We start from the raw sequence: 288358 nt of genomic DNA on the forward strand, positions 1-288358 counted from the left end.
GTTATTTTTCCTTACTTTAAAGTCATTTTGATGCCAGTGTTTTTCAGCCTGTTGCAGGTGTTCTAACTGTCTATTCAAAGGATTTTCCATCAATTGACCGATGCAGCTTTGACTCCACAGTAATATCCAGCACAAACAGACAGAACATTGGCATGTGCTGTGAGTCCAAAGAAAAGGCTCTTTTTATTAATTTTGATCAACGGTGTTAATAAAATAACAGTTTGTAAACAGAAAATGTGAAATCTCTTCTGTGATTTAAACATTGAAGCTTATAATAAAGCGCATTACAAAATAGGATTGGACTAAAATAAAATACTTAAGTGTCTTTAAAAGCGGTGATAACAACCAAAATCACCTTTTACCACAGAACATTCTGATTTCAATTATTTTAATCTTACTTTTCCCACAATTTAGTGCTCCCCCCCCCCTAAACTTCAGTAACAGCTTCCTGTTGTTTCCCCTCGTGCTCTTCACACCTCTTCCACTTTTACACCGAACACAGAATAAAATTGTACAATTGCATCACATCTTCTCCAGAAAACTTACTTCCATAGTAAATGCTGATAATAACAATAATTTAATGCGATTTATATTTTCCTCTCTTATGCCTCCCAATTAGTTAATGAAGTTAATTTACTCTAGCTGTTTGACTAGTGGGTAAACTGGGTTAAGGCTGGGTCTACCCTCCACACCTCCCTTCAGCCCCCGCAGCCAGTGATCGCAGTTTAGACACCGGGGGTGCAAACCGTGCCCGGCTGTCCGGAGGGCCGGGCTCGGCCTGCGGGCCCCGCTCACTGACACCCTGACCTTGACAGCTTGCTGCGCTTTCGCCGGGTAACTCCAGAAATCCATATTCTGTTTTTAATTGTGTTCATTCCCACGGTACACTGAAGGCCATATGGACTCACAAAGTGTCGATTTAAGCGGACAGGGGCGAGGCGGAGAGGCGTAGTTAATTGCAATCAGCCATTGTCGTGTCTTTCAACCTGCTGGAGGCTGGAGACTAACAAGCCCGACGAGAAATCACCATAATATTCCTTTGATTCCCCTGCAGGGGCACACAGAGAGCCTCTGGTCCTCAACAGGACGTTTATAGTCACATATTGTGTTTTTTTTTTTTATCTCACGTGAATGCTCCACATAATAAAGGCTACAATACACCTTTATTATGGGCTGCAGTTCCCAACTTCTCCTTTTTTTAAAAGGGTTACAAATTCTTTCTCACAGGTGGCGACCGCTTGTCCGATTGGTGATTAATTTCCCAAATGAAACCCGCGAAAGCTGAAATCATTTTGTCTTCCTCACAGATCAATAACATTTTCACTTATTTCTAAGTGAGCGCGCGCGCGTGTGTGCGCATGTGTGTGTGTGTGTGTGTGTGTGTGTGTGTGTGTGTGAGTGTGGGTGGGTGGGTGGGTGGCTGCCGGGGTGGGTGAATGGTGAATGTGTGACATAATCTCCTTAACTCGTCCTAATCCTCGTCATTCACTGATAGCCTTTACACAAATATAACCAACATCATGGTTGCCGGGGTTGCCTTCTTTCACTTTTTTTGTATTAGTGACTCTCTTCTCCTCCAGCAGTCAATGAAACGACGCTGACAAAGGCGCCAGTGGATTGTGTATCTGTTTTTGTGGGAGCTCAGCATCAGTATGCCGATACTTGACATACTATGGGATCGACTTCAACAACGAGAAACGAGTGAGAGTCCGGCAGAAGTCAGCGCGGACACAATGCAGAGAGAGCATCAGTGTGCTCTGCATGCCCGGATCCCCTTTTGGGATCTTTTTTAACGAGAAAACTGTAAAAAAAAAAAAAAAAAAAAAAAAAGTCAGAGTCAGGTGTGTTTGGGTTTGTTGTCACACTCGGCTCACACACCTGTTGATTTTTTTCCAGCTCAGACTGACATTTTCATGATGTGAAGGTTAGAATAACAGCAGCACTCACCTAAAGCAATTTAAAGATGCTTAAAAACAACTGCTTTTGCGACTTGCAGTCCATTTCTGACGGTTATTCCTATAGACAGTCACCGACCGGAGGCCACAGTTAAGCCATCTTTTTACGCACTGCTATCACTGTGCAGGCCCCTAACCGACCAGGCGTGAACCGATTGGCTTTAGGGAGAAGTCACAAAGCTCCGGAGAGCAAATAATGAGGAGAATAAGAGCCTCGCAGCCGCGCATCCTCTCAAACTGACCGCGGATATCACAGTCGGTCATCCCCAGTCTTAATGGCGTCCTCTCAGCTGTGGTTTCATGGCAGACGCAGTCATTAAAATGCGAATTAATGTCGTTAAGTGTTTGTTTCAACCAAGCAAGAAAAAAAAAACAGCAGAAAGAAACATCTCCATCCTATTAATACATGATCAACTGAAATATGACTAAACTTTGAAAAATATGCAGCTGGATTTCAGCACCACGGACAGTTCTGCAACTGATGCAGGTTACCTGTCCGCGCGCTCAAACTCCAAATGTAAAGGGCTCAAAACCTTGTAGGTTTATGGGTAATCAAAGTTGATTAAGACTCAGTTCAAGTTCGATTATAAATCAGTGAGTGAAGATGTAATGTAAATGTTTTTCATAAACCCGTCTGTATTCTGCAGTCAGAATGAACTGTGTGTGATCTTGTCTGAGTCCCCTAATCCTGTAATTGCTCTGATCCTGACAGTTCAGCCAATCAGAAGCCAGCATTGTGACTGTTCTCCTATGAGGCCCACCAAGCATGTAACGTTATACAGACATATCAAACAGTCAAAGCTTTAAGATAAACAGGCGCCTTTCCTTCAGCGAGTGGGGCCTTCATTTAGGGCCTTTTATTTTGAAATCTTAATCATGTCAATGTAAGGACATAAACTTTTTTTTTATCTTTACACTCAGGCTTTAGTGAATGAAGTTGCTTTTTATTTCACCCAGCAAACCCATTTCAAGACAACCCAAGACAGACATACCTGATCAACAGTTGCAATCCTACACACTGCAGCTGTGTTCAGGTAGTTGTTCACTGTTCATAGGCAGCAGTCTGATCAGCTGGTAACAGACAGGAAGTGCTGTGCTTTACTCACCAACTGAACTTAAGTAATAATTTGAGGTACTTGTACTTGTGTATTTCCGCTTCATTCCACTTTCTGCTTCTACTCTTCTACATGTCGGAGGGAAATATTTCAGTTTTTACTCCACTCCAATTATTTGGCAACTTTAGTTACTTTTCAGATTAAGATTTTTGCATACAAACCATATGAAGCCCTCATAAAGCATGTTGTTTTGTAAACTGTTTTTTTCTTTTAATTATTTTAACAAATAATAATAATAATTCTAAATTTTGTACTCTTGATTGGACAAAAGAAAGCTCTGTGAAGGTGTCGCTTTGGGCTCTGGGTAATTGTGATGACATTTCTCAATAGTTTCTGAATTTTTACAAACCAAAAAATGATCAAAAAGATGATAAGCAGGTTGAAAATAATCATTACCTGCAGCTCCATACAAATAGTTAAGACTTAGCTCCACCTCAACCAACGACACAGGAGTAAAAGTCAGCTTTTCCATGAATACACAAGTAATAATAATAATCTAAAGCTATAATATATAATAGTCTAACAGACACAGGGGGCATTTTTCTCAGAATACCTTTACTTAAGTTTACATTTTGAATGCAGGACTTTGACTTGTAATTGAGTACAAGACATTTACAGCGAGATATTAGTACTTTTTCCTCAAGCAAAGGGCCTGAATATTTCCACCATCTCTGCTGGCGGCCCCGTTGGGTGTTGGATGTTTCTCTCTGGCAGCGTTGGTGTCTTACAGGAGTTTGTTCAACATGAAACACAAGAGTCAGAGTTTCCTGTCAGCAGCTACAGTGAACCCACAACACTTTCCTGAGGTAAGATCCCTCAGGACTGCACCACACCAGTGACCCCATACAGTCCCACCATCTCCTCCACCTCTGCCTGCACACATGCAAACTCAAGCACACTTTACACATTTACGCACAGGCAAGGCCTCACCATGGATGAGTCCCCCCCCCTAAAAAAAAAAAAAACCCCAGACCCAGAACCCAAACCCAGAAACCCACAAAGTCGGTGCGGTGCAGTTGGACGCTCTGACAAATCTATTTGGGGCAAATTGTCAGTGAGAAACTTCCGCTCGAACTGCCTTGGACAAAACTGGCTGTTGGGGAGAGCAAATCCCGCTGCATGAGGGTGGGGGACAATGGGGGGCGAATGTGTTGATGTGCGGCCGGTGGCTGGGGAGGGACAATGGACGGATTAGTCAGTCCTCTGGCTGACTGATTTGAGATGGCTCCTCTCAGCCTCTCACCGTGGGGAGTCCCATTGTCCCGCTTCTGATTCCCACTTCTCACAAACTCCAAACAAAAGTCAATCTCTTTCTCAAGGGAGGGGGGGAAATATCGACCCGTGTTTCAGCTGGGGAAAGTGACTCAAAAACTTATTTGCAAGAGATGGCTGACTCTCTAACTCCCCTTCCACTCTTTTTATGTCTTTTTTTCCCCTCCTCTTTGCCTTCATCCTCCTCATTTGCAGTCTTTATTGCCCAGTGGTGGTGGTGGTGGATAGTGGGATGTTGAATGATCCCGGTTTTTCAGACTCGAGTGGGGCTGGGGCACCTGTTGGAGGCTTAGAGGCGGCTTTGCGGCCGGGGTCATTAATATTAAAATATACAGAGATGCCATCACGGGCTGGTCTGAAATCGGTCTGATGTCGCCCCTGGGTTCCCTCTCTGGATGGACCTCTGCTTTCAGTCACTCGTGAAGAGCCTTCTTTTCTTTATTTCTGTCTTCTCTTTTTCTTTTTTCCCTCCCTGAAAAGACTCGTTAACAAATTATGACAGCTGAGTAGAGGGGCTTAGTCTGTTCACACTGCAAAGACAAACATGTGAGAGCCAAGGAGCCTGCAATGTGATCAATGTATCTACAGTTCATTTGATATTCAGCCTGCATGTGGTGTGTGTGTGTGTGTGTGTGTGTGTGTGTGTGTGTGTGTCTGTGTGTGTGTGTGTGTGAAAGTGGATGGTTTGTGTATGTTGACTCGATCTGTGGGTGAAATGTGTGCAAGGTCGTCCAAAGCTTTTATTTTATAACTTCCTGTCAAATCACTAAATATGATTCGCTTGCAGGTTATGGCTTAAGGTGACAGGTGATTAATGACATTTTCACTTGAGCCATTCATCTGGTTTTGTTGTATTCTGGTGTATTTCTGTTTTTAAGGCCATTGTTTAATGTCACGTTATATATTTTATGTTTTTTCCCGTCTTGGGATCACGTTGGAAAGAATTCTTCTCCCTTTAATCTCCTGTGTTTTTATACGTCGAATCAATTCTAAAAGAAAAACATGCAAAAAGCAGTTTCCACCTCTCCTCTCATCCACTCATTCACCCATAATGAAAACAATATTTCACAACATTCCTTGTTAGAACTTAAATAACATCATGTTATTCTACAGTGGATGGAGTCAACACACCCTTATTACACTCATTCATACACAGTTAAAGACAACTGCTTAAAAACACTAAAACATATTTAAACAGCTGTAGTTACATTTTACAGCTGTTATGTTCAAACCTTTTAATAATTTCTGTGTCTGTATGCATGTTGTGATACATGATTTATGATTCATACATGTGAGTAGAAGTGTGAGTGTAGAAGATTTAAACTCATTCATCTTAGTTCTTTTTAGAATAGCTGCAAAACTCTAATCTCAAACCTTTGGCACAGAGGCATCACATCTTGCAGAAACAGGCTACACTCATGTGTTCTGGGAGTTTTTAAGACCTGAATTACCTTAAATTCATTCAACTTTATCTATTTTTTAAGGATGCTGCACACAGTTTTAAGTTAATTTTAGGCCTTTCCACTTCTTTAACTTGATGAGGAATTATAGAGTATAAATTTCATTGTTTCTTATGTTTACATCTCACAATTTTTGGCTTGTTGCTGATTAATATGTCTGGTCTTGTAAATGATCAGACACACATGTTCATTCATGTGTCCATAATTTAAAGACACCCTTCAGACATGTTTTTACAACGCTTTGCTTTGAACAATATTTTGTTTCTGATGCTGTTTTTTCCACAAAAAAAAACTACTACTACTCCTCCCTCACGAAAGAATCCAGAAATCCAGCTTCTTAGATTGTGTCAGCAGTGGTCGCGGCCGTCACACAGATTAACCACAGAATGGCTGTCGTCAGCGGCGGCTCACCTGGAGTCGCTCTGACAGTCATTCTGCTGTTGATCCAGCTCTGTTCAGCAGTCAGTCTTGCTTCTCCTGATGTTATCCTGCTGGCTCTCACAGGTCAGGTTCAACGGTCATGGTCTCGGGGTCGCAGTTTCCACTCGTCGTTAACCCTCTGGGACCCTGCAGCACAGGAGCTGTCATCAGGAGCCTCACGCTCACCTCACAGGTCTTAATACCCACCCAAACACACAGGGGTGGGGGGTGGCGTTTCATTGATGGAATCAGGGCATGAGACCTTCCCTGTATTTAGGCTGGGGTGTACTGCGTGTGATGATGAGTAGATCTAGGCCAGCTTATGAGTGTGTGTCAGGTGACAGTGAGAACATTGATGAGCATGTGGCGTTTGTGGGTGATCCAATAAAATGTGTGTAGAGGCCTTATATAGAAGTGTAGGATATATGGTCTTTTTAGTTAAACATAAAGACAAAATTGCTGCAATTCTGCTACAAGATATTTTCAGTGTCATTTTTCATTATTCATGTCATAATAACATCATTATGTTATTATGGTTGACTGTGTATACATGCAAACAATGGAAGAAGCTCTACTATGATCCGATAGGCATGTGATTCTGATGTCTGCTAGCAAAAACTGGTGGAAGCAACCGGCCTTGTTAAAGGGCAAAATTTAAACTAAGTGTTGTCTAATGCACACGCTGACAACTGTGTCTTAAAATGAAATGGTGTCAGGGAAAAGCTAGATCCCTGCACACTGTCCGCCCTGAGTTTATTAGAGATGCCACATTTTGTTCAGATACAAAGGTTTGAAGGCCTGTATCTTCATGGGTGCATGGTGAAGACCAGTGCTTATTGACTGCCTCAGGGTCAAACAATCAGCCACACACACAGGTGAAAGAGTTCAAGCTTCATTCACACATGAGAGAATTTGTGATGCAACTTTTGGCTCCCTCATTACACCTGTAACCACTCCAGGAACCACTTTTTTGCCCCTGTTTCTTCATTTTTATTCAGTTTTAACCTTACCTTGCCTAATGCTTATTTGTCTTTAGGGACAATGTCACAGCATTTATTGCCTACACTACTATTACAGTGCTTAGACAGGTCTCTATACTAATACACAACTACATAACACACAGTATATATGCCGATGTCACTCTCATCTTTCATTGGATGCCTACATGAGTAATGAGTAAACTAGATGTTGCTGCAAAAACTCTTTCAAAAACTCTCATGTGTGCTTCAAGGTCACACTTATACAGCAGCATTCATTGGTGTCCTTCGAAAGTGGAGTTGTTATTAATCAATAGTGTGACGCATTGCTGCAAAATGTCCTCATGCCTTTAACACTGCCATTTAACATGCAGAGGAAAGCACTGACCACTTCATTTCACTGCTACCCTTCATGCACAAAAATAGTCACCATGACATCTCAAATATGCCCCTTTATTGTCAGCTGCAGAACAAACCAACCAGAGATTAAAAATAATGTCGGTGTTCATTGCTCTCTGGATAAATGTCTCTGCTGCACCAGAGAAAATATTAGGATTGTGCTTAAAGCTGCACTTATAAGCGACAAATAAAGCATTTAATTAATTTATGGTCTGCGTCCAGTTCGAAGTCGTGAAACAGACCTGGCAGTAACAGGCTTCACGTTCTGTGCAGGCCTTTCATACTTCATACTTTTATTTAACTTTGAAAGATGAAGATGAGGAGTGATGAAAGCAGCTGGGAGACATAGGGTCCTTTAGAAACGCCCAGACAATGACGAGGGCAAAGAGGCACTTGTTTTTTTTGTTTTTTTTGTTTTTTTCATATTCACCACATTTTCCCAATCATCCACCCCACCACCCAGCAGCTCACTGCTTTCCCATCCTCAAATTCCCTCAAAGTTTCTGATGCTCACAATTCCACAATGCCCAGATGCTGTCCTTTGGCCCTTTACCCCCCTCAACCCAGAGCTATCATTCATAACCTTTCTGTGGAGCTGGGAGTGAAAGAGGTGGGATAAGGGAGAAAGAGGGGGAGCGGAGAGCAACATGGCAGCTTATTTAGAAGACTTCCTTTATTGGAACATGTGCAAGCAGTTCACTCACAAAGGACTTAAATAGGATATTTTCTGTTCCCTATAGTTGCTTTCCCCTTTTAAGTGCCGAGGCAAAAAAAGTAAGTTTACAACTCCCTCCTCAATGGGGGCTCTTCACTCTCAGGTTGCGGGGACCTGAGTGACCTAGGAAAGTTAATTAGGAGGCGAACAAAGAGCGAGCTGGAGCAGAATGCCTAGCCTCTCCTCCAGCCAAAGATGTCATCCATTAATTAGGAAAATCTTTAAGGTGGCCTTATTGAATTTACAGAAAGCCCTGTGGTTGGCGGGCAACAGTTTTTTGATCAAGCCCTGACTCAAACAATGCCTTTCTGGGGGTTAAAAAAGAAGAAGAAGGGAGGAGATTGGTGGTAGAAGAAGAGAGGGAAAAGGGGGGGAGAAAGAGAAACGTATGGGTTTGCGGCGCAGTACAGTTTAATGGGGGGTGTGTGTGTGTGGGGGGGTGGCTGCCGATTGTGACAGCTCAGATTCACATGGGTATGGGGGGCATAGTTTGGGGATGATGTCATGCAAAGGCAACCTGGGGGCTTGGGAAGTAAGAAGGAGGGGGTACTGAGCTTGAGCCACAGGGGCCACTCAAAGTTAACATCGCTGCCTGCATCTGGGCCAAATCCTTTTCTTCTGGCCCAGGAGAGGCTTTCCTGAACGCCAAGCCCTCCACCACTCCTCCCACTCCTTCGTTCACAAATCAGGGCTTGCTTTAAAGCTAACCCCTTGCTAACTGACTAGCTAACTGCCTTTTCTTCCCAGTCTAACTGCCTATTCATGCCTGGCCCACTATGAATAATATAGGTGGATAGTCCAGCTCCTCTGCTTTTACAAATGTTGTCTAGTTAATCCGCTTTTACTTTGCATCAACAATAGTCTACATTTAAAACCTTACTAACGTGGCCTTATTTTTGAACAAACAACATGTTTTCCACATTAAATCACACGGCCTGGTTCAGTCTGTGCACTTCTGCTTCAGGATTTGTCTTCTTTCTAATTGCATTTCAGTTCATTTTAATGAGCAAAACATTTGTGCAACCTGTGCATTACTTTACTTCACTTTAAGAGGACTCATTTCAGCATGCATGACCACAGCATTTAACTGCTCCACTTTTGCATATAACAATTTTTGCGAGAAACTGTCATTAAAAGAAGGCACATTCACCTTTATTTTGAATGGGTTTGGCTTGTAGTCACTGTTAAAGGTACCCTGTGCAGGCTTTGTCCAGCAGTGGCGCTGCAGAGCAATGGTTTGTCATATTGTTTGTCTCGCATATAAGCTTTTTTACGCCAAGAGCACACAAGTGACGTGATGCACATTTCTAGTGACCACAGAGGGCAGTGATGCATTTCAACAGGTGGTTAAAATGCATTAAAAGCAGCAATGCACCCATTAAAGATGAGTTTCAAGCCATAAAATATAATTACGTGTTCTATGGGGTAAAAAAAAGTTTGTTAAAACACAAGTTTGTTGAGCAAATGCAAGTCAATTTAAATCCAATGGGTACATTAAAATTTAAACAAAAAAGAAAAGTAAATATTGCAGCCAAAAGCTAATGCTTTAAAGTAAAAATGTCCTCCTGGTGTCGTCCATGCTGTGTTGGTTGCGGAAAATGTCTCAGCAAGTCGTTTAGTCTCAAAATTACAGTTTTTATCGATTCATTTACTTTCAGAAAAAAGGGAGAATGTGTTGCTGATTCTACTTCCTTAACAGGAAGAGGTAAAAGCAGGTAAAACAAAACTTAATTCCAATCATTTGCACCACATATGTAACTGGTTTAAGGGAGCCATTTCAGGTGGAAAACATCAATCCACTTGGCTTTGTTTACAGCGGTTGTTGTTTCTTTGTCATTGGCATACTGTGGTAAATCACTGCAACCAGCACAGAGCAAAGAAATAACACCAGTAGGTCTGGACGAGCTGCTGACAGTCACGTGCACGTTCATGCTATATGCCGGCATGCTGTCCCGTCCGTGCGTCTCCTGGGACGTGAACCCCTCACCCCACCCCCTCCTGAGGGACTAATTTGAGGGGAGGGACGACGTGTTTTGTTGCCTGTCAGAAACAATCACTCCCGGCCCATTACATTTACAGCACGTCGTGCTCTCATTGCTGTAACACGCTGCTCTCTGAGAGGGGGAAGGTTTTCTCTGAGAAAAATCACAAATTTACTCATCAGGTCGACAAACATCTGCGAAAGGGGGGGGCAAAAACAGTCAAAATGCAAATGTTGCATGTTGCTCCTTTGGAACAAGACAAATCAGATTTCAACTAAAGTTGCTTAGGTGTGCCCCCCCGACGCAAAAGACTTACAATTAAAGTGAATAACAACTTTATTTAGAGTGCCCTGTGCCGCCCCCACCCCTCTCTTGTCCTCTGTCCCGGCCCACCCGTCCTCTCCCTGTTCTGTTTGGGCACTGGAGGTTGTCAGTCGGGGTTTATGTCCAGTTCACTGGAGCTGAAAGAAGTCAGTTTCATGTCTTGTTATGGAACAAGACGTCTCTGCCTCTCAGGAGTGATGAGAAGTGGTCTGGGTGAGCAGGGTGAGCAGGGAGCGGGACCATCCCCTGGAGGCGACCAGCAGTGAGGAAGTCAAAGCGGCTTTTGTGTCGCTGCTGTCGGCTGCGTGTTTGGTAATTATCCCCCCTCAATATGAGCACGGACCGGGCTTTCCAGGAGAGATCCCAACCCAACCGGCCCACGGAAGAGTGCACAACACACCGTCAACAAAGATTAACTTCTCACAGCGCCGCAGAGATGCCTGATTGGGGGAGACACAGCACATACATGAAACCCTCTTTTGTGCGACGTGCCTGTGATGAGCAGATCTGCACAGTCAGACTCTTTCCAACTGTTGGAGGGATTGGATAGTGACACCTGTGGATCTGATTTTTTACTCTTATCCAGTGGTGGAAGAAATATTACTGAAGTAATATATTAAAAATTTAAATAATTAAAAAAAAGTCTACAAGTATGATAAACTACATTAGTAGAAGTACTTATTCTGCACAACTGATCTTTGTGTAAGCAGCATTTTGTCGCTGGTGGAGGTGAAGCTCGTTTTCACAGCTTTATAAACTCTTAGTTTGGTGGTTAGTTTAGTCCAGTGGGTCCCAGAGGTCGGGCCCCCTCTAAAGGGACACAAGCTAAATCTGAGAGGTGTGAGGTGAAAAATGGGGTAGTTTTACAGCACAAACTTGTGCACATTATTTTTTAGATTTCTTTCTATCCTTTGCATTTATGTGAAATATTGGGTAATTCGACCTCTTTGAGGCTCGAACAGTTGTTGCACTCAAACCATCTGAGAAGTTCAGAGGCTTACTTGGTCTTTAGTGGAACTGCTAACAACTCATAGACATCTGAAACATGACGAGGGCCCCCTGCCAGACACTGGATGTATATGTTTGTGTAAGTGACCACGCTTCTGTATCATTTATATCTTTAACTGAAGAGTACTTGCGCCTGTCCAGTTAATGCAGTGGAGTGAAAAGTTCAATAGTTCCCTCTGAAATACAGTGGAATATAAGTATATGTTTACAAAAATCAGTAATCAGCTGCAGTGCTTGTTGTTACCCTCCAACACTGCTCTTATCTCCATCTATTCATGAGTCATACATACTTATCTAAATCCATATAAATACACTGCATTCACGATGTCCTGAAATCCTGTTGTCAGTTCCCAGCATGCCTTATATACAGTACATATATATGAAGATGTGCATATACTGTACACAACACATATTACATACTCATTTATCATCTTAATCATCATCATCATTATCTGCATTTTTGCCTTGTCCTTCAGTTTTTTTTTACCTTCCTCATTCTCATCATCAGCACCACCACTGCCATCACTATACATATTATTGTCATCATCATCTTCATCAGCATCTCTATACTTACCCTCATCCTTGTCATCGTCACCATCACTGTCATTCTAATCACAAAAGACAGATCATAGTCATCAACATAGCATCATTGTCCATTTATCACCCTTCACATCGCCATCAGCAGCAGCTTCATCAGATTGTCAAAGCTCACTCTAACCACCACCACCATCATCATCATCATCATCTTCATCACGCAGTCTGTAGGTCTGTGTCGCCTGCAGTGGTTTATATAAGACGGAAACAGCCAAGTCTTTCTTATGTTGCATTTTTTGTCAGCAAAGTCATCCCACAACAAAAACTCAAAGCTGCGAGGGAACCTCGTCGTCAATTTGTGGGAAGCAAAGCGAGGAGCATCCATTTCTTCCATTAAAACTCCCTCATTTTAACCCGACTCAGACCAGCTCCCTTTCAAAGGCGCAGAATGGGCCTGCCTTGATCTGCATCAATTGTCATCCCGGGGCTCAGGGGCACTTCGGCGGCCAGCATATAGCGGGCGAAGTCAGGGCTAATCCCTGGAAAAGGGGAGAATCACGGGAGAGGAGAAAAGCAACAATAACCAAGTCAAGCGTACAAAATGAAAGCGAAATCTCTATTATCACTCCGCGCAATTCCCAGCAAAGTGGTGAAAATCAGGGTTAGTTTGTGATTCGAGTCAGACGCGGAGGGAAGAATATGGGGGTCCCTGCGGGTTGGGAGACTCACACGACGAAAAGGGCAATATTCTGGAGAAAAGGGGGAGAAGAAAGCCCCTCTCCCATCCCGACATAACCATTAAATGCAGTCTGACTTTATGTTGTATAGAGAGGGGGGAACAAGAAAGGAGGCACAGTTCTCCGATGAAAGAATGAGGTTTTTGGCGGATTAGGGACGGCCCGAAGGATGAAGAATAACTTCTGCATAACTTTACAGCTATTTTCTCTCCCCACGCCAAGAGCCAAGTTTACTGAACCGGTTTGAGTTAACCCCTTTTGTGATTGTCCAGTTAGAGGCTTTCTCAAGGAGGGAGAGGACTCCTGTCACAGGCTCAGATCCCCAAACTGGACGAACGCGCAAATTATCTGTAGATGACACGACAAGTGCAGAGCAAGGAAAATCATGATTTACAGATTTGAAAATACTCTTTCATGTTCATGCAAAGACCCCGTAAGATAAATTAGGACATTTATTTAAGTGGTGTCCTTAAATTCAATTACCCCACTACATTTTACAGGGAAATATGATTTTTTTACTGCACTGCATTTATGTAAAATATACAATTAATAGTTGCTCCTCAGATTAAGATTTCCAATTAGAAAAACACATGCTCATAATATAAACTGGGGCCCCTTGTCATGTTTCAGATGCCTGAGTTGTTAGCCGCCAACAATTTGGCACCAAAAGAAAAGTATATTATTTCATAAATCCATTGAAATGAATGCAAATGTGTACAGCAGAATTTACACCACTGATCAATGCACAATCCCTCGGATTTATCCTGCTTCCCTTTGGAAGGGGTCCGACTCCTATGTTGGGAACCACTGGACTTAGCCTCCAGCAGCCACAACAGCCAGATTCTACGAAGATGCATCAGTATTATTAATCCAATAATGTCCGATATAATAATACTGTGTGTCAATCGCAGGGAGCAGTTTTCTTCAGAAGTAGCCTTTTTACTTTTTGCAGCACATGTGAGTTTATCATACTTCTGTACATTTAGTTAAAGAGAAATGTGAATGCAAGGCTTTTACTTGTATTTACTCTTTTTTTTTTCAAATTAACACTCAGGCAAAAGATTAGAGCACTTATTTTAAGGCTCTAAAAGGGTTGTTAATTTTTCGGCTTATAGGGGCCCCACAGCTTTGGTATGTGGTCTCTCTCTGTCCATATTACCAATAGGTCAAGACTAGGTAGACCTACACCTTCTTCTGACCAGTTTTCTTCATTACATGGTTATGCTCGTGCGCCAAATCAGGAGGAGCTTCTCGGACCGAGCCTTTCCATCGGACCCTGAAGGGCTCTCATCATCACCATCATCTAATTTATGGGCTTAATTAGTGATTTTTGTCCTCTTGGTTTCTCTATCTATCACATGCTAATGAAGGCATTTTCTGCCATCTGACAATAACGGTCATCTCAAATAGTAATGATATGCCGATTGTACATGGTGCTCTGCTGATTAGCGGATTAGAGGAAAGACATCCAAAACTTAGTGAATAATGTGATCAGTGCAGGCTGAGACTATATAAGCCTATGCGTTTTACTGATGCATTAGCGCCCAGTAATAATAACAATAATGGCAATAATAATATAGGAAGGACGTGGGCTTTTTTTGTCTTTATTTGTGAAACATTTTTTAAAAGTTAAGGTGTAACCTCGTGGACATTCTGCACAGAAACATAAATGGAGCAGGATCATAAAGGGTTTCGGTTGTAATCACGTCTTCTTTCTGAGAGCCACACTAGAGAATAATAAAGGAATGGGGAACATCTGAACAATTAGGTGAACTCTGGTCAGGAGAAGAAGAGTTAATGAGCTGCCGGTGCCATGTGCAGTGAGAGGAGCATTAGAGGCCAGAATCCATATTTACCGCCGGGGTTGTGCGTAGGCATCAGAATAGGCCGCTAATGCCGCGCGCGTTCTCTCCCCCCTTATTTTCATTAGGCTCTGATGACTGCGGAATTGATGCGGCCTGCAAGTTATCAAGAGCCACTAATTTCACATTAACGACCATTGACTGCGGTTGCTTGATTCGAGGGGGTTTTTGACAATTATCACAATCAGGATTGGAGCCCAGATCGTTTACCTTGACTCCGTAATTATTTGCTCTGAGCCGAGCGCACATTGCAAAATTGTATGGTGTCAAAAACCCGTAAATAACGAGGAGACCAGGAGGACCGGCTATCTCTTTCCAACACGCACGCACACGCACGCTCACACCTCCCCCGTTACACAAACTGGAGGTAGGTACCTACATGAATAGCATAAACCCTAGATAGATACATATATATTTCCTCTAATATCAATAATAACAGATCCAGATTTTTTTGGTAAAATCTGATAATTGTTGTTGTTGTTGTTGTTGTTGTTGTTATATACCAGTAGATGCACTATTGATGAGGGTGCATTTCCCCCCAGCAAAAGTTGCGAAAGTACTATAAATAGAAGGCTTTGTGAGGAAAAAGCTGTATCGGCACATCGGCCCACAGTGAAAGCATACAACAAGTCAAATGCGTGTAAAGAGTAAGATAACTCCTCTGCTACTATCTTTGGTGTACTAAAATAGACAATAAAAATAAACTTCAGAAACTTTACTTCAGTATACTAATAAAGTGTACAATAAGTACAAACTTCAAAATTTAGATTGTATAGTTTAAATATGACCCCCAAAGCTACTTTGTTGTTTGATATGTAATGTGCATGGAGCACGTATAATGAGAAGTTACAGTGGTACTGAGCTGATACTGGAGTCTCGCGAGATCACATGCTGTCACATGACCACGCTGGGAGAGAACCAGGAAACCATGAGTTGTTTAGAGTGAGGGAAGAGGAGTAGATGCATTAACCGACCATGTCTCTCTACAAAAATAGTTATTTTTTGGTTTCTTTAGTATTTCATATTTACGCCCCTGTGTCTGGCGACGGAGTAAACCTCACTGTTTCAGATTCAGCCGACAAACTGAAAGAAATCCGGTCTTTGAGCCCTGCTGCTGCTGCTGCTGCTGCGATTAGCTCGCCTGTGTTTAAACCTGCTGTGGATTCCATCTTCTCTCTTAATCTGCTGTCTTCATTCCCTGAAGACCTGGAGATCAGTGACTACTGCAGCGATCTGCTTCACATATTTGGACAGCGGTACGTCGCCTACGTGAACTGCCTGGTGCCCGCTGCCCGACCAGTCAAAGTCTGCCAGAACTGTTTCTCCAGGTATGGCAGTCTGAAGGAAACCTATCAGAACATCTCATCGGACCAGGTAAATGACAAACACCAGGTCATTTTGTGTGTTTCAGTTTGCAGTAAGTCTGCTTTCATGAAGGGGACGGGCCTCGTTTGATGCGCAGTTGTCTCATGATCACGAGTCTTGTGATGTGGCTGACTGCTGGGGACAGATTTGAGGAAACAGCGATTCATCTGCATGACTTGCTATCAATAGCAAGACGAGGAGCACCATTATTTTGTTTTAAATGCTGATCTGACCTGTGACGTCTGTAAAGACAGAGGGTACGGTGGCCTTGAGGGTCCAAACACAACAACATTTCAGAAAACACAACATATCACAAAACAAAAACAGAATAACAAGATATCTCAAAACCCATCTTTTCGTGAGTGTTTTCTGAATTGTTGTTTTTTAACCCTCAGGGCTACAGTAAGAATGTAACTGAGTGCATGATAAAGTGTGCCTGTGTGTCCTCAGATGGGTCCTGGTAATGTGAGCTGCAAGGACAGCCTTCTACGCAGTGATCGTCTGATGGTGGTTTATCTGCTGTACAGCAACCTGAAGGAGCTCTGGGGCAAATCAAACTGTGACAGTAAGTTCAAGGCCTGAAGGGTTCTCGTACAAGACATATCTCAATTATCGGGATTATTTCTGTGGGAAATTGCTATTGTTTGAGCTTCTGACTCACACACGCATTTGACACACAGAGGTCAGAGTGCAGCATTCATTAGAGTGGGCAGTGGACACACGTTTGACCTCAACAAACAAATAAACACTTTTGATTTAATTGGCTGGACTCTGCAGCCATCAGGATCCCCACTACGAATCATAGCAGCTTGTGATTTTTATCAGATTTGATCAATCCCCACACTGCTTCCTGCCAGTAGAAGATTGTGAGTATTTGGTTTCAGTGGGGCTGCGACTAATGATTATTTTCATTATTGGTGTATTGATTGTTAATTTAGTCTATAGGTTTTTAAAATCTCACGAAACAGTGAAAAATGGCTGCAAATATCCTAAAAACCCAAGGTAATGTCATCAAATAGCTTGCTTTAAGCTCCAAAATGCAAAGACATTCAGTTTACTATCACATTAAACAAAGAAATGCAACAAATCCTCACAATTGACAAAGTGGATTTATGGAATCTTTGGCATTTTTGCTGAAAAGTGCCTTAAACTAGTAATTTATTATCCAAAGAGTGCAGTTTAGTTTCCTCAGCGTCCACCTTTTTGCTGATGCTGCACCGTAATCCTGCATAAACGAGGGCAAATTGATTGACGTTACAAAGGTGAAAGCATCACAAAATGTTTTTTTTGGGGGGGGTCCGATTTAATCTGTGTACTTTCATTGAATAAACAGACCTAACTGACAGTTCTTTTTATTTCCTGCTGTGCAGACTGTATCACTGAGGACTTCCACAGTCTGACCAATGACACGCTGTACTTCATGGCCACCCTCAACCAAACGCTCACCTGCTTTGAGAAGTATCAGCAGGTACACCCTAAATTTGGTGATCATGTCTGTCTATCTGTTCGGAGTTCATGATGAGAAGACAATTACGATGCTTTTCTCCACCTTTCCTCACAGGGGAACCACACAGAGCTGTGCAAAAACTGCAAGAGCACATACCGAGACCTGAATCAGCTGTACGGCAGCATGGAGAAGAACCACACCATGTGTATCGACATAGAGGATGCGGTATGTGTGTCATGAGCAGAGATTTATACAACTCCTCTTATAAGGTGGGCAGAGAGACAGCTGCACCCCCCAGAGGAACCTGTAGCCATTTAGGGACAAATACAGGTGTCTCGACCCACTCTCAGCTGGCGATGTTTGTCACGCCCAAAAGTTGTACATTTATCATTAAGCTTGAAATGTCCCCCTTGACTTTGAAAACAAAAAATCCAGCTTAACTTGTTGTTTCAGAAGCTTCAACCACATCTTGTGGTCCACACATTCACTATTAACTGTTTGCTAATTAACATGTGTATTAGAAGCGTATTGGCCCTTTATTGGATGATATGAAGAACTTATTAATGCCTTATTCTGGGGTTTAGGGTTAGATTATTAAAATTGTTATTCATGTAACCGCTTTACTTACTATCAATAAGCAGTACTTTACTATAGGTTACTGAGGGAAAGTGAATGGCCTAGAGGTTGTAGAATAAAGCCATGCAGAATAAAGCATTCATAAGTGCTTTATAATGAGCTGCTAGTTTATGGTGAGGATGTGTGACTTAGAATAAAGTGTTTCCATTAATAGTATTATATATACAGTATATAGCATAATAATTTTTAGTGTAGTGTTACACTAAGCAGCTCCATCTGCTGAGGAAGACTGTAAGATGTGGTTGAAAGCTGTTGAAACAAACAGCAAGTAGGTTTGAACTTAGGTTCTTAACTTACAATAAAAGCAGAAGGGGGAAAAAAACAGATGAAAATGGAAATCTTGCAGCTCTTCTCAGTGGTTTGTGTAGAGACAGGAAGTGGGATTTTCTTCATACTCTTTTTTTTGCTGTCATAAATTGATATAGCCTTGATTGTCAAATTAGATGTTTTTTTTGACACAATTTAGTTTGGTCTGAGTGTTTTCTGGTTTCATATAAGAGGGCAGTGATACGTTAAACTGAATAACACATTAAAAATGAGTGAAAAATCCTCTTCTAGCTGTGTCAATAAGAACTGCAAGATGTACCAAATAGCCCTGAATACAGTTATTTAAGATCAGAAACCTAATAGGGTCGAACTAACAGTCACGCTGTCCTGTGATTGCGGTCAGCTGAAGTTTGTGTTGTGTTTGGCACTTTGGTTTCAGATGAATATGACCCGCAGGCTGTGGAGTAAGAATTTCAATTGTTCCTTCCCCCGTGAGGAGACGGTGCCTGTCATCGCTGTGTCCAGCTTCATGCTCTTTCTGCCCATCATCTTCTACTTGAGCAGCTTCCTTCACTCTGAACAAAAGAAACGCAAGCTCATACACCGTGAGTAACCAGCTTAATTCGCCCATTGTCGCACAGAGAGATTTTTTGACGGGGTTTTGGGTCTTTGTGGACAGGAGGGGGGCGGAAGAGGGGGCTGGACTGACTGTGATACTGGGGTTTGGCTGGGATGGAGGAAGGAGGGTGGTTGTTCTAAAGCCTAGTGGGGTTGCCTCATGCAAACCTCTGGATCATAGGCAAGCTTGGAGGATTGTGCCTCGCAGGACCTGCACAATTCCCAGGACTGAGGAGGATAGGAACTTTTTTTTTTTAGGTATCGTGTGGAGTCGGGGAGTAGCTCTTGAGCGTACAACAAATGGTCTGTGATGGTCAGGGACACACTGAGCCTCATACAAAAACCACTCGTACAAACTGATTTGTGCTCAAGCAGCAGTGATATTTCCAGGCTGTTCAGACCCGTCATTTGAGTTACCCACAGATAATCTGCCTTCCTCCACACTTATTTGACTTGGGAATTATATAACACCTAATCTGAATGACTTTGGAGGCTAAATTGTTACAGAAACAAGTGAAATAAAGATAAACAAGAATGAACGTAATACAAAATGAATATTATATTGATGGTATCATCATTGTTACGGTTCGCCAGTTCACTGAGTGTTTTTTCTAGACGTCTATCTGCAAACTCATAGTCAGACTTCAGTTATCTTGGCTGCCACAAATTCTGGGCATCACCTCGTTTATGCCACTCATCTTGATTGAATTTGAAACAACAGCAGAATGAATCCACTTGGTGTGAATTTCTCCTTTTTATTCTTTGGTAACATTTTCGAGGGAAGCTTGCCTACAAATGGAGCGTTTAGCTTTATATGGCAATTTGGGGGCATTGCTTATGAAAAAAGTCAAGACTCACTCATGCACCCCTCACACCATGAGCTGGTGGCGATCAAGTCAAAACGAGTGATTTACTACAAGCCTGTTCAGTTAAATCTGTTGAGTTGGACTTGAAACAGTCGTATGAGAGGATTCAAGGCAGAAGGAAACTGACATTAAAGATTATTAATGCTTAATGCTATGGTATACATACGTATATGTATGTAATGGTAGTAAGATTATAATATGAAATTCTGTGTCTTTACAGCCAAACGTGCGAGGTCATACGCCAGCCTGATGAACATCCAGGACAAGCTGAGCTGAAGAGGAGACAGGTGATGGCTAACATGGAGGACGGCGGTCTTTTATTCAGAGTTATAACCCGGGAGAAGGTTTGACTCCTCGCCACCTCCTCCCTTCTCTTGTGCCTGAGGTTTGACTGAACTCCATTAACGTAGAGGACTCAACAGCAACATTTCTTTTTTGTTTTTCCAGGAGGCTGTGACACAAATCAGTATTCAGAGGACTTCAAGGATCTAGATCAATTGAACTGAAAGTGAAATGGGCACATTTAACATTTGCTTTAATGTCCGTCTTCTCACAGTGTAGTGAATGGCATTGGAACACAAAACTAAAGGATGAACATTTCCACTGAAACAAACAATTAAGAAATACATAGAAATTGTACACAGGCTGAATCTTCCTGTCATAAGATTAGATTTATTCAGTGACTTCTATCAAACGGGACCTGTGCTGGAATCAGTCTGTACTTAAACTTTATGAACTACGAGTCAGATGCTTCTTCGTGTTGTTGCATGGTACGCTGGTAATCTTCAGACTGATCCTGGCCTCCCCTACTTTCCAACTCGTTAACGATCTTCAGGTCGTTGGCTGCCACTGGAAAGAGCGAGCGGCTTCAGTGCTGTGTGTGTGTGTGTGCGTGCGTGTGAAAGTGAGCCACTGTGTGTATGTGCTCTATTTATGGGTTGAGAAATGGGTTCTCTGTCTCTAATGTATGTCCCAAAAAGAGCTGCAAAAAGGAAGCACTTGATGTCCATTAGTGGTGACATGAATCTGCTGTAAGAAGAGGGGGTGCACATCAGCAGGGTGGGGGCGAGTAAATAAAGACATAACACACATAATGTAAGAGTACTCCAGAGCACCACGCTGTGCTGTTGCCTGTTTTCCAGTCAGTGTTTTTTGTGGTTGCATAAAGCTTTTAATGCACTTTGTTGTCGTTTTTCACTGATGTTTAACTTAATTTGTTAAGGGTTTGTGACTGCTCGAGACGGTGAGGTCTCCCTTATGAGTTGTTGAATTGATTAATTTGCCTATTAGCAATGCGATTGCTGTGAAGTAATGTAAACCTTAATCATGAGCCCAAATAAAAATATGGACGTCAGAAACAACCTCAGGATGCGAGTGCTGCAATTGATCATCAACCAGTGATCATTTACTTTAATCCTAGAGGATCGACCAGTGGTGGGATTGAACTTGACTGGAACGTTTCCATTTTATGTTACTGTGTACTTCTACTTTGCCAAAATTCATAGGAAATATTGTACTTTATGATATGATGCAATTTTAATAATTCAACTACCCAACAGTATGTGAACTAGTTAAAGTTGTCCCCTAATTGACCAGCTCCAACTTTAAAATGCTGCTTACATGCTCAGGTTCCTGCAATAATATTAACAATAATAATATCATAGTAATGAATATTCTATAATAATACAACACTGCAAGGGGGCAGTTGATACTTAAGTACATTTTGCTAATAATGCCTCTCTACTTTGAATGCATAACTTTTACTTGTATTGTATTGGTACTTAACAGTATTGGGGGAATGTAACTAAGTAAATATACGCAAGTAATGTATTTAAAAAGTACAAACTCAAGGCACTTGTGCTTTAATATTCCCATTTTCTGCAACTTTATACTTCTACACCACTACACCTCAGATGGAGATATTGTACTTTCTCCTCTGCTGCATTTGTCTGACAGCTTTAGTTACTCGTTAATTTACAGATTGCAATTTTTCATTCTCCTGATCCTTAGTGAAAACTGCTTATCTGCAGATTTGGTGATTTAGATTTTTTTTCCAGATAACCTGGAGGATTGCGTGTTTTTCTGAGCAGCTGTAGTTAAAATGAAAACATCTCCAGCAAACTGCAACATAGGCCTGCAGATTAATGCAGCAGTAAGAGCATCATTTATAATAGTAAAACACAGACAGGGAGCATTTTTCTGCAGAATGAGCACTTTTGCTATTTACATGCATTTAGCAGATAAAACTTTATTAAATAAGGTCTAAAATCACTAAAACACTGACTGCAGTCCCCTGAAGTCTAATGAGTCCGCGTTGTGTTTAAATCTGTTTCTGCACACAGGAATGGCTCCTTGTTCTCTCGGGTTACGTGGCCTTGAGTTTCTTGCAACGAGGCTTTTCCCTCCGTCATTAGCGGCTAATCTAAATGTGGGATAAAGATACTTGGCCGAATAATCGCAGCAACACATCCGTTAAACTCCTTTGGCTTTTTGGTCTTGTGGAGCGCAGCCACTGCTGGCCATCAGCAGGTCTAAGAGCATTACGGATATGCCGAGTCATATGATCCGGTTGCGGCCGGCAGAGTCGCTGAAAACACGGGCTTTTGCCATCGGCGCTGCCGCACGGTGAAGCGTGTCGAGCGGCTCGTGTGCGCCGCGGCCCGGAGCTCAAGAATGACAGCTTTGATTCCTGCTAAGCCTCCGTTGCTTTTCTTAGGCGCACCGGGTCTTTAAGCGGGCCTGAAAGTCACGACAAACCCCCGGCAAAATGGACCGGAGGCCGCCACGTGAACGAGGGAACCGGTGGAAAAGCTGCACTCCCCCGTGATTCAGTGGTGGCAGGAGTATTTACTTCAATAAAAGTAGTGATGCCGCAGTTTAGAAGTACTCTATTACAAGTAAAAGCACTCAGGAGTTGAGAATTGGCAGCAGAATATATTAAAGTAGTACTCGTTGTGCATTATTAATGTTATAATATCGGATTATTATTATGATTATAATAGAGGTGGAGGTCGTTTTGCATCCTTCTTCTCTTGGATGTTTGAGCTTCACTGTGCAGAATGATGTGTGTGCAGTTTGACACTAGAAGCCTGTTTTCACATCCAAGTGTTTTTTTTTTATGCTACTGCACTTACAACAGTGATGATGTGACGTTTTAACCGGTTTTGAAGCCAGTATGAAAAGCAGAGAAGAGGGATGTGGAAAGCTGGAATGAGACATCTTGTGCCCAGTGGGTAAACTTATGAAATGAACAATATGTTTGCATATTCAACAAGTGGTTTTGATGTCAATGAGATGGAGGAGATTTAATTTTAAGGATAATTAACTTGCTAGTTGAGTATGTTTTATTACATACAAATTATTACTGTTCAAAACAGTATTTTTATATGTATTAGAAAATGTCTGGAGTGCATCTTTAAGTACTTTATATACTTCTGGGCAGTGATGGAAGCACTGAAAATGTTACTTAAGTAAAAGTATTGGTAACAAAATCTACTCAAAGTATGAAAAGTAAAAGTACTCAATATGTAGAATGGTTCTTATCTGATTGAGGTGGAGCTAATTTTATCATGTAGTGAAATAGAAAGTAAGGTATTTCTCTGTTATATAAAGTGGAGTAGAAATATGAAGTAGCAGAAAATAAAGTCAGGTACAGCACAAGTAACCCAAAATTGTAATAAATTACAGTACTTGAGTAAATGTACTTAGTTAGATGTTAATCTGTAAAATCAATAGAAGTACAAAGTAGCACCATACACAGTTCAAGTACCTCCAAACTGTAGCCACATACAGTGCTGGAGTAAAAGTACTTAGTTACTTCTCATCACTGTTTGAAGTCAAACTCCATATCTTGACTCAACATCATGTTGTGCAACATAAGAACTTGACTTGCGGTCATTATATCACTTGAACAAAAGCTAGTAAACACATTTTTTTAAGGTCTGGGTCCCAGGAGCTCCAGTTGAGCAGTTTGTGGCTGTAAAGAACCAGGTGAGTAAGTTTTTTTGTTTGTTTGTTTTTTTGTTTTTTCACCAGATGTGGCCTCACATCTGGTAAAAACTGTTTCATATGGCCCAAGCTATGTATGTTTTTATGTGTTTATGATACCATGCAGCGATGGAGGCAGCTGATTTACCTTCTCATTGAGCTGACTGCAGCGGAACAAATACAATCCACAAGTAATCATGGCCTAATGCCATGCATAATTATTGTACACCTAATCCACTCACAAAGAGCTTTGATAAGAAAAAATGACTCTGAGAATAATTCTACTGTAAGTGTGACGGTTTATGTGGAAGAAACTAATATGATTTTGTAAACTGACTCATACGCTGAGCCCGGCTGCTTGCTGTAGCTCTCCGCTGGATTAACGTGGGGAAAATGTGCTGAAGTTTGTGTTAAACGTTCTGCAGAAAACTGCGAAATTCTCAGTTAATGCAAAATGACGTGACACCAAAGACAGAGTGAACAGTTTATACAGTTATTGCAGATTGTTTTATGTTCAAAATGCTCAGAAATGTCTTTAATTTAGAGCCGCAGTGCTTTGCATAGCTTTTTATGCGACGTTCCTTCAGTCCTTCAGTATATCAGCAGCGCTCAGGGACGCAACCAACCTATAATAATTGTAATCTTGTAGTAATTGCATGTTGAATTTTATCTAAAAGACACATGCTATAAAAAAAACTCATAGCTAGATTCCAACAGTGCTCATAACTAACTTTTAATTAATTCATTGCTAAAAGAAAAGAGTGAACAAGTTAGTTACCATCTAAAAGCCCCTTGAGACAGAGCAGCTGTTTGATGAGATCACTGTATGTATGGTCTTAAATAATCAGTTATGTGTGACATTTTTTACCAAGATGAAAAGACATCTCTGCACACTCATGGAGCGTTAACCTGTGCAGCCATTCATTCCTCCCTCTCTCCCCCTCTCTCTCTCTCAGCTTTTGTTATGTGTGAGCTGGTTAGTTGACTTCTTTAAAGCTGAGGAGCAGCGATGTTGGAGCGTGACGGCTGAAGTCGAACTGACGATCGCTGATGTTTGAGCGGCCAGATGATGACACAAACCTTTGCTCAGACCTCGTCTGATGGGAAATGAAGACAAGAGACTGGCAAGTGCACCTCCACTGCACAGACCTTGAGATCATTTTATGTTCCTCAACAATTATCCAGACAACATATGAATAGATTTTTACTTTTTTCCCCCTGTAGCAGCCTTTTTATCTCTCTGCATATCTGCATCTGTTTCTCGGTGCCCCCCACTCTCACTATTTAAAGGTTTTGAGGAAACAGGGTAATGTTGAGGGGGCCTGTGTGTCTGTTTGCAATATGCTCCAACAGATGGCAAAAACATACTTCACTTTGCACAAGTTACCTTGACACAAGGCCATTTCATATTTGATAGAAGAGTAGGGGATGCTCTTCATGTTGTTTCTGAATTTGGCCTTCAGTTGCCGTTTATTAAATACAATTTTTGTTAAATGACGGTTTTGTTCTTTGACAAGGTCACAGCCTCATGCCTTTGAATTTTCTGCTGTCCTCTACATTCATCCTCTGCTCTTCTGCCGTCTGTTCGGTACATCCCATGTTTCCAAGCAGCAAATTTCTCCTTCGTTATGGCAATATTAAGAAACTGTTAGTCAGGACTTAAGTTGTTATGCAACCCCCCACCACCACCACCAACACTCTAAGCTGTCAGTTAGTTAACTGACTGAAGGTCAGTCTTAGATTATGCACCTCTCAACCCCTGAGCAATGAATATGATGCTTTGTTGAACAAGGAGTAAACATATGCCCCTGGGGGCAGGAATTAGCAGACGCACACACATGCACCCTCTCTCTCAGTGCATATGCAGAGTGAATGAGGCTTATTATACACCTGTGAGTAGGGTCAAAGTCTGTCAATCCCTAGCTTATGGTATTATGATAGATTATAGAATCACTCTCTAATGGCAGTCATTCAGTTTGTAATCTCAGCAGCTTGATGCAAAAGCACTCAGCGTCCCGGCTAAGGGTCTGTTGAAAATAAGGCCTTCTCCTCATTCATCCCTTACTTCCCCCCCTTTCACAAAGGTCTTATGACAAGTCAGCTGTTGGTGACATCACAGATGCTGGATCATATGTCAGAAACCTTTGCTGGCTGACTTACATCCATTGTGGCTCAGCAGAAACTGAGGCCACTTGAGGCCAAAAGAGCGGCGAGGTGCCCCCGGGGGTGAGAGGGCGAGCTGCCAACAGGCAGAAAGCGTGTGTGTGCGTGGAGGGGGGGACCGCTCCTTAGGGCAGGAACATCCGACCCATGTGTGGGTTTGTTTGTGTGGACAACCGGAGAGTGCCCATCTTGCCATCAGCTTGAGAAGACGTTTATCATTTGTGTGGAGTGTGTGGGTGTGTGCGTGAATTAGAAAGTCTGGAGTTTGTGCATGTGAGTCACTGGAGTTTTGAAGAGAGAGAGAGAGAGAGAGCCCTTGTGGAAACGAGTAGGAGTTTTGATCACAAGACAGTAGCGCCACCTAAAGTCAGCTTCTGAACATAACATTAAAGGTATGTAATTACATTGTTTTGCCTGGAACATAGGAGTGACTGATTTTTTTAAAAAGTTAATATTAAAGTACTGTTTAATGTAAACCTTTCAATCAATATAGGGCCATTTTATTGCATTTCAAGTTAACACTGTTTATTAACAAATTAATTATGCACCTGTTTGGGCTTTTGATGCTGTTTCTGTTTATCTGTGTTTGTCTGTGTTTGGGATAAGTTATCATGATATTTGCAGGCAGTAAGTCCCCCTATAAAGTCACCCTATGTGTGTGTGTGTGTGTGTGTGTGTGTGTGTGTGTGTATATATATATATATATATATATATTTATGTCACACGGATTAAAAAACTCACATTTGGTGTTTAAAAGTCACCGGGCAGACCTCATTTGTAGTTGCCAGTTATAACCGGCATTCAACCTAATGTGAAACATTCCAGTAGCGTGCTTTTGTAATGGTGATAAAGTTACTTCAAGCCGTTTCCCATTTGATCTCAATTTTATCCAACCACCTGGCAAACTGTAAACACAGTTCAGGCTGTCTTTGGACATGTACCTCTCCTGTAAAAAGACTTCTGTTAATGTTTTTTTTTTTTCCTTAATGGCCATCATAGAGCCTTGCCAATAAAATAAGTATAATAATAGTGTCAAGTGTCAAGAATTGAATGCAGAGCTTCCCAGAAAATGAAATTTTTGATTAAAGAATATAATCTTGATGCTACCCAGACCAAAATTCATTTTGAAGGATGCACTTAAAATGACTGCTCAGAAGTTTGGAAACAGGATACTGCCACTAGATGGCAGCACCGAGCTATGCGTGTTATATCTATGACTGCAGACTACCACTGTTTTACTCTCTCTGCTTCTCCTGCACTGTCTGTCTCCTGCAACATTTTACTTGCTGTGCGATGAATGCGTTTTCGTGACAGCTCACGTATGAAAGGTTGAACCCGTGTCCATGTGATGCAGGTCCCTGTCTACTATCGGCATGTGCTGAGGCAAATATGTGTCGTGTAGATTTTCTTTTCTCCATTTAAACTCTTTATATCATTACCTTTGCATGTAAAATACAAAGCCAAAAAAAGTTGTCAGCGACTATTCGGTTTTGACAGTAGAACAGGTTTGTAGATATAAACTGCCTACACACTGTAACGTAACATAGAAAGAACACAACATCTAAATATATATTTGTCCTTATATGTTGGGCATTCTTTTCTTAGTTGAAGTCTCGATCTTACGAGGAGCACTTGAAAGCAGCACTTGTACTCCTATGTTTCCGTCGCCATAGCAACGTTTACCAAACGGAGCACCGACAGAGAGCTGCTGGTTTTTGCTATTTTCACTACTTCTGTTTTTTCATTTTCTGTCAGCAACTTTCAGACAGTATACTCTTGATATGGAAGAAGTTGATAAGGATCCACAAGAGGTGTCTGAACCGTCTGTGTTGCCCGAAAATCAGGAGGCTAAAAACGGGTAACTGGGCTAGCTAACGTTAGCTTCACGATACTGTCAGTTAGAATGGCTAACAGCTAACTAATACATATTTAACCTAATATAGTTTTCACCCTGAATGGACTGTGAGAGCTTTTTTAACAACAACAACAAGAACAACAACATGCTAATAAAAGTCATACACTGCCAAGTTATACCATGCTTAATTCAGTTGTCATTTGAATACAACTGCTGAACATGCTGTATATTACACCTTTAGGGTCTCCTTGCAGGATGCTGAGGAAGACCCCAGTGTGGAGGTCAATGAGGAGTTCAAGGAGAAGGAGAGCCAGCCTCAAGAAGAGAAGGAGGTGGAGGAAAGTGAAAAGGTTTGCTTAGTTTCTAAACTGCTGTGCCCATTTCCCGTTTTCAATCAATATATTAATCAAAAGTCACCATTTCAATTAGTACAGATTCCTAATGTTTCAGTAATTAATAATAACCTAATAACAGCAATTCATCTGAAATAATTCATCTCAAGGATTCATTTTAGTTCAGTTTATTTGACATAACAAAAAAAGATGATATCAAATCTGGGTAATGTTATACTGTTTTTATAGTTAACTACTATTTTACATGAGCACAATTTCCTGATCTGTATTCACACATAGATAAAATCTAATTTAATTAGCAATGCCATTACTTGAACAGAAAGTGTCTTCTTTTATGTTAGCTGATCCCTTCTCAGAGGATAATCAACCTGAAGAGAGATTTGCTGACATTGGTGACCAACGTCCAAACTGCAGCTGATGCCAAAGAGTCGATGCGAAGGACAGAGGTGGAGAAAGCTCGAAGCCTTCGGTAATTTTTTGCTGTTATCTCTTTCACCACGACCTTACCATTGTTCAACCCCTACCACATGCCTTACTTGCTTTTAAATAACCCTAGGGGACAATTTTACTTGCCACATCCTCCACACATCGTTAACCTTTTGTCCTTCAACCTTCCTGTTTGCCACCATGTTTGTCCGTCTTGGTCCAGATTGGAGAGGCTGGAGAATGATTTAAAATCCAGCCAGGAAAAATTTGAGGAGATCACCAGAGGGTGGTCGATAGCTAAGCAGAAAGTGATCCCTCAGGAGCTGCAGGAGGCCCTGAACCACCAGCAGCAGTTATGTGCAGCTCTAATAGGAGACAAGAAAAAACTCATAAATGACCTGCAACAGGTAAATCAATCCACTAGCTGATTGATCTATATTATATTTTAGATCAGGCATCTCAAACCGGTTCCATAAAGGGCTGCGTGGCTGCAAGTTTTCATTCCAACCAAGGAGGAGCACACCTGGCTGGAATCAATTAATCAGCTGATCTCAGTCTTCAGCTGATAACTAAGTGATCCCTTGATGTTGATTGGTTGGCCTGATGTGCTCCTCCTGGGTTGGAATGAAAACCTGCAGCCACGCGGCCCTTTATGGAACCGGTTTGAGATGCCTGTTTTAGATGATGTCACCAACTAAAGATAGATCTAAAAATATGTTGTTTGTCATTCTCCATTCATTTGATTGCTTCTTGTGTGTTGTCTAAACAGGAGTTAAAGGTTGGAGATGATCATTATGTTAAGGACTTGAGGAGGCAGGCAGAGGAGCTGGACCTGATGATGGAGAGGATGGAGGACCAGATCAAAACCCTGACAAAGGCCTACAGGGAGGAGCTGGCCCAGATGGAGGTACAGTACAACTTGTAGGACCAGATCTGGCTCAAGAAGCAGTTTATGTAATTTGTAGATTCCATCTGAATCTGCACAGGCAATTGGATGAATGGGGCTTATTGCATCATTGTCTTGATTGTCTTCACCCTCTAGCTAGCATGGTGGTCGATCAGTCCACTACTTTGTTCCAGACAGAAATAGCTCAACAACTATTGGATGGATTGCTGTAACAGACATTCATGTTTAATTGAGCAGGACATTGTTGATCTCCTTACCTTTACTCTAGCACCATCTTCAGGTCAAAATTGTAATTCTTAAACCACCTTCAGGTTCACATTTGTTGTTTTGGGTTAAATGTCTCAGCAACTGCTAAATGGATGGATGCGATATGGAAAAGAAAAACCTTTCTCATCTATGAAGAAAGTCTTATTTATGCCATTGTTGTCATTCTTACTCATGTTTGCGCTTGTGTTGTTGGTAGAGAGTTTATCACCAGGAAAATGAAGTCCTACTAAAAAGAGACATGGCTGAATGGGAGCAATGCATGAAGGAACTTTTGGACAAGGAGGTCAGGACACACACACACACACACACACACACACACACACAGACAGACACACACACTCAGCCACACATGCAGACTCTTATATCTTAAATATGTCAACTCTGCATCTAATGATACCTGATCTGTTTCCAGCTGGAGTGGCTGATGCAGAGGGAGAAGAAAGTGGAGGAGTACGAAGCCACGATTCACAATGCGACGTTGGAAACTATTGAAAAGTACAGCATCGTCCAGATGGAACAGAAAGAAAAGCTTCAGGTTCGCATGAATATCAAGATGCACCCTGGTAGCTTTTGTTCTGTGAGCGCCGTTGAATAAGACAACGCTCCTGATGAGCTCAGACTCTTCCTTTGGTGTTAATTACAATGGGAATGATAGAGAGTAGTCTCAGTAATACAGTACATAGCGGTAGTGATTGTGATTATTTTGGCAAGAATAAAACAAAAGTCTTGGCAATGAAAACAGTGCCCAGAGCTGAAAGACCTGAAGTCCCATTCTTGCCTCTGCAGGTTCAGGAGAGACAGACTCAACAGTTAAAAGGCACCTTGGTATTTGCAAAGCTAAAACTAATGAGGACGCTGGATGAGAAACAATTACACAGCTTCAACCTGGCCCAAATGAAGAGCAGGATCATCAGGTGGTACAGATTTTCTCTCTCTCTCTCTGAAACACACACACACACACACACACACACACACACACACACACACACACACAAAGTTATATCTAATCCACTCTCTGTTTCTCGGATGACTTTGTGTTTCAGTCTGCAGAAAGAGATGAAAAACCTGACGGCTAAGTGCGCCAGTCAGGAGAAAGAGTTTACAAAGAGGAGCCGGTATTTGTCCGAGTACTACAAACGCAACATCCAGCAATATGAACACATGCTGACGAAAATCAAGTGAGTCATAATGATCCTATGAGTTTAAAGCAACGCTGACATGCTGTACGATTGCTAGCTTCTTATACCCAAATCTTTCCTTATCCTCTGTTCTTTACACCTCCACCCCTCCTTCACTTCATGCAGACACTTTGCAGCCACTGACGTCAGAAAATTTGAGGACATGTGGCTCACGCTTGAAGCAGAGGTGAAGCAACTAGTGGAGAGGGCTCTGGTCAGTGACTTGCTGATCTGCAAGCAGCACCTTGGTTTAGCCTGGGATCGACCTCCTATGCCGTTCATGGAGCTCTCCGGTCCCATTCAGCCTAAGTCACAGGCCGTCTCCCAGTTGTTTCAGACCGGGCAGGCTGTACGGTGTAGTCCGAGGATGATGGATGCTTCAGTTGGGCCTAGGCTGGAGACTGACACTGAGAACATGGATGCAGAAATGTACAAGAAAGGGACAGCGGTGCAGAGCGAGAGTGGTGCAGAGGTGGAAGATGGGAAGTTGTCAACTGAGACGCTGAAGAAAGTGATGGAGCTGCTGTGCAATGAGGCGGTGAGCAACAAGTTCAAGATTCATGTTGATTACAGTAAGAGGACAAGAATGTATCACAATTTTTTGACAGTCAAAGACGTATAAATAGTAACTAAGATAGACAGGTAGGCAGTAAAAACATGAGGAAGTACGTGTCGATATGAATACATTATATTAAAGGAATAGTTTGACATTTTGGAAGATACGCTGGTTCACGATATTTCCTGTGAGTTAGATGAAAAGATCAATACCACTCTCATGTAAATGGTCTAAGGTCTCTGCTGGTCACAGTGATGACAAGACACCAGGAAGTGGCTGCTCCCAGCCAAGAAATAGTCTGGCACTAGCCCTCGTAACTCAGTGGATTTTGCCCCTCATCACTCATGAAGATATATTAACGGCCAGTATGAACAGGAGGAAAGATTACAACAAGCATAGACTGTTTCAATGAATGTGTGAGCACCTGACTGTTGTTTTAAGACAAAAATCATGAACTTCCCTTATACACCAAATTTGGTTGTTTCAGGGCTGTGTGTTAGCTGTTAGCTGGATTTTAATGTGCCCCAAACTGCTGCTGTGAAGCTTGCAGATGAGCTGTAGGTTAATTGAAAGACTCTCTCAGCAGGCTGGAGTTGTTTGTGTGTGTTTGTGAAAGCCTTACAGATGTGTGTGTGTGCAGAGTCAGTAAGGGCAAGTAAATGAGTTTAATCTGTGCAATGAAGCTTTCCTGAGTGAAAATTCTAATGTTACGGTATGAAGTTGTTGACTATTTGTCCCAAAAACACTACTATGAAATTATGCAACAAGCATCTTCCGTCTCCCGTCCTCCTATCTCAGGGCTTCCTGATGGGGGATAAGCTCCTGAACCTGCTGGCTCCCCTGGAGAAGGAGGACCAGACCGTTGTGAAGCTGGCCTCCCTCCTTTGTGTAAGTTCATGTAGTGTATTCCATCAGTGTATCTTTGGTCTGTGTGGAGCAAATCTCGAACAACCGACCATGTTTTTTTCTCTTCCAGTCTTTTGGCATTGAAGAGGAGGATCTGCCCAAGTTGGCTCATTTCTTATTAAAGTACAAACATCAGGAGACAGGGCAGACTGAGGTGAGGAGGGAAAGAGATGCAGTGGATGGATGGATGCCTCAACAGAGATGTTTCCATAAGGGCGCCAGCTTGTGCAAAATACAGCCTTGCATCTGTGTGTGTTACAGTGTTTTGTTTGCCTGCAGGATGTTTGCTTTGAGTCGGCTGAATCCGGAGATAAGGCAGAGGAAGTGGAGACCAACTCTGAACCTCCTCTGACGTCTGAAATGATTGATCCGAACCATGTTGTGCCTGCTCTAAAAAGTTTCCTCAAGCAGCTCACAAGGTCCAGGTAAGACCACATTTAATAAAATGCTCATTTGAACCAATTATTTATGAGCATTGCATTACTCTCCATTATGCACCAAGGCTGTCTGTGTGATTTGAACATGAAGTGATGAAATACAATAGGGAAGGTATCTTTTTTAATATGTGATGCTGCTGTGTTCCTGGTGCTTTCTAAGGGAGAGCTCAGCCCGTCGACGTCCCAGTCTCTGGCATGTAGCAGCCCGGGACTCTTCAGAGGATGAGGCCTACTGGGAGAGTATGGGCAACATAATCTCTGAGGACAAACTGGACCTCTGGGATGCAGCGGAGAACGCTCTGAAGCAGTACCAGTGAGTAACAACCACACACACACCAATCAAACATTCCTCTGTATTCAACTGAGTTTTTTCTTTTCTTTGTGTTTCCAGCGAGGTCCTGACAGAGATCTCTGAGCTCATCCCTGAGACTCAGAGTCTGGAGCAGCAGAACAGAGAGCTGCAGATGCTGCTGCAGCTGTTTCTCAACATAAGGGTATGTCTGTGGAGTTTTGTTGTATGTATGTTTTCCAGATATTCAGTGAGGGTGAGGAACTTTCCTGAGACTACTACAGAAAACAAGTACAAACAGTAAGATACTGTAATGTCCATAATTAAGTACTTTTTGATTTACAAATTATAACTATTTCAACAAACAAGTCTGATAATCGATTAATCGTTTAAACCATTTTTAAAGTACAAATGCTCTGAATTTCCTTAGTCCAGCTTCTTAAGGGTTCAGTATGTACTGTAGGATTCAGGCGGATCTACTGGCAGAAATAGAACATAACATTCATAAGTATGTTTCTACAGTAGCCAGTACAGACAAACTAAACACTGGCTCTAGAGAGCACCTGGCATGTTTTTAGCAGCCAAGTTAAACTGTTAAACATCATCCATATTATATATTTGTTTCTCTGATAGGTCAGCACAAACCTGGAGATACCCTAATAATCCATACTCAACTTGGAATCAGCAAAACTCGGACAGTGTGTGTATGTAGATTCAGTAGTATTTGTATTTCACTCATATTTTCACTGTAAAATAAAGCCTCTGTTAAATCAGCGTGGTTTGCAGGTTTTATTTGAACAGCCTCAGAAGAAACAAAATAGGCAGAACAATCAGCTACTACATCAGTAAGACATGCAGCAGTTCCTGTGGGATAAATGTGTATGCACAGTAGTACAGAGACATACAGTGGTTTCATCCAGCCATGTTGAAGAGCTTGTGGCTGAGCTCTGAGGGCAGAGAGAAGAAGAGCAGGGCCAGGAAGAGCAGACCCAGCACAGCAGCCAGCAGCACCACACAGTGCAGCTTGTAGTGCCTCCAGGCCAGAATGCACACCGTCCTCATCGGGCTCAGCAGCCACGACATGCTGCCACTGGGACGACTGCACACAGAGATTCAGACATAAAAGAACTGAAGCTGTAGTACTGAGAGCGAGCTGTAGTAACTTAAACCTGCAACACATTTTGTGGCCACTTGAGGGCAGCGGAAACAAGCTGTGAACACAACAAGACATATCACCTTGAAGTAAAGCAGCTGGAGCAACATGAGCTTTCATTGGGAGTCGTATTTGCCACCTGATGAATGGAAGTCCCATATTCACTTTCCATTTCCATCCCATGTGGCCTTTTGTGGGGGAAATCAACCATTACAACTGTATTTCTCACCAACTCACTAAAGGTCCAGTGTGTAGGATTCAGGGGATCTATTGGCAGAAATGGAATATAATAATTATGTTTTCATCAGTGGAGAATCATCTGAAAATAATTAATGTCTTTTCTTTGCCTTAGAATGAGCTCTTTATATCTTTAGAGGGAGTGGGTCCTCTTCCATGGAGTCTGCCATGTTTTTATTGTGGACTAGAACGGACCACTAAACACAGGCTCTAGAGAGCGCATGTCTAGCAGCCGGCATAGGTTCTCCGCCAGGTTTGGTAAAAGGAGGGTGATTGCGATCTATAACCTCACCACTAGATGCCACTAAATCCTACATGCTGGTCCTTAAAGTGGCTGTTGTTGGATCAGGCAGTCCCAAATGGAGCTGGCTGTTCAGCTGCTGAATGTTCTTCTGCGTCACACACAAGCTGCTAACGTTGTCTACCATTTGGTGCTGGGGAGGTAGCATACTGTGGGGTTTGTAGAGTTTGCAGTAATGCTGCGAAAACCCAAACAATGAGCTGAAAAATGTCACTGCAGAACTAAAGGGAGTTTTACCTTCAACTACGTGTAGTCACATGATCCATTCAAATCCATCCAAACTATTGATTATAGCTACTTTAACAATCTCAAACATGTTGTCCATGGAATTCAGTTTATTTCAAATTGCCAAAACCGACAGAAAATAAATATTGCACACATTTCAACAGATATATAAACACAAAATCATTGTAAAAACAGGCAGGTTTAGTGCAAACAATAACTGTAATCAGTGGAACACATAATCACAAACAAAGACTGCAACACAAATGAGTTCAAGCACAAGCAATCACAGGCAAATCTGAAATTTACCATGAGTTGTATTTTCACCGATTTATTTTGTTGACTTTGTGTATTTGTGTTTTCCATGGTGCAACCTCAGCATCATAGTAAATGACGGTTGCCTTCGATGATTTCTCTGAGAATCTAAATAAAGGTTGAATGAATGAAAGGGAGCAAAGACACAGCAAACAACTCCAACTGACACGGAGCTACGGCCAGAGTTTTGAGAACCAACCCAGACCCCTTTCACCACTCCACTCAAGTGCACTTTAATCATATTACCACATTAGCTGTAATGTTACAGATATCGGGGTTGGTGATTTGGTTTGTGTTGAGCTGCAAAGACAAGTCATGCCAACACACATGACCTCCGTGGTCAGTTATCACAATGACGCATGCATATTGACATATAAGTCTACATTTTGGGAGAAAACAGTAATACCCTTGAAGTGTTTTTGAGGACTTTTACATCAGTCTTAGTCAAATCATATTTGCAAATAGTTTTATTTTCCTATGAGGGTTTTATCAGTATAACAGTAAAGTGAATTTACACACTTGAACAAAAATATGGGAATATTGAAGCTTAGGGCATTCTGAGAGAATCGGCTGAGCTGTGCATGTCTGGGTCCACATATTAGTAATAAAAAAATGTGCTAAAACATTTTTTTTGTAAGGATTATTTGCAAGTACTATTTGACCAAAGTCTGTCTCGATTTAACATTTAGCATTGCAGTTGAAACTGAACCCTGTAGAGCGCTTGTTATTTAATTAATTTTGTAGTCACCTTGTTCTACGTCTCATTGAATTTCATTAGGAAAATAGACATCTTTATTTTTGTTTCTTCATTATTTTGAAGTGTGCAAAGGCAGCAAGAGCTATATTAGTTTAAAAAAAAAGGCAGCACTTTGCTTGAACCCCCTAGTCACATCTAAAAGGAGCTTATATACATTGAATTAATGATAAGGTAGTTATAAGCAGTATAAGTGTTCATTAATGTAACTGTTGACAACAATAACCCCTCTTGTGGACACTGGTTGGTGTGTAAACAGATAATGAATGACAATAGAGTAAAAGACAGATATAATAATATAAAATATGTCTTCACAGGAGACGTTATAATTGCTCACAAACACTGCACATTAATGACCACTCACAACTCTGCTTACAACTACATTACAGCGTGTCGTACAGTAAACAATGTTTATACAGGGGTTTAAGCAAAGTGATGCCAAAAACATAGTTCGTTTGTTCAATATTCCCCTAAATCAACGGCAGACTTTGTAGCAGTAATGGGAGATCTTATAGCATCACTTGAAATGAACGTCCATGCAATCGTCTGACCACTAACACAACACTCCGATTTAGCTTAATAAGCTGTAAAAACAGATAAAAGGAACATTCATTGTCATGGACGTCGTCTGAAAAGAAGGAGGAGAAGAAGAAGAGGGGGTTACTTTGTGGCAAATGATTGCTTTTAGTCAGTTCAAGGATGGAGTCCAGATGCTGAGTGTTAGATTTGTTAGGCTTGCTGCAGATTGGATAGAGGAGACAGCTAGCGGTGCCTTCCTTGCTGTGGGTGAGACTGAGGGAGAATGCTCGTGCTGTCTCCCCCATTCACCCATCCATCTCTCCGGCTGGCCACCCCCCTCCCTGCCCTCCCTGCAGCCTCTCAGGCCCCCAGCAGCTTCTTGACAAGGTAGCCCGGCATGCTGTAGAGGAAGAGGCCCAGCATGATGAGCAGCAGCAGGGCCAGCACGATCTTGATGATCAGCCACTTGTAGCGGTTGCACACCAGGTAGCGGATGGCTTTCAGCGGGCTCAGGAACCACAGGAAGGTGGTGTCCGGGCGACTAGAGGGAGGGATGGAGGTTTTAGAGGAGGAAGGCAAAGGATTTGGTGAAGAAGGCATGCAGGTGGATGAGTGATGAAGGGTGAGTGATGGTGGATGGAGAAAGGGGAGAGACATGAGATGAAACACGGGAGGAGTAAGAGAGAGACAGAAAGCTGACATTAGTGGTTAGCAGGTTGCATTTAAGAGATTTACTACAATTCACTACAGCATGCTCACAACCCACATTTCTATCAACAGAATGCTTCAGAGGAGCAACAGATCACATCACAGAGTGAAAGCTGAACAATAAAAAACACGATGAACATGTTGATAAAGATGGATGGATGGATGACGGACCAACAGCTGCAGACACTGATGTCCAGGGACGTTTGTTTCTCACTTAAACCAAACGTCCACTGGCAATAATTGAACTATATTCTAATTGAATTCAGCTTCTGGTTTGTGTCATGCTATCGTCAACACACAGTGTGCGCAATAACACCTTTACACGCACACTAGTGCTCTTTATCCTGGTTTTAATCATGAAACATGAGAAATCCAGTTATTCATATTCATTCATTTAGTGGGATAGCTTTGCATTTGTTAGAGTACAACTTGCCTCACATGATGTTTTGTACACTGTCCTGTAGTATTTTGTAAAATATCTGGATGAGGATCACTCTTCACACACTCTTCAACTTCAGCTTTAACGAAACATGATGTTTTAAACCAACCTCAGCAATGCCCATGTGTGTTTTCATTTTAATGTGACTTGCTTCGGCCTTTTTTGTTTGTTTGCTTTTTTCTTGTGGAAACAATAATGAACAATATGGCAACAAAACGTCACATAGACTGGGCATCTGAAATGAACTGCAAAAAAAACCTTTCCCAGGCGGTGCCTTGTGCTGTGTTCATGCCATATTGGAGTTACCGTAACTACAAGTTCCCAACTTGTAAATAGTGTTCGACATCCAAGTTGTAACTAAAACTGGGAAACTCTTTGGATTTGGCAGGTAATAATACAGAAGGGCCAGAAAATGATGCCTCTTCTCAGGTAAACTCAGTCGTTAATGAATGTTGTGTTATATTGTCACACAACCATCTCAAAGATGTGGACGCTTGTTGGTCGTAATCTGTCCCATCTCTGCCATCCATCCCATATGACATGAGCTCAACATTTTGCAGCCGCCTGACTCTCCTGCCTTCAAACGGCCCTGCGTGTTCCCATACTCAACAGCTGGTCGCTTAGAAGACGTGTGATGGCACTTGGTGGCAAAAGACACTGACACTAATCTATAGCTAAGGCGACAGAGGAGAGACAGAAGTGGAGGAATAGACAGAATTCAAAGAGTCTGGCTGGACAGGACAGGAGAATCCAGGAAGCAAAGGGGTTAAATAGAAAAGCAGAGACAGCGAGGAGGGGGCGGAGGCTACCAGCACGTCAGGCCCCCAGTATCTTCTTGACCAGGTAGCCAGGGATTGAGTAGAGGAAGAGGCCCAGCATGAGCAGCAGCAGTACCAGGCCCAGGACCTTGAGGATCAGCCAGCGGTAGTTGTGCCAGATGAAGTAACGAATGGACTTCAGGGGGCTCAGAAACCACATAAGACTGGTGTCCGGGCGACTTTTTGGAAGGAGGTAGAGAGGGAAGAGAGGAAGGAATGCAGATGGAGGCAAAAACAGGGAGAAAGGGTAAGGAGAAAGGGGGAGTCACACGCACAAAGGGGGGGAGGGACGAGGGGACGGGGGAGACAGAGGGAGACAGTTGAAGAGATGGTAGGAGGAGAAACGAGTGCGAAAGTGTAACAGTGGGCTTTTAACAGTGCATAAAGCAGAGGTGGGGTCAGATAAGCTCAAATCACATCTTTAATCAATGTTTTGATTGGTGCTGATTGATGATGCAACATTTGATCCACTGCTTTCTGCACTGAGAGAATGGTTTTCTGCATGAGGAAATTTAAGGAACAGTCACGTCTGCGCCTTTTATCTGCTCCACACAACCATCCTCAAATTTTATTTATGAAAGTGTGTGTGTGTGTGTGTGTGAGAGAGAGAGGGGGTTCGATTCTACATATATTGTGAATAAATACAGTTTCCTACTTTGGTTTCTCCAGTGGGTCGGGCTCATTCCGTCCAAGACCTACAGGACTTTTCTCCGCCTCCTCCGCTGTCACCAGATGAAGCTCAGCTTCTACTTTACCCTGTAAAAATATCAGAATTAAATTCATATACATCAATCAGATAGACACCCTGAGTCTGGGCATCTTTACTGTATACTCAGTACTTGCATATTTGGTATTGAGGTAATGCAAAAGTAAAGACAGTAATCAAGTTACTGACTCAGTTTTTAAGATAATTAGTACTAGTATTGGCATACATTTTTAAAGTAACCCTCCCATCACTGCTAATGATGCTAATACCTGACCTTTCTTCATAACATGGGGGCTACTAACATGATTCTGTCTAAATTAATGCTGCTGAGTTGAAGGCGGCTTTCTAACTGCTGTTTTGATTTCTAAAGTAATTTCAAGATGATGATTTCTCGTTTTCTCACGCTTAGTATTTGATGACTGACTTACCGTGAGCTCCATCTCATCGTTCTCGTCTCGGGCCACAAACGGCCACCAGCCCTTGACCCTCTTTTGTTTGAATATGGAAATGGTGGGCAGCTCCTGCTCATTCCGGATCATGTCAATGGAACACTGCTTGGCCGTCTTGGCGCCGCGAGGGAAGCGGTTCAGGTCCAACTCAATCGCACCTGAGAGCGGTGATAGTCAGGGCAGACAGACACTGAGGATGGTGATACTTCTTTTGTGGTAAATCAAATGGAAAATTCTGCTGAAAACAAGCAACAGAGGAGACAGTAGGTCCCAAATCATGTTTAAATTAAACCAGCAGCTGTTTCCATCAGCCCTGCTCACCCAGGAAGTCATCAGCAGAGAAGTGGTCGGCGTCCCAGACCTGCATCGTGAGGCGAGGAGGGATCTTATATTCGGTCTCATCCCAGGAGAACATCGACTCCTTCTTGGAGATGACGATCTTCTCCTCAGCCATGAGGTAATCAAAGGGGAAGACGAAGCGCCAGTTAAAGTTGCCCTCACCGGTCAGGGAGTGGTAGTGCACGTCTGTGTCCTGCTTGTCCTCCTGCTGCCCTTTCAGCCATCTGTAGGAAGGGTCATAGAGATCGGAGTTAGGTGGATCTGCAGGATCACGGTCCAGTGAGATGAGTTTGTTAGATTTTGTTATTTGATTCAGTCAGTCATGCACTTCTCAGATCTAACGAGGGAAAAAATGGGAATTCCCTGCCAGTTACTGGGTATTAATTTGGTTGCTTTAAACAAGAGCAAAGGTTATGTTATATGTTAACAAGAGAGATGATGCTAATAGGTCAAAATCAGGACACATAATGTGGCTCCCCAAAACCAAATCAGATTAATGTGTGTGTGTGTGTGTGTGTGTGAGATGATGTCGAAAATGTTGAACGATGCATCCAAATCTGATTTGATGTTGGAGCTTCACACTATTTTCATAAAGCCATGCATTCACAGAGCTCGCAATAATGTCATTCGTGACAATTATCTGAATTTTTCCTTAAAATAAACTTGAATCTTCAGGGCCTGGATGCGGATAGCACGGGATCAAAGCCTAGCACCTCTTTCACTAACAGTTGAGTGAGTCTGGCTTCATTAGTGAGGAGGAGCAGGAGGGAAGCTGCACTCTCAGTTGGCAACACTTTAATCACGAGACAGGAAGCTGACGACAAGGGACTGTCAGCCTGAAACATCTTAGTGAAAAATGTGAGGGAATGTGTTGTGATTTGCTAACTGAGATGCGCCTTCATAAGGCAGGCTGGGATTGAGGTGAGAAAGCATTTGGACAATGTCAATCATGTCTCATGTCACCAAACGACTGAATCCTAATGACTGTATCACGACACCGTTCGCTACAGTACAGTCCTGAGGTGACACATCTGCAGCTGACACCAAGTCAGCTGAGGGGCAAGTGAGTTTGGTTAAGAGATGCAGGAATGAGGAGGCTTCGCAAAACAGGAATAAAATAGCAAAATAATTATAGACCTTTTCATTGTAGGCATTTTACATGCAATAACCGGAAAAGCACAGTTGCAATGAAAGATATTAATAGTGGCCGCATTCCATTAAGGTGTCAGTTACAAGGAGCTGGTATTGTTGTGTATGCTTCATAGAAAGAGACATTATTAATGTTGTAGTTGCACCTGTGCTTTTTCTATTACAGGTATGGTCACATTGCACCTCCACCCTGTGACTGTTTGCTCTGACTTCCATTCACTTTGACTGAGTCCATAGGACAAATGAAATCAGGCATGCATTCCCTGTTTTGGTGCAACCTCCTGGCCAATATTACACTACCAGACTGCAAACAGCATCGCTCTCAAACACTGTTCACAGGTTGGCATCACATCTTCATTTATTATCCATATTGGAACTAGGTCGCACTGAGTGAGAGGCAATTTCATTCGATGGAAGGCAAATTTAATTGCACCTCACAACGTGTCAAAACGTCTGCCATGAAGAAGGTCCAGTACTGGGACCAGGCCGCCACATGACAATGTTATTAAAAACATTGGAGCTGTGTTGCACTGCCATGCATCTTCTTTGCTCATATACATGCAAGAGGCTCCAAACATCTTACTAATTTCCAGTAGAATTGGCAAAGCAGGACCAAACCACAAAGCTTAAGCAAAACATTAGGCAAAAAATCCCCTCTAGTTTAAACCAGATCTGCAATGGAAATGCATGTATCTGTAAGTTCGCTCTTGATATTGGAAATAATAGTTTGACAAATGAATTAAATTGAAAGAAAATGTTTAAATTAAATAAATAAAATACAATGTTGCTTTAAAAACACAGAAAAATGGTAGTTTCACACAAAAAAGTAGTAGTTTGACAAAGAAGTGAATGATAATTTATGTAAAAACAAACTACAAAACTGAGCAACACAATCTGCTGATTTGTGAATACTTTGAGATGAAAACAGCCAGTAAACTGACCTTTTCAGTTTAGTTCACGGGAAGGCAGAACACAAACATGAAACAAAGGAGGATGATAAAAATACTTCCTCATCAGATGGAGTTGCTCATTTTTGACGATAACGTAGCTGTGGGAAATATCCTGTCCCCTGAGTACTTGCAGGACTTGGTGTCCGCGCTCACTGAGAGGATTCTGGTCATGAACAAATGAATTTTAGCTGTGTGAATGGCAGCGGATTATTTTGCATATATATGATTAGAATAAGACAACAAGTTGTTTATGTGGTTTGATCCTGATTGAACTCATTTTTCATTTGGCGATAGTTTTCAGCGTGCTATTTGGAGAGTTAAAGACAAGCGAGGTTACGTGCTGGATGGAGAGTTGAGTCAGGGAGTGGGAGAGGGGAGCGAGAAGGGGCATGAGGTCTGCAGGAGGGGGGGAGGGGAGGTATAGTTGTACGAGCCATGCGATGGAATCGTGTGTTTACCCCCTGACATAGATGTCAGACATCTTCTCTCCTGTCATGAAAGCATCGTCCTCTAGAATTACGTCATCAGTGTTCCAAATAACAACACGAAGCTCAAAGCTAGACACCAGCAGAGCATTGACCGGAGGAGAGAGAGAGGACGACAGACAGACAGGAGACACGCCACGAACACAAAGACAGACACAAATACGCACACAGAAAAAAATGGAAACAAAACAAAACAAAAAATGGTTAACTGCCAAAAAAAAAAAAAAAATCCACACACAGCTCACACCCACGGGACGAGGCTCGGCCACTGCGTCCCTCTGTACCTACCCCCTGACAAATATGTCACTGGACTTTTCCCCAGTGAAGTAATCATCGTCCTCCAGTATTACTTCGTCTGTATTCCAAATAATCACCCTGAGCTCATATCTGGTAAGGGGAGGAGGAAGGAACACATACACACACAGTTGGACTTGTATTTGACAGTAATTAGAGCTAACTAGTTAAACACACTCACCATTATTTAACCCGGGGATAAAACTACATATTCTGTTGAAGAAATCTGGACACTTTGAATGAAATTAACAAATATCTTTCACAGTAAGTTTGCGTTGGACTTAATTTTTTTCTTAATTGCAAAACATCATATCCAAAGTCATATTTGCCTCATTTGCTCCAGCTCCTACCTCTTTGGTTTCCGTGGTGATATGTCAATCGCTGGTCCAGGAGCAGGCATGTCCATTGGGAACATGTCCACCCACATCTCAATACGGCCCTTTGGACACATGCAGTAAACATTTAATTTCAATCTGTCTGACGACTGCCGGGCTCACAAAGCGCGGCTCCTTCCTACCTGTTCGATGCCGGGTTTGTCGGGGTTCAGCAGGGGTCTGGTCTCCACGTGTTCAGGGACGAGCTTACAGCCCACCCTCGGGATCTCCTCCCAGTGGTTCAGCACCGTCAGAGCCAAATGCTCCTCAGTCTGCTTCTTCAGGCCTGAGGTATCAACACAGGAAGATAAAGAGGGGAAGAGAAAGGAACAAACCAATTTAAAGTCTTTATTAGACTTTTCTGGTCTAGTCCTTAACATAAACAATATACATCGTTTACAGGATCGCCATACAGCACCATACATCCTCGTTAGGAGACTTAATTGGCTCTTTGATTAAAGCATTGAGTTGGATCTCATGAAAAATGTGTTTGATCAGAGAAGAATTATGGGAGGAAGAAAATCAAAGAACAATCACTTCATAACAAAAAGCAACAAAAATTAAGGTACATGTACTCAAAACCTGGGCGAACACTCTCACTACTTTGAAATCAGATGCTGTTAATCACTTATAAGCTATAACCTTGGTGTTAGAATCAATTTAACAGTTAAATACTGATGTTTAATCCCGTTAAGGACTTTTATGTGACCTCAGCGCAGCCGTACCATTTTCATCCTCGATCTCTGTGGGTCCCATAAAGATTCGACTGGCCACCTTGACTTTGCCTCCCGGTCCATAATGAGGCCCATCGATCTTGCCTTCCTTGCAGAGCTTCCCCAGGATCTGACTGGGCTTCAAAGGGTCCCGCCAAATGTTGTATCCATGCCTGACATCAATAGATAACAAAGAGGTCATTGGATTTCTGAAGTCTTTGGATGTGTGAGCCATTCAGAAAGTTATAATTCAAACAGTAAATGCTGTAAAATTAAGGACAATCTTTGGGCTTCTGGCATCATTTAGAAAACCCGGCTTAAGACAGGTGTTGGGTTTTACATGGTGACACTAAATCAATCACCGCTACATGTAAAGGATAGAAACACACGGACGCTCACACAGAATAGTTGGATGAAATGCCGCAGGTGGCTCTGTATTTGCTGTAGAAACGGTTCTCCAAGTCGATCTTTGTCTCTCCAATCAGGTCGTCAGTGCCGACCAGGTCCCAGTCGTACACAGACACCGTTAGCATGGACTCCATGGGAAACGTGGCCTCGATGTCGAATGATCTGGGTGCAGGCAAGGTGAGAACGAGAATGAAGGGTTAAGAGCAAGGGTAAAAGATTCAACATTTTTAATGCCTTATGACAAGGAACTGGCTTTAAATGAGAGATAAAAGAGTAGCTGTCTCTCAACGTACTTGCCGAATACAGGATTGAGCTGTTTGGAGATGTAGTTCTCTTTGTCCCTGATCTCTGACTTGCCCAGCTTGATGACCGTGTATGGATCGGCCTTCCCATTGATATCAGCAGGATGAAGATCTGTAGCCTGAAGAAAACAGAACAGAGCAAAAAAAGAAAAATATAGAAGGTTTATTTGATGCAGATTTTTTTTTTTAACTGCAGTACAGATTTAAATGGCGACTCACTCTGACAACATAGACGCGGACGAGGACGTTGATTGGATCGTTGTGTGGAATGCTCTGGAACATGCCCATGTTCGGATCAAATCCTGCCTCTCTCGTGATCTCCTCAGACAGAGGTAGCTTGTACATACATAAGGATCCCTGGGTCACATAAAAAAAAAAAACAACATATACAAAAATAAATGTATATTTTCTCTATAACACTTTCTGTCAGCTAGCATAGATTCAGATGCACTTGATGTTACTCTGGGTTTTACCACCTTGAATCTGCCAACGATCCTGTCGTCGTCCAGAGCATGCTCGTCGTCATCCCCGGCCTTTCCTCTGTACAAGTTGAAAGTGTGGAGCCAGTCTTCAAAGTTGCCATACTCGCTCTCCAGCTCCTTGTTGTACACCTGCATATCAACACACACAGTATGTTTGTATCTGCATGTGCTTTGACTGCTGTCATTCACAATACAGTTGCACCGGCATTTTCCCAGGTCTTGAGGTTGTAAATTGGCCGTACAGATTTCCCAGAATATTGATCCCTGCTCCCATTCACACAGGACCCCATGCAGGAAACGCTCCTGGAGACCTTGGGGATAGACTGCATGTGTGAACGGGGTTTTACTCACCAACAACTCATCCACTTTTGTTTTAACCGGTCGTTTCTCAGAGCCCTCTCCAGCCTGACCCTTCTTCTTGTCCTTGGAGCTCTTCTTCTCTTTGCTCTTTTCCTTCGTCTTGGAGCCTTTCAGAAGAAGGTCATCGGGTTTGATATCTGATTGGAGGGGTGAGTGAAAGTGGATGTGGACAAAGTAGGGTTGGAGTCATGAGGAGGGGCGGCAGGGTTGCACATGGCACTACGGGCGTCATTCAAACATGAAAGCTGACAGGTCTGTTCTATCAGAGGAGTAAGTTTCTCTGAAATCTTGTTGCAAATGTGGTCAAAAAGAAAGGAGCAAAAACACCACAAAATGTTAACTTGACAACACCTGAAAATCTTGTTTCTGCTGACTTCTTGTGATTTAACTTCTCACCTTGCTGCAGTGATATACAGGTGTACTGACATCACTGTTGGGTGTGGTTACAGGTGCAAAAAAGTGCACCTGTGCTTTTCAGTCTGTTGTTTAGTTAAATTTTAAGGAGGAAAACAAGAAAAGAGATGTAATTATTTAAATGTTATTTTAAAGTGTTATGCACACTGGTGGAATGTAACTAAGTACATTTATTCAAGTACTGTACCTAATTAACAATTTTGATGTACTAGTATTTTAATTCACCACTGAATTTTGAAGGCAAATATATTTTTACTCCACTACATTTATTTGATAAGTTAAATTACTACTAGCTACTTTGCAGATTCAGACAATTCATATAAATAAAATTAAGATAAAATATAGATTTAGCTACCCAGCAATATATAAAGTAATTAAAATGACCTAAGCCTTAAGTCTAATAGTGAATAAATTGTATTTTTATTTATGTGATCATGTTAATGCAGATGTAGGTTGATTCAGTGAGTCTGTATTGCATCAGCCAACTTTCATGTGCACAGCAGAGCTGGGAGGTCATGCTGATGTAGGAAATGGTTATGAACGTGATAATGCCCGACTCATGCTCAAAGCATGGATGAAGGATGAATTCATGAGAGGAAGACGATGAAGATGCTTCGTTCTACAACTCACATCTCAGACAAAAGCTCAGAAAGTTACAGTCTGAAATCACTCCCTCATTCACTCTTTCACAACTACTCAGTATTTTACTCTACAGAGCGAAGTAAATTGAGATTTCAGACACTTCTGAATAATTTCTGTCATCACTGACAGCTGTTATTCTTGCACCTATAAAATGTAATGCAATGCATTGTGGGATTGTTGACAGAAAGTGTGCCATGCCCCAAAGCCATGTTACATACTGATTCTTACCGGGTGTTCTGTATTTTGTGTGTTTACACTAGAAAAGTATCAAAATATAGTTTACTCAAAGCAGACAGCATGCATACTAAATACATGTATGATTTCTGAGTGTGCCTTTGATGGACACTATTCTCCCACAATGCAATGCACAAATGAAAGGGAGTAAAATTACACAGCAAGGAAAAAATGAATTGTGGGTGATGGCGAAACAGCTCAAAAATGTTGTAAATGTATTAAGTTTAATAGGCAGTAGCTTCCCAAAGCTGACATCATACCTACTGTATCATTTCCTGTTCGTATGAAACGGTAAAGTATGCTGATATTTTTGTATTCTGTTTTCGTAGTACACACTATATAATTATATAATTATAGTATTAGTATTTAAGAGCTCGATATAGAGCGTAAATGCTACACTCAGGCACTCAAGTGGATACAGAGTACTATATAGTAATTGGGGAGTGATTTTGGACTCTCATTTAATTCCCACAGAGCAAATTCCTTTGACTGACATTAAGTAGGAGCTAATAATGTATTTCTCTCTGTCATCTCAGCCAGAGCAGCTGACATAACAGAACTGAGAATTATTCTTTAAACAATCCTACAGGAGTATGTCTACACTTGCAGAATCACAACTTTAAATGCAACACTGGTGACATATACTTAAGACATCAAAGCAGCAGACATTGGCAGGCAGCCCGGGCTGTTGGTGGAGTTCAATACCTGCTGCCTCTGCAGCTATCTCCAGGTCCTCTCTCTCCTCCGCCTCAGCCTGAGCCGCCTCCTGGGCTCGGAGGGTCTGAAAAACCAGGCAAGAAAGTGTTGTAAGTCTAATCGGACTTGAAGAGTGAGGGCAGTCCTGTGAGACCCACAAAAAAAGGCGCAGATGTAAATAGAACGGAACAGACAAACCTCTTTCAGTGTCTCTATTGAAGCAAAATATTTGGACCACCAGTCCAGCACTCTCTCGTCTGTCTCATCCTCTTCCTCCACTCCTCCCTTCTTTTTCTTCTTCTTCTTCTTTTTCTCTTTGTCACTCTCCTCCTCAGTCTGTTAAAAGACACTTCAGTGATTTTCAGTAGCTTGTTTTTATTTTAAATTCATAACGGGGCAACAGTTAGATTTAGCACATATTTTCATTGCCAAATGTCTACATGAATGATTACTTACCATGTCAACTTTTACAACAGCGTCAGACGTCTATGTTAGGGGGGCGTCACATGAAACAGCACAAGGATTAATACACACGATGGACGATGCAGGAAGGAGCGGCACATGTACAGAGGCAGGTAAAAAGGACTGGACATAAAGCAGTGCTACTATTCCAACCATATGCAAACACACACATTATACAATAGAAATCAGCTCTACAGTGCACAAAGTCAAAGAAAAGCTTACAGCGTCTAACTTGACCACTGTGTCCATCTTTCGGACCAAAGGCTCTGTGTCCATGTTGACGATGATGTCACCTGCGGGGCGAGAGAGGGTGCGGGGGGAAACGCTGGGTGAGGAGCGAGGCTGGGAGCCGCCATTGGCGAGGACCATGTAGCCATTCATTAGTTTAGCTGGAGTGAGGCCAAGGGGGCAAAGACGGCAGGCGGCAGGAGAGGACAAGACAGCCAAGGACATGCAAGAGAGGGAATAAGACAACAGATGGCGAGAGGACACAGGATAGGAGGTCAGGGCAGGAAGCAAGCAGAGAAATCAGCAGTTAATAAAGAATGAATATGCATTCTTTAGCCACCAGAGAGCTGGATCAGAAGCACTTAAAAAAGTTTGTTTTAACCGTCCTTGATGTATTTTGGCATTTCAAAAAGATTAAAACAAACTCTGAAAATTATTTGCAAACATTGTTTTACCCGTGTCTGGTAAAAACCTACAGGTCTGTTCCAAGAAATAAAGGAAAAACTTACAAAGAAGTGAAGAAAAGAAATCCCTTCACACGTTTGAAATGAATTTTGCATTCATTGCTGTTTATATTTAAAATAACTAAAGATTCTAAAGTCTGAGTGTAAATATGAAATGCCAAGCAAAAGTAAGGGCTTCTAAATAGAAATGCACTGGTAAACAATACAGTAATTGTCACAGTACAGATATTGCACTGTAATCCTGTAATGGCCAAGTATTCTACAACTCTTTATAGATAAAATACAATCAGATAAAATAAAAGTAAAGCTGCTGTTCATACTTTCTGAGAATGCTTTCATTTTAAAGTTTTGCCAATTAAAACTCAGGGCTTTTCAAAACAAACAGTGGTGAAAAGAGAAAGAACCTTGTCATGTCCTGATCATTTTGCTGACTTTTATTTCCCACTAATGGACTGAAACAACCGCTGATGTGCTTTGGCTTGAAGCTTTCATCAGAGCGTGCTGTGTGTGACAGCAGTTAGCTCTCTCTGGCTACTCATTTTTCAGCTGGCAACAGAAACACAGAGCTGCTACTTCTAACACACGCTCGCTAACAATAATATAACACATAGTATAAATGTAGTCCTTCACCTGCTGTGGCCCAGTTGTTGGAGGTCTTGTCTGGGGTGCTGTAGATGAAACGTCTCAGGCTGGTGACGGCATGGGACCCCACCAGGATGTAACGGCCAAATGCCCGGCAGTCCACCACCCGGATGTTGAGAGGAGGGTGGAGAAGCTCATTCTCTGGAAGGTCCTGAGGACAAATTTAAGTGAGATAGAGGAAGACCTTCACATGATGCCTACTTATTATTCTTGCAATGAGTTACAAAGGCAGACAAGTGTTACGTGTTTATTGCAAGGAACTGGATGCAGTTGCACTTACCACCTCAAACCATTTAACCAGGGTGCTGAAGTTGGGGTTTTTCTTGTAGTTCTGGATGACAACCGACTGCACGCCTCTACCTGCACACTCTATGTCCACACGAGGCCGATCCACTTGAGCCAGGTTAATCCTCTTCAGGTCCCTCAAGCCCCAGAACAAAACCTGAACCGGAGAAAAAACAGAAGTAGGAGAAGGGGATCTCTAGGGCACAAAAAGTGGAGCCAGTGGTGAAAATCTCACCTCTATACGGTAGCGACTCAGGACGGGTCGGATGCCCAACGGCACGGGCAGAATGGGTCCGCGCTCCGAGTCCGTCGGTCCTTCAAGAGGAGGAAGATCAGCCCTCCCTCCTTGACCAATCTAAGGAAGAGAGAGGGGAAGGAATCGTGGGTAACAGGTTGCAAAGCTTCTGTGGTTTCTCTGTCGTGATACAGCATAGGCACCGTAACAGATTTCTTTCCTACATGCCGAACATTTCTATTAATTCCTTCTTTGCTTGGTGTGACAAGTCTGAAGAAGTGCAGAGAAGGCAGAGGTTAATGTCATGTTGGTCAGGACAACACACAGTTTTTAGAGTACAAGCACTGACAACATAGTCACCAAAGAGTAAGACAAAGCAGGATGAAAGTAGATTGAGAGAAGAGAAGAGAATGAAAGAAAAGAGCACCTTTATTTGAGGGACAGCAAAGTTATGGACAGCGATCAGAGCCCGTCTAATCTCCTCCACATCGAAAGGAATCTGTGGGCAGCAGGAGGAGGCACAGGAAGGAGAAAGAGATGGGAAAACTGATGATTCAAAGGAGAAAAGATGAATATATAAGTGGATGTAAGGGAAGAGTGGTGACATGTTAGTAGAGGAAACGCCAGAGAATATGGAGACAAATGTGTGAAAGGAGGAAAGGGCAGTGATTATGAAAACGAGTAAAAGTTCTGATGATGCAGGTGGGGCGACAAAAGAATTAGGAATGCTGATTGTGCAAACAGGCAAAGAGCAAGAGGTGAGTTTTACATGGAAAGCTGTGTACAGAAAGCTTGGCAGCGAGAAAGAAAAACCTTATTCTTGCTTTTTCCCCCCATGATCTTTTGTGCATGCTTCACGTCGTTAAAGGTGCCACTGTGGGCCTTTAATGATTCTTCCTTCCTATCTCTTCCTCTTGTTATCCTTACTATAACTACAACTGTTGAGCAGTGACATGCAATCTTTCAAGGAGACCCTGTAGAGTTGCATGTGTGTTTGTGCATGGATGCATGCATATGTAAAAGCTCATCTGTGTGTGTTCTTGCGTATGTTACCTGCAGCAGCTCAAAGGCAGCCAGCAGTTCCCCGGCAGTGCAGTTCCCTCTATAAACCTGGTAGTACTCCAGCTGTGGTGGGAACCTTGGGGGGCCATAGTGCTCGTCACACATCTTGATGGTGGGCTTCGCAAACGTCCGACCTATGAACTCTGCCTTGCCCTGAACACCACAGCGTGACAGCAGGCAGTCAAGACAGTCAGGGGACAAGGGATGGGAGTTAGACAAGGGTGTTGGAGGTGCAGTTTCCATGGCGGCCACTTGGTGTCAGTATTGGTCATACTGGTAAAGGTTACAAAAAAGTGGAATTTGTGAAGGAAAGCTTGAAAACGGCAAAACCCCCCAATCTTACATAACACAAACAAACACCCTGGCTAAAGATTACAGTGAGTGTAATAGAACAAAGAGCGGAGTACTCATTCAATAGATATCTACATATGCACTTTGTTTTATGAGTAGTAGGAGGCATATTTTCTATACTGCCCACTGCTATTGTCACAAACTGTGAGAGGAAAAATGGAGGGAGTACATGCAAGATTTTACATAACTTTACCGGTTCACCAATACAACTACCAATTCAGCACAGTCTCTACAGAAATAATGCTTTCACACTCTGTTTAGCCAGTGCAGCATGAGCAAGGCCAGAGTTCATGTGAAGGACAGGGTGGAGTGAGACAAGGGTGGACAGACCGTCAGAACATGAGGGAAGGAGAAGCAGAGCATGTTTATTAGCGCAAACTAAAACAGACATTGATTTATCTATCAATCAGTCCCTTTACGACGCATCCATTGATTCACACATAGTCAGACCCTACCACAGTGTCCTGGTCATAGATTTCAACTACAATGATTGGTGGGTCGTCTCTCAGCTCACTGGCCTCCCCAAACAGTTCCACGTCATCAAACACTAGCAGCTGGTCCCATGTAGGGCACAGAGTCTCCGTCAGGACCTGCAGCACACACACATCAACTTAGTTTACATCTTATCAATACAAACACTCACCGTTTACAGATGTACAAAGATTCACGTCCTACCTCAGTAACCTGGCTGTGTGTGGAGAAGAAGACCCGAGCGAAGGGGTCTGAAAGGCCGCTGCTGTCAGCAGCAAACAGACTGCGTGCCTGGTACATGTGCGCTCTCAGCTGGAACACCTGCTTCACTGTTGGACACACGCACACACACACACACACGCATCACATTAACTGACGATCAATCCCCTTTTGTTAGCATCTTATATTGAAGTTAGAAAAGTGAGTCACAACCTGAAAGTGATCAATAGAAGTCAAATGTCTTTCTGACTTCTGAGTGAGTTTGTTGTCGTAGGTTTTGCTTGTAATTGATTTTATAGTTCAAACTTAATGGTAAATCAAGAAGAAACCTAATGCAAAGCTTGATGGTGAATAGATGAATAGAGTATCCTGCCTTGCAGTGTAGCTGTCATAAATGTTGATGTATCAGGGAACTAATATATGCATATATATATATACACACACACACACGTGCTGAACTGTCACATTTAGTCATTTTTGGTGTGTACTTACTGTTGTAGACGAGGCTGACGGGGGGGACAGAGTGAAGACCGGGGCCCATTTTAGCAGCTTTGACCTCTTCAAAACCATTAGGCAGACCATTGAGGAAGTCCTTCCTTTGCTTGTTGAGGCCGAGCCACAGATACAGCTCCAGCTTAGCCTGAACTGTCCAGCCAGCAGGACCAAAGCCCTTCTTACCTGGCAGCTGTGGACACATCCCAAGAGCAGACAACTGAATATTTATGAAGACTTGCATTAAAAAGCGAATGAAAAGTGAAGCACACAGGAAAGTAGTACTACATCCTCGCTTGGTATTACCACAGCAAGTCAATTAAGCATTATGCAGACAATGCTGCAACATGGCCCATTCCATAATTATTAAGAACCACCTCATTGATTTTCTTTCTAGGCAGCCATCATTTTTACAAGGCCATTTACAATAATACTTGTCAATACTACTGACCACAACTACTGATCATCTCACAGTGCAACCTTACATGGTTTCAGTTTTAACAGGTGACGGGAATAATTAGAGGTCTTGGCTTTAAGATGGTTGAAAACCAGCAAAGTGTGTTTAAATGAGACAAATGAGCGTACCTTGAGGAAGACAGCTTTGACTTTGCCGCAGTCTTTTCCTGTTTCCTCATCCACTATGGAGTACAGGATGTCTTTGGAGGGAATCCGGGCATAGGCGACACGCTTGTTGTTGCTCATCATCCAGACAAAAACATCTGGGATGCTGTGCTGAGGCTGGACAACATGAATAGATGGATAGGTGAGCTGCGCTCTTCTTCCTACAGGTTTTGTCTGCAATTATTACTTAATCTTCTTTTACATATTGTTTATATACTGTAATGTATATTCATTCTGCATTAACAGTTCTATGAACTCATTCGCTGAGGTCTCAGGTCTTCTGTAGAATTAAATCTGTACCTCGTCGGCGAGGAAGCGGAGCTTCTGCAGGAAGTTCTGCACCAGCTTGAGCTTGTCTCTGACTGTGTTTTTCTTCACCTGAGTTCGGATCTGCTTGGCCTGCTGGCCCATGCTGTCCTGCAGGAGGAGAGATGATGATGTGCAATACTAACTGAGGGGAACAGCTCCTTACACACATACATACTGTATAAACACGCACACATCATAGTTGGAGTTCAATTTAACCAACTGCATAAGTGGATTTTCCTCAAAAATGAAAAATGTTTTAGTAGAGACTAATTACTCAAACGGTCAGTACTTGCTAATTTATATTGCTTTTTTAATGTCCCTTCACATTCATCACTTTAAACACCAGTTTTTTATAACCATAAATCCCTTTTTAAAAACATGTTTGTGTTCTCCTGCAATATGTTTTCACATCACCTCACCCACCAGCCTGTCCTCAGGCAACAAAGTAGGCAACAAAGTAGGTAATTACGATCCATAGTTACGTTTATTGTTAGATTGCGAACCTCTAGTGGCTGTAACAACTATGATGGGCGCAAAATAGGTGCTCTTCAATGGTTATAAATGTTGTTTTCAGTCACTGGCAATCGACCTTTTCAGTTTTTGAGGTGTGAGGACATGTTGAACACACAGGCTAGTATGAAATACAGCCATTTATTTTCTTATTATAAGTTAAGTGTCCATATTCTCGTTCAAACAGTAGATCTTCATATCACAACCTTTTCTCACCATTAGAGCTGTGCTTACATTGCTTTTGTTTTTACGTTGAACAATTTGCATTCCCTTTGCATTTTCTCTTGAAATCAAGTACAGTAGCAATCAAATGCAACCATGCATCAGGGGGAATATGAAAAGCTCTGCGATAGAGATATTGCAATATGTATGCAAACACATTGTAAGGAATTATTCCAGGGAGTGAAAATGTATGTAATAAAGTTAATTTCCTCACGTAGCCTTTACAGTCGCTCCATACTATTTACTCAATGAGGCGATGGGATTAGTGACTGAAGAGCAGCTAAATTGATGCCATCAATCACAGCTTCATCTTCCCCTCTATCACTCACGCCACCTTCATCCTTCTCTGTGTGAGGAACATAAATCATACCATCTCTCTCATGCAGGACTTCAGCCGCTCTCGATCCAGTTTGGTTCGGCCTGCCTGGTTCACGTCCTTGTTAGCCAGAGTCACAAACCGACTGGAAATAGCCAGAAAATACACAGGATACAAATTCTCTATTCTCTAGTCTATTATTCAAAACAACTAAAAGAACATAAAGAGAAAGAAAGAACAATAAAGACGCTGCTGGTCTCTGACTGTGTTTTAGAAGTGGTTCAGTGCAGAGAGTTGCTGTCTGTCTTCAGTGGCTTCTGGGGGGGTTAATGAAGATGTCAGCTAGTGGTCTTTAACGGACATGTTTGATAAGTTTTAAACAGCATTATATTTTCAAGCCCTACAGCAATTTTTCAGCTATAAGCATCAGGAGAAACTCTCGGTATCTTTACTGACCACTGAGTCACAATGCCAGTTTTAATACGAGACCATGACAAATGATTATTATTATATTTCTTGCCTGCAGCCGACGCTGAGCTCCTCCAGCACTCCCCTGAGTCTGCGCTCTGGAAAAGCCTTCTCTGTCTTAATGATTTCCTGAACATCATTCAAACCTTCTTCCTGTCGGAAAGCAAAAAATACTGGAGCTTAGGACAAAACAAGTTGTTAGTGCTCTCGTGTTTATGTCCAAAACGTCTTCGTGTACTAAATTCACCTTATACACATACACATAGGTAGTACTATCTACTACGTAGTTGATAATGTATCTTATCTGATAAGAAAAATTTGTACAGACATTCACAGTCCTCAGAGGATGAATACCTGACCTGTCCTCTACTGCCACCATGAGACTGACGTTTATGGTTCTGAATGAAATATTTCAACTGCTGTCAGATGGATGCTGTGAAATTTAGTACAGACATTCATGCTCCCCAGAGGATGAAATGTAACATCTTTGGTGATCCTTTGATTTCGTTTAGTACCATCATCAGGTCAAAATTGTAATTTTGCAAATACTTTGGTCTAGATAACCCACAAAACTGACCATAACTGTACTTTGTGTTTAATACTAACTGGCAAATATTAGTGTGCTAACATGCAAAACAAACATGGTATAAGCTCCTAGCATGGCTGTAGACTGTAGACTAGAAAATCTGACCTAAGCTGATCAAGCCAACCTTAATGCATTGGGAAGGAAGGTGTTTACTGACCAGCTTGTCGGCAATCTTGTCCATCATGTTGGAATTGTAGAGTCGTCTTCTCTGGTCCTGCCACCAGCTTTTGATGTAGACACATGGCTTCTTTTCAAAGTAGGGAAGATGGAAGTAATTCCTGTGAAGCACGAACAAAACGACTTGGTCCATGGTCTAGAACCTGAAATTGTTTCATACCAAACTAAATGTTTAGTTCATAACCTGAATGTGTAAAGGATTGTGCAACTCTTAATACATGTAATCATTGCCACCAGTCTGCTCCAAGGTGACATTCATTACACCATCTGTGATAACTGCAAAGCACTGAACAAACATTTAAAAAAGGGCTAGTCTTGGCTTTAATTACACTGAAACTGAATCAGCTAAATACCAAGCCTCGACCTTGCCCCTGTGACCTTTGGCCCCTGACCTGTCAGTGATGACAGGCTTCATTGGAGGAGTGGAGGAGATGGAGACCAGGTCCGCATCCTCGTCCGCCTCATCCTCACTGGAGTTCTGGATGAGCTCGCTCTCCTCTTCTTCATTCTCTCCATCTTTCTTCTTCTTCTTTGCTGATGAGGGCTTGCTTACACCGTCTATCTGGTTGCCATAATTACCTGTTGGCGGGCAGAATATTACGCCTCGTTATGGAGGGCACGTGGTTATGATAGCTAATGATTCCTTCGTGCAATGCCACATCTCTGTTATACTGTTAACCTGGGAAATGCAGGTCAATGTTAACAGGATGACAAAAAGGTTTATTTACCTATCGTGATTTCAAAACTTATTGTTTTGTCACCAATCTTCCTGTCGATCATGGTGGCCTCCAGGAAGGAACCAAAGAGGAAGAACTCATCTATTTTCCCAGTGGCACTCTGATGGAGAAGAAGAAGGAGAAGGCCAATACATAAGAAGTGAAACATTTTATTAGAATACAGTGTATTCACTTTATTAGAGTCAGTGGAGGAAGAACGACAGAATCTCTTTACTGTAATTCACTACACACATAAAACTACCGGCCTCCTCTATGAATTATACATTTGTGAGTGCATTTCATTCCATTACATTTGTAAGTTCATTTGCACCATATTTTCTTCCCTATGTTATCAAAAAATAAATAAATAAATAAAAATATATATATATATATATATATATATATATATATATATATATATATATATATAAATCCTGAGTCATTAGTCTTTTAAAAGGTGTTATTTGCAGCACTTCATCACAATGCCCCCCAAGCAGCCAATACAGCTTGGCCCATAGCGGCTTAAATCCAGAACAAATGGTTGCAAATGCCCTCACAGTCTGACATTGTCGGTAAATCACATGACCTTTATCGTACAAGCGGAAATCTAGCATTGATAGAAATGTCTTTGACTGTCAGGCTGATTCTTAGCTCATATGGGGATAGTCTCTCTAAGAACTTCATCTAATTTGACTACATATGGACCACAGCCAGCTTGCAATTTTTTGGGCTTCAAAGAAAATACTTTTTTATGTTACACCTCCAAAGTCCATTACTGGCATCCTTTCCTGTTGTCAGAAATTACACTGACAAATACTCTGATCCAAAACCAGTGAACACATTTTACTTGGTGTTATAGATGGCCAATGAAGTGTAAAACTAATCTCAAGTTCTCAAGTTCTCAAATATTTAGAGAGGAGATAAAAAGAGGCAATTTACAGCGCTTCTTTGATTGGCATTGTTTCTCAAATTAGTATCCATCTCACTTTCAAAGCAAAGTACTTGACAACTGGCACAGACTCATGCTGGCAGTGACTGAGGTTCCCAGGGGACTCATTTGCACCAACAGCCAAGAGGCTGAATAGCTGGCAAGCTTGCCCCAAGGCAAAGCATCTAATGTTTCTGATTTCCCTGATGAGCAGTTAACTACACATGTGCCAATACAGTGGTTGATTGTAGTATCATACTGTTTATTGTGGGGTCAGGAGTTCAGAATAGGTCAAACAGCATGCTGTTCTCATGGATCACAGGGCAGGATAACAGCTGTGTACATATAAAATAATATCTTCAAACAGATACAGAAAAAATGATGCAAAACCATTTAGGTGCATCTGCAGGCTCTTCTCACCTCTGAGATGTTGGACACAGTCTCCACCTGCACGTCAGTGGAGCTTATGATGTCCGGGGAAGTGGTGTCCAGGATCTCCACAGCGATGGAGAGCAGGAGACGAGCTCTGAAGGACACGCCTTCTCCAAGACCCTCATTCAGGTCCTGGTGCTCGTCCATCAGAGTGTACTGACGGGTGGACCCGTACATGTTGGCCCAAGCTGGACCCAGAGTGGGCAGGAACCCTAGAGAAGGTGAAGGGAAAAGAAATGTCCGAAGAAAGATTTGCCAATTCTATTAAAGTCTTTAAAAGTATCTACATGCAATGCATCAAAAACTAGATCTGCCCACCCCTGATTAACAAAAAAAGATCAGTTTAAGAAGAAATGACTGGTCATGCTCACCAATTCTACCTCCATCCACTGCTAGAAAACTGTATCACTTGTGGTGTGCGAGGAATTTTTGCATTAAATGGAACTTGTACTTTGGTTTAATATATGCTAATGTATGTATTGATCGTAAGCCAATTTGAATGTCACCCACTAAATTCATACAGCCATTAGCAAAGGGTCAGGTGGGTCATTTGGTTCGATTCATCTACTGCAGCACAGCCAATGACTACATAAAGTGAAATATTAACTAGCTAAGACAGACTTATTAATGAACCTGACAGCTAATCAATAAGACAGTGTGTGCTTTGACCTACCTTTGTCACCGTCATTTGATATCTTGCGTAGATCAATGAAGTGGGTCCCTATGGCGACATCGTTGACCTTATCCGAGTCTCGAATCTGGACCTTGATGCGTTTGCAGAGTGGAGGGAACAGCTCAGTGAAGACGACCTGCTCGTTCCAGATTGGCTCATAACTGCTCTTCTGGACTGAAGTCTTCCCCTGGAGGCGTAACAAGTTCAAGATGGTGAGTAAAAATACAAAAATAACTGATACTGCTGTTTTAATAATATTATCTTTGAAGGAAGTGTTCTACTTTCTGCCGACAGAGAATTTGGAAAGCTTTTGTTTAGGAGTAAATATGAATTACTTAAAGGATAGCTTTACATTTTGTCCTAAAACAATTCTCATATGCCTGTGAGTAAATGTTTCTTGTGCTCATAGTGGCTGCATTTTCAACGTAGAAGATAAGGTACAAAATCTGCAGTCCTGGTTTTGTGTAAAAATGCATTTGGAGTTCAGCAAAAGTTAATATGATGCCTCAGCAGCTTTTCAAAGTTTAAGTCTTTATAGTAAAAAATGCCCTCTTTGTGCTACTGTCCTGCTGCCAGCAAGAAAACACTGCTGGAAATTCTAAACTAAGAAGGACTCGTAAGTAACTTTGCAAAACACTTATTTGTCTAATTCTGAAAACAAATATTTGAATGAAAGGTAGTTATTCTAAATCTCTGCGTTATGGCTGCAAAACATCTCAAACAGGAATAAAGTCTTCATAGTTTTTACTCAAAATAAGCTAAACAAGCAGCTCCTTTATAATAATATAGTTGGTAGTTAAGCCTCGAAAATCCACACTACAGATGTCTACACTTGTATCCATTATCATACCAACGCATTCTAGGGGAGCAGTAATAATCCCTTGGGGAGTAATAACCACAGTGAGAAATTCGTAAAGAATAAGAAATAGCAGGACGTGCAGTGAATTACTTTCTGCCCGGCAAACTGCACTTGAACGTAGGGGTCCACCAGGTCTCTGTTCTCTCCTATGAAGGCCTTCTTCACGTTAGCCATGATGCTGGTGTTCATTTTAGGAAGTCCCTCAGCGCGGTAGATCTTTACGTAAAACCTTGCCCACTGCCTCTCTGCTGGAATGCCCTCTGGGAGCAGGAGGTTCCTGGAAACAAACAGCAGCACAAAAACTCATTCAGAGACAAGATCGTGGAGGTATTGATCAAGCTTAACAAAAAGTGGAGCCTGAGAAAAAAAGCTTTCTAAAGATGCTTTCTAAAGGTGATTCTCTTTAGAGAAGTCGTTATTGAGGATGGAATATTTGCAACTGTTGCCCAGTTTTTGAATAAAATATGTATAATTCTCCACCACTTTATGTTATAGTCATCACATATCAATATCAATTCAAGCTAAAACTAGCACATCCATCACAGCTCATTACCCCTCGATGTCGTCTTCATCGGTCTCGTTAGCCTTGTGTGGGGTCTTGATGTTGTCGCCCTTCCCGACCACAGCGATGTCACACTTTATATATCCTTTACACCCTGTTGTTATGTCATCAGGATCAGACAGGATGGCCCACTTGTGGTAAAACTGATGTTCTGGGAGAGATGCCAGACGATTAGGACCATGCACAAACATTATGATTAGCTTAACATCAGACCTGCAGCTTGTAGTTTACCAGGCTGCGAGTAAACGGTCCCAACATCCATCTTGAAGGTTCCCACCAAGGTCCCGCTCCGAAGAAGATTTTTAGAGTGAATAACCTACACAAAATTGAGAATTAAATATTAAAATAAAGAGCAAAATCCGACAACCTCACTATTGATCTGGAAACGGCTATGAATAATTAAGTGTGACTGTTATGGGGAAACAGATGGTTATGGACTTTATGTTTAACAAGGGGCTGCACAGTGTCTTCACCATTTTACGTTAAACATAACCAGTTGCTCTCTTAGATCATTAATTAACCCAATTATTACCAACAATATCTTTTTACGACTGCACACTTATCTATACATACCAAAGGGCAGTAATATCAACTCAGCAGCAGAATAATTAATGACTTGCCTATAGTAGCTCCAAAATATTCACATTTTCTGCATTAGCACACACAATTATGCAGCAAAATGCTCTAAAATCAAACTTTAAAGACAAGTATGAAAATGGGGTTATAACAGTTTGCTTCTGTGCTGTAGTGTGTACTTACTGACAGCTTGATGATCTTGTCAAACATGACATCAGGAGGGACGTGGAAGTCAAAGACGAAATACTGCGGAGAGCAGAGAAAACATTATGATCTTTTCATCATCAGGTCAGTCTCGCAGGAGATCAGCTGATATCGTAGCGCCATCACAGCCCTATCCCCTCAGCTTTCAGGCAAAGATGAATGGCTTTGAAAAGAAACGGCTGATTTAAAGGTCTACATCAAAGCCCTGCCATGTCTTTGCTGTAGGTGTCTTCAGAGGCATCTTATGTGCAACTTTACTACGGCGAGGGCAGGGTGTAAAGATACCACAAGAAGTCAGATTTGTCTCCTGAGATCATTTTATCTTTCCACTCTGAGGTTTTCATATGGAGACAAAGACTAACATGAGGCATTTAGAGGGCATTCAGGACAGTCAGAGGTATATGGCTGTAGATCATTGACTTTGATCAATATCAGACAATGGGCCCTTGGGAACAGACAAAAAAAGCTCCCCTCTTAAGGGAAACCCTTGTGTCACTCACAAGTGAGTGATCTCTTCTTTGGCGGTGTTATGTAGGTGATTCATAACTCTAAATTTGCACGTTGAAAATAGATCCTGAACTTCCTGAAAGTATTTTGATCATGCTGGAGATAAAGAGAGTCTGTGTAAATCCTTCCTAAAGCTTCCTGCTGCAGCATCTGAGCCATAAAGACATTTCTCTCCACAAATATTACACAATATGTTGTACTGTAATAAAAAATATTACAGAAAACTGTAAAAGAAAAAAAACCCTTTGGCGTTGGTTATGCTTACTTTAAGCAGAGTTATTGTGCTTTCTGGTGAATGAATTATGCAGGAGAAGATGAACAAAAATAGCATAAAAAATAAACATTAGACCAGACTCTGTGTAGGAAGATACTCAATATCAAAGGATTATGAAAAAAGGGGCCCCCTGAGGCTATGGACCCCTGGGCCTGTGCCCGGCAGGCTTTTGGTATTGTAAAAGTTCTCAACACAAGTATATGAGCAGCATATCAGGATAAAATATGTATATTATTTCCAAAAAAGTTGGAACTCCTGAGTCCATGCAGTAACATCCTTTATCCAGTCATGTGTTCACAAATAGTGAACCTCGCTCCATCCTCGCTTGTGAACGACGGAGCCTTTCCAAGATGCTCCTTTCATACCCAATCATGACACTATCACCTGTCACCAATCAACCTGTTCACCTGTGGAATGATCCAAACAGGTGTTTTTGGAGCATTCCACAACTTTCCCAGTCTTTAGTTGCTCCAGTCCCAACTTGTTTGAAACGTGTTGCTGCATCAAATTCAGAAAAAGCAGATATTTACAAAAATCAATGAAGCAGATGAGGTAAAACATTAAATCTGTTGTTTTTGTACTGTTTTCAATTGAGTAAATGTCAAAAAGGATTAGCAAATCATCACATTCTGTTTTACTTAGATGGAAACGGAACGAGGAGGGACATGGAAAAAGAGGATATCCTTAACAAGTAGGTAAAATGTATGTCAGTCACCTCCTCCACCTCAAAACAAGCGAAATGTGATGACATTGTATTTCTTATGACGATGTCTCATGATGATACAGCCACTGTCAGATGATTATTCCAGAGAACTGTGAAGCCATCTGAAGCGGCACTGAGTCTGAACAAACTGGAGGGTCTGGACACGAGGTGAGAAAGCCGGGGGGACTATTATCTCGAAAACTCTGGTTTCCAGTTTGTCCATCCACAGGGGTTTTTCAGACAAACAGGAGGAATCAATAGCAGACAAATTGTCACTTCCACTCCCTGCAGGACCAACTCAGAGGCTGAGCTCTGCATGACCCTCACCACTCGCAAAACACCGCCTACTGTTCAGGAATATAAGAGATGGCAAGAACCCTGTAGTTAGGAGTTTTATGTGAAGTATTTAAGAGTTGATAAATCATTAAAACATCCAACCATCAAAGATTGCATTTAACTCTCTACATTTTCGCAGAAATCTTTCTGGTTGCAGGAGAACAGAAAAAAAAGGGAAGTGGGTGATGTCTTCATGGTGATAAACACCTCTCACTTAATAAGCCACTAGCATGAGATACATTTAGTGTATGATACCAATCATCCTGTTTACCTAATGTGCTTTGAGTATTGCAATTACAATTACATTTGTTTTAATGGGAGAAACAATATATGGAGAATAGGAGGAAGAAGAAGTCAAGCTGACATTTAGTAGTGATGAAAGTTAGTGTATGTATAAAAAAGTGCCCATTGCCTTTTTGCAGGATGAAGTTTATTGCTTCAGAGCGCTCACCTCATTGTAGTACGGGCAGTTGGTGGATTCTTTCATAGACGTGTACTTCTTGTCATCTCCGATCTCCACACACACTACAGGGTCCATGTTGAGGCCTATCAGCTGCCGGGCCTCGATCACTGTGATGCTGATCTGATGGGACACAGCCGGCATGAAAGCTAAAACAATCTGACCCCAACTGTGAGGAAACCAACAGCAATGCCATTATTAAGTCATGCAACGACAGTGTAATGATCCTGAGGACAATTGAAAGACAAAAAACAAAAAATACAAAACTAATTGGTCTTTCACAAACTCTAGTGATCTTGATTCCAGGAGGCTTTTTCTAGATACTTTATTAGCCTGTGAGTTTCCGCAGACATCTCCCCAGGCTAAAGTAATGTAGCATTTGATAGACTAGATCCAAGGTAAAGGTTTCTACATCACAGCAATCCCTCTGGTTTAATTAGTCATTGGATAATGAAGGGGAACAGAGAGAGACAAATAAAAAGAGAAAGAGAGGAAGAGTCTGCAGCCTGTGATTACACCAAGATTGCAGTCTGGTGTATAAATGAATTCATGATTTTAAATAAAATAGGTCATGAAAATAGGCCATGGGACAGTTACACTCTGTCCACAATTATTCTGCTACTTGTTTTCTTCACACTTAAAAAACAAGATTTCATGTGTTTATTATGAAATTTAGAGGTGCTGGTAGGCAGATTTTGTTAGCTTTGGACAAAGCCAAGCTAGCTGTTTCTCCACGTTTTCAGTCTTTGCACTAACTGCCTGCAGGCTGTAGCCTTATATTCACAGAAAAATATGAGTGGTGTGTTATCAACTTTCTCATGTAACTCCTGGCACAAGAGTGATGTAAGCATATTTCACAAAATGTCAAACAGTTGCTCTACGTATGGGGTTGGAGCCAGGGGACTTAGTAAAACATAAAAACTGGAAGCAGGGGGAATAGGATAGCTAAAAAATGTATCTAACAGCACCTCTAAATCTTACTTATTAGTACACTGTACCTCGTTAGTGTAGTCATTACACAGATGTAAAAACAAGAATTTGCAGTTTTAGTTTTTTAGAGTTAAGTGCTGTATTTCTAAAAGATAGTTATAGTTTATTAATTCAAAAGACGAGATGTAAGCTGCAAGATGAAATATTTTTAAACATTCAAAAGAGACAAGTTTGCTGTTTCTACCTGCTTCCAGCCATTATGATAAACTAAGCTAATCAGCTCCAGGCTCTAGCTCTGTACTTCACCCACAAATATGAGAGTGATATCAATCTTATCGTCTAACTCTTGGCAAGAAAGTGACTAACTGTATTCCACGATCCAAATAAAAAAAAAAAGCCTGAAGAGAAGTAGACGAGGAAGCACCGGCCACATCAATGAACTTGGATACGCTTGTATGTGCAGATGTGCAGGCGGAAATGTGTTCATGAGCGTTCGTGCAAAGACGAACACTGAGAAACACACACATAAACACAGACACACACAGACACACACAGACACAGACACACACACACACACACACACACACACACCTGATAGTCCACTGGTCGTCCAGAGCTTGGCTCCATCTTGATATCTGGCTTGGACCTAAAGGAATTCAACACAATCAGTGATATTTCTCCAGTGGATTAACAGAGCACACTCTCCTCCACAAACTCAATTCTAAGTTTGAATCTTAAAACTATGAAAGCTCTCATTTCTCCATAATTCCAGGTTGAATACGTTAACCTTCAGAAATATACATGGTTAAATGGGGTCACTGTGCAACCAGCTTCCATTTATCCTGCAGCATCAGCAGTTTGGTTCAGTAATAATTGAGACCATTAAGGCTGTGTGCTTTAACCTACTGTGTGCTGATGTGAGTATTCGAGTGTATTTCTCTACCGTGTGTGTACGCATGTCTCAGTGTATGAACAAATATGAGACCTCTTGTTGGAGACGTTGGTGGTGACAGCGGTGACAGATGCCAGAGAGATGGTGTCGGGGTCCAGTGATCCAGCAAGACGCATCGCTTTCCTGTCCAGGTCCTCCATGTCCAGGACCGCCGGCTCATCTGGATAATTGAAATTAAGTAAATCAACAATTAAAGAATTTGTGGATAATTAGGTTGGATTTCAGTATATTCTTATATTCTATGTATATAAATCCCAATTACTTCAAGGCTGAACTAATAATAATCGTACAGTTCCCAACCATCAAATCTAAAAACAAAACAATTTGAAAGGTCTGAGACTCTATTGTGGTCTCAAACTTTCTAGGGGAGGGGGCACTCATGACTTAAGTTCTTCTCAAAAAAACTTGCTGCTTGTTGTTTACATGTATATCATTAATAACGACTTGATACTTGGGCTTGAACATTAATTTTCCCTCCAGGTAACTGAAAAGGCAAAAATAATTCAATTCAATGACGTTAATTTTGGGTCAGGCAGGCATGGTCCTGTGTGATGTTTTACCTCCTTTCTTGTGATCATCTTTAGAGATCTTGATCTTGCCGAGCTTCATGGCTGAGAACACGCCCTTCCCTGCTCTGGTGGAGGAGAAAGGAGAGGGAACCTATGTCATGACAGTGAGCTTGTCAACCAGTTTCACATTTGGCTCATTAAGTTCGTTCTCCATCAGTAGACTCAACGTTGAGTGATCAAACTGACTTGAGCAGAAAACCCCACTGCCCACTTGTGGACATAATCAAAATGCAACCCAACACTGTAACGTCCATATATCATGGACATCTTTGTAACTCAGCAAGACATTTAATTCCAGTAGATTTCACCCCCCCTTCTATCACTAACACCGCAACCACCAATTCTCCAGACCCTCAATCACAAAACAAGAGTATCCAGTGTCTCCACATTGATATTAACTGGATCACATATCACCGCAACAACAAAGAGTTTGTGATGTCATCAGCGAGACGACAAATGAGGGTTCTTAATAATTAAAAATGAGTGTGACCGTCCAATTTGCTGCGGATATGGATACATGTCAGGGAATTAATGAATAGGACGGTTTTCCTTTTGTTTCCTCCGGCATTCAGAGTCGGGCGTATCAGAGTTCAATTTCTGCTTTGATCTTTCCCCCATTATTCTAAAGGCAACCTTCAACCTCACTTGATGGAATATGAAAAACTGGTTTTAAAGAAGTAGAAGTACGTCAACATCTAATTTGATACATTCAAGGCTGAGTGCCAAGAGGGATTTGAAAGTAAAAGCCTGCAGCCACGTGAATGGGATAAAAGCAGAGAAAAGACAAATGGATCAACTTATCACAATGAAGGTAAAAAGCTTTTCCAGTCAAATCAAATCAAGGCCGTTCACACACAGGGATCCTTAGACTCTCAGCCTGAGTCGTGCCTTTAAAGCACAGTTTGAAAAGTGTATTCCCAGCTGGTCGGAAACTTTTTTTGAATTATCAGTGCATGCATGAAAGAATTTGAAGAACGTATTGGAAAACACTTCAGTCAAGCCACAAAAAACTGGCAAGCAATTTAGAAAGTCACCTTGGACTGGACCTTGCAAAATTATGATGGGAATATTTTCATATGTTTTGACATTTTATAGACTTGACAATAACATTGACTGATTTGAAAAACAATTTATTCTTAATGAAAGTGACTGTGAGATGCAGCCCTGGTTAATCAAGAATTCAGATGTTCCAGTGATCCAGCCACCTTCTTGTCTCATTCAATCTATGATTCTCATTCAATAAGCTATTAAAACGAATGACACAAACACACACACACAGACACACACAATGTGTGACAAAATGTGTTTCATACATACCACATGAAAGAGACCAGTGGTCCTACTCAACACCACAAAGAGGTCAGATCACCACAAATCAAGATTCCTCCCCAAGCTTCCTTTGCTGTTTTGAACTATATTTCCATATTCTTCACCTGTCAGGTGCAGATAGTCCAGACCAGCCAAGCTGATGAGTGGATGATGCAGGAGAGAGGAGGGGAGGGAGAGAGAAGGAGGTGTAGGTACATGGCTGGAGATACAGAAAGAGGAGGAGGATGGAGTGGGTTGGGCTCTATACACCACCAAAGAAGATTGTATTTGAAGTGTGTACTGACAGCCCCCATGGTTAAAAAGAAATTACCAACATCATGTAGTATTTCACTTAATATAGTACTGAACATGTTTGGTCAGCTACTAAAAAAATGTTAATCTTAGTGGGACCGGGTGTTTGGGAATATGCAAATGAAGGTTTATTACTGCCACCAAATTCACCCTTAAATCAGGGAACTGGTCTCAGCAATGTAGTCTGACCCCTCTTACACTAACCCTACCTAACCTAAACATGAGGGCTGCAACTAAAGATTATTTTATTGTCAATTTATCTGCCAGTTATTTAAAGATTATTCGTTCATTGACTTTAAAATGTAAAAAAAAATTGTGAAAAATGGTCGCAATTTCCCACAGGCCAAAGTGACGTCTTCAAACTTTTGTCCATCAAAGAGTCTAAATCTAAAGACTCTTCATTTACTATTTTGATTAATTGATGAATATGGTAATCATTGGAGTTCTACTAAGCATTATTCTAACCTTGACTGTAAAACAAACAAATTAGCCAAAGGAGGTCAAGGTTTCATGTCAGGAAAACGCAAACATAGCTTGTTTTAAGATCATGAACAGATGATTTATGTTGTGGCTGTTGTGATGAGAAAAGTCAACATGTGTATCAGCAGGTGCAAGCAAAAGGCCATGAAGTCACAGCAGGCAAAGATGCTGCAGCTCTGTCAGCAGTGAGGAGTGAAACTTTTGCACAAGAAGAGTGATTTTAAAGCAAAAAGGAGAAGAGAGTCATTGGAAATTCTAGGAAATGGAGCCGCCAAATATTTGACTTAATTGTCTTTCACTCCCTTCACTTTCCTTCCTTCGCTGTGCCGAGTTAAGAACAAACACAAGGACAAACATCAGAGACAAATGTTTCAGCAGGAGGCCTTGTCGGAATTTAAAATGAAGTGAACCTTGAGTTTAACAAGGCATCCATCTATGGCGATTTAATGACAACAGGTAACCTTCAAAGGTGCCAGAGAGAAGAAGCAAAGAAAGTTCACAAGTCGGGTTTCCAATTAGAGTAATGGAAATATGCAAATTCACACTTCATTTTAGAAGTCTGCAGGTAAAACTCAGAAAATGTCAAACTTTTAAAGGGAATACGGAGAGAAGGCAGCTTGTTGAGACGTAGAGAATTCAAGAAGACGTTCTACTTATTCATTTCTCTTTCCTTCTATTCCTGTGATCTGAAATAAAGACAATGAACGCATCAGTGACCATCACGTAAACTATCTAAGCACTCCACATCAAGCGCAAACAAACACCTTGTGTAAGATGTGAAGCCTCTATACATATAGAAATAATATACTTAGTATAGTATGCAAATCCAGCTACTGCAGATATAAGGCAGATAACTCAGGCAACATGCGAGCACATGTGTGTTTTAAGCTGAAGATGAACTGTAATGTACTACTGAGGGAGATTGTGTGTGGATCAATATAACATGAGAGCATGAATTAATTGCCTCGTGACAAGTGTAAATTGCAGCAAAGATGAACAATCTAGCCGTGGTGGAATTATTCCCAAGGTTATTACCCGGTACCTGGAAGCTTGATTTCCATCTCCTCTGCAAAGAACATAGATTTCAAACTGAGCGTAAAACATTTTCCTCACCTTCCTATGACTTCCTCAATAATGAGCATTTCAAACAGTGGGATGAAGAGCAGAGGGTGGTTGTGTAAATTGTAGTTAACCTCAGAGATCTGGCTTTGAAAGCCCACGAGCAAAAGGTCAAACATGAACACATCTGCAGAGAAAGTAGCAATACCACACTGTGAAAATACTCCACTACATCTAAAAGTAGTAGTGCTGACGAATTGTCCCCATCAGTGTTAAACTATTACATATGATGTTTTTAGATTAATAAATGCATTTTTCTACCGTCGCTGTTAAAGGTTGAGCTTATTTTTACAACTTTATATACAGCTGGGTAGTTTAATCTACAGAATAGTATTCTATAAGATCATCATACGTTTTCATTGTCACTGTCCTGTGCGAACACTCTACAAAGCAAACTCTCCATGAACAGCACTGTTTTCAGTTTTGTGACGATGCATTTTCCAGCTCATCCAAGAATGTTTTTAAAACAGTTTCACTAATCTAGCCATTATACTAGCTGCCTGTGGCTGATGGGTTTCCAAAGCTGCATTTACTTAGTGTGAGGGGAATGGGAAGGACAGAAAAACTCTCTGACTGTATTCATTCATTATTCCAGGATTGTTACCCCACTGCTAGACCAGTAGTCACATCATCACCTAGATGATCTGCTTTCACAGTTATGTATTTGGAGTTAATATTGGATTTTATTTAGATGGAACTGCCGGTGATGGTGGTTTTGACAGCAGTTGTCACTTCTATAGTTCTTTTCAAACAAAAGGAGATAATGTCATTGTCAGTAATATCTCACTACTATTGTAGACTCTGTTTAAGTTTACTAGTAAATTAATATGTTGAACTTCCTACGGAGAACTTGCGTTGTTCTTTCACTGGTGACTGATTGATGCAACTCATTTTAAAAGTCAGTCATTTAGGAATCCGTTTGTCTAATTCCTTTTTACTGTGCTTTTTACTTTTACTGTGCTGTGCACCTGAATTATACAGTATGCTCAATGCTGTCAAACTGTTCCATTTGTTTTATTTATATTCAGTATTTGTTTCTAAATGTCACATACGTTGCCAACTAAAGTAGTGAAGTTGTTTTCTGCATCAAACTCCCATGTAGATGAAAATGGAGGATAAAAATTAACCCACCAGTGATCAATAATTCATTGGCACATACTGTACGTTCTGCTCTGGGAACTCAGGTGAACGGAGCTCGACGAGATACCTTATCTCACCTGTTCTTTTTCTCCCACATACATAGATTGGATTCACATATTTCGGAGCTTCCAGAAGCCCCTGGACCTGAGCCAGACAAAGACTGGCTCCATCTGATAACATAGCTGGGGAATGAAACCTTTCACTAAACCAGAACCGGAATCCTGAAACCTTATTGAACACTCTGCAGTCCTCGCTCTCTCTCTCCTACTCAATACTTTCTCTCTTTGGCAGATTTCTTCCTCTGCTGCTCAGGGCATCAAGTCTTGTTTTTCATGTACTTTCAACTTTGACTGCAGTGAGAATTCTACTTTTACTGGGCCACAACAGATAAAACGGAGCATCAATATCTTTTATCCCTGTGATACTGACATCTCATCTCAGGTACTTCTGTGTCGCTGCTTCATTTGCTTACAGGACAGTTATTTGAGATTCATTGCATGTGATCTTGCAAGCGTAAGCTCGTAAGTTTACCCTCATTAGCCACACAGATAGAAGCTTATGCAAGTTTAATGCTCTCACACCCAAAAATAAAAGTGTGCTTTGAGCCATCATGGCCTATATACAGGAAACAAAACATGTAAAAAAATAATTGAGCCATTCTGTGTTTTTGTGATCGTGTGTGTGTGAGTGCACTTATTTGCAGAATAAATACACTTACACAATATTTTACTTTGTGTTTATGTCGATGATGTATCATCTACTGTACATAATGCAGACTGAGGAAGTAGGTGAGGAAAATGAAGCGACAGGAAGTAGTAGGAGCATGTATTACACGTCTATGTGATTCCAAAGATACTTCCTTTGAAGAAATCTTGTACATAATCATCTATATTATAGTAATTTTCAACTCCTATCTGGGACAAACACACAGGTGATGGAGAAACTGGGATTTACCCCGAGAGGCATGTCTTCATGTCATCACTGTCTGCTCCCACATCAGGGCTTGGAACAGAAAAATAACACAGATGAGCTCTTAGACACTCGCGCACAGTGTTCAAATTTACACACTGTACTATCACACACACACGCTGAGAATAAGAATCACTGCAAACCACAGCAAAACACAACAGCAGAGCTGACAAACACAGAGCAGTCCCTCAAGAGAAAACAGCTTCAAGAAGCAAGGAATGTCAAAGATTCAAAAGACAACTGCTTCAATCCAGCATCTATCTCAGCAGAAGGAAACCAGCAGGAGAGCTGCTGAAGAGACAAAACAATATACCCTTCAAATAATTTACAAACCTGCATGAACAAGAATGATTGATTGATAATAAAAAAAAACGTTTGTTTTACTTCACTGTATAGAAACAAATGTAACTTTGATGTTTCCCCCCTTTTTATTCCAGTCTTAATAGACATGAAGTCCATCTCTGGCATAAAAAGAGTCTATCTGATGGATTTTGTAAAGCCTTGTTTGTGATAGCAGTGTGTGAACAATGTCACAACTCACTGAACTAAAGATTGTTCATTTTCTGACAAGGGCTTATTGGCTTAGTTACTTTTTTGTCAGCTTTACCAGAACCAATAACATGGTTCATGTTCATGTAAGTATCAGGAGGGGATTTGTGGTTGTCTGTTCTAAATAGTGAAAACCATAGCATGTTCGGCTAACTAAATAGTAGCTCACTAACTATATTAGTAATGCGCCTCCAGCTTCCAGATGCTGCGCGGAGCCGTCATCAGGTGCATTACTTAAATCTGCATATGTGCCATACATGAATGGAAAGATTGACTGGTGCAGCAACAGTAACTATGGGAGTGGCGCTTAGCAAACCTTTACGTGATGTCACAAAATTCTACGGACCAATAAGAATGATATCATAGAATTTACTATAAATTGTCCCAACATAGCAGCTGCAACAAAACTGCAAGGACAGTGAGGGTGATGTGAGATAAAAGACTGCACACCACCTGCACCACAGTGCCGTGTGGTGATACAGCATAGACATGTGACGTCAGAGCTGTCTATAAAGACACAGCAATTTATACTGATGGACAAATGAATCACACACTTGGCCAAAATAATAATAAATAGATCAGCACTTGTTTCAGTAAATTATCCTTTCCACAGAGGCTTTGCTCAGGATGAATTGGCTCCTTTGAGTGCAGATTTGATGTTATGCAAATTCATCATGCATATTTAAATGGTTTGAATAAACACAATGACTATTTACAGCGATATGTTTCAGAGGAGCAATGCCGATTAATTTATGAATTGTTTTTATTATAAACAAAATCCTGTCTCACCAGTATTGTATGATCACACGCCGCTGTGCAAGCCTATGTAATCTCATTGTTTGCTTCTTTTTCCAGTATTTGATGCCCGCAGATCAAATGACAGCTGGGACCTTAAATCCATTCTCTTCATGTTTGGCACATGTGCTCCTCTGCATGCACTATTCAGCAGATCTGCTTCACTGGCAGTAAAACCATGCAGAAGGTGATTTATTTATTAGGAATAACAAAACCCCTGCAAAGTCGGCTCACTGTGGTGTCGGAGATAGCACAAGATGCTTCATTGGCGCCACCATAAATCATCCTGCAGGCCCGGAGACGATGTGGAGGGAAGCAGAGGCTGCAGAAATGAGAAGCGGTAGCAGTGGGATGGTGAACTTGGGTGCAATTTCACTCAATTAAGGGGATGAGGAGGAACCAATATGCCTTAAAAAGCCACCTGCACTCTATTGCAGAGATACAGTTATAATGAAGTTTGATGCCCACTGAAAACTGCGACGAGCACAAACCCTCCTGTAAGCATCATACATGACCTTTAGGCTGCAGGTGATATAACAGGAACAGACAGCAGTGGGTTGAGCTCTGTGTACCATGTAGACACAGTTCTTGTGTTTGTTCTTCCACTCTGCACTGAGTAAACCCAGAGCTGTTATGATACTGCATGGGAATAATCCATAATAGAGGAGTTGTGTTAGCACGTATCCCAAGTGATTTAGAAATTCAATATAACTCCTGTTCTCACAAAGTTTTAAGTTCAAAGTCTCAGAAAGACTGATGACAATTCTTTGGAAGTTCTGAGATTATCATAATGCCTGGGAGGGACACATAACACTGCATGACGTTGCCAAATATATTTGAAAAACTATTACTAATGAGGTGACACTACTGTGAAACACTGCATCTGCATGAAAGAGGAGGTAAAACAGACACACAAAACCCCAAGCAAAAGGTGGGAAAATCAGGCAGACAGGAAGGATGCAGGAAATATACCTTGAGGCTAAACTGTTTATGACATTCTCCTCCTTTTCTCCTCCCCCTCTTCCCCAGAGGAGTAAGAGAGTCATCACCGGTGACCATCTCCGGCACATTAACGCTTCATTACCAGAACAAGAACAATTAAAACTGGCTGTCAGAATTAAGGACGGGATGAAAGATCTTTAGAAAGTTTAATTCTGAAAATCTCTCAGCCAGAAATAAAGTGAGCAGCTGGCAATTCAGGATATAAAGGGTTCGGATGAGAAGTGGCAAAGCTATTAAAATTTTCCCACAAGCCCATCAGTCTGGCCAGCGAGTGAGGTGGATTAGAGGTGGATTTGTTGGCTGGGGAGAAAGTTATTGCTATTTTCTCAGCAACTCATTCACTTTTTTTCGGACAAAAACCCTACAGCATCGCCTACAAAGTCTGACGGACAGCTCTCTGCAATTGCGGCAACTTCATGACAGGTGCAATCATCAAGCAGCAAGGACAGAGGGCGTGTTCACCTGAAGAAAGGTGAGGAAATGTAAATGCTAGACAAAACGCACTGCATGCTGAATATAAGTTTAGCGTCAGGAGTTTGGTGACTACTCTTATCTCACTTCTATTGAACCCTTTTATAGTATTTCTCTGCAGCTCTTTTTTCTTTGTCCACCAAATCCAAATACTGTATCAGTTATATAACACCCGTGGGATGCTCTAAAACTTAGATTAGTCAACTTTTCTTGTTTTCCTCAGGCTGCCTGTAGTCTAACATCGGCAGACCCTGAACAGTTTTTAATTTTAGGCTGTAAGACAGTGCAACTTGGGCATTCAGTGTCAACAAACAAAAACAAAAAAACATGCACACACGCTTTCAGCCCCACACACGCATAGTTTTTCACAAGCCCATTCAACATGCAGCATAACGATGGAGTTAGAGATCAGGCTGTGCAGATAGTTTCAGTGCAAATCGATACCACCCACAGATTATTTCACATATTATTCAGCAAAAACACAACAAGCAAGCCACTGAGGAGGACCAAGTAACAATGCAAAGAGGAAAAGAGCAGACCGTGTGTCTTGCAGTTTTTCATACTGATTCTATATAACCTTGGACAGCCTGGGATTGAACCTGTCTATCATTATGAACTACCATATGCAATGCATTCTACACTGTATTAACAGACCATGCAACTTTAGCCACAATGTAACAAGCATGTTCACATCCCCGCAGTGCCAACAAAATCCATTTTAATATCCCACCAGACATCATTGGACAGCATGACATTAATCATGTCAATCGTGAAGCCGACCATGACAGTGTTGATATCAACTGGGCTAAAACAAATCTACATGCTCATTTGTGTACACTAAAAGAGCCCTCCATGGCTTTTGCATTACTTCCCTACAACACTGTCACTGACAGATTCACAGTGGACAGCTTAAAAACAGTATTAAAACTGATACAGCAGCATCAGATATATCATGTCTTTTTTGCTCCAAGCATTCTTCTTTCCTGTCAAAACCTGGTGCCCACATTACCCACAATGCAAATTGACTGCTGAATTTGACAGATCACTTGGAGACTCAGGTGTGCTATGCTTTTACAACCCGTAAACGCACTCTGATGTGTAAAGTCAGTGGCATCCTCAACACCTTTGATGTGGCAAATTCAAATATGTCTTATGAGACAAAACCATTTTTGTAGATCAAATATTGGCTGTTTTCTATATAACTTGAAGCTCATTTCCAACTGCACTGATAACTTAAATGATACATGACTGACTCTGGGAACATCACATACTAACGTGTTCACAGAATATCTTCTATATCTGCATATGAATTCATAGATTCTTTTAGCAGATCATAGATGCTTTTGCAGAAATCTGCTGTGGTTTTTGGGCATTACTGTCTGGCCCCCACATTCTTATCAGCACAGGATCCCTACATGTGTGCCTCCACAATAGTGTCAGATGTTGCATCAGCTGGACAGCATGTAGCCTCATGAATGTGTGAATGCTGGATCCATCTGTCAACCTCAGCGCATTCCAAGTTATTTTCTAACCCATGTGTGCCTCAGTAGTACTATTACTGTTAACGATCTCTAAAGTACATAATTAAAACAACACATCTTGTTCACTGTTGTGGAATGTCATCAAATTCATATTCAGAGGCAAATCAGCAGCATTCCACAGCCTGATGCACTGTAGGATAATGTGATGGAGTCATCGCGGAGATAGTTTGTATGTCTTACTCACTTCCTGAAGGTCGGTATGGAACCCTGTAAGGACCGCCCAGGAGACGTCCCTGACCCGTGGCTTTGCCCTGACAGCAAGCTGTCAGTTTCAAAGGCAAACATCCCATCACGATCATCAGGAACATCAAGGAACTCCCCGTCGCTCCACACTCCCACTGTGTCATCCATCGACTGGTATCTGATCTCTATGGTAACGCTGGTCTGAAAACAGAATGAAAGGAAACAAAAATGAGCTTATATTATCAGCAGATGGTTAATAAGCCTTTACTTCCATAGAGTTATTTAACTTCAAAGCATTTGGAGGAAAGATAAGTTCGTCTCAATGTATCAAAAAACAATTTTAATAATAATAAGAGGTGGCAAATTATTCAACTCCACCTGTTGAGCAGATCTCATTATTTCCTCTCCAGCTGCTTCTGATGTCAAAATTGAATTATATGTACAATCTAGTAACCCCTTCAATGCAAATTAAAGCACAATTAATTAACAATTAGTTTCCCTGCCATTTATATACTTTGTTTGTGTGTCAGGATAACATTGCTATCATGACTGTAGTAACTTCTACTCCTTCAGCTGTCAAGACCATTTTAAATTGCTTTAATAAAGGCTGAGGAGAAGGTTTGTCATATGATATCAAGACATTTTCCTTTTAATTATTTCTTAAAATTCAGTTTTATTAAATCTTTCTAGTTTCAATCAATCATTTTGCCGGGGATGGGGCCATCAGTGAGTCAAATCTTATTAATAGGCTACAAAAGGACTTTTGCACATCAGAAAACTTAGTTCTTCCCTATCCTGGTTTCATGTGCAGTATATATGCATGCATTTATGTTTGTGAATACATTTTTCTTTCTTTTGATTGTAATTGCTAAACTGACCACACATATAGTGTAATATGACACTACAACCACTGTGGCACTATGACAGGATATAAACCAATCCAAACCTGTAGTGAAAGAGTCCATTGGACTTAGACAACAGGCAGTACCTTAAGGCTGAGGCTTGACTATCACAATCCATTTAATTTTGTTTAGAAAAAGATCTCAGTAGCAGTACCAAACTTTAACAGGACTATAAATAATCTCTTCTTCCTGGTATTTGCCGGGGGAATTCAGGTCAACAGTAAATATTAGCTAAATCCAGGCCAGAAACAAAAGTGACACTGTAGTTTGTCTTTGGTGTCTTCTGGGGACTTATGCTTGGACAAATATGAATCTCCTGACAATCACCTCATCTTTATTAAGGAGTATCCAATTTATTCTACTGACAAAGACAGATGAGGAGAAAATATACACTGGGCTCCTGCTCCACTTTCTCCGTTCATCTCTCTCTATGACGGCCAGGAGTTAGATTTGTCACCATGGCAACCACACTAGTGCAGTTGTAGGTAAAAGTGTAGCTCTCAGGTGATGTCGGGGTCCGGGATGTACAGCACTGAAATTCTCTTCTTTGTGGGTGTGTGTGCTTTGATGTGTGTTCAGGTGAAGCTACTCGCACATCATACGTTAGCGCATGCAAGTGTATGCGTGCATGAGCGTCAAAGCCCTAAAGCACTCCCATGCTGTGTGTTATCATCCCAGAAACATTACATCAGCACTCTCAGCGCCCCCAACACAATTCTGCACCCCGGGGGGGCTTTAAAATATCAAATGGTTAAATCCCCTCTCACACAACTTACTGTAGCAGTGTTTTTTACATATACATACTAATAAATTATATATCCACCAATAAAATCATCCTCGCACTCATTGTTTCCACTCTCACTTGAGCCGTTCTAAACACACTTTCCAATCAATAGAAAATATCACCATTAATGTTAATGGCAAGCGCTGTAATGTGCTGGTGTTGCTAAGAAACTGTTGTATTTCCATAGGATGCTTGTTCAACACCGGTGCCTTTACAGACCAGATGACTGTTGTGACCTCCTATTGCCACAGCTGCAAATGCATTGGAAGATTGTTTTCTCCTTTTAATGTGCCTGTGAGTGCATTAGGATTCATTTTAATTCTACTGCTGAAAGGTAGGCCCTATTATTTTACTGTTTCGTGAACTGTTTCTTGAACTCTAGTTTTTCCCTTCAGTTTTTGGCTTAAGTAGCTTTAAGGCTGGAAAAACCACTTTGTTCAACCCTGTCTGACAGTTTATATATATTGTATCAGCTTGTCCCACTGAAGCTATACGAGTTAAATATTTAAAGCCCAACCTCCATGTGTTTTTATGACTGCTGCACATTAAAGTATTCTAGATGAGATTTTTCTGGCCAACAGGGAGCAATGCAACCTACTGTGCGCACAGTATTTACATGTTCTAGAAAATAGCAACAGATAGGTAGTAACACAGCATTCATTTAGAGCTGTCATACATGTCATACATACATTCACTCTGCTTTCAGCTCGGTTTTGTTCTCCACCAACTCATGAGAAAAATGGTCACAGAGTCTGACCTTTACCCACAATTTTTTCGTTTGTGATGCCAAATCCAAAATGCTTCCATACAGTTTGGTGTCATGATAATTTATTGAGCACAACTAGCTAATTTTATAAATTTTGCATTAGCTAAGAGAACAACAATAGCCTCTACTGATGAGGGTAGGGCATCAGGCAGAAAGACGATGAATATTACAAACGTTCCCCCCACTGGAGTTCAAGGCACAGCCTGTTGCTCTCAGACTTAGTGAATTTTTAATTCTGACAGATGATTATAAAGTTTGCTTGGGGACAGCTGTAACACAGAAACACACGCTCAGCTAACTAGCAATTTGGTATATTGGACGTTTGTGGGGAAAAAAAAAACGCAAATTGCATAAACAGTAATTGCATTGCTCATTTATGTTACCAAAAGTGCAGAGAAAAGAACAGGCTCTTCATAAATTTTCACCTTCTCATAGAGTAAACCCCTGTAGGTCGTTGACACTCCAGTGTGACAGCAGTGTTTACCTTTATTGACGTGTTGTTATCATCAATGAGTGTGTCGGTCAGCTCTAGGTGTCCCTCCTCAGCCACCTTCTGAAGAACCATACAGAAAGTCCCCACCAGCCTGCAGGAAAACACCAACAGAGATCCAGTCATTGTAAACAGAAATCAATGAAATCAATACAAGAGATTACAACAATATGCGCTGTCTTTGTCCTTTGTTTCTCCGCTGCCGACCATCTGTTTACCTTTGTGTAAATTTAAACTCTTATTGTCAAACCGCTAGTTTATCTACTTTTTCATTTATACTAAGAAATACTGAGAGATAGTACTTTTTTTCTTGCACCAAAAGCATCTGTTCTCCACTACTCTGTCTCACAGTGTGTAGGTGTGGGAGAGTCAGCTGACCGGCCATCAGAGCAGTCATGAGCAGACTGCTGTGATGGCTGGTGATGAAAATGTGCTGTGACAGACATTGAAAAAGTGCCATACTGCCTCTGTCACCAGCTCATTACAGTATGTCACCGCTCAAAGCAATTTAAAGGATGTAGATAACACACACAGACACACACACACACAGACACACACACACACAGACACACACACAAACACAGTCAGTCATTCTTCTTTTGACCTACAGTAGCATCCCCACTGGGTTGTCCTTATTTTCTACACAACTGTGAGAAGTGTAAATTTCTCTAAATTGATCCTCATCCATTCTTTAACTCTTTGCAGTACATGGTATTGATATGAACAAGAGATAGAAACAATATTAATATTAAAGAGTTAATGCAAAACAAATTTGTTTTGTTTTTGCTGAGTCAGAACGTACATAGCAATAGCTACTGTTTTTTCTCAAGGATACACACAGTGCACATTATATTACCATTCAACGCTGCTAAAGTTGCTAAAACTACTGATCGCACCGAGAATCAACTCTCTACTCTGTAGCTTTAACTGCTTTCAGTTTATTGGTTTGGTTTGTGGCTCCCAGTACAAGAGCTCAGACCAGCTGATTGTAAACTAGTTACCCTGTGTGGCATTCAGTGGTGCAACACAAAGCACCACTGAGAATTGTTTTGAACATTTTGGGTGTGATAATGAGTGAAACTGTTATTGTCTACAGCACATCTAAGAAAAATGCTAAATAATATATTCCAAAGGCTTGCATTGTGCAACTCAAGTCTGCAAACATTGCAGAGAGCTAATTCTCCAAGGCTTTCGCAGCCACTTCTCTTAAGCTCTTATCAATGCCCCCAAGTAACTAAATGAATCTAGACTCACAAATCATTTGTTCATCCAACACACTGAATGAAAAGATTCATGTTCTAATATTGGCTGCTATTTGCAAGACAAAGAAAAGCTCTCTCAGTTCAATTTAAAAAGTAAAGGTGAAGGCAACAGACTCATCTTTCACATATTTCCTTCTAAACTTAGGTAAAAAGAAAACACTTTTAAAGATACAATGTATAAGATATGTCCAAGTGTTAAAGGTTGCTCCAAACATATGGGGGGCAGCATATCACCAGTAACCGCTAACTGCTGCTCACTGCTGTAGCTGTTTGGCTGTAGATACAGGAGCAGGAGATTAACTAAAATTCTGACCATTTCGTACTCATTGCATCTGCCAGTCTAGCAAGGCAAATGGAAAGATCACCAGCAGTTTCTTTTCTTTGTGAAAAACCTCCCTGCATGAATTATTTCAGTATAGCTATGCTTCATGTAATAACAGAGTTACTGTAATTACCAGTAATTCATATGTAAATAGTGTTCTAATCAACAGTCACGTTATAATTAAGTTTTTCTTAAAGCTACCAAGGTGCCTGAAAACCAAACAAACATTGATGCCTCATGTCCAAGCCCTTATTTCAAGGTAATTAAACCCAAATTAATTGAATGCAAAGCTAAAGTGTCAATGAATGTTAATTTTAAATCATCACATATCCAACTCTGCAATGAAAACCCCAACAAAGAAAATAAACACATTTTATCATGTGACAACACTATGTTTAAGGTTTGGTAAAGGCACAAAAATGACTTGGTTAGGTTGAGGGAAACATCGTGGATTAGGTTAAAATAAACACTGTGTTACGCTTAAGAAGGCATTCGTTGTCATGGTTGGAAACACAACAGAATAAGCACTTAGATTGTTGTTGCTACATATATGATCATTATGCATAAGGTTAAGTTCTGTGCTGCTCAAGGATCCTTCACACAACATAGCAGTGGGAAGAAACCCAGTCCAGTCCCCACTCAGCAAGCCAATTAAAGCTGGTGAATAATTTAAAGAGTTTCCCCCTAACAATGTGTTGTTCACAGAGCAATCTGTCACACACAAAGAACATGCAGCAAAGCCCACACTGAGCCACAGCCATATGTCATTTCTACAATAATGGTCACTAGCTCTGTTTACATACACACAGACACACACCCTGGTAACATGTGGATTGCACATCCATCTGTGGTTTTAATTTCAATGCATATATGACATACAGGTTCATCTATATTGCAAAGGAGCAACTGGACAATCCTTAGGATGAGCCAGCAGACAATTACTAGGCTGGATATGAATCCGCAGGGAGCAATATCAATAAATAAATAACAATACAATAATACAAACAATTGCTTACCACTTGGTGCACGTACGCACGCACGCATGCACACACACACACACAATTGCTAATTTGAACGTCGCTTATTTTTCATGTTTTTGATGTTTTTCCCTCTCCTTTTTTGTTGTTGTTTTTACATTCATTTCTGTCTCAAGCGTTACCTCACTCGGCACAGCATGTGCCTTGACTGAACATTGTGAATCTGAGCCTCTGCAGTGCCAGAGGACATAGGCATGTTTGAGTTATTATCTTGAGTTTGTGAGCCATATTCTTAAGATGAGAGCAATCCAACCTGCTTATTCTCCAGCAAATGCAGTTTTCTAGTGTCAATATGTGTCCTTCAAGCAGCAGCTGCAGCTTGCCAGCATTCACATGCTTTTTGTCCAAGAAATACATTCTCTGGTCTCTTTCGTTATCTCCGTCCCCGCCCATACTTTTTCTGCTGCAGTCGAAAGTGAGGCTACATTTGTCAGCAGAGCTTCAAAACTTAATGAGGTAAATTTGAACTTGACTTCACTTTGAATCCGAGGTATAAAAAAAAGCATGTGCTTCCCCTCAGGCACTGGCACATGCTTCTTTGTGAAGGTGCGTATCTGCCAGGCTCCCCACTGAATTACTCCATGCTCAACTTTACAGGCTTGACGTGACTCAAGAAAGTCTGAGGATATCAGTGCTTTTGTGCAGTGAAATTTTTCTTTGAAGATGAATAGAAACTTCTGCACCTCTGAGCAGTATCGCTGAAAATGCTAACCCACTGTAGTATAATTCACTTGTTGCCTCCCTGGACAGTGGTGATCAATACTGTATGCCCAGGGCTACTTAGCAAAGCAAATGGTCTGTCATTTCCTTTCAGCCATTGTAACATGTGTACAAGTGCTGAATAATTGAACTGTGCAGGGCCTATCATGTTCTGGCTCACTTTTTAGCACTTCAAAAGGTGCCATTCATTATTGATTGAAGTTCTGCAAACAATTTACTTTCATCTGCTTTATAATTTAGAGCTCCCTTCCCTTTCAATTTGTATTATTTTTCTTTGTAAGCCTCAAATTTCTTTTACAAATCGAGGCATGACTATGACGAAATATCGGGCTCAGGTGAATCAGAGAAGAGGTGAGCGCAGCTTTGAAATGCAAAATATTTTTCCAAGTCTAAAAGAGTAGTTCTCAGGGTTGCACTAATCCAGCACAGCTGCTCGCAACTCAGCTGAAGGACAGTGTGAAATGGAAATGTTACGGCTGACAGGTGTGTGTGATGTGGCCTTTGATGGGCTGAGGAGAAGCCAAGCACTGCCCCCACCAGTACACTGACATTAAATTTAACTAGACTCCACACAGATGTCTCTCACAGGTGTTCAAGGATAAATACCTATTGATTCACAAGGGCGCAATCAATACTCATTTCTACTTTGCACACACACACATACATGCATAATAGAGTATTTTAACCACAAACAATAAAGAAAGCTATTAAGACTCAGTTTTATCAGTGTCCATCAGCACGTCATGCTGATCTGGATGTGTGGTTGCAAGCAAGCAGTAACTGCAAGTGGAAGCAGTAACATTGATCTTGTCAGACAAGCAGAGCTCTGTTTCTGTTTTAGCAACAGCCCTGTTGCAGGACAACATTAATATACAATTATATAAGAACACAGACCGACATTTGGTTTATTCACTTGTCAGTATAGAGGGTGAGCAAGCAAGAAAGAGGAAATAATGGGGCTGTTGGGTATTTCTGTGACATCCAGTAGAAAACATTATATTTTGATCAGTGTAGATATCCATCAGTACACTGCAATATTTACATGAACCTGTTCCTGGTGTTTTATGGATAACATTCTCTGTTTAAAGATTACTCCATCTAAACATATTTTCATATAATCAAGTTTATGGTAAATGAACTGAGAAACTTGTTAGAAATAAAATAACGAGAGAGAAATGCCTATTTTGGGCTAATGCTGACTAGATAACAGTGCTTCATTACATTTATGTAAAAAAAAAAAACATACAGAAAATCCAATATTGTCATACAGCAGTTCTGCTTATTGATTTACAACTTTCTAAATCTGTGACGACAGACAGCATTATGACACCTAACATGCAATGTTGAAGATGTTGAAGCAGTGAGGATGAGTGAGATGATGAACAGCTTGGCAAGAGCAATGTATAAATCACTGTCCAATTTTATTTGTACACTGATCCAACAATGAGGAAACCTTTCACCCTCGAGTGACCAAGAGTCTATAGCCATGCTAGCAGCTCTGTGAAGCTACAATACGTGCATTGTTGATCAGAGCTAAAATGCTCATGCTAAGCAGGCATAATGTTTACCATGTTCACCATCTGAGTTTAGTATGCCAGCATGCTAACAATTGCAATCATAACAATAAAAAAAGGACATCTAAGGCTGATGGGGATGTCAATGGTTTTGCAGGTATTTGGTCATAAACCAAAGTTTCGGACAAATTGAAATTTTGGCCTGAGGTCAGATTCATCTTGAGCGGGCCATAAATGTCTGTATGAAATGTCATGGCAACCCATCCAATATTCAAGCATCTAACTTATCCCACAATGTGTTTTTGCTGCCGGTGAAATACAAAATTAAGAAAAGGCACAAAACCATTCATTCTACAGCTTCAGGCATAAGAAAGCGAAGATAAAATTCAACAGAGTAACATGTTTATGTTTGCAAGCTTACATTTTAAGACTAAGCAATAAGCTTCTGATTCGCTATGTGTACAGCATGGAGGGATTACATATTGTGCAGCCACAAAAGCACTGTTGCCAGGATACCATTCTATGTCCTGTGGCTAAATGAAAGCCATAAAGACAAACAGAACCTCATGAAGGGAATAAAATATACATCATGGCATGATTTCATCTAGTGCTAAAATAATGTGAAGAGAAATAGAGAGCAAGGCTTATTTGAGCAAAGAGCATCCATGAGAATTGTCAACAGTCTTATCTTGTCTCAGCGGAAATTGGCTGCCATAAAACTCAAAACCAATTTTAACTAAAACAGTGAAAAAGTCAAAAAGTCTAACATACTGAAATTGTATACTCACTCTCATCACAACAGAGAAAGTAGTTCAAAAGTGCTGCAGACTTTGATATGTATTTCAAAGGAAAACAGAGCTTGTGTACCGCCAGAATTTTAAAACACATCTTGTTCTTTCTGGCAGGTCAGTGTTTGTGTCAGTGATTCTGTTAGAACAGACAAAAGTTTTTAGTATTCAAGGATGATGTTCAGACAACGCCACAAACAGTTGGACTTCAACTCATTGTTACTTTGATTAATAATAATCTGAGTGTGTGTAGGAGTTTCACAAACATTCATCCATCCATCCATCCATTCATTGTACAAGTGTCTACTGGTACTTGCAGAGCCGTCACTGTGCATAATTGCTTTTGAATATCTTGCCTGGTAAAATAAAAGTTCAATTTCATATTAACTACAATGATATTTTGTGACTGCTCAAAGACCTTGTTAAGAAAATAACAGCTGTTTGTCAAACACATTTGTCTTGACACAATGGGCTGTTCTGATATGAACTACACTACATTACATAAATAAAACACATGATTACTGCAGTTATTACCACAGTCAGTCTTGACTAATATTATAAAGGCACAGGAGGAAATTTAATGGCTGCTGTGTGATCTAATTTTGATTCATGAATTCTTCTGTTAGAAATGGTGCTACAATACCTGTGTTAATTAATGAAAGGCTTATTTGTAAAGAGCGATACAAAACAGGGAGCTTCCAACTTCTCCACCTCCCCAGGGGGGAGACCACCCACCATGTTTTAATAGCATGAAACAATATTTCATTAAATTCCTCCCATTTTTCAACTGTCGTTGTATAAGTTCTATGCACCAGCACAGTTGGCACAGCTTTTCTTTCATTTCATTATACCTGGACTATTGCTCTGTTCCTTACCTGACATAATCAAAAAGCTTTCAGGCTCCAGACTGCGACACTCAGCAGTCATCTGCTCTTTTAACTTGACTTTAGAGACACCTACTTCAGCCTAACTGCACTACACAGTAGCTATACTCACCTTTATTTTCTCCCTATACTTAGTGAACATGTGCTTAGCACCATTTTTCAGTCATCTCTTAACTCACTGTATGGCCTTGCACATAGCTACACTGCAGAGCTTTTTTATCCATGTGAGCCACAAGTAGCCTGAGATTCTCAGTCAGAGGTCTCTTTCTCTGCAAGCGTTCAGACCGAAAACAATTCTGCGTTAAAACAATGCAACTAGGTGTGCTGACTTGGACATGTGGCTTCAGGCACCAGTGAGACATGAAGTAACATCTGGGAAGTCCAATTAGAGTAATAGCTCTGCGAGTTTAAGGGCTCATCATCACTGTAAAGACTGTGAGACAGGATTTTACTACTCTGGAAGACTATGACAGCAGCAAATATTTTATCTTTCATTTTGCCAATTGTGAGTAGAAACCCAGCAGGAATGTGGGCTTGTGCGCCTTCTGCATTGGCAACCATGCTGCCCCATCGGAGTGGTACCATTGATTTGAATTAGGAGAGGCAGCCAGGTGAGTCAGTGTTATCTCTTCCTTTACTTTTATCTGAAAACCCCAACCTGCTTTTGTTTTTAGTGTTAATTCTGTAGGTCATGATTATTTTCAAAACTGATTCTCAAATCAAACCCTTGATTCAGTAACATGTCTGTTTGGCTGGAGGAGTCTAGGGGCCTTTAATCTAGTCCATCTAGTCACAACAGCCTAGTTGACAACTGTTGTACTTATTTAGCTCAACTTCAGAGGATTCAGCACCTAAATCGGGCGAAGGTAACAGTTCTATCATGAAAAAACATTAAGAATTCCAATTCTATTTCCATGGACCCGCTGATATTCCTCCATAAACCCCCTGAGAGTCACTGACCTCAGATTGAATGTTACAGTCATAGAACCCTCTCTTTGCTCTAGTGCTCAGTAACTTAGACACAAGTCTTCTCTGCAGCGTGCAGAATATAAAGGCAAATCTCTCAGCCACAGGGGAAAAATAGATAATAAAACATGGTCTATATCCCACTACAGCACTGAGACCATCATGCATCATTGCTTTCTCATTGTGTTGTGGTAATGTGATCGCACTTGTGGCTGCAGGGTGTGACACACTGGCCTTACAGTGTGTTGGTGCCGGCAGTGATGAAGAAGATCAGTTACCCTGGTAATATGCACATATGGAGCAGGTGTAAGAACACAACACAAGCTATGACTCCACTTGAATTGTTTACCCACGTAAATGTGTGCCTGGTTGTGTGTGTGTGTGTGTGTGTGTGTCTTAATGTGTGTGGGTTAAGTGTCTTTACATGCAAGAATATTTGTTTGTGTATATCATGCATGTGCATTTGAGATTGTGGTGTTTCCAAGCAGTGAGTGGATGAAACAGTTTCTTAATTGCATCTAGTTTAAACACTGAAACACCATTTAGATTTTTCTTTATTCTTCTTGCTTGTTTTCTCTCTAATTCCCTAATGAAAAACTAGAATCCATCATCTCTGTGCTCAAAAGTCAATGTGTTTTAACCGACTCGAGTACTTGACGTTTAGGTTTGCCACAACAGAATGATGAAAATCAAGTGTCACTTTGTAGCCTGGTTACTGACTGCTTCCCATGTCTCCAATTGTGCAGTGAGTCAAAGATTGTGCTTACTGATAACTGAAAAAACCTGGCCAATCAGAGCTTTGTAGGCGAGATTAAGAGTGGGGACGTCATCTTCCTGTGTCATAGCTAGAAAAATAGCAACAGAAAATAGTGCTAATTAGCACTAAACAAAAAGTACAGCTAAGGCTGAAGGGAACACCTTTAGTTTTGCAGGTGTTTGGTCATGTGTTGTATTGGACAAATTTGGCCTGGTGACATTAATGGATCACCAACGTTATCAAAATTGTGAATGTGATTAAAAGTGTGAATCTCATGGTGGCGCTAGAGGAAAAGACCACCAAATTCAACAGGATTCATCATCTGAGGATTAAGAATGTCTGTAGAAATTTTTGTGCCAATCCATCTACGAGATGCTGAGATAGTTCACAGGATAAGTGAAATTTTGCCTCCTGGTGACACCCTGAATGTCTTTTTTGACATAATTACAGGAAAAGTCAGAGGATCGCAAAATTCACTGGGTGTTATCCTCTGGACATGATGAATGTCATTACAAAACTATGTAGCAGTGAATCCAATGGTTGTGGAGATGTTTCAGTCTTGAACCAAAGCAGTAGACTGACTGACAGACTGACACTGCCATTTCACTTTCTGACCCTCTGTGAATTGTCATGCTTGGCAGAGACACTCTTGCCCTCTTTCTGTTTCCCTCTTCAACACAAGGCACCAGAAAAATCATGATGACAGTTAAAAGTTGCCTTGATGTAGAACTGATGCAACATCTGTCTGCACACCTGTCATCAGCTGTTAGCCCTGGGTCGGCTTCGTAAGTGTGTCACTACCTACGGTACACGGATTCAAGCACAACCACATGGCAAACAAGACAAGGTCAGATAATGACCGTGGCACGCACACATACACACACAGACACACACACATTACCACCCACGCAGACACAGAGACAAGCAAACGAAGTTTTAATGACTGCGCGGGCGACATGATGTGTCCACATTCTGGACACATCAATCACTTGTCCAGTTAAACGCAGCTGCTGTAATGATCTGATTGGGTTTGTTACGGGGCACGGAAGACGGACAGACTTCCTGGCACAACAAGCCAGCATTTTCTTCAGAACAGTTCAAGGGAAACTAAGATGAAAAAACACAAGAAAAAGAAGAAGATAAGGAGGAGGAGGAGAGGGAAATTAACCAGCTTCCCTGTTGCCTCTTCACAAGTGATTTCTTAGAAGTAATTAGAGGGCTTTGCAGGACCTTTGAAGCAGGTTTTTAGTATCAGTGCATTGCTGAAGACATTGGTCATTAATGCTAGAACCGTAAATGGCTCATAATTGAAATGTATCTTCCTCAGCTTGAGATTTGTCAGTAAAAAATACAAACCATGCCAGCAAAATCTATTTGAATTGCAAATATCATCAACAACAAACTTCGCAAGCCAGTATTGTATATAACACACTCACACACTGCAGGTAAATACAGCATAAGGCATGATGTTGTGTGTTTTCCATGATCTAATTGTTCGGAGAGTGTAAAGTGACAAATGTGGCCATTACTGAGAATCTAATGCTGTTTCATTACCCCCATCTCCGTGGTTTCAAGTCTGTTACGCACACAATTGAGTCAATTTGGAGCAGGCTCTCAGGGAGCACAGTGCCATCTGAGAAACACGCCGTGTGACAGTCTGAATTGGTCACAGGCTGTGAAAGGAAGGCAGACAAGGGTACTGAAACCATAAACAGTTTACTCCGAAATGCTGTTTGGTGTGATAAATGCGGTTTAAGGACAAGCAGTGGGGGCAGTAGCACGCCTTACCTGTTGGAGAAGACTTTGCTGTAGTTGTACACTTGGATCTCCAGCATTTCGTTTCCATCCAGCCTGCTGGCAATGGGCCATCGAAATGTCTAAAAAATTAAACAAAACACAGGTAAGATAATGAGTGTTAAGATTATATTTGTTATCAATTACTCAATCAGTTAGTTTTTTGATTAATTCAAAAATTGTTTGGTCTATAAAATGAAAGAAAATAGTCAAAATGCCTGTCATATTTCCAAAGCGATATCTTTAAATGTAGGCAAAGCACAAACCTTCATATTCACCTTCAGAGCTAGCTGTGAAGATCGATACCACTCTCATCCCTGTTCGGTGAATATGAAGTGACAGAGACACAGTCTCAGACAATGAAAACCCCTGCCGTAAGTCAAGCAAAGCCCATGAACAGATTCATAGGGTTATGCCAGTGTACATATGTTCCTTTGAAGTGTCCTTGAGTTTAAAAGAATCTGTACCAGCTGCAGATGTGCTGTTCTGAAGGGAATAAAACATCTCAATGTTTTATTTATCACCACAAACATCTTCAGGTTCCATAGCACAGACTAAGACCACTGATAAGCAGCAGTCAAGCAACACAGTGTGATAATGATTTCTTGATAATGTCTTGGACATCCTTGAGAAAAAGCTTACGCTGTCAGTGAAGGTCCTTGGGCATTGTCACTTTAATTATCCCTGCCAGGTATAAACCTGGAGAGTGTGCGTGCATCTGTCCGCAGCTCGCATACGACTTGACCAATCAGTCTAACATTTTCTGCGCGTATTTATGACTGCACGTTCAAAGACGTGTTATAGTTGGGATGACTGACTGCTCACTCCTCACTCATCTTTAGTGTCCAGTAGGGGCCACAAATGATCAATAACTGCTTCAGTTTGAATTCTTGTTTCTCCTCGGGACAGCACACGGCGGTCACAAAGGTGTTGATGAATTCTTTGTTGGCATTTTCACTCTGAGACTGACATTTTACATCGCTGATGTTTTGAAACATAGATATCGTCTCTCCTTCATTCCATGACTTTTATGCATACATACTGGAAACACAGCCTGCTCTGCACTCCCTGTTCCCCACCCTCACACCCAGTGGAGATCTGCACTCTCCCCAGTTAATATCGTATGTTTCTCTACACATCCAAAAGGTCACACACAGTCCAGGTTCATACTGTGAAGTCTGGAGTAAAACAGATGTCCTCCGGATAAATCTTGAGCTCCTTCAGAGCTGTCTTAAAAAGTTTATTTTAATTAATTTTCCTCTGGAGTTTCCTCTGTCAAGTTTTCAACCACAAATTTTAATTTTGCTGCTTTAGTGTCCCACAAGACATTACCACGAACATCGAAACTTTTCGAAGCACTGATAGCAGCCTGTCTACTCATTAAAATAAATCATTTAAGAAAATCATTTATCAAATACATCAATACAGCAGACAATAAAGAAATCACGTGCAAAGTTTGCACTGCTCTGCAGAATCTTTAAAGCAATATAGCCTACAGGGACAGGTGAAGGTGCAGTGAAATATCCTCTGGGTGAGGGTGTCTAAATTGGAGAAAATAATTTGTTTGGTAGATGAAGGGTGGATGATTTATGCATACATGTGGATTCGGATGAGACGTTCTGCACATCACTAGCACATACATATGTTCCTCTCAAGTGTCCTTGAGATTAAAATAGTCTCTAGCAGCTACAGATGTGCTGTTCTGGAAGGAATAAGACATCACAATGTTTTATTTATCACCACAAACATCTCCAGGTTGTGTAGCACAGACTAAAAACATTGATAAGATTTTTTGGTATCAAGTAAAACAAGAAAAGGCAGCAGTCAAGCAAAACTGCGTGGTAATGAATTCTTTAAAATGTCTTGAGATCTGAAAATTACAGTTTTTCAGGTTGCTCATTACATGTAGCTTAGACATAAACAAGAGAAATTAACCACATCTTTGTTCTGAGTCATTTTCCCCACAAATCTCCCCAGTGATGTCTTCACTAATTGGCTGTGTCAGGCTCATCGGAGACTCAGTATGGTACTTTCAATGTTATTTTCACACCGGTTAGCAGACTCTCTTGAAGGGCTGTCACGTATAAATTACATAAACCCTTTGTCTGCTTATTAGCAGAGTTAGTCAGAGAGGGAATGAGTTGTAATCACATCACGTAAATCAAGTCCAGGTAAGTAGTGTAATTTTTCTATGTGGATATTATTACAACTACTACATCAATGACTGCTAACAGTATTTATCGTCACATTTCCAGTGAGAAACATACTGTCTTCACTTGGAGACTATCTTTCCAGAGGAGTCCAGAGGACTGACAGAGAGCTTCATCACATGGTACAACAACAATCACCTGAAGCTCAATATCAGCAGAACCAGCGAGCTTGTGGTGAACTACAATGCTTCAAATATGGATGTTGCTGCATCTTCAACCCGGCAGCACAGAAGATCTATGCGATCACCACAGTTTCAAGATTAGTGTCACCAATTCAGCATCTGACCAAATGTTAAATAGGGTCACAATGAGTTATGGCATTGAATAATGGTCAGCAAAGTGTGTTTTTAGAACATTACAATGTCATTGTGAAGTGGAACTCAATTTTTTTAAGCCCAAATGAAAGTTAGAATTTGAAGTTAATGAAATCTGATTCTTCTCAAGGCGTTCCAGAGATATCGCATTCACAAAGAGACTGGTTGTTCAAAAGTCTCTTCGTTTTTAAGCGACATTTCTGAACAACCGACAGGATCCAATCTGAAGATCTGTGCCTGTCAAACATCATCTAGGCCCTGAGAGTGATGATTAAAACATTCAAATGAATTGTACATCTAATTTAGTCCAACTGAATCATGTAACTGAACATATTATTCAATAATGAGGTTAATGACTTCGTCCAGCTCATCAGTTGATATAATCATCTTATTTATGGCTTTCTTTATTATTTATGATTTTACAATAGCACAACTCAGGCATGCTGATGTGTATGTATGATTAAAGAAATGAATAAATTCCTTCCTGGAAGTATCCAAAAGTGGCTTGCAGGTTGTAGGGAACTAGAAAATACTGAAAATAGTCTAGCACACTTTGTAAGTTTAAAAAAACATGGTAGAGAATATGATAATATTTTACACTGTAGTTTTGTTGTGAGAAACTTCTTTTTTCTCTTTTGCTTTATCCCAAATTGAAAATGTTCCACTGTTTAACTTCTAATTAAAACTCAATTTACAAGGGAAAACATCCAGATCTCCCCACAGATTTGCTGCTACTGGCTTTACAGACAGAATTATTCATTCACCATGAATCAGATTAATGAAGATAGACATCTTAAGGGAGTGCCTTTGCAATATCATTTAGATTTAGAAAATTCTGAATAATCAAGTAGGTAATATCAATGAGAAAAGTGTGTTGATAAATGCTAAAGGTGCCAAAAGCATCTAAGCAATTCTTATTCACTAAAGCCCTTACAGGCATTAATATGCACATTAGGAGTCTGACAAACATTGTGATGCATGACTCAGCTTTCCCGTGTTGATTAACTATGACAGCGCTGGAAAATTAAGTTTCATTCATTGGAAAGATTAGAAACATGACGAATTCATGTGTTGATTCATATTAAATAAACCACCTCTGAGCCCTCTCTCCTGTTCTACAGTGTCTTGGGAAAAAAGGCTGTATGAGAGCAGGTGATTTAAAACGCATTCACCCCCTGCTGTTGTTGGCCTCTCATTCAGGAAAGCACTGCGGGCTGTCAGGCAAGCGATCCATCAGGATTGTCCCATTAACGAATCCTGGGGTTCCCACCTGCTTCTGGTAGACCTGCCTTCAAGGATCTGTGGACGTGTGTGTGTGTGTGTGTGTGTGTGCGCACTGCATTAGACCATCACTCTGTGCTCTCTGCCCTGAGGCCCCGGAGTCTGTGGTTTCTCTTCCCAGACTTCAGTCAGGTACGACCAGCACTGCTGCCTCTTTCTTAGCTTGGTGCAAATAACAAAATAGTAGTGACTTTACAAGTAGAACAATGACAGAAACGGGACAGATAGAGGAAAAACAGGGTGATAGGTAATAATAAGAGGAAAAAATTAAGTCAGACATAGCATAAAAGGTGGAGTTGGGGTAGAGGTGGGTTTTAAACGGCTTGCATGACCTCCGTGGCCTGCATGAATTTTTGGTGAGTTTTATTATGTTTCTGTCAAGTTTGAATGAAGTGTCTTTTCCGTTGATAAAATTACTGTTTCTGTAAATGGAGTCTGGTGGCTTTGGCGAGAGGATATTACGGCTGTTACTGGTTAAACAAAACTGAACTTACTCTTTATCAAAAAAGTCTGTCTCTGTAGGGATCCTTTCCATAATGTTGTCAGACACTTAGAATAGTAATTTGAGCCTGTCAGTGGCAACAACAAGCACTTTCAGAGGACATACATCGACAAAACGCCCAAAGGGATTACATTGCAGCCTGTTTGGCAGCTGCCAGCCGTCTTGCTCAACACCGGACCAATTTCGAAAACTGTTGTCTCCATTCGTCATTTGGACACAAAATCATGGAAAAAATAGGGTCCACAAACAGATGCTATTCTACTGGAATTTCTTCTATTTGTCCAGGACACTGAAATCATCCAGGACATGTGGACCAGGACCACTTTTTTTCTAAAGCAAACCCTGCACACAACATCATTTTCATTGAGTGAAAATGAAATGTAGGTCAAGCTGAAACAAGCGCACAATTCAACAACAGGGTATAGGAGGTTATTTTATTTGTTTATTTTGTAATGTGTAGGTATGTAGATCTATTAATAGACATGTTTATGTCGAAATAATATACAAGTAGTACGTCTCTCGTGGTATTGGCTTGCTTTCTTATGGACATAATGCACAAAGATAGATATTTGAATGCTTCAAACCAGTGTTTTTTAAGCAGGAGTAATCAAATGTAATTTTTGGCTAATTTTGAAAGCTTGTGTGTGCATGTTTGTTGGTCTGTGTTATATGGGTAGGCAAGAGATATTGATGAATAGGGCCCAACATCTGGGAATTGAATCTATTCGGTTGTTATTTTTTGTTACCTAATTTGGAAAAACTCCTTCAGAGTGATGGTTATTGGCTGAGATCATGGCTAATACAGCTGCACTGCATCTCATTTACAACTAAATCTCCTCCAGTGTGTCTGAAGAGCTGAGAGAGAGGAAGGGAAAGAGGCCCCAGCATGGCGTTAATGTTGCAAGGATGACAGCACATGCAGCTAATGGAGGATATGACACCGAGTATACACATACTAGACTATGACACACACTGTAGCTCAAATGATACATGCACACCACTGCAAACATGATTATGTTTTCTTTATCCAACACCTGGGACACTGGGCAGCCACATTAATTTCCCCAGAGTGAGAAAACCAGTCATTTAATCTGTGCCTGCACTGGCAATACAAACACATGGTGCAGGTACACAGTTCCCTTTCTTCCTTTCTCTTTTCCACACACACAAACACATATTACTAACTTTAAGCTTCCGCTCACAGCTCCCACGTGTCTCAGTGCTTCAATGTCTTCATTCTCTGCTATAACGTCCAATACTACTTATCTGTACAGTAACACACATGCAGAAATCCACAACGTGAAGGCGTAAGCTGTTTATGTTGCCTAAATGCCTTCAGAGCCACTGTGACGGACAAAAGTGCTTACTGTGGTTTAAATACCTACACAGTGCAGACAAATAAAATGAGAGCAGAGAATCCATTAGGGTGAAAAGGGTTCGGGGTGCTTCAGCTCTGCACAACTTCTAAACAATCAAATGCTATTTGTCTTGCAAAAAGCAGAAGATAAACTTGCAATGTTGACTACTGCATTTTTAAGAAGGTGCTATTCTTTCTCAGAAGAAAGCAATTTCAGATGCTACGCAACACTAAGCTGCAAAACATTCACATTTGTCAAGCCAAGCTGTTCTCCAATACACCTACAGCATATTTCTTTCTTTCTGAAAAGAAGCGTTTTAAACTTTTGAAGCTCATCCTTTTTTGTTTTTTGTTATTCAAAAGTAAGATGATTATTTCCAGCATCTCTACTTCACAGGCAGACACACACTCAACTCAAATTTCTGTTGCTTAACTTTTTTAACAGGTACAACAGACATGAATAGTAGCATAATTATGCGATTCAGTCAAATGTCTATGTATGCTGTGCCAGCCTTCTGAATGGCTGCAGCCACTTGAATGAAACACACTGGATTAAATTTATGGACAGTCATTATGTTGCCATGGTTACCCCAGTAAAACCTTTATGCGATGACTATGATGGGAGTCATGAGATAAATATCCTTCTCAATGGGCTATGTGGCTGCTGGTGACAAATGATAAAAATTGTTTTTTTGGGGTGGAAGAGAAAGAGGAGACAAAGTTAAGACAGAGTGAACTGCTGGAGGTGAACTGATCAAGATCTCAGAGGTGTAAGCCCATTTTTTTAGAGTGTGATATGACCTTAAGGCTACAGATGAAAGTGGGTAAAGCTGATGGAGCTTGTTAAAACAAAATGATCACATCTGACAAAGTCAATACTTTGTGCAGTGGAGCAATAAAACAGCAAGTCTTTGCAGATCCCACATACATTTTTAAGATAAAAACAGTGTCTTCTTATTCATAATGGAAAAGTCTGATAAACAACTCCACATGGAGTAGAAACAACATTCTTAAGATCATCATTCATCTATTCTATTGTCAACTATTCACTACTACTCACTCACAAATCACAAACCTCCTTGGTTTGCAACATGAAATGCCGCATTGGATGAATTATGAATTATTATTAATCACTGGCCTCTCGTTGACCAGATTACTCTTGCTTTCTCCTCGTGTGAGGGAGCTGCGTAACATTTTAACTTTGAACATCAATGCTGCCTAGCGTTACGGTTGCCGTTATCCCCTACTTAATTTTACCGACCTACTCTCGTCCACTAAAACGATCGTCTGCCTGAATGCATGTGAATGCAGCATAAAGCACAGACGTAACAAGAACACGACGTTACTGTGTTCTTGTTCTGTTTCGCACCGTTTGTATCTCTGCATGGATCAGATTTGAAGCTGTCAAGTAGTCACCATGCTTCAAACACTGAATGACGCAAAGCTGCTGCAATGCGCCTACCTTCCGTCTTACTCGCTGTATCAAAATATATCACAGATTGTGTGGATAAAGAATTCTCCACTACACTGATATAGAAAAACAACACTGGTCTTATTTTAGATCCTCCTCTATTTTTTGAGCCTGTCTGCAGAACACACATTATTATTCCCAGATCTCCCCCTCTAACCCTCTGTACTGTACACTAATTGGCGGAGTGAGGCCTCTCATTAAAAGTGACAGGTATGATCTCACTAACTGGAGGCCTTGAGGTCTCAGTGGCCTATCAGAGGGGCTAAATGCTCAACTGGAGAGCAGCCGTTACTGCTGTGATCCCACGCTGCAGCATTGTGGTGAGCAGACGCGTGACCTGGCCGTCCTCAGTTTCCCCTGCTCACCATCCTTTGATATCTCATGACTGTTGCCATGGACACAGAGGATGAAAACACTCCTATGATTAATTATAAAGAACGTGTTCTGTCTTTGACACTCACCAACAACAAGGATTGGGAGAAATGTGTTATATTACAGTAAGAGCATTCTTTATGCAGTATGTAGTCTTTTGTTTTGAGTTGTAGTCTTTTGTTTTGAGTTGAAAGGCTTGCTGTGTGTGTGTGATTGTATGATGATGCAGTCCTCTGCGCTTGGATTCTGCAGGCTTAGATGTGTTCTTAAAAGGATAAAAGAGATATGGGTAGACTGCGTAAAGAGGCAGTATAAGCCACCCTCTCATTATAGCAGGCTTTACCAGCCGGCTTCACATGCTATATAATACTCAGGAAAGTGAGAAAAGGGTTTCTCCGCATTCTCTGGATTTGCTGTCATGCACGGCACAAGAGAGGATCCATCTCTGCAGAGGTAAATTATTAAATGCTGGAACACTCGCCTACATACAGTAACCCGACATTACCTCTCATTATGCTTCTTATGATCATGTTTTCTTTCATCTTTTTGTCGAAGGAAAGTAGTAGAAAGTTACTTACATTTACTCTATTAGTGTATTCAAGTATAGATTTGAGGTACTTGTATTTTACTTGGGTATATCTGTTACTTTATACCTCAACTCCACTACAGTTCAGGGGGAAATTTTTACTCCACTACATCTATGTGACAGCTACAGATGCCAGTTTCCTTTCAGAATAAAATGTAAAACAACCCAACAGTACTGTACAGACATAGTGAAAATGAGCTCAACCAGCTACAACATTAAAATGCTACTTACAGGTTAATAGATCAGTAATCAGTCCATCAATTCAGTGCTACTTCTTCAGTATGAGATGTCCCTTCTTTTATAGTAGTGATGCACTTGGTCGAGTCAGTCATTTCTTCTCTCTCTGCAGTTGTGACATTTCTTTTAACTTTTTTTTTATACTTGTTGTCTGTGGTCATTTTTTGTCTTTGTAGTCAGTTTGCTTTGTCTCTTTAGTCGTTTTTTGTTTGCGGTTTCTTGTCTCATGTGTCTGGTTGTTTTCATCTCTTTGTAGTCATTTTTTCCTTTCTTTGTAGTGGTTTTTGTCTATGTGTGGTTGGTTTTATTGTTAGATGGTAGCTGTTTTTTGGCTCTTTGTAGGGAACAAGGCACAGCCTTGCAGGCCGATTCAGTAACCTTTTATTAATAACTAAAAGGAGCAACGTCATCACATAATGAGTACATTTTGCTTATCATACCGCACTTTTACTTAAGTAACCTTTTGAATGCAGGACTTTCATGGGGTATTTAATAGTGTATTTCCATTTTTACTTGAGTAAAGGATCTGAATACTTCCACCACTGCAGCACATACGGTATGTCTGTATGTGTGTCTGACAGTTTGGATGAAACAGCATCCTTGATAGCCAGTTCGGCTGAGAAACTCAGTCTTGTCCAATTCATTGACATCGCTGCATGCTCACTCCATCCTCCCCACCACCAACCCAACTCAGCCTCAATTTACTTTTTCCAATTGGACTGTCTATCCCGGTTTTCATTTCCAGCCCCGCTCTGCTTCTCAGATGTCACTTTATCTGGATGCTCCAATGTCTCCGGATTCATCTCACTTTAATGTAGAATACGCGTCAAATAAAACTACATGGCTGTAGACATACTGACATTAATCTTTCATTCGTCCAGAATGTATATTTATCTGTCACAGCTAGAAGCTCTGGTTACTATTTTTAACAGTCACTGTAATGATACTATGTAAGATCAACTGTTATCAGTAGTTACTGACAAAGTTTGAGTATGTTTTACCCCGCGTTTTAACTACTACGACACAAGTTTAACCCATCAAAAAGTGAGTCTTACTTTAGAATATAAAAAAGCATGGGGACAGTTACAGTAAATGGTGGACAACACAATTTGGAATGAAACTCTTCCTCCAGTTCAGTGGCAGTGTGGACAGGTATGAAAGTCTGCAGCCAGTGAATTGAGTAAAATCTCATTTTGTTTCAAGCTTTACTCTAACAGAACTGCACTTAGCTCCCCAGTTTCTGCTGCGAAAGACCAGATGGTGCAGAGATAATGAACAACGCATTTGTCAAGTAAGCTACTCCACAACTCCTTGAAAATAGACAGCGTTGTGTTCGGAGATAACACTCACCCCTCAATTAAAAACTTTTCTGCTGCGACTGATTTTTCTTTCTTATTTTCAACAATAGGAGCTCTACCTCCTGTTCATCTGGTGCCTATTTATCCAAATGCTGTGTCACACATGGCAAACAAAAGCCCAAGCTGGGAGTGTACTAACTGCTTTTACTAACTAAAAATACATATTTATGGAGAACAAAAGGATAATAACTAGGGATAATTCATCCCAGTGTTTCTGTGCAGGATGGGTTTTGAGATGGGATGTTATATGGAGTTGTCGATCTGTAAATTGGTCCAGACCGCAAAATCTCAAAAAGTATTGGATGGATTGCCATGAAATTTCACAGACATACATGATCTGTAGGATGAAACCTAATGAGTTTGGTGGTCACCTCACTTTTCCTCTAGCAGCATCAAATCAAAAACTCAATTAGTCCAATACTTTGTTAATACTAAAATATAACAGATTTGGGCTAATTAGAACATGCTAAACATCATACCTGTTAAACATCAGCATGTTAGCGTTGTCATTTTGAGCATGTTTGATGCTAGTATTTAGCTCAAATCACTGTTGGGCCTAAGAACAACCTCGCAGAGCTGCTAATGTGGCTGTTGACTCTCAGTACTGTCACAAACTGAGCTGTGCTTCAGACTCACAAACCGCAAAACACTGACTTGACAAGAAATGCACTGAATTAATCAACATTTGAATTTGTTATAGTTTTCTGTGTTTATGTATATTTTCTTCTTACATTGTCAGATAATGTTCTATTGTTAGGACCTTTTCTGTGGATTGCTCTGCTTTGTGTCATTGATTTTCTTTGTTAAATTTTGCCTGCTTGGTGCCTTGTCACTCTTGAGAGCGAGTCTTTAAAGCAGAGGAGTTACGAGCTGATGCACATGAATACACACAGAAGCAGCAAAAGAGACGTGGGTGCTTATATATTTTTCTTCTCCTAAGAGGTCACACAAAGTAAAAACATAGCATTCCCTAAAGAAATTACATTTTTGTTATATATCTCTGTGCGTGCGCATCAGCACACTTGTTTAATTCTACTGTTTTTTCATTTTAAATCCACAATACTAATGCATAAACCAGACTAAAAGCAGAAAGTAATAAAATTATGTGATGCCAACTGATTCCACTGTGCTCATTTTGGCTGCTTGCATTTCGGCTTTCAGCTTTTCCAACTCTAAGTGGGCAAAGAAAAAAATTCTGCACAGATCATCATTTATTCAGTATACTCAGAGATGGGAAAGCACCTCCCTGGAGCAACCCTGAATCTTAAAAAGTGGTGAAATTCATACTATTTTTAGCACGAGCAATACTCCAGCTTGTCTCAAGTCCAGAAGCACCGCTTTTCCTCACTGGTGGTCAGTAATGCATCACCTGAAATATGACCTCCAGAGGTGGATCTAATGCATGAAGTTGTGTTTTAAGATTGGTTTATACTCCGGTGGCTCACTGAATATGAACCCTGTACTATTGGGCGCGACTATATTAGTTTAAAAACCTCACCCTGATAGTGATATGTTCTCATATAACAGATATGCCTTACTTGAGTGCACTAACTTCCCAAACTTGATTACCAAGGCAAGTTTGGTGGAAGTGACCTCACTGTGGTCTCTAGCTGCTCTCTGTGGTTGGCTGTGGATGTCAGTGGTGAAGGCCTACAAGAGCATCAACGGTGACAGAGGGACTACTAAAACAGCAACCTGTATGCTACTGATTTCTTGTGCAAATTAGGTTTTATCTGGAATTTCATCTATGGCTTTATCGTATTTAGTGGATAATGTTAACTGGCAATGTTTTGTACTGTATGGAAATCAAATGTAGCATGTTTGAGGTGGATGGTTGGTGTTCAAAACACAGAACTTTGATTCATAACCTGAATTCCTTTGGTGGTTAGGTTTAGGCAACAAAAGCACTTTATTTACAGTGAGGGAAACATGTTAATTAAGTAATCCTGCCATGCCTCATGCTTCCACTTGGGGTTGATAATTAAATTAATACTAAATCAAGACCACAGTGCTTCCCTAACCTTAAAGAACTGTGAGCACCTTAACAAAAAGTTTGCATCTAAAGTCACACCTTAGATGTGAAGTGTTGATATTGTAGGGAAAACTAACGAAATATATTGTCAGTGAATATTTTGTTGACACATTCAGTACCAACATTTCCTGGTAGATGCTCATTAAAGGGGAACTCCTATGACTTTACACATCAAAGTCTGTTTACAGGTCTCTGGGAATATTACTGCATAAGTGAAAAAGTTGTATAAAGCCTTTTCTGGATCCACAGGGAGCTGTGCGAAGTTTGATAAATTGCCTCAAGTGATGTCAGACTTCAAGACTACATGTTTAAAAACGAATTAAGTGTGGGGTGTGGGGTTTGAAAGAAGTGATCTTGTCAGACCTCTGTAGCCCACTCCTCATCTTTACTTGAGGCTAACGGCTTGAGGCTAAATTAGCTGCTTTAAGAACAACACACCAGAGTTGCCAACCTGCGCTGCACTGTGGGTGACGTAGGTGGCAGGTTTTGATAAGGAAGAAAAATGTGTGTAATGAAAATGATGATATCTCTGGTTCTGCGCCATCGATTCTGATCCTTTTTGTTAAACTGTCCACTTCGCAGATGTTAAAGAAGTGTAATTCTATATTGGTCAGTATGTACACAATAACCTAACCCTAAACACAAAAAAAGCCACGAAAAAGTCATGGGATTCAAAATTTGGCTTTACATCATTGCAAGACTCTCATTAAAAAGTCAGACTGCACTTAACACACTGTAGGCTGCAGCAGATGGAAGCTAGTGGAGAAGCAATGTTCTTGCATTCATTATGTTTGCATAATAATTCCCCTTGCCGTGTCTGCATAGTTCAAATCTCTTGACATCTTGTTTGTAAATCAAACAAACACACATTCCTTGTCAAATTCTTGCATATCTTTGCATCTCTCTGTCTTTTGGGCATACACTGACAGGGACACATATACAGTAGCTACATCTATAGTCCCATATTCAGTGGGCCCTGTGGTCGCATACAGTACTTGCAGGGTTTTCTGTTCTTTGCTCCAGTTATGCCCAACTAGTGAGGGGGAAGCCCTGGTGTACTGCAGCTAAAAGCCAAGTCCCATCGTGAAATGAATAATGAATACAGATTCCCCATCCAGTCTATTCGCATACTAGTTCAAAGGCGTCCTGCTAGTCCATGCATAAAGCAACAAGACACACAACGCTATGCTAATGGCCCTCAACTCCAGGGGCTGGACTGAGCTTACTGAGCCATGCAAATGTTCCAGTGCTGAGGATGAAGATGTCAGATGAGGAGGATGTGATGAGGAATTGCTCGAGTGTTTGCTGGGGGCAGGGGTGGTTGGGGAAACGGTACGTGTACGCTTGGGCACCAGCCCAACACCCACAAATATACACAGACTCAGGAACTACTGGAAGCACAAGTTGTCCCAAGGGAAGCCTGGACGTTTTATTGATGCTGAGTGATGCTAACGACCTCCCCAGCACTACAGGACTGAGACGAGAGCATCGGGTGAGGCTGTCATAAGAGATCACATATCAGTGCAGTTCTATACCAGCTACTACATTCAAGCCTCAGGAATAATATAATGCACAATTATAAATATTTCTGACATATTTTTCTGTTTTGTCTAGTTTTCTTTCCTATATTTGACCCATAATGCAACAAAAACAGCATTTTTCAGCAGGGACTGCGTGCATATGTGTGTAAGTGTGTGTATGTGTATGACTACGCATGGGGCAAAATATGTAGTCATTTAGCCATTTTCCTGATTAGACTGAAAACAAAAGCCTGGTTATCAGCAACGGAAGCAGCACTCAGCCCATCAAAGGGCAAATGTTTTTCTTTGTAAAAGCAAGCAGCTCAGAGAGGAAAAAACCTCTAGTAAAACCTCCCCTGGGAAGGTACTCTATGTGTTTGAGGCTCCCTTTCTTTTGTTTTTCTTAGTTCATTCCCTGACTTTATCCCCCTACCTCTGCTCTGTCTCTTTTGCTTCCACTCTGTGTGGATTTCCTTCAACACTTCTCTCTTGATCCCTCAATCCTCATCTCTTTCATATTCCACCCTCCCCGCCGCTTATATGACTCTTTGCATTTCAATCCAACGTAACATTGGTTTCTCAGTGTGACAGGAGCCTGCAGGAATCCTACTGGGAACATTTCCCAGCAGCCCTAGTGAAAAGAGGTTGATCGGCCAGCACCAGAGGGGCTCCAGTAAAATCCTTAAGGTACTGAAGGCTCACTCAGGTCACAGAATCATTTTTTTGTAATTTCCTGGACCTTAAGTAAAGTTCATATCCAGTAAACTTTCTTTTTCAGTTTAAAAGAACTTCTAGTTCTGGCAGAAGAGATATCTAGAGGACCAGCTTTTCCTCACTGCAGTGGTGGAGTGTGGATTCCGTAGTTTAATTACAACAGAGCAAGTGTTCAATGTCATGCATGGGTGGACGCCACTACCTCGGCTTCGTCTCTCTGTCCCTGATAGGCCATCAGTGAGCAAGAGAGGGCCATTAGGAGACACTTGGCAGGACATCGACCATTTGCAAGTGAGGATCAGTAAGATTTGGGATTTGAGCATTAATTGGGTGATAAGACGCTTCACAGCATGAAGGTCCTGGGTTTGTGTGGATACGCGTCTCTGTGCAGCCCAGTGTCTCATTACATCTATATTGGATGATTTTGCACCACACTATTTCTGTGCAATGGCAATTTTAAGTGCAAATGCAGGCAATAGTGTGTCCTGTATGTACTGAGCCAGAGAGGAAGAATGTACTTTAAAGAGAACTAAATTGCTCTTAGACGATAATGTGTAATAATTAGTTTGCCTGACTGACCTGTTCAAGATGTACCCTGCTTCTAACACAATGCATGCTGGGACAGAGTCAAAATGGATGCATCTGATCTTTAGCAGCAATGCAGAAAGAGATCTCTTTAAATGTAAACAGCAGCTGGACAATATTCATATGTATTACACTAAATAGAATAAATAAACAACACATAACAACATTGATGAATACAATGTTGTTGAATACAATTGTGCATTTAGCAACTTGCTGCTGGAATTAATTGCATATCATATCATATTCAGTAGCACAAGGAGGTTATATTTTCAGTCTGGTTTGTTGGTTTGTTTGTCTTGCAGCAATATTAAAGAAAAACTACTGGCATTGAGTGGAAGGATGTAGCATCGGCCAAGGAAGAGCACATTACTCCGTTCGATTTATTCCAAATCACAGAGCGGATGCACACATCACTTTTCAGTTTGTAAACATGGCAAGATAGGGCATTTGGCCTGCTATATATCTTAAAATCCAGTAGAATCCATTGTAGAAATACAATGACTCAATATCATTATCCTTATTCATGGGCAGCAGGAATCCTCTGGGGTACCTACACATGTAGTTGCTCAAACTTCATACAGAAAGCAATCGTTACGCAGCACTCAGGTACAGTGGTTTCATGGAAGAACCGGTACCATTGCAACATAGCCACAGTTTAAGCATATTCAGGCATATACAGTGGTTGCACTTGCAGGTGTATATGTGACATTTTCCTGTACTCACTTATGTCTAATAATACAGCCTGTTAAGTTTGAGTTGGATTAATGTTGCCACTTAAATCTAACAACAGGTACACATTAAAAGTAAAAAATGAGCCCATTACCTACTTAATGTCTACCTGTTATTGACTTCCCGACAGGTTCATTAACAAAACCTGCAGCCTTGTTATCTGCGGTGTACATTGGAAGGTTGTGGTTTCTATTAAGAGATAATTGCTGATTGGTCATTATCTAGGTGGGTTAGTGTATGACAGAGGAAATGAAGACACTGACCTCATTAAAGTGAGCCACCTCCTCACAGTTCTCTGCCACACGGCTGTAGAAGGGCAGACCTGGAAGGCAGGGAGGGATTTATGAGTTAAACACAGGTAAATTGTTGGATAATGACATTGCAATTACTTGTCATTTCAATTAGAGTGGGTGGACACACAGCATAGGCAATTTATGTAATTCATACATAATCCAATTTTTACATTGCTTATAAAATACACTACATTGACTTGTTTTTGGCTTATAAAAAAGCAGCGTCACATTTCACATCTAAGATAAGATAAAGTTAGAGATATTTCACGCTGTTAGAGACATTTACCTCGTAAAATTCTCAAATGTTTAAATTGGAAGAACTGTTTGAGGCCCAAAGACGTAGAACTATTCAATATTTCACAAAGAAAGGCGCATATTCAGTCCAAAGTCCTACAAAATACACTCCTTCATATAAAGTAGTTAAATCTAGCTCCACCTCGAGCAGCTACAACAGTACTACTTACAAGCTGATGCATCAGTATTAGCCATCTATTAGTGTAGTATATAACAAACAATAGTCACAGGGGCTATTTTAATTTTCTTTCACTTTAAATACATCTCCTGCTAACACTTCTATAATCTGACTAAAGAAGGATTTATTTCTTCTTGTTGGTTCTTTGTTTGTCTTCTATGTCCTATTTACCTTCTGAAAGGGTAATGTACACTCATGTTTCTTTTGATAATCATTGTCATCTCAGTTTAATGCATCATGTTTACAGATATCTGCATATGAATGGAGAATCTGAAGGCATGGAAGAAGATTTTGTACTGGAAGCATTCTGGTTTCCGTTTGTAGTCCGAGTAGTATTGACCAACCCTGTTTCAGCAGGCTTTGGTTGAATGCGGGTAAACAGTCAATATTGAGAGCAAAAGCAGCCACACACTGGCTGAAATGCAAAGTCATTGTCTGATGACAACTTAGCTCTTCATTTGCTTTTCTTTACTCATTTATACGCATTTATATGTAGACATCTCTTTATAGAGATTATCTGAATCTTAAATTGCTGTCAGACTGTAACAACAGTTCCAATTATTTTAAATGCAGGACTATTAGAGTAAAAGTACGTAGCAAGTACAGGATGTCAATGCTTTCTCCACCACTGTCTGTCAGATAAAGGTTTGATACATGAATGTATCATTACATTTAGGTACATTTATCAACATTAATATCCTCCCATTGCTGACTCTGTTTGCATGTGTCACGTTAAAGACCAGTGAAAAGACAAATTATCACCTCAAGCACCTGAAAAACACACAAATGACAGAGACTGTACGGAGCCACTGGAGACAGAAAAGAAATGCAGACAATTAAATGGCAAGAATTTAACTCACAACGTGACAGGATAAAAACAGAGGAGCAACAGAGAGAGAAAAAAAACACACTTACAACTAAAATAAAAGATTAAAGAACACAATTGTACAGAATTTCCACACACACACAGTCTCTTTAAATGACTATGAAAACAGTTCTATGTTGATGCAGTGTGCACTTCAGGTTAAACACGGGGCAGAGAGCCAATCACTGGACAGTCAACAGACTCACTCATGCATGATACAGCCTGAGTTCACCTGGTTGCTTTGTAATGCTCATGAATGGTGCCGAACTGCTGTGTGCATTCTGCTTTGTTGCTGTAGTTTGCTTTGTGTATCTGAGGCTTTGTGTGGGTGCTGATGTTTGTTTGGGTGCGTGTGGACAGCTGACGTGTACTGACACACATTCATACAGCATGTATATATTTACATAGACGCACATACAAAGTTAATTACAGCCCCTGCCAGTTTGGTTGTAATAATAAGTTTGAATAGGAATAAACTGGTTCCACCTGGCTCAGGTGTATTTCTGTCATTATATGTGTTGAAGGTATCTTTTCACACATTCACAGAGCCAATAATCTCAGAGTTTAGAAAGAAAAAAAGAGACATTAACATGCAAAAGGAAAACAAAAAATCTAAAAATGTTTTGCTTCATACAATCTCGTCAGTGTAATTTTACCAATATAATTAGCCCATTTTGACTCAAGTTCATAATCTCTTGAACAACTGCTCCCATCTCTCTTTTCCATCACTCCTCACTCTCTACAACCACATCCTTTGAAGTCATTTTTAGAAAATAAACATGACTAAAATTTCAGAGAGGGAGAGAGACAATATTCCTTCTACATTATTCAAACTGAGCCAATGAAAACACTGTCATGCCAGTGTTATCATCGTGGGACGTGAGTTTAGAAAAGCAGATCACATGAAACTTATGTAAGGTGCTCCACACCGAACTAAAACAACGCTCTACTAATCAGCTGCCTTTTGGCCTTGGGTGGAAACAGTGAGATATAAAGCGATTGAGAGCAAAATGTGGAGCGGCATTGAAAGAATCGACCTGTGGTGGAGGAATGAAAAGGAATGGAGAGTACATTTTTGTTTTGAGCAGACAGACTGAGAGGAAAAGAGTAAAGGGATGGCAAACACTGTGAAAGACTCAGGCTAAAATAAATGAAGGGGCACAAAGGTGTTTTTTTAAGCTTTTTTTTTTCAATTTTACCTGGACCTATGGAGCATAAATATTGAGAAGAATACAAAAGTGGAAAGCATTTTGTGATCTTGCCTTAATGTCCGGGGTAATCCGAGTTTCTGTGTACGCCTCTGAGCATCTCATCTTTGTTGTTCCATACTGTGATTTAATTTAGCCTTATTTCCTGAACAATTTATGAGCCCAACAAGAGATGGTGTACATCCTAAATAGGTACCACAATTGAAAACAGTAAATGTCTGCTCCAGCAGAGGATGTAAACAAAAGAGTTTCCGTGTGCCACAGGGAGGAAAAGGAAATTAAATGATGTATATAAGACATAGCAGATGGCACAAAGCTCTGTTTCAGTCCAGAGAATATTGAAGAGTTTGAGTTACAAAGGTGACAAACTACACAAGCAGCAGCGTGGATGTCAAGAGGTTTGCTAAATGGTAGATGACAGAAGAAGAGGGTTGGGCTAAATGCAGCAAGCTCCAGTGCAGGGGTCATCAACTCGATTTGTCTGAGGGCCAGAATTTTTCTAAGCACTCACAGTGGGGGCTGGCCTCAAAACAACAACAAAAAAAATTATTTAGACCTAATAAGGCTATTATTGTTTAAGATTGTTTTCTTTCTCACAAAGTCGATGTTATCTTATGATCTTGTATCAGTGTGAACTCCTAAAAAAAACTGGAAAATCCATAATGATAGATACAGCACTAGAAAAGGCTCTCAAACTTCACCAAGGAGGCAGTCAGTACTCAATACAAAACCCACAGTTCAACCACCAATGAATGAGTCCTTAGCTCAAATCCTTTTCTGGATCTCAGGTAGCAAACAAACTTAAGTGATACCTCTTGTGTCTAATGGACCAGCTTAATGATTCTCCAACAACTCAGGAGTAACCTCCTGTATCCGGACAGCACGCTGCTGACGGCTTCAGGAAATTACCACGTGGGGAGCCGCTGGTGGATCCACGGAGTAGAGAGGATGAAGATGAACAATAAACTGATTCTGTAGAACTCATGAAATATGAATTACAGACTTTTTGGCTTGTTGCAGGGGTTGGCAGGCTAATCTACGACCACCCTCAGGACAGACTGGGCCTCTTCGGCTGGTGAGTAATGTAATGTTAGGTGTACGCATTTTCTGAATTTTTTAATATTCTGTTGCCTTGATTGGAAGCTTTGGCTGGCCGGATGTGGCCCATAGCCCGCCAATTTACCGTCTGCGCTGCAGTGGAATATCTTCAAAGTGGAAATCATGTTTTAATTTCTAATTCAATTCCACAGTGTGGATGTGATCCTGCAGTGCCCCAGCCTATATGCAACAAGAACTGGAGTGTCGCTCTTTGATAAAGCCAAGAGCTACAGATAACAGCAAGGAATCATCAAAGACTTGTCATGAAATCAATTAAGTTTTGATGTTGCGCCTTTGAAGAAGATTTTATTCATTGTCCATGGTGCCAGATAATAATGAACCAGTTTAAGCCTGACTGGACGGGAAACTCCACAGTCTTCTTTATTGCTTTTTATTATATGACGCCTTAAACACAAGCAATTCAGCGATTTATGGTTTTTATTTTCTCAAACCAAAGATGTTTGATTCCGGATTATGTGTGCTGTTAGACACTACATTAGGTTTATTTCCCTGCCGGGTAGAACATGTGTACTCAGCCTTGCACACATAACAACTCCCCACCAGCCTCTCCAGGCATCTTATATGGTTCGACATGCTCAGGGTGGGCTGGGACTTCCTAGCAGACCCCTTCCTCTCCAGACAGGAAGTTGTTTGAGCTGAAAGTACTCAGGAAGCTCTGCTGTCAGGGAAGAGCACAACTCAAAAACAGCTTTAACAGCAGTTAAAGAGGCTGGGGAGGCAAGACTGATGCAAATACTATGAGTACAAGAAGAATTACCACACAATATGCATCAGCTTCAGGCAGCAATAAAAACCCTAATTATTATGTCTTTAAATCTAATTGACAGAAAAAAGAGATGGAAAGCTGAAGGGAGAAGACAAGGATAAACAGTTTAATTTCAGGATGTGAAGAGGGTAATACAATTTCCCATTAAAAATGACTGCACCATCTGTGGCAAAGTAATTGATAATGAAGCCTCCGTTCCATTTAACTAGAAAATACATTTTCCTAGTGTTGGTAAAACACTGAATAATTACTCATCTGAAAACAGTGTTGTTTTAAATTGAACTAGCCATATGGTGGGCGCTGTGGTGATTCAGTGTACGATGGGTTTGATTCCAGCTCATTTCTGTTGTTGCACTGCTCTCTCTCACCCACTTTTCCTATGCTCTCTGTTATCTAATGACCCATAAATATCAAAATGCATAACACACACTTTACAGCTGACCATTCAGATGAAGAGATATCGTTCTTTCCTCTCTAATCAAACCTCATGCCTTCCACCACAGGATTTGGCTTCCAATCTCCAGCTAAACAAAGAAGCCTTCCAGAAGTAGCATAGGCATTGCAGTCTAGGCTAACATAGAGCATAGAGCCCCACTTGGAGGACATATTATTGGGCCAGAGAGAGGACAATGCCTGAAGATAACAATAAAACAAAGCAATTCAATGGTGCTATGGAAGAAAATTTATGAAGCCCTATAAGAATTTCACATTCATTGCTTTCAGCTCTCAAACCCTACTGTACACAACTGCTCAGCCCTAATCCCATGTAGTGCCTCTCATGTTAAAGCATATATTCAGGTGACAGAGGTAAATATCACTTTCTCTTAATTAAGAAAAACTGTTTAAAAACTGTTGTTCTGAGGGTGTTTCCAGGAGACTCTTATTAACATCTGGATGAAATAATTATTCCATCCGCTGAACGAGAAAAAACAGTTTGATCCGTTTTTCAACTTGCAGCTGACAACGTTTCCCAAAACAAAGATGGCAGCGCGAAACGCGAAACGTAAAAATCGTAATCTTCGAAGACACTGAGATTTCAGTCCAACTAGTGGCAGGTGGTTTTCAAACATCGCCGGTTAACTGTTGGTTAACCTGAATGTGCGCTAACTTTAACCTTACATGAGAGGTGCCGCGCAAATTATGCCTAGCGAAGCACCAAACAGCAGATACGGTTAGCGACTAGCGTTAGCTAGCTGGTAAGCTAGCTAGTGGAGCATTTAGCAGCTAGACAAACAGACACATTTCAGTCGGGAGTTGACAAAGATTTAAAAAAAGGAAAAAGAAGACAGAGCTACAATACAGCGATGTGACTTACATTCACCAGGTGTCCAGAAACACAACTCCAGACGAAAGACAGAGTCGCTCCATAACCGCTGGATATGTAAATAAGCTGCTGTTTGCTAACAAGTTCGCCATATCAACAAACAAACTTGTTGCCGACGCCCCCAAGTGGCCAAACTCCTCAATTACATCGTATTCCGTGACCTAATGATGATTTTCATATATATTCCCATGATTTTACCTTCTATTTATATCACAATTTATTTTTATGGCTGGTGCCAGACAAGATTGACACCAGAGTATTTAGATGCGGTCACACATTTTGACAGCTGTGATTTCAGTGTACAGACATTTCTGACCCATCAGATTATGTGGTACCGCAGGAGTAATACATATTTTCGAAAGAAAGTTAAAAACTTATGTCTTCACTTCAGCCTCTAACTAGCCATGACTTCCTGATACAGGTCTGAAACTTCTGTGCTTTGTTTAAAATTGTTATTTATTATTTAATTTATTTTACTTGATTTTTTTCTTTCTTTTTTTTTTTTTTTTGCATTCAATGCAATCTGTGTTTATCTATTATTTACTATTTTATCCTGTGGTTTTATGCATTGTCTTTTTTCTTAGTTTCATCCTTATTCCTTATTCATTACCAAGTGGGTTTTATTCTCCATCTTATTTTACACTTGGTGCACATAATTTCTTTTGTGTAAAGCTGCAATTCCTGCATGAAAGGTGCTATACAAATAAAGAAAATAAGTTTTATTATTTTTATTATTATTTGGGATTTACCCAGGTAAATAAAGGCATCACAATAAAATAATATATAAGGGTTACATTTTTAAAAAAAACAGCCGTCAAAATGTGTGATTCTGTCTAAATACACAATTTTTGGTTATACCTATGAAAATAAAGGATAAGTATGTTTTTTGTTTTGTTTTGTTTTTTAAAAAAACACTTTTACAGTGACAATACAGGTGAAATTCCTATCCAGGTCAGGTGATGGGTTACAGAGCATGGTATAACAGCTACTGTTTACAAATGTTGAAAACCTTTGTCATTTTCTATTGTTGCCATGTATCACCTGTCTTTCAACTAGAAAAAAACTTGCATGTGCACCTCTGCCTTTTCTTTTACAAAGAAATTCCTCACAGAGAATCATATACAGAATTTGACATAAATAAAAACCAGTGAAAGTCACTTGTGCCTTGAACTGGACAGAGGATACGAAATTGCACTGACTGAATCAGAGGCTGTGGGGCAAAAATTGAGTTAAAAAAACACACACACGCACACACACACACACACATACGTGTTTTCTTCAGCTATTTGAAATTACAAACAGTTCCTGTGCTGACAGTTGGACCATGGGGGAAGAAGAGTACACAATAATAGTTGACTTGGTTGACATGGTTCATGTAATATCAAGACCCTGGTGAATTCACTGCGGCACAGAGCACAACACTGACACCCATCCTCTCTCTAGTGCACACACACACACACACACACACACACACACACACACACACACACACACACACACAGAGCAGTGGAGAGAGGAAGAAGGCGTGGTGGTCTTGTAACATCCTGCACAATCCTAATGCTGACAGCCAGAGTGGAATTAGAGATCAGCTGGGATTCAACACCTGATCTGCCAGGGAGGACTGATCGCTGTCCAAGGTGCTGAAACACACACACCTCTCTCTCTCTCTCACACACACACACACACACACACACACACACATCACTCACACAAAGAAACATATGATATCAATGAATGGATCCACTGAAATCCCTCCCAATGTCCCCCCAGTGAGCAGTAGGAGAGACAGGTCAGGTGTTAGAATAATGATCCTGTCGGAGCTTTGAAACGCCAGAGAACTAGAGGATTGGCAATTACCCCGAAGGCACAATAAAGAAGACCCCCCACACCACCACCTTTAACACCCTCCTCTGCGATAAATGCCATCAGCCAAGTCAATTGTAACCTATAATGAACTCTTACCTTTATTGCTGTATGAGTAAAATGAGCCATGGAAACCTCAAGTACCTCAAGTACCTTTTCTTTTTGTGGCTGTTATAATATTCTAACGACCCGTATTCATGTCTGAGAGAAGTCCATGTACTGACAGCTGGATATAACATGTGTGATGTTGCTTTATTAGCAAGAATATTAACACATTATTTCATATTAAAGCACATAACATGAATATTAGGTAGTATAAATGCTTACATAACAAGCGCAAAATGATGAAATAAACTCCGATAAAATGGTTGGATTTTTGTGTGGCTGGCTAATCTTTTTAATCTAATAGGCTGCTGATTGTGTTTTAGGTTTCTCTTTCTCTCTTTTATGTGAAGATTGTGTCCTTCCGTGGATAAAGGGGCGCATCAGAGCGCAGCGCGTCTCCGCTGACCGCTGATCCAGGACGGCTTTCCCCAACTTTTTACGCAACCAGGACCACTGATTGTCTGCCATTAAGTCGTTTAGCAGAAATCAGATACGGCCACGCCGCACGGGGTGATTCAGTTTCAACACATGCAGGCTGTAACACAGAAACGCTTCGGTTAAGGATGCCCTACCTCTGAATGTAACTTTGGCGATCCGGTCACCTTTCCCCCGTAGGTGAGCGACCGTCTTCAGGTGAACCATTAAAGACATCATTAGCCCACACTGGTCAGGGGAGTACTCTTTACTCCACACAGGTAAAACTTGAACCGGTTTGGTGCAGTCTGTGTTTAGTGATCTTTAGGCGAGCCTCTCCTTGCGCCCGGACACAACAATCCTTTTTTTCCATACAGGCAGCATGTAGAGTACTTTGCGTTTTATTTTCTCGTCTAACAGGAACAGAAACGGTGAATTAATCACAGGCTCCAGTGAACAATCTGTCTCGCTCCGTGCTGCGTGGCTGCTGGGTATGTCGCGCATCTCCGGGCTGGCACTTGGTTTTACTCTGCCTGTCGTGCAGGAAGGGCGGGGGGTGGGCTTCAGCTTGGGCGAGGGGATGGTGGATGCTCTAATTGCAGATCACATCAGTCCAGTCCTGGGATTTCAGAGAAATCTGCTTCCTCCTTTTCTCCATTAAGTAAAAGAATCCTCCTGTATGATTTAACAGATTTATATTCTTTCTTCACTTCACTATATCTTCACTGCAGACTCAAAGATGAATTTATATTCACTCATTTTACAGTAAATTCATTAAAGGATAGAAGGTTTGAACAACGTGTGTGTCTTAAATAATAATCTCCTTTTAGTGCTTGTCATATCAATAGTATTAGCCCTTTGATATTACTGTAAAGACAATTTACCACGACCTTCTCAAGCTGTATTGTAGGATTAAATCTTGTTCTTTAGGACAGATGCTGAATAAACTGCAGCTTCCAGGTATCGCCTTGCCCCCTTACAATGGAGTAAAGGTAACTAAGGTCAGTGGTAAAATTAGTGTTGCCATTTGCTCCCTGTCTGATGCTGGGCAGTGGCTCTGCTTTCTGAGAACCACATCTTACCTGCAAGCCGAGGCACTGTAATCCATGTATCTGTTACAAAGAAAGACCAGCAGGTAGGCAGCTGTGCCAAGAGTTGTCAAAACTCCAGTCCAGGTACCTGTCAAGGCCCTCAGGGGGACCTCAAGGAGGAAAACGAAGGATAACTAACTGGTTCACCAGATGTTGCTGCAATGACAAAAAAGTGAGATCAAACTTACCCAGAAAGGATGTATGCAAACCTGACACTGAATCTCCCCCTCATAGCATATGAAAAGTCAAACGCTGAAGAATTTCTTCAGGCATGCTGCTATTTCCAGGAGCGGCACAGTTGCGCTGATGGCAGCATGAGTCCTCTCCTGTGACAGTGCTGTGATTTTTCTGGTCCTCGACATCCTGGCAGGCACAGGAGCAACTCAGCACAGCTTATTGGTCCTGCCAAAATACGGAAAGGACTGTCAGATAGGACAGAAAACGGCCTTGTGTGTTAGTATATACTGTGTGACAGTGTTTAGTTGAGTCTAAATTACTTCAATGTAAGAAAAATCAACTTAAAAGCCAGGTGTTATTATTATTTTCCCCTTCCTCACTGATATAAATACACAATAATATTGAACAGCACCACAGACTACATCCTGTTGTATTAGACTGCATTCGTTTTAGCAAGTTCTACCTAATAAACAGGTGTGTGTCTCTACAGAGAGTCTAGGACAGGCTTTCCCTCTACGCCTGGTGCTGCTGTTTTCTGAAAATTCCCTTTTTTTTCTTTGTTTAAACTCTCCCCAATTAGGGAACGCTACGAAGACAATGAAAGAGCTGGTTCAGTAATTCATCATCTCTATATGTGAGACACCCCAAAGGAAAAGCACCAGGAGACGTTAAACACTCCACGTGTGTTTAAGGAGACTAGTTGCGCCTTTAAACCTGGTTACACGTGGGCCACGGACAGCCTAATGTAGCACCTTTGGTTTACACAACTGACAAAAAAATGACAAAAGAATTTAAGTAAAGCTGCTGATAGAAGTGGGACACTCATTTTGCATTAACACCATTCATCTAAACACAGCCTGACAGTCAGTCTGACATGATACAGTATATCAGCAGAGATGGCCTATTTCATCACAAGCATCTTGTCAACTCGCTCGGGGGAATTGTAGCAGAAGCTGACATAAATAACCTCAGGCATGCGTATAACAAGACCGGACACTGTGCACTTACTGTACTGAACTGGCTGAAGCATCACCTCTCCCTCCCCTTCTATGCATGTGTGTGTGTGTGTGTGTGTGTGAGTGACAGTGTCTGTGCACATTTTGTGGGTTTGCAGGGAGCAAGCGAAAAAAGACAACAATCTGCTTCGATAAGATTTTTTTTTAGGTTAGTTATAAAATGTATTACGTTTTGTGCTGACTCATGCACTATTGGTGGCTGCGGCAGTAGTGTGTGTGTGTTTGTGTGTGTTTGTGTGTGTGTGTGTGTGTGTGTGCGTGTGTGTGTGGGTGTGCGTGAGTGAGAGAGAGAGAGTGAAGCTACCACAGACTCAATCAACACCAGTAATGAGTTTATGAAGTAAAGGCTTTCAGCGCATGGTCTACATAAAAAAAGACAAACTGTAATTACTTTATCGCCCCCCAGGGGGCCCTCAAGATGATCACTGACACATGTATTGATTCTGTGGCAATTCTGGCCCCATTTTTCAGTAATAAATATGGAAAACAGCCTGAAGAGCTTAAGTTGTTCCCAATGATATTTACAGAGGAGTTACTGTGTGGCGAAAACCTAGTTACTATATTAACCCCTCCTAATTCCCCATCTGACCTCCTCAGACTCTGACACTTCACTGTCATTCATGAATTCACTCATGAACGAGTGATGATTGAAATCTTTTTCCAGTGTAGATGAAGATCCTGGCCAACAGAGGGAGTTGTTGGTCCAGAGGAAAACCACCCTCACACACGTGAGCAAAGCCGTCTTTTGTCACTTGATGTTGTTTGAAGAGCCCATACAGATCATTAATTAAACATCATACATAAATCATTCACGGATCTGAGTTAAATGTCCCATTCTTTCAGTATGAATGAGAATCTCACTGATTGTAGCCAAAAGCAACAAAGTTTCTTGGATGTTCAGTTTCAGTTTTCTGCAGTATTTAACGCTGAAAGTTTACAGAACTATAATGAGTATGAAATCTGTGTACCATCATTAACAGAAGCAGATCCTCATATTCATCATCTACACAATATGTGTTTTTTTTAGCCTGATTGGAGCCTAAAATCATATCAAAACAAACAAGTAATAAACAAATTGATTATGTTGGGCACATAATATTAAAAAGTCATCTTAACAACATTTTAGATGAAGCTTAAACTCGCTGCTGCTGCTCTTTTACGCACAGGCTTTAAAAGCGTGGCTTGTTGCGCCATCTAGTGGTTAAATGGCTTCTTTGGGAAATGGGTGTAATGTGCACTCTGTCTTCACAAATTAGATAATTTGTTGGAGTCTCGGCCCACGACATTACTGTCTCACCCCTGGTGAAGTGATGGGGTCGTGGAAATCATAAAGAGGACCAGTTCTGCAAGAAGAAGACTGGAACAGAAGAGGACAGGTGGAGCTTAACTGCTTATAAAAAAGGCTTTAGATAAGAAACTATAACTACAGTAGATTTCACATTACTGTGTTTTTGCTAAGAAGAGCACAAAAACTGCCCACATTCTCCAACAGTTAGGAGATTCAGGAAGCGCTGATGTGGCTTTGAACACGGACAGCATGCTTTTCTGGTCCTCATCAGTCGCCCTGCAGTCTTTTCTCTCCCTCCACCTGCTACCAGACCTTCAGTTTTGGATGAAATCAGTGCCGTTCCCTGTAGGGGGAGATATTTTGTCAATTTTATTTGATCATTCTATGCTAAAAATCAGTGACACCCTGCTGCACCGTGTGGGCACGTTCAAAGATCTGAGCAGCATAGAGAAAGCTCTGCTGTAATGAGATAGAAAAATAGCATTTGAATAAATGACAATGAGAAGAGCCTGTAAAGCTTTATGCATTTAGACAGCATTGTGATTCACAGATTAGATGCCTGTTTAAACCGCCTTCAGAGGGTGTGATCACTTCTTTCTGGATCAAGAAATCGACTGGAGAGGTTTATGGATTTGATTTATTATTGTTTTTGAAAGTTTTTGGTTTTATTCCGACACTAAGAAGCCGCAAGTTCACGGTGAAAAGCAGCAGCCCCCATCGGAAGTGAGGAGGGGAGGGCCGGTGTGTCCCAGCCTCCAGCTGGTGCGCCGCTCCGCAGCAGTAGCGCGCCACACTCACTATGGCTTTAGCCGCAAGCAGGACGCTCTTGGCGCTGTTCGTAACGTTTTGCGCACCAGGATGCGGATGGACAGGTAAATAGAGATTCGTTCACTTTCTCTTGAGCAGGTGCACCGTTTGCACGGATGTGTTGTTCAGTTTGGTGATTTGCTGGGACACTGTTGCTTTCTTCTCTTTGATCCACTTTGAGTGATGAGGGACATTTGTTGCAGCGTGTAACTTTCGTAACCTTTCGTGCAAATGCAATAATTTGTACTCAGAGTCTTGATATTGTGTTTTTTCAAAGAAGAAAAAAACACTAGAATGTGTGTGCGCGCGTGCATACCCATGCCCGTGCGCGCGAGCCTGACACATTTCCACATCCCCAGTTGCAGATGTCATTTTTCATGAAAACGAAATAGCTTAATTGCAGCTAGAACACATTAAAATATCGGATTTCGAGTGTATAGTTTGCTTCATCGTTTGTGAGAGAATGACTTTAAGTGAGCAATTACATCAAATACAGACTTACAGTGAAAGTACTGTCGTTGTAACTTTATGGGGGGAAAATGTGATGCCGGCCACTTAGCAGCAGTCATGGAACAAGTCCTTACCTCATAAGGTAGGCACATCCTGCAGGAACTGTGATCAACAAGTAAGATGGGGACAAATATCTGACTGCATCAGGAGAAAACAGTGGTGGGCTTTCTCCTGACAAACTGGGGACTAATCTGTCTGATGGTGGAGATAAATGACCTGAAATTAAGTTTCATGGGAGAACAGAAGTGGTTTCTGTCACACTCCCTCTGGACAGAGTGGCTTTGCCGCATGCTTTGAATGTTATATCAGTCATCAGCTATTAGGGATGGGTGAGATACTCCTGTTAGCAAAACCATTAAAAGTGAATCAAAATGCTTTTTTTTTATCCACGAGAAAGTTTATTTTTCGTCTTTGAATTTATTTGACAAAATCTACATCAGATGGATGTAGCATATTTGACAGGCGCAGCGACCGCAGCATTTGTAAAATCGTTTTTCATGGAAAGAAGCCCACATTCTCCAGACAGTGAAAATATCCAAAATATCAAAAGTGGCATAAAGCCAGAGGAGTTTTGGAGGACACTAAGTGAACTTTTGACTGATTTTAAAGGGCACATTACATCCAGCCCCCCCCTTAATGCAACATAGTCAGTGCGCTTATATTGTCAGTTGATCTATAAGTCTCTATATGCCTCCCTCTCAACTGTAAGCACTTAGCGCATGAGGTCATAGCTTTCTCTGCATGTAGACAGCTGCTATTTGTTGTGGTCTTTTCCTCTGAGTCATTTTCTTTCCGTCTTTCAGGAAGCATTTTCAGAGCAGCGCTTTTTCTGCGACACCCCGCTCCACATTCATTCACCTATACACGTTCACACCTGGGAGCTACTTAATGCAGCCACAATTCACTGCTGTGGGCCACTGAGCAGCTCCACTGGAGCACTTTGGAGGCATGTGCCTTCCCCTTGGGCATCCTGACAGTAGTTGTTAGGGGAGAGGAGGGTGTTACTCATTAACTTTCTCCACTCACATGTCATCAGTTTGGCAGTCCAAAAATCATCACAACAGGGGTTGAAACTGGGCCCATGGGAATATCTGGACACCTAGGCGTGAGTGCAAATAGGGAGAACTGAGACGTTGTGTATTTGGATAATAAATAATGTCAACGTCTTCCATGCAGCCACAGTCCATCAACTCCTGGAAAGTGTAGAGAGTAATTGGGACAGAAAGTGAAGGGAAAGAGGGAATCATGTCCTTGCAGGCCAGTGGAATTTAATTTCTCTGCCCCACTTAACATGCTGGAATCCTGCAGCAGCACCTCCTGACAGATATCACAGAAAGCTTTCAGAATCGGGAATTTCTTAACTTTTCTGTCTGTGACAGTTACAGAGATTTAGTGGCTGCAATAATTCTAATACTTTCCACAACACTAGGTACATCACCTGACATAGCTTGACACAGCACCCCCACCCACCTGCAGCTTGGCTGCCTGTCAAACTCTGCAGCATGATGTCATCTCTAACCGCAGTTCCAGTTGTTTAAACAAGTACCACCTGGGCCATGAACACACCTGTCACAGCTCAGTAGATGTCAGCATACTAAGTGTGTTGCAGGGAGATATGGCATAAACTAACAGTGTAAGATGTCAATCCTCATCAGTGAGGGAATATTTGAAATATTCGGGAAGTCAACAAGTGAGCTTGTGACCACCAACTCTGAAAGGCAACATATGTTTTTAGACTCTAATTGTACTGGCCAGCTTCTGTGTGAAGATGTCATGTGTCATAAATATCATATATGTAAGTATGTGACCCTCCCAATTACTCACCCTTGGTTGTCACTTTAAATAAAAATACATTCTTAGTCACTTAAGCTGGTTAAATGAAGCTTAACCGCCATTAATAAAATGACTGCATCTAGTCTGACAACCTGGTGATTGATGTGCCGGCGTGACTCACTGAAGTTGGAGGTCAACAACCATCTATGGTCTCGGTCTGGTGTGTCGGCTTTATGACAATATTGATTACTGGAGTTTACTGAAGGTCAGAGGTGAGGACTTAAAGACTAACAGAGGTGCTACAAGGTGCTTGTATCCCCTGGCAAGATTTGACACCAACCCCCACTTAGATGAGTCTGTGTTCATAGAGGCAGCTCAAATCTGTATCCAAGTCTAATAGATTTAAGTCCGACGAGCAAACCCAGAATCTGATCTCTAAAAAGGGAAAGTTTGACATTTTCAGAAATATCATTCCCTTTTTTTGCCAATATCTGTGGCGCAATTATGAAACAACACCCAGGAGATGCTTAGCTTAGCTTAGCATGAAAGCTGGAAACATGATGAAAAACATAAAAAAAGGACATATAATATGAATTAGTGAGCCAGGCTGTTTCCCTTTTATCCCATTCTTTGTGCTAAGATAAGATAACCAGCTGATGACTGTAGCTTCATATGTAGCGTACAGACATGATTGTGGTGTCAATCCTCTCATCTTGCTCTTGGCAAGAAGGCAAAGAAGCACACTTTCCAAAATGGCAAACTATTTCTCCAAAGGTTGATAAAAAGGCTATTTTTGCCTCCACCTTAATAAGATTACAGTGAATGGAATTTTGTTTCTGGGGCTTAAAACAGAAAAACACAACTTTCCATCACCAGTGTCCTGGTTACTCGTGATAATCCACAGAACATCAGCAGTGTTCATGGGACTGTTTCTTTGGTAGAATGTATTTTCAGTGAAGACTGTTGACAGAGTGCTCTGTGAATTGTCCAGATTAACATTGTTTTCAGAAAACATGCTTTGCTGTAGAATGTTTTCAAGGCTGTGGGCACCAATGAAATCGTATTTCATTTAATTTTATTTGGATGGCATCAGAAATCTTAGAAGCGGATATTTGGACGAATAAAACCAAAACCCTCCCCATGACTGACCAGCAAAAAATGGTCATTATTTATTTATTTGGTAATTTGGGCGACCCAGCCCTTTAAACTCACATCCCAAATCTGGCACTACTGCTCAATCTGACCAATCAGACAGAAGTTTAAGTTTGTTCCGTCGACAATTATACAAGCAAGTTAAAATAAATAGACAAATAAGATCAAACTTTGTTGATCCCCAGGGAAAAAATGCACGTTATCCCCATATATCCCTAATGCTAACAAAAAACATAAAGAGGGCTCAGCAAAGAAACAGCACAGGGGTTTCATTCATGTCCGTCGAATGCTTGCTGCGCTGCGATGATTAAAAAAGATCTCGATAACAGGAAAGTGGAAATTTGCCTCTAGCACTTACAGTTACTGGAGAGAAAAGACACCTCAGTCAGTGTGTGCAGGCCTTAGTTGTAGCCATGACAGCAAATTATTCTATTATCAAAGCAGCTACAGATGCATTTGGCTTCAGTCTTACAGGCGGAACAGTCTATGAGCCTCCTCTACCTCGGTGACCCCTCCACTCACACCTCCCTCCACGCACACATTCACTGGTGATCCTGGTTATTGATGGGAGTTTGTGGAAGAGGACAGTTATTGGGGGTTAATGGCAAACTCAATAGGAGTGAGCGGGGGGTCAGCGTCTGTGATTCTGGGGCGAGGTGAGAAGGTGCTCTTGTAAAAGTGGAGCACATTGCAGTTGCATGAGCGCAAGTATTTTCTAGAACAGTTTTACAGGAGTCCTTTGACCTCAGGGCTTACCTGCATATGCTTCTCTCACTGAACTACACATGCACGTACACGTGTGTCTGTGAGTCTGCATCCATCTTACACACACCATCACTCTCTCTGTCACACACACACACACACACACACAGACTTTTTATCAAAAAAGACACTGACATAATGACCCTCAGGCTCTGCCCTCATTCTTCACATACTTAATACTTTCCACTGTCTGACTCAATCCCGCTCTGTCTGCCTGTCTTTCCATTTCACATTCACAAACACAGTGTAGAAAACGTTATATTATTGCTCTGGTTTCCCATGGCAACGCCCTGAAACAAAGCCTCCCTGCGTAGATTGTGATGTTACAATCACTCAGCTGCTTCACAAACTGTTTATTCTTGGAAGGCAATCATGCATCTGTTGTGTTCGTAGGAGTCTTGATTTAATCAGGAATATCTGGTTTGCCCTTGGATCGTGAATTTCCTAAGAGGCGGAATCGGAGGATAATGTCTGGACAAAGGAGCAGATCCCTTCCTACGTAATACAAGGTCTTGGAAACAGCGTGGAAGTGATTGAAGTGTCTCCAGACTTCTGTCAGAGGAGTCCGCCACGAACAGCTGACTGTTGACTGACTGACTCCTGAGTCTATTAATGAGAAAATAATGAGGACCCCCTCACACTCCTTCTTGCGCGATGTGATGCGAGTCTGCGTCTGAGAGTCCGTCCACCAGTGCGGTGCTATCTAGAATTCGCAGAAACATCAATGAGACAATCTTTCAGCACGTACTAAAAGTTAAGCAGAGAAAACATTGTAGGCCTCCGAAGACCTGTGACCATCTGTAAACTGCAGCACTCAAGACCAGAGTGGCAATTATTTCTAAATGTGAAAAGTGAGAGTGCATGTCCAGCTGGGCGCACACCTGCAGACAACAGGAATTCAAAGTGATGAAGTGATTTTGTGACGATGCTAAACTGAAACTGCTGCTGTAAACCTTTGGGGAGCACAGGCAGTCATAAGAACCAGCTGTTCCTGAGATGCACAGACAATACTGACAATTATATATGACAGCGATGAACGACCACCATGCAGAATTATCACCAGACTCTGCAGTTCCCCTCAGCTTTTTGGACCATTTTAGCATCTTTCAGTTTATTGTTTTGGTTTTTGGGCCCGCAGCTCTACTGTTTTGGTTTCCAGCCACCGCAGGCATCTGTTTTCCTCAAAAAAAGAGCTGATAAACCCACGGCACGCCAACAGTCCAGCACAAAAAAGCACACAAGTTAGCCACTAACTGAAAGCGTAGCGGAACATTTCACCGCTTTAAGAGACAGATACTTCCCTCAGAGGTTGGTGGACACCAAAAACGGAGTTAATTTTGGACTGAACTTTGATTGGTATCTGCTGTTTCATACATGCTTCAGTATCATTGGCTCATTCACAGCTGCGTGTCTAGTGACAGCCAATCGTACTCATGCTGGTGTAGTTATACACTGTCACTTAATCACTGTTACTGTTTTTGGCATTGTTGATTCAACTAAGATTTAACGTTCACGCATGTTTTTAAGTAGTTTAAGTCGCTAACTGTAAAACCATTTGATAAAAATGGCTGATTGTTTGACTTTGAAGGGAGAAAAACAATTAAATGCACAGACATTGATCAAGCTATTCATGCATAGCTTATTGTGTCAGGGTTGTAAACAAGGATTAAACACTTTTCTTCCAATGCATCAGACTTATGTGGAGTCAGCTGAGGTTTTAGCATCCATGCCAGTCTCTCCAGTCAGCTATTTTGAATCTCTCAAGTGGTTGCTATTTTTCATCTATGCAGTCTCCTCTGGGGTCTTTTAAAGATGAGAGATTTCTTTCTTTAATACAGGCTGAATTCACAATTTTATATTGCGTTAAGGTCATGCTCAATGCATTACATCATTATCTGGGTGTAAAGTTGGCCTGTTGGATAATTGTGCTGTCAGCCCCTTAATTGCATTAATCTAGCATGCAAACCAGAAGAGGAGCAAAGAGGCAGTTGCTATTCAAAACAGAGTGGTGGTTACTGTTTTCTGTGTTTTGTTTTGAGTGTATCTAGCCAAGAGGGAGACTCAGGATTGCTTATTGTCCTGAGCCTTTAGCATCCAAGCAAATCCTCAGTTATTTATTTAACCACCAAACTAGTTGGTGTTTCTCAGGGCTGTCTTATGCATACGTTTATGCTTCATCAGAATCAGAGTTACTTTAAATGCCAAGTATAATAAATACAGAGGAAGTTGCACTGGTGGCTCTGAAGAAGAAAAGCCTGCATACGTAGCTTGACAGTAGACCTACATACACCGCCACAATGTGCCAGGGCGACAGGCCTTTACAATAAGGGACAAAGACTGTTAAAATAAACTTAACATGGATGAAATTTATCCTGACGTCATTTGTTTTGCAGCAGAGAAGCCCCTGCGGCCACACAATGGGAAACAGACATCTGTGGACAAGGGCCTGAGGGAGAGCTGGGAGCCTTCGATCCATCTGGATGGAAGACCTGTGGACCGCTTCGTCATCAGCTCCAGCAAACCCACGAGGTCCCACCGCTTCACGAAAGTGGGAAAGGACAGTCGCTCTCATCTACTGGAGGATGTAGGTAAGGCAGAAGCAGAGAGACAGTTAAAAAGAGAGGGCGAGAGCAAGACGAGCATGAGAGGTGTTCGAGATCGAGTGAGGCGAACGAATCGAGTGGGAGCTAGTGAGTGTCTTTCTGAGGGATCTGGACAAATAAGTAAGTCAGAGGAAAATAAATAGACAGAGAGCAAGAGAAAGAAGTTTGGCTTAAACTGTGGAGTGAGGTCTCAGATCCCGGAGTTCTGCACTTTCTCAAAGCAAGGGCCAAGAATGAGGAGAGGATGAGCAAAGCTGTCTACAGAGCTTAGGCGCCAGGAGCTGAGGTGTACGCACACACATGTGAGTGTGTGTATGATTGATTTTTATCAGTGGATTAGTTCATCATCGGCTGTCGTATGTCATCCAAGTTTGCCAGAAAGAGAGAAAGAGCATGACTGGTGATCATCATCCCAGCTCAGCAGACTCGAGTGAGGTTATTTTAGGCTTTAGATTATTTTTAGGTTTTAACAGCTTCTCTGGTAATTCCTAATCCCGCCTTGTAAAACATAAGACAGGTCTTTATGTTTCTATACACATATAGTTTGCAGTGTTGACACAGTCTAGCCTGCTTTTGTCATTATTCCATTTTCCTCTGTCCTTGGCTTCTTAGAGCCATACTTCATCAGCGGCTCAAAGTCTGCAGCCAACCCTTCTTTTCCACATCCAAACCCAGCCCAGCTCCTATAACCCAGTCCCCTGTGTTGTGGTCACTTTTGTGTGTGTGTGTGTGTGTGTGTGTGTGTGCAACATGTGAGTGTTTGGTGGTGATTGTGGTGGAGGATAGGGCGGTGCCAAGTGTTGAAGTCATACATTGTCTTGTATGGGATGCCAGTATGTTCAAACATGCACCTATAGATGCTTTTGTCGGCGTTCGTGTGTCCGCCGCCCAGTGTGGCGGCGGCCTTGCGGTCTCTTCAGCTCCGGTGCAGCTTGCCATAAATCTCTGGCAACCGAGCAGCGTCTCAGTGTTGCCTTTCCAGAAATTTCTTGCAGATCATATGTTGTTCCCTCAGCAGCATGAGAGCGGCATCAGTTGTCATAAATAACACTTTGCTGTTTGCCTGCACATCATTAATGTGTCTGGCCAGACACTGCTAAAACAACAAAGATGAAGAGAGGAGTGTATTAGGAGCTACAGGAAGCACGATGGAGAGTAAAGGAAAAGGAGACACACAAATCATTCACGTGTAAACGATGACCTGCCCCACAAAAAAGAAAAATAACATTTCCACTTGAGCTTGTCCTCGTCAGGTGGAAATGATTTGGTAGATCTGAGTTGCTTTTAAAAATCACAAAATTTACTGCTTGCTTACTAGTTTCCACTGGCAACATCATTTCACCAGATATCCTGTGTTTTTGTTCCCTTTCCCTTTTTTAGACCATGAATGGGTTAACCTGGATGGCTTTGCTGTGCTGGGCGGCGCACCTGTCAGCAACTCATCATCAGGTAAACCTGATCTCAAGGCATCTTTACCAACTACGCGCAGGAGCGGTGTGTCTCAGTTAAGAGCCGCACATGTAAAACTATCTGATTAAGTCCATTAAAAGCGGTTAAATTATCTGCTGTCATCATGGATGTAAAAGGAACCACCAAGGCTAATGTGAAGATGATTCACAGTGCTATGTGTTGGGGCGACAATCTCCTTTTCCTTCATTCCGTCACTCGTTCTGTCCCTAGGGGATCAGTGGGGAAAAACACTTAGCTGTCTCTGACTCATAGATTCCCAAATCTTTATCGAGATATGTTTTTCTTGCAGGTGATCCAAATTTAACGTCAATTTTAGAGTTCTGTTGCCTTTAGCGGTGGACACCACGTTAAGTGTCACATGCTTGCCTGTCACTGCTTTCAGCAGACTGTGAAATGAAAAGAAATTTCAGGGAGTAGGTGATTAAAGTGTCCTCTGGATATATTGAGTGCGCAGACAACTGTCAGTCATCAATAAAGCAAATTAACTGCCAACAATTCTGACTTCTGGACAAAGAAATTTAAAGATTTGCCACTTTTTTGGCATTTTTAATGATTTTGTGACAATCATTGAATATCATTAAATCATTAACAAATACTTCTAATACTAATAATGAAAAGAAATTATTGACAGCTCTATTATTTGAATGAAATGAAATGAAACTAGATGGCCTTCTTGTGCATTTCTTAATTGAAGTCAAGCACACTAAAGAAGCTTATTAACCCCAGGCTAGACTTTAGTAAATTACATTTTCATTGTGTGTTTATTTCTGTGCAGTGTCATGAGGCATTTGGACATTTAAGAATATGTCATGTAAACACACTAGACTACCGCAGGGCTAACAAAAATAGACACGGGTAGACTCGTGTTCATACTGCGCCCTCTCCAAACCACTTCACTTGGCGTGTCATTGTGCTATGGGAGGGAACATGGAGCATTGAAAATCCATTCAGATTCCATACTGAAAGAATCAGGACCAGCAATTGAACCCAGGACCTTCTTGCTGTGAGGCAACAGCGCTAACCGCCGAACCACCATGCTGCTCTGGAGTTTCAGTTGTATTTGTTTGAGGCAGCGCTGCTCTGGAGACACAGCTAATCATATTTGTTGAGTGAAACCTCATTGAAGCCAGCCAAACAACCACTGTGTTTCTGGCAAACAACGCTAGAATGAAAACCAGTGAAAAGAGAGGGGCAAAAGGACATACGTAGCATGTTATGAAGCACACTTGCTACCATCCATAAAAATGCTTGTGTTAGAATTACAGTAGCTAAAGTTATATAGTTAGCTACAAACCAATTTTAACAGTCCCGGTTAACATTCGAAGTCATTACACTAGCTGTTAGCCCGGTAGGCTAATTGGAAGACAGATGACAAAAGCAAATGAATAAATGGCATTGTGTTCTATATTTGCATTTTTCACTGTTGGGGCCAGATTTATTATATCTGCCTCCATTGTTTGTATAGATAAATAATAGACAACGGCACACAACAATTTTGTCAGCCATTAATGGCCAGTAGCGTAGCAAACATTAGCACCTGTTAAAACTTAACTTAGCTGACATCTTTTAGGTTAGCTTATTAGCTCACTTAACAAATCGAGTTATTCATACTGTACAATCAAAACAGCATTAAAGTGTATGTTTTAGACCTTTTTTTTGGGGCCATATTTGTGAGTTCAAGTTAGCTAGCTAACTTTGCCAGTTGTGGATTAAATGAGTATCTGCCTCCAGAAGCTCTACCATGGAGAACTGCTATAATAGACACATTATCATGACAATTGACATGACAATCAGCTGCTTATAGTCATACTGTCTATAAACAAAAATGCCAAGCAACAGTTAGTGTTGTATTTGCATATCTTGACTGGGGTTGTTTCTTTACCATATGGATTTGTCAGTTGGCTAACTCTGTCAGTTGAGGCTAAAATGAGATTTTCTGTCTTTAGCAAAGCTCTACCATTGAGTATTGTTTGCATAAATTAAACTGTGGCTAAACTGAGCAATGTACTCCACAGTGAAGCCAGGACTTTAGCAGTTTATGTTTGCAAAGTTTAGATTTGCTTCTGAAGGTGGAAAAAAGCCTTACTTTCCTCAGCTGGTTTTTGAAGAGGGAGCAAACACACAACATTCTTCATCATCAGCCTGCAAACACTGAGGTGGGTCTCAATCAGGGCTGTCCAAAGTGGGGCCTACGGGCCAAATTTGGCCCTCCATAAGGTTCGATTTCAATTTTAAAAATTCTAATATAAATCGCTGTTTATGCAGTTTTATTTTTGTGGAGTAGAAATGCTCTTTAAGGATGAAGGGTCCCTTATTATTACTTAGTTTTCATAATCAGTGCATGTTGAGTAGAGTGACTCTTTGGGCAGGAAGTCAGTCAATATAAGAAATTTTGGATCCTATTAGCATTTTGCATCTTAACAATACAATGCAAAAGGTGTTTGCTTTTGGCTCATGGCCAACCATGAAGTTTCAGTTTTTGCCCTCCAAGGGAAAAAGTTTTGGCACCCCAGGTCTGCCCTGTAATGGTGGCATGTTTGTCTGTCTGGATGCCAGACTCTTAGCACCTTGGACCATCGAACTTCCAGGAAAAGACAGAAAGGATCTGGCAGTGGGAGCATAGTGGAGTCAATGGTTTTGTGGTCCGTGGCATGGTGACTTGGGCCAAACTATGCACTGTGAAAGTTTTCCAGAGAGAAAAAAAAAGGAAGAGGAAAATGAGGAAAAGAAGAAGTCGGCTGATTAAAAACAAATGTGATTTTTAAAATCTAGCACGAGGAGAGACAATAACACAGGTACAGTGGATATGAGACAGTGTATTGGCCCACGTTAGTTTTATTCTTGACAATGATATCGCAATAGCAGTCAAAAATGGCTGAAGTATGTATAAAGTACGAACAAATCATAACATATTGTTTCATATATATGTTATTGCTGGGTAGTAATTCAATTCTCTCACCTGTATTCCGCAAGGTACTGCTCGCCCCTGATTGGCTCTGGCCCTGACATTTTTTCTAAGCTAACCATCTAACCAATCATATAACCCTAAGCCCAACCAAGCTATGAACACAAGCCAATCAGAGGCAGAGTAGGGTGGTAATCGTAAAATGTGGTTGGGGAAAGAAAAAATCAAACCTTTCAATTTAAACCTTTGTTTTCAAATATTTTTACAGCTCAGTGATTGAAAGTTTCTGCAAATATATTTTCAGGGCATTTTAAAATAGTGGAAATTAATGACAGTCAGATCTGAATTTTAAGAGACCGTGTTTCAGAAGCAAGCACGCATGCAAAACTTTGTGATCATATGTCTGACTTCATACAGTGGGCTTGTCTACTAACAAGCAAACAACTAAAGCAAGTGTTGACAGTAAATATATGATTTTTTGGAAATTAAATAAAACAAGCAACAGTCAGTTGAAGTTATTTTGATGGAAAATTTTAAAATACAATTGCTACTAATTACATCTATAACAGACATGCAAAAGTTACGGACGGTTTGCTGTCATGTTTCCAGACAGACAAGACATACAGAACAGATTATCCAAGGAACTTGCACAGATGCAGGAGAATCTTGGAGAGGAAGATTTAAAAAGCTGAGAGGAAAAGCAACAACAGTTGCTGCATTGCTGAACAGCCAATTGTCCAGATCCAAAGGGGAGAAATCCACTCAGCTGTGCTGGCAGCATAGAGGGAAGGATGGAGACAGAAAGCGAGAGACTTAAGACCTGAATGGAGAGCTCCAAATCTCCGTGTCTTACTGACATGAACTTCCTGCCTCTTCCTGGGAGCTTTTCTGGTGTGCAATTATACTGCTCTTCATATCCTCTATGCCTAATCTTCGTTATCCACCACACATACAGTGTCATGGTGGAAACCCCTTTTTCACAAAAACTCTCCCTTTTAAGCCATACCAGAGGAAACTTTTTGGGTGTGGTGGCCTTTCTTAGAAGACTGTTGTCAGTTGGCCTGCCCTACCTTTTTGTTGGACAGGGAAACCCTACATTGCAGTGTTTTTTGTCAATACAGCCTCTTTGAATTTTGTCAAATCCTACTTTGTTACATCAGCTGACTTGTCAGTATTCACCCAGCTGTGCATGTAGCTATCCTAATGGGAAACAGGGCAGATCCTTCTCATCTGACTGTGATTAGGAGAAACGGATAAATGAGGGATAGAGGGAAGAGAGGCGAGAAAGGAGACGAATGAGTATGAGGGACAGAGGATTTTTTTTTGTGATAATGCCAATGTTATCGCTCAGCACTGTGACCAGATGAGGGGGATTGTCTGGCTGTCTGAGTGAATGTCTGAGTCATTGTCCAAGATGGAGTCACTGCTGAGGTGGGGATTAAAGCAGGAAACAGGACACCAGAAGTTGGAGCTGATGACAGGGGATATGGTGCATGTCCACAACATATCCCTTTTGTGACAGCTGGGCATGTTTACTCGTCTACTGTCGCTGATAGATGAAAGTGGCATCTACTTTTGTGTTTAATGCTGAGAGGATGTCTCTGGAATGGAGCAATTATGTTCAATGATTTTCAATGGCAGTTAGTTTCAACAAGGCCCCAAAGCAAATCCAGCACACAGCACGGATTGTGAATGAATTACGGGGTCATAAAGGTAAGATGAACTCCATTGCACTCTGACTTTTCCCCTCTGTTATCATCCACCAACAGGTCCAGCCAGGTCTCCACAAACTGCAGCCAGAAATCAGCCCTCTGTACAGCGAGCCACCAGGGTGGACAGAACAGCTAATCCATTGGGCTTGTCTAACACCAGGACACATAGGAGGGCCCCTCAGTCCTCCTCAGGTCCCAGGCAGCCTGAGAGAGCTTTGGCTGGAGCACCACCACTGGAAAGGAGACGCCAACACCACACCAAGCCTCAATCTGACCAGCGAAACCGAAACACACACAAACTAAGTAAGAGGACCCACATTGCACACTCTTAACCATCAGATTAAAGGGCCAAAGCTCTCATAAAAATGATGCTGAAAAGACTGGCAGCCTCCAAACTACATCCTATTCTGTGATTTTTAGTGTCCATAGTGTAAACCCTGGCCGTGCCTGGTATCCCTTTCTATTCATAGCATCTGAGTCCGTTCATGTGGTGTCACTGCAGGCACAGAAAACCCAGGGCCAGAGCGTATCTGCCAACAGACCAGTTGCAACCAAAACAACCACACCAGGTACCTGCAAGTTCATAGAGAATCACTGCATTCCTCTACACATTTATCTGTCTTTTTTTTTGCATTGTAAATACCTCAAAATAGCTCATCAATAACCATGTAAGTTGTAAACTTCGTGAAATGTTGGTTGTCGGGTCAGCCAGATCTTAGAGGTTACTAATATTGGTTTGGAGCTACAGACATTTTTGTCTCCATGTCTTTGCGTGTGTCTGTGTGTGTTGTCCAGAGCCACCAGAGTACGAAGCCCAGGACATCAGTGTCAGGGTCATGTCTCCTCAGTCAGTCCTCATCTCTTGGGTTGACCCTGCTGTTGAGATGGGAAAAGTCAGCCCCGGGGTATCCAGGTGGGATCTGTTAAAGTGTGTGCATCTGTTCAAGTGATATAAAGGGAAAGGAAGTGAATTAAAGACAAAGAGAGACTGAGTAAGAGAGAATGCTAACCCTCTCCAGTGGAATAAAACATGCCAATTTCCTCTCAACTTAGATCCTACACAATTAGGTACAGAGAAAAGGGTGAGTCAGCACGCTGGGAGTACAAGGACAGCACCCAGAGGAGACTGATGATAGACACCCTGTCCGCTGACAGCATGTATGAGTTCTCTGTCAGAATCTCTCAAGGAGAAAACCATGGGAAGTGGAGCGTCTCCGTCTTTCAGAGGACTCCTGAATCAGGTATGTAGAGGCACTGTCTGCTGAGAATTGCTCATAGGATATGAGTCGGAAAATGATATGACTGATATTCGTGATGAATAGTGATTCTTTTTTCTGAGGAATAGCTATAGGGAGCCAAAGCTCTGCATTTTCCTGAGAATATGAAATGATAATTTATTCTTGCAGGAAAAGATTTCAGTCTGTTCGCTCTTTTCCTCGTATTTCCTCATACCACACTTGATCACATTCACTGCCTCTTACTCCCATTTGATATTTGATGCAAGTTTTGGCTGCAGCTCTGTCATGATTGCAGCTTTTATACCATGTCATAGCAGCTCCTGAGCTGCGGTTCATTGGAATGTCAGCATTTACTGCCTGGCTCACAGCTCAAACTACCATCTGCAGTTCCATACATGATCTCAAGGGCAGGTTCCTGACAATGTATGGCAGCAGTACTTTCCTCAGTTGAAGCCTCCTGGCACAAACGGCCTAACTGTTTTTACACGCTTTAAGTAGCAATTTCCTCACCCTGTTCCTGCTGTGCTGCTTCTGGTTTTTGTCCTGCTGCTCCTCCTTTCACTGCTGTCTTTCCGCTGACTGTGTTCTCCTCACTTCCTAGCACCATCTGGGCCACCAGAGAACTTTGAGGTCAAGCCACTACGAGGGAAAGGAACTGCTGTCATAGCAACATGGGATCCACCTGAAGAACCTAATGGGAGGATAAGAGGTTAGGCCAGGAGGATTAAAGCCAAGCTGAAAGTAAATTCATTTTTGCGAAGAAATCAGAATTAGAAGTACTTTAAGTTCTTTTTATTTTTTCTTACACAATGGCGCAGAAAGTCTGTTTGGACAGACACTAGAAATACGCCTGGGAAATGTATAATGAGAGGGTGTCAGTATGTGTTAAAACCACAAAACAAACAAACAGTCTAATGGCAATCAGTGCTCATGTTAGCAAGCTAGGCCAAGCAGTTTTCACTTTTCAAGTGGAAAACAAACATGACAGTTCAATGAATCCTTGCAAATGTTGAATATTGCAAAGGGACATACGTCTTAACTCTTAAAATGTTCCATGCCCATTGCTATATGATGAAAAGGGGCAAAAAAAAGTTTACAACCCCTCTTCACAACAGTTATTCTTGCTGTACTTCCACACAGAGTACATTCTATCTTACGCTCCTGCTATGAAGCCATTTGGAATGAAAAGCGTGACGCACCGGGGCAGCACCACCACAGCCACCATAGATGGCCTCTCACCGGGAGAACGGTACATCTTCAAGATTAGAGCCACCAACAGGAGGGGACAGGGACCACAGAGCAAAGTCTTCAGTGTTGTCATGCCAGGATGTAAGCAAATTTGACTGTATACAGTATGTGTGTGCATGTCTGCTTAAAAATTTGATTAATCCTGAATTCATGCAATTTTTGTCTACTGCCAGCCAGCAGCGCTGCCTCATCGCTCTCAAAAACCAAAGACAGCCGCAGGACTAGCCATTCTCCTTCCAAACAGGATACCGACCATGATGAATCTGATCTCCAGTCAACAGAGATGCCAGAAGAACCACCCACACCCCGTCAGCCACGCCCTGCTGTACCTGTCAACAAGCGTGTACGCCCACTTTCCCAGACACGCTCCTATCACAGCATCTTCTCCTCTGTAAGGGGCTCAGTCAGGAACACAGTGAACAGAGGGTCATCCAGAGGAAGAGCTCAAGATAGAGAAGATGAGGAAGATGAAGAAGAGAAAATACCGACAACACCACCTCCAGTGGAAGAAACAACAACCATGGAGGTTGTACTGGAGACAAAAGAACCAGACAACAATGTTTCCCCTGAATTTGAGGATGAAGTGGGGTATGATGAAGAGCCCCTGACTACTGAGACACCAAGCCTCAAAGTTCTGACACCCTCCCCAACTAAACCAACAACTCGTCCCAATCCACCACCCAGAAGGCCTATTAAGATTAGGGTCCATCAAAAACCAGGATCTAAGAGTGCCTCGTCCTCTTCATCCACCTCTTCATCTTCATCATCTACTTCATCCTCCTCATCTTCTGCCACCTCCTCTTCGTCTGATTCCTCCTCATCTTCTTTTCCCTCTACTTCCTTGTCATCCTCATCATCCTCGCCTTCTACAACCTCATTATCCTCCTCACATATTCAAGAGTCAGCAGCCAGTAGAAAGGATTCTGTTGCTCCTGCATACCCAGACAGCAAAAACACCTACGACAAGCCCAGCATAACACATACAAAACCCTCCACTACAATTGTGAAAGAGACCAATTCACAGCAGACAGAGGCTACATCGGTAGGCAGAGGTTCGGCTTCAGCAGGACGCACCAATGGGTTTGGTTCTAGATATGGTTACAGTCGAAGACATCCAGGAATTATGTTTAGAGGGAATTCAACTCGAATTCTTAATGGTTACAAACCTGCTGTCACCTCACAGTCTAACTTACCAAGTAGAACTCCAAACCAAGGATCATCAAACACACGTAATTCAGCGACATCACAGTCTGCTTTACCAGACAGGACTCAAAACCACAAAACACCACATACTTTTAATTCAGCAACATCCAGGTCCCCTTCACGAGGTGGAACCCATAGTCAGGCAACATCAGATCCATATAATTTTGACAAATTGCAGTCCACATCCGATTCTGGGTCTCAAGTCTCTTCAACTTCACAGAACTCAGGCACCAATCCATCCATTTCACAGACTAGTTCTGCAACGTCACAGAGTTCACACGCATCACCCGAGCGAGACACAACAATCAGAGAAGGAAATTATGACAATAATTACAAAAACACAGATAAAGAAGTATCTAGAGTTGAAGAGCCGACTTCAAGCTCTAAACCACAACCCACAGAAGAGGGACAGGAGGAGGACATTAATGAGAAACCTGTGGTTCCTCGTACCAGAATTAGTCCCTCATTTGCTGAAAGATTCCCTTGGCTAGCGAGTCGTTACCCAGGCAGGTTTGGTTCAGGGACAAGGACGTCATCTTCCAGGCAGGATGTTAGAAGCCCATTGACCAGGACTTCATCCTCTATGGGGGCTGGCACACCTGTCTTGAGAGGGACACCCACAAGGGTTTCAGGGGCCACAGGTGCTGCAGGAGTGTCCAGGATACAGGAGACTAGTGAAGACCTGAGGAATCCCTCCACTCAGAACTCACTAAAGAATGGGGTAGGGGTGGGTTCAGTTAAGCCTTCTTTGACTAATCAAAATACAGCATCTAGTTATCCAAGAAACCCAACTACCTCATCCTCTTCATCATCTTCCTCTTCATCAGCCACTTCTTCAAACGCTGGTTCCCATCATTCTTCAAGTGGACACAGACACTCAAGTGAGCCCAGCCATAGAGGAACCACTAAAGACAATAGCGATCATAATGAGGATTATCTCGATGAGAGGAGTACAGAAATCAGTGAAAAAAAAGGTGAAGTCACACCCTCCACAGCTGGCCAAAAGAATCCTGCTTTAACTTCAGCTGACCCTCACAGAAACATAGAACACAATCCGAGTGTGGATACTTCTTCTCGGACAAGACCTGGCTCACCGTCCGGAGTCATTCCAACTCATCGTCGTCCTGGTGTAGGCATGAATGGGAGGGTACGCTCCCCTTTGCTGGCTAACAGGCAGTTTGGTGGATCTAGGCTCCCCATCAGACTGCAGCCAGTACAGAACTCAAGGCTGGGTTCTTCAACATCTGATTCTTCCTCATCATCAACTGATTCCTCTTCTTCTTCAAATGTGCCAGTTTTGACCTCAGATCGTGATGGCGGTGCTGCTACCTTTACAAAGACAGGGGGATTGTCTGGAGGCAACTCACAGTCCACATCAGCGTCATCAGCGTCTTCATCCTCATCTAGAGACAGCATTAGAGGCCAGGGGAGTAGGCCTCGTTATCCCATCGTAAGAGGGAAACCAACCAATGGAGGGCAACTCAAGCCTGCCAGTGGAAATGGTAATGTCCATTGCTAAAGCACATGCAATTTAAAGTTGCTGCCAAAGCTGGTTACTCTATTACTCAAAAGGTGCAATGATATGCTTAAGCAAAATGTTAATTCATAGATAATGTCTAGATATGAGACTAATCAGTAAAACATTCAGTAACAAAACAACTTTGCTTAAATCGTGTAATTGTTAGGTAAAAATGGACGACCAAACTTGACAGCAACAAATGATAAAGAGTCCCCTCTCTCTCGTGGAACCAGCAAAGCCGTTGGTCAAAGGTTTATCACTGGACCTGATGGAACCAAATGGGTAATTATGTTTAATGAAGTGATAAGTGACCATAATTGAAATATAGTATTACAATGTGAAGTATATTATAGTATAGTCTTTGAACGAAACCATGTGTAATATATAGTAGTACCTTGAGGTAGATAAGGTCTTTAAATACTTTCTTTTGTTACTGGCATATTGTATCATGAAATACTGTAGATTGTGCTGTATTGTAGGGCTGCCCCCAACTAAGATTTTTATGGTCGACCAGTTATCATTAGGAAAAGCCATTAGTTTCGATTCGTTGCATGTTTATGACATTAGTTTAAGTATTTAGATCTATATTTTTTGGGCTAGACACAAGTTGAGTCACCTGTTAATGACAATGCTAACAGCAAAAGTGGTAACATCACACAACTTTTCTGTAAATAACCAATGAAATGAAAACTTGGTCAACAAGACTCTTATTTGTGACTATTCGGGGGCAGTCATTCTGTAATCTATTGATCTATCGATTTAAGGAAATACTCCAACATTTTGGGTCTCTTCAGGTGGTAGATTTAGAGCAGGGGGTTCTTATGAACCAGGATGGACAAGTTCTGCAGGACTCCAATGGCAAACCCAAGAGAGTGGTGCTTGGAGAGGATGGACGCACGATTTTTGGTGATATGCTTCTGTCAATACTAAATGACATTCAAAAACACAGTATACAGCTTGATCATGTATATGAAAAAATACTTTAATCATTCTCACTATTAGCTTACTGTTCAAAACAAAGTTGTGAATGTTCTGTTTCCCCTCCTCCATGCTCTACTGCTCCACTGACCACCAGACCTCATGGGCAGTCCCCTGGTTAATCAGGAAGGTATGGCTCTGTTTGGCCACGGCCGAGATAGCCAGCCTGTGGTCAACCCCAAAGACAAAGTCCTCATGGTTGGAGGGAAACCTGTACTTGGCTTGGACCTTCCTCACCTCAGGACCACCACCACCACCACCACCATGGCTCCAACCACCACACCTGAACCCACTACGACTGAATGGTTCATAGAGGAGTCCACCACTGCAGTGCCCTTCCCAACCTGTCCACCTGGAACCTTCTCCAAAACAGATGAATACGGGTATCCAGTGCTGGACCCAGAAGGAATATTGGACTGTTATCCAGAAGGTGAGTCTATGAGAAAGATTCATTCATCATAAAACACTGCAGACAGCACTTTGAAAGCTTGATCTGAGAACAGATTTTTGTTACAGGAATGAAACAGTGCACTGCAGCACCCCAACTTGCAGTACTGCTTAGTAAATAGCTTTTCCACAGAATTGAAGTCAAGTTCAATAAAACATTTTAGAGCCAGAATAGTGAACATAAATACGTATGACTGCCCTAAATCTCTCAGTTGTATTGTTTGTCATATCCGCCAAGGCCAAGAGTGTTTCCTGCCTGTACCCACAGAGTCCTATAACTCTATAACTGTGTGTGTCTTAACTGTATGATCTGGTCAGTGTGTGTGTGTAGATGTGTGTGTCTTTGTGAGACCACAGGAACCACATGTGAGTTTCCACATCTGGGGCCTGGCTGTGGTCAGGGTACTGCTGGTTTAAGTGCACTACGAGCTGTCAGCTGCATACTACCATTAGCGTTATCACATAATGACAAAGCATGAGCACATGAAGCATGGGTACTATAGTTGTTGCAGCACAGGGGAATTTGAAAATAAGATCATATTTGTAGATTTCCAATGTAATTGAACTGATATTTGATTTATTAAGGTACCCAACACACAAAAACAAATCGGACTATGTAAGCACAGAACTGCCTGATATCTGTTCAGGGTTACTGCAATATGTATAAGTGCTTGTACCAACAGTATGTTTTCAAGTAGGTTTGTCCATACAGATGCGTGCGTGTTCATGTCTATGTGTGTATGTCAGCTCAGAAATGTGTGAGATTGATGCTACAGCTTGTTCTACTTCTCTGACAGAGGAATCCTCAGGAATGGAAATGGACCACATGGTTACAGTGACCATGGTGCCTGATGCTTTAGCTCTTAAGAAAGGTATTGGCTGAGTTTGGCTTCGGACCGACCTACCGCCACAGGGCTGGGATGGACTCCACTGCACTATATTCTCCTTGTTTGTTGACTGTGTTGTCCACTGTTTGTTAATTGTTTATCTGTCTGTGGATCTGTTTGCTAGATCTTCCTGTCTCTTCCTCATTGCCTTGCCTGTGGTCTTCACTTTGTTTCTCTTTTTTCTAAGTTTGTTTGTCTTGGTTTTGGTTCATTGCTGTCTTTTTGGCTATTTCCCATTATGGGCTGTTTTCAATCACTTTTATTCCAAAAACTGGACCCATAGTGCATGTGAACTGCATTACTAAGCTGAAGAGAATGCCCTGGCTTATGATTTAATGCCCTGTATTTTTTGTTCTTATCGTTGCTTTGTAATATAATAGAAGAATCCCAGCTTCAGCCGAACACTAGCTGAATGGAAAACTGCGTTTGGTTGGTGTGAGCCTTTGCACTATGTAATTTCACTACAGGTGTTTGGAGCTCTCAGGGAATTTGTTGCATGTGAGCGGTGTTTGATGTTTTCTTTCTTCTTTGAGTTTTGCTAGAAAAGACACATTGAGTGTTACAGTGTTTTCTTAGCATTTCCCTGCCATGACTCAAAGCTGGTTGCATGTGTGTGGACCATTATGTAATGCCAAGGTCCAGTGAGGCTGCACAGGAACAAAAAAGGCGCTGAAAAAGGAGAGAGCTAATTGAATTTCACCCACTGAGTCCCTTCACATTTATCAGCCTTGGAGGCTTGCAAAATAGCCATTTTTCTTAAAGCCCCCCACACATGGAAAGTATGGGTAGCAAAACATTACATAAGAATGCCGCTTTGGGAGTTCAGGGAAAAAGGGATTAGTTCAAAGTGAGCTCACACATCTGCCCACAGTTGATTAAATTAGCCTGACACTCTTATTACACAGATCATGGTGCCAATTAAGGAATTAATTAAAAGATTAATGGAACACAAAAGCTTGTTATAGGGTTAGGATGTAAATGATATAAATCTATTTAAATCAAAAGCTCATTGACACATGTTCTTTCCAGATGAGCTTATTGTCCAGACCACCCGGCCACCCACAACCACCACTACAACAATCACCACCACCACCACAGAAATCGTGACTCCGAGGCCAGACACCAGACCATTCAACAAAGGCCCGTCATCCGAGTTTGACCTCAGTGGGAAGAGGAGATTCACAGGTACTCAAACACAGAAGTGTGCATCTCAAAACAAGTGTATGTTCATGTATATTTACTCTTACACCGATGCCCTCCTCTCTTTTTCTGTTTGGTGTATAACTTGTAATATCTTCCAGAGTCTAGCCTTGAGTTTGTTGTGTAGCTCTAAACGCTGAATTTAAATTTAGTGTCACATTCCCATTATACATGATGGATCACTTAACCTCTCAGATATAAAATTTTATACAGGTACAAAAGCCTAATAACCTAATACTTGTCCCGAAGCAGAAGCAGGAGATACACATTTTTATTGGTTTCTGTGAGTGTAGTTTATTGCACATGCCAGAGAAAGATGCATGTCATCTTTACCTGACATGCATAATAAATAGCATAAATAACCCAAACTAAGAAGGCCAAACAGCATGATTTACCATCTGAGTATTACATGTTTTTTGGTGTCCCTGTTCGTGATCATGTGTGCATGTGTGCCATGAAGGTGTGCTCTAAATAATGATGATAGTTCTGTTTTGTGTCATGGAGGAGTAATATATTTGGACATCTATCTTGGCTATTTTGGCTTTCTCAGCAGTACCTCATAAATATATGACCCTCTTAGACTTTAGAGCAACCTGCCAAAAAAAGGAAAAAATCTACAAACACTTTTACCTTATTATAATACATGTGTCATTGAAGCTACAGCAGGGTCTCATGCAAAATGCTGAACAGCAGAGATCTCAACTGCTGATTTGTGAAAGCCATATACATGAATATATGAATTATCACTTTGTGGAAAAAAGGGAATAAGTGTATGTCTTGTAATTGTTTCAAATTGGTTCCATCCAACCATAATTGGGTCATAATAACAAAGTTCACTGAGGACACATTGTTCAGGGTCTCCAGACTTGATCCCAGTAAACTTCGGCCCCCTGCTTTCTTTTTACTGTTCCTGTGTGCTTACTTTGGCCTCTCATACCCTCTCACCTCATCTGGTTGCACAAACACACCACAATTTTCTCCTGACAGAAATAAATACAGCATCAACTTGACTTCAACTTTTCTACAAACTACACAGTTTCAGAGATCCTGTTAATATTGCTTTGTTTAATGACTGTTGTGAAGATACAGGAACTATAGACTTTAATAATAGCAGCTTTTACTGTACAGAGGAATACCAGTAAGTATTTACTGTATACCTTTGGAGGTTTTTATAGTTCATAAAGTTGGAAGAAAGTCATGCTGTTTACTCAGAGCAGGTAAAGGATAATCTATTAAGAGCCATGTGGTTATCAAAATATAACCCACACTATGGAGACAAAGAACCTCCACATACTACTGTGCTGAGTTATTTTTCATAACCGCACAAGTCACAGTGCATTATTCCACTTACACCATGGCCAATTACCCAAAAGCAAAAGGTAAAAATCTTGTTTTTTCCTTGCAAAACTAGGAATAAACCTTACTTTTACTATTTTGATGACCCCCAGAGACGTGTTAGGAATCACTGCTCTTTGGCATGTATAGAGGCAGATTAGAGCTCCAAGGTTCTTCACTGAGAATGAATCCTCTTTTTGAGCACAAGTATCTTGTGTTTAAATTAACTTTTGATAAGCTAGAAACCATAGCTAGTAATAGCTGAAATGAACAGTTCTATCAGTGAGTATTAACACCACAGTGATTTAATATTGCACGTTCATAAAGTTGAGGGTCTTTCAAGAGACAGATTATGAAAACAATACTCAAAGTCAATGCAGTGGAAGCCAAAATGTCATGACTTTTATTCCTTGGATGGATCATGTTCCAAAAAGAAGTGGATACTACACTTCCCATAATGCAACTCAAGCCAAGATACACAACAATATGACACATGAGTCATTTTTTCATTCTTGACAAGGCTCTTTCCAGAGCCACAGAAAACTGACTTTGACATATATTATTGGTGGAGTGTTGTAAAATAATTGACAGATTCTGGCCAATCAGTCAAGGTTATCATTGTGGATGAGAATGAGCCCAGAATGACATTATAGCTTCAATGTGTGCCTGCTGTTAGTCTAGCGATATGGATAAAACATTGACTAATGGCTTCACTATCATTTATTGACAGATTAAATGCAACGCGTCACTGTTATTTATATCGATCTTTGTTAGAAACCTTTTAAAAGGCTAGATTTATGGCTGTGTCTTTATCAGTGCAATGTCAGAACTATCAGGATCATCTGCTCCAGAAGCAACAGCGGAACATGACTTACTCTGGACACCATCTATCTTGGTAAACAATGACTATCCTGTGATCACCCACCTCTCGTAGATCCATCTGAAAGCCATTACTCTCCCTGAGATAGAAAACAGACAAGAGGAGAAAAGCGGTGGAAATCATAAAAGTTAAGGTTGCTGACCGCAGCACAACAGAGAAGGCTATGTTGGCTCAATGTGGAGACATCCGCTTTCCTATTTTTTAGTTTAATATATTTTAGGTCCACTTCAGAAGCCTGCCAGTTTACTGACATGCTTTGCATGAACTGTCTGACAGGGACTTCCCCTTTGTCTCTTTATCTGTACAGGCATGGTTTTGTTTGAATGAATCTGCCCAAGGCAGACGTGGGACAAATAGTATTAACTAATAATTCTTAGCAGTTGTGTGAATCTGCTTTACAGTGAGATCCAGATGGATGGTGTTTGCCACATCGGACTAGAAAATGAGTACCAGGATGTTTGGACTATCAGAATGCCAATTCATGCCTTACTAGACAGATATTAGAGCTGACATTATGTGGACTGTTCTGATGCTGTTTGCCAGTGACATTTGATCCACTTCAGGCTCACACACGCCAGTTTCCGAGTGCTTTTGGATTCGGTTTTTCAAACAAGCAGAAGAACACAGCGTTTCTCTGTGTAAAAATGAACACATGAGCAGAGCAAGACATCTGGACCTTCTGCGCGCATGAGCCTGCACAGATCCTGGCCATGTGGATGCCGTGTCTTACAAGCCCGCTGTGTATAGACAGACACGTACTGTAAATCTGCTCACCTTGACGACAGAGCAAGTGTTTCATTGTATGAATGCATAATACGTAAGCTATATGACTGTGTATACACATACAGTAGGAGCTTGTAACCTAAACCCGCACAGCCTCGTAGACTGTGTTGATGTGTAGATGCTGACACGTGTTAGACTCTTGGCCTGCGCAGAGGGCCAGTCATCTGGGGTGGGAGCGACTCCAGGCCCCAGTGGTTCCCTCCAATTCGCAGTCAGAATAGGAATTGTGGGATATCTGAAGTATTCACAGCTGTAGGTCCAGCTGGAATTTCTAGAGTCATTGAAAACCAACGAAAAAGGCAGAGGGGAAGGAGAGGAAGCAAAGGAGTGATAAGGGACAGCCACATGAGCGACCAGCAAACTCCAAATTATTTCAAAATGACTGAATAGGGCTGATAAAATTAGTTGATAAGTATGATTGGTAAAAGTAGAAGTGTCTATCTAAGATTGTCCTATTAAGCTCCATGATTTATCAGAAATAAAACAAGATAAATATTTGAACTTATTTTAAATTGCCTACATGAGGAAATGATGTATCTGAATAATCTGGTTCCTTTCCATCACTTGTTCCTGCCATCAGCTCCCTATGTGAACTACATCCGAAAGGACCCAGGCGCTCCTTGCTCCCTGACGGAGGCTTTGGAGTATCTTCAGGTCGACGTCCTAGAAGACCTGATTGAGAAGGACAGCCTTACAGTCAATCAGAGACAGCCTCCCAAAAACAAGCCACATAACTTCACCGTGGTCGCCATGGAGGGCTGCCACTCATTTATCATCCTGGACTGGGCCCGCCCACTAAAAGATGACATGGTGTCAGGTAAGAAACGCTTCTCCAAAAGTTTGTTTTGCTAAGAAATGAGCATATACATATATCCTCAGTGTGTGTTTTGACTGAAATGTACAATGGTCAAATTTTCCAAATATAAGATTGGGCAACCATTAGGTCACATGCTTCAAATCATGATTTATTCCCAAAGTCTGCTTCAATTTCAACTTTTTTTTTGACAGTTTTTTTTTTATGCAAATAGAAAACTTGCATTAAAGGAGGTGGATGGAGATGCACTTAATGTCTATATCTGGTATTTGATTGGTGCAATATCTTTGTGAGAGGGCACTAAAAAAGGTTGTGATAATACTCTGTTATTTTGTGACTCCATATTCAGTTGACGAGGACTACTTTTTGTTTTGTGTTGCTGACGGTCTGATTTGTTGCAGTCCACCCAACATTTCACTGCGCCGCCTTAAAACTACACTAAAGATATATTGTGACACAGTTTCATCAACCTTTCATCTGTTGTGGTTTAGGATATGCCTTTAATATCTTACCAGCATCCCTCATGACTCAGATTTTAAGAACTCGCTCCCATAGTTTATTGTGAATAAATCATGAAAAAACAGGCTGTATTCAACACATGTAATAGGGCCCCTGGGCTCTGACCGAGTTAGCCAGAGAAATCCAAAATTCCTATGACCCTTGAAAGTGACACATGGAAAAAAACAGGGACAGAGAAGAGACTGAAGATAACAGCCTTGCACATGAGGCATGGTGGACTATCAGAGGTAGCAGTCGGGCCAGCTAGTGAGGGAGTGTGTTGTCTTTGGCAGGAAAACACAAGCTCTTGGTCATGCTGTGGGTTGGTCCATCCTCTGATGTGTAAAACAGATAGATTGTCTGTACTGTCACTGGTGTTTTCTTCCTCTCTTTCTTTCCATCTGTGCTCCTTGAAGTTTCCTCTCTACCTTAATTTGCCTGGAGATGTAATCACAATTTTCTCCCATTTCGAATACCTTCTGTGTGAGTTTGTTTTATCTTACATACCACGTTGCATTCCAGCAACTAATGCGTGTTGTGATGCTGATGTAGCATTTCTGTGCTGTTCGATATTAAAGACAAATCAGCCGAAAGTCTGTGAAAGCTAACTTTTTAGGTGAATTCCCTTATTGACTACAGTATTGCAAAGACATGTACCGTAAATAAAGCAGACATTTGATCCACACATGTATGCAGGTACAGTTCACACATGCAGATACGATCACAAGGTGCTGTTTTAGTTATCAGGGCGTGTTTGCACAACCATGTCTTACGAGTTCTGGGTCAGGGCTTTCCAAACAAGTGGATGGAAACAGCTGCAGACAAGTGGACTCGAGAGATGAAGGACATTGGAAGGAGCTCTTACCTGAGCCAAACTGCTGTTTCCATTCACTATGATTCATTGTTGAGGACCTTTTGCTTAAAGCTTTTGGGCAAAACATACACATTATTCATTGAGTATTATGAGCCTTGCATTTGGCTCAAAAGACCAACTCTTTGGGAAACATTTAATGTATTAGGTAGGAAAGGAGTACAGAGGCAGATGGCAGAGGCAAGAGTCTAATTCTGTCAAACCATTGGTTTAACAATGTAGAATGGGGAAGGAATAAAAACCCAAAAGAAGAAAAACAAAGTAGCTAGTATTTCCCTTCTCTCCTGTCAGCAGCCAGCTCTGTTGGTGTGGCTCCAGTAAAAATGGAAAGTCAAACTCAAAAGTCCAATAGAAATAGCTGGTAGTTTGATGGAGCGGTTCTCCATAGTTTTAAAATGAGTGATGAAGAGCCGCGTGACCTGAGGTTGCTCGCCGGATTCTAAGGATTAGTCTGCGTGACTGAGAAGAAGAAGAAGAAAACAGACAGCGAGACAGGCAGGTTGGAGGACAGTCAGCACGAATTACAGAAAATGCCAGCGCTGCTGTTTGTATTCAGCAAATGGGAGACCACCTACGCAAAAACTAAATGAAAGTTGATACTTTATAAATAGTCGTGCGTCAAGTGAGTCAAGACTGATAAAGCAAAAAAGCTGCACAGCTGTAGTTACCTTTGGCGAGAACCAGGCTAGCTGTTTCCCCCTGTTTCTACTTTTTGTGCTAAGCTAAACTACCTGCTGGTGGCAGCTTCATATTTACCTTACAGATATGAGAATGGTATTGATTTAAAAGTTGCATATCTGCTAAATAACTGCTACAGTGAACCAGACTTTAGCTCTGCCATTTGTTTTGCATGGTTCCCTGCAGGCTACATGGTCCACAGTGCTTCATACGATGATGTCCTCAACAACAGATGGTCCACTAGAGCCTCCAGCGGGACACACCTGCCTGTGGAGAATCTCAAACCCAACTCAAGGTAACACATAACCACCTGGCGTGTGTTTATGTCATTGTGTGTGCATGCATACCATCCACATGCTTAGAGAGCGCATGCACAACGCTTTCAGTGATTCACAGGATCATCTCAGACAAGCGAGTCATAGAAAACAAGAACCCGAACCTTCAGACAAGATGCCTCACTCTGACGTTGCATTTGATGTTTATGGGCAGGTTGACCCCTCGGGTGCAGGTGCTTGGCTGTGGTTCGGGAGTGTTTATCTCTGTTTGGCAGTATTTATATCATTATCCCGTCATCACATGTTGCGCAGAATACACGTCTCGTTTGTGTGTGGGTTCATGTATGCATGCTGATGTGTCTCTTGGTCTTATCCAGTGTTTATGTGGGAACATGCCGCAAGTTGTGATAGCAGGCTGATCACAGCAGTTCATGTTTGTGCAAAGCCGCATTTTCACCAAACACTTTCAGTATTGAAATCTGTACCTAACCCCCATCTGTATCTACCTAAACCCTGTATCTGTTTGACATTTCCACCGCAGACAGTGCTCTAAATGTAAACAAGGTTGTTGCCGGGGCTTTGTGGCTGACCCCCTTTGACTTTTCCAGCAGTTGGGAAACAACAGACAAGACTTTTCTAGGTCTTGAGAAGCTGCAGCATTTACTAATTGACACACTGTGTATTTACTGCCAGACTGACATCTGACTGCTAACCTTTTCCTCTGCTCCGCTCGCATACACCGTTGCTTTTCTGCAGCTCAATCACACACTGGCTGCACACACACACATTAAGCACTTAGATACGCTACTCCTAAAACAGCGAGAACACAATGGAGGACATCAAATGTTTTGTGTTCTGTCTTCTCGGTACATCACTTATTGCAACAAGGAGACAGGGTTTGTTTGTTGAGGCTGCAGGCAGTAGAACAAAAGCCTGCTGAAAAAAACAAAATGGTTTGGGAAATCCTACATCAGAGCCCAGATGATGAGATGACTCTGGCTGCTCCGGTTCTCTCTGACCAATCAACAGACTGCAGCGTTTTTAGCTCCACCATAAGTACTGGATGAGTTTGCTAGGTACCTCAACAGAGGGGTAACCCTCTATTGGTGCCTTGACAATGGAAATGAGTACATAAGCATTCTAATTTGTAGCAAACTAAACTGAACTCAACCGGACTGCTTGGTTAAAACAAGGCTTAAGGAATCAGAAAATCCTCAGAGTGAAGTCAGTCAATTTGGCTAAATGGAGGCAGGTTAAGAAACACATTTGAATCTGCACTCAGAAGTGACATGTTGTAAAACTGCTGAAAGCTGAAAAAGTAAAACCAGTCTACATTATCTGACACAAGCAGATATGGTCACCCGGATCTGCTTCCGTTCTTAGAGCTCGTTTCCACAACCCTGTCTTACGAGACACGGGTCACGGTTTTCAAAATAAACGCATGCAATCTGCTTTTAGCATGTGGAGAGGTGGGGATATGTTCTTACCCACAACCTAACTCTTGTTCCATTTCCCATTGTGCATTAAGTCTAAATGATGCAGGACAACATTTTTAAGTGCACTGCGTTTCGCCCCGCTATGTATTTCGCCGATGTGTCTGCCTCTTGGATGCCTGCTGCTTCCAGTCTGCCACCTGGTCACTGCCTTTTTATGAACTCCCGACCTCACCTGCTACACAACCACGGCCCAAAGACCGCAGCTCAGAAACGTTCCGACCACAGCAAAATAAGAAGATAATACAGGCAGAGGGCAGGATCTCTGCAGATAAATACACCATCACACATCTCTAATGGGTCATAAGTGATGATCGGGGGGGATTATTTATGCATAAATCCTGCGTAGCATACATTTAAGACAGGCTGCAATCTAGAGTAATGTACACAGACATATATTTTTCTGACACCCGTAGATCTGTTGAGATGAAGTATGTATTTATACTTCTGTGACATATGATATATACATATTTACCAGATACTGTGCAAAAAGTTCTGATGTGGCCGTTCCCCATCTGGTCCTTCATAAAAATGTATTTATGCATTCTTCTAGCAAGTAATCTAACCATTACCTAGTGGAAAAACAGTTTCAGATGTGTGAGTTCATCAGGAACAGAAATATCCCTTTTGCCTGAAAAAAGCATGAATCTATTGTTTAGGTGTCTCATCTTGGGCCGTAGGACACCAAACACCTGCTGCTGAACACAAACAGCAGAACTGTGAGCACGGGTACATTTTCCAAGAGTGTTCAAAGGGGCTTTCCCTCCCTGGCAACCAGTTTGTATCCATGACAGAGCATCTCCAGTGGTTACAGTTGATCCTGGGATGGTTTAGAGGTCACTGTTGGCATTTCCCCTGCTGGAGGCTCCTTCTGGTTGCCAGAAATACTGAGCTAACATAGTCCTAAACACAGTCATGCGTATGTACACTCGCATGTATTCCTCGGATCCAAACGTTTTTCTGCTTATAAGTCTTTTAAACTTTTAACTCTGGCCCTGTATACAGACGCCTGTCATTGTTTAATCAGCAAGCGAAAATGCAGAATGTCTCATGGTCATGTGAGAATTTGCTGCTTTTCTTTGCCTTGCATTATAGTTAATTGATTCTCTCTGTTGGTTGGACAAAACCAGACATTTGATGATGTCACCATGGGCTCCAGGAAGTACTGGTCGGCAAAATTGATCTCTGATTAAATAAAGATAAGTTAAGATAAGATAAGATAAGATAAGATAAGATAGACTTTATAAATTTGGGTATTACATGTAGCAGGTAATGTTGTAGTTGGAAAAAATAACAACAGAAATAGAGAAATACAAAACACAAAATAAAAGCTGACTATATATGCACATTTAATACAAAGGACTATATAAAAGAAAAAATGTATACAAAATATATATTGCCGAAAAAAACTGTAGGAAAAATTACCATAAAAATATACAGCCAAAAATTATGTAGAATTTCACAGACTTTACACAAATTGCACATGGGTAGGATATATACAGCTCTGTTGTGAATAAAACATGTACGTATAAACATATATGACTGTCATTAAACGCCTTAGAATAGTTTTTTTTTTAGTTCATCTCTTGTGGCTGAACGATCATGTGCATTGAGGAGCGTGTAATATGGCCAGGCTGGATTTGTGTACATGCCACATGGACTTTCATCTGCGGAGAAGACAAAAAAGAGCGATGCTCTGAATGAAGTTTCAAACAGCTAGCTTGGCTTGAAGTAGCATCTTGTAAGCTATTCTCTGTTTTTATATTCAGGCTCACATTTTTTTTTTTTTTAGCTTCTCCAGTTTCTTCTTTCATTACGTCACCTCTCTGCAGCTGCCTTGCTCTCTCTGCCTCTTTCCCTCTCTGATGATATATATTCTGGTCACTGTTGTCACGTGGCTGCGGTGATTGGATCCAGGCCTCGTGGCTGTGCGCGGCGAAAGTTTTTGGCTGGGAATTGACAGACCATGAACTTACTGTATGCGACCTTGCACGCTGAAGGAAAGCACGCAGTCTCACGCAGCGCTGCATGAATGAGCGCTTGCACAAACACGTCAGCCATCGACAGTGGAAAAGTTTGCACGCTCTCCGTTGTCACTGGCTAGTGTTGCCTTTAATCTGATAGGATTTAATATCTCCTCCACCACCCGTAGACAACGTGAGCTCACTGCACAGCTTTGTTGAGAAAGCTTATGTATGTCATAAAGTAATGCTCCGAGTGAGAAATTCCTTTTGAGGACTCCATTTATCCATTCTCTCTCTCTGCATACATCTATCCCTGTGCTTTATTTTTCCACCTCCCTCCTCTTTTTCTGTCTTTCATTCTTATCCTCTCCCCCTATCTGTTAATCTCCACTTGTCTAGATGCCTCGTTTTCCCCTCACCACCCTTCCCTCCCCTCTCCTTCCCTCCTTCTCCCTTCAACATGAGCCAGACAGCCATTTTATTGTGCTGCACTCACTTTGGATTCATACCAATAGAAAACAGACTACTCTTAAATCAGCCTGACTAAAGCATGCACCCAGTCATCTGCTATGGTCATTAACATTTTCCTCGCCTTCACCCAGTCACAACAAAACTGGCAGAAGGACACTTTAACTGCTTTATCTCTCTTGAAATCCTTATGCTGTGGTTTGTTTTCATCTAGGTACTACTTCAAAGTGCAGGCCAAGAATGTGTTTGGTTTGGGACCAATCAGCGAAACGCTCACCTATGTCACTGAATCAGGTGCGTATCCTGTCAGCACCTGCAAAGACAAACTTTGAGACGTCCCATTGACTGCAGCTAAACCCTCAGTCAAGATTTCCTGCTGCGCTGCAGTATGCGAGCACTTAGAGAAAATGTCGCGCCGGTTTTATTTCAATGCAAGATGTTCAAATGTGAAGCCATCAGTGCAGTAGAAGCAGACTACCAGATGCACGCTGCGTTATGGGTCACTTTCGTGCTCGAAATCAGGTGAACACATTAAACTGTGCAGGGCTGCCTGTGTGCTTTTCCTCCCTTGTGAAATGATCACATTCTTTCTTTCAGACGATCCTCTTCTCATTGAGAGACCACCTGGTAAGTCCATACGCCGGCCGCACGTCTCTTATTCAACAAGCCATGTCCTGCCAAAGCTGCGCCGAGGGTTTTAAAGAGAGACATCACTCCGTGAAGCAACATGACAGGATATAATTGCAGGGATTTTCACTCCTCATCAGTGACGCGCCTTTGATCGCGACTGACGTCATTCTGAATAACTTAGACAGCACTAGCAAAGACGACACATCAGCCAGTATGAGCTTATTGCAGAAACATTGCACAGCCTCAAAACTCCACTGTCAGTTAGTCTATAGCACTCAGTGACACATGCTGATTGCTATCAAGATTATCATAAAAGTGTGATTTGTAATGTGATTTCTTCAGTGCTTTACAAAGGTACAAGGTATAACCTGAATGTAGCTGCATGGATAAACTGCATGACTTCTGGCTACTTTATCACAGCATCTGTTTACTATCTAACCAGAGGATGCCTATTTTACCAACACAACATGATGCACCTCCATCTCTGTTCCTCCCCCTCAGGTGGAGAACCAATCTGGGTTCCCTTTACCTTCAAGTATAACTCAGCCCACAGCAGCTGTAAGGGCAGCCAGTACGTCAAGCGGACGTGGTACAGGAAGTTCGTGGGCGTGGTTTTGTGTAACTCTCTGCGATACAAGATCTTCATGGGAGATGGTCTTAGAGGTGACGACTTTAACTCTGATCATCAGCCAAGATCTGTTTCTCTTGGTTCCTTCCATGCAAACGTTGAATATTTTGCAGATAATCAACCTTATACAGCTGAGAATGTCCTCATTGTGACACCCGCTTCCTCTTTTCCCTCCACAGAGCCCTTTTATAGTATAGGAGATACATTTGGCCAGGGAGAGGACCACTGCCAGTTTGTGGACTCCTACAGGGACGGGAGGACAGGCCCGGCCTACCTCTCAAATAATCTGCCGTCAGCACAAGGTAAACAAGAACAGATTGTACACACACTGCACATTTGTGGCCGTGACATTTAGACCTATCCTATTATCATTTTTTCCATGTGATCTCTCTCTCTGGCTCCTTTGTGGGCCAGCTGTGTTGATCTTATCTCTGCTGAAAACACATGCAGAATAACTTTTAAAGGAATACTTGTTGAAGGACCTACCAGGGTTTTAGCCCAAATCTCACATGCTTTGCATTACTGCCGACCATTTTCCTAATTATAACATAACGTCTTAGATTGATGCCATAACTTCCTAGCAATTACTGGTTTCAGTTCGAATCAGTGCATAATGAGAGTACTTGCTTGAGATAAGTAATCCACCCCAGTGAACATTATTTAACGGTAGTTGGCTTTATTTTTCTGTCAAAGTTACATTAGTCTAATGTGTGTGTTGGTGTGTTTGACATTTGAATCTGAAGTGTTGTGTGTCCACCCTTAATTCCTGGAATACGAAACACCCCGTGGTTCTGCAGGACGTGCTACCTTGAACTAGTGAACTTGGCGTGTCAGTTATCGTGGAGGTGGTTGCAGTATGATTTTCTGTCCACCTCAAAGACGCGGGGAAACTTTGCCTCCAAAGACTTTTGCTTTTGTTTTTCATTCATTTTCATCTGGATCTTTGTCAGTTGAATCAATTTGTTTGTGATGTAGACGGGTTAGCCGAACTTTTCACCCCACAGTCCAACAACGTGATTTGCTTCTCCGTTGTCTCTGAAACAGATGCCTGTGTGCACGCCTCAACACACATCGTCGCCTGCTTCTCCTTCCGACTGTAACAGCAATATTTAGATATCACTAAGGCAGCAAATTTTTAAATTGTGTTTACTTTGGGTTGCATGTTTTGCTGTTTGCTGTACATATTTTTTATAAGTTAAAAAGTGGTTAAACTGATGGCAACCAAAGGCCAAGCTTTTGCCATGTTCTCGAAATTGCAACTATTTCTGTCAAGTCCTGTTCAGATGCATCTGTTTAACAGCAACATTGCGACGGAAGAAAAAACTCAATTTAATTCTTTCAACATTTGTTAACTCTTTGTCCTCTGGGTTTGATTTCTCTGTAGCATATCTTGTGAATATATTCCTTTTTGGAGTATTGGAGAAGTACTGTGTGTCGGCTTGTGTATAAAGATTAAGGCTGACCTAATTTTATATTTTTCTTACTGTCAACAAAATCCATTGAAAACACCAAAACCAACAAGATGTTACCAGTACTTACACGCCCATTGGTTCCCAAAATGGGCCACAAATATAAAGTTAAGTGCATTTGTTGGGGACTATTTTTTGCTGCGGATTAATACAAATTTGGAGGAGTATATAAAGCAGTAGGACAGTGTACTCAAAATAAACCACTTTGCTCATGTTCATCATCAGGAATTGGTCACCCAGTGCAAAGAGGAAAATGGCTCATTGATATGTTCTTTTTATAACTTGGATGGACGTCTATGGCACAGAGGAATTAGAGATATCAGGCTTTGGCTACACAGGCAATACTTGTTAGCAGGATCAGGTCTTCATGGGATTTGCTGCATAAGAAAAACATCACTTAAACCTCATAATTTAAGATTTAGGAGGCTCTTGAAGACTGTAGAATGTAAAAAAGTCAAGCAGAGAAATAACTCAATGATGGCTAACAGCGCTAAATAATGATTAAATCCAGACATGCTCACTCCTTCTTGCATCAAGTCTTCTGATACATTTCAGAAAATGGCTATGAACGGTGTTGTCTTTCTCTTGCAGGATTTTATCGCGCATACAGACAGGAGCCAGTTTCGTTTGGCGTTATTGGCCGACGTACACCCCATCCATTCGTTGGCTGGTATGAATGCGGGGTACCGATCCCTGGGAAGTGGTAACACAGGAGCAGTAGGAGACATTGTTACCAAGGGCGGCCTTTCTGCATCCTGCTGCAGGCTCTTACCGTCACTGCTCCTGCCCTTAAAAACAGACTTTTGCCTGCCGCAATGAAAAGACACCACTACGAATTTATTACAGCTCACAGAAAGAGAATATAGTACTTGTAAACAACTCAATGTATATCATTACATGCACTTTTTATATAAAGCAGTCTGTATATGAGGGGAAAAAGAAGCATGTGTGCTCTTGCTTTGTTTAACTCTTGTCTAAAAAGTGTCCTATACTATTACCAACTATCCCAGAGACAGGTCCTCTCCCAGTGTTATTTATCTCATCAATAATGCACACACACTGTCAATCCAGTGACATTGGACCAAAGCACAAGCTGCAAAGCAAACTGTAAGAATGGGCACTTAAGGTGTGTATAGGTCTGTTAATTTTCAATCGTGGGATTTGTATTTCATATTGTAACGGCTTCTGACAGCTACTTTTTGTTTGTTTATTTGTGTTCTTAAACCATCATACTGTTGTTGTTGTTTGTTTTTTTATGCCCTTTTGGTATTCACCAGAATTCATTAAAAGTTACTGTGTAAGTTTTTTATGTATACAGACAAAGAATAAAAGACCAAATATTTGCTCAGGAACTGCGGGAGATTGAATAAAGGTGCTATGGAAACCACAGCAATCCAAAAGCATGAATCATATCATATTCTCCCGCTGCCACATTCTTTGCTAGGAAAAGCTTCCACACGTGATCCAGATCTACTTAATCAACCTAATGGAAGATCTGAGTAAGTGAAAACGTTCGGTTCAGCCAGTTGGAACAGCAACTGTTAAAATCAGATAAAATGTCAAAAACAACATATTGAAGACAGAAGCAGGTGAGGGAGAGAGTGAAAGAGAGGAAAGCGCCAGTTCATGAGTGTGTGTGCACAGAACCGTGAGCCATGTGTAGAATATTAACATGCTGCCCCATAAATATCTAAACTGGGCTAATGCATGTAGTATACTTCATAATTAGACTTGGCTTCACATCAGTGGTGGGAAGTAACTAAGTACATTTACTCAGATATTAATCATATGTGCTTTTATTTCAATGCAAATTAATTTATTTCAATGCTTAAAGTATGTGTACCTCAATAAGGCATTTTATTCTACTTCATACTCAAACTTAAATACTGTTCTCTTTGCTCCAGTACAGTTACCTGGCAGCTTCAAATTAAGGTTTTACAATAAATTTCCATCTGATACTATAATAAACGGATAATAATATGTGACTAACAGGTGCCATTTTTCTGCAGAATGAGTACTTCTGAGTACTGTTGGGTGGAGGAAGTATTCCTCTACTTAAGTAAAACTAACAGTACCAGATTGAAAAAATACTGATTTCCAAGTCCTGCACCGACAAGTAAAAGTATGTATGAATTATCAGTAAACTGTACTTAAAGCATCGAAAGTGAAAGTACTAAAAAGAAAAAAGAGGCCCCTGTAAGTGCTATACATTAAATATAGTATTATTGGATTATTATTACATAAGTGGTGCATTCATGTGTAAATAGCCTTTTACTGTTGGTAAATGGTTTTATTATTAGGATGTAAAAGAGTTTGTAAGAGTTTATCATATTTTATAAAATCGGCATGTTTTGTGTACAAAATCTGACATGGAACCAGTAACAGTTATTATAAAATAAATGTGGTGGAGTCAAAGGTAGATTATATATTCCCTCTGAACTGGAGTAGAAGTAGAAGAATGCTAAGATACATTCCATCACTGTACTTTTCATACTTTAAGTATATTTTGCTGGTAACACTCCTGTAACTAAGCAGGACTTTGCATGCAGGGTGTTTACTTGTAATGGAGTATTTTTACATGGTCATATTGGTACTTTCACACACATAGAGGTCCAGGATACTTCTTCCACAACTGTTTGAAATATTACCCACATCTGCTGTTAGATTTGGAAAGGCCAACTGTACACATTTGTAGAACCAATTATAATTTGGATCATTTGAAACTGAGTATTAACCCAATTACCTGGTGGACTTGTTAGGATTTGCCTGTAAGGTCGCTAAATTGAGATAAAATCTTTCACAAGGTATAGAATTTCATTTTCATGCCCAAAGCCAGTTATGGAGCTCAGATTTTACTGTGCTGTTTGAACACGAATTATAGTCCATCTGTGTGAAATAACTGATAAAAAAAAAGGAAAAAGTATGATCATAAGTGGGTCAGTGCTACAATAAACCAGGTGGAAAATATTCTCAGAGGAGGCTTAATGAAATGAGAAGTCTATTTTGAATTTGTTGCCAATCATTCCTCAAGTTATGAGATTCTTTGATTCATTTTCAGCCGTGAGATCGATCGCTCTTTCCTTAAAGCCCCACAGCAGGACTGGTGCTGCCCTTTTCTGTGCTTGCCTGAAACTGATTACAACTGTCAGTTTTGACTCGGTGAGTGAAATTGATGGTATCCAGTAGCGGCCAGGCAACTCGTTTTCAACACATACTGCGCTACTGTGCCTCATAGCAAAACCCATCACTCCTATTAATCCCCATCATTCCTCCAGGACGGGAATGGGATCTTTATGACCCACAAGGGCTCAGAGGCTTCTGGTTGTGCTGTCCATCGATCACGGTGACACCGCTAATACTACACGGATATTTAAGTATGGGATTCAAATTTCGCCCAGGCTTGTGCAAGAAATATAGACACAGAAGTGCAGAATCCCCCACACCCAAAAGAAAAAAGTCCATTGCATGACACGGTGGATGAAGCTCTTTCTTCCCCGTTAACACTGCACAGCACCAAAGGTCTAACCTGCCATCTCTTATCGGAGGAGCACACGTTGTAGTTTGTTGAGGTTGGCTCCGATGCGCTCGGGTTGTCAGATTTAAAAGACAACAAATGCAGAGGGAGTTCTCAGAGGGCATAAAGTATTTCCCCTGGGCAGTCATGGAGAGATAAGGCTTGTTTTTGGAGTGATAGCTGACCAATTTGTCAACACTTTGGTGGATGGTCGTCAGATTTGAAGCATATTTTCCAGGCGTGCTGTGTCTAGGACGAAAGCTCTGCTGCCATGTATTGTCAGTGAGTGATGAGCCTCTCTTTGCCCCAAAATATTTTCATTGGCTGCAGGCTGCGGTGCCATTTGACCTGGGCTGAGAATGGTGATATTTAGCACTACCCATCCCGCTGCAGATCTAAGGTGGACGTGCAAAACTATGAAACCTAATCTATGCAAGTGTTTTTCGCTTGAGAGGAGCAGGGGAAGCGGAGAAATAAGAAAACAGAAAAATGGGAAAAGAAGAAACAGGAGGATAAACACGCCTGATAAACACGTGTACACATCTGCTACAGATGTTAGAGAGGATAAAGTCATTGGCCCTTTCCTACTTAGACTTGCATGTGTGCGTGTGTGTCCCGGTCAGAAATGATGACTGCTGTCTGGGGGAAGAAGAAAAATAGATAAACCATAACCAATACAATGGGGCGACCCGGAGCTACAAGCAGGAAAACAGGACCGTGGTCCAAGACTTAAACTCTGCACCACTGGAGACCCCGAGGCATCGCTTCTTGGAAAGACTTGAAACACTGCAGCATTTAGAGCACGAGATGCTGAAACTCCTAATTGAGGCATTTTAACAGCCTTTTTATCATAATAAAATAACAACCAGTGCTTCAAACAAGAATCTTGGCTGAGTGCTAAAACTAAAACCAATCTTCCCGATAAAGTCTGGTAAAGTGTGTTCAGTACTAAATAGAAAAAATGAAAATGTGTGAAAAGTGACATAACTAGCTTAAGGATGAAAAAGCAAGGTACCCACTAAGGTTGGAGGAGAAAGTAAAGTTACTGTAGAGCTGACAGGAAGTGCAGTTTGTATATACATCAAGCTACGTTGTGCAAGCAGAGAATGGCCTGCGTTGGTCAATACTAGCTGTGTTTCCATCTGTTGTCAAGCTAATTTTAAGCCTTTTTCTTAAATGTCACAAAAAAGAAGAACACAATTACACATTGGGTGCATTTCCGTAAACTGGTTTGGGGCAAATAATCGTAAGCATAACGTAGTTTCGTCAGAAGTATAAGCAACATTACGCATGGCTATAATAAACCAAGTAGAAGAGGGCGAACGTTGACAGCCCGAAACAACACCAGTCGCCTTTCCCACCTGAGAGAAAAATGGAAAGTGTCTGCAGGAATTTGTTCATTCAGGAAAGTTAAAATTGCTCTCCCATGTCAGCGAGCGTCGGCCATGTTTCATGCTGTCAAGAGATGAAGATTATAAAGATGGAGAGCGTTATGGGGATATCTGGGAAGACGACGACAGCGGAAACAGCTTCTTCTTCCTCTTCTTCTTTGGATCTTGCAGTGGGAACACATGATCAGTCATGAGTTATGTTCGCTACATCAGAACTTATTCGGCAAAGGTGTCTCTATGTCCCATTTAGCGCTTTAATGCTTCGTCAAAAAGGGCAAAATCTGAAATTTTGTCATTTCCATCAAGCTTCTCAAAGGCGGTATTTCAAAATGCACATAAAAATTTGGATGGAAACATGCCCAATTAGTTCTTATTTTTATGATTTTTTCTTTTATTAGTCTCCTTTTGGTGCAAATGATGATAATATGCATTTCATTTTCTCATGCTTCGTGGAATAGCTGATCAGTAGAACACTCGATTATCGTAGTGAACACTGATAAATGTCTATTTAAGACCACATTTTCATCATGTGTGCAGTCTTTTGGGTGGAGTCAGGCTGGGAGATCTTGCTTGGTTGTCTGGGGGAAAAAATGTGCTTCACATTCCAATGGAGAAGACAGTTTGGCTGACAAAATCACTGATCTTGCTGTCATTTTCTCTTCTTGTTAAGAATTTACTTTGTCATCCTTCAGCATCAAACACTGGATCAGGAATTGGCGCCGTGATTGGCTGCATCTGCTCTAATGAAGGAGCGCAGCCAGGAGTTGACATCAGAAGAAAAAAGGTTCAAATCCCGTCCGCCATCAACATCAGCCCCATGAACGCTGCCTTTCAAATGTGTCCAAAGATGTTGAAATGTCACATATTTTCAGCCAAGCTAACGCTATGACATCCATCCATAATGACACGGCACTTAAACATCACATGTCAGCTATTTTCCAGTGTGTGTCAGATCCTGTGCAATAGTTTTCAGTCAAGGTCTGTGCACAGAGCAAACTGCAGATCCTTTATAAAAAGAAGAGCAAAAGACCACGCTGGCTTGATTGAGTCCAGGCTCGGCGGACTTTCCACACGTGGATCCTACATTATAAATTCAGCTACTTTTCAAATGGCAGTCAGCTACTCCTGGAGCTATACTGATTTAGAAAAAGCTCATTTCCATACATTTGAATTTAGCACAAAATGACTTAATTACAGGAACATTAAAATCTCATCAGCGAAAATTTGCGGCTGTGAAAGAATGCAGGTCTTCTAACAGTTTTCCACAGGCTGTTTTTTTTTTTTTTTTTGTTTCTTTTCAATAGAAGTGGGTCACGGTATTTGGGCTGGAAAAAGTTAGACTTCATTCTAGAGAGCTGAAATCATCGCAAGAAGAATCAGTTGAAGGTTGAAGAGAGAAAAGCCCGAGGGAGGGAAGGAGAGTGAGGAGCATAATCAAAATCAAGAATCTTACAAGCAATGTCATGTTTTATTTCTGTTATTTCTGCAAAGAAATATTTAGGTAAGCGATATTGGACAGACAGTGAAAGTGTTGTCTTTTTGTTGGATGCATTTTCCGTCAGTGTGCTTCATCAATTTCCCACAATGTCTGCACACAAAAGAGATCTTTGTGTGCTGACTGCACGTAGGAGGACAGAGTGACGAGTGAAAATGCAAAATGTGTTCTCCTAAGTGAGAACACGTAACAGTATCTGTAAAAAAAAAAAAAGATGTTAAAGTGAATGCTGTAATTCACACTACTGATTAAGGCTGTGGCTGCAGTGCTTTGTGGAGCAGTTGACATCTGGCTCCTCTATGATGCTATTGCTCCCTCCATGGTGGCTGCACATCGCTGCAAAGTAGTGAGAAGCGCTCTGTGTTTGATTTTAAAAGTTTGACGCCAGAATCTTAGGTTTGTCGCTAATTTCTCTAGTTTTTAATTGCATGAACTTGCGTTAATTGAGTTTTTGGAAAGTGGGGGCAGCACAACAAGCAACGCAACACTGGCACACACAGATGATATAGCGAGAGCGTTAGCCGACAGTAGTCTATTTACACACATTCAGCAGATACAGAGCAATATTAGCACTGAATAAATGTAAGTCCAATATTCACTTTCCTTTTAAATCCATTTTGTTCTCCACCAGCTCCTGAGTCTGACTAACTCGATGTAGACTGAGGATATAAACCTGCCATTGGCTGTCTATTTCAAGCGGCCAATGGCAGGCCCTTCAGCTACCAGCATGTTAAAAACCCACGTTTCTACAGGTAACAACAACTTCTGAGCTAGCAACCTACATGCTTATCTATGCTAAAAATGACGAGTTACCCTAACCTAACTGGTTGCTAATGGCACAAACATGAACAAACTAGCAGCGGCTACTGTTTGTTTTGCAGGATTTAGTGCCAAGGCCTCACCTCCCTATGTACAAATGCTCCACCAAGACAAGACCACACCCTGACACCGCCGCTGCATCCTGGCTTAGAGCCGCCCAAGACAATTGTGACTGGTTTAACGACAGTTGTGATTGGTTAAACAACAGTTGTGATTAGTTTAAAGACAGTTGTGATTGGTTAGGTGATAGTGCTAACAACAAGCCACTGTGCTGCCTTCCCACATGCAGAAGGTCCTGGGTTCGAGTCCCGGCTGGGGCATTTTCTCCCCGTGCTTGCGTGGGTTTCCTCCAAGGACTCCAGTTTCCCCCCACCATCATCCCATTTTTTCCTTCCCCACCTTGATGGGAGACATAACTGCCTGTTTGATGTTTTTGCTACATCCACCTCTGGTACAGTAGGTGGCAGGATGTACACCTATTCACGAGGAATCATTCACTCAAATGGCACAGGAAGAAGAAGATGATGATTATGGATGAGCGTGAGAGGGATTGAGTACATGCCAAAAAGGCTAAAACTCTAAGGAACTATCTCACCAAATGGGAGAAGACTTACCCGTATGTTTCTGCCAAGCGCAAGTGCGCCCAAGAAACCACTGATGACTGCATTTATACTATCTCTCCCATCAATTTTCAAAATCACCCTCTCTTACCAACTGCCTCTCTTGCCAGTAGCTCTCAAAGTCTAAACTGAAGTGTAACGTGTAAGAGATGTGGGCATATCCATCAAGTAACACATAAATAAGCCGAGCGCTCTGATGTTTTAAAGTAAGTGGCTGTTGAGTGGTGATTTTAGGATTCACTGTGTGTAGCCTTGTCTAGATATAAGGACTATTTTCAGATCCCAGTGTTGACAGGTGTGAAGTCAGGTGATGATTCTTTGTGGGTTTGTCACTACGAGCGACTTCTATCACACATTATATATTGTTATGTCATCTTTTTTTAATATACAAATATTGATTAGATCAGCTTTAATATCCTGATTCTAATGAAAGTCATTTAAAGCTGCACTGGAAACGTTGCGGGACATTACATTTCTTGCATTTGGATAGTTTTCTGTGGGATTAAGGACAAACACACGGCTGAATTAAAATATTTTAGGGCTGAGGTTTCTATTTTTGTGAATTAAAAAAGGGCTTTTATTTGTCCAAGATTTAACTGCATTATTTACTGTTTAGTCATTAAGTTTGATCACAGGACCTGTTCCTGCGCTGGCCAACTGGAGACAATCCAGTTCCAAAGAGTTGACTCAGCAAATATACTTTAAGTAAAGCCATGACAGCTACAGTCCTTCTCTCTGAGCAGAAACAGCACCAGCAGAAAACTCATCCACAGACTGTTTTATGAATCCTAGCAGTAATATGTGGTAAACAGATCGCCAGTGTGTAAATCTTTCCTTCTTCTGTATGCTATATATTTTTTTAACAGTCTGGATAAAGCATAACAGTCATTTTCTGTTTAAGTGTTCAATTTCTGGAAGAATATTTATGTGTCCGGTTGAAACTTCAGCTGTTTTTAGCTGTGACCAGCAGCTCGGTCTGCCCACTGGTCGGTCGGTCCACAAAAATTTCCCCACCCCAACGGCCACAGTTTTTGCCCTCGTAGGCTAAAATTTGGCACTAAGGTCAAGTTTGTGTGTGTGTGTGTAGGTGTGTGTTTGCGTTTATGCCAATTGGCTGAAAGGGGGTGTGGTAATAGGAGTGGCCTATTGCAAAAAGGTGCCTAACTACCAAATGGACACACCTATCATGGCCAAATTTTGTAGGACACACACAGACATACACACACCTGACACCATATTTCACAAGTAATGAACCAGTTGTCATCCTTTAATTGGTGTGTCAGCCCAGCCCCCACGCTCTAGCCACAATTGGCAGGAGAGCGGATATGCAGAGAATCCAGGGGAATATCGCGTATCCACTGAAACGTCAGTTGGAACGACACGACCGGATTGCACAAACAGGAGCCATAAACAACAGAGGGACAGAGAAAATGTCCCGTCCCTCTGAACAAGCTTTTCATGAAAAAAACGTCTCATGAAAATAAAAGATCTGGGAATTCTCAAATGCTCAGAGACATAATATTTACCTAACTCCAAGATGACATAACAGACAGGCTGCAGTGACAGAGACTCGGTTGTTTTGCTCCCAGCTCACTGTTCTTTTAATGGGATTTGGATGAAAGCTGGAGCTCTTTTTTTTTTTTGTTCACTACTCTGAGATCATTGTGAAAGTCAGTTATGAACTCAGCCTGCTGGGCCTTGCAATTATATCATTCTTTTGGCACATGGAAAGGTCACGCTTAAACCTTAGAAACTCTGCAGAGGGAATTGAGAGGTCAGCGTAAAGGAGTCCAAAATCATCATTATCATCTGAGATGATCAGTGATTAGACTTCTGTTATCTTTATTTAAACGTTATGGTTACGCAGAAGAAGTGGAAGTCTGAAATTTGAACCACGGGGTCTCATTTCCTATTGTGAGAGATGCAGGATAAAAAAAGGCAGAAACAATACGGTGACAGAGAGTGTAGAAATTCTAGACATACTGTTCATGTAATGAAACACTGTGGAAGTCTTTAAACTCAGCTCCTGTTGCCCAGGAAATGCTGCCAACATTCATTCAACGTGCCTTTAAAAAGTAAATGCACTCTATTATGAAAGACCTGTTGTTTTCAGGCTCACACACACACACACACACACTGCAGTAAATTAAGGCAAACGAATCTCCAGGTAATCAGGTCAGGCTGAGAGAAAGTGCTGCAGCATATCCCAATTCTGTCAACGGCTAAACTTCAACGACACGGACGTCTAAAATTACTTTATGTGATGGAAACAAACCTGGAAAAACAGATGATTTTAGACATCATTAACTCGGGGAGAGCGGGGTATTTTCTTACACTTAAGCATTTGCCGTCGATCGCCACTGACCTTCCTCTGTGACCGTGTGTGAGGTCTGAGGTGCATTTAACTTCTCCCATGAGCCATTACACGCACCAGCAACGACACATAGACCGACTGACACATGCATAAACAACCGCACTTGTGTCAATACATTGCACGCATTCTTATGTGAGTAAATCCTTCCTAATCCAACAGCTTCTAGATAATATTCTCTTTTATTGGCCCATAAACCACAAAGATGGGGTTTAGGATTATGGGTAATTGTTCCCATGGCTAAACTAAACCGCTATGTCATCCTATCTTACATGGTTGGCTTATATAGATCTGATAAAGAGGCAGTGAAAGAGTTTGACTGAGTTGTGGTGTCTTTACAGTCCTTGTTAAACCCCTAATGAAGTCAGTGTTAGACACGTTGATCGATTAATGAGGCCAAACCTCCTGACTGCCAGGACGGAGCGGCGCTTTAGGTGCTGTAGTTTCTTTGAGGGTTCTCCTGTCTTGAACTCTTGTTCTGTCACAGCTACAGAAGAATGATGCATTTTATCCGCAGGACTTTTTCTGTGAGCAGATGGTGAGAGAGAGTGATTTACCAGCAACAAATACATATCTTGTTATTTGCTGAGATCTGGGAGCGTGGCACCATCATCAGAAATCTGACGTGCAGAGAAACATGAGCGCTCAGAAAATGAGACAGTCTGAAACAAACATTTAGCCAAACTTGTGTGGAGGAGAAAACAAACTTACCCAAACTGTCTGTTCAAAACATCCATCACAGTTTACAGGTTTTCTTGTGCAATAAGTGATTATTACGCACTTTCTAGGTGTGTTTTCTTCCAGTTTTACATGCAAGTTTTTTGCCCCTTCACACTTTGCTGTAGTCATGTTACATTGGCCGATCTCAGCAGTCACTATTTTGTCATGACAGACAGAAATGATGGGAGACCCACATAGTGATAAACCAGAATTTGTCTTTAAGCAGAAAGATCATACATTTAACTGATTTAATCAAGCTTTGCCATGTACAAGTTATGTATTTTGTCTCTTTCATGTACAGAATGTGACAATATCTGATTTAAACTAATTTTCCCGGGCTTGATTTCAGAGATAATTGGCCAGAAATGAGTTCTTGATTTTGTAATTTGCTCAGATTTTGAAGGAACAGAGTGACATTCAGGGAAATTTGCTTTCTTGCCAGATGAAAAGATGATGCCACACTCATGTCTGCCCTTAAATATGAAGCTACAACCAGGAGGCAGTTAGCTTAGCGTAAAGACTGGAGGCACGGGAAAACAGCTAGCCTGCCTCTCTCAAAACATTTTAAAGAATCTGCCACGTAGCACCTCTAAACCTTAAAAAATTAGCATGCTACATGTCATTTGTTTAACTGGTCAAACTGTAAACGCATGCTGATAGAGGCCTTGTGTTGATAGTTAGCCTGTAACAGAGCTAGGCTAGCTTGTTTCCTCTCCGTGTAGTTAAGATGAGCTAATCTAGCTGCCTCCTTTCTCTAGCTACATACTTACATTAAAATCTCTTAGAAACAATTTATTGAATATCTGTTAATGGCTTAAAGTAAAGTGTTACCCCAAAGAGTAAACATGCTTTAGTATGTGTCTATTAGTGACTGACAGTTGAGCTAACATCAGAATGTACCTGATATATCTGATGCTGAACTTAGCTGACACTGTGTTCCAGACCTTGGGCATAGTTACAAACCTTTGGATTAAAGCTCATTAAATCACCTCCACTGCTCTTGTCAAATGCCAACATTGCTCAAATGTTCTATTACTTCATTATTACCCTCCGCCTCTGCAGCAGATACAACTACGTCATCGGAAAAGTCCATGCCAATGGAAGCCAAGGCCAGGAGCGGCTTTTCTATGATAATCAAAACACAAAGTTGGCAGCGGCATCTAAACTTGACAAGTTTATTGTTTTGGAAGTCATTCTTCTCCGCGTATGCTTTCCCACACGGTGGCCCCTATTGTTGAGTTCAAAGACGTGATATCAATCAGTAATGGTAGTTAAATATTTACACTGCCCGAACATGACTTTATCCCTCCAAAACACTTTACCATCCCATTACGATTGTGTGCAAAAAAGTGCCACGCCAGCGAGTGAAAACGTGCCAGTGAGGTCTATTGTAGCTGAATTTAACCTCAATGTTTTTCTCAGCTTCTCAGCAATGGCTCACATATACATGTCCCGCTGGGGAGGTGTCCAGCATTAAAAGAAAAGTTCAACACTTTGGTTGACATGTTTAGTCCTTTCTTTCCAAGAGTTAAAAGAGACGATTAAAACCAAGTATGAAGCTAAAGCAGGGGGGCAGTTAGCTTAATTTAGCTTAATATAAAGTCTGGAAGCGTAGGAGCTAGTCCAGCTCTGCCTGGGGTTTTACTGTCAACACACTTTTAAACTTTTATTTTTTTTATCACTTAAACAAATGAGACCGTTTAAGCTAAAATAAGCTAAGCTAAGCCAATGACCTTCTAGCTCCGGCTCCATACTTAGCGCACTGACATGAAAGTGGTATCGATCTTGTCATCTTACTCTCAGTGAGAAGGCAAATAAGCATATTTCCCAAAATGTCAAACTATTCCTTTCATAAAACATTACATTTTTGGCTCCGAGCATCAAAAGCATTCAGAAGATAATTATTTTTGCCTGGGGAGCGTATTGGTCAACACTGGGCTGAACCAAACGCTCATCTGTCTCAGTGTTATTTTCCTGTTATGTAAAATAAATCTGAGGTCAGCTTGTAATTATTTGGTTTGTTCAGATGAAGGACATGAGGGATGATCGCGAGGAGCTCTCCCCTCTCTCTGCTGCTCCCATTGTTCGGAAAAACTCCACTGTCTCCGTGGAGGCCAACACTCGGGTCTGACCGAAAATAACAATGCATTAAAAAAAAATGCATCGGCGTGTTGCTACAGGTGCCGATGAGAAGATAAAATACGAACCAGGAAATTTTATTTTGAAGGCTGATCAGACGCCAAGACACTGCACAGCGGTCTACGCTCCTTTGAAGCAGGAGTTTGCTCTTCTGGAAAGTTATCAGGGCATTTTCTCCTCCGCCTGGAGACGGTAGAATTATGGCAGTGGTCTATAGTCCTTATCGGATGGTCGAACGGCCTGTGATATCGCCTCCATCCACACCTCTACACTCAGACTTGGAGAAAATTCTCCAACCAAACTTTTTTTGGCCAAGCAGCCCGCTCTTTTACGTCTCTGGGGCACCCCACCGTCCCGCAGGTTGCCTTTTCTGATGCAGTAATAATGACTCATGACTACGCCAAAGACTGTAGTTCACTGTTAAATTGGTGCTAAAACTTTTATCGCATTAGGTAACCTGATGGGATGTTACATCAAATATCGTGTGTACAGTAATCGACCATGAAGTCAACAGAGTAGGTTAAACTGTAAACACACAATAAAATAAGGCATAGCTTGCATTCGCATTACGTAAAGCAGATGTGCCTCTGCGTATGGTATGGTATGGACTGTATTGGTTTATTACGCCTCTTTCTCTCTCAGCTCATTTACTGACCTGAGAAAATCTGACAAGTTGACTTATTCCTCTTTGCCATATGTTAGATGAAGGTGGAATATGTGCGTTACTCTTTAGGAATTTATCCCCATATGTCTCTGGGCTATTGAATGGTGCTTCTCAGCTGCTGTGATCCCTCAAGTCAATCAGCCTTGGCCCAACGTCAGGGGGGAAACAGTTGTTGCAAATCATTGCCGTAACCATTCATTCTTTGGGGGGGTCGTGTCTCCCAATACTGCCAATCTGCCCCCCCCACCAATATACAGCACAGAACATGTTCTATATGTCCTGCCTTTATGAGCCCTGTCAACAGATCTGCCTCCTGTTACTTCTTATTGATTTAATTGCGATTGTTCAGGCAACAATAAGCATGTGACCAACGCTCCCCCAGTTGTACACTTGGTTGCACCAATGATGCGGGTTTATGAGCGTGCACACCTTCTGGATGAAAGAGAAAAGGGCGACAAAAGCCACCACACTGTATTACTCAAACAACACTCACTTAACAATATTGTTGGCGTCACGTCACATGTTGTGTTGAAGTTCGTTATTTCAGAGTTTGTACAACTCGTATCGCTTGCCGTTGTCCTGAGGTCTCTGTCACTACAACTAACACTGGTGATCCTGGACCAGCATCAGAAACCTGGTTATCAGTTGTCTCTGTTAACACTGTGGTTTCCAGGTATGAGCAGAGGAGGTGGTTTGCTAACTGCAATGATATAAGCCACATAATCAGAACCATACATAAATCACGGTGAGGAGATAAAACAGCCTTGTGATAGGACCCGTGGGAAAAATCGGTGACAGCAACAATTAATGTGATATTTAACAAAGTGAAAACAATGTAATCAGATAAGTAGAACATAATAAGAAGCCTCATATGATAATTAAAGATATAATAGCTCAGATGGTGCTGCCAAAAGGCGTGCAAGCCGACTTACTCATGACGCATTGTGTTGTCCTACATGTCAAAACTCCACTCAATTTAAAACAAATGTGAAGAACTGAGCTTTGAGCTTGGTGAATTTTACATTTTGCTCTCCTTTATCTTGCCTCCATTTCCATGAGTCGTTCACACTCAGTCCCACCCTGTCTGACTTTTTGGGGTTGTAAATGTCACACCCTTCTGCCAGTGGCTGAGGAAACAGACAGACAGCGAGCGCAACAACACATAAAAACAATCTGGATTTACAGGCAGCAGTTTCTGAGCAAAGACGTAATCAGTCTGGTCCTTGTGCTCATGATAGACGTTGTTACTTATCGTTTAACTGCCATTGGAAAGCACTTCAGGGGCAGGATTTATTTACACGAAGAGGGACACTAACAGATGTGGATTAAACAGAAACACAAGTACTTCCGTGTGTGTTGGCATACGCTGCTCATTCGCCTGCAAACAGATGAAACACAAACACTATAGACATAAAAACAATGCACACGCACTACACTCGACTCATTGGACGGAAGTGATGCTTGATCCAAACATCGTAGTCGTCCAGTGTTTTACGAATCTGAAACCCCGGGTTGAGGATCTGTCTCCCGCCTTCTTGGCAAATGCATTACGCCACTAAATCTGGACTTTTCTTAAAAAAGAAAAGCATCACATCTTGAAAAGCCATCTCATACGGAAGGGAAGTCATACATGGAAAATTCAGAATGCCATCTCCCAGAGAGGCTTCCCAGGCAATATTTTACTTAATGCGTTATTAATCACTCTGCATTAAAAAAAAAAAAAAAAAAACATCCTCCGCTGGGGAGCCAGGAGATGTTGTGAAAGAGCAGGCCACGCTCTTCTCTGGCTGACGGCTGAGCCCCACAGCTCTGGATGGAAAAGTCACATCACAACAGGAGATGCTTGCATGGGCCGGCCGGCTGAGGCCAGACAACTGCCCGCAGTGGGAAGCACGTGGGAGGGACAAAAGGAGCCCAAGATAGGATGCTCATGTAGGCTGTAGGTGCAACTTTACACTGTGAGGGTTGTATGTGCAGATGGATGACAAATTAAACCTGTAATGAAAAAAAGTCTTCCACAGAGATACAGCATATGACTTCATTTTCATTGTACAGCATCTGGATTCATTAGGTTTTTCCACTCATTTATTTCAGTTTTTCCTTTCATTTGTCATCCTGCTGTATGTTTGAATGTATGCATCAAACAGGAAATTGATTGCAAATTGATTTAAAGCTGCACTAATCAATATTGTGTCATAACAATGGATCAAATTGTGCAATATGAAAGGGGTGATGAACCAAGAGAGAATCACCTGACTCCTCTCAAATCTACAGAGCGTTTTAGTATCTGTCAGCTCATTGTTTTGGTTTTACGACCGGCAGTTTCACAGTTTTGGTTCACTCTCAACACTTTCAGCCTTGTTGCAGGCAGCTGTTTTCAAGCAAAAAAACAAAAGCTCTGGAAACCCATTGTGCACCACCTGTCCAGCGCCAAACAGCACACAGTGTTAGTGACTAGCTAATAAACTTGGAGCATTCAGCAGCTAGACCCAGTTGTTTCCCTCAGCAGATGGTGGAGGCCAAAACAGAGCTAAATGGAGAGTAAACATTGGGCTTAAAGTAATTAATAATCATGAAACCAGGAACTACAAATGAATGCTAACGCTGCCCAGTGTCTGGTGGATGTGTAAAAAGGCAACTGCAGTATTAAAAACTTTATGAGGTTGTAATATTTCAATGTTATGTTTACATGTTTGCTGGTTCCACTGGAACCAAAGTGTTTAAGAAATGTAATAATGCAGCTTTAAAGCTGACCAGCAAAATCATTTGTTGAAGTCTAAACATCAGCTCTGTTAAAAAATCTGCAAATTAATGTATAAAGATACCTTAATAACTTATCCCAGTTACTTTGATTAGCCACTAGCCGCTAGCGGTGTGGCTGTAGACATGGCAATGCTGACCTTTTGGTGCTAATCAAACTACAAAACGGATCACCATGACATTTCTCACAGAAAGAGTTGTTTGCTAGAGGAAGGAAGAAGTTCATGATCCCCAGAGAATAAATCCCAATGGCTTGTGGATCTGAATAGAATCTAATAGAAAAAAAATTAATGATGCAATATTACATATATATTCTAAGGCTCTGGGAGCATTATTTAAAAGCTTTACTTCAATTAGTTTTTGTTGCTCATTAATGTCTCATTTTATATTCAGGTAAATACAGTATGATTGACCCCAAATTTTTAAGGAGCATAGATTTGCATAAGAAGATAATATCCACAACCCAAATTTATTTAGAGAACAGAGATATTAAAGCCTCAGATGAAAGGGACCTGGCAGCATGGTAACAGCTGTATTTTCTAACACACTGCATCGCATAGCATTGTGTCAGCTCCATTGCCAGTAAAAGCTCAAAATGAGCTGTAGTAACCTGTTTCCAAACTGCCGAGGCTCCTTGAAAGATCCATCATCAAGACCAGCCAAAGTACAGTTTCACACGTTTGAAAACAGAACTGATGCTCTACGAACCACTTCAGCAGTGTACTATTAAGCTGTAGCCAAATCTGCTCCAGCACTGATGAGCAACAGAGGGCCGTGTGCATGTGCACCTGCTGACCTGATTTCATCCTGCAACCTTTGGAAGAGACCAGTACCATCGGGAAAGGGTGTGTGACTTTTGAGGTATGCTCTATGACATGATCAGAAGAATACATTTGACTATAAATTGGTTGTAACTGCGCATTATAAAAAAGTAATACAACTGAATGATCATGATGCGTCTGATCACAAGGGGGAGCTCGTATCTTTCCAGTCATCCCATAATCCAAAGCCTGTCACTATGGCTGAAGGCTCGGCTTGCCAACAGCATCCCCGACAAAAGAAAACTTCAATTGAGTACTATGGATTCTAAAATAAATGAGGTTCCCAACTGCAGAACCTGCTGGAACACAGTGATGGCCCTGCAGACCAACACCTCCAACTGCCATCTCCATGACCACCATCCAGCTGCGATCACCGAACAATTACTCACTAAAAAGGATGTTCGCTAAAAAAAGATGTGCGTCCTGTCCACGATGCAGTAAAAAATGTTTGTTTCTTAACAAAATGTAAAGTGATTCCAGTATGTTTTAGTGCCATTTTAAGAATTTGAAGCATATTTTGTTAAAATGTTGTGAATTGCAGTTATTTTGGGATAATCATGACATAAAGTTTTCATATCGTCTCTAGATCACAGTAGATTGTCTCGACAGTTTTGGTTGGATTACCATGAAGTTTGGTGCTCACATTCATCATCTTTGTGAATACCCTGACTTTTCAGTGGCCGCATCGACCAGTATTTCTTGAGAAGTCAGTCGAATCAGTCGGATGAAGTCCAGCGACAGGTAGAAAACCACAGTTCGCAGGATATCAGTAACACTATCCCTGGAGAGGAGGAGGTACGGAGAGGGGATGCAGTTGGTGTTGAGGGCAACAGGCCAGCCAAGGAGAGAAGCATGGAGCAGAAAGCTAGAGTTAAGTGGCCGAGGGCTAATGATAGCAAAGAGTGGGAGGCAGTTGATAGAGATTTATCAGTCATATTAAGCAGGCTTAGAGGAGATGTAGTGGAGAAATTGGATAAAATTGGAGATGTGATCTACTCCTATGGTCGAGAGAGATTTGGGGTGCTTGTCAAAAGGAAAGGCGAGAGGGTGCAGGTCGGCAAGTCTAGGCGGCAAAGAGAAATAGAGAAGTTAGTAAAGGAAAGGAGGCAGTTAAGAAAGCAGTGGAGGAAGGCGACAGAAGAAGAAAGGGAGGGAATTAAGGTGTTGCAGGAGGAACTGAGAAGCAGGTTAGCAGTACTCAGAAGGGCAGAACACCTTAGGGAGAAGAGAAAGAAGAAGGAACGTGCAAGGTCAGCATTTTTTAGGAACCCCTTTAATTTTGTGAAAGGCTTGTTTAATCAAGAAAAAGGAGGGCAACTTAAGGCAACGAAATCAGAGATTGAACAGTATTTGAAGTCGACGTATTCAGATTCAAAGGAGAATAGGAACATAGGTCTTCCACCTGACATGCCACCATTAGGGGAAGTGGAGCAGGAGATGGATGTGAGCCCACCTAGGTGGAGAGAAGTGGTGGAGGTGGTTAGGCGTGCAAAGGCTTCTTCGGCCCCAGGGCCTAATGGAGTCCCCTACCGTGTCTATAAGAGTGCACCTGGCATCTTAAGGACACTATGGAGATACCTGAGAATAGTTTGGGAGAAACAAAGTATTCCAAGAGCATGGCGCAGGGCAGGAGGTGTCTTCATCCCTAAGGAGAAGGAGTCATCGGACCTTAGCCAGTTTCGGATGATTTCTCTCCTAAATGTTGAGGGAAAGATTTTCTTTAGTATCGTAGCACAGAGGCTGGCTAAATACTTAGAAAGGAATGGTATGATAGATACGACAGTGCAAAAAGCAGGGATACCAGGATTTGCGGGATGCTTAGCGCATACTAGCATGATTTGGCATCAGATTCAGACAGCTAAGAGGGAGAAAAGAGACTTGAATGTTGTATTTTTAGATCTGGCTAATGCGTTTGGGTCAGTGCCACATAACCTTATTTGGAGTTCCTTTGACTACTTTAAAGTGCCGGAGATAGTTGTTAACTTGGTCAAAGCATATTTCCAAGACATCAGACTGTGTGCAAGTATCGCAGAGCTCACAACAGGCTGGCAAAGATTGGAGGTTGGTATTATGGCAGGATGTACAGTGTCCCCGCTAGCTTTCACAATGGCTATGGAGGTAATTATTAGGGCTTCCAAGTGGGTCGTAGGTGGAGAGAGACGGCAGAATGGAATGCGTCTTCCACCAATTAGGGCTTATATGGATGATATGACACTGCTAACTTCAACAGTGCCATGTACAAGGAATTTGTTAGATAAAGTCAATCAGAATCTCAAGTGGGCTAGTATGAAGATTAAGCCTAGTAAGTCAAGGAGTATTTCAATATACAGAGGGAAAGTAAGTGATAGAAAGTTTGCTATAGATGGTGAGGAAATCCCAACAATTAGGGAGAAATCAGTTAAGAGTCTAGGACGGTGGTACAATGTGGACCTGAATGATGTTGAACAGGTTGTGCAATTTAGAAAGGATGTTGCAGAAGGGCTGGAGAGAATAGATAAATCAGGGCTCCCAGGAAAACTGAGGTTGTGGTGCTTGCAGTTTGGCTTGTATCCTAGGTTAATGTGGCCAATGTCAGTATATGAAGTCCCATTATCTGTAGCAGAGAGAATGGAAAGGCTAGTTAGCTCTTATATTAGAAAATGGTTGGGTGCTCCCAGGTGCTTAAGCAATGTAGCTTTGTATGGGAAAGGAATGCTTCAGCTGCCAGTATCCAGTCTAACAGAGGAGTTTAAATGCACTAAGGTTAGGACAGAACTTTTATTATCTGGGAGTAAGGACATGTTAGTTAGCAATGTGGTTCCGAATCCTTCTGGGGGGAGGAAATGGAACCCAAGGGCAGCAGTGCAGGAGGCAGAGGCAGCTCTTAGGCATGCAGAAATAGTAGGAAATGTTCAATTTGGCCGGGGAGGCTTGGGGCTTGGCCCAGGCAAACCAGTGTGGAATAAAGCAGGTCTAAAGGAGAAAAGAAAGCTTGTAGTGGAACAGGTGCGTAGGCAGGAGGAGTTGTTAAGAGGGGCAAAAGCAGTTGGTCAAGCCAAACAGGGACAATGGTTGAATTGGGAAGGTGTTGAGAAGAGGAAACTTAGTTGGAGGGACCTGTGGAATATGGAGGAAGGCCGTATTAAATTTCTGATAGGGGCGACATACGATGTGTTGCCAACCCCGCAGAACCTAAGTCTCTGGGTACAGGGCGATCAATCGTGCCCACTCTGCTCAGGTACAGCAAGTTTAAAGCACATTTTGTCAGGTTGTAGAATTAGCTTATCACAAGGCCGGTATACATGGCGGCATAATCAGGTGCTGAGAAGCTTAGCCGCAGGCATTGAGGAGAGAAGGAAGCAGGTGAATTCTGGAAGTTCTAGAAAGGAGAGGTTAGATGTGCAGTTTGTTCGAGAGGGGGAGAAAAATAGAGCTGCTAAGTCAGGGAGAAAGCAGGGAGGTGGCTGCCTGGTAGGGGCTGATGATTGGCAAATGCAGGTCGACTTGGGAGGACAGCTAGTTGTGCCCCAGGAAATAGTTTATAGTAATCTGAGGCCAGACATTGTCTTATGGTCAATGAGTAAAAAGACTGTGTATTTTATTGAGTTAACAGTCCCTTGGGAAAATTCAGTGGAGGCAGCTTATGAAAGGAAGAAGACTAAGTATGCAGATTTAAAGACAGAATCTGAGCAGAGGGGATGGAAGACCAGGGTCTGTCCGGTTGAAGTGGGGTGTAGAGGTTTTGTTGCAGGGTCAGCTGTTTCACTGTTGAGGGAGCTGGGAGTGCATGGGCAAAATTTAAGAAAGACAGTGAGGGAGATGTCAGATGAGGCTGCTAGGTCTAGTCAGTGGATATGGATCAGGAGAAATAATAGTAGTTGGGGGGTGAAATAGGGACAGTGGGGGGGCAGGCAGAGGACATGCATGCCTAACCCGGCAAGAGAAGAGGTTAAAGTCTGAACAAGACACCTCTCCTCTGCTCTGCTTTCCCCGCCCCATCTTCTCGCTCTGCCAATAGGAAGAGAACCAGGAAGTTTAGATAAGGTGGGGGTGTGGCCAGCTAGAGTCTCTCTTTGGGACCATGCGGCCTGTTCAGGTGAGTTTGCGTGGTAAGACACAGAGTTGGCTTGTTTTTTGATCTTTTTGGTTGTTTTCCTGTTTTGTCTGCTTCTTGAAGGAAATGTTAGGGTTTGTTTTCCTGCTCTGTTTGCTTTTTGAAGGAAATGGTAGGGTTTGCTGCTTCTTGAAGGAAATGTTAGAAGAGGCTGTTAAATCTAGTCTGTGGTTTAGGCCTCCACCTTCAGCACCTTCTAAATTTTCCACCCCCTACCCGAACAAGGGTCTGTATCCAATCCCTACTTTCATCTTTTGACTCTACCTCTTTATTTTCTATCCCCTACCCGAACCAGGGTTTGTATTCCCACCCCGCTTTTTCTTGGTGCAGTTGGTGAGAGGCAGGGGTAGATGATGGTAGTGTGGCAATCGGCAGTTACATGTGGCATCTAGGCCTGTGGTAGCATTGTAGCAGCTAACAATAGCTAAAGCGGTGAGAGTATGATAGTATCTTAGCAGTTAGTATTGGTAGCTAGCAATTAACATTAACAGTATAGGTGAATCTAGCGTTATTGTCTTCTTCTGTTCCTCTTAGCAGGTAGCGGTTAGCACATAACATTAGCTAAATGGTAGCATCGGAACTGTATTGTCTTCTTCTGTTCTTCCTAGCGGTTAGCAGTAGCATTAGCAATAGTTAAATGGTAGCATCGGTACTGGCCACTACCTGGAGCATCTCTGGGTCAGTTGAACGTGGCGGTGCTGTTTGGATTGTGTAGGAGCAGTGTGAACTGGCACTAGGGGGGGTGACTCTGGGACGCCGGAGTTCACTGCCTAACCTCCTGGAGGTGTAGTGGGACTAAGTAGGCGAAACACTGTTGAAGGGAGGTTTCCACCTGATGACCCCCAGAGACGTGTTAGGAATCACTGCTCTTTGGCAGGTATAGAGGCAGATTAGAGCTCCAAGGTTCTTCACTGAGAATGAATCCTCTTTTTGAGCACAAGTATCTTGTGTTTAAATTAACTTTGGTTTATCTATCCAACAGCCCATATAAAAAGCATTACAGGCTCACAGGGAGGGTAGCCTGACTCCCCAGAGTCATTATTTAATCATTACCACACACACACACACACAATTGTGGTAACTTGTGTTTTGTCTTTGTCCCATAAGGAAGGCGAGTCTCCACAGTATGACTCTGTAAACAGATGTATGTCCACAGTGTGAGTAATACATGTCTGCACACACACATGGTCTCTCTCACTCGCTCACACACGCACACATGCACACACACACACACAGTTATACTGTTTGAAGTAGAACCCTGTCCATGACATGTCTGTCTTCTGCTACTAATTAGGCATTAAAAAGCTGATATAATGTTGACAGTTCTTCCACAGTCTGGGTGTTTCTATTGTGTGGCTGTTTATAAGGAACTTCCTTCTGATCTGATTTAAATCTGAAAGCAATTACTTGTGTGTGGATGTGTGCATGTCTGCATTCAAATGTGCAGTGTTCTTGCGTCTGAAGGGACTTGTGCGCTGCAATAACTCAGTAATCAAGCATGTGTTTGCGCATGTGTTGATCATAACCCCTGCAGAGTGCTGAGGCCCGGCGTGGTGCCGTCGTTGGTAAAACGCTGCCGCAGATGTGTGAGGATGAGGTCACTCACGTGCGGCCTTAAAGACTTCCACTGATGCTGAATCACCTCACATGGACGGAGGAGCAGCAGAGGGAGGAGGGGAGAGGAGCAGTGAGAGAAGCAGACAGCACACACTGCATCTCAGGCCACAGATTAAATTACTTAGTTGTATCTGTTCTGCCTTAATGAAAGATTGTCATCGAAGTGGAAGATTTCAGCTTGCAGGAAATTAACGATGTGAAGGAAAACTGTCTCTCATATACTGACATTAATCAGCGTGCTCGCTTTGAGACAAGCGGCCGCTGTGATGACGTCGCTTAATCCAGAGTCATTAAGGAAAAAGTGAAAGAATGAGAAGGGAAGCAGGCCCAGACTTGGAGTAAAACAGTGCGGTGGGAGTAAAGTGAACAAGAGGAATCAGCGCAGTCGAAGAGGCCGTATTAAAAGAAGGAATGGCAGTGAGAAAGTGGGTGAGTGTGAAATTAGCTGGGACGGCGGGAAGAATGCTTTGAGGGCTTATTTTTCTAAGACTTTCTACCCGACTACTGGTCTGACTGCCAATATTGCATCTGTTTCTGAACACAGCAGTGACTATGGAAAATCCCCTGGCAGGGAGAATCTCCATCACACACACACACATCGACACACACATACATGCACACAAACATGGACGTTAAACCTGCGGCTCTCCCTTCACTCTATTACATCGACCTCTTCCATAATTGGCTTTCACTTTCACCTTTGCCCCCCTCTGGGCTCGCCCTTGCTTGTTGATTGTACCCAGACCTCATCTCCCACCACATCCTCTCTGGCCTCACATGCTTTTCTTCTTCCTTCCCCACCAGCAAACCGACACTTCATGCCACATTCGAGGGTTTTAAATTGATCGACAATCACGGGCTGGTTCTTGTTACAGAGCTGCAGTCTAGACTTATTAACAAACGTTGGACTCTCAGCTCTGTTATGTAGTCACCATTACAAACTGGATTCAGACTCGTGAGGGCCTGTGACAGGTGAAACAAGACCAGAAGAGGAAATGAGTTAAAAAGCCTCCAAAAGTCTCCCCTTAGACTGAAACCCCTGTAGATGGATTCATGGCAAACCTATCTTTTCTATGTTTTTTTCCAGCTCTGGGGACAGCAGGTGAAAAATCTACCATTGCAACGTTTGAAGCTGCTTTTGACCTTGCTTCTTCTCTTTTCAAAATACCTTCTGTTGTGACCCAGTCACTTTTTCCATGCTGGGTTCCTGCTCCTAGTTTTCCATGTGGAGATGTGTTTAGATAGACAATGAAATATAACAGAGCAGAATGATGAATGGATTGTGATGGATTCAGGCAAAAATACAGACAAGCCTCTCTTCTGTCCGGCGTGATCTCATTATGTATGACATATGATGTCAGCTGAGAGCAGTTTGCAGATTAAAATAGCTTGCTGTGATTATTAAATCTCACCATATGTCAGATGATGACTTGATATCTTTTTGGAAGATTCTCAAGCAGAAGCCATTTCACCAGTCACTACTCTTTTTTTTAGCAGCTTGCGATCACATTTTAACGGCTCTTTCCACGCAAACTATTCACACCTTAAATGGCTATACTTAAAACAAATAAGTTCGCATGACATGTTTGTGTCCGTACACGTCAAAAGCGATCTTACAGCTGTAGATGAAGGCACACACTGTTGGACAGACATTTGTTGTGTTGCAATGAATGCAATCCGCTGGGCGCACAAAAAGTGTGGGAAAAAGTTGTGCGAGGACTGGAAAAACCTGCATATTTTCTCAACTGTGCACACCTGACCAATCGCTGTGTGAAGCTGATGTTACTGTCAGATTCAGAAAGTTAAAAACGATCAATTCCCATGGAGGAAAGGTGTGGGAGGAGGGCTTCAGACGCTGTTTGAAGATCATTTGACGCATACTGAGGCCCTTCGCAGATGTTCGTTTTAAAACAGGGGCTGCGTTGGTGGGGGCATGTCATTTCATCATAAGGGCAAAGGCTTGATTAAACTTTGATTTCTGTGCAGTAACTGCTTACTTACTCACAGTAGGCTTCAACACACTTTATATTCTTAACTCTCCAGCATGCACATCTGTCAAAGGCCCTGTTTTCCAGCCAGTGTGTTATAAGAAGATTCTCCCTCATTCCACCTCCCCAGGAAAAATAAAATCTGCTGCCGCTGCTGACACAGCCAGCTTTCCACAGTGCATTGGTAAAGGTTAAGAGGGAAAAATTGCAGACACAGCTCAATGTGTTGGCATATATAGAAGTGCTAATAGAATTTATGTCTTGTTCATACTCGTATGCACTCACGAACATGCAACTTTGATCTGGATACCTCTGGCCGGCTTCAAAGCTGACACATACCATCAGAAATGTTGCCCCCCCCCCTTTTTTTTCATGGGTTGATGCCACAGGCCTGTTGGACTGTTGTTTTGATGTGTTGTTTAACACTGATGGCTACAACATTTTTATAGATTAGTGCATATTTTTTTAGATCCATATTCTCTGAAGGTCTTAGAATACTTTTGTGTTAGATCTGTTATTATTAATAATTTCATGCACGAACTAGAGCCACACTGCTAAATAGATTGAGGCGATATGTTGGCTGATATTACATTTTTGCATACAGGATATATGATACTGGCATATATGTCAAGAAGTTGCAGGACAGAAAAGTTAAATATATTTTTGAGGTAGCTGGCGTTGAAACAGTGTCTTCATTACATCAACAGGAGAGCTTTAGAGCTTTATTTTAGAGCTTTAGAGCCATTTTCTCCAGCTCAGTGCACATTTCACTTACAAATTTAAGGGACCCTTTCCAAAAATGGTGATATAAGCGTTTATCGGCTAATATGAAATTTGACTTTTTAAATTCTCAAATATCAAAGTTGGTATTGGCATCAACAATCTAGTATCTGCTAGGTTTATATCTGAGTAAAAAATGTGTACAGGACTTATATCTAGCACATAAACTCTGACTTCTTCAACGCTGGCTAGCATAGAGCAAGCATTGCAGCATAGCACAGATTGAGGAGTGATGATAGTACTTTGGCAGCTAGTTTGCAGGCTTCAGTAGACTTAAATAAAGTTTCCTCTGCGTCTATGACACCACATGTTTTCTCTGATCTGCCCACTTTAACACTGATGCCAAATGATCTGCATACTTTCTTCAGTGCAAGAATTTAAACCATTGTTTTAAAATCAGATATATCACCTCTGTGTATCTGCTCTCGATCTGCTCTCTTTTGATCCAGAGTGCTGTCTTGTCTATTGTCAAATCAGTTCTCACTGTGTCACCTTGTAAAGGCAGCGGGACTGATTTAGACAAGTTCTATTGTTCTTTGATATATCTCGGCTTGCAGCTTTCTTTCCCTCATGCTTCAGTCGTTGCTGGACTCACACCAGAGATTCCATGAACGTCAGGTCATTTCTTAGAGGTCAACATGTGCATCTAAGTGATATCAATGGTGCTGGAGCCAAAGCTAAACAGGACTGCTCGATACATAGTCTGAAACAGATGTACTGCAAATACACGCTGCACTGAGCCAAAGAAGCAGAAGGAAAAATAAACTAAATTCTGTCTTAAATTCACTCTATTCCATGGATACCTCCCATTTAACAGTAATCTCTAGTGTAAATTGTGTTTATATTTCAGTATATCAGCAGTAAATCCTTCAGGCACATGCTGATTAATGGCAACTTCAGCTCTTCCTGGGTTTCCCAAAGAGAAAAACCAAGGAGGCTTCCTCTCTTGCTACTGTCTGTCACCGTGCGCCACTTTTGTGGATACCTGGAAATGACGGAGGACGGTTGTTTTGATGTGTTTAATGAAGCTCTCTGTTGCACGAGGCCACATGCAGACGCTGATATGATTTTAAATATGACAACTTGTTTTTTAAGCTCGAACCAATAGGAGCACTGTGGAGCAGGCGCAGCTCCATCCCAGACAGGAAGTCAAATCTGCTGCACATGAAGGCACCTTATTGCATTATACCAGTAATACTCAGTCTTTGGGTATTCTCCAGATACTCTTTATTTCATTTTAGTCTCTTCCCCTCTGACATCCTGAGTGCATGTCAGAAGAGGACCTGCTGAGTGCTGACTCTCAGCAAAGGATGAGAGAAGACGGCCAATTTTCGACAGGAAAAACTTATCCACTCTTTTGATTAAATCCAGTGGGATTATTGAGTCAAAATCCAACAGGCTTAATTGCCAATATGAGTGATGCAGAAATGGAAATGTCAGCATCAGAAATGATGGATATGGAAAGAAAACATACACACAAAGGAAATAATTTCCAGACTACTTTTAAACAAGGTGTCAGGGTTATAAAGCTTTTCACTTTCATGCTTCAAAGGCCTCTACAGCATCACAGATTTTGTAGGCCTGTAAAATGACCCATGAAAAAATGCAGAGGTGACTTTATGAGAACAAATATGAGCAATTGTTCTTCATTTTATGGATACAAGGATCGCAGGTCTACAGCTTTTGTCCTTGCATGAGCTGCATTTGGCAGCGCGGGGAGAACTTCATTTTATAAAGAAGAAAAGCCAGTGATATCCGTGTGGATTTGTCAAGCTTGGATCAATCCCACATAAACCTAAATGACCCCAGGCCTGCGGTGATTTATCACACTCTGCTGCTGAGACGATGTCCACAACCCTTTAGGCTCACTGGTGTGAGTGACTGTTACATAACTGAGAAGAATTAACCAGACACAGTCACGCCCTCTTGCTAAAACAATCTTCTGCTCTCTTTTCTTCAAAGCTTTCTAAGAGGCAGATTTCCAGGTGGAGAAATGTTAATGCTGAGATGAAACACTAGCAGAGGCAGAAGAGACCGAATCATGGCGAGCTGATGAAATATGCTATATGCACCTATGCCTTATTCAAGCTCTTGAGGATGCTTTTCTCTCCATTTGGTCTTTTGAGCAGCCATGATGAATCAATCACGCTGTCAGGCTGAGGTATCATAGCTCACCACAAACTCACCCTGCTGCCTCAGACCCACTGGTGTCTGGTTCCTGGCTTCCAGCACCTGGTGGAGAGCACTCAGACTAGGGCCTAGACCCAAACGGGTGCCCTGGATTTAGCTACGTCGCACTCCCTGCCAGGAACAATGTACGGCAAAACGCTGGAAAGTTTTACCTCCCGAATGTTGACACTTCACTTTCTCTAATGGCTTTCCAGTCCAAATGGGACAATGACATCTTGTGCAAGGAAACAGCACAAGCAATCCACATCAGGGAGCAGTGTGACGGAGGAGCAGAAATGCGATGACAAAGCTGCAAGGGTTGTGGAGACAGAAGAGATTGAGGATGTTGACCTCCATTCAGGAAAGAGTCACATGTCAAGTGTGCATAACTCAGATATCAGATTTGCTTGGAGGTAAATGACAAGTATTGATCTTTCAGTGCAGATGTGAACGCCGCAGAGCACGTGGTTCCCAACCTTTTTCCCTGTCAGACACGTCACCCATCATGTTCCGAATGTCTTCATTTTAATTGATCTTTAACTGGATGTTATTTCAAACTTCATTCATTAATATTTAGGTCATTAAGCAGCAGAAGATAGCTTTTTCAATCATTGATCCATTAGCTGTTTTACCTTATTCAATGCTTTAAACTAGCTCAACTGACTTTATATGTTTCAACCATTTATCTGCTACTTTTAGGTATTTCAACTGATTATCAATTGCTTACAGCTATCTGTTTCATGCATCCATTACATTTGGTTATTTCTGTCATTACTTTTAGCTTTTCCAGCATTTATTAGCAAGTATTAGCAAGAGAGACCAAAACATTTTCTGTAACAGGCTGTAAATCTTCAATATGGGGGTCTATGGGGATTGACTCGCTTTTGGAGCTAGCCTCAAGTGGCCGTTCAAGGAACTGCAGTGTCTGGCACCCCAAAGGTTGCCACCTGGCTGCACACTGCAAAGAGTCAGTACTTTTACACTGGTTCTGCGTTCTAAAACCCATCAAAAGCCAGAAAAGGCATAAAAAAGTAACAAGTATGAATAAGTAATAAGATAATATTTTTGAAGGTTTCAGTGGTTTTCTCTTTGTTGGCCACTGACTTTTTATCTTTGAAATGTGGGACAACATTAACACTGCTATGCAAGAAAGACTCAGTGTGTGGTGCCACCAGCTGTAATTTGAAACAGTAAAGAATACAGTATGTGATGGGCATGCGCTATGCAGCCACTTTCGCCCCGACAATGAAACTAAGGATGAGAGACAAAGCCACAGGCGAGTCTCTTTGCATGCTTGTCGGCGCTCGCTCAGAAGCTGCACCAACAGTCGAGATCACATTTCCCAAAGTCTGTGTATTTGTGTGGGTTTGAAGAAAGCTAAACAAAACTGTATTCTTTGCTGCAACTAAAAGTTCTCTGCAACACTGATCAACATGTGTCAAAACATTAAGCTATCTGTTTTGCGTACGTCCCAAAGCTGCTATTGGATGCCTGATGGAGGCTGAAAATGGGACTTGTGACAAAGTTGCAAGTGTGTGTATGTTTCACTTTCAGATTTTTGCAAGAAAAGAGGTTTTAATTGCAGCCTTTAGGAAAGAGCACTAGAGAAGGAAACGAGGAGAGGGGAGAAAGAAGAAAGGCAGATTTCAGAGGAGCTAAACTCAGTGACTGAGACATTTCCCCAATATTTTCCCCTCTTCACTTCCAGAGGTTAAAGAAACTCTATCCTGAGTGAATTCCATCTTTTTTACGAGTTGTGGAAGAGGGAAATAATTTTTGGCACACCCAAACTTTTACGGAGCAAAAGTAGGCCACATTTAGATGGACCATCATCTTATAAATGGGGAGACTTCTGTTTTTAAATGCTGGCAATGCTCAAGTTTGTGTGCCTGTATTTATGGCTCTGATAAATTGAAGCAGTTCTTTGTCATTCATTCCAAAAGCAGTCTGAAGTCAGTTGTCATTAGTTTGCCTGTTCCCACAGGCTTTCTGCTGCAGCTGGTTTCTGCCACATCAGTAGTGTCTTTATATGTATAAGTCCCAAAAGGCCTGTAGGTCAGATTTAACAACCATTATCTGTGTAACAATAGAGTCACACTGCGCCAATTTGTAATAATTCACTGATGCGTCTGCAAAGTGTTTAAATCAAGAGTTTGAATGACATGTTTTCATTTTTTATTGATTCATTCAGTAACTTCATTTAGTTATCAGATCGTGACCAAAACAGTACATAATTCAATACAACCAGGAGAGCTGATTCCAGTCTCACGATTCGAGTCTGGTCAACATGTGCTTGAACTCACCATGTCCACTGAAAACCAGTTCACCTCTACATCATGGCACCACCTCCAGGGAAAGGGAGAGATCTCTGGAATGTTGACATTCCCACTGGCAAATCAGTCAGCCCTAATCACTGACAGGAAGAGCGGAGCCACTTGGATGACAGGAGATTAGCCACCTGGAAGTCATTTGTTCAGCTGAAGTAAGCTTGTCCTTGATATTATTTTGAAGGAAACCACCTTTTCTTTGACATAAAATTAACTCAAGTCACACACAGTGTGCTGTTAAAGCTCTTTAAAATCCCCTGTGGGCTGTATTGATGAAGAGAGTAATTAACTGTAACTTTTGAAAGTCTGTCTAACCAATGTTATACATGAACATACAACTCCAAAGCACCCATAATTTGAATGCACTTGATATTGTGTGCATAGGGCTCATTGATCCAAAGAGCACCTACAGCAGGAAAACCTTGGAAACACTGCCCTCTTTTGGTAATACTGTGGAGCAGCAGATCACACAAAACTGTGTAGTCTATGATATGTCCAATAAATAAAGTCATATTTTTCAGCTCAGACATCAAGTTTACAGCACTGGACACACCATATATGATTTAGATACTATCTATTGTCTTCCAAAGAGTATTAGGACATCTCACAGACTGGAGTTGACAATATCAGCAGGGCTGTGGTTTCTCAGCAAGCACTGTTTTTCAACTAAATCTTTTGGTTGGAGTGAAGCCAACTTGGCCGCACTTTAGAAAAGAAAATCTTTAAAAAAGTTGTAGGAAACCAAATGTTGATAGGCATCATGCAGTGCAATATAAGAGGAAAGCTGAGAATTGCAGCCAGGGAGAACTCTTTTAGGTGCCTCACCAAATTTGGTCAAAATTGCTTACTTTGTTGAACAAGGCTTCAAAAAATGTTTTTTGTTTTTTTTTTAAACTCCATGACCCCTGTTAAACATCCAATAAAAGCAATCTTTATTGTCTTCAGGTGGGAGTATAAAGATCTGAACCAAACTGAACTTGAAAAGTCTCAACTGTAGCCTCAGTGTTGGTCACAACTATGACTACAATGACCATGACTTTATTTTCTCTGACATGAATAACTGTCTAACAATAGTTACATGATATTCATCACAGCACACAGAAATAGAAAAATAAAGCACCAACAATCCAGCTTTTACAATTCAAATCCTATAACTTTATTATAATACATCAGAAACATGGACTGCAACAACATTGTCTGATGGTGCTATTCTGGCAAAGATAAAACTCACTGAATATACACTCTGGTTCTCTAATCCCTAATTTTCATGTATGGCAGCCAATATTTGGGTGTGATTCACAGAAGCCAGCCTGAATGTGAAAGGAGGCCAATTTGTGCGTTTGAAAAAAGTCTGGAGGTTGAGAACAGACCTGATCTAAAAGGCGTTTGCAAATAATTTCAAGTTTGCTTGAACTTGCATAGATGCAGAGTAGTTTCCACCAACATAGACAGTATTTTAGATAATTAGCTTAGACGTAGGTGATCATCTGAAAACTCCATGCAAGGTAAAACTTCAAAATTATTTCCAACTGCTATTTGATTCAGGTCAAGGTGAGAAGGGTTATGGGGGATATTTGAGGATTAGATTCTACTTTTTGGCAGTCTGGAGACGCTCGCTCACATTCTCCCAGTTGATCACATTCCAGATAGCCTTAACATAGTCCGGCCGCACATTTTTGTACTGAAGGTAGTAGGCATGCTCCCATACATCGATACCAAGGAGGGGGATGAGGCCTGTGGGTCAGAGACAGGAAACAATCACCCTGACAGCTCTGTTTCATTGTGATACTCGGCAAAGGAGTGTATGAGGAGGAATTATAAATGATATTCTGTTGAAAGAAAGTCTTATCTGTACTTCAAAGCCGTTTTCAACTGACCTGTAGTTCCCTGCAGGGGATCCTGGTTAGCACAAGCAGCGATGCGAAGTCTTCCACTCTCCTTGTCGAAGCCCAGCCAGCCCCAGCCCGAGCCCTGCACCGCCACTGTAGCAGCAGACATCTTCTCCTTCATCTTCTGGAAGGAGCCAAAGTCCCGCTTAATGGCCTCCATCAGCTCCCCTACAGGAAGTGACACAGACAGGTTCTACTTGAGGGCAATACTATACATTAACAGGAAGAAACTAAATGAGAAAGCATTTCCAGTAAACTCAATCTGCATATTTACATTGTTTTATTTTACAAGATATCTGGAAGTGAGATGCCCTGTGAGCCTCATGATATGAAAATAAATTTCTAGAAAAGCCATGTAATATGATGGATGCTAAATGACGTCCCATTATTGACCCACTTCGGCAGCATCTTGGATCACTAGGAGGCACAAGAACTAAGGAAAACAGCATTAATACAACACATTGCTGAGATACAGTACCAGCTTTTCAGGCACTGACTGCCAACCTGATGAATGTAAGTCCAATATTACTCCTTTTTAACTCTCTAGTTTGGTAACACAGACAATTGGTAGTTTCAAGTCTTCTTCAATACAGTATGATATTCATTTTGGAAATTGTGGTCACATTTAGAGTAAAACAGACGATAAAGCAGGGTATGCCTCAGGGCGTGGCTACCTTGTGATTGACAAGTCATTACCACAGTGTGTCCTTGGGTTCTCCATCAGATCCAATCAGGAAAGAGGTGTAGAATGCATATCCTCCCCAGCTCCATCCTTTCTTCCAAATACAGCCACTTCTAGTTCCAAAAACCAAGATGGCCACGTCCATAATGCCAAAGTCGATGCTTCCAAATGGCAGTCCACAGACCAAAGGATGACGTCACAGTGGCTCTGACCACTATTTAATATGCAGTCTGTATTTGGCATGCTAAATCCTCACACAAAACAACTGAAACTTTGGCTTTTTGGATGCTTCACAAGCTATCCATTTACTTTACTCTCTGCTGTTTTATGCTGGGGAGGTTGTCTGAGCTTATTTAAGGGGAAAGGCTGGCTATGTTTTACATTGGTGGCTTGCAAAGGGCTAAAAGCTGCACAGAGCTGCTACCCACAGTAGGTGCAGCACTACTAACTTAACATTAGATGACAGAGTCATAGTTAACCATAAAACAACAAAGCTGTGTAGGGAAACTAGTAAATAGAAAGACAAGTTGTGGATCCGTTTTTGCCCTACCCTGTGGTTCGCCTCCACCATTAGGAGAGAGGTTTGTCCAGAAGATGGTGTGGTTAATGTGGCCTCCTCCATTAAACTTCAGAGCAGGCTGGAGGGCAACCTGTGCTGTCACATCTCCTAAAAATACAAGTCAAGTACAAGCAGGTGAATACAAAGACATCAGATCTATCAAAAATATGTGACTGTAGTGTGTTTGTACTTTATACAGAAGCAATCTGCTGATTAGTTCTTGCTAGTTTGTGTTTGTACCCTTTGCTAGTGCCTCCTGATATTTCTCTTCTGCAACATTGAGGTTGTTCACATATGTGGCATGGTGCTTGCTATGGTGCAGCTGCATGATCTCTGCATTGATGCGGGGCTCCAGGGCACCATAGTCATAAGTCAGGTCAGGGAGCGTGTGCTTCTGCCTTGATGCAGCGACTTGGTTTATAGCTTGGCTCAGGCTGGCTGCACACCTGAAGCAAAGCAGAGTGAATATTAACCAACCATACCGTATCAAAACACAGCTTTGAGCTAGGAGTAAAGGCACGACTGTTCCAACAGACTGATAAGGCTTGAGCAGCTGCTTTAAGTTACCAAAACTACATTTCTGGTGTTGTGGTTTATCATACAGTAGTTGGGTGACTAACTAATTGTTAGCAGAATTAGCTGTAGGCTCCAAGTTAGCTTGGTATGAAGAAATGTGACCGAATATAAATAACATCCTTTTTTTCTGGTGCGCCACAAGCTAACCCTGCTGAGCTGCTAAACTAAGTTAGCGTCCTGGCTAGCTAACTGTTAGCTCTGAATAAACTGTCTCAAGTTCATGAGCAGTCGCCGCTACCAGGAGTCCGCTGGCCTAATTCCTTTTCCACTTTGAACAATGTAATGGCACTGAATGATAAGTTCATATGAGGTTTACCTTCGTATTTGACCAACTCTGCAAAGCATGTTCATGATAGCTCTCATGTGGTTGACAATACAGAGTAGAAGCACTGGTAACTGCCCTTGAAATGTGCGATTTCAACCTGACAGAAGGAGCGACCGTACCATTATCGTCAGATGGGGGTGTTCGCGAGAGTGTGCAATAATTATAAAACTCAACGGCGACAATTGATGCCACTACCCCATTTCATAAATATTGAAAGATAATATATAGTGGCATATGTGATGACAACGTGACATATTAAAATATATTTAAACATATTAGATTAGACATTTTACCCCGCCCTCTTCTATAACATTTTTCAATTCACCCTTCTGATTGGTTTCCAGTGGCCTTAATAGCAGTGATAGCCGAAGCATCGTTGCATATTTTGTTACAGAAATAATGTGCTCATGTCTATAAATTATATTAGATTTCCGATGTGAAACATACGATGTTAGGGTAAATAGACAGTACAGAATAAAACGCAACATATCCCTTAAAATTCTACATCATTTGTACAGGTTGCACAATTTAGCATAATTATCAAAACTAACAGCAAACTAAAGAATCACGTGAGCAGCTCCTCAACCAAATCGGAGGTAATCCCAGAGATCGTCTATTATAAGGAAAATGAATCACTCAGGAATAGAACCAACAAGATCTCAGTACTTGTGACTAAAAACGTAAATGTTCTTGGTGGGCCTCATCTGAACTACAGACTTTGTTATTATGGATTCACAAATGAATGCTATCACGTATTAATTTTCTGCAACAAGCAAATTTGGCCAAATAAAAGGGTGGCAAGACCTTCCCGTCATCTCATTCAAGAAAAGTCTCACATTATTAAAATAACAACAAATTTCCATCAACCATGAATGAGGGAACACCAGGCAATGAGAATCCTGAACACACAGCTGATGAAAAATTATTAATTGAGGCATTGTTTGATATGAATACAGTCAAACAAATACATGTATTACGATGGGAGACTAAAGGAACCAGCAAATATTTAAAAATAAGAGCAGTTTTTGACAATGATCAATGTAATCAATTTATCAAAATTGTTAATAAGTAGTCAAACCGTTTGAATCAATCAATTTATTGATCAATTAATTGCTCTCAACTACATAGTTAATATGTCCATACATGAAGAGCACTAAGCTGTTTTCCTATACACATTCATGCAGTTTTAACTTTAATACAATTACATTTTTAAAAAAAGCATGGATACCATGTTTCATATCTTTCTTCGAAATAAACAACTATGAACTGTTAATGTTATTTTAGCTGAGATATTGACGAACAGCGTTTTGTCCCTGTAAGTCGCGTGCGTCTCAGCTTCGTTGTCGGATCCGGAAATTACGGCGGAGTGAGACGTCTGTTTTGTCTTCCCCGTCTCTGGCTGTGCTCTGCAGCAACGCGAGTGCAGCAGCTCGTCCAGAGCCATTCTGTTCTGCCTTCACTGACGAAAATGATGGTGGTCACGCCGAGGCGAGTCAACTACATATAAATTCACAGTAAATCTTTAACGTAGTTGCCATTTTGCGCCTTGTAAGGAGTCGGAGAAGCAAAGAGCTTCCAGAACCATCGAAAGACACGGGACTGGTAAGTGTTTTTTGATGGCAGAAGGCCTGATATCTGCAGCCAAGAGCCCGCTAGTTTCAGGAAAAGCGCAAGGGAGGGAGTCATTTCCTTCACCGCCATTTTGTGATAACAAGGAGCCGAAAACAGAGCCAAGAATTTCGTGCTGCCAGGTGGAACATAAAGAAACAAATGTAGCTTAACGCGATACTTTCCCAGCCTCTATATATTTTGCTAGCGGTTGCTAAGTGTTTTCAGCACCCGAGAGTTAACCTTGGTTAGCTTAATTCCCTTCCTTGCTATCCATCGTTGCTGCCTGCCACACCAGCTAACATTAAGCACGACAGCCCTTATTAACTGTTTATGTTAACTTTGATTTGGTCGGTCACGTAGTTGTTAGTCGCCAAACACACTTGGCTCCATTAGTTGGTTGGAAACCGCAATATTTGTAGCTATTTAGCGAAGTTGTCATACATGTCATATTTTGCTGCGTGTGCACGCGTTACGGCTAAAGATGATGCAGTCGCTTTAACCCACGACACCAAGGTGTGATTAATGGTGACTTTTCTTTTATATTCACTTCTAGAGTTCACAATGACCAACGAGGAGCCTCTACCCAAGAAGGTGAGTGTTTTGTAGGGGAAGCATTTTGTCTATTCTTTGTCATGAACCTCTTCTAAACATGATCTTAAATCAATGATAGGCCTCTTAATCTAACCAGTCGTTGTTTTTCGTCTCTACAGGTTCGCCTCAGTGAGTCTGACATGAAGACCCTCACTAGAGAGGAGTTGTGTACAAGGTGATTAACAGCTCTACAATGAGAAATTAATTATGTCGTGGTGAAACTTGATCTATTTAAGTGGAGCTGTTAATGTTTACACACGTTCTGCTCCTCCCAGGTGGAAACAGCATGAAGCATATGTTCAGGTCCTGGAGGCCAAATATGCAGATCTATGTTGTAAGTACATCTGCTGTTACATAAATGTAATCCAATACAACATGAACACGATTTGTCCTGCCAGCATCTCTGCCGGTGATAATCTCTATGTATTGCACACTATATTTGGCTGCTTGTGGAAGTGATATTTCTTCTGATGCACTTTTTTTTTTGTCCCCCCCTTCTCCTCCTCACCGTCTTAGCCAATGATGTAACAGGGCTGAAGGAGTCCGAGGAGAAGCTCAAGCAGCAGCAGCAGGAGTCTGCACGCAGGGAGAACATCTTGGTCATGCGACTTGCCACCAAGGAGCAGGAAATGCAAGAGTGCACAGTATGTGTCTATTCCTCCACTGTCTTAAAGCCTTTGTTGTGATGTTGGGAAATGTGGTTTTTATTTGTCTCAAAGGAAGAGCATTAGATACTCCCTTTAATGATGCTCTGTTATCAGTAGTGCCCTATCAGTATGAGTAATAATGTATCACGCTTTGCGATAATTGATTAACTCTAACGAAAGTCCAAATACTCTGAGGCTGCAGTTAACCATTACTTTTGTTTTTGATTAAATATGCATTTTTAAAATAAATTGGTTGTGGGTTAAATGTCCTCTGACAAATGCTCATTACAAGTTACCATGTCTGTAACTTGCTTGTTTAGACCCGTCAGTGTACACTGCATGTAATGATATGAGATTGCAAAAAGCAAGCAACATTTCTGCAAATACTTTTCTAAGTTTTGCTTGAAAAACTCAAATGGAATTTCGATTTTTGTCTCCGTTAACGAATCTACTCATTAACGTCAATTCAGCACTACACTATACCTTGATTAATTCATTACCGTGGTGTATATAGGCTATAGGCTATTAGTGTCAAGGAAGGCATTTATATGCTCTTATCAGATTGACAGCTCAGTAGATCACACGGTGGCTTTATGGCAGCACATTCCATTCTTATAGGACAACTAAGGTCAACATTAGTGCACTTACAAAGCTTTAAACTGGGAGTTTTTTCACTTTCCTTTTAACTACAGAGCTGTAAAAAGTAGACGACCATTTTCGACTGGCTGCGTATTGGTGAATATTAGTCGTACCCTTCGCATCTCATGTAAATACATTCAAATTAAGTTCATGGAAATTAGAAGTCATTATAACAGTGACTTCAACAGGTGAGTTTTTGTTTTAACTTGTCTGGTCTTCCGTGACTGAAAATTGTTGTTAGATGTGTATGGGAAAGCAGCTCCTGTCTAACAGTATCTTTTACTATAGAATTGAAATGGCTGTGATTTACTTTAAGATTAATCTTAATATATATGATTACTATCCAACAAAGTATTTTTACCTTGCAGCAACCTGAATTTAAAGCTAGGTACTATTCAAAGCTGCTGATTAACTTCTTGAAAAGGCAACATGCAGAAATTGCTCAGGTCCTCATCTTTAGAAACCTCTTGTGGCCCAATTTATTCTCTTGAGACTCAGGAATGAAAAGCTATCTGATGATCTTAAAGATACTGCAAGATTTTAAAACCAGACTGAATTCTTATGATTTTGGGAAATGCTAATGTGAGTGGAATTCGTCAAGCTTAAGATCTGGCATTCGTAACAATAAAAAGTTCTTCATTAGTAGAGAGATGCTACACTTTACTTGTCAGTAACACCTGTTTGTTTTATCCTGCAGACCCAGATTCAGTACCTCAAGCAAGTCCAGCAGCCGAGTGCGGCCCAACTCCGGTCATCCATGGTGGACCCGGCCATCAACTTGTTTTTCCTCAAAATGAAGGCTGAACTAGAACAGACTAAAGACAAACTGGAGCAGGCCCAAAATGAACTGAGTGCCTGGAAATTTACACCTGATAGGTAAAGACAATCAAAATAACCCCCCTCCCCCCCCAAAAAGGCAAGACTTCCTCATGCCCCCCACCCTCACTCTCACTGCAGGCATGCAGGAACAATGGTGGGGGGGAAGGCTGAAAAATGCTGTACTCACCACGAGACTCAGACTTTACAGAAAGCCAGTCACTGCAAAACAAAACTGTTTTTGTACTCTGCACTGTGCCAGCTACATATCACATAACCTAAAGTGAAAAGACAGTATGGTCAGGTGACACTTGTGTTTCAGCTCTCTCCCCTCGTATCCCCTCACCGTCCAAGGGCCTGAAGGAGTCCGGACTGTTCCTGAAGAGGTGGTCACTCACTTCCCAACACGGATAAATGCCCTCCCCGCACCCTCAGCTCAAACCAGACAGCTCACACATTAAATAGGGGGGTTATGGTGGAGGGTGAGTCAGGCAGGGAGCATCCCTAGCCTAAAACAGCAATTGAACATTTTACAGACAATTCCCACACTTGGTTTATAAAGACATTTAACTGTGGATTACACCACACACATACCCCTCTAGTCTGCCTGAGAAACGTAAAGACTTGTTGGACAGTCTAGATACATTGCAGTAACATGAGGAAAGTTTCTAGGATTTAAAAGTAAGACTTTGGGGGGAAGAGCCAGTAGAAATGAGACTGCGCGGAGCCAGATCCTGGTCCACAGAGGACTGTGGTTCAGGCATGAGGTCCAGCCGCCTGTGTCTTTAAACATGGGCCCACTCACGGTAGAGTGTATTTACATGTTTTATTTGTGACTTGTTTCTTTTTATTGGCATTTCATTTGATCTTTCTCTTGTTTCTCTGAAACAAACACTTACTGCAGTGTGTGTGAACCAAGAAGCACAATCGGCTTTGATTGTTTACACTTGTATGAACATTTGCACTTTTATGACGGATTAAGCTTTGCTTAATTCTTCACATGCATAATGAAACACACTGCTGTAGGTGCACTGAGTCCTGTTTTCAAGTTGTGAATGCAAATGTCTTTAACAAGTCATGTTATGAGTTGATGAGAATGTATTGTATTTCTGTGTATTTTTGTTATTGACCTCATAATCTCTCCCTCAGCCATTTACGCTAATAGCTGGTTAGACATTTCTTCCTCACCTGTGTGGCACAGATCTGTAGCCACTGTGTAAAGAATGAAACACACGTGGAATCTGTTTGTCTTTTCCTGTCTTTAAAAACAAATTTATACTCAGGTGAGATTTGAGCTGGCAGTGTATACACAGCCTATTGAGAGCTAAACGTATATGTCTTCCCAGTCCTTACAAGAAATTAATGGTTATGATAACTACTTCAACTACTGAGAAGGTGTGCAGTACATGCAATTAACTCAATAATGTGCAGTGCTTAATTTTTTATGACAAGTAAGAATAATATGTGGTTTTCTGAGCTGTTACCACTTAAATGACTGCTTCTGCTTTCATAGGGTACAGTTGCTGAGATTATTTGCTATTACTGTTAATATTACATTTTTGTCTAGCAAGATGACACCCATAGGCTTTTATAGACCAAATAGATGTCAGTTAATTGTGGTTTTAAATAATGTGTATGCCTGTCATATGTCCGCAAAGTTGGCTTCTTGATTAGGGCTTTTGTAAAGCATAACCACAAATAACTGCTACTGTAAAAATAACAGGTGTGCTCGACTGTTGGAGTATTCCTTAACCTGTTGTGAAGTTGAGTAAGCAGCACCTTAAGCTGTTTGATTTTACTGTTGAAACACTTGCTCCTGTGTATTTAAAGTGATGACTACACAAACACCGTGCCTGGTTCTGCAGTGCACATTTCCTTTTATGCTACTCATAGTTAAGGGTTGTTATTTATATGTAGTTTTTCTTGTAGCGTGTCATGCTAATATTACTCTGTTACATTTTTTTCTGCATTTTCTTCATACTGAGTCAGGAAGCGAGTGCGTTTGAGCCTGAGAGTTTGGTAGCGGCAGAATTGCTACTGTTATTTTTAAATTGCTCACTTGTCTTCAATATGCAACATGGTGAATTACGTTACAGTGTAAGAATGGATGCATTCGTTCCATAGAAATGTGGGTCTAGGTAGCTTGTAAAAGGTTTTCGCTACAGTGAGGACCTTAGACCTTTGACATATACTCATAATTTAGCTTTTTTTTAGTCAGAGAAAAAAAATCATTTGGTACTTTGGATCTTTTACAAGAAAATAATGTGCATTTATTTGTACTAAACAGTTATGGGTCAGTGGGTTCCTTATTATTTTATATTACATTAGAATCTAATAGATAAAATCAAAGTCCTGTTTATGCTAGAGAGACAGTTTAGAGATGCCCAGGTTGAAAAGTTTATGTTGACCCTTAGCTTGTGGATCAGGAAGTTGGAACAGATCAATGGCATCTCTTTGCCTGTCGTGTTTGTCTCCTGGTTCACTGTGTGATGTGAGACTTGTTTCCCTTACAGCCAAACGGGGAAGAAACTGATGGCCAAGTGTCGAATGCTGATTCAGGAAAACCAGGAGTTGGGCAGGCAGCTGTCCCAGGGACGCATCGCCCAGCTGGAAGCTGAGTTGGCACTGCAGAAGAAGTACAGCGAAGAGCTCAAGAGCAGTCAAGACGGTGAGAACGTGACCAGTTTAAGGGTGACTGCTTCTTATATTTACGTCTTTTAACATCCTACCGTTGATTTGATTTTTGACTTTGTTCTTTGTCTGTTCCTGATCTTCATCTCTACCAGAGTTGAATGACTTCATCATCCAGCTAGATGAGGAGGTGGAGGGGATGCAGAGCACCATCCTTGTCCTTCAGCAGCAGTTGAAAGACTCTCGGCAGCAGCTGTCTCAAACTCAGGGGTCATTGGCCGGAGCAGGACCCAGCAGGACTTCACCCACTGCTTCCAGCTCATCCGCTGAACCGTCCACCCAGCCTGAGCAGGCCGGCGCACCCTCTGAACCAATGGGGAAGGACTACGGGAGGGTCTCCAATGGACCAAGCAATGGCAACTCATCCCAGAGGAGCGAGACCACTACACCCAGCCTGTACCGGGAGGTCAGCAGCACAGAAGAAGATTTTCCCATGTCCCCCATGGTCTCCAGCCCCGGTGAAGCTGAGACCAAACTTTCCAACCACTCAGAGGAGGCGTCAGGGAGTCAGACTGCTGCTGGGAGAGTTGGAGGACCTGTGGGTTTCGGGAGCCAGCTGAGCGCGGGGTATGAGAGCGTGGACTCTCCGACGGGCAGCGAGACATCATTGACTCAGCACTCGAATGACACAGACTCCACCACCGACCCCCATGAGGACAAGACTGCCCTGGTGACCAAGGGCACGAGGACTGCAGGGTCACGGCACACTCAGAACGGCCTGGACTCCAGCGTGAGCGACAGTGTGGTTTTGTAATGTACTTTGACATGTATTGTCTTTTCTTTTTTTATACAATATACAAACAAGGCAACAAATGCATAGTCTGTAACACAGCACTGCTGTCCAGAAGTTTTGTTTTCACCCTGCTCCCCTTGCCTATTGTGATGCCTATGTCACATTTGTGTTGCTAAACAGGGATATAACAGGTATGGGTTAATGTTAGATTTGAATTGAGTGGATGTATGACTTAAAACTAGTGCGTTTCATTCTGCTGTTTATTTGAGCACGTCTATGCTGTTCTTGTTTGAGCTCTTGACACTGAAATCAGGCATCTGGTGTTGTAACTCATCGTCAAAAAGTCAGTAAAATCACTGAATTACAGTAGCTTCGCAATATTAAAGGTCATTTTTAGATGTTGGCCTGTGGTTTTTTTTTATGCAATTTTAATTTTTCATTGAGGAAAAAAAATTCAGTTCAAAAGATTCTGTTGAATTGTGAGTAGTTTATATGCGATGTTCATATTATTCTGACTTCAGTCCTTTTCATGTACTGACCAAATACCAATAAAGATTTTTAATACTACAGAGTTAAACCCATTATTACTACCCATCAATACATTAATATGGAAAGTCATTACTTATTTAACCTAACAGGCCTCATCATATAATCTACCCTTCTGGTTATGATATAACAACTTGGGTGTGGCTTAACAAAAATGTATTCAACTTATGCTTGATTTCAAAGTTAATATAATGAAAAAATGAACATGAATAGAAATGATGGGGTTTCCTTGTCCTACAACTGAAAGTGCACATGCCATTAATCTCAAATGAACATAATTTGGGTGACATGTAATAGGATCAAGTTTTATCCTATCACAGTAGCACATGAAGAAGACTGGAGAGATAAAAAGGAATGGAATAGAGAAGTAGAAAACATATTTAGAGATAAAGTTAGATAACCACAAAGCATATTATGGAAAAAATTAATATAAGGTAAAGAATATAGAGTCTGAGTCCTGATTAGATGTGTGTCCTTTAAATTCAAAATTAAGTGAAACTAACCTCATTGAGAACTGGTATAATGACTGAACAGATGCTGCTGTTATCCTCCCACACAGAAGGTGGCGCTCTGGTACATCTTCCCAGCAGTTACACTTGCACAGATCCTGTTCAGTGCAGGTCTGTCATTCAGTCACACAGTAGCATCAACAGAGCTCAGTGCAGTGTGGACGAACAGTTACAGGAACACTCTGAAGCAAAGACTCCGACTCCAAATCCAACCAGCCGTCTATCACAATGAACCCCGAGCCTGTTGTCATCGTCTCTGCTGCTCGGACACCAATCGGTAAGATTTAATATCCAGTACAATCCGCATTCATTTGAAACAGTTTCTAACATTGCTAATTTGCTGTTGCTGCACTGCGGCTCGTTAGCGCCGTGGTCAGGTTAGCTGTAGTTAAATTTCATTGTTTCTGTCGCTAGGACTTGTATATACTTGTATGTACATTATATCACTTGTCTTGTTTAATTTGGGTAAGTGGTTAATGTTCATTAACTCAGTTAAATAGGAGTCTCGCAGCGTTCTGATTGGTGGTCCCAGTATTCTATGAACAGTGATTGGCTGGCTGGTAATAGTGCCATGGCGCACGAGCTCTCTACCATTGGTTACAGCACGTCTAGCGTGTCAGAAGTGGGCGCGTCCCCTCGCCAAGATGCATTCAGTTGGACAACAAGGCCACTGTGTGTTCAGAGAAGTTTACAATGTAACTTTGGGTTATCCTCAAATGACCAATAGTTACTAAATTCAGTTTATTTACACAGCAGGTCTCTAAATCAGGTCCAAAATGTTTCACAAAAATAGAATGAAGCCAGGTCCAAACAGGTCAAAGAGACAGTTTCATATAAGTCTCAATTTGCTTAGTTTTGAGACTGCAGTGAAGAACAACCAATAAGTTCTGATCCGGGAACCTTAGAGACCTACTGGTCAGGGCTGCAGTAGATCTCTGAAAATGATTTTAAGGATCATTAGATTTTGAATTTGATGGGGACACATGTTACAATATCTTCTCTCCATTTCTACACAGGGTCCCTGAATGGTGCTCTGTCCACGGTGTCTCTGCATGACCTGTGTTCAGTTGTGATCAAGGACGTCCTGAAGCGGGCTGCAGTGAAGCCAGAGGAGGTCTCTGAGGTTATCATGGGACACGTCTTAACAGCAGGTGAAAGTTCAGGAAATCGCTGAGATGAAAGCGTGACAGTGCTCCTTTATTCATGAGTCAAGTTGTCAGGCAATATCAGTCTCACCTCCATTGTGTTTTTCCCCTTCCTCTCCTCCAGGTCATGGACAGAACCCGGCACGTCAGGCCAGTGTCGGGGCAGGTATCCCCTACCCTGTCCCGGCCTGGAGCTGCCAGATGGTGTGTGGCTCGGGCCTGAAGGCTGTGTGGCTGGGAGCTCAGTCCATCCAGGCTGGAGAGTCCACTGTGGTGGTGGCAGGGGGCATGGAGAGTATGAGCAGGGTAGGAGTTTCCATGTTTCCACAGCACTTAGTATTGACAGTTGACAGCTCAAATACCATATGCTGGCATCAGATGTACCGAAGTTTGTTTATGTATGTGTATATATATAATGTAGCCAATTTTAGAACTGACCCTAAACGCTGTATTTCTAAAAAATCAAGTCTTTAGGCCTGACGCAAGATCCACTTGTATGTAGGGATTTACAATTTACAAGACGCTTGTGCAGTTGAGAGATTTTGGTGAATCCCACTGTCAATTCTTGTAAGAAAAAGCTAGAATAAAAAAGATACAAAAATGTTCTTGCATGTTGTCCATCGGTCAAAGGGTGAAAAGAGAAATCCTGTTTGTTTCCCGGTTCTACCAAAAGGCTCCTCACACCCTGCACATGAGAGCAGGTGTGAAGATGGGCGATGCCTCCCTGCAGGACTCCATGGTGGCCGACGGCCTGACAGACGCCTTCCATGGCTACCACATGGGCATCACAGGTGTGCACAGCTGAGAACACATTGGAAAACGCCTCTAAATGAGTACTTAATGTTGCGATAACTCTTGTGAATGTATTTTATCAGCGGAGAATGTGGCGAAGCAGTGGGACGTCAGCCGGGAGCAGCAGGACCTGTTTGCTGTTCAATCCCAGAACAAAACGGAGGCCGCGCAGAAAGCGGGACACTTTGATCAAGAGATTGTTCCTGTCACAGTATCAACCAGACAAGGCAAGATGTTCAGTGATTTATTCTCTAATTCACCTCAGAGGAAGGGTCACATCTGTCCTTTGTGTGCATGCACTATATCATCTGTCTTTCATCTTCAGGTCCGGTGGAGGTGAAGGTGGATGAGTTTCCTCGTCACGGCAGCAACACAAACAGCATGTCCAAACTCAAACCCTGCTTCATTAAGAACAGCGGCACTGTCACCGCGGGAAATGCATCAGGTTCGATAGCTGGTCCTCCATCGTTTTCTGAGACGACGTCTGCCACTGCTGTGCTTTTCCAGCTTTTTGTCTAAATTCATGTATAAAGTGATTTCTTTGTTTTGTTTTTTTACTCAAGGTATTAATGATGGAGCAGCAGCAACTGTCCTAATGAGCCAATCAGAGGCTGTGAGGCGTGGCGTGAAACCCATGGCCAGAATCGTATCGTCGGCTCAAGCTGGCCTTGACCCATCTATCATGGGAACTGGACCAATACCGGCTATCAGGAAAGCGGTGAGAAATCAGAACTAAATGTAACAGTAACTGAAAAAATCCTTCCTCCTTTCTATTCATTGTTCTCGTCGTTTCTCCTCTTGTAGGTTGAGAAAGCAGGCTGGCAGCTGGACCAGGTCGACTTATTCGAGATCAATGAAGCATTTGCTGCCCAGTCTATTGCTGTGGTCAAAGAGCTTGGCCTGAATGTGGACAAGGTATGGACAAGGTTTACATTTATACCAGCAGTCACCAGGCAGGTTCACATGTCCCCCCCAGAATCCAGCTAGGTTATCCTTTTTGTCCTCTCCTCAGGTGAATGTGAGTGGTGGTGCCATTTCTCTGGGCCATCCCATTGGCATGTCCGGCTGCAGAGTGCTGGTGACCTTGTTGCATGCGCTTCAGAGGACTGGAGGCCATAAGGGCGTGGCATCTCTCTGTATTGGAGGCGGGATGGGCATCGCCATGTGCGTGGAGAGGGTCTGAGATAAAGACCTGATGCTGCTTTACAGATTGCACTCGTCTTCTCATCTTTTTAATGGATAAGGGAACTTTGTTTACACTGCAGGGGCATGATATAACATTATTTACCTGGTCTCTTCCAAATCACGGTACTCAAGGTAAAAGCAATAAGTATGTGTTGTGATTGTTGGATTTTATCCAACCAAAGCTTGCCATTCTCACTGTGAACTTCACTTAACTTCACCCTTTCTCAGGTTCTAGCTGTGTTGCTCAGTGTTTGGGGCTTTAGGATGTCTACATCATGTAAGTCTAGTGTATGGTGACAGCTTAAACATAACCTTACAACCTGGTATTGGATGTGCTGAATAGGTACCATACTGCAGTAATAGTTGTTGGCTGAAATTAAGATATTATAGTTTTTTCCTTTTAAAATGTTCTGCTTTAGTTTCATGTACAACTGAAAGAAGCGTAACACTAAAACTGCAAAGGCAATTCATTTCTAGTGCCCAGTAAGCTTTGTAAGACATGCTACCTTCATGTAGAGTAGAAGTTTGGTGTAAGTTATCTGATAACTGTTTCAAGCACTCAGTAGATTTGCTTTGAGAACCGATACTGGTCAACATTCCTCTTTCTCTAACCAACTGTACAGACAACACAGCTAAGTGCCATATGGTTAAGTATGCTAGCCTAGTGTAACCCTTGTGCTTCTTGTAAATAACAATGTTTACAAAAATGTTAACTGTAATTTAGCTGTTCTTCATATCAATAAAGAATTATAAGCCATAGAGCCTAAAACCTCTTTGAAACTTATTTATCAAAGCCTTCAATAACCACAGCTAGCCAATCTGAATTAACAAATCAACGGTCATGTACAACCATTGGAGCTTTATTAAGTGTCCAAAAAAACAAATCACTTACAGTTCCTCTGGAAGCGAGAGCCTCGGGAGCAGAGGAGGTGGGAGAACAGTAAACAGGCAAAGTGCACGGCCTACACTAGAGCAACAGCCATGAAGAGCTCCTTATGTATAAATACAGACGATGAACCTATGTGGGCCAATCAGAGCCCTTTAACCCTTACAGAGTTCCTGATTGCAGAGCATCCTGGTATGACGGCCCGCCCTCCTTCTGCTCTGGGAACAGTTTGATGAGGTCGTCGATACGCAGGATGGTGATGGCAGCCTCTGTGGCAAACTTGAGGCTTTTTGTTTTAACCATGGTGGGCTCGTACACGCCAGCCTGGCGGTTGTCTCTTGGCTTGCCGTTCACCAGGTCCAGACCAATCCTACAAGACAAAAAAAAACAAAACAAAACCCTGTCAGCTACTGTGTTATACAGAACATACAGCAAGTTCACCCAACACCACTGCAACTGCAGTTCACTGCAACTGACAATTATTTTCTTTAATATTATTTAGGAATATTTTCGTGATCTATTGTTTTGCTGTTTGGTAATAAAATATGCAAAAATAGTCAAGAAATTCCTGTCACACTCAAGCCTCACAGATCTTTCAGTTTTACGACTGCTGCCATAAAGAAAGACTCACCACTTGAGATTCTTGCGTTCAGGATTAACCTGAGCCTCGTTGTGGAAGGCCCGAAGCTTGGCCACCAGATCAGTGGAGTCCTGCGCTGCGTTCACAGCCAGCGTCTTGGGGATGATGAGGAGGGACCGAGCGAACTCAGCAATAGCCAGCTGCTCCCGAGAACCCTGAAAAACGAAAGTGAGCAGTATTTCAGCATTGGAGAAATTGGATTCATGACACACAAGAAAAGATGTATCCAGACACCTGACGGCTGTGTGTTTGTTTTTCATGGGCTATGTCTCACCATGCTTGTAGCATAATTCTCAAGGTAGATTGACAGAGCTGCCTCCACAGCGCCTCCTCCTGGTACTACAGACTTTGACTCCAGCACCCTCTTGACCACACAGAGGGCATCATGCAGTGAACGCTCCATCTCATCACACATGAAGTCATTGGCCCCACGCAAAATGATGGATGCTGACGTGCGTGCTTTGGTGCTGAAGGGATTAAAAGGTTAGGAGAGAGCACTTCAGTTAACAAGTGACAGACCATAGAACGTTTACATTTAACCAGACATACGAAGGACTTCTGTTCTTTTCTTGGCATGATCTCAGTTTATCTCAAACATTTCCATAACTACAGATGAGGCCCAATCACATACACTGAAATGTTCTCAACCAACAGCTGTACTCAGATATCCTTGATGACTTTACAGTTTACAGTTATTAAACAGCATAAAGTGCAAAACATTGCTATATTTAGGTGCAGTTCTTACTTCTTGACAAGGATGAGCTCGTCATCACAGATGCGTTCCTGCACAACCTCCTCAGCCTGACCTAGCATAGTGACCTCAAATGTCTCCTCTCCCTCCAGATTGGTCAGAGAAGGACAGACGGTGGCTGAGAATGGACAAACACAGCTTCAACATCATTTTCATGAGTTTTAAGGGTTTGACCAAACATGTACATAGATGTGAAAGACCGGTAAACAAAAATGCCAATCAGCACAAATTTCAGCATACTTCCATCCTACCTCCTGTTGCCTTGGCGATGCGTTTGAGGTCCTTCTTGAGAACCCTTCTCACTGCCATGGCTCCAATATCAAGAAAGTACTTAAGACACATGTCATCGATGCCGCCGGTGGTCAGGATAACATTGGCACCCGATGCCAAAATCTTTTGGATCCTCTCCTTGGTGATATCAGATTCTCTGGAGCAAAAAAATCAACACGGATTCAGTTTCTCCTGTAATATCTAAATAAAACACAATACGAATAGAATACAAAACTGTCCAGCCCACAGTGCTGGCGCAACAGCTAAGAGACAAGCTGCTGCCATGACTCGGGCTGCTGATATTTTCTCCCACGCGTATCACTGTGTACACTATTGAATCAGCATCACAGCAAATTTAAATGGGATAAGTTTTAAGAATAATGTAAGAAAAAATGTTTCTACCTTTGTCTGATCTGATCAAGCTTCTCTGGGTCACTGATGACGACTTGAACTCCCATCTTCATCCTAGTCTTCTGCAGGCTGAAGTCCAGGCAAGCGATCTTTGCATTGACAACACGCTTGACCATGTCTGTGGAAAAAGACAAAACACCAAGTTGAACGGGAGAAATGTCCATTTAAAGCTGACTGTATCTAACAAAATCACAACGACATTAAAGCGTGTCATTTTACTTTGAGCCCTTACTCTGTTGTCTGGTGAGAAAAGAGGTGCCACAGTTTACAAACTACTGCGTCTGTTTTCTTTTCAAAGCCAGTGTACTGTCTCCCACGCGTATCACTGCTAACGCCATCAGGTGAGACATAGCAGCAAATTTAAATGGGAGTTTAATCAGCTGCAGTGTTAGAGTATGAGGCAAGTTAATCCCCAGGTCTACATTTGAAATTTGGGAATTTCTCTCTAACAAACGTACCTTGTGAGCCAACTGTGCAGTTCAGTGCATATCCATTAACCAAGAAGCTCTCTTTCTGGCTGCGACCATGGGCTTTCAGCACATTGACAGAGTTGATGGGGTATCTGGCCACCCCCTTGCTGTCCACAAACTTCACAGCCAAGGCAGCATCCACCACCATGTTAGCAAAGAAGTCTGCATCACTGAGGGATCGAGGTTGAGGCAGATAAACTACAAATTGGGCTCACAGCCTGCAAATTCCAGCCAACGGAACATTTTCATGTACTGTACAGCAAAAAGGATACACCCCAATGATTTTAGAGGACATGGAGGTCTTGGCTGCATTGATTAAGCACTCTCTGCCAAGGTCATCTGTCCCGATAGTGAGGTTCTCATTGATGTAGCGAACTGCTTCCCTGGAAGATGAAAAAGCAAGTGAGCTAATTAAAAAAAAAAAAAAACTGGGCCACCAAGAGATAATCAGTGTGTCTAGAAACATGTAGTAATTCTCAATGTTAGCATCTTACTTGCAAGCAAGACGATATCCACTGATGACTGATGTGGGGTGAATCTTCTGCTTCACCAGCTCATCTGCGCTCTTTAACAATTCTGCAGCAAGAATGACCTAAAAGTGATGTCACATGATATGCATTGTAAGTAAAAACTGAGAGTGGCTTCATGTTTCTGCTGAGAATACTTGGTAGGATCTCATATTGTACCATCGTTTCATTAGGGGTGGCAGAAATGAGGCTGCTCAACCCCTTCAGACACTGACGGACAGTTTCTCTCTCCTGTTAGCATAGCCACACATCCGTGGTGAAAGGCAGACGCATGGTACTATAACAGGACATTCGCTTTTAAATTATGTGCACAGTCTAAAACGACTGAGAGCACAAGTAGCTAATAGCACTCTGACACCACATACGAGCAGCTGTTGACCCCACTCACCACAGACGTGGTCCCATCTCCGACCTCCTTGTCCTGCAGGTCAGCCAGTTCACACAAGACCTTGGCAGCTGGGTGCTCCACTTCCAGCAGCTTCAGGATGGTTGCTCCATCGTTGGTGATGGTCACGTCCTGTCAATGCGTCCATGAGACAGATGAGCAACTAAGGCCACAATGTTTGGTATCCAGTAAACAGACTGATAAATGAAGAGATAATGTTGAACATGACACAGACCCCAATGTCGTCCACCAACATCTTGTCGAGGCCGACGGGTCCGAGGGAGCTCTTGACGATGTTAGCGATGGATGCTGCGGCCATGACTGCGAAGACAAGGAGGTTGCTACTAGCCAAAGAGTACTAAAGAAACTTTTGTTTTCGTTCAGATGCAGATGTTTGACGTAATTATAAGAATATCTCTGTCGCTGACTTATTCTGTCATTTAATGTTGTGAGGTACACAGTAACTTAACCACACCCTCAAATCATGACAGTGTTATTCTACCCCATTAGCATAGCCGTCCATTCATGGTTGTGCGAGTGGAAGGTACTTAAATGGGACTGTTTAAGGCTTCATTATTAATGTTGTGCACAATGTGTTTAAGTAGCAGACTTTTTTGTGCCTTGCAGAATTTCAGCAGAGACGCAGCAGATGCTTAAAGTTAGCATAAAAGTTAGCTAGCATTAGCATTAGCTACACGTGTGTTAATAGAAGTACATGAAATCCGCTCTAGCATCGATCCTTCGCGATGCACAGAAAATACATGAAGAGTATATGAAACGCCGCAAAAAGCAGCACTACAACTCACCATTTTGAGTACGAACAGATTCGCCAGTTGTTCTCTGGCCGAGCACATTTAACGGACCCTCTAGTAGCGACATTTTGGACCACCACACAACCAAGAAGAAAGGAAGCGGCGCGGTGCACTATGGGTAAACCGGCATTAAGCAGAAGGTTCGAGAAGAAAAATGATCAAAACCAAATCTGGCATATCAGTATAAGGTTTTTAATCATGTGAAGGATCTCAACTTTATATTTGTAATGAAGTTTCACGTCAACCAGATACCTTATCAAATTAGAATAAAACGTTGTGTCACGCTTTTTTATAAACTTCATTTCCCAGCATGCCTCACCATTTTCTTCTTGGTTCTTGTGACGATTTCTAGTTTATGTGCGCCCCCTACTGCCGGATGAAAGTCTAGAAGACTACAATATTGGGGTTTTTTGGAATTAGTTGTTTCCAATGTATAGATATGTTTTGTTTTTTCCTTTCTCACAGTCTTATCTATTTTTCCCTCTTCTTTTCTCTTTCTTTTCTCCAAGTAGGTGTGTTTCATTCATCTCCTCATAAATTTGATGAGCTAATACATTGTCCAATTTTTACCTACTCGCATAGGTCAAGAACTTGCACTACAGACGTGTCAAAGATATCTTTTAGGTAATTCGGGAGCTGAAATCAGAAAGCACTTTCCAAGCTAATTTCAGCCACCACTAATATTAAAACTAAAAAAAGAGAAGAATTAAGTGACCATTGTAAAAAATGATCAGATTTTATATTTGAAAATAAATATTGGTCAATCGATTGTCATCTGATTTTTAAACTTTTAAATTTTTGTTTTTGACCTCAAAATTCTATTATGGGTTAAGTTATACTCCTTATCATTGAAGACACATCTGATTGGGCTGTTTTGGAAAATAATTTTGCTTGTGTGAGCATCAATTTCTTAATTTATCTACCAAAATGTCAAACCAATTGATCACCAAGGCAGAGTGATGTCATCCATATTATCTTCTGCATGATAATGTAAACTGATATCTCTGTTATCTGATCAGAACAAAGAGTATGCTATAAAATAAGTGTGAAATCTATATATCTTATCTAAAATTAATATTCAGCAAAATGCTGATCTGAATTTTTGTCTTATCTTCATGCTGCTCTGTTTGTACTGGATGTCTCAGTTCTCCTAAAAAGAAAAAGCAGTGAATGCTTCAAACTGATGAACATAACCTCTGTAAGGTAATCAGCTGCTGTTCTGCACACTTTCAGTGTGGCAACACATTTATTCAGTAACAGCAACAAAAACGCAGACGTGAGTTTAATCTGAATTTATTACCTCCAATACATTTTGTTGAGCAATGACAACTAGGCAGTTAAAAAAATACAGTACACTTAACTTAAACATTAAAGCATTATAAAGCATACCTATGGCATACAAGAATAACTTTCCTAAAATGTACATCTTTACAAAGTGTTTACAAATAAAACGTAAAAAAGACAGAAAAGTGCAAAACAGAGTCAATGAAGACTGACGATCCCCACCAGTGAAACAGGACAAAAAATGTACAATGAAAAAAAAAACATACTTCATATTCCTAACTTGCTTTTGATGCACATTTCCTGATATGAACAGTAGGCCGTGATATTGTGCTTTTCAACTTTTCACGTGTTGATGTGATTTGGAACTTAAGCAGTGCGTGATAGAAAACCCACTTCTGAAAATATTCACAGTATTTGATTCAAATTTTTGTTCACGCCCCTAAATCTGAATAAAACCCATCTTTTAATAAATACATCTTACTTTATTTTACAACTTGTCTGTGGCTTGAAGTGACGAGGGCCAAAATAACAGGGATAAAATAAATAGGACACCTTTCGTGATTGTTTGAGAAGACAGTTAAAGTGGGTGTGGGGTTGTGTGTTCAAGGGGGGAGAAAACACTTGTGTTATGGACCTTATTGAAGAACCTATCTGTGACTGTGGATGCAATATCAGTAGTGTGACAGTGTCCCAAAACGTAAACAAACAGTCGGCTATCCATCTGAAAAAATATATATATACACCAAATACAGTACTGTAGACTTTAGACTATCCCTCTTTGATACTCTCCTTCGTGGTCCCTCTTCATGACAAAGGTTAAAATTAGTAATGATTTAAAAAACAAAACGAAACATTATCCGCTTGTTGAGATGCACATTTCACTTTTCATGATGGATGTCCCCAGAACACGTAAAAACATCTGATTTGCTCACAGATTTAAAATAAATACCAAGTTCTACGGTTCCTTATAGATTCTCTAAAATATCAGCATCTTCTCTTGAGTTTAAAGCGTGATACCCTATGGATGACAAAAAGGTGGCAGGCAGAGAGTGAAATACTTCAAATAGACTTACAGGTCTAAGTCCACTTATACTTAACTTATTGGATCTTGTAATAGCAATCATGTTTTCTTTACAGTTGCATCGTGTTTGTTACACTTACTGCTAAAAAGCTGTTAAAAGTGACAATCTAGCCTGAGTAGCAAATCTGAAGATTGCAAATTAAAGCTGCTGCTTGTTCAGTCCGAGTGTAAGCACAATTAAAAACACTAGCCGCCACCGTGGTTCACTGCTGCTATACAGGTTAAGATTAACTAGTGCTGAAGATGCAGTTAGAATAACCTTAACGGCAAATTAAAAGAAAGAGCTCGACAAGGAGAGATCATCCGATGTTTGATGCTTGTACTTCAGTTTGAGGTGTTGGGCACAGAAGGGATTCTATTTCTTGCAATCAGTAACAGATATCCTGAAGTACTGAAGGGTACAACAGTTCATTGGCACAAGTCCTCCAGCAGAATCAATCCCTCAGACTCCAAGCATCTCCACAAGGCTCTTCTGAAGGAACAGAAGAAGAATTCCTTCGAACATTAAAACCCTTTGCTTCGACCAGCTGTTGCTAACTTTGATCTCTTTGAAACACGGTCTGAACCTGGAAGTGCTAAGGCAGCTCACATGCAGGCTTTGATGTGGCATATTAATAATAACCTATTGTGCATTTTACATTGAAGCCCTGTAACAGAGAGTTGTAGGTGTTCACATAAGTTGTTACAAATTCATCTGAGAAATCACTTCTGATCTATATACTTTATTGTTTGTGGACTATGATGTTGAACGGTGTAGGGCATTCAAGGCAAAGCAGCAGAGTCCCTTGTGTTGCAGTATGCTGTTTGTTTAATATATTTGGTTTTCAGTTGTCATACAGACTCAGGCAAAGCTGCTGGAGCTCAGACACTGAAACTTCTCCCTCAGCGACTGGACGATTTTGGGTTGGCTCTGCTGCGGCTCACTCCACAGGTACTTCTCCAGCTGCTCGCGGTCCAGAGACCTGAGCGGGTCGCAGGAGCGCACCGGTGTGCACGGCAGACTCTGGGAGTGGACCAGACCCCGGTTCTGATTGGACAGGACCGTTGAGCTGCCGTTTCGCCGTGCCAACCTGTCCTGCTCCTGCTCGCTCTCGTCCTCCGAGCGGATCTCTACATAGTCATCGTCGTCTTCCCCATTGTCCTTAAAATTTGCCAGGTAGTTCTCGGTGGCGTTGAGTATGCTCAGTGCAGAAGCCCGGTTCAGGACCACCACCTGTTGACCGTCGTGTAAAGTGAGGTCTGACTGTCCCTGGGTGAAACGCTCTGGGAGGCTACTCTGCCGACCAGCACGACCCAGACTGGGGCCATGGAGTCTGTCTGTGGATCGAGCCACAGCGGGTCCGTTACACTTCTTCTCCTGCTGCTGGCTGGCCAGAGAGGAGGTTGACTGACAGTGACTGGATGGGGAAGGCTGCGAGGACGGCAAGGACGGAGAGTTAAAGGAGGGATGTCTCTTAATGGAACTGTACACATGCTCCTCTTTTTCGCTCGGTGTCGACATGCTCCATCTCTGGGACGGTGGGCTGGTCGGAGAGGGGGGGAAGGTCTGGAGGGAAGGGATGGAGCAGGAGGAGGTAAGTCTGCGATGCGGGGTAGAAGACACTCGAGCGTCCTCCACCTCGCTGGACGAGGAGACGAAGCTGGCCAGCTCTCCGTTGCTGTAAGTGGAGTGGAGCCAGTCCTCCTCCAGGGAGGTCTCAGGCATGGATGGAGAGGATGGCAGCCCTGGATGGGTGTGATGTGGGGTAGCAGAGGTCTGACCAGCTGGACCAGGAGGATCCTTAAACGTTACCTGGTCATAGAGTTGGGCGTACTCTGCTATCCTTGCACCTGAAGAGGGAACACAGAGGATGTAAAGGTGTGAGTCGGAGATGTTTGTATTAGTATTATTCTTAAATCTACAATATCTGATTTTTGTTGCCATTTGGGGGCAGCAGAAAAGAGCTGTGAACACACATTGTTGACATACCATAATATAATATGTTGATATGTTCAACTTGTTAGCACTGAATTGCAGTTTGTGTTTTTGGCCACTTTGCTATTGCAGGTCCCACATTCACTCTCCGTCAACTCCTGAGAGTTGCTCACCAGCTAGGTGCTAACTTTGTCTGCCGGGCAGGCAGTGTAGAATGGGTTTATCAGAGCTTTTAACTGAAAAGAGCTAACTGCTGTTAGCTGCTAAAACATGCTAAGCTTCATTACCTTACAAAAATGATCCCAAGAAGTGGGGTATACAGTTTTGGTATTCCCAGAGGCAACTATCAGCAATTCCAGAATTAGAAACTATTGTTCTGAGAGCTCAATGTTTTGTGTTACCTATGGCGGCGCCCCCTTGTTTCTTCTCTTCCAAGATGGCTGCCAGATCTTTCTGCTTCTTCTCAGCTCTGGCCCGGCTACAGGAGTCTCCAGGGTCCATGCTCCTCATGCGCAGAAGCTGGTTGGCTTTCTTGATCTTTTGGCTATACTGCCGTGCCATCAGGAACACCCGGCTCTTTGATTTATCCATCAGTTCCAGGGGGAAGTCCACAGATTCACTCAGCAGGAGGGAGGAGGAGGCCAGGGGTGAGTCCAGACCTGCCAGCTCCCCTGGAAACAAGCTATGAAGGTCCTTGAGGGGATTATTATCCCTCTGAGGTGTGTTTCGCTGAGGAAGCTCCACCAGGTCTTCGTCCTCTAGGCGGAAGCTGCCGCTGCTGAGGCGAGCCAGTCTTTTACGCATGTACTTAACTGTGCCTGGGAGAGGCTCTGGGGTGACAGGAAGGGGGCGTGACGCAGGAGGAGGGCTATGGTTTTCTTCTGCAGGGGTTCCTTCACTTGGAAGGTCAGGGAGGTTGATGACTGGGATGGTGAATGATGGTGTGGACGAGACAGGTGGGGGTTTAGGTTGATGTGTTGGGGGACTCTTGGTTGGAGGGCTGGCTGCTTGAGGACTAATTACAACAGAGCTCTTTGTAGGGCTGTTTTTGACTGATGACACCTTCTTAGGCGACTCACTGGCGCTAACAGGGAAGGCAGCAGGGAGTCTATCAGCTTTCTTCTCATTGCTCTTGATGTAGTTCTCCAGGTCGTTCCAGATCTCGTCAACCTGCTCTGACATCTTATCCCCTTTCTGTGAGCGCTGAGAGAAAGTCTCAGAAGCAGAGGAGGAGGAATAATCCGGCTCAGAGGAGCACAGGGCAGGGTGGGAGGTGTCTAGTCCTTCATCCTCTCCAAAGTGGAGGCTCTCCTCGGACACAAACCCTCTAAGGCTTTCAGTGAGGTCTTGTTCAGAGGCCAGCAGGCTGTCCTGTTTGTGTTTGTTGCCTTCATTCATTCCTCTAAGCTCTGTTGATGGGGGCTCCCTGAAACAGATGGTGTCATAGATGTTCTCCTCTACTATCTTCAGGTCACGTGTCCCAAATGGCCTCCCCTCCTGTGTAGAGGACCTGTTGCTATCCGAGGAGCTCTCTGGTTCGATTGTAGGCTCCATGGCCGCTGGAGCCTTTGGAGCACTTAGTACCCTTGCTGCTTTGCCGGGTGAACCCTGCAAATCTGTAGATGTTTCTTTGCGTGCCTCGCTTTCCTCAGGGTCTCTTCTGATGAGGCCCATGCTCTTTAGGTCCTCATAGCTGATGTTGTCATACACATTTTCAATATCGTCTATCGTCAGCTGCTCGGCTGAGGACGATCCAGATATGTCATTGCTGGATGATTCAGTGTTGATCACTTCCAAGTTGCTATGACCGGGCTGTTCATCGTCAGGACTCTGTCGAGCCTCTGTGGCCTTCTCCCCTGCACTGCTTGCCCTCCGCAGGACCCTGCCGCCATTGACTGGAGGGTCAATCTGCACAGTGGGAACCTGTTCGACGTGCCAGCTGCAGGGCCGAGCTGTCTTTGGCGATGAACTAGCCTCTGACCTCTCTGAGGGCGCCTCTGGTTCCGGTCCGCTTGGCTCTGTGGGGACAAACATCTGGTAGATGTCCTCATCCTCATCGTCAGGCTGCATGGTTCTCTGGCGGGTCGGGAACATGGCCCTGCGAGCACGGTGGTCTGCCCAGATATTCCTCACAGAATGGTCACTTTCTGTGACTATTACAGAGGGAATGGGTGACTCTGGAGGTTCCTCCATCACGTGAGGTGTCCTGAGGAGTGGCGGATGGTGACTTCCCTCCCTCACGAGGGATTCTCTGGCTCTCTGCGGAAAAGGAAAGCAGGCTTGTTGTTTTACATGTAGTTAAGGTAATCTAAAACCATCAAGATAGAAGTTGATTAAACTGCCACAGTGTATTTGTGATCAATACCTGTAGGTCTGAAGGGCTCATGTTGAAGGTTTTCCACTGTTCTATACTATCGACAGATGCCTGAGGGTTTAGCCTCTTCCTGCTGCTTTTGCCAGGGACTCGCAGCTGCTTTCCACCTCCCTGAATGCAGAGTTTTCACCATTAATGTTTGAAGGACTAGAGATGAATGGTGGAATTGTACAAATTCAGGTGTATATGTAATGGATATCACACGCTGGGCAGCATTCAACTCACCAAGCCACTGTCATCTTCATCATCAGCATCTTGCTGATGTTGCTCCTCTTCTCTGTCACTGTGGTCATAGTGATCACCAGGGTCCAGGGACTCCTGTGATTGGTTGATGAGGCTGCGGCTACGGCCGATCGTGCCCAAAGCCAGCTGAGACACTGGTGAGAGCAGGGTGGCGCCCAGACTTGTTCTCTGGAGAGGACCAAGTTTTCAAGAGCTTGGTTAATGGACTTCTGTGTGAGTGTGTGTGTAGTCATGATCTCAACTTAAAATCATTCACCACCTCAGGTTATCGCTCACCTTTTCACCGTCTGCGTTGGCAGCATTTTGCTTGGCATTCTTCAGTAATTTGGATAGAGGTTCTGGGAAGTCAAACAAATTAATCATTGATGAATTCTTGAAGTTCAGCCATGCAAGGTGTAAATTTCCGTTTTTACATGGTAAATTTCTTTAATTTATTACCTTTCCTGCGTCCTCTACGAGGGGTAGGACCCTCCTTGGTCTGAGGGGAATCCTTCTTATCTCCATCTGGGCTGTAATGAAACCCGGGATGATCTGGAGAAATGACAATAAGGATGTCACACAACCAATACATGATGATTACAATGAATTAAATATGGTTAAACATATGACGAAAGAACATAACGTTGAAAATGTATAGTGGAATATGATTTTAATGAATTCATTTTCAAATATAATGTTGTATAAATTGACACTTACGCATTGCATCCATCTCCAGAATTGCTTGCTTTGCCTAGAATTCAAGCAATATGAACACAAGGGTGAGTTAAAGTGGAAGTGAGCATAAACTTTGCCACTAGGTGGTGCCACATCACAGGCCTGACTCAACAATTTTAACACTTAACAGGCAGCCCCTTTTTGTAACCACAGTGAACTTTCTCAGTAACCTTCACCCCTGGAGAGAGCTCCTCAGTTTCCACATGCACAGAGCCAAAAGCAGAAGAAGAGACAGACAAGTGATTGTAGCTGAATGAAAATAAATGAGTGGAAGAACACAGTAAAGGAAACAAGAAAAAGCAGAGGGGAAAGAAAGATGAAGATGAGGGAGAAAGGAAGTGGGCAAGAGCGAGTGACATTTCCAACACATCCCACTCGGGGTCCATGTTTACGCCATCAGCGAACAGAGGGAGCTGTCAGGAGACAGAACCGCTCTTACCTTGGCTGGGATTTTGGCAGGATGGTTTTCAAGTATGAGTCTCTTGAGGTGTAAGATCCACATGCGCTTGTCTTGCTGCGATTTGGCCTGAGGGCAGAGCGGGACACATCACAGGGAAGATAATATCAGACATGCATTCTAAAAGGGGGCTGAGAGGGTTGGGAGAAACCCTAAAACATTTGGAAGATGGCTTTTTTTTACGTCACCCAGATTATCTCAGATTTTTCAGTGCTTGTCCAAAACACAGTGGTTAGGTAACAACAATGGTTGCATTAGCCTCTAAGCGCTCAACATGTCTGAGCAACTCACTGAGGTGAGCCTCTACAAAACAATCAGACACCTGCAAATAATCATCACACTTTCTGATTGCGCTCTTGCTCAACGCTGCAGGTAGCTGCAAAGTTAAACCAAAACATGTAATTATATTCACAAGGACTTCTGTTATGTGTGCTACCTTATGCAATGTTGCTATACCTGGACAGTGTGCTGAAGTTTGGGGTTCTTGTAGTGAAACACACTGAAACTCAGTGGTTCTTTAGGAATAACTTCCACCAGCATCAGGTTGCAGCACTGCAAAACACAGGTAGGAAAGTAGAGTTAAAACCACTTTTACTGAGCAGAAACGCTTGTATGTTAAGTGTCTCTTTGGGACACAGCATGCTGCTAGTTGCATGACTGACCAGTATGTGAGCCTTGTATGTGTAGATTTCTTCTCGCTTCTTGGTAATGAGCAGAAGCTTGTCAAACAGGAAGAGAGTTCTTTCATTTTTGGCTCTCTGCAGACGAAACGTTCCTTCGAGAACAAGCTCTCCGTAGCCGATCAGGTCAGGGCCCTTCCAGTTGGTCAGCAGGCTCTGGATTTCCTGTAGAAACCCAGAGAGAGTCAGGGGGAGCAGGAAAAACAATTGCAATAAAAAGGAGGAGGAGAATGGAGGATTTCTTCTGTGCTACCGGCTTGTGTGACCAAGACAGTAAAAACATGAAGGTGGAGGATAAGCACAAAAGGAAAGGCCTTAAGGGGTAACAAAAAATGATAATGAAGAGGACAAAACAACCAAAATTTCTCCAGACACTGAGAGTAAACGCTTCCACACACATTCCTGCATTCATCTGACCCTTCTGGCTCCCAGCTGATAAAAGAAACAAGCTTCTCTTTTATGTGTCCTCCTTATGCAAGGCCATCATTAGCCCAGTGGAAAACGCAGTGACTTGTGTAAGACGTGGGGAGGATCAGAGCCTTGGCCCACTCAAACCTAGACTTCACATAGCTGTTCTGCAGAACAATAAAAGAATCGGCTCCTTGAAAGGCTCGAAACCGCCGTGTCCGTTTTAGTTGTAGGAATAATGAGAGGCATGGAAAGTGTGCAGGATACATCATGCAGGAGGTCACACGCTCAACATTTAATGGATTCACAGAAGGTTTGTACACTCCTGAATAGACATTTTTTTTTGCAGGCATCATCTTTACTTTTAGTTTTAGTTTTTGTGCTTTCTCGTACCTGCAACCGAACAGCGTGCTCGTGTTTCCTCTTCATGTCGTTGATGTGCCAGGCCACTCTCTGCATGGTGTCTATGGCTTCCTGCACCACCTCATAAGTCTCTGTGTCCTTCTCCATGTGGTTGGCTATCTCCTGCACAGACGACACACATACACAACGCTGGCAGTGAGCACATACACATACAGTATGCATGTACCGTACCCTCACACAAGCATGTTCATGAAGACATGTATGGGGTGCGCTCACAACACACACCCGCGCGTGTGTGTCTGCATATAAACACACACTCAAGCATGCACTCTAATGCAAGCACATGTACGTACACAGGAACATACATACTGAGCACCATATGGCTAAACATTTGGCTTCACCAGTGGAGATTATCACTGGGAGCTGAGTCAGAAATTCTGCTACATAACCATACACATACATAAAAACATTAGTGTCCTGTGCACTCTCATGCATGTGCCTGTGCTTGCATTTATGCTGGTAAAAAGCAATTGTTTGTTGCTAAGTGTGTGTGGAGGTAGACGGCAGACTGACGCACGTGCAGCAGGAGGTGATACTTGAGGATCCTCTGCACTGGCTTGAGCAGGTAGGAGCCCAGGGGCAAGGAGTGCCTCAGAGATTCCTGGCGCTCACGGAAAAACTTGGCCAACACCTTGTTCCTCATGCACTCTGTTAGCACCGCCACCGACCTGCGGAGTCAAAACAGAGCAAATAAGACATCAGGGATGTGTAGTAAAACATAATTTGACAGTAATGACAAGTGGGAATCGTAATGTACATCCTGACAGACAATACTTATAAAAACGAACACATCACTATTACTGATATTATCTTCATTTATTATACCCTTTGAGTATTTGTACAATATTTGTATGACAAATACATTCAATAATATTCTATATACAAGCCACGTGCCGACGTTCCAGTCAACTATATGCACCAGTTGTGATGCACCACCATTCATTTTTAATTCCAATTTGCTTGTAATTACTAAAAGTCGGAAATGGTAATAGATTATCATTCAGTCCCGTTTCAGCTTCATATCACAGTCTTAAAATGCACTTGATGCTTTTATTGTTTAGCGCTGTACAACCTTGTAAGACCTGAATTTTTCTGGTCACTGAAGCTAGTTTTCTGTGTGACCTACTGGGGAAGAAAGAGCCTTTTTCATGAACTAATGTAGGCTGCAAGTGTGTGTGTGCATAGACAAGCACAGTGGAAAAAGACAGAGAAAGACAGTTGTGAATTGCCCCAAGCTTGCCTTTCTTCTGTGTTTTTGTATGTGTGTGTGTGTGTGTGTGCGCGTGCATGCATGTGCATGTCTGCATGCCTAGATTCCAGTGAAGCTCCACACAGGCCTCACATTGTTCTGGAGGAAACCCGACCTTAGAGCTCAACATGACCATGATACATCTGCAGCCTCTGTGTGTGCGTGCGTGTGTGCGCGCATGTGTCCCGTGTGTGTGTGTGTGTGTGTGTGTGTGTCTGTGGCTGTCGTGTGTGACCTTGGTTGGGGTCACCAGCTGTGGTGTGGATGTGGGAGAGGGTCTATCTCAAACAGCTGACAATAGCCCCTTCACACACACACACACACACACACACACACACACGCACACACACACACACACACACACACACACACATAGTCACAGTCACACACAATCAGCATTCAATTAGTCATCATTAGCTTGTAAATGACTGCTTCCCTTCATGCCATTCTTATCATGTGCTGTGAAAGAAAAATGGTAGCCGCAGGAGAAGGTGTGTTTGGTAGGTGCAGTATGTCTTGGCATGAAGAATAGCCTCACGTTTCAGCCCATTTAATCACACACAACATGCGCACCCGCACACAAAAAAACTCCACATTATTCCTCCCAAGCGATCCACGCAGGTGTCCCATGGGACCACACTCGCACAAAGCTTAATAAAACATTAACAGCGTACGGTACGGTAAGGTGACAACCATAATACCCCATCTGTCAGTGTGTGCGCTGTAACTCTGTCAGTAGGCAGCGAATAAAAGAATGGAAGGGAAAAAAAGGAGCACGAAGGAGGGAGGGAGGGAGACCCTGAGGCACAACTGAAGGTAGACACTTTGACTCCTGCTGAGGTGGCTTCTATGGAGCACGTCAGTTTGTCAGGGAGGGAAAAAAGGTAATGCATTGATCCACGTGCACAATGGAGCCATGCGAGACGCTGGGAAGACGGTACATAGGGGTGAGATCAAGATAGGATGACGATGACAACGAGGAGATGGGTTTTGTGCACTGTAACACACACACACACACACACACGCACACTCGCGCACACACACTCTCACACACACACACACACACACACACACACACAGTGTCTTACCGTGGGTAGTTGGTGCAGTACTGAGTGTAAATGTGGAACTCTTCACTCTGTAAAACAAAACAAAGGTAAATAAGTTGATGCATTTCAGGACAGGAAGCAGAGAGTGAAGGGAAGGTGAGATGTAGTGACGGTACATGCAGGTGTGTCTATTTGTTCTTTTTCTATGTTTCCTTTTTATTCTTGCCGTCTGTAACAACTTAATTTCCCCAGCGCGGGATCAATAAAGTTTTATTTTATCTTGTCTCATGCAATACATCTGTACCACGTTTGTTTGTATGACGTATACTTTTCCCTGTAAAGCACTTTGTAATCCCTGGTTTTTGTAAGTGCTATATGACTAAACTTTATTATTACTAATCATATTTTTTCGTGCACTTACAGCTGAAAATGATCTGTTTTTTGTTGCTATTCCAGACTGCCATTGGTTTCCATTCACTTCTGCACGGTGAGAAAAAAAAGCAGACTGCTGACTGATCACAGCGAACATCAGGCCGACATTAGTTTTTGTCAGAGTCACTCTTACTTGTACTGCAGTTTAATTGCTTGATTGATTTGAGAAGTCGACAACAATGATCCTCTTTTAAAATTTAATGCTAACTTGTTGTTCTCAAAGCTGGATCACACAACCAAAACAAGTTCATAAATTCTAATCATATGAAAATGATTTGAACACAGTGGACGCCGGGAAAACAGAAAAATGTAAAACACGGCAGCACAGTTTGCAGAATGATTACTTGTAATATAAATGTGTATGATATATAAACATACAAAACTGCTGTTACTGTACAGCCCTTTAAAGGTTAAGGTTGTTTCTGCCGCCTTATCTTTGGTTGGTCTCTGTCTGCAGCAGCTCGGTGCCGTTTCGATGACCTATCGGTTCTTTCGTGTTTACGGCTCTGCACACTCTGAGCCCACAGACAAGGCAACCTCTCTCCTGTGCTAACCGCTACTAATTGAAAGTCAACCCTGTAGCTTATGATTAGCCTTTCGTCCTGGCCTTTAAGTCTCTGTTGATCCCAACAGCCCTGAGCGCTCGGATTAAATATCCCCTCATACTTCATTGCCGCCCCTTTAATTGAGACTTTTCCCACCTTGCATGCCTCCCTGAACATCAAAGACATGTGAGATGGCATGACTTATCAAAGCTAGACCTCTTTCTCTCTCACAAACTCCCTTTGCTCTCTTTTTCTCCTGATTTCTATTTCTCTGACACATTTATCCAGTCATCTCTACATCAACCTTTTATTGACATTCCTCTGATTTCACAATCTTGTGTTCGTCCTCTTCTCTTTAAGCTTTTCCGTTCTGGAGGCCTGGAGATGAACCCCTCACCGTTGCATAACTGCGTCTAATTGAACTCTATTTGTGTCCATAAACACTTGGGGGTCTCAGGATGTGGACAGCTAGCAGGAAGCGACATCATAAACACACAAGGCAGATGACAGAAGTTTGTCCTGGTGCATAATGTACGCACATACACACACACACACACACACGCATACACACACACACACACACACACACACACACACACACATACATACATACATACATACATACAAACAGAGCAATGTGGACATTCACACACATTTTCCAGCATGTGACTCATAGTAAACATACAGCATTGCTGTAGGTAAATATATATTCCTATTCAAGCCACAGCAAACAATTCAACCTACACAAACAGTGCATCCCACCAAAATGTACTGGACACACTCACACACACACACACACACACACACACACACACACACACACACACACACAACCGTGGGAACCATCCTAAATTGAAGAGCAGGGCTCTCCTCCTCGTCTCCAGCAGTCTGCCGCCACAGACCAGGCCTAAACACAACCAGATGTGCCACCATCGATTTCTGACAACACACACACCATCACGCTCCTAATACACACTCTTAATATCCGTCTGGACCGTGAGCAAGAGACCGCAAGATACGTAAATGCCTCTATGGAATACAAATTTGTGCAGAGCATGCATGTCTGCACATGCTCTTTGAACCCGACCATGGAACCAGCAGAGCCCGAAATAGCTCACATGCATAATACGCTTCCCTTTAAGAAATATACACAAGCTACGTCTGAATCATATAATCAGCATATCCAAATGCTGCATGTGAGCGTTCTGAACTAAGAGCTGGCTCCGATGCGTGATGGAAATCAAACGTATCCCTTTCCAGAGCATCGAGATACAAATGACAGAGAAGGATTTTTCTCTGAGCTGTGGCTTCTAATGACGACACAGTGAAGCTAAATTTAACAAAAAGTCAACGGCAAAGTCATAAATCAGCAGTTTCTGCTGCGATTCTGTCGAGACTGGACAGGTCACGGTGAGTCATCAGGTAAGCACTGTACTCGACAGCCAGGGGCGAAAAAAAAAAAAAAGCTTAAGATCTTGCTGTAATTGTGCCCTCTGTGTTCCAGTCAGCATGTAGCAACCCATAAAAAGCTTTAAAGGCTTACTCAACACATAGCGCAGGAACATGAGGATAGATAGCCAATTACCTGAGAGCGAGGAGGAGGAGATTTACAGCGACATCGCTCCTCTTCTTCAAACACTGTGCTGGGTTGTGATTTTTGGCTGCTCACACTAGAAATGTATTGTGTGTGTGTGTGTGTGTGCATTTCACAGCAGATAGTGAAAGAGAGGTTTTGTGGTTTTTCTGGGTCTTAGCAACCGTGACTAACCTTCAGCGATACAAAAGAACTCTGCTTACTATTCTTGTGACAACCCTTTTACCAGAAGTCAGCCTGGTGGTGAATGATGAAGCCACACACACACACACACACACATGCACAGGGATGTTCGACCTTGGATGTCTCAGTGTAAAGGGGGCATGATGGTCAGTGGTGACTAAATATTTCCAGGCGGTGGTCCGGCTGCAGACTCCATGCAGACCACATGCTCATGAACAAATCTATAGAAGCTAAAGACACTAAACACACAGTAACAGCTACTGTTTGTTCATCTCAACTACTTCTAATATGAATGTGATTAGATGCAGAGAATTTAATTATCCAGACTATTTAAGCTTAAGCTGATGTGTAGATTTCTGAGCATTTAAAGGACTTCTTCTGCCCCTTCCAAGCACAAGAGTGCACTTTCAGTCTCAACATGGACGAGGAGTCTTTAAAGTGCTCATGAGAACTGGGCGAACTCCATCTGCTGATGTGACTTAAAGCTCCAGAACAGCTACTCATGGACCCTGCGGTGAGGTTACTGTGCAACAAACTGCTCTTTCCAAAGTCGAGAATGAACTTTCAGTCTAAATGGAAACATGTTTTCATCAAGTGAACTTCAGGTTGTGCAATACTGGTTTGGTTGGATCTGTATGGGCTACAATAAATGCCTGTTTTCGGCTAAAACGAGGAAACTTTTAATGGTTTTAATGTGTAGTAAGAGCTGCACGAGAGAGAAGTTATGAGAGTCGGGAGGCTCCAGGGAGGGTGTGACTTGGACTTCCAGAGGTGTAGCCTTACTTTAAGCTGACGTTGACCCAATTTAACCGCTGGATAAAACACGCGTTTAAGACCATAAAGATGTTACAGTGTTTTCAAACGCTGCACTGGCTACAGAACAGAAATCAACAATAGGCCGCCTGTATTTCAGGTCGGGGGATTATCCGAGATCAGCCTCTTTTCTCGCGGAGGCCTCTTTGTAACTAACATGAATCAGCCGGTTGCGAGATGTCATCACGCTGGTTTGTTTATGGATCTCAGCTAATTATGCAGAGTGCTGCTGTGGGCTGCTATAAAACGGGTTTGTCTCAACAACAGCTGCTGTATTTAGGGAGTCTGTGACTCGATGGTCAGACAGTTGCTCTGTGGTATTGGGTGTAATTGCAGTCGGGCAGGGAGGGAATGTCAAGTGTTTTAGAGGAAGTGCAGGAATGCAGCACATTATCATGGGACATAATCATGCAATCGTTTCTTTTTAGGGGACAGACGGGCGAGGAGCATATAAGCGCTGAAACAGAGCAGTGGTACTAGCGTTGCTGAGTCCAGTTTTTCTTGATGAAGCCCTGCTATTATCCCCCTCCTGTAAAAAAAAGGTGATTATACATTTGGACGGTCCTTAAAATTCCTCTGGAGTTGTCATACCTCCCTGCCCTCCTGTTGCACTTAAACTGACATTCCAACCACCAAAAGCCTCAACAATACTTACAACAGCAGCTACAGTGAACTGCCTGACATGAGGCATCTTCACCTCATTTCTGTGAACTTATCTCTTATAACAGGGCATAGCCTCTTTCTCATTTCCTGTCAAACTCAACTGTGTGTGCGTGTGTGTGTGTGTGTGCGTGTGTGTTGGAACCAGCTGTTTGGACGAGTTTCAACAAGCAGAGAAGGAGTGTGTATGCCGGAGAGAGAGACAGTCAGTGGTGGAAGAAGTATCCTGAGCCTTGACTTAAGTAAAATACTCAATTATAAGTGCAAGTCCTGCCTTCAGAATCCCACTTAAGTGAAAGTACAACAGTAAAAGTCCTCACTAGGAGGAAAATGGTTGCTGTGACTGATATATTACTGTGATGTATGATTAGATTTTTAACACTGATGCGATAATGTATTGATATGATATGTATTGATTAGCAAATGATCACAAACTGTTTTATTCATGTTTTACACAGTAAATGTGAGTAAATGCACTTTGCTGCTTCCCACCACCAGAGACAGAGAGAGGGACGATGGGGAGAAAGTGGAGAAAAGAGGGGACTGTGGGGGGCGACCATCTTTACCTTGGATACGAAGCACTCTGCGATGGCCACAGGGTCAGCGTTGCACTTCTCCAGATCGTGAAGAAGGTCCCTGAAACAAACAGCGCTTAAAGAAATCAGTATTTGATGTGAAAATGTGCGCCCATAACTCCCCGTGCCCTTATCGCATATGTACCCTCTCTTTCTCTTCTCCGCTTGACACGCGAATACAAACTACTCTCCCACGATTTCTTGATTCAAACAGCGAATTTCAGGAGCAAGAGTCACCCTGGCTACAGGAATTAGGTCTAAGGGCACCAGGCTTGGAACAAATGAGAAACTTCCACGAATTCAAACAGGCATCTCCCGTGTGAATGTGTGTGTAAGTGCACAGCGTGGAAAAAAAAAAGGGTTATTGTTTCATGTCTGAAGCATGAGGTCACTGCGATCGCTTTAAACTGCTTTTATGCTTCCTTTTACAGGCCACCGGACCACCGTGGCTGATGCTCAACTGGCCATCTCGTCTGAATACACACACAGGAACACACAGCGGTGCCGGAGGACACAAATATGCAGACTGGGGCTTATAGACACACACCTCACTGCCAGACAACACCCTTCCCAGAAACCAACAGGTGGCTCAGCCCAGTTTCACTACTTGTTGCGCCTGAGAGAGTCCGGCGGTGCATTCATGTGTCTTTAGGGCAAGTCAAAGCTGAGTCTGCAGCCTTACAGCATGCTGACGCTGTTTTAGATGAACTCCTTGAAATGAAGACGCCTTATAATGAAATACTGAAGCTCCTTTATGTAGCAGTGTGAGGTCTGCCTGCTGCTCTCTCCTTCATTTTTTTAACTGCTCAAGAAATTTACCACGTCATGACTTGAAAGCCTCAAGAACATTCAGGCCAAAGTTGTAAAATTCACAGTCGTAACTGCGAAACTGATTTTTCGGATAGATCCGACCTGGTGCTTCATAAGGTGGAAGTGCCTGACGATTGAGTTGTACCTGTTGAAGTGGTAGATGTCCTGGATGTTGCCGAACAGCGAGCCCTTATCCTCAGAGCTCAAGGCCAGCCGGGACTGGTTACTGATGCACTCCAAGTAGTCCTGCAGAGAGAGAGAGTCACGTTAGAGCTACATGGCTGCCATTTTGATGGCCACCACTCTTGGCGCGCGCACACACACACACACACAGTTGAGTTTGACAGATCACTCACACTGTGACTCCCACGGACGTCACCCGAGCAGCTTTCAAAGCCCACTCCTCTCCTGGGCCTGCATGTCGATGTGTGAATAGTCCATTTTCAGAGCTGCTTATGTGACATTTCTTTTGTTTAACACTCAGAAATAAAGCATTAGAAGCATAATTTGGGGCTTTTTGTGAAGATTTCTGTCCAGCAAGCAAATGATGTTACAATGCTGGTCTACCAAGAAGCAGAATGAATCACAGCCACAAAGGAATGTGGACTTCTATAATGTTTTTGGATGATGCCTACAGTTTTGAAGCTCAATCCTCCGGCTGTAAGATATCATACAGGTACACAGCTCCTAAAGGAGGAAACATCCTCTTTGATAATGCACTTTTACTCCTCATTTGTCAGAGCCTTTCTGCCTTTTCTACGGTGTTTGGGATATATTAACTGGCAGTGTTAGCCCCGTTCAAGCAAAAACATCAAGTAAAACACTGTTGTTATATATGTTTTCAGCTCTAATTAGATTTAAAAACTAAAATTCAAAATATGCATTGGAAAACAGTGCTGCAGTGTACCTGTCAAAGCCAGGTATGATGTAGATAACAACAGCCAATTAGCGTAACGCACTGCCTTATCCCTGTATTGTTTTGTGTAAACAGCGTGATAAGAAAATAACAGGTAATCAGGTTTAGACGAATGCCGGGAAGCGCAGGTTGAAAAACAGGTATAAGTCCATGCAGGAGGGTTTCGCTCCCTCGTTTCTTATCACTGCCTCCATCACTGTCGTTAGTGAGGACTCTGGGTGATTAAACACCACCCTCAGGTCTCAGCCCGGCCTGCAGGAGGAAAGCGAGAGGTGGAGAGAGGGCGATGACTGTTTTAGCTGTGTCTCTGGCTGCTTCTTCTGCACGCTGCTCATGCTTGTTCAGTGTTCTGCAGCAGCCCTGAGAGTCTTTGTGAGCTCAGTAAGGCAGTAAAACCAAACCACTGTTGCGCCTACTGCTGCAGGCTGCTAGTAATTTAACAGGAACGTCTCTGCGCCCGTCTCTCCGCTCCTCCCCGCAAAGCGTCTTAAGCTCTGATGGCTGGCAACCTGACTACCAAAACACAGCCGCACAGGAAACCCCTCGAAACACCTGCACGCACTCATGTGCTCAAACATGAGCTCCATCATCAACGCAGCTGTATTTAAACTTGGACCCAGGAGCCAGTCTGGATCGGGGCTGAGGAGGCGGAAGCATCCTGGTGGCAGTTTTCAAATCAGACCGCAGCCTGCGACTGGGCAGGACAGACATTACAACACCGAGAAAAGTACCAGGCTGCCCTGAACGTGCACAAACACACACCCGCTCATCATTTCGGCACACGACGCTTGTGTGTTTTTTAAGAGGCCAAAGAGGAGAGGGAGACAGAGAGACGCTTCATTTCCAGTCTGCTGCCGCGGTTTCTCTTCCTGGTAATGTTTTATGTATTTAGTCATTATTACTATAATAGCTGAGCTGAGCAGTTCATTAAACCATGTTTGCTTTGGCGAGAGGAGGGATGTAAATAAGAGAGTAAATGATCTCAGCGAAAACAAAGACAGGGGAGAACATTCAAACTACGCAGGGAACGATCACTGACGTTTAGGGTTATACAACAGCACGATTTTGGTTATAAGGGTTTGAATTATGCAATCGGAGGTTGTTCTGTTGACTATCAGAGGTAATGTGATGCTTTGTTAGGGGTCATGGAGCTGACCCGGCCTGACCCGATCACTCATCGCCAAGGCCTGACTGAGCTCAACAATGGGAAGCGTTCAGATACACACACACACACCTTAAGGTACACTCCCTACTAAGCATCAGACATGACATGTACAAACCTGATACTTTCTCTTGTTAACCATTAACCTCCTCAAGTACACGCTCTTTTCCTCCACACCAAACACATCCCTCACTCCGCACCGGAGTAGGAAGTCATTCCTCCACACAATCCAAATCTCAGCGCTTTAAATGTTTCTGCAGGCCGAGCGATGTTCCCAGTATGTTTCCACACTCCTGGTCAACTTCAAATGGCCTGGCGAAGCGCTCCAGGTCTCAGAGCCGAAAAAAAGAAGAAGAGGAGGAGGAGGAGGAGGGAAAGAAAGACGAGAGCTTTGTCTTTGAGGTTGTTTGTGGATAATGGATCGGCCTCATTAAGCGCACTGATCGAGCCACGGAAGGGCGATCACGCAGAGCTAACAAACACCACACGAGTCGGGCACGCCGGCGCTCAGAGCTCAGGGCACTGCAGCTTAAGAAAAACATCTTTACCAATTTGCGTACACGGCTTTTAGAAGGAAACGCCACAAAGAGAGGAAAGGCAACCAAACAGAGAAATGCCACAAACTGCACAGAACACAATGGAAATTTGTTACAAAACATCAGTTTCCAGGGACACTAAACATAGCACGGGTTGTCATCACTTTTTAGTGTCCCCTGGAAACGTCTGCTGTTAATTATGTTTCTGCTCTGTGCGATTTGGATGCATTTTCCGTCTTTGGCTCTCTCTCTGTATTTATTTGTGTTGGATTGTGTTTTCTGTATTTGCTGCATATTTGTGCATACACTGAGCTATCATGTCTGCCCTGAAAATGCATTCATTCTTGCACCAACTGATGAACGCTGTGATGGCTAAAAATGCACTGCAAGTAATCTCTCTTCACACACACACACAGCTCACACACAGGCAGGCAGAGCACGAGCGCGCGCGTGGACCGCAACGCTGCCGCTGACAGATGAAACACAGGTGAGCCCAGGGGAGTCTGGGTAAATATTTGTGTTAAGGCCGTCACACCCTCGTCTCTCGCAGGAAGCAGCCCGGGCAAAGGGATTACTGAAACGGGGGTTGCAGGACCAGCTCGTGCAGGACAGCGCTGATAATAGATGGGTCGCCGCTGCGCTCGTGCTGTCCGGCAGCTTTCCTCCGTGTCGGTAAACTGTCGTGTTAAAAGCTCTGCTCATACAGATACAATCAGTGCAATCCATCCACTGTGCACTCACTGGAACTGTCATTAAAAGGGCGAAGAAAGGCTAAATGCATGTGTTTTCTTCCAAAGTACTGGTGAAGAATTAGCTGCCATGTAAGTGTGGTCCTCCAGGGCTGGGTGGTCTGCTTCTCTAATGGGAGTAGGTGGTCCGCAGTGTAGAGGCAGTAGAGGGTTATTAAGCACAGCTCCTGAGCTCTGTTCAGTGTTTTCCTAACCTACTTGGACATTGTTATCTCAGTGCTAAATCCCTCTACCTACCTTCCTTTCTCTGTCCCGCTTTTCCTCACCTCTGCGGCCTGAAGAGGGGAGGAAAGGAAAGAGGACTAGGAGAGGGTGGAACATCGATCAGGGGTGACAAGCCAAAACCACAAAACCTAAACCTCACTCCCCCTGCTTACCCCGTCTCTTGGGAATATGAGTTTCCTGCTCTCTTTTGACAACAGCTATTCCCCGAATGAACCTTTTTAACCCTAAACAATACACACATACATACACACAACACACACACATACACTGGCCCACTGGTGGGGGAGGAAGCGCCGTTTAGATGGAGGTTACAGGAAAAGGTGGGCAAAGCTCCAACACGTGCATGCTCATACACACACATGCAAAATCGGAAAATTTCCATATAAACATCTTATCATTTCACAGAATAAATTCAAACTGAGCTACAGAATGCAAATGCAAAACACGCATCACATGTGTGCGCCACATTGGAGCACAGACGAATTTTAGGTTGTATGGAAAACTGAAAGGAGCTGAACAGAGAAACAAAGAGAAGGGAAAGAGAGAGGAGAGCAACCTTTGATACAAACCACTACACCCAATCCTTAACAAAGCCACTAAAGCACTGACTAGAGGCTCTGTGTGTCCTTGCAGTTCAAAGCCAACCTCACAAAAAGAGCGTATTTATCTGTGTGTGTGCATACAGTATTGTGTGTGTGTGTGTGTGTGTGCTTAAAAAAAACATCTAAAGTTTTGAATGTGGGCCTGTGCCTGCAGCACAAAGGCACTGGTGTCGTGTAACTCGGCCAAACTCCGCCTGCGAGCGCAGGTGACCTTATTGTACTGGAGGCTCCCAGCAGCAGGCAACGAGCGGCGGGTGTCACGTGCGTGAGGAAAACCACAAAGGCCGAAAGGATGTGTGTTATCTGGTGATTTAAAGGCCTGTATTCCTCCTGAAGAGATCAAGGTCAAGCAGGCGCTGGACTGCGGGGCATTTAGCCGGGTCAGCTGGGAAACATTTCAGTTCCACCTTTTTGTTTTTCCACTTGAGAAAGTTTGGATCCTCAAGTTTTAAAACATGCCCCAATTTCAAGTTCTGTCTATTCATGACTCCTGTTCAGTGACTTCTGTCTATTCATGACTCCTAATAGCTTGCCGTGATCGTATAGTGGTTGGTACTCTGCGTTGTGGCCGCAGCAACCCTGGTTCGAATCCGGGTCACGGCAGGGTTAAATCCCTGACATGGTTTGGGAGGAAACTTTTACCAAAATGCGGTTCCTCCTTACCATCTCCACTTGTGACCTCTTACAAAAAATGTTCGGTCAAGACACAACAAAGATAAAATTATTTTGTATTTCACTAAAAAAAGTAAAGATGACAGAAAAGTCCAAAAAATAATTTCAGGAAAGGAGAAATTTTACCATCAGTCATCTCCGGACCCCTTAGGTTTAGCTTGTGACCCTTTTAAGGAGGTTGGAAACCAGGGGACTAAGCAGCTCCACCTGAACAGGTGCTATTTCACTGCTTGACATGTTGATCCTTAAGGTAAATATTGATCATAATGTACTTTTACTCAAGTAACGTTTTGAATGTAGGAAACTGACTATCAGCATCAACTTCACTCTCACATCCTGGGTGAAAACTGAAAAGTCACATTTGGAGCTGATACAATCTGCGAGAGCAAATTTGTTCAAGGCCTCCCTCAGTGTTTGATGTGCTGCCAAATGTCTTCAATACCTCTGAAGTCCTGCCAATATGTCGGATCCCTCTGCTTCCAATTTCCTCCGCAGGTTGAGTTTTGTTAGCATATTATGGCGGTTGAGTGGTTCTTACCTCTACAATGCTTCGCAGGTCCTGGACGTAGGTCCTTTCTGTGTCCAGTATCTCCTGCACCACCCGGTCCACATACGTCCTGGGTCCCTGCACCTGACCCGTTCGCTCTCCTGCATCTGGTCCCAGCTCAGGCTCTGAATGTTCTGTCAGTGTCTGCACACTGCCCTGTCTCCCCTGTCCCCTCCCTGTGTCCACCCTGCCATCATTTCTGTCATCTTCCTCCCGGCATCCCAGCTGCCGGGCCGGGACCAGTTCCAACCGAATCGCCCCGGAGTCCCTGTCTGAGGTCACCGGGTTACAGTGGGGGGCAGTAACAAGGGTGGAGCGGCTGCCCAGCGAGCAGTGACTGTCCCGGGACGAAGCGGAGGAAGAGGTGGAGCTGTAGCTGATCGGCCTTTCGGCGCTGTCGGGCGAGGAGTCCATGCTGAGGGCGGAGCAGTAGCGCGAGGAGGCGTGGCGGAAGGCCGGGTTGCGGAGGCAGCGGGCCGGTATGTCAACGGAGCTCAGGACTGAGCCGGAGTCCGGGACTTCAGGAAGAGGAGGCAACGCATCAGGCAGGTAGTTATAATCATCTAGAGCGGAAAAGGAGGGAAAGGAAGAGATTTTATTTCAAATTAGAATTCTGCTTCTTTTGATTTTAAGTTTCAGTTCATGTTTCATTTATAAGAACCTTTTCAGACCACAAACGGAACACATACACACACACACTAGCTTCCTCATTTAATTCAATGAAGGCACTGCCTCGTGAGGCTGCAGAGGGATCCAGCAAAATATCTTGCACCACTGGTCTGATCTGCTTCTACAGTCTGGGCTCAAAGTTGCCTAAACAGCCGTCTTGGCGATTATATATATTTTCAAACTGGACTTCCTGGTTTGCACTTCCTCCTCTAGCTGCAGCAACACGCCCACACCAATGCAGCCCCTTGCATTGTTGTACTGTAGTGCTATTGTTGGTTTCGAATGTCCCCTAAACAATGCCTTTGCATTTCTAAATACATGGTTGTCACATAAATCATGACGCCTGGGTATAATTACTGCAAACAAATAAGACCACGGTCTAGACAATCGCGATCTCTAATACATGCCAACATTGGAAGTGCTGTCCTCATGTTGCTAAATAAATGGTTGCGTATACAGTTCATGTTGTTGCTGTCTGTCAGTGATGTTGCCACTTGTTTTGGGGCCTTTCGCATCTGCCTTTGCAAGAAACTATCAAAGTTTGAGCTTTGTTAAAACCAGAACAGTGCACTCCCTGTGTCCTTAGACTCTCAATTTGGATAAGAAAAGCATGAGCATATAAGCTGAAATGTGAATTAAACTGTAAGTGTCCTAATGATTTACTGATGCTGGAAAGTCACACACAGAGCCGTTAACACTCGAATCAAATGCAAACGTTGGACAGGCACTGACTCTGTACTTCCCTCTCTCAAACGAAGTGCTAAAAAGACTGACTGTGCGTAACGTCTAACACTTACAATACCACTTTCATATGGTCTTAACAGTCTATCTGTTTAGCATCCCAATTCCTGACATTCCGGCTGACCACAGCCGGACTGACCACCAGCCGTACGAGGACCACTAGCCCTCCCAGATCTGAAACGTTTCATGTGGAAGGAGCTGAAGAGTGAGAGAAAACACACACAAAAAACACACACAAAGACCAGAAGCAAAAACGTTTCATTTCTTATTTGGTAAATGCATGTGTGTGTGTGTGTGTGTGTGCGTGTGTGTGTGTGTGTGTGTGTGTGTGTGTGTGTGTGTGTGTGAGCGAGACAGAGAAAGAGGTCGAGTTTAATGACAAGATTAACAGTGTAATGCTGAGAACACTCAGCAACACACACCGAGGCAATGAATGAAAGCCCTTTTTCAAGAGACAAGCTTGTGCGTTTGTGTGTGTGTGCAACTGCAGGAGTCTATCTGGCATCACGCCGGTGCCAAACTGGCTCACAACCTCGCGTCTGTGGAGAGATCCGTTAAGATATGATTACCGGCTCCCAAGGCCCCGCTGCCAGGCCAGCTGAGGCGAAACCACACATGCAGCGTATCAAACAGAAGCCTTCCAAGTTTCCCTCCTCGTTTTCCAAGGCCTCGCTTCATAGAGAGGCTAAAGTCCGAGGGAAGAACAAGCAGAGGGGAGGACGACATGAGAGAGACTCATACCAGCTCAGTGGGAGCTCGACACCAGTCTCGACCATCAAAGCTCGATACACCAGTGACCCGGCAGCTCCAGTGTTGTGGCAACACTGGGATCCAATGCCCTGCAGGACGGTGTCGCTCTTTTACCAGCAGCACCGGTTCAGCTTAAACCCGTCTCACATCAAAGCATCGAAGATCACAGACTCGCATTCAGAAACATGAAACGTGAACCTGGGAACAAGCACAAAGAATCCCGGTACACAGCCACTCTCTCACCTTTCAAACAGGTACCTTGGAGGTCTTTTTGCCATGGTGACACCTCTTTTGAGAGCACTTTAGCAGCAAGCGTGCCTGTTAGACTGGTCTGTGATGGAAAGATCACAGGTCTGATTCTGTCAAACTGCGTCTGTACTGACACCAGGTTAAGAAACTTCATAGTTTTTGGCAGCATTAGGCAGAAGAACAAGTTTTAACTTCACATTTGACATATTATCATCCTGTAAATCTGTTATGGGGAACTTGTTAGCATATATTGCCTTTTTACGCATGCGGCAGAAATATTAGCGTTCACTTGGATTGTGTTTCTGATCTCCTGATTGTTAAAGAAACAATTTAACAGGAGAGTTTGATGAGACATTTGATACCACTGTGTTTAGCTTACCTTAGCATGAAGATGGAAGCAGAGGGGAAAAGCTACCATGATTCTGTCCAAAAATATGTCTACTAATACCTGCTAAGCTCACTACTTAACATGTCGCATCTTGTTTGTTTAATCCGTACACAAACCGAACTGTAACAACAACAAGCTGTGGTTGTGCAGGGAGTTATGGGCTGGAACTGTCTATTTACTGAGCTTTAGAGGTGCACGTAGGTGTATTTTTGAACTTTGGTTAGGTCTATGCTAAGCTAGGTGTATTAAGCAGACACTGAACTCATCACAGCTCTTACTCTCTACGAGAAAGCAAATGAGCACATTTCCCAAACGTCAAGTCAATTCTTTAAAAGTACAATATCCACTCTCCTTTTAGCTCTGTTTTGTTCTCCACCACCTCCTGATGGGAATATCTGGGGGTTTAACTGCTAAATGATCCACTTTCTTACCTACCTAGTTGCTGACTTTGTCTATTTGCTATTTGATGCTGGGAGACTAGCACGCAGCTGGTTCATCAGAACTTTTTTGCTGCCTGTTGCATCTGGGAAAAAAAGCAGTATGCAAACCAACCAAAACAATTAGCTAAATGAGCTAAAAGAGGCTTAAAAGACCTGTAAAGATGAGGGCTCTGCATGTTGGGTGATAATCCTTTGTGGTATTTGTCACTATGAGTGACACCTGTCACACTGTAGTCTTTGATCAAAATGTCGATTAGTGCTGCGTTATACAGGGTCTCAAGTCCGTCCCGCTTCACTGAACCATAACGTACGTGTTATTCACAGCAATTTAAAATGAAGTCAGTTCCTGGTCGCATTGTTTCTCCGAAGAAAACCGAAACATTTTGAAATCCACTCAATCTCAAAAACAAGCATGAAGGGAGAGTCTGATGCGCTGAATCACAGCTTTCACAAGTTTTAATTTCGCTCCGCTGCCTTGCCAAGAAAAGCAGGAAGGAACTGGAGCGTCCAAAAAAACTGGGGTGGCATGAAAACTGTATTTTCCTCAGACAAGTTTGGAGCTGATTCATCGTGCGTGCGTGTGTCCATCCAAATGTTTGCACTCCTGAGCCTGACCCACTTTTTAACAATCACGGACCAGACAGGAGAAGGAATCTGGTGGGCGCAACACAACACACACACACATAAACTCACAGCCTTGGCTTTTCGATAAGCGACACACTGAATTCAAATTAGCGAACACAATGCACAAAGGGTTATGTCATATGACATACCATGACATTAACAGGTACTGACCCTTAGACAGATCTATGATATATACTTCCTTATTGCAGTGGGTGAAAATCTATGCCGTGTGTGTACATTTCACACAAAATGCATTAAGTTTATCACTGCAAAGATAACACTCACTGAGCTAATAACTTAATGGTCCTCACGTCAGCTATTGCGGTTAGATACGCAGAGTGTGCACATGTGCGACCTGCACACACACACACACACACACACACACACACACACACACACAAAAACATACAAGGATAGCAAATACAGAGAAGCCATGTGTTTCCGTTTGCAGTGAAACCCAAACATCTTTGACAGAGATTGCTCCATCTTGTGTTTGCCCAGCCCCTCCTTCCCACCTTCCAGCTTCATGTTTGGGGCACACCCTGGCCGTTTCCTGGGTGAACTGGCTCTCTCTCTCTCTCTCTCTCTCTCTCACACACACACACACACACACACACTGACAGAGAGAGAGAGAGAAAAAAGAGAGCAAAGATGGCCAAGCTTTAGTTACCTCCTGTCCAGATTATGTTCAACCTGATCCTTGTAAATGATCTCTAATTATGGTCCTAAGCATGCAGGTTGGGACTGTTTCTCCTCTGTGTGTGTGTTTGTTGTGTGTGTGTGTCCGTGCATGCGGGGATTAGGATAGTGTGTGAGGGCTGCGTTTCCTGCCAGCCTACAGAGGCAGTGAATCAGCGAGTGCCTGAACAACCTGGCTTCAATCTCTGCCCTTCATCTAACTCGAAAAAGACAAAGAGCCGGGGCACTTTCGTATTCAGCCAAGTTTAATATGTTGAATGTCTGGCTAGTCTGGGAGGCAAACAGCGAGAGCCGGGAGGAACCAGACTGAAGACTGAGCAGACAATGCACACAGAGGGTACAAAACACTGGTAAAACACTCAGAGTGACGTGTGGTGTTTAACCCTGTAGCATAGTGTAGAACTTCTCACAAGTAATCAGCTCTTCTAATGCATTTTTCTATAGAAATATATAAATGTATATGAGTTTATTCTGATTTTTAAAAAATTTAAAGAAGTTGGTACAAGGAAAAACATCTTTAAGGGACCATCCAAAGTACAAACACTTAAATCCTCAAATACTTTCATGTACGTTTTCAGCAGCTCATCTGGATTATATCTACAGTACTTGTCTTCACTTTTTGATTGTTGGAAGCACTTTCAGAGCGGAAGACAACCTCATTTATGCTAAAAGGAAAATGTTAAGATTGAAACTGAAAGATTGAAATTCATAACCTAAAAAAAAAAACAACGTAGTAGCTGTTCTGGAGCTTTTGATCATATCACAAAATCTTCCTTGGCAGATGAAGTTGCCCTGTTGTGTGCCAATTAGCCACTTTATAGACCTTGTGGTGAGACTGTTTTGCCAAATAAGAGAACTGCCCATTTAACTTGACATTATTAGTCATGCTAATGAAGATGCAAATATAGCCAAAAATTAATTAGCAAAATGCTTGCATGTCAATCTGGATTGACTGAACCATCAAACCACTCTATTCAGGGTCATGTTCATTTACACAAGCTGCCACAGCTCAGACCCGAGTACTTCCCTGCATCGATGCCGTCAGTCTCGAGCCTCTCTACCTGTCCGGCCAGGTTTAATGACTCACGCTACACTTAACCCGTCCACTTCAGCCGCACGCTTTATGGTCACCTGAAGTGCTCTTTATTCTGGAGTGGTCAGCAAACAGCTGTGAGCACCCTCGTCCCTTTACGGCCCTGATGAGCCTCACAAGTGCTCCAACAGCACGAATCGCTGGCGGCATGCGAACATCCTCCGTCGACATTCAAACCAAAATATTTCAGAGTACTATGTCATATGCAGATTTTGGAAACGGAGCAGCTGCAAAAAAAAAATTCCCTGTGTGTATTTTAAGTTGCGTGGCATCCCTAATCATTGGGTTTAAAACAAGTGTAATAAACTGACAATGTGCAGTGTGCCGGTTCCAGCAACAAAGGCTACACGCAACTGCCCGGGAGTATCCCTGAGCAATAAAACACCGCCCCAGCACAATCAAAGGGGGGACATCGCACTGAAAAGACGGGAAAATACCCACGTGGTTTGGCTCGCTCTACCGGCTCACATTAGATTTGGCTGAACTTTGAAGGCGTTCTTGCACAGAGCGAGGGCTGTGTCGTGCAAGAGAGGGAACTGCTCAGGGTCAGTCTGAGGAGGATGAGCGACTACAGTGACCAACAAAGGTGGATGATGCACATATTTAGTAAGATGCAACAGTATGTATTACAAACATGAATTCATTTCATGATGGTCTTTGACACCTGAATTTGCCCCTTTGACCAACTTCTGTTCGTCTTGACACTGCTGAGACTGAGGCAATAAAAAGAACCAGAGGGGCTACAATGAAGGACGCTGTTTTACACCATCCAATTTAAAATAACTCCACTCTGCTGAATGAGAAGCAATGCCAGTGGAGCTTTCCTTCCAACAAAACCAACCGCTGTATAATCCACTCCATCACCGGGCCTCCAAACCACTTATTTCGTGAGGATGTACAAATGAAATTCACTGTGACCCTTGCTGGTGTGAGCGGGCATTAAGAAGGAGACGGGGGTGAAGGCAGAAAAAGAGAGACATCATCGTTTCCAGCATGACGTCAGTGAGGAGAGACGAGGACGACAGGCCACGAACCACCGTCCTCTTCTGTCCATCCACTTGCTCTCTCACTCCTTTTCTATTAATGTTGCACCGCATTCCAGCTTTGATTCCTGCCACTCCTTCTTCCCCTCTTCCTATTATACATTCAAACTCGGTATATGTGCGGCGGGTCGTAAAGTAGACCATCCCACTCCAAGCATATACTTTACCATGTAAAAATACTCATTGACCGGCCTGTGTGTATGGCTACGGACCACCAGGCTCTCATACTTGCATTCAGAGCACATGTGTACATCGTAGCTCTCCTTATCCACACTCAAATTACTGAGTCTCATCTGAAGGGAACATCAAAGAGGACATCACAGCCGGCATTGTGTGTCCTTACGTTTTGATCACATACACAATACTTTGTTACCTGAAAATAAGACTTTGTGGGCATGTTTTAGTTAAAACTTAAAACTCGACTCAGGGTGCTTGGCATGGTGCTCAGATTGTCCTGAGGAGAAAGTTGAATAGAAACTTGAACTGAAAAATTTGCACAAATTAATACAAAAAGAAAGCAGAGACACAGGATAAGAAATAGTGGCAGGAAATGCTGTGTTTTAAAATATCTTTTAAAGTGCATGTAAAGGAAGTAAAATATAAAGACATGATTTGCATCGCGGAAAAGGACGAGCTGGACTTTGTCTCTTCAGGTGCAATGATTGAAGTTTGGCGTGTCGGCACAACAGGTACAAAGATGTATGTTTTTTGTTGAATTACTGCTCTAAAAAGCACAAATTAGGTATATGTATAACATGTATATATAGATGGATATCTGGTCAGCTGCGAGCAGGAAGAAGACATTTAAGACAACATTCACAGGTGTCGAGTCTGCTGAACAGCTAGTCGTCAACATCACAAGCACAGCTACTTCGAATGAATAAAACAGCTATAATATTTCTCTGGAAAGGACCCAAAATCTGAGCAAAAAGAAGACGTTGTCCTGACATGACCTGACCACACACTTCGTCCGACTCACGGATCCTTTAATCAACCTTGTTTGTCCGTGTGTGTTCTTGTTTATGTTCCAACAGGCGTACCAGATGGCACCCGAGTTCAATGCCATGCAGCTTGTCGCTGACTTCACAGTCCTGGTGCATTTAAAACGTAACCGAGTCCAGAGGTTGTTTTGAAGGCGAGGACAAGAGTTAGACTGCTTTCACGCAGTCGGAAGTCAAAGCATTTCGAGCTTTGCAACACGCAAACGAGAGGACACAATGGGGAAACGTGGCGAGGACATGTGTGACCGTGAGAGAGAGTGAGAAATGAGGAGGAGAGGACCCAAAGGAATGAAAGTAGTAGGAAGAGATGAGAAGAGAGGCCAAAGGTCAAACACCACCCACTCCCTTTGCTTTTTCTCTTCTCCATTTCCCACTCGCCGGGTCCCATTTTTAATCCCGCCTTTTGTGGCTCTTAAATCCCTTAAAAGTTCTCTCTATCTCACCCCAATCTGCCAGATTCTCCCAGCACCTTCGCCTCTCACAGCATCAAACTCAAACTCGTTAGCTCCCTGCCGGCTGAGCAGAGAGACGGCGGCACAAGGAAGCATCCGAGCCCACGCTGTCTGTTTAGTTACGGCCTCGCATCCTCCGCCGCGTCCACTTAAGGTCAGCCTCTCCGTTTGTGATAGAGACGCAGGCTTGATCTCAACTGACGCTAAGGACCTTAAAGTGTCACTCAGGATTTCACAGCGCAGCCGAACGACTGCAGAGGAGCAGAGGCGGAGGAAGAAGAGAGAGGGCAGAGGTGGTGGAGGCAGAGAGAGGCCAAGGGTTTGAGACAGGAGGAGGGGTTTCCATGAGCAACTTATCACCCGGACCAACAAAGGACTGCGCAGGCCGGGACACACACTATAACGCAGATGTGTCCGCGGCTGGACGGAGACAGTGGAGAAGAAGTAAATAAGCCTTCCTTCTTTACCGCGTTGGCTCGAGACAGTATTTCAACGCGTCAACACTGGTAAAAGACAGAAGTTTGAACTCGATGTGCGACTTAATAGACTCCTGTGGCTTTCATTGCCCCACAAAACAAGCTTAAAGTAAACACGCACACACAGCTGGGAGGCTAATTGGAGACAAATGTTTTTTTTCTCGCGATAAAGTAAAACCAAGCTGCTCATTTATACACACAGATTAACACCCTCTTATCTCCAGGTTGTGTTTATGGGATGTGAGTTAAAGCCCCTGGTAAAGATTCTCCGTTCGTCCGTCGTCAACCCTGCGACAGCGCCGGTGCTCAGCTTGCGTGGGAAGAAATGCCCACTCGCAAACTTACACCTCTCTATTTTCAGACACACACACACACACTCTCACACCCACCCTCGGGACACCCGTGCGACCCCTTCCTGCACACACCCTGGCCCTCCCTCCCAGCGTGACACACTAGCCTCATTCTCTGGATTTCAGGCCCGAGAAAACGCTCGCCGCTGGACTCCGCAACGGTCGCTCTCTGCGAAGTCTTAAAGCTCCACACACACACACACACACACACACACACACACACACACACACACACACACACACACACACACTTTGGAAAACTATTGATTTGTTTGCTATATTAGGCATATTGCTCCAAAGGGACCCTGCTCTCCCCTCCACAGGGCTGCAGCTCCTCGCACGTGAGTGCTCAGGATGGGGGGCAGATGTCCTCCACCTCCACAGAGGACTGGCCTAGCAGGGTGGGAGGAGGAGGACGGAGGGGTCCATTGTCTCCAGCACCTCTAAACCAAAGAGTTTGCTCTAAACAGTAATTATTCCCCCCCTCCTCTTCTCTGCTCTCCTCTATCCCCATTTGTAGCCTCCCCCCAACTGCTGCCCTCAAGGCTCTAATTTGGGTCACCGGCTGCAGAATGGCATCTCAACACTCCTCAAACCTACACCCAGCAAGAGGACACTGGCACATGTGCTGGCCCTCAGAGATGCGGGATAGAAAACAAAAGCAGAACAGAGCTAAAAGTCTATTTTGCTTGTTGTTTTCTTGAATTTATTTGTGATCATGTGCAAAAACATGAGTTTCCCCTGAGCAGATAAACAGAAAAAGCAAGTTTTTTTTTGTTTTCTGCAGCACCTGCTTTTAAATTACATCTCTAACTATCGACAAAGTCAAATTTATAACTACCAGGATTGTGAGAGAAGAAAGTCATGTACTCCATCATCTCAGCATCATTAGGAAATTCAACCTGCAACGTCTGCGAGAAAGCAAACGCTCTCCGCTCAGCGCCGGGGGGTGAGAAAACAAGCAGGAGACGCTGTTAACGTACAACCGCGCCGCTGCGAGAGGGACGCTGCAGGGGCACTTCACACAGCGCTGTCAGCTGGGGAAAAAATATCACACACACCACACAAAAGAGCCACTAAGACAAACAGCCAAACCATCAATGACTGGTGAACAGGCCGTGTATTTAAAAGTTGCAGTTGGAAGTTTGACCAGACGCCACTTGAAAAGAACCACTTTTTCTGTGATGCCTCGCATGTCTTATTCCTGATGTCTTATTCTGATGGCTCAGACAGACACTTCAACGGCCCCTTCATGTCAACACGGAGACATCTAAAAAACAGGAAATTATTCTACAGGAATATGATTTAGGGCTGTTTGATGGGGTTTGTAGACATGCAACACCTCTGACAGCAGAATCTGGTCCCACCACATCACAGGACCACCCCTGGAAAAACCTGCGCCTTTAATTTGAACATGCTGGGAAAGTGAATATATTTGGGAAAAAAAAAAACGAAAAAAGCTCCTTCTTACCAGTAGGCATTGTGGCTTGGCTTGCCTTCAACAGAAATTAGAGTGACTTGATCTTAGCTTTCTTAAAAACTGCGCAGGTTCGATGGAAAGCAGGATTTCCCGGAGCAGGTCACATATCCAGAGTATTCCAAACAGTATTCCCAGCAAAGCCTGCAACAAAAATCCCTCAGACTTCCCAGCTTCTCCCGGTCATTGTGAATCCGTTCTGCTGGGAGCAAACGTGCAAGCCCGCTCCTCCAAAACACATATACGGGAGCATACACTCTCAGGCTGTGTTTTCTCCTCAACACACTCCTCTGGCTGTTCTCTCACTCCAGTTTGGGATCTCCTCTGTCTGAACGCCTCTCTCCCTCCCTCCCTCTCTCCTGTGGCAACGCATCCACTGCTTGCATGTGTGTGTGTGTGTGTGTCTAAAAGTGCTCGTGTGTGTTTGCATGTGTTTGTGTGTGTGTGTGTTGTAGTGAATGGCCTCTGCTCTCTACTGCTCCCTCCCTGCTGGGTATTCCCCTCCCCCTGACTCCTCCTCCCTCTCTCCCGCAGCAAATTACAAGGAGCCGGGAGCTCCACATTAAGTGCCTCCTCTCCTTTTTCCTCCTTTCATCTCCCCTCGCTCTTTCGTTTCTGCCTCCTCCTCTTCTCCCGCTCCGAAATCAAACTTTTACCTTGGTCCCCATGGCGCTGGCAGGGCTGGCGACACCTTTTGTGCGCGCTGGTCTGCTGCACGCTCAGCGGGCCGCTGAACCGCCGCTGTTAGCGCACAGCTCCAGAGATCACACACATACGCACACACTTTACAAGGAGGACAGAGAGAGAGGGGAGGGGGTTACGGCTGATCAATAGGCCGGGAGCCAGCTCAAACAAAGGCCCCTCGTCCACTGCGAGACGCTGCACCGCTCATTGTGTCCCAGATCAGAGGAAGGCTGGGCAGAGTGATCGCACAAAATGCCAGAAGTGGGATTTAAGACGCGTAAGATGTCGTTCCCACCCTTGCTGGCTGGTGAACTGATTTTGACTGACTTTGGGGAATGAACATGTTTTTTCTATGTCTCTCGTTTAACAAAACTTCTCGGCGCGTTTGTGTTTAAAGGCCACTGCTTTTAAATTAAGCCCAGTTCACTCGTCAGTTGGCAGTTGTATAGCTGATGCTCTCCGCGTCTCTGGGGAGCTTTCTGAAGTTTTAAATGAATAACAACGCAAATAGGAGGTGTGGGGCACTCAGGAGCCGGAGGAGGGTTTAATTAGACACCAGAGTTGAATGGTGTAAGGATGGTCTTTGGAGTTTTGACTCATGGCAGGCAGTTAAAGTCAGGATATCTCCACCTCTGCTGCTTCCAACGTGACGTGAATTCTAATGTCTCCCAACTTCATGGAAGCAGCCCACTGAATACCTGGAGGACCTCGTTAATGTGGTCTGAACACAAGCTGCAGAAGAAGAACTTTAAATAAACGATGAGGATTTACATCAGGAAATATCTGAGCAGCTTTTGACACCTGACAGCTTAAGATGCTCAGCTCTACAGGGAACAAAAAGCATTTTTGGCTTCAACCAAAGAGTGAATTTTGTTTTCCTTGTTTTAATTTAACACCTTTTAGAGGCCCAAGTGACTAAAATGATCTCATAATATACAAGAAATAAAGCAAAGATTGGAGGAACGAGGGCAAACTAAACATAACTTTGTCTCACAGGAATAATTCCCAATTTAATTCTTATCTTCAGTCTCCTCAGACTCATCTTGTGACCCCCTCACGGGTGTCTTGATCCCCAGCTTGGACACCGCTGCTCTAGCGTGTATAATGTCAGCAAGCAGTTATAGTTCAGGACAGGCCATGTGTCCCATAAGGAGGACACCCGAAAGACAACAGACCCTCAGTCTCACGCACTAAAGCAAATATGTCGACTATTAGTCGTCCCTCTTTAAAGACAGGGACTGGTCCCAGCAGCATGGGGTCCGGCTAACACCGCCCCCTTCTACTCGCTCATACAATAATAGAGACCCCCTGCACTATCCTCAAACACACACACACACACACACACACACACAGAGCAGACCCCAAGAAGCACGACCCCTCTCTCTAATGGTCTAAGGGTCTGTTGACCCACGAAGCCCCTAAACCTCCACTCCGAATCTAAATACTGTCCCCCTGCCAGTTCCACCCCTCACACACACACACACACACACACACACACACACACACACACACACACACTCCATCCATAACGAGCACCTCCAGCTTGGCAAACACACAGAGGGAGCGTCTAAGCTCCTCGGTTCAGCCAAGCACGACCTGTTGATGACAGAAACCTACAGCGGCAGTCCGGCTTATCTGATGCCCCCCGAACACTCCTCGCTGCAGGACGCCGACCAGGGGACACTGTTCCTCTCTCGCCGCATATGACGACCATTCTATGAGCTGCGGCACATGCAGGCGCAAGGCTTTAAAGAGGGGATGAAAGTGGAGACGGTTAGACTGAGGATGTCGATAACATCAAAGATTAGCTCAGTGTTTTGGCTGCAGATTCGATCCTGGATGAGAAAACTGTCCTCAGCAGACTGTCTGAAATGTGTCGGTTCTTGCTCCTGTGATGATTATTTTCATTACTGATTCATCTGTTGATTAAAATTGTCGTAAAATGGCAGAACAAAAATGCCACAATCACCAGCCCGAGGTGACGCGTTCCTTGGTTTTGGCAGGAAGCCTTAAAAAATATTGTGACATACGCTAATTTAGTTGATTAGAGATGATTGATACCACTCTCATGCTGCATGCTAAGTATGACGCTAGAGCCCGGGGCCTGTTAGCCTAGCTTAGCATAATGACTGGAAACAGAAGCAAACAGCTAGCCAGGTAAAATATTATCTACAAACACCTCTAAAACTCACGGTAGCGCATTTGATGAATCCACTCACCAACAACTGTAAAAACACAATTTGTGGCTGTACAGGAAGTCACATGCTGCTGTTCGCCAAGAAACAGCAACCATTAATTGCTGTGTTCACATTTCTGCTGCTGTAGAGAGCAAACTAGATGCATTGGGCTAAGTTATGAGTTTTAAGGGTGTTTGGAGTATTTTTGTACTTTGGACACAGCCTGGCTAGCTGTTTCCTCCTCTTTCTAGCCTTTGCGCTAAGCTAACACAACCGCCTCCTGGCTCTCGCGTCGCATCTAATTCTTAGCAAGAAACTTGTTTTCCAAAATGTCAAACAGTTTATTTCTTTACAAGTTCTTACATTTAACAGAAAGTCTGAGTTAACAGTTAACGAGTGTGGAGTTTGAAAGAAATTGGTGTTCACCAGGCATGGAGGGTGTAACGAAAGATGCTACTGCATTGTGGGAAATGTAGGATCTGATGTTTTTGGAGCTTGATGTGGATTAGGGACTAAAATTCAGGATATCTGCCTCTGCTGCATCAACTGTTTCTTTAAATCTGACCCTCACAAGTTCCCAGACATCATAATTTAAATCAATTTACAGTTTTAATAGTTTCTGCTCACTTGCCGTAAAGGCAATAATGTGATTTTTCTGTATGCATGGCAGCAAATTCTGCACACCAAGCTCCCTCTCAGCACCGCCGCCCTCTCTTAGCTCTGCTCCAGTGTCATTTCCCACTCACATGTCATCCCTCTCCACTCAGCGCACATTTCCCAACACACCTCCCTTCTTTTCAAGGCTAACAACAAGCTATAACAAGGCAGTGAGACTTTAAAACACCCCCCGAAACTCCCCTCGTGCCCCCCAGAAGCAGAACTGAAAGTTCGAGAGTTTGCAGGGTTGCCAAGATGATCGGGCCCATTGCGCCGCGGTGGTCACTATGACGACGGCGAGGCATTCATCTCCAAGGCAGAGTGGCATGTGGAAGGACAGCGAGAGAGAGAGAGAGAGAGAGAGAGAGAGAGAGAGAGAGGGGGGGGGGGGGTGCTTATTGTCAATAAACTAGTCCATTCCTCATAACACTCGGGAGTGCAAACAGTGAAGCAGGGCACAGGGTTCATACACACTCCATTCAACTTTTACAGCACACACACACACACACACACACACACACACACACACACTTGTTTTCCAACAGCATTGCAAACTTAAAAGACAACAGCCTCTTAAGAATGTTTTAGTGTGCGAGTGTGTGTGTGTGTGTAATGAGGAATAAAAACTGTCCTCATCCACTTGAGCATGTCCTGGAGGGAGGAGGGCTGCAGGCGGAGAGAGGCGGAGAACTTGTTTGATGGTTGTTATTGCAGTGTGTGTGTGTGTGTGTGTGTGTGTGTGTGTGTGTGTGTGCGTGTGAAATCAGGTCCAATCTCTCGCTCCCGACAGCCTCTTCATTTTCTCAGCTGTCCACAGATCAGAGTGAAGACGTTTCTGTGGTAACGTATACAGCACACGGAGGAGAGGACTGAGAGCAACAGCCTGGGAGAGACTGTGACTAATGACGGGAGTTTGTGGGTGGAGGGGTCATTCATATACAGTTTCCCCCTGTCTGTCACACACACAGATTCTTTAAATGTCACAACTCTTAAAGCCTGAGCTCTTCATTTCCCCTCAACACACACTTTCCTCTTTAGTGGCTTTAAAGTCGCAGAAATCTTCCCTCGCTCTCTGACAGTTACACATTCTGCATCCTCCAGATTGTTTGTGCATGGCCTCTGGAACAACACAGGTGTTCTCCGGTCCGATGCCGCTATCTTCAGGACAATCTTTTGTCTGTCAGTCCTCACGAGACTGTTACAAATCACAGTGTCAGGCTTGGATGAGAAACAGGACTTGGCTAGGTTTAGGGAATGATTATGGCTCGAGTTTAAAAAAGGACTTGGTGAAGGTTTGGGGAAACATCCTTGTTTGGATTACAGGTTAGGGGAGCTTTATCATCATAGTTACAGTGGCAACCGCACGGTTAAGGGTTACAACATAAAAAATACTGACTTTCGCTGGAAACGGGAAACAAACAGCCTCCTGTGTTGAGGTCTATTGTTTTGTTGACCTATCCTTCCACCCCGACGTCCTCCCGGTGCAGACTGTCGCTGTTCAACAACATCACCTTTGCTCCAGTCATAATGACTACAGCCAATAAAGAGCTTTGTCACATTTAAACATATGCTGAAATGACTTAAACTGTCATTCTTTCTGGGAGGACAGAGTCAAGAATCCATGTTTTTAATGCAGCACCACTTCATGCAATGCCAACTATTCCATCTGTTATTGCATCATTTTAGGGGCCTGATAATAAACCCATTTCTTGTTCGAGATGGGACTTATTCTGCTTTGTTTCGCCATAACCAATGAGTAGCGAATGATGATTTTCATTTGACACAGAAGCTGCAGAAGCGATTGATACAAGCAGGTAACATTTTGTTAAGCATAAAGCAGCCAGTAGTTGGTTAGCTTAGCATAGCACAAAGACTGGAAACAAAGGGAAACAGCTAGCATGGCTCGGTCTGAAGGTAGCAAATTCTGCATACCAGCAACTTTAAAACTCACCAATTAACAAGTTGTATCTTGGGTGTTTAATCCGTACAAAACCTGAAGCATGAAACACGACAATTTGCTGTTTTTTAGAGTTGTTATAGCTGTAAATGGACTTAAAACAACTTGAACATCTGAACTAATCTGATCCAAGTTTGTTGCTGTTTTCCATGAATGTAGCCAGGTAGCTAGCTAGCTATCTAGGTTCCAAATTAATCCTGCCTATTAAGATCTATTTGGCCAGTGCTACAGGTATCTCCACTGATCCTCCTGTTGATGAACACTGTCCAGTGTTTGGTAGTGAAAGCGTTTTATACACATTTCCCCAAAATCCTGGCATGTTTGATGTCTTTGTATATTTTAGGTTCTCCGTTAAAAATTAAAAATTCATCTCTGTGATGTCTCTCTAAAAATCAGCTGCACATGGTGAGTTTGTAATCACTGACCAATCAGCTGGTCAGGAGGGTTCAAGGTTTAATTCCCTTTTTAAAAGCTTTAGTATATAATGCAAGAAAGCAGCTTTTTGTCGTCCAGTCAGTGATGCACTGCAGCACACTTGTTCCAGCACCTTCACTGTCTTTTTAGATCATCAGAGTCCATAAATCATGAGCAAATTTCTCGGCAATAACGGCCAGTAAGAAAAACAATACCTGTGCCGAGGCTAATTCCATCTGCGTAAAAGCTACGATCCTGATTAACTCTGTAATATCCTTTATTGATTTTCCCTTTCCCAGATTGATGAGATTTCCAGTTTCTCGGACGGTATTCCCTCGGGCTGCAGCAGTCTGCTTGTAGTGCCAGGACAAGTCCAGGAATTTCTGACTCTCGCTGGCCAGAAATCTGACTGGAGCGCCGGTTCCAGCTTATATAAGAGCAGGGATCCCTCAAAACTGGCCGGAGGAGCTGGAGGGAGCATCCAGGAAAACAAGGAGCGTCTTCGCCATTCCGGCAGACTAAACAACAGAGCGACACCGAAATAACTACAGCTGCTACGTCAACAACAACAAGGTCAACAGCCGCAGCTAATGATAGAGCAGGGCGGCACCACGGCCATGGCAGAACCCGGGAGAAGTATTTACGATGGGAGATAATGTCAGTATTCAGCTATGCAGAGAGTCGGTATCCACATTAACAGATGCAGATAAATGTCAAGAAGCCAATCGTCGGGAGGAGGAGAGAGGGGGCGAAAGAGTGGAAAAACAGGTGGTTTACAGGAATTATAACTTTCTTTTCCTGTAAAAAACATGATTTAAGCAAAAAAAAGGTCTAATTTTCAAGCTATAAAGATGCAAAGTGACAGATTTGAGATCAGCATAAGACTGAAAAGTATTGTGCTTTGCTTCTTTCTGCTCATGCATTTGTGTGTGTGTGTGTGTGTATGCAGAGTTATTGTGTGTTGAGTGAGTATGTGAGCGTGTGTGGCGGATACACGGAGGAAACTGTGTTTGGCCTCAGATTAAAATGCAGGACGAGGGTCCCGCTCCAGGAAAGGAGTCCAGCAGAGCACAGACAGGGGGACTTTTCTCCCATTAGGGAAACACATGACACGCACTAAAATAACACATGTGCACAATCCTCACACAATATACTGCATTTTATTCATTAACAGTGGCAAAAATAAGACCTTAGACCAAATAGAAGTCTCACCTGACATACCAGCAGCATACAAGAAACCAGGATCACAGTCAAACAACAACAAAGTGACCAAAACCATCATGAATCTCAATGATTCAATTCACACATGACAACAAATGAGTCCATCCCGTTCTGTCCGTAAGTCCCTGTCCCCGAGAAGCTGGGTGCTCCAGTTAGAGCTCCCAGAATGAGGACAGACCACAAAGGAGAACACACGTGTATGTGCGCACACACACACACACACAGACACCCACAAACACACACACACACGCTTGAGTGAGAGTGTGACTGTGTATTGAAATTCCACTGTGAAATAATGTCTCAGGTAGAAGCTGATAAATTTGCTTTCTGTTGTGTCCAATTACTCATTATCGAACTTCTAAGTCTTGAAAACTGCACTGAAAACTGAATGAGGTCAGCAGCGTCGCTTCAGCTTGGAGAAGACACAACAAACACACCTACAAATGCCATGCTGATCATCCTCTCACACACATACACACACACACACACACACACACACACCGCTGACTCCTGAGCTTACACACAAACTGGCACTTATGGATCCCAATTAGACAAGTGGGCAAAGGTGCCATTAGAGTTAATTGAAACTCTGGGCTGGGTGATTGGAGGTCAGACTGGGTTTGGTGGAAGCAACCTCTGCAATTATGATTCAATGAGGAGCTTTCGACTCCGCACAGATTTATGGTAAATCAGCCTTTACATCAAAAACTGAGGCCAACACTCTGGTACGGCGCCACACAAAGGCAACGGCAACCTGTCACTCACCTCAGAGAGACCATTCCCACGATTAGCCTTTCCTCAGCCGCTGGTATCCCAGTATCCTGTCACAGGTTAGATCCATGTCCGAGCATTGGAAAGGGTTCACGCTACATGTGCCGTCTCACAAACGCTGACTGACTTAGAGAGGTAGGTAGGGCTCGCGTCGCGGCGGCCCGGTCCGTGGTCCACCCCTCTTTGAGGTCAGTTCAGAGAGAAAGAGAGACACTGAGAGGAAAGAGGGAGAGAGAGACAGAGAGGGGGGGGAGAACAGATGGAAGCAAAACGCAACAGAACTGACTGCCCACTGGGAGGGGAGGGGGAGAGACGGGGAGGGAAGAGCTCGCACATCCAAGCAGCCCACTTCCTGACCAATTACTGCTGCAAGACTAGTCGCTCTCCCTCTCTTTCCAAATGGGCCCTTGCTCTCTCTCGCTCTCTCTCCTCCTCTCTCCTCTCTGCAGTGAGGGATCGCCGCGACAACTGGAGAGCGGCCAGCAGTGCAGGCAACACGAGTGACAGAAATGACACACAAAAAAAAGAAGAAGCGAGAGCCGAAAGTGTGACGAAGAGAAAGGGAGAGACGGCGATCGAGAATTAATGCGAGATAATAGTGATTAACAGGAGAGGGGTGTGGGTGGGTGAGACAGGAAGAGACCAGCTGATGCAGAAAGAGGGAAGAAAAAGGAGGGCAGCGCAAGGACGGGCCGTCTCGTCTCAGCCCATAAAAACACAACAAGTGGGTCACATCGCGCGCAGCATCAGCCTCTTTTTCTGCCACTTTCTTGGTCCCGACGCCCCAACATCAGAGCTTCTCGGACGCAAGAGGTCGGGCCGGGGCGAAAGGCTAGATCACCCCAAAAACAGCCAGGGAGCAGAGATCACAGAGCTCAACCTGCTGTGAGCCAGTCTGTGTGAGCACACACAGAAAACATCCAAGCCGGCGGTCATTGAACGTGTGTGCGCGTGAGTAATTTGGTCATTGTTCTGCATCCTAACAGAGCAGGATGGAGGAAAGTCCCCTTTCTTGGAGCCAGTGGCTGTTGTTCCTGCCTCCTGGTAGCAAGGCTTCCTGGGATTGATAAAGCAGCCCCTGGCCCTGTCAGCGCACACACTTTCTCACTTCCATGTTTTCACCGCTCTTGAGTTTTTCCAGGGAAAACAAAACCGCACGTGGTGCGGTGCGATCGCAGACTGGTGGCAAACATTGACCTTTGATAAGGAGCCAATTAAGATGCACTTAACTCTAAAAAAAACATGACCTAAATCCTGCTTCGCAACATACATGATTCGTGCACACACACAATAGAGCGTGCTGTTACTTTTAGTATATACCAATCAAACCCCGCTGTCTGTGACCTACTGTAGTGGAACCACTGACCATACAAACAGAGGCTGATGTGGGTCAGTGATTTGCTGCTATTATCCTAACCTGGATAAACCCCACAAACACCGCCTTTGTAACCGAACGCCACACCTTGCACTTTAAAACACGCAGAGACAATGAGAGGCGACAGCACCGTGTCTGAGGAAAAACAAGCTGATAGCCTCCTGCCAACTGGTCCTTCTTATCGCTGCTTTTATTGTGCTCGGAGGCCATGATGGATGGAGTTTATTGGAAGTGTCAGGTAGCCTGTCAAGCACAGAAAAGCAGACCGACTTTTCAACAGCTTCCTGGCGATTGTTTGTGATATCTGACGACGCTTTACGGACGAGGTATTCTTTAATATCTTATCTACTATTATTATTTATAACATGCACACAGCGAGGCCATAAACAATAGCTGAACAGCATACGGACAGATTCAGCAGAGGTAATATGAACACCATTTGAGTGCAATTAAAGCTCAGTTTGATTTCCTTTGCCATTCAAAAGACTAATAATTAATAGTAGAGCGGAAATGATTGGACAAGTTTGAGTCAATGGATGTAGACTTTCACAATCTGTGTGTTACTGCTTTTAAAATCCCTGTCGCAACATGAAACACCGACAGAATAACGCTGAATATATATAATAGAAATATATATAATTTCTAAGAAAGCTAAGAAATTACCTCTTCCCATTAGCCTTTAACTTGCTCTGACTTCCTGGTAATTTGCTGCTTTGTCTCACACACCTGCCGCACTTCTTAGAAATTGTTGTATTTTTCTTGTTTTTAGTCATTCAACGCACTGTATTTTTAACTTTATCCTAACTATTAATTATATCCATTCATCCATGTCTTTTCTGCATGGAACAGATTCTAAATTGGCTTCTGTGCCGTTTTAATTTTCAGCAGTTTTACATTTTATAGGTTCCTCCTGCTATTGCCTTTTAGCTTAGCTTAGCTTATGTGATTTCTTCGTTATAAAGCCCTTTGAGCCGCAATTCCTGTTTAAAAGGTGCTATACAAATACAGTTAATATTAACAACCTCCGAGGTAGCAAGCTACACAATGACAGCGAAAATGGCGAGCTAGCCTAACCCTGATCTGGTTGCTAATGGGACGAACGTAAACGAGCTAGCAGTTTAGCCATTTTAATGCCAGGTCTAGCCTCCTCATGTTCCCCTCAGATGCTATTTTGCCATGGCGCCGTCACTACGTCCTGTACTAAGCCCCGCCTCAGATGATTGTGATTGGTTTAGAGCATCTCTTCGCCCCTGCACCAGTACGATCACATGTACGGCCTGAACTCTCTCCAGCACCGACACATTGGCTGTGTTTTCAACCATTCGTCAGACGAAACAGGCGATTTGTTTGAGTTGAACTCTGCTAAACTGTAATGGCCACTTTCCACTATTTTATCACCAAACTATCAATCAGCTAATTGAGAAAACAATCTGAAGACTGATCACGAATGACTCAGGTAGTTGCGACCTAACGCAATGCTTAGAAATACAGGTGAAGTCCAGCCTGCACTGATGTCATGAGCTACATTCAGCTGTATGATAACCAAGAGGAAACCGGTCACATCCCTTTCCACTCTGCAGAGAGAAAAGTCCTCTTTGTTGCCTGAAAATCAGAGTAAAGACTGTTTGTCACAGGAAAAAAGAAAGAGGTCAATATATTTTTGTCTGTAGCCGCTGGTGGATACCACAGGATCATTAGAGCGTTGACAGACGCTGATGTCTCTCCGACAGGAAAACAGCTTAAAAGTGGAAATGTGATTTGGATAGCAGCTTAGGGCCTCCCCAACTAACAGGAAGAGCCCCCACCCCCCAGCAATCATTTCCTGCCTCTCCTCTGTTGCTTGTTTACAGATGAAGAAATCAAACAGGATGTGACATCAGCGGGCAGGTGAATCATACTCATGTGATGGCTTGGTCATTCCAGCATCACCAACATTACGCCTCTACCTCCCCCGCCCTGGGATTTCCTGGTGGCATCAAACTGACAGCTCAGGAAGTGTTAATGAGTGCAACTTACTCAGGCTCGTTTATTGTCTTTAAGTGATCCTTGTTTCTCTATTGTCAGGAGGGCTCAACGTGGCGTGGCCAATACGAAGAGTTTTAGTGAGATATTTAGCTGTAAAGGACTGTTTTCCCCCCTTACTGTTGTTTGATGATGATGAGGAGGAGGCAGAAATTAATAAATCAGGCCACTTTTTCCCAACTTACATCCAAACACACATATCTGACCCATGATATTGTCCTGCTAGCTTCTACAAACCAAAGTTAACGGTCAAATAGTGATGAGGGATGTATTCAGATCCTTTACTTAATAAAATAATGTAAAAATACCCTGGGACAAGTCAAAGTCCTGCCTTAAAAAAATGGTTACTTCACTAAAGTCATGTAAGTATAATTAGGAAAATGAACTTAAAGTATTGTGTGACTGTTACATATCATATCATTACGTTATTATTATTCATGTATTAACATAAAAGCAGGATTTTACTGTTGTAGTTGGTTGAGGTGGAGCTAATTTTGAACTGCTTTCTACTCCAGCTATTGTAACCCACTATATACATGATCATTTTCATTTTTATGGATTCATCTGCTGATTATCTTCCTCATTCATCAATTGATAAATTTGAATTTATTGAATTTACATTGAATTATTCTGGTTTTTAAAAGTTCTATAAAACTGGAAACTGGACCCAGGAAATGTTTTTACAGGAAAAAATGACAATTATCAAAATAATCCACAAATTGATTTATCAACTAATCCTTTCAGTTACTTGTATAAACCTTTGGGTGGCTTAATTTATAACAAAACATAATATTTTATAAACTCTTCATATGTTTTGTGTGTAAAGTAATCAGTAACTAAAGCTGTCAGATGAATGCAGTGAAGTAAAAAGTGTTTCCCTCTGAGATTCAGCAAATGAAAAGAAAACACTCAAGTCAAGTGCAAGTACCTTGAATTTGTACTTACGTGCAGTACTTGAGTAAATCTACTTAGTTACATTTCATCACTGCAATCAAATTTGTTTCTGCTAACCTCCTGGCCACACTTTCAGTCCTTGCACCGAGCTGAGGCCTCCTGCGGCAGCCGCTCCTCTAAATGCACCAAGGAGAAACCGAGATAAACCCTCCATCAAGCTCCTGGTGAGACAGCAAACAAGTCAAAGCCCACACTCAGGTTAATAACTGCAGTGTAATTACTGGATCTAAAACTGTAATCCCCCAGAGGCCACGAACAACCAATATTTGTGCCAGAACTCAAAGAAATGAAAGAAACGTAATATCACCACAATCTAACAACATGTATAATATTCAGTATATTGCAGGTGGGAGACAGTTACTGACATATGACCTTTGACAAAGTGTCCTCAGTGAAGACAAGCCTGGACATGATCAGGATTAAAGAGACCTCTTGAATGAGTCATCACTACTTCCTGGTTGGCAGCTCCGAAACACACACACACACACACACACACACACACACACACACACACACACACACACACACACACACACACACACACACACACACACACACACTTTGATTAAAATAATATTTCTTGGTGCGGTTTAAAAAGTGTAACTGATACAACGCCCACTGCTATAAATATGAATGGGGCATCTTAGTGAGTGCGTGTGTGTTTGGCATTAAGATTAAAAGCTTTACATTGTGAGTAGAAACAGAGAGGAGGCCGCAGCTCAACCGCCGGGCCGCTCTCCACAGAAGTAGGAGCCAACACACATTATTGCTCAGACTAAGATAAAGCAGGGGTGAAGTGCTGATGTGTGTGCAGGCGCCACACTCGCAGCGTAGCCGTGTGTGCACGTGCGTGTGCGCCTGCGTGTCTGCTTATGTGGGTTTGAGTGGGATAAAGAGCCAGGAGTGCGTGTTGGCAGGTTCCCTTTGACCTGTGGAGGCTTTATCTTCCCTCATATTCATATTGGGCTAATACTCTGCCTTTCCCATGCTGGTGAAAACCCTGGAAGCCGAGCCCTCTCCGGCCCTCTCCTCTCTTTAGGGAACCTAAGATGTCACTGCACACAAAAGGAGCCGTGAAAGCCGTCCAACTCAAGCAGGGGCTATTATTTACAGTACCAAAAGAAAATCGCTCTTCTCCCGAACAGTAACCCCCCCCTCCAAGCGTCAGCCGTCTGTCTCTGTGTAATGCTTCCCCTATTTTGCCCTTTTCCAATCCTTTCCTTTCATTTTTCTAACTCTTTTCTATAGCTTTGCTTTCCTCCAATCATGTCTCTCTCTCTTTCTAACCCTCTCAGTCCCACCATAATAAAGCAAATAGTGGGTTTTGTAACCAGTAAGCCCAAAATTAGGAGTAAGCCCTAAACCGTGGCTTCGCCGATCTTCATTGAGCCATTCAAAACAGGCAGAAATATCCACGCTGATCATATAAGTCCCTCTGAGAGGAGAAACTCTGCTTCAAAAACAAACAAAAGCTTTGCTCAACCTCTTACTGTGGGGGAATTCACATTCGCAAAGTATGTATTTAACCATGCGCACACTAAAGATGCAGACATGATGCACCACACATCTGGCCAACTACCCGATTTGAAACTGGATACCAGGAAAGTTCAAAAGTAATCTAGTCCTCCTGAAAGTTTCCATGTTGTTACAGTGCAGGTGTTGCGTTCACTGGAATCCTTTGAAGTTTTTGTGATGAACTCAGTTATTAATTAATCAAAATTACAAAGGAAATTCGAGTCGAAGGACAACAATTGCTAACATATGTTCAAGCCCCATCAGAGTGTCTGCAGTTTTATTTAAAGCAAATGTTTCACAGATGAAGTGCAAGTCTGGCTTATACAAGGACAGATGAAACTGCAAAGTGATATTCATTTCAAGCATTAGCATAACAGGTTTTAAATAGTTGCTTAGCAACATGATCCGTGGCCAGGGTTTTTTTTTTTTTTTTTTTCCAAGTATCTGTTGTTTGATGGACACAGTGGCCGAGTGCTGGTGCAGCGTGCTACTGTGCAAACTGCGGTTCTGCCGATGGCTTCAAGTCGCTGTCGCACGTCGCTGTAACAACATCTAGACACATAGACCAGAAATGGGCACGTAAATAAAGCTGTTAAAAGGCTCTGGAAGTAGAAAAATTCCTGCCGTGGTGTTTACAGTAAATACAGATGTTAGTGACAGGTCTTAACTCGGCCCAGATGTGAGCAAGAGGAAGATGGGCCTCATAAACGCTTCAACACCCACAGACACCCTGACACAGCACTTTCTACACCCTACAGATACGAGGACGGTAATATGCAAAACCTCCACAGTCCCCAGCACAAAACGCTGAACATGTCATGCTGAACTGAAACATTACAGCATTTCAACTGCAGGGATTTGGGCACTCGTATATATAACGCTATTATCATAATGACTATATTATTTGAGGTTTTCTGCATTTAAACGGTAGACTGTGAACACAGACTGTTCAGCGCAGATTGACTGCACAACTCCAAAAAATATTTGCAGCTTGTAATCATATTATTAACAACATTTCAGAACTTAGACCTTAAAATTGCAGGTCTATGGGCTGAAACAATGTAAAAAAAGAGAGAACAAGTGATTGACGGTGTGCAGGACTTTTTGGTTCTTTCACAGGCAGAGTTTGGGATCTGGCACACTTGTAATAACATTTGCAACAAAAAAATGTCCTTTCACTGCAGTTGGGTTTGCAAAGTGCTTCAGTATCACTGAGTATTGCAGTACTGCCCAGAATTTTCTAAATTGTGTACAAAACCAGTGATTCAATGTTTGTAGAGCTGAACTTTAACAGAGCTTCTCATGCCCAGGTTTTTAGTAAAAAAAAGGGAGAGATAAAACCACAACTTCCTGTTGCTTTATCAGCGTTCAAGGGGTATAAAGCAGTATGACAGAACGTGGGATCATAACAATGTTATCATGAGGTCAAAATCAGCAGCTGAAACTGATACAAACGTCTGTTCTCTGTGCGCTGACACAGATGAAACTGATATGATTGTGCTGCATCTGCATCATTACTCAACACGCGATGAACAGATCCTTGAAAAGATCACACGGGCCCAAGTCGCACAATTATAAATTAAGCCCTGGAAGCTGACATCTTTTTCATTCCACTGTAACTCTACCTCTCTTTATCTCCCTCCCTCTCTCTCTCTCTGTTGTTATCTGCCTTTAGGTTCACTGCAGTGTTCACCACCTGGATTATGTTTCAGCTGAAGTGTGCTGCTGCTAATATAGACCATCAGTGGCTTCAGTGACAAAACCCAGCCGTTGGAGACCCCCAACCTGCCAGCCACACACACACACACACACACACACACGCACGCACAAGTTTGTGCAGCAATCCTTGTTAGGAAATTGCATTGACTTCCATTCTAACCTTACACCACACACACACACACACACACATCCCCATGGAGCTGTAACAGAACTCAGGATCTAGGATGAGAGAGAGAGTGAGGGGGAGAGCGAAATGGCTTGAAAAGAAAACCACATGAAGTCAAAAGGAAATGTCGGCAATATTTTATATACACGTCACTTATCAAACACTGATGTTTACAACACACACACACACACACACACACACACACACTGAACTTTAGTCAATCAACTAAACATTTCAGCATTAATAGACATATGGATACATGTGGATCTTGTCCTGATCAGTGATGATTAAATAAGTTATTTCACATACGGTTGTCAGTGAAGAGTCCAGTGCAAAGTACACAGTGAACCTTCATGAGGAAATGATGTGAAAGTTATCTGTCACAAAAACACTGTGAGCAGAAGTGACTGAGCAGGAAAACAAAGGCTCTACAGTGTGAACGCGGGCGAGATGTGAGCTGAATGTATGGCCCTGGTCTATATGTGGCCTGGATACCAGAGAGCCGAGGAGAGAGCTGGATGGTCGAGGGAGGAGGCTACTTTATTTTTAGCATTGTTCCCCTGCGCACTTATCACCGGGATGTGATTTGGAGATGAGTCTCTAACTGAGCTTCGCTGCTCATAAAGACCTGCCCTGGTGCTTATGGAGGAATGTAAAATGTTTACATCGCAATGATGAGGGAGGGAGCTGAAAAATCTCAAAGCTGAGCTTCGGAAAACTGATATTCTCAACTGGGGATAATAAAAAAAAACTTGGAAAAAACAGATTGAAAAGCTGTTTGAAATGTTGCTGTGCTGGGAATTTACAACTGTTTGATAGTTCAGCAAACTGCACCTGCAGAGCGCTCAATACAGTGGAACTTCCTAAAATACAATTCCTTCACATCAAACAGGATCACACACACACACACACACACACACACACACACACACACACACACACACACACACACAGCACAAGAACTCCACTCATGCAGACGTAAGAGGCTATTTATACACCACTTCCTTTTATTTACCCAGCTCATTGTTCAGACCACATCTGCTGAGGGCCATGAGCACAATGGTCAGTCCATATAGCTGACCACACACACACACACACACACACACACACACACAGGTCTACATGCACGCACACATACACACAAACAGTGTGACCCTGCAGCACTAAAGCAGCAGCCAGACACAAGCCAGCATTCAGAAATATCCACAGCTTTTGTTCTGGGTCTGAGCGACAAACTCCAAAAGCTGAAACCACCTGTTACACAAGCTGACATTCTTGCACTCACATTCACGTGCGCGCACACACACACACACACAGGGAGCTCACACCCACCCACCCACCATCCAAACGTGCATTAATTTACGCACGCCTGCACACAAACCTGCACAGATGCCGTATGTTTGTTCTATTGGCACAAGTTGGACATTTGGCTGAGTGCTGGAGATGACAGCTCATTACAGCCTGTCTGTTTCATGTCAGCTTTAATACAACAGGAAGTCAGTTGGGGGCTTTAAAAAGCCACTGGACAGCTCATAACCCTCGTGGCCCGGAGGCTGTCGCCTCACAACAGCAGCTAAAGAGTCAGGCACAGCAGACCACGTGCACAGTCACACATATGCAAAACACCAAATCTGTTCAATGCATTAATCTCACAGTATCAATTCAGCTGCTGATAAAAAAAAAAAAAACACAGACATGCAACGACCTTCAGTTCCAGTAACTCTTCAAACACTGCCGTCCTTTTTAGTCACTCAGTCCGTTATTTCCTATGAAGACAGGGGCTACCCAAAATGGCCCCTACGGGATAAACAGCTCAGGTCATTATCTGCTCAGCTCTCTACCAGCAAACCACAGGGGCACAGTGGTGGGGCAGGCTAGGGGTACAGGAAACCAGTATGGTTTCATTTTCAAACCACAAGCCCAATTGTCCCACCACAGATATCCGTAACATGAGATCCAGGTACACAGCAAAAGCCTGCAATTTAAGGCACAGTAGTTTACACCTTCGACAGGTTTCATTACTTAAATGCAAGCAAATTTGACTTCACTTAGGGGCTTGAATCTAAAAAGTGGAATAAGTGCAAGAATGTTAAGGAAAAAATCCATTCATCTCAGCAAAAGCCCCATTGAAAAGTCAATGTTTTGTAGAAAACAACCTATAAATGACAACTGTATGAGCTGAAATCAACAACAACAGGATGAGTAATAGAGCATCTTAGCATCTTATAATCTGCACTTCAGTGTGCACAACATTTCCTCAATAAAACACACTTGCACACAAATACACCCTGAGGCTCTTCCTATCTCCGTCAGGACTATATTCATGCTGACTGGTGGTTAGAGGATAAAACACACATCCTTCGGATTTTCACGAGGCTGCTGTGCTGCAGGAATAGAGGCTGCTCCTGATTTTTCGCTCGCGCTACATATTTTCTCCTCAGTACAGGAAACAGTCGTTTGTCAACACCGCAAATAAATGCTGTTTGCTTCCTGTCCTTGACCGGGGAGTTTTCGGCCCATTTGGAAGCGACGTGACAGATTTTGGACTCGGGCGTGGAGCAGACATGTGATGCATGTTTTGCCAAGCCGAGCAAACCGTAAAAACATGAAGCTGATATTTACAGAAAATGTAAACAACACCTACAGCATCACTTCAGTGAGTCAGCTGCAGCTTCAGTATGACACAGGAACAAACTGGGTGAAAAAAAAGAGGTGTGATAAGCACTTTTTGATGCAGTAAAACAAATTAGTTAGGGTATAATTTTAATACAAGCAGAGAATTGTTTAAAACGTTTCATATCTGGCACAGAAATTCGGTATGAAACAGGTGCTAAAAATGGGTCAGCCTTTAAAAACATCATAAAGCTCATGTAGCAACCAACTGTCCAGCCGCCTCTCTTAATCCTCTGCTCATCCGGGCATCCGCACTGCTACACCCCAGCGTTCAGAGGGAGTCGGACCCCTGCCCAACTCCAGACGGGGGTTTCCCTGCCAAACTGCACAACAATAAAACAAAGCCATCACACTGGGTCTTGTGGGGGAGGTGGGTGAGCATGCAGGGGTGCCGGGTGGGGGGGTGGGGGGGCGGAAAGCGAGAGGAACAGCTGCTGAGTGGGAGAGTTGGATGGAGGGGGGGGTCACGGCACGGGAGAAAAAGAAAGCTGGAGGAAGAGGGGGGGTTCTCTCTTTTCTCTCTCAGTGAAATAAATTACTTTTATGTTTGCGGCCTGTTCAGGCTACGCTATCGTTAGGGTGCGCGCCCCCCCTGTGGTCCCTTTAGGCGTACACAAATTGACAAGTGCACAATGACGCAGCTTATAGCTATACTGTTCTCGCCACAATATGGCTCAGTGTGGAAAAGTTCAGGAAAATGTCTCAAAAAGCTAAAGCTAAAGTGCACACACACAAACACACACACACACACACACACAGTATAATCAGTCACAGTTTGAAATCTTTGCAGACTCTCCTGCTCCTCCGTCTCTGAGGAATTCTCCTCGTTAGAATCAGTGTCACTCCATGGCCGAACTTGCTGACAGATCGGCTAAACACAGGGATGGAGATGACATCTAGGAGCTGCTGTTTAAGTCAAGAGCTGGAGGCTGCACAGGTGTGTGTGTGTGTGTGTGTGTGTGTGTGTGTGTGTGTGTGTGTGTGTGTGTGTGTGTGACGAGGTCCAACAGGTCGGACTTGAACCCCCCTTTTTGTTTCATTTCTGGAGCTAATATTAAAGGTACCCTGTGGGGTTTTCGGCCACTAGTGGTGCTGTGGCGCAATTTTCTGATGAGCGGGGCCTCTCTTATGTTCTGTTGGCAAAATGCGGGCGACACAAAACACATTCTTACAGATAATTTCAAGCTATTCCAAGAATTAACAATTGTTGCCACTAATGCATCAGGAAACAATGCAAAGCGTCAGCAAAGGTATTAATGAAGAGCACTGCTAGCTGGATAACATGACTATAAAAATAGAGTGAAAAGACTCTCTTTTATCTCTGTTTTTGTTCTCTACCATCTGGCTCTTTAGCTGCTAAATGCTTCACTATGTTCATCAGCTAGTTGCTAACTTTGTCTGTCTGTCATCTGGTGCTGAGCAGATTCAGTTTTAAAAGCTTTTGCTGAAAATTGTTGCCTGCTGCAGCCAAAACTGACGGCATGAGCGCAGTGAGAGTGAACCAAAACAGCAACTTTGTGGCCCGGTCAGCTTAACAGTTACCTAAAACTTGCTACAACGCTCTGTAAAGCTAAGGAGAGCTGCATATTTGGGTGACTACCTATTGAGTGGGTTTTCTAGGCCCATTTTCATTCATTTACCTTCAATCATTTAAACTAAGGTACACACTGATTTATTGCACTCAAGCCATAAAAAAAGCTATAAAACCATGTTCTGCTGCAGCGACAGCATCAGAACTGTTGTCCTTTACCCTTCACGCCGCAAGGGTAATTCTCAGGAACAGGTTACCTCATAGATTTACAACATTATCCTCTTTGTTTTAGTGCCATGGATATTAACAAGTAATAAAACAATATATCCTCATTCCACTGAGCCAATACATTTTACAGCCTGTTGTTGGTTACCTGACTGTTCCTAAGAAACAAACCAATGAAGTACAAGTATGCCAGCCAGGGGGTACGCAGCGAGGCACACTTCACACACCCCTCCTGCGCGGACAGTTGGTCTGACCCGCAGGTCACACGCCTGATGTTTGAGTTGGTACAGCCCCTTGGCGACATCCAAATACAGCTGCTCGCTCCACTCAGCCTGCCGCCATAAAACACCAGTCAGCAAATAAAAAGAGTGGAAAACAGATCTGCAACTGCAGGCCCAAAACAAAAATTTATTTGCGATATTTTTGGTCACATAAGGCAAGCTTGGTTAGTCTCTATTTAAATACAGAAGCTAAAAAAAAGTCTGTTAATTGCAATTCGCCAGCTTCCTCCCCACAGCTTTTTATTTTTGTTAGAATTTAACAGGCTGCCCGCCTCTCTCTCACTCTTCTTCTCGCCCTATGGCTCTTTCGCTCCGCAGCGCCTTTCACATGTACATTAAAACGAATGGATGCCAGGAATAGCACAGTGTATTTGGGGGGACTGTAGACATAACAAAATCAGGGAGGAAAGAAACCAGCCACATATACGGGGCCTTGGGGAGCACACTGGGAGGAGGGAGGGAGGCGCTGAGGCCAACAATGGCACACATTCACATTCTGGTTCAGCCGACAAGTTTCTGGTGGCCTCATTATTTAGTAGACCAAAGTGGAACAGCACTTGGTATAAGGTATTTAAATTGCTAAAAAGGAGCAGTGGAACTGAAAAACTCTTCCCCAAATGATCTGTATCATGAGCAGCTCCATGAACAACAGATGGGTGACTAATTCCTGGCGGTTTGATCACTTAAGGTCAACTTCTAAGTCATTATAGAACTGTTCCATACTGTTATTATAATTACCTATCGACCCCCAGGATAAAAGTCACATTACTTTTATTAGTTCTCCAAAATGCATCCTCACAAATTAAATATACCAGAAATCAAGTTAATTTTGTTATATCTACTAGATTGGGTGAAACAAATCACATCCAATGCTCTTGCTATATCTTTGCAAATGACACTTCTTTTAAGATCCGACACAATGAAAACAAACCAAATGATGCTGCATCACTTGTTACCGGGATATGTAATCATGTTACACCAAACTGAGTTTTGTCAGTTATGCGCCAGTGAAACGGAAAGGATAATCTCCCAACAAAATCCCCCTTGTTGGTTTCATTTTCAGTCACCAGACTTTAATCTGTCTTATTCCTAACTGATGACATCTCAGGTTTGAGGTGAAGCAGCGACTGACTCGCCCTAGCAGACAGGAACACAAGGTGAATTCATGAATCACGCAATAATTAAAATGGCAGTCACAGAGTGGACCGAGCTTACATGATGTTGTGCAAGTGAGATATCGAGAAGAAAAACATGAAGGGACCACCCATCAGTCTAAGGGGGTCACTCTTCCTAATCCTTGCCCTCGCACTTCATCGCTCACCAAAAGTTTCCCACTGTCAATCCAGGCCTGAGGGCGTACCTAAATAAAACTACAGGAATTTCTTTTCCACCACAACATTCAACTCCACATACTTTCCCACCTCAGACTTCAGCAACCTGATAAACTTAGCAAGGAATCTGGACAACTGTATGTATTAAAATGTCACTAGTTGTCATGGGACATTCACTGACTATGGTGAGCTGATGACCCCTGACCCATCCTGGCATTCTCCTTCTTCTTCCTCTTGTCCTTCCACTCAGTAGGAAACATCCGATGGATTGTTGCAGGACTATTACACTGACTGACATGATGAAGTGGGTGAAAAAAGCCCCATGAGGGTCATTTCTCAATGTGGTGCTTGGGAACTTGGCTTAAAGCAGCCCTATAGCAGAAGAAGAACAGCGACTGCATTATAATGACTTCACCCAGATACACAAACTTTATCAGAAATATTGGTGGTGGAATAAAATAAGTCAATGAACTATGTGGTGAGGTAGTTGCTACAAATTGCTCCTTTTCCATTTCACTGCACTGCCCTGTGTCGCCTGCTATCCCACAAAGCTTTGAGGGGCGATTCACTCGCATCCCAGCGGCAACCTCTGTGGCAGAAAAATGAAGCCAACGTGGAAGTGCCAAACACTGCAGTTCCTCAAATGCCCACTTGAGGCTGGCTCCTACAGCGAGTTTATCCCCATAGACCCCCATATTAAAATGCTCAACTTCAGAGCAGAAATAAACATGCTTTCATCTTGGTGTCTGTAGCTCATTTCCTCGCTCATGTGCAGGGGTGAATTTCTATATAACTCACTCATTTAAATTATATTAAGCCTTAAAGTTATGCAGAACTATAGGCATGGCAGCTTCGAGTGACAACTAGCCGCTAGGTTTCTGCAACCAGGCTTCATTCAGCCTGCTTCAGCTACACCCATGCTCCACCTCTTGGCCCATTTCTGGGCCTATCTTAGTTTCACACAGCATGAAGACACGAATTACATATCATACAGTATAATATGAGAATATAATAAACTGATTTAGATATATATATGCTTTATCAATTGCTTTAATAGGTCTTTACAACAGGCTGAGGCAGACAAAAGGTGCACACATGCACGCAAACACACACACACACACACACACACACACACACACATACACAGCAGCAACAAAGCACCATATTTAGCCACTTGATAAGCAGGTATGATTACATGTCCTTATTATACAGAATTAACTCTCCATTGTACAGTGAGTGCAGACTACGGCTTTGACACCAGTTGCGACACACGCTGAAAAACACAACACACCACATTCAGCCCATCATAATGTTTACAGGCCCTGAGTGGGCAGTGAGAGCGTGTGCAGCCACTGTACAATAACTGAGTGTGTTAACTGACCCACACTCCCATATATAGCCACAACTGTTAGGATTCCTGTCATACTGTCTGGAATTAGCCTCCTGCTTTCAGTGCAGGAGTATTTCAGTGACCTCCAACCTCTTAGCCTTTAGTTTACGCATCCACAACCTGCAGCTGACAGAGGCATGGGAAGGCAAGTGCATGGGCAAACACTGTTCAAAGGTGGTGCGGTGAATATAACCAGCAAACTGCTGCACCGCATGCTTTCAGTATGACAAATGGGAGTGTTCCACCAATTTAGCATCGCGCCCTTGACACAGTCAGACTCAATATGGACATTAAAAAATACAAAAGTCTTCTTTAAGGCTTAAGGCTTGTTTGCATTTGCTTTTCAACGTGTGGATCGGAGGCTGTTGTTGTCGTTTCCCATGCCAATGGCAAGCTTATACCCACAGTCTACATCTGCTGAGTCAGACTGCTCACAAAAAAACTTGACCACCAACAGTTCGGTCGGAAATTCAGGTGTTTTACGCTAAAGTAGCCTTGAGCAGCTAACCTCACATGCTGATCAGCGATGCAGTGCAGCACTTAAACTAATCTGATCATAAGAAACTCCACAATCTGCTAATCCGTCTCTTAACGGCAGCTCTTGTTCAACCAGGTGGGTATTAAAGCTACTCTGAAAGCATGCATCAAAATATTTTCTTAAGGTTAGCATTTCATGTGTTAAAGACAGTGGGCCAAACTTTCCCTCTCCTCGTCACAAACCTTGTAATTAGGTGAAACGTGTTTTTACAGCAGATCTCTAAAGCACTTTAAGTAGTGGTTAGCAGTATAGAAAGAGCCTGAGAACACACATGCACTTAAATCACAGCCTATAGGTCCGTCTGCTGGAATGCTTCTCCCTGCTGAACAAACACACCAGGGTGTTATTAGATGCACAGAGTGGGTTGTGACATGAAGCACATATGCACTAATATGCCCACACACGCTTCATTTCACATGTGAAGGAGGTGTATGAAGTGTGTCTGGGTGTGAGAAACAAGCATGTGTCAAATCAGCAGGTTTCATAGAGGATCCTCTGAAAGCTCACGGCAAGTCCGTTGTGCCATCAGTAATCAGGAAGTTGCAGCTCATCCATTCCTCTCCATGCATTCCAACAGAAAGTACACACACAAAATGACAATTTAATTGAGAAAATCTGGTGACAAGTGCAGGAGTAATAGAGAAAAATGCAACAACAAGAGAAAAAATGGGCTGAAACATGGTGCATGATGTAAAAACAAAATGTTTTACAAAAGAAAAATACCAGACACTGGAAAATTCTGTTGAATTTATTTGCTTGGCAGCCACCTCTGTTTTTTGGGACTAATGGTGGGCACGAGTTCACCGTGGTACTATCAGCATTCATATCTTAGGCATAAGCCTGAGACTAAAATACCTCACTCAAAAGATCAACTGTGCAAATCCTTATAAAAACATTCAATCTACATGCACTTTGATGTTCTGCATTCTGCTCTGGTTCATGATGAATAGATAATCCAGAGGAGATGAGGACTCCATGACTCAGCCAGCACCAAACTTCTGCCTGCCTCATGCTTGATGGTCACCGCAGGTTGTCTTCAGCAAGTTCATTCGATGATTTGCTGTGTGTGCACAAGCAAGGCCGTACTCTGGATAGATCAGTTCAAGGTTCCCTATGTGGGTTATCTGTATTTAGCCACAAGGTAAGGAGGTCGGGTCAGTTTTACATCTAGATCAAGTCCTGACAGAGGTCTCAGTCTCCTTCCAGAGAATATGTGACCCTCTAATCTCAAGATTGCAGTGAACCGCTTCCATCAGGTGTTGATCATAACCACCTGATTATTTTAAGCTGCACATACAGTTAAACACTATGAATAGAAAGTTAGCAGCCAGGTGCTAAATGGACAATCCAGCCTCCAGAATCGCTTGCTTTTGAAAAGGAAGTTCAACAGTCCAAAAATATCCCTGCACTGCACGGAGCAGGTCTCTGCATGTCCGTCTGCTGCTCTGGCCTGGGCCACGGAAACATGGGCTGGACCTGAAGACACATGAGCAACCACAAACGGGCACGCGCACCTGAGTACAACAGGAAACAGATGGCGATATCCATCAACCGTTTGTCCTCTGACATGCACGCACATAATCACACACACAACTGACGACAAACGGTGAAATTTGGGAATTCTAACCGGAAACAGCAGTTGCAGCAGTGCAAGCTCGTCCATCAAGGCAACAGGGCGGCATTATTAAAACATATAAAGATATTATCAGAACATACCCAAATAAACACCTTGCATGCTGACCAAAAATGTGTATGTTTGACAACAAAATCGTTGCATTAAAATGCATCCACAGCTTGAGACAAAGGTTAATAAATTCAAGCAGAATGATGCTGAAACTGTGTGACCTCGTCTTGGCACGATGCCCGGCAGCAGCTCGCGCTGCTGCCACACGGCTTTGCATGTGAAAGGGCGTGCTTTGCATGTGGGCCCAGATCGGCGGTGTGTTTGCATCTCCACTCACGGCAGGTTGTGAGAAAAGACAGGTGTTTTATTCTCTGATGGAGGCAGCATTACCCGTCTTAACGCTGACATTTCTATAGGAGATTGGTCCTTCAGCTTAAGACACACTTTTCATAGCAACATTCTCTATAAGTAGAAGAAGAAAAGTAAACTTTCATGCCTCACACAACGCAGGGATTTCGTGCAGGAGTGTGCATCTATGAAGATGCTAAACTTAAAGCTGGATGCCCTGCTTGTTAGCGCAGCTCACTTCCTTTTCCTGCATGACAAGCAGGAAAGGTCATTCAGCTGTGCAGCTGAAACCAGCGCTGTCTGGCTCAGACTAAGCTAGGTGATGATAGATATTCTCAGGACTGCAAGACCATCTCATTTCTGCTCAGCTTACTAGCATTACAGCATTGTTGATACGACATAGCATTGTTGAACACTACATACACTCACTGGCACTTTATTAGGTACACCTGCAATCCAGTACAATAGCCAAGCCATGATTTCTGCTACTAGTCATCAGTACTTTTCTTACTTACTGACTTTTCCTCAACAAAGTGTTATTATAGTGTGATTAAAGTATTTGTCCATTTCAATTAACTTCTTGCTCCCTCTCTTTCCATCCTCCTTTGCTCTCCCCTCTTTTGTCCACTCCTTCACGCCTCAGCTCCTACATGTGACCTCCCAGCAGGGATGACTGCCAGCAGCAGGTGAAAGATCGTGACCCCCCACACAAAGGCTCACTGCCCTTCTCCTGCAGGCAGAGGGAGCTCAGCTTCAACCTCAGGCGGAGATTAGGGAAAAAAGGGGGGATATCACGTCTCTCAACACTGAGAGTTTATCAGGGAGGATTTCAAAACAATAACAAGAGGTAGACCTGCGTAGAAAATGAAGTTTCGTACATGTCGTCATCAAAAAAAACTTGATATTGCGACTGCAATTCAGCTGGCCATGAACTGAAACAGAACAGCTGACATTGCAGCGATAGAGAAAATCTGGTTTGTCTCCTCAAAATAAATCTAACCATTCATCATTTTCTCATGACTCCTCTTTCCGACCTGTTGTTATTGTAGTATCAGTCTCCCAAAAAGACCTGTGACGGCTCGAGTCATCAAACGTGCCCCAGATATGCATCACGCCTCCTATGGATGCACAGTTGGGTCTCTTCCGTCTGCAGTGCCTTTGAACTCAACATGCTATCTGGAACTGCTTTAGGCAGAACAGAGATAAAAGTGCTGGATCACGCTGGACATCAGGACGGCAGGTATACAATCATTAAACACAGGCATACTGTACATACACACACACACACAAGTGCTTTTCCTATAAACCACCGCCTTCAAACACACTGGCGCTGCACGCTTGCACCCACACCACCTGGACCTCAATATAAATAGGGCAGGTTGTGGAGTGATTTAAGATAATCTTCAAGGGAGAGAAACGTGATACAGCGCAGGCCCAAAGACATCCTGTGGAGCCATCCGTGTGAAAGACCTCCAGTAAAAACATCAATCAGGACACGCGGAGAGAGAAAGCTACCTGACAGCTGCAGCTCATCATAAACTTGACCAGCCATCACTACGACGGGTTTGTTTCCATGTGACAGAGATGAGCAGCTACAGTAGGCCTGACAATTCCTGTTTGAGCCAATGATACACAAGGACATCTGTCACCTCTGACCTTCCACAGAACTGATATCCTAATTACACAGAAAGTCTACAGCTATTCTAGCGGGTCTATGAGTCCACGTCAGCATGCTAACATGCTCACAATGACAATGCAACCATGACGATGTTTAGCAGATATGTTTACTACGTTTACATTCTAGTTTGGTGCACTAGCATGCTAACGTGCGCTAATTAGCACTGAACAGAAAGTACAGGCGAGGTGAATGTCATTAGTTTTGCAGGTATTTGGTCATAAACCAAACCACTGGATGAGTTAAAAATTTGACCTAATGATGACACCAGATGGAGGGAATCAGCTGTTACAGTTCAACCTGAGGGAGACATGAATGCGTGAACCAAATTTTATGACCGACACATTTCACTCAAGAGGCTACTAGAGGAAAATTCATGCGAGTCCATTAGGATTCATCTTCTGGGAACCATGAAAGCCTGCACACATTTCCATGGCAATCCATCTAATAGCTTTTGAGGTATTTCAGTCTGGAATAAAGTGATGGACCCACTGAGAGACAGACCAACTTCACTTTCTCTAGAGCCACTCTGCTACCAGGGTTAAAAAAGCCCAACAGCCACATGCTACATAAACCAAGAGCCACAGTGTCATTGGAAGACAAGCAGAAGGCAGTAAATCACCGACACCACACTGCCGCCGGGACATGAGAGGAGAAGGTGTTGGGGGGTGAAGGTGCTAAGGTCGTCCAATCTCAGATTACATTCCCACGAGATTTAGTGGTTAGAAGAACACCTGTTGTCCTCCTCTAACTGTAAGGAAGGAAATAGCCATCCAACTGATTTCCTCCTGATCAGAGCTGAAGCAGAGCAAACACACATCTTAGACTAAGTGACACTCTGCACTGTAAATATGATGCTGCAACCAACAGCCGATTATCTTAGCTGGAAACAGGTGGAAACAGCTAGCCTGGCTCTGTCCACCAAAGGTGGCAAAATCCTCCTACCAGCACCTCTAAAGCTAACCAATTAACAAGCAAAATTTCGATTGCAATGCAAAAACTTTTTAGTTTTCTGGGCGGTTATGTGGCTGGGACCAGTAAGTTCCTGGAGTCTCAGCTGGTCTCCTGGCACCTGGATCAAGAGTAGCTGTTTCTCCCTGTTCCCAGTCTTTCTGCTTCACAAACTGCGTAGACACGAGGGTGGTCTTGATCTTCTCATCTGACTCTCAGCAAGAATGTGAAAAGGCGTATTTCCGAAATGTCAAACTGTTTCTTTAATTCAGCGTTCAACAATAGGAGCGGATGCACTGGTGGGAAGGGGGCCTTAACAATCACAGACACAAAACTTAATATGTGGTTTATGTTGATGTTCAGCATTAATCATCACTTATGAAGGCTGAAGTGAATCAGTGTGAAAGTCACCTGTGAATGCCAAAAAGCTGTACAGTTCCACCCCCTTCTTCCATCTGCTGCTGTTGCATAACAACCTGAAGTGTGTCCAAGTAGAAGGGAAAAAAATCATCAATGATGGATTTGAAAGTGTCAGTTTTTAAATATTACTGAACAGCATCAATCTTTGGATGGATGGTTCTTTTGTAAGACAACGCTCCAGTTATGTAAGATTAATTTCAATAGGGTCAGTGTCAGGGTTTGTCCTGGTTCATCACAGGACCAGAAGTCTGTTGACAGCAGAACTTCATGTTCTCTCTGTCCGTCACACAAATGCCATCTCATAATCAATCTCCCTATTTGTTTTTATCTTATTACCATCTATCATCTGTCAGCGTTTATCTCTCTTATCCAAGACCGCAGTCCAGCCTGCAGGCACCTCACACCCACCTGAGCTCCACAGCTCCAGCTGCTGGGGATCGGCTGTGCAGAAGTTAGATCACATAATCCAGTTTTAATTTTGACCTGGATCAGGCCTTCAGGGTTCTGTGCAAAACCTTTTCATAGGATTCGGATACCTTTGATCCATAAAAATCAGGATTATCCAGATCCCAGCAGATGGGTAGATTCAGGGTGGAACAAAATGTAATAAAACTTTTAAACTGCTCAAATAATAAATTTGTATCATGCAGTCTGTTATGTATATATGCATTCATTTACATTTTGCACTTGACTTGTGAAACCGTCACACTGATAAAGCAGATAAGGCAGACGTTAAACTACCCATTAGCCTTTCAGCACGACAAACTGAAAGTCAAAACAGAGGATTTTGTCACTATAAAACAAAAAGTATTTAATTCTAACTGTCATTTATCATTTTATATTAATCACAGTGACACAGTAAACAACACCGGAGGTTTGTCTGAGTACATCATAAACGTCATCACAGAGAGGGACACTGCCCTGAACCTTTGGTTCCACTTACAAGTAGTTAAGGCATGTAAAGCGTCTCTTCAGAACTCCATCTAGCAATAGCACATCTTGTTTTGCAATGAGCTGTGTTGAAGTCTGCTCAGGTGTGTTTACTGCATCAGCCATGGCACATTATATATATTATAAGGATAAGAATCAAGGGCAGTCTTCAGCTACTTCATGACGCAGCTGGTGATGCTGAGGTCAGCGTCGCCCACGAGTTGGATGTTGATGCTGTGCCTGTACTCCCACTCGTTCTCATGAGGCGCTCGTATATGCGCAAGTACAGCCGATAACCCCGAGCTTTTATCACCGCTATGTTGCATAGATGTATAGAAGAGCAGCAGGTGAGGACTCCTTCTGGTTTTGGCCTGACAAGATCTGCAATGGACTAAATATCATGCTCAAAGCCTGTAAACTCCATGTTCAATTCACCGAAGAGGTGGAAACAGACTCAAAAGAACCTAATTTCCCTCTTGCAGAAACCCACACACTGCTGGAGGGGTGTGAGGTGGCATTATGCCTCAACTACAGAGTTGACTACAGAGCAAGTGAAAGCTAGATGGAAGAATCTGAAGGCCAAGGTGACAAATGACCATACTGAAGCAAAAAAAAAAAACACCACAACAGGCAAGAAGCCCATCACGAGGCGATTACACAGATGTGGCTCTTGGCACTGTTGGAGGTGTAAATTCAAAAGCTCTACACGGGATTCAAGGTGTCACAAGGGACGGTGGACTGTGGAGGAAAGCAAGCCAGTTGTTTATTTTGAATCTCAGCCCTGGTTCTGAGGAAGAAGGGAGATCCTCATTGGTAAAGCCTGTCGTTGTTGCCAAAGGAGCTCAGAAAAGAGACTGGAAGCGGTCTTTGCCAAAGATGCTGACGATGATGGCCGAGCAACAAATAGCTCTTACAAAACTACAGCACACCAAAGCCACACTTTAGATCCACTTCTTTATTTTTTATAACAATTGGACATTTTCAGGTCTTAAAGCACATATTGAAAATAGAGAAAAAACGTATTCGTTTGTTTTCATGTATTCACTGTGGGTCAGGTAAGGAGTCTGACTTTAAAAGAAACTGAAGCTGTGTAGGGGGTGTATGGTTTGTTTTATTGTTTTCTGTCTCTCCAGACAGAAACATTGACATGACCCCATGCTGGCTTCTCTACCTGTTGTTCTTTACAAAGCAAGTAGCCTGCACTGTGATTTATAATCCCACTGAGACCACTAGTAATCCGGATTTAGCAATCTTGAAAAGTTTGCATCCGGATCAAGGTGAGCCAATGCAACGTTGCATTCAAATACCGTAAAAGAAAGTAAAATGGATTAGCTCATTCTGGATTGCAAAACATGTGATTTGCACATCCGGACTGTTCTGATCCGGAATCATCTTTTGGAGCCACTGGGCCCCGGGGATCAGTGCGCATTGAAGACGCCAGGACGCGTGATTTTACGCGTGAGTCTGCGGGGCGGTTCATTAAGGTCGACACAGAGAGAGACGCTCGATATCAGACGACTTTCACTCACTGCTTTTCTTTGAAGATGTCGGTGCGGAGAACACCTGCGTGAATCTCCGGTTCCCTCCCGCTGCTGCTGCTGCTGGGCACAAGTTCTTCATTAAGAGCGGCTAAAAGTTCTCCAACACTAAAATGCTTCCACGTTAACCCGCTTGTCAAGTTCAGCTCAAACACTGTGTCGTTTGTCCGGTGGTAAAACCTCTGTGACGTTACGCAGGTCCCTGTCGCGGTGCGTCATCAGTACAATGACGGTCGGCTCACCTGACGCCAGCGGAGACTCTGCAAGGTAGTCTCAGGTCATTCCGCTACTTTTCCAACCCAAAAATCCATTATTTTGTTCATTCAGATTAATCCAACTTTATTTGTACATAATGATTGCACACATAACTTACACTAAGATGACCTGGGGTAGGTAAGAAAAACATATGTGTGCCTAAACGTTCAAATAAAAATAATTATAAACAGTAAAATAAAATAATACAAATACGTTTAGAGTAAAGATCATAATAAAACGCATGAGGTCTAATGTTGAATATTTAATATCCACCCTGTGTTAAATATAACTACACTTTTAGTATTTTGAGTGCAATATTTTACAATAATCTACTTATCACTATTCCCATAAAGGCTGCAGAACCAAGCCCAAGCACAAAGACCACATTAAGCCTAAATGATACTGGTGTGACTGGAATTCCCTCCTCAAATATGCCATCACAAAAACTTTCAGTAACCTACGAGCAGCATATATGTTCTTTAATTTTCTGAACAACCCCCAAAAGATTTGAGCTGAACTGGGCAGTGGATGTGATGTGTCTGTGTGTTAGGGCGCTGTCTCCACAGCGGACCTGTAACATGTGGTTTTATGCTTTCAGCTTCAAAGCGAACTGTTGTCTCCAGCAGTTGCCTTGCGGCGGTCTCAGTGCCCACGGGTCCATGTAGGACTCACAGACAGGTGCTGCAGGTCATACAGTGTCACGAACCTGACTCTGACACCAAAACATCCACTGACTGGCCATTTATCACCCAATAATGCACTTTCATCACTCACTGTCACTGGCAACAGAAATCCCTGCACATTGTAAATTTCATTGTAAATATTTCTCATTGACTCATCATTCTTTATATATATATATATATATATATATATAGTTTATCATATATTTTTGTACTATTTAATTAATAACATCTAAGAAAAACATGGATTTTTACTTATGCACTAGGCATCTCAAGATGTGTCTCTGCAGGGATAATGTTGCTTTAAATGTAACAGCACAGTTCATCCTTTTGTTACTCTGACATTTACAGTACCAGTAATTGATTCCAGTTACCTCCCTGCATGCAAACAGAATGTAAAGGAAACCCAAAACCAAGCTCAGCCCTTTCCTCCGTATTAAAAGCCATCATTAGGGCACAAAAACACAGTGCAGGGGCAGGACATGGCTGTGATCACTGAATGGAAATTGGGTCATTGTGAGGAACCCATGGGGAACGAGCGGCACAGTGCTATACCTACTCCTCACATCTCTGCCCCTCCTTTCTATTGACTTTGCCTCCACACGTCACTCTGATCTGATTTCCTTGAGAAATGCTGAAATAAAGGCGATGTTAGCCACGGTTTGCAGCTTGTGTTCTCACTGAAGAGAGCCGTATCACGTTGTCTGGACTGTACTGTTATTAAAAACGATCCCTCCTTCGCATTGTGATTTACAGGTCTCATTCTTGCTGCCAACCGGTGTGTAATACCTTTGGCGCTGGTGAGGTCGCGACCTAAATGATCGTCCCACAGGGGATAGGCTCGGCCTCGGAGCCTTTCCACAGAATATCGCCTTTCCCACAGCAAGATGACTTCATTGTCAACTGAAACCGCTGAAATCCTGAAAGTGATAAGGATTTCCCCTCAGGTAGCAGCTGAACAGACAAACAATGCGGTCTTCCAAACATGTCAGCGTCTAGTCCCCCAGTGAAAGAAATTATAGTCTGCTGGTAACTGTTTTTCCCCGTACATGTGTGGGCATGCATGGCCATTTTCAGGTAAGTGGAGCCCCATAGTCCAAATAGTTTGGAGTTCAAGTAAGAAGGTTGCGGTCATGAACAGGGCAGTTCCACCATATTTACTGAAATATTTTAAGTCGACGTCAGTTTTAATAATATATAAACCTGTTTAGCTGACATGATGACGCCTGTGTTATTTGATCATTTAATGGTGATTTCCACCTTTGAGCGTATTGTTTTTTTCTGTCTTCAAAGCCAAGCCGTGGTTTTACAAAATAAAGGAAATCCAGTTATCTGTACCTCACAACGTCCCAGCTCCCTGTCATGTGACGCCGCAAGATCAGGAAATTATGCGCTGTCCAAAATAGGCTTTTATCTCCGATGACTTGGGCTGTGGGACACACGAAATGACTTCCTGACCTCCAGATAAATATTTCCTGCGTTTAAAGATGTTTATGCACGTCTGATAATGTGAGTCGCCTTGTTATTTTTGACTTTCGCATCATTCCCAGCCACAGTTGTCCATTTGCACCCACTGTTTTCAGAAAGAGTATTGTTTACAGCACTTGCTGCCATTTCTCCTTCTTCTTGCCACTCGCAGTTTAACTTTCAGTTGTTAGACGGATGTCGTTACATCCACCATGTTCTCAGATCTACTCCTCAAATGCTGATGGGAGCATTATCAGTTGAATGTTGACTTGTTACTTTAAGTCTCCTACCATCAGTTTACTGCTGTGTATTGCTAATACGACTGCTAACTGCTAATTTAATGCTAACTGTGAGCTCTTCAGTGATGTTTCTTCCTGCAGGGACAGTGTAACTTAAATGCTCCTGTCAATTCAGTTTTTCTTTTTCACTACCTTTGCTCTTGCTTTTTGTATCAAATGCTGTCCTGAACTTTTTTTTAAACCCCATGCTCTCATTATACATTATGTAATCAGTTCATGTCATCAGTGTATTTCAGGTAGCACACATTACCTCATATGCCGAGCACCTTACTGGTGCAAAAATAGGCCAGGTGGGTAATGAAGTAGCACAGGTTGCTTTATGTGCTTGTAAAATGCTTGAATTTACAAGTAATACTCTAAAGCTTGAAAGAGCACATCCTGTTGTGATCTTATGAATATTAGTTATGTTTTATATGGAAACACAAGTTATGAGAATGCAGGATCAACATTTAAATCCCTGCTTTTCTTTGCCAAATTTATGTGGCTCACTTCAGTTGTGCAATACTGTATGGCGAGATGGCTAAGGGCACGCTTATCTATCTATGGCAGACCGTGCAGGAGACATGGCGAGGACTGCTATTGAGTTGAGTCACGCTAGAGATAAACGATGTCTGGTGTTCAGAGTGTCAAAGGGCAATACGAGCCAAAAATAGCCTCACAAACAAAGGCTGTAACTGAGAGAATGCTGAGGGCAGCCATAATAAAAATCATTACAGACTTCACTGAGACTGTGCATGCTAGTTATGATCAGGTGACACAAACACACAATGCAAACTCTTCATGCAGACACAACAGTACGGAAGGTTCAATCACTACGCTCGTGACCCAGCGTTCATCCATTCGCTTACAGATGTTTTTTCACACAGATATTGTGCAGCTTGGCATCAGTTGTACAATTTCCCAGGCAGTTTTCCCCCCCCTGGGCCGAGCTGCACACCCTGCAGATCTCTGTTTTTCCTCTCGTACGTGCACACACAGGCATGTGTGCACCTACACACATTAGAAAGCTTATCTCCGCCATCGGCTGCGAAGCACTCGGAGCTCCAGTCTGCTGCTTTCAGTGAGCGACAACTGCGATAGAGAGAGAGAGAGAGAGAGAGGGAGCCTTTGTGATATTAGAGCCCGAGACAGAAAGAGCTGCCGAGAGTTTGACAGGATTAATGGACATTAGCACATGAAGTCATGAAGAAAGCAGGAAACGCCACAGGAAATGCCTGAGAGGGTGTGTAATGCTATCTCTGATCGCTGCCCAAGTGGCACCCGCATTATGTATGCTGATGTGGTGGGAAAATAGTGGGGGCTTTTGTACGTTTAGCGCACAAGTGAGGTGCTAAATATACGGCAAAACCTGAGATATTTTAGAAAAAGTGATCGTATCCTGATCTCTGCTGTCATGACCAAATATTCCAGCGAGAGCAGTCACAAAACACACATGGAGGGATGAATTAAATACGTTGCAGTTTAGCCAATGAATGATATTTTGTTAAAGAGATAGTGTAGTCATTAGCATAATATGTCTTTACAGTACAGTAGTTGGGAACATAATCTAAAAACACAGCAGCTTGCTCAAATGAGCAACTGCTTACGTTTTGACCAACAGTTATAGAATTTAAGTGAGATGAAAAAGAAAGAGCTTAGATAATCTTCATATGACTCCACAGCATTTACCAGAGGAGCTCTTTGTCCTTTGTCGGCAGAGATAGTAGCAGTAAATGTGTGTTATGTGCCTTTTTGTACGCATTTTTTGCTTTATTTGTATAATATACCTGCAAAATCTTAAATGCAAGCTACAGAGCATTTGATATCTCACAGGTGCCTGAACCCAGTTTCACCCTCATGTGTATATTTCACACTCAGTGAAACAGAGAGTTGCTATCTGACCAGCACAGGAAGAAACTACCACGGCTCTGTCATCACTGACATTGGGCTCACATAAAATTCTTTGGAAATACAAGTTTACACTTTGTTATTCCACTGAGGTCACTGATTAACAATGAAACTGTACATGTACAAGCAGGTGGTTGACAGGTGCCAGAACTGCAACTTCTGGCAAAATGTATGTTGCGTTATCAGGAGGATGATCAGATAAAACATCTAAAACACCTTCATAAACCCATCATGTACAGTTTATCCTTCCTTAATTTCCATTAACAGTTACCATGTTGCCCAAGACTGGATGATGAATTTAAGGCCCCGGTGAAGAAATATGACTTATGTTAGACATAAGTGTAAGAGGAGCACAGACACACCTGGAGCCACACCTGCCATTAGACCTTCAGTGGAGAACATTTCAATGACGTCCTCGTCCTTTTCTTCTATTTTTAGAAGATTTTCGTTACATCACTACCTGGTGTCAAGTCGTCCAGAGATGATGATGTTATCCAGGTGAAGTCACTGACTGCGCTGAAAGGATGGTCCCAGCAGCTCAGCTTTATTTTTCGTCAAATGCTAAGTTAATATAACGCACTTTTATTTTATTCTATGCTAATTTGATGTATCTGAGGAATAAGACAACATGTCTTATCAGAGAAAATCAACACACGAGTAAGACGCATTTTCTCTCCTCACAACAAACCCTTTTGTGTTGCTGCAAACTGGGCTTGTTCATTTGATGAAGGTGATAAAATGCAGGCATAAACCGAACATTCGGGTTAACTTTCTGCAGCAGCAGCCCACACCCTCACCCCTGATCTCACATTATACCTTTCAAGAGCTGGTATGGACGTTTCTAAAGCAGGTGCCACTTTACCGCCGTCTCCTGTGACTGATACTTTTACATGTTCACTTTAACAAGCAAGTAAGATGTCAGCTCCCACTGTGCTCCATCTCCTCCGCAGCCACCCCCGTACCACCCGCAGCTCAGCTTCCCAGAAACCTGATCCGCTGCTGCCTACAAACCCAGTTTTTACTTCCATCCCCCATAATCCATCCCTCTCCTGTCACCCGTTGCATGTTGGTTGCGTTACATGTCGTGTTTGAGTCTGAGGAGAGCGCAGGAAGGCGAGCGGCGAGCGGGGGGTCTATTTGAAATGAGATGATTTGAAATGGGTGCCTGTTTTCCTCATCAGCCTGAGAGCGCGATCAGGGGAAGTCTAGGTCATCAAACCCCGAGAGCCTCTGGCTCACCTCAGACAAACTTCGGTTTCGTCTGCCACAAAGGGAACAGTGTTCGAAGCTTTAAACAAGGGCCACCGTTATCAAGCTGCCAAAGTGAGAATGTGTGTGAAATCTTTCCATTCGAGGATCTGCCTTTAGCAGTGCGTAATCGTTAAAGTGGAAAATGCTGTGAGTCTCAGCGGTTAAGAGAAAACAGCACGAAGCATCAGAGCTGATTTTAGAGCAGAACTGAAAGGGTTCGCAGCATGTTTAGCCAAACAGAGAGAGTTGGTAGTGGTTTTATTTGCCCAGGTGTTTAGATATTTGCCTCTGAGGTGTCTGCCTCCACACCAGTGCAATGGGAGAGAGTGTCTTCAGTATAAAGACGCAGCGAGCGCAGCTGCTTCCAAGGGAAACACATTTAGCAATTTACATTAATCATTCAATCATCATAATAATAATATAATATAATAAACATTTTCACTTGCCAAGAGTTAGATGATATATTGATACAGTTCTCATGTCTGTGCGCTTAATATGAAGCTATAAGCCAATTAGCTTATCTTAGCGTGAGAACTGGAAATGAGGGGAAACAGCTAGCCTGGCTAAATGTAAAAAGGACAAGTTGTGGTTTTATGTTTCCCTTTGTTTCCAGTTTGTATGTTAAGATAAGCTAACAGGCTGGTGGATAGCCTGATATTTAGTAGCATGAGAATGGTATCAATCCTGTAACTTTCAGTCTCATTAACCGTCAAACTCTCGGCAAGAAGGGAACGAGCATTTTTCCCAAAAATGTCTGACAGTCTGATGGATGCTCAGAGCAGCTGCACTCATGCTTTAAAGGATTTAGTTTGTCCATGTTTCAAGACACAACACCATTTTTGAAGGTCTCAGTTTCATGTAGTGTATTTCCAAACCGACAAAAGGTCATTTGAACCATGCTGGACCAGCTTACAGGCTCCCGAGGTAAAGTTCTCGCTAGAATATTCTAAAAGGAGCTTAGATGTCGCCAGAAGACTCCACTCCATTTCCCTCCCTACTATATAGATAGCGGACAGATGGAACTAGGCTGTCGCTTTGCTAAAGTTAGCTGTGCAATTAGTTCACACACTAATTAGCTGTGAGAGGAGCAGAGGCGCACCAGATTTCCCCAGTGTCTAAAACCCGTTTCCCGGCCCTGAATAAGAGTAAATGAGGTCCTGGCAGCTGCAGCAGGAAATATCCAAAAAGAAAAAAAAGAAAAACACGACAGCTCCGATGATGCTGAAAGGTTTATCAAACTGTTGAGGCAAGTGTGCTTTAGTTGTGGGAAATGAGGATGGAAATTTTGTTTCTTCTGTGTCGCATGACAAGGATGTTTTCACTTTGCATAATCAGTGGTAGCTTTTTTCATTATATGCAACAGTGGTTCACAACCTGGGGGTCGGGACCCCTGTGAGGGGCATAAAGATGAATATGAAGAGTGATGAACAGGATAGGGGGGAAAAAATTAAGCTTTTCTTCTTGCTCCACAAAATTCTGTTCATTTGTTCAGGTTTCCTTGCTTTTCAGCTAACTGTAGTCTAATTTAAGAGACAGAAAAATGATTTAAATAAAACAAAGAGAAAAGATCACTGACAACAAGGGGTTGCAAGTGGACGCTGTTTTGTTTTAAAGGAGTGCCCCACCAATTAGCATAGCGCTAAGCATTATTCCACGCATTCTTTCTTGCCAAAACCTGACTTCATTACCCACAATGCAACTCGGCCACTGATGGTTTTGTCAGAGATTCAGGCTGCACTATGCTAGTAGCGGCTAATATTGCCTCGAGCTTAGCTACAAATCTGTTAGCTCACTTATCTCTAACTCCACACAGTCAGTTTTGTTTCATTTTCAAACTTGTAGTCTTTGGACTCAGCTGACATCACTTGAGGCAATTCATCAGTGTGGACTTCCCCTTTAAGAGATCATGAGCCAATAATGTTGGGAACCACTATTATAGAATTATTTTAAGATGCATTTAAAGTTCAAGTTACAACATCAACATAAAATACATCCACAGGATTCTGTAGAAGAGTGATTCAGATGAGCTGGGATTTTAATTTCACTTCCTGTAAGTGTCCCTCATACTTCCCTCTTTGCTCAACTCTGCTAGGAAAAAATGTGGTTTCACTTTAGGGCCAGCGATTCCCGAGAAGCCACATTCCCACAAGCTTGTGTTTGTTAGCGCTGCTAGCCAAGCGGAACGCTTCCCTGGAAAGAAAAAATAATGTCAGACGAGTGTTGCTTCAATCTGTTTGTGTATGTGTGTGAACATGTGTGTGCGCGAGTGTGCGCCGAGGTGAAGCTACACCCCAAGAATGTGGAAGGGAAATAAAACAATTAAAGGTCTGTTAAGGGAGTGCAGCGCTGGCAGCCACCTCACATCAGGTGCTGCAGAGACCCAACAATGGGGCGCTATGGGCCGGTGAGCAGATCGATGTCATGTGTATCGCTTATCATGAACGGGGCCAAATGCTTCACTTGACTGACACTCTGAACACATTAGACATTCAGAATGGACACGAGTCATGAGAAGGTCAACTTGGTGTGCTCCACCTTAAATTACACGCCTGTAATTTGAAAAGGATACTGCTGCTTATCCTCCCAGGTCTGCCATCAGGATCACCGCTGTTTGCACTGATTTCGTCTCGCCTCGTCCACAGTTTGATGGACTTACGTTCCGAGCATCCGACCAATACAACCGATACCACTCCAGTAAGATGAGTCATTTTCAGCTTCTTTCAGCAGGTGCCAATAGGAACATAAATCACACTTTTTCCACAATCTGGGTTTGTTCTTCCAGACGGATCTGGAGGGAAATATTTAGACTTCTCATCTGACTCGGACAACTCTGGTTTCGTAAGAGCTGGGTTTCTGGCCGGGTGCACGGCGTAGACTTCACATTGTTGTTTCTCTGACAGTGGAGAGGAAATTCTCTGGCACTAAATGAAAGCGGGGGAGGTCTCGTTGGAACATTAGCTATTCATGCACTTGTACTCCCCTGGAGGGACGGGATCAGGAATCCCACCCTTTTACCAGAAAACGTCTCAAGGAAACTGATCCTGATCTGAGGACTGGGGGTGGAGCGCAGCTTGGCTGGCTGTTTTTCTTTCACTTTTTTTAAAAACGAAATCTTGCTTTTCTGTGGCGCTTTTGAACATCTTCTCAGAAGGCATTAACCTTTTCTTTTTAAGGGGTTTAACTTTCCCTCCCATCCAGAGAGGCTGACATTTGAAAGAAACTGTAAATGACAGCTGAAGTAGAAATCCTTCTCAAATCTCCAAGGCAAAAATGTCCCCCGTCTGAAGGGCAACTCGTTTTTCTTCCATAATTTTTGTCCACAAAACATTTCTCAAATTGCTTCACACACATTTCCATCACTCCATAGATAGACAGAGAATACCAGCAATGCTTGGTCCTTCATCCAAGACACGAGACAGCCTGTAAAGGCCTACACACACAGGCAGCATGCCATGTGCTCCTCATCAGGGATATGGTTAGGGACCTTCTGTACTTTTGCTGTGTTTTCCAATCTTTTTTTTAATATATTCGAAGTAGTGTTTCTTTTTATCACGGTGCAGTTGGATGATGTAAAGAGGGTCATGGTTTGGTCACTCAAACAGTTCTTGAGCATAACGCTGAACCCCAGAGGTCCTTCTTCTCTTTATTTTAATGTCTTTTCAAACAGCACACCTGATCTTTGCTGTACTGTGTGGTTCTACCAGCCACATCTGGAAGTTTGACGTCTTCTCTGATCAACATTCTTCATACTGTATACGAGCTGTATGTGAACTGTGCCAGATTTATGTCTAGCCATACTTGTATGGTCAGCTTTTAACCCTTTTTTAACCTAAAGGTTGGTTTATTGTATTGTATTGACATGTCAGCTCGGTACAGCTTTTAGAGGCGAGTTTTTCCTCATGCGAGCCAAGGGTTCAAAGCTAGACGGTGCTGTTTGTTGTACTGATTATAAAGCTATTTAAGGCAGATTTGTGACTTTGGGCTATAGAAATAAAACTGATTTGACTTAATTCTTTTGAAAGACATGTTCACTTAAACCTGGAATGATGGATTTTGTGGCCACTTGGGGGCAACATGACATGGTGCAACCTGACAAATTTATGTTCGGTCTGGACAGTAGTGGGTTGGGAGAGTGCTGAGGTCTAATGGGACTCACTAACTGGACATCGTACAGTTGCATTATCTGTAACTTTTGGCACAATGGGATACATCTCTTTAACTTATAACTTATAATTACATTCATTTTGAGTACCACACTACAATTTGCATACTTGTATGCATGCACATGCTTAAAAAGGCATAGTTTCTTGTTTTTTATGTTACTAGTATCCCAAAATGCTCACTTTATTACCCAACACCCAATCCCCTTTAACTTATCCCCTTTAACCACACGCCAGTCCCTATGATTCAACCCATGACCATCCCAGCAGAGAGACTCCATCTCCATAGGACTCCATGACTCCATGCCCTAAAGTATCAACAACAGTGCCCCCACAGAACCAGATGGAGAGCCGTAAATCACAGGCACATGCACACCCAGGAGAGTCCATAAATAGTGTAACAGTTCTGAGGGTAAAGACATTGTGGCAAGCCCCTGGTCCCCCAACAGTCCCGAGGGCCGAGGCAGCATGTGAGCCACTGGCCCATAACTCTCCCATTCTCTCAGTGACAGAGAGCCTTTTTATGCTCTCATTTACTTGTGAGTAAATCATAGAGGGGAAACACAGCCGCGCGCTTTTTCTTTACCTCCGACCAGTGATTCTGCAGAGGCGGACCAGATGTCTTGGTGGAGGTTTGTGTGTGTGAGGCAAAGACAGAAAGAGATACAGACAGGGACAGGCTGGATGAGACAGAAGTGATCTCCAGGTAACTCATACGATTGTTTTTACCAATACCAGATGAGTTTTCCCACACAGCAGCATGGAATAATAGCCACAAAGATTTAGAAGATACTGTCTGTGCTAGCTTGATTGGACAAACCTCAACCATCCACTGCTTCAAGTAAACAGAGACGACCTCCAGGAATTTCCCCTTTAGTCATTACGTTTATTTCAGCCCAGACTAAATCCAGTTTTCATAAGTTTTCTCGTCTTTTCTCCTCCAGCAATTCCTTGGTAATCTGTATTGTAACACCAGTCAGTTACTGCCTACATAAGCCACATACAGAAGCCAGACCATGGGAATTGATACATTTAATCCCTTCATTATTGTAAAAGGGGTTCAAGCGTGGGCATAGTCTGTAGGGTCAGGCAGTTGTTGCAAGTTTGCTTCTGTTAAACCCCCATGAGTGAATCTATTTCTGAGGCACCTATGACAGTCATCTGGACCACAACAATGCCCCCTTTCTCCTCTCCGCCTCACGCTTGGCTGGCTTCTCTGAATACGACCCAGGGTGAAATAATCCATACCCCTGAACCCCCACACAGCACTCGCATACATAGAGAAGCACACATGAATACACATGTTGGCACTTAAAGGGTCACACAAGTTAGGGCTCACAGAAACGCAAGTCTGACTTCTTGCGGAATTTACAAGCACACGTCAGCGACTCAGAGCAAAAACCTTCCCGTGATGCATTTACACAGAGGAGCAGATAAAGCACATGCATGCACGAGTGGAGGCAGACACATTCACATAACATATGTAAGACTGCTGTCGATCAAACGTCTTCTACAAGAGTGCAAAGCAGAAAACTCAGAATGCCAACTCTGCCCCCATGTGGATTCATTTAGGAACTACAAAAGCTTTGCCTCATGTAATTTTGACTTCACCTCAGATTTGGTCAAAACAATGGTGTAAAAATGTTTAACTTCAAATTAAAGACGAAAAATAATCTGACTTTCAGCAGCGTGTCTTCTTCATGACGATCGGCCCATATGTCCACCAGTTATTTGCCTGAATATAGAAAGCAGCAGGCATCCAGGTGCAGCTTTGGAGTCCTTCTCAAAAATTCAGCAGCTTGTCTGCAGTAATAAACGGTAAACAGACACTTCTTATGTGTGGCAGTACACGTAATACTGACTTATATTCATCTGTGCATGAATCTGAACTTAATCCATATATTTATTTCTTATAGATGTTTGCATAAAGTCCATTTCGCCACAATTTCTCTTCAAACAAACATATGAGCAATCCAAGGACAAGGACATTCATTCATTCATTCATTCATTCAAACTTTATTTGAACAAGGTGGTTCTATGAGAGCAGTTGACTGTCTTTTCCACGCCCTATGCATACAATGAAAGCAAATACTGCAAATAAAGGACAGGTTAAAATTAAAATTTAAGAATTAAATGAAATCTGAAACACATAATATGGAATAAAATGTTACTCGATCAGGGTTGTTGGACAGAAGAAAAATGCAACAGTTTTATTGTTTGTAGGACATTTACAGTAGCTGAAAGGTCATTTGTGGCCTCTTGTTGGGCATAATGTATGTTTGATGTCTGGGAAGTTCACCTCAAAACCTCTGCAGCAATAACTGCTCAACTGATGGATATAAAACCAGAGTGATCTTTTTTTAAAACAGCGTTTGAATGTGACTTTCACAACGAGAGACTATAACATTTGGGAGAGAAAGAACAAAGTCTATTTCATACGTATTCAGTTTGTGATGCACAGATTATGTTCATGTGTGCAAATTTGCATATTTAATGTCCAATCAATCAGCTGTGAACATTCAGTAGTGACTATGAATGTACTGAACATTTTGGTGAATTTGCATGTCTGTGTTTGTGCAAATTGCTGTCAAAAAACTTATAGAAAAGCTTTTCTCATTGGATGAAGTTCATCATGGAAAGCCTGAAGATGCCTTTAGGGGAGGGGGAGGAACCTCTCACTGCTACTGCTCACACAATTAAAGTTTCGGTGTGAATCACTGATAAGCAGCACTCAGTGTTCAGTCTAAAATAGCATGAGCATCGTCGCTGGGAGTGAATATAGTTGCTGTGAGGTGGGCAGAGCCGTGCCTTCTGGACAGGATCCATGCTTCACCAAAAGTGTGTCTTATCTTCAGCCTGCATGTTGAAACATCCTGGATGCTCTCAGCAAATAACCACAGAAACAAGTAAGAGTTCATTTTGTCATTTCGTCCTTTTAAGTAATTATATCTGCTCCAATCTGTGCCTTTGTTCAATAGCAGGTCCACCATGTTTGTAGTCTTTCCTTTAACTCTCTCTGTTGTGGTGTTTGTGACTATTGCAACTAATCACTGATGCCTCTTTATGCTTTGGTGAAGAGATGTCTTTCTGCTTTTACAATAAACCTTTCTGGTTTATTGTTGTTTATGTGAATTTTGCCAAGATGAAGCTTTGATGTCCGAGAGATCAGAGATTATTTTCCGTATTTTATGTCACTGAATCTGTTGTTTTTGTTGTTGGACATATAAAACAAGGTCCTCTGCTGCCCATGGCGTCTTCGTATTGATCTAAGATGCAACAAATCAACTATATTATTGATTAACTATATAACACGAGTGTTGCAGCTAACTAATTGATCTGTTCCTTTGGGAGGTTTTATGGTTAATGATCCAAAACTTAGTCCCAAATTAATAATTCGTTAGTGTACCCGTGATGCTGCTAATGTTTACACCGCCAGCCGTCAGAAGCGTCCCCCCCGACGCTGGCCTCCCTGCAGCAAGTTGGTTTGTTTTGATAAGAGGTTGAAGGTGGTGAGGTCACCATGTCGACTCCTTATCTTCAGGACCATTTAAAGGGTAGTTTCCCTGTGTCGGCTCTTTAACATGTTCTTAAACACGTGGGTTTCCTCCTTTTACTGTTTCATTCAGTGAGTTCAGTGAAGGAAAAATATGCTCACGGATTCTGTGACTTTATATTAAATGTTATGACTCATCTTCCATAAGAATGAATCAAACAAATATCAGTTAAATATAGCAACAACAGCTGTACACTGCTGAAATTTAATGGTATATAAATTCAAGTATACAATAAGAGTTCCAAGTATGTAACAAGAAATATAACAATAATTAGTGTAATATTATATGTAATATAGGTTTGATTGCTTCTGGACTTACAACTTTAACTTGTAATAACTTTACTGTAGATTAGCTATAAAAGGCATAATTTTCTATCAAATACAGCTTTTTATTTTTCACTCTCACAGCTGACACATTTCTGTCTTGTCACTGGATGATCTTACTGGAGCAGCTTTTACAAAATGAGCCATCGGAGGGCGTCATCTCACAATCTTCTCTGTAAAACTCATTCTGCGCTGAGGCTAAATATTTGTGCAGGAACACTGATGGAAATACACATTTGATTTAGTGGGACTTTTCACTGACTCTCAAACTACACGTGTAAGATATTACTGTTACAAGATACCAGACAGTTACAGATGCGTATGTTGAGTTTTTTTTAGCATATACACACACAGTAGCACTAATAATGCTGCTGATGGTTCATTTTTCTATGTGTAGGTTTGTGATGTAGAGAATAAAAATAGAACTGTTTCACTGCTGCTTTTCATCAGCCCTGTGCCCTCAGAAAAGCCACGTCTTCAACTTACCAGTGCTGGAAAGTAACTAAGTACATTTACCCAAGTACTGTGGTTAACTGTAATTTTGAGGTACTTGTACTTAACTTCAGTGTTTTACTTGAATGTTAATCTTTTATATTTCTACTTGACTACAATGCAAAGGGAAATATTGTACTTTTTGCTCTGCTTCATTTATCTGACGACTTTAGTTATTCATTACATTTTCAGAAAAATAATAATGATAGGTATAATCAACAAATAAATCTTCATGTTTGATTATAGGTTAAGATGAGACTTCATTGATTAAATTCACAAGCTACCTGGAAGTGTATAAAGTAAATAAATTAGCCTCACCTGTACATATTAATGCATCCAAAATTAAAATCCATTGATATAGATATTCTGAAATGGATCATTGTGAACAATTAATACTTTCACTTGTTGTTTTGATGCTGATACTTTTGTACGTTTACTTTAGTAACATTTTGCTTTAGTAACATTTTGCTTGCAAGATTGTGAGTTCTTTGCTAAAATAAACAATATTCTTACAAAGGAAAAGATCTGATTACTTCTTCCACCACTAACATGTACTGGTGTTACTGTAATTACTTAATAAAGAGGGGTCAGAGAGAATAGAAAGAGATTATACTGTGTGTGCCAGTGTGAGCATGTGAGTGACAAAGCCACCCGCAGATGAGTTCACGAGGATGGGGTTAATCTGTCTGCACAGACAGCCGTGGCAGTCAATAGGCTGGGAGGAGGGCAGAACCACATAATCTGATGTCCCGCCTGCCGCTCACCCGAGCCAGCAATGGTCTGGACTGGGGAGGGTGTCGCCCAGTATAGCTGCCCTAAATGGATTACGGGACAGCACATGTCAGTGAAAGGGTACCTGGGAACACATACACATACAGCGCACCTACACACACACATACTGCACACGCAGGTGCACAAGTAGAGGGATTAATCAGAAGCGCATTTTTCACCCCCCACAAGCAGCATAATCTCATTACCAGTTGAGAGAGAGAGGAAAGGTGTCAGAGCAGCTCTGCGTCTGTGACATTTCTCAGCCTTTTCTCTCAATATTAGATATTTTCTGCACTTTCTGCCCTTTAACAGTCGTTGGCTTCCAGCTAAATGATTCCCTCTTCTTCCAGATATCTGCTTTACTGAAGTCTGACTTGTGCATCAGGTGCCTGAGAGCAGCTACAACAGGAGGATGGAGTCAAAGGCAGACCTGGAGTCTGAGGCCCAGGCTCCGGACAACAGTCAGGTGGAGACTCTGGACACGTCGGGGTTCGAGGTCACCGCCGACCGGCTGGAGCAGCTGATGAAGAGCATGGAGGTGCTGCTGTCGGACGTGGAGCAGCTGCGGAGCCACTGCAGCCACCAGGCCACCGAGCTGATGCGCGCGGCGGTGGACCTGAGGCAGCAACAAGAAGAGCTGAAGCAGAGTTACTCGGATCTGTCCAGAGAAATGCAGGAGATCATGGACACAGTGGACGACCTGCTCAGCACCAAGAGTGCCTTTGAAGCCAAAGAGAAGCAAGCACAGAAACTGAACCGGCAGCTCTGAGGGACGCAAAGCGTCTGACGGACTTTGCTTCTCGATGAGGAGAAAACCAGAACTGTGGGGGGTTGGTGGTTTTGGATTTGGATGTGTGAGTCAAAACTTGAATTTGGGTTTGGACGTGGAGTGAGATGCTGAGGTTTTCATGGTTTGACACAATGCTTCAATTAGATTCTTAACTGGCTTTATATGAACTTTTGTTTTGCAACTTTTTAGGTCTAAAAATCCACCCATGCTTCAACTCTAACTGCTTATTCTTTCCACTGAAAAGCAATATGTAGAATTCATGATTGTGTATCTTAATACAATGCATTAGGCAACAACACAGCTTACAGCTTCAACAAAAACCACAAGTATGAATAAATACCTCGCTGTCATAGTTTTAATAAAACATGAACATTATGAGCTTGACAAGGGTGCAATTTGTTGCATTGCTTCCATGCACGGCTGTCATGCGCTGCTGTCTTTATGCAGGCTATGACAAGACCGTGCAGAGGTCCAACCTGTGCTGCGTGTCAACAAGTGATTTACTCTCACTTCTGCTGTCATCGGGCTTTTTTCCTGCCCACCCACGAACAAACACTCGGGTAATGTTCAAGGATGAGAGAGAGGAAAAAGTCATGATTTTCCATCACCAAGGTATTCTGTGTTGACGGTAAAATACGTCTCCTCCAGCTTCAGTGTTGCTCTTTGCTGGTGGCTGTTGGTGCATCCTCCATATTCCCTTCCCATCCGAGCCACGCTTCGCTGTGGTTTCTCACTAAAATAAACCTAAATAGAGCCTTAGGGTGCTCTTCACCTCCCACCAGCTCCTCTTCTGTGACTTATTGGTCTGTATTTAGTGGTTATGGGATGTGTGAAAGGGACATTCAGCGGCCAGCAACCTGAGAAAAAAAATCAACGGGAAATTTCATAGCTTCGTCCACCCTCAAGGCTCATTTTAGAGGGTTTCTTATGTGAAGGCTTTATGAATATTATTACTTTAACCTTTTAATGCATGTGTGCAGCCATTAAATCATGTGTACCAAAATACTCTCTTTGTCCTCTTCTATTTTGGACCAAACAATGATTTTACTCAGTTTTTGCACAGAGGCACATTTCTGTTTTTGATGATTTCTGTAACACATTTAACACGTGGCTGCTATAGCGAAAAGACTTAACAGCTTTAAAACTACAACACGAGCAGTCTCGCAGCCTGAGGGTCTTAACTGCAAACACCCTGTTCCAAACAGAAGAAATCACAGCTTATATTCAACGTCAGAAAAAGAACGGAAAAAAGCAGTTTCTCTGTATGGCTGAAACCTGACACTTTATGGGTTGTGGTGTTGGTGAGCAGAAAGGGTGAGGAGATAGAAAGCTGGGTGTCAGTGCCTACTTTCACTACTGAGGTGCACACCCCTCTGGACTGCTGGCCGACCAGCTGGGAATTCACTTCAGCAAGGTAAGACAGCAGAATCTGGTGACATTTGTTATTAGCTGTTTAATCCATCCAGGTGAAACAAGTTGCACCTTCAGTGCATGCATTAAAAAAAAACATTCGGAAAGAAATCAGCAAGTAAGTAAGTAATTTATGTGTAATCTCATACACATACATGTAATAAATATAAGTACTTGAATTGAACTTTTAGTTACTGAGTTGCTTTTCTCATCAGTAGATCTGCAGTAGCCTTTGGTGAACATGAACATCCTGCAAGTCCTGGGTCTCCTACAGCTGCTGGCTGGACCCGCTTTCACTGTGAGTCCTTTAACGATATTAATAATATTGTTCCATTTGAATGTTCAGATAAGTAATAATTACTTTAGTACAGATAGAAATACAGTAAAGTACAGTATGTCCTAATTCTCAGCATAAAAAAGCAAAACTGTGCCAGCAGTGATGCTGCTGGTTTAAACACACGTTACGCAACGTTCAGGGGACTTTTTGTGGCGAAATGTTCCAGCTTCTATTTTGGTGTATTTAGCATGCTCTTGGTGTGTGCTGTTAGTGGTTCGTGGTGGGTTATGATATGGTGTGTGAGAGCACTATGTGTTCCAGAGGCTGAGTGAGTAGGAGTTTTACTATGTTTTACTTTTTTTTTTTCAGCTGACACGACCAACCCATGACTACTGGGGAGAGTTTGGAGCCTATGGGCCCTGCAGTCGCACCTGTGGCACAGGAGTTGCAATGAGAACCAGGAAATGCATCACTGCAAGGTAGGACACAGAGACGCAGGGTGTTAGGTTGGGATGATCTTATCTCGAAGATTTTGCCATGAGGGTCCCTTGTATTTAACTTGGAATAAAAGTACCACAATAATTACTACATTTTAAATAATATTTTAAAAGTGTCTTACATCTTTTATCTTGCATTACCTTCAGTTACTACTTTATTCTTTAGAAAAGATAATTTTATAATATTATGCACATTTGAATGTTTTAGACGTGATCAATCAAACTGGATGCATTTAACTAGAAAGAGAGATATTTGGCTTGCATGTATAAAGCATTATTTCCTCTCTCTTGCAGGACAGATGGAGGACATAACTGCATAGGATCCTCCAAGTCCTTCAGAACCTGCAACACGCAGGTATTTATCTTTAAACCATTTCTTCCCTCTTTGTCCATTTTGTAAAACCTGCACTGCTATATGCAAAAATATGCCATAAATCCAACATTTTGTCCATTGCAGGAATGTCCAGTTGGATCCAGGGACTTCAGGGAGGAGCAGTGCTCCCAGTTTGACAGAATGGACTTTCAGGCAAAACGCCACACATGGGTGCCTTATTATGGAGGTATGAGACCTGTAATATACTGTACATCCACATTAGATGAGTGTAGATGAAATAATAGTTTCAAATCATTTATTTTCTTTTAAACTGAACCTCTTCGATTCCTAAATGTGCAGGTGTTTGCAAAGTTGTCAACTGAACAAAAAATAAATTAACATTATGGACATAAATAGTGAGTGATAGCCATCCAACCATACTAAAAATTTGTGTAGATTTGAGCCTTTACTCAGCCCATCATTTTTATATCTGTCTCCGTCCTGTAGGAGCCAATCCATGCGAGCTGACCTGTGTCCCAAGAGGACAGAACTTCTTCTACCGGCACAGACCTGCAGTGGTGGATGGGACGCCCTGCTATGTGGGCCGTACTGACATCTGCGTTGATGGCATCTGCAGGGTGGGAACAAAACTGTGATCTACAATATAATGCCTCCAGAGCTATTTGTTGTACTCATCAGTAGCACACCATTGACTACTACATTTTTCTTAATTAGAAACTTTTATTTATGAGGAAACTTGGTGCAGCGTGTTGATTTTCAGTACAGTTCTTCAATAGTCCCCTTCTCAAGAATTTCATTCAACACCAACTTTGAAATTGAAAAATAATCCGTCTCCCTCCAGACACTGACCCACGGAGAGTTTATGGGGTTGGATGACGACCCCAATTCCGTACACTCTGCTGCTCCTGTTGTTGTTGCTCCTCATCCAAGGGAGACACTCACGTACATCTACAAAACTGGTGTCTACAGCGAGTGCTCTGCCTCCTGCAACGGAGGCATGCAGTATCGCAGCGTGGAGTGTTGGGCTCAGGATCCGTCAAACCCCCATGTGGTCGAAGAGTCTTACTGCATTACCCAGCGTCTGCAGAGGCCACAGAGCCAGCAGGCCTGCAACATGCATCCCTGTGCTGCTGAGTACACTGTCTCCAGCTTCAGTGTGGTTCGTACCTTTACACTTTGTCTTAAGAGTTAAAGCTCTTATGAAAATATTACACTCAAGGTCTATTTTCATGCACAGTGCAAAATACAGCATAAATTAACCAATCAATGTCCACTTTTTCTATCTTTTGCACTGTCCAAGAGGTTTGGAAAGACTTGCACTCGTGTCCTTGAAATGGGAAACAATGTTACAAAATTTTTTGCTGAAACAACAATCCCTGCTATGACATGGAGGCTGCCAATAGTCTTCATGGTGCTGGGCATCAAAATTGATTCGGTAATGACGTACAGTGTGTAATATAATCATGTTGCATGTCATGGTCAGTGCTCAGTGACTTGCGGGGAGGGCCAGCAGACCAGGGAGGTGATCTGTGTGGGCTCAGGAGGCGAACGTCTGGCTGACCATGCCTGCAGTGGACTGGCAAGACCTCCTTCAGTCCAGACGTGCCGCAGACCTGCCTGCCACACACACATCACCTGGCACGTGACTGACTACGGACTGGTAGGTGAAATGGCGCAGCAATAAAAACTTTTACCTCTCCTCTGTCTCCACGTTAGTTAGCCTCTCCCGTCTTGCCTCTGCAGTGCACTAGAAGCTGCGGTGGAGGAGTGAGGGAGAGAAGGGTGGGCTGTTTTGATACAGATTTGAACCCCTACCCAGAGGCTCGGTGTGGACTAGCTAGCAGGCCCGTTTCTGTGGAAGCATGCAACTCGCAGTCCTGCCCCGGCGCACAAAGTGAGCCACATCCAAACCACTTCCACATTCTTTTTTGTTTGTTTGATTGTGCTCGTTTGTGTTAAATCAACGCATTTTCTCTTCAGTGGTCCCAAGTGTACAGGACCCAAGAGCACAAGAGAACACCATGAGAGGATTTGTGCCCCATGTTCCAGGTGACCCTTCAGGTATATGCAGCATGTGGGAGATATTTTATTGAAATGTTGTTCTCTTCCTTTATGTGCCTTAACATGCAATTATTTCAAACGTGTATATGTCAAAGCAGCCATAAAGAAGATGTGCAGTCATTTATTTGTTACACAGTTTATTTTTGAGTGAATTCATCCTCAGGCAGTAAAAATGTGCCTTTATGTTGTAATTGCTGCTGTCTAGATCATAATTGCATTGCTTTCCCTTCACTTTCTTGTCAGTGTTGCTTTTCATACCTTATTTCTGTAAGTCATATTTAGACTCTACAAAAATATCAAGCCAAATTTAATTCGAGACTTTTAAAAAGGGGCAAACATATTTTTACAGGTCTATGGCATGTATGCTTCTTTGACCTTGTCCGTGTCTTTGTTTACTTGCTTTAGCTTCCAGGCCACAAACAAACATTGCATATGAGCCCTACCCTCCTGTGATTGGTCCTTACTGTGCGCAGTCATTCTATGGCTGCTGTCCTGACGGCCAAACCTCTGCCACGGGTCCCAGGAACGAGGGCTGCTCCCAAGATGACTGTGTTCGCACCAGGTAGCACTTCCTGGATCTAATCCTTGAAACCAATATATAAAACGAATGAAATTATAGACAATATAAAGCATTTCCAGTGTTCACAAAATCTCTTTTCCTCAGGTACGGCTGTTGTTTGGATGGAGTGACTCGAGCTCAAGGATTCGGAAGGGCTGGATGTCCTGAGTACCAGACAACTGTGCAGACTGTGGTGGGAATTACATCTGTTTGATGATATGACAATATGTATGTATATCTGCGAAATTTACCAGCTGTACAGGAAGATTTACTATGTTTCTTTTCTGACCTTGTCCCTGAGCAGCATACACCACCACCTCGTGCCTCTCCACCCACTGGTAGCGTGTGTTCTCTGCCCCGTGATGAGGGCCCCTGCGATACCTGGAAGGTCCGCTTTTACTACGACGCAGGCACTCGCAAGTGTACCGAGTTCTGGTATGGAAATTGCCAGGGCAATGGCAATAACTTTGTGTCCCTGGAAGAATGCCAGAGAGAGTGTGGGGGTGTGGTGAGGCAGCCCCCTCCTGCTCCTCGCAGAGAGACCCCAAGGAGAGGGTCACCCAGGGGTGCTCTGAGGGCAAGAGCATAACCATGCTTGCCACTAATACCT

General features: G+C 42.5%; 10 protein-coding genes and 1 non-coding gene across 19 annotated transcripts in view; 6 read left to right on the plus strand and 5 right to left on the minus strand.

Annotated features, from left to right (window-relative positions):
* The first annotated feature begins 15685 nt into the window (after positions 1–15685).
* Positions 15686–21309, plus strand: ostm1 (osteoclastogenesis associated transmembrane protein 1). Of its 2 annotated transcripts, XM_041958895.1 has the most exons (7): positions 15686–16134; positions 16576–16690; positions 17496–17593; positions 17687–17797; positions 18915–19080; positions 20180–20246; positions 20407–21309. In XM_041958895.1, exons 1-6 carry the CDS (start codon positions 15736–15738, stop codon positions 20233–20235), a joined length of 945 nt encoding a protein of 314 aa, XP_041814829.1. In that variant the 5' UTR covers positions 15686–15735; the 3' UTR covers positions 20236–20246; positions 20407–21309. The 2 variants fall into 2 exon arrangements, with proteins under 2 accessions (XP_041814829.1, XP_041814828.1); XM_041958894.1 differs by having other exon boundaries at positions 20180–21309.
* A 6581-nt stretch (positions 21310–27890) lies between these two features.
* On the plus strand, positions 27891–33587 carry drc1 (dynein regulatory complex subunit 1 homolog (Chlamydomonas)). Its single transcript, XM_041959383.1, has 15 exons — positions 27891–27967; positions 28206–28314; positions 28659–28786; positions 28967–29150; positions 29513–29650; positions 30114–30200; positions 30330–30452; positions 30704–30834; positions 30961–31095; positions 31222–31633; positions 32450–32539; positions 32628–32711; positions 32837–32982; positions 33155–33307; positions 33386–33587. Exons 1-15 carry the CDS (start codon positions 27891–27893, stop codon positions 33585–33587), a joined length of 2199 nt encoding a protein of 732 aa, XP_041815317.1.
* Positions 33588–35294: 1707 nt separating this feature from the next.
* Positions 35295–112535, minus strand: otofa (otoferlin a). Its single transcript, XM_041958102.1, has 46 exons — positions 112258–112535; positions 103934–103992; positions 88397–88485; positions 78353–78452; positions 75418–75617; positions 65539–65612; positions 65012–65138; positions 64618–64672; positions 63088–63219; positions 60796–60858; positions 60268–60352; positions 60028–60187; positions 59565–59751; positions 58616–58802; positions 57931–58154; positions 56595–56703; positions 56259–56445; positions 55847–55967; positions 55156–55256; positions 54690–54780; positions 53579–53695; positions 53243–53395; positions 52658–52850; positions 52151–52275; positions 51931–52065; positions 51116–51277; positions 50063–50182; positions 49823–49984; positions 49531–49693; positions 48431–48597; positions 48203–48232; positions 47945–48082; positions 47756–47831; positions 45752–45897; positions 45395–45529; positions 45138–45275; positions 44910–45037; positions 44608–44778; positions 44221–44381; positions 43639–43781; positions 43472–43560; positions 43116–43214; positions 40226–40467; positions 39884–40062; positions 39405–39505; positions 35295–37325 (listed from the first exon to the last, which is right to left on the minus strand). Exons 1-46 carry the CDS (start codon positions 112337–112339, stop codon positions 37145–37147), a joined length of 6087 nt encoding a protein of 2028 aa, XP_041814036.1. The 5' UTR covers positions 112340–112535; the 3' UTR covers positions 35295–37144.
* A 3935-nt stretch (positions 112536–116470) lies between these two features.
* Positions 116471–152452, plus strand: fndc1 (fibronectin type III domain containing 1). The gene is made up of 23 exons (XM_041958932.1): positions 116471–116543; positions 123069–123263; positions 124659–124727; positions 129423–129668; positions 129836–129934; positions 130161–130278; positions 130419–130606; positions 131205–131312; positions 131744–131932; positions 132025–134404; positions 134462–134556; positions 134740–134855; positions 135368–135479; positions 135649–135981; positions 136796–136870; positions 137915–138070; positions 141664–141900; positions 144131–144239; positions 148359–148438; positions 148742–148771; positions 149276–149437; positions 149582–149704; positions 151463–152452. The coding sequence occupies exons 1-23, from the start codon at positions 116471–116473 to the stop codon at positions 151576–151578; spliced, it is 5409 nt and encodes a 1802-aa protein (XP_041814866.1). The 3' UTR covers positions 151579–152452.
* A 29790-nt stretch (positions 152453–182242) lies between these two features.
* sod2 (superoxide dismutase 2, mitochondrial) lies at positions 182243–185300 on the minus strand. Its single transcript, XM_041958251.1, has 5 exons — positions 185182–185300; positions 184530–184735; positions 184281–184397; positions 183037–183216; positions 182243–182893 (listed from the first exon to the last, which is right to left on the minus strand). The coding sequence occupies exons 1-5, from the start codon at positions 185226–185228 to the stop codon at positions 182748–182750; spliced, it is 696 nt and encodes a 231-aa protein (XP_041814185.1). The 5' UTR covers positions 185229–185300; the 3' UTR covers positions 182243–182747.
* A 1314-nt stretch (positions 185301–186614) lies between these two features.
* On the plus strand, positions 186615–193485 carry LOC121622297 (WT1 associated protein). Its single transcript, XM_041959227.1, has 8 exons — positions 186615–186792; positions 187355–187392; positions 187512–187567; positions 187668–187726; positions 187909–188036; positions 189376–189554; positions 192008–192162; positions 192281–193485. Exons 2-8 carry the CDS (start codon positions 187363–187365, stop codon positions 192937–192939), a joined length of 1266 nt encoding a protein of 421 aa, XP_041815161.1. The 5' UTR covers positions 186615–186792; positions 187355–187362; the 3' UTR covers positions 192940–193485.
* Positions 193486–194114: 629 nt separating this feature from the next.
* On the plus strand, positions 194115–197854 carry acat2 (acetyl-CoA acetyltransferase 2). The gene is made up of 9 exons (XM_041958900.1): positions 194115–194250; positions 194990–195124; positions 195243–195424; positions 195792–195909; positions 195994–196137; positions 196236–196355; positions 196474–196628; positions 196715–196825; positions 196923–197854. Exons 1-9 carry the CDS (start codon positions 194202–194204, stop codon positions 197091–197093), a joined length of 1185 nt encoding a protein of 394 aa, XP_041814834.1. The 5' UTR covers positions 194115–194201; the 3' UTR covers positions 197094–197854.
* Positions 197855–197915: 61 nt separating this feature from the next.
* tcp1 (t-complex 1) lies at positions 197916–202328 on the minus strand. Its single transcript, XM_041958781.1, has 12 exons — positions 202242–202328; positions 201671–201756; positions 201439–201567; positions 201018–201115; positions 200796–200906; positions 200512–200693; positions 200045–200171; positions 199624–199799; positions 199367–199490; positions 198896–199088; positions 198613–198776; positions 197916–198351 (listed from the first exon to the last, which is right to left on the minus strand). The coding sequence occupies exons 1-12, from the start codon at positions 202312–202314 to the stop codon at positions 198144–198146; spliced, it is 1671 nt and encodes a 556-aa protein (XP_041814715.1). The 5' UTR covers positions 202315–202328; the 3' UTR covers positions 197916–198143.
* Positions 201858–201995, minus strand: LOC121622546. Its single transcript, XR_006007734.1, has one exon. It is a non-coding gene; the product is annotated as a small nucleolar RNA SNORA29 (small nucleolar RNA).
* A 1202-nt stretch (positions 202329–203530) lies between the features above and the next one.
* LOC121621913 (pleckstrin homology domain-containing family G member 1) lies at positions 203531–275130 on the minus strand. Of its 4 annotated transcripts, none has more exons than XM_041958640.1 (17): positions 275056–275130; positions 225134–225705; positions 219879–219979; positions 218915–218984; positions 214164–214210; positions 212344–212494; positions 211797–211928; positions 210978–211160; positions 210772–210867; positions 210298–210384; positions 209841–209874; positions 209583–209675; positions 209421–209482; positions 209127–209312; positions 208893–209012; positions 206929–208786; positions 203531–206442 (listed from the first exon to the last, which is right to left on the minus strand). In XM_041958640.1, the coding sequence occupies exons 2-17, from the start codon at positions 225554–225556 to the stop codon at positions 205454–205456; spliced, it is 4632 nt and encodes a 1543-aa protein (XP_041814574.1). In that variant the 5' UTR covers positions 225557–225705; positions 275056–275130; the 3' UTR covers positions 203531–205453. The 4 variants fall into 4 exon arrangements, with proteins under 4 accessions (XP_041814574.1, XP_041814572.1, XP_041814573.1 ...); XM_041958638.1 differs by lacking the exon at positions 275056–275130 and adding an exon at positions 243470–243734; XM_041958639.1 differs by lacking the exon at positions 275056–275130 and adding an exon at positions 237896–237943.
* A 4297-nt stretch (positions 275131–279427) lies between these two features.
* Positions 279428–288358, plus strand: part of paplnb (papilin b, proteoglycan-like sulfated glycoprotein) — a 9453-nt gene continuing 522 nt past the window's right edge. The window contains exons 1-14 of one of the 5 annotated variants that reach the window (XM_041958983.1): positions 279428–279586; positions 282171–284138; positions 284236–284318; positions 284667–284776; positions 285089–285149; positions 285252–285354; positions 285615–285745; positions 285970–286287; positions 286612–286788; positions 286872–287022; positions 287109–287189; positions 287595–287751; positions 287854–287941; positions 288053–288358. The exon at positions 288053–288358 is cut by the window's right edge and continues 522 nt beyond it. In XM_041958983.1, the coding sequence (XP_041814917.1) occupies positions 284262–284318; positions 284667–284776; positions 285089–285149; positions 285252–285354; positions 285615–285745; positions 285970–286287; positions 286612–286788; positions 286872–287022; positions 287109–287189; positions 287595–287751; positions 287854–287941; positions 288053–288337 (1719 nt within the window). In that variant the 5' untranslated portion in view covers positions 279428–279586; positions 282171–284138; positions 284236–284261 and the 3' untranslated portion in view covers positions 288338–288358. Of the gene's footprint in view, positions 279587–282170; positions 284319–284666; positions 284777–285088; positions 285150–285251; positions 285355–285614; positions 285746–285969; positions 286288–286611; positions 286789–286871; positions 287023–287108; positions 287190–287594; positions 287752–287853; positions 287942–288052 lie in introns of all 5 variants that reach the window. The other 4 variants (XM_041958982.1, XM_041958984.1, XM_041958987.1 and 1 more) reach the window with 4 other exon arrangements.

Source organism: Chelmon rostratus, chromosome 18, assembly GCF_017976325.1.
Source record: "Chelmon rostratus isolate fCheRos1 chromosome 18, fCheRos1.pri, whole genome shotgun sequence".
Classification (NCBI taxonomy): domain Eukaryota; kingdom Metazoa; phylum Chordata; class Actinopteri; order Chaetodontiformes; family Chaetodontidae; genus Chelmon; species Chelmon rostratus.

Coding starts and splice junctions, on each gene's coding strand:
- ostm1 (XM_041958894.1), top strand. CDS start 15,736: ATGTCTCTCTACAAAAATAGTTATTTTTTGGTTTCTTTAGTATTTCAT. Junction 16,691..17,495: donor GGGCAAATCAAACTGTGACA/GTAAGTTCAAGG, acceptor CCTGCTGTGCAG/ACTGTATCACTGAGGACTTC. Junction 17,594..17,686: donor GCTTTGAGAAGTATCAGCAG/GTACACCCTAAA, acceptor CTTTCCTCACAG/GGGAACCACACAGAGCTGTG.
- drc1 (XM_041959383.1), top strand. CDS start 27,891: ATGGAAGAAGTTGATAAGGATCCACAAGAGGTGTCTGAACCGTCTGTG. Junction 28,787..28,966: donor GAGAAAGCTCGAAGCCTTCG/GTAATTTTTTGC, acceptor GTCTTGGTCCAG/ATTGGAGAGGCTGGAGAATG. Junction 33,308..33,385: donor AACGCTCTGAAGCAGTACCA/GTGAGTAACAAC, acceptor TTGTGTTTCCAG/CGAGGTCCTGACAGAGATCT.
- otofa (XM_041958102.1), bottom strand. CDS start 112,339: ATGATGTCTTTAATGGTTCACCTGAAGACGGTCGCTCACCTACGGGGG. Junction 44,779..44,909: donor CTCAATCCTGTATTCGGCAA/GTACGTTGAGAG, acceptor GCCTGCACCCAG/ATCATTCGACATCGAGGCCA. Junction 37,326..39,404: donor GACCCACTGGAGAAACCAAA/GTAGGAAACTGT, acceptor CCCTCCCTCTAG/TCGCCCGGACACCACCTTCC.
- fndc1 (XM_041958932.1), top strand. CDS start 116,471: ATGGCTTTAGCCGCAAGCAGGACGCTCTTGGCGCTGTTCGTAACGTTT. Junction 124,728..129,422: donor TGTCAGCAACTCATCATCAG/GTAAACCTGATC, acceptor ATCCACCAACAG/GTCCAGCCAGGTCTCCACAA. Junction 129,935..130,160: donor AACCAAAACAACCACACCAG/GTACCTGCAAGT, acceptor TGTGTTGTCCAG/AGCCACCAGAGTACGAAGCC.
- sod2 (XM_041958251.1), bottom strand. CDS start 185,228: ATGAGAGCTATCATGAACATGCTTTGCAGAGTTGGTCAAATACGAAG. Junction 184,736..185,181: donor AGAGTTGGTCAAATACGAAG/GTAAACCTCATA, acceptor GCTTTGCTTCAG/GTGTGCAGCCAGCCTGAGCC. Junction 182,894..183,036: donor TCCCCTGCAGGGAACTACAG/GTCAGTTGAAAA, acceptor TCTGACCCACAG/GCCTCATCCCCCTCCTTGGT.
- LOC121622297 (XM_041959227.1), top strand. CDS start 187,363: ATGACCAACGAGGAGCCTCTACCCAAGAAG. Junction 187,568..187,667: donor AGAGAGGAGTTGTGTACAAG/GTGATTAACAGC, acceptor TGCTCCTCCCAG/GTGGAAACAGCATGAAGCAT. Junction 187,727..187,908: donor CAAATATGCAGATCTATGTT/GTAAGTACATCT, acceptor TCACCGTCTTAG/CCAATGATGTAACAGGGCTG.
- acat2 (XM_041958900.1), top strand. CDS start 194,202: ATGAACCCCGAGCCTGTTGTCATCGTCTCTGCTGCTCGGACACCAATC. Junction 196,138..196,235: donor CACAGTATCAACCAGACAAG/GCAAGATGTTCA, acceptor TTTCATCTTCAG/GTCCGGTGGAGGTGAAGGTG. Junction 196,629..196,714: donor TACCGGCTATCAGGAAAGCG/GTGAGAAATCAG, acceptor CTCCTCTTGTAG/GTTGAGAAAGCAGGCTGGCA.
- tcp1 (XM_041958781.1), bottom strand. CDS start 202,314: ATGTCGCTACTAGAGGGTCCGTTAAATGTGCTCGGCCAGAGAACAACT. Junction 201,757..202,241: donor ATCTGTTCGTACTCAAAATG/GTGAGTTGTAGT, acceptor TTGTCTTCGCAG/TCATGGCCGCAGCATCCATC. Junction 200,694..200,795: donor TCCTCTAAAATCATTGGGGT/GTATCCTTTTTG, acceptor TCGATCCCTCAG/TGATGCAGACTTCTTTGCTA.
- LOC121621913 (XM_041958637.1), bottom strand. Junction 214,211..218,914: donor CAGAGTGCTTCGTATCCAAG/GTAAAGATGGTC, acceptor TTTGTTTTACAG/AGTGAAGAGTTCCACATTTA. Junction 209,875..210,297: donor CTGCCAAAATCCCAGCCAAG/GTAAGAGCGGTT, acceptor CTTGAATTCTAG/GCAAAGCAAGCAATTCTGGA.